Raw genomic sequence first — 243,793 nt, 5'->3', positions numbered from 1 at the left:
TTTACTATTATCAAAAAATTCTTGAACCAGGAGGCATGGAAAATCTAGGGCTATAACCTCTACTTCGAACAATGATTGTAACATATACAGGGTGTGTCGTTTATGGGCAAAAAATCTAAAATGTCCTAAAATTTTCCGTTTTTGTGGGTAAATTAAATGAAAAACGGTTAAAGATGGAATAATTTTATTTGAACAGTATCGTAAACCGCGTATTTGTGCAAACTTTGATATTTACCGATGTTCGCTGCAACTTTGAAGTTTAACGAGATCTGAAGGATATTTTATACAGGGTGCATGCACAATTAAATTACATCGATTTTACTAAAGTTCTATAGTGCCCCGCAAGAGCACAATAGACAAACAATCGCGAAGTTCTTGCCTTTTATAATAAAAAGCTGCTTCGCGCTACGCGCTACAAACTTGCCCCGCCCAGTGACAATTTTTCGAAAGCAGTCTTGTACTAAGCCATCCACAAATAGTATTGGTGTTTTTTCTAATATGTTTTTCTAAGCACAGCATGACCAATACTGAAGATGGTAGATCACCGTACCTTATGTTATTCTTAGTGTATGGTTTGTTGTTGAATGTAAGTTCTTCCAATGCACTGTATATTTATGATTTCATTTATTTTGTTTTGAGTTCGCTCAGCTCTCGTATATATGAAGGTCGCACTTAAAGCAACAATTTAAAATCGCGTGATCCATTTTATCACATTACTATTTTTATGATTACAGTGCTTTGTTGTCGTGACTAAATGTGCTTAATTTATGCCAAAAATGATTTTGAGTAATTAAAAAATATATATAATAAATCTGAATCTTGAACGAGAGAAAATTTTGGGCATATATCATATTTTTATTTTGGTAATTCATTCGATAATGGATTTCCAGAAACTGCTTTTCGAACACACCGACTAAAATTACACCCTAATGTGCATATTAAATCGCAATAGATCTGTTCTCGAAATAGTTATCCTTGCGAACTGATTGACCTCACTTCACTTTTCGCTCGGTTCGTAATTATTTTACGTTGATGAATTAATTAATTTTAATGGGTTTCGCGGCAAACTAATTTGAGTTTTCCTATTACGGTTTCTGTTACGCTTGTTTACATAGTGCGAATTATAACGTATTTCGCTTTTTACTAAAGTCGCATGAAAAACCCGTGCGAGCGTAGGAAATCTTTATAATTGCTTCTTTTAGATTGACTCTGCACTCCTAATGGCTACTAAGAGATGTTCGAGTCCCACACATTTAATGGATCTGTCTAAGATTGTCTCCAAGTGCAATTCAGATTCGGATCGGTCGCTGCTAGTCCACGGTTTCACCCCCACCGCAGTATATATTACATTTTTTCAGGAATGTGTGAGCTTTTGGTAGCTGGCACTGCTCCAAACAAAACTTGTTAAACTTTTGATGGTTTTTACTTCTAGATAATAGTATGTATGTTATATTTTCAATATGACAATAAAACAATTAAAAGTAATATTGCTCTAAGGGTTTATTTAATTACAAGGGGTCTACAGAGTGACCCAAACCTTACTGCTCGGCAATACCATTAAATTATGCAATTAATTTCGAAAAAAAGTCTCTTTACTTGCGTTTTTCTGAGAACAGATGCATACTATTATATGTTTTTGAAAAAATAAAAAAAAAACAAATTTTATAATCTACAATCTAGCAAATATGTAACAGATAATGGAGATGGTAGGGCGGCCCAAAATGCCCTGTATCTTAAAAACTGAAGATGGCTGACAACATGTCAAAATAGACACCCTGAATATTACATATGTGTTTAAGATTTCTGATACGCCCTTATTGCATGATGGATTTTCTCGTAACTGTTTGATTGTCTCTGAAATCCTTTGCCATTATTAGAAGGAGTTCTGTGCACGTGATTTTTTATGTTTCCCAAAAGAAAAAAATCCATTAAAGTTAATCTATATCTGCATTGTTCTGCACCTACTTTTTGAGTTTTGGTTAGTTTTGTGGATTGAAATATAAAGTGTGTTACATCATTATAATCGGAATAATATGTTCTTTTAAACACATATAATATCCAGGCTGTTCATTTGAAAAAATATGATACGTCAGTGTTTTCTTGTTTTTTATTATTGTTTTCTTTGTTTACCTTGATATCTCTAAAAACAAGAAAGCCAAGAATGTTCAAGATAAATTGAACGCACGGTACATCAGGCACATTACAACATTCCTCTTTTTTCTACTTCGTTAATAGAATTATTTTCTCAAGCTCCTAGTACCTTGAGTTTTCGATATATGGTACATGCGATATATGGTACGCCACTGCCAGCCTGTATATTAAACCATTGTCTCGTATTAAATCGGTATTTTTTCTATTTACGAAATCTTCTTGGTAAATCGGACTTCCCGACGTTTTACCAATCCTTCAGCCGTCTCCTTCAGAGTTTAAGTGAAACTGTTTAGTTTCTGAGGAAGCCAACAGGATGATTGGCGAAACAGACTGTGGAAATTTCTGCTATTGTATCTATTAATGAATAATAATAATAATAATAATAATAATAATCTATTAATTAATAATGTTGACAAATGTCATGGTAACCAAATTTTGCGACAGCTACTCAGAAACCGGTCGTGCTAGTTAGAGGGTTTCAAAAAACCAAGCGTTTGTGCGAAAATCCCCAAAGTCTAAAGCTGATGGTGGTCATTTTCAACATTTACTTTGGTGTTAATTGTAGCCAGAGTGTCGACAAAACCTCATAGAAAAACCTTTTTGCAATTCGCCTTATTTTGACTTTTTCACTAGCAATCGATGCAATATACAAACATTCAAGAGTCACAAGAGTTGTACTTTTTGTAGGTTATTTAAAGCAAATAACGGAACTTGCAGAAGAGTAAATGATGTAAGCCTCTGTGATAATAACATCTGATTGGCGGCACACTGTGGGCCTGTTGCCCAAACTAGGTTGCATTAATTCGATTATTTTTAGTTACTTAAAAACCATCAAAAAAATATTATTTATTATTGTTATACATTGCCGGTAAATAATGATACAATTTTTTTCAACTTTCCAGCGTTGCCACATTAGTATTTTTTGGAGTATATTTTAAAGATATACCAAAACTAGAACAAAAAAAATTGGAAACATTTTGCAATTACTGCCCAGTTTCATTCAAAAAGCTTCTGCAGTCACGTGAAATAATTTAACTGTATTTAAGGAAACAGAAAACATACTAGTTAACAAATTCCAAATATATGAACTAGATACCTAAATTAAATGAACTTATCGAAAATATAACTATTTTATTCAAACAACACAGCAAGCAAGGGATCAAACAAAACACAAAAAACTTAAAGGATAAGAAAAAGCCTTAGAACTGGCTTATAAATAAATTTTTGGCAGGGATGTTTTCTACTTAACATACTTTTTTTAACCCTGAAACCCACTAGGTCAATTATAATTTTAGTCATTCTCGCTGTCATGACATGTCAGACTCACTACCCTTACACTTCCAGTCATATTCGGAGGTCTCCGAAAAATTGTCATTTTTTGTAAGGCATGGAAGCTCTGGACTTTTAAGTAGAGCCAATATATCAGGTGATAGTTGTTTTTTTGATGTTAGAGTTTTTTGTTGGTAATTGGCTATAACGAGGTCAGAGGACACTGATAACATTCGCATCAAGTCTTTATTCGTGGCAATTCGCAATTTTTTTTGGGTGTGATGCTCGCGATATCGCCGACAATCATTGTGACGTGCCTCTTAGGCCTCCTCAGAGAGCTGCCCAACAGGCACAATACAATGTTTAATAATATCTGTGGAATGGTACAGCAGTTTGCGGACGGTTATGGCCATATAATACCACGAGTAAAGAGTTAAATATTTTAAATATTTCTTCTACAAGGTTTTTCTTAATGGAGACACTCCAGAATTGGAACAATGTTTTTTTCGATATTTCGTACATTTCTAAAAACAAAAAAACAAAAGTAGTCTTGCAATTTTGAGTTTAAACGGGTGTATAAAATGAAAACAATATGTATAAAAATAATGCATTATAATTGGCTCATTGCGCAAGCAATACATGCGATAAATAACTTTAAGAGCATATTAATTGTTAATATTTTTATCATTCAGAGGTTAACATGTTTAACTGGCATAAGTTTTACGATCATTTGCGACATTTTTGGCTAACAGTTTTTAGTAGTTTACACCCTTGCCTAATAAAAAATGTATATTTTTACTTGGCACTCGTTGGCCTTCATATTTTTTTAATCTATAGAATTTGAAAAATTAAATATTAATGATACTTGTCCCGTCACTTCTTGTCAAATCGCAGAAAAAACACAAACATTCTACATCGCATGTACGGGTCTAAACTAATTAACAGGACTGACATTAGTTGTCAAATACTTAAAGGGGCATTTGTTTTCAATGCCTACTGAGCCATTTAAAATGTACGAAAACTTCGTTATTTTATTGAAGAGATTGCAATAAAAAGAGACTTTCTTTTAAACATCTGACATTGTGCCTTCATAAAAAATTCTTGAAAGAAAGCAATATTGTTTTTACATACTTCAATATGTTCTTAATTTAAAAACATTGACAAATTTTGCATTTTTAATAATGATTTATTGCAACCTAGTTTATGCATGGGGCCCACAGTGCGGCATTGGAATTCACAACCTTATTATTACTATAAATTTCTATTGTGCTTTTTTTTATTGTTTCTAATATAATGATGATAATATTAATAATAATAATAATAATAAGAATAATAATAATATGTTAAGCAGAAAAAAATATTTTTAGAATAAATGTTTTTAAAAAAATATATTTAGACAATTACACTTTGAGAAAAATGGGCAGAGACAGAGAAATTCTATTACACATAAAAAAACGAAAAACGGCCTATTTCGGACACATAATGAGGAACCCAAAATATCGGCTTCTCCAGCTAATCGTCGAGGGTAAAGGGTAAAGCGTGGCGTTGGAAGGAAACAAATGTCATGGCTTAGAAACCTGAGGGAATGGACTGGCTTGAAAAATATCGAGGACCTTGTACATACAGCAATGGACAGGGTAGCATACGGAAATGTGATCGCCAACATCCAATAGTAGTGGATAGGCAGCTGAAGAAGAAGACAATTACACTTTACAGAAAACTACGCCACTGGATTCTAAGTACAAACATTTAAAACGTTCTGTTTTCGTCGTCTCGATACGATACAGGGAGTTTAAAATACAAGATAGATAAATTTTCTCTTTCACCCTACAGAGGATTGTTTTAAAGAAGCATCGCTTCGATGGTTTGTTTGCTTTTTACTCGTTTTTTTTTTTTGCACATAATTGACTAAGTGACATTTTTTATTGCTCCCACTGAACCCTGAGTACAGGGTTGGGATTCATTGTGTACGTCTTTTCGCAAACCCTGCAGAATAATATAAAAATATTCAATCGGTTTTGCTGGTAAGTTTTCAATGACATTCAGTTTGGTCTGAATCGTTATACACATTGATCCTACTGGACAGTTTGTTTGTTTCCGCATTTGCTCCCCGTATTTAGAATTGGAAACTTCAAAATATCCTACTCGAAATATAGCTTTCTCTCGTCCTTATCGAAAACGGTATTTAGAAGCAAAATGAGTAATCAGAGATAACAAAATCAGACGGCAATTCGTAGGTATTTAAGCAAGAGGTTTAGGCGCATCTGTTATTCCGCGTAAAAGAGCGCCTCAATTAATATTGCACAATGCGCATCGCCGAAATTTTGTTGTTAATCTCCGCACTCTATACCTCCGAGGCCGCAAATGAGTGCGACCTGAGGGCTGTCGAGAATGGTACTGTCTGCGTATGCAATTCTACTTATTGCGATACGGTTCCCGAGGTACTAAGCCTGTCCTCTGGCGAATACCAACTCTATACGACCAGCAAAGATAAACTTGGGTTCTACTCGAGCAATGGAAAGTTTGTGGAGGCGACCGCAGCTTCAAGTACCGTTACCATTTCGAACCTCAACACCACGTACCAGAAAATCACTGGTTTTGGAGGTGCCTTTACAGATGCCGCAGGGATAAATGTCGCCATGCTTCCGGCTGACGCTCAAGATAAACTATTAGAGAGCTATTTCGGCAAAGATGGCGTCCAGTATAGTATGGGTCGGGTTCCCATTGGCGGTACTGACTTCTCACCTAGAGGTTATTCATATTGCGACACTAAAGATGAAACTCTGGAGTCGTTTGCTTTGCCAGAGGAGGATACTAAATACAAGGTAAGTTCGTACCAAAAACGTCATTATATTTGGTTGATACAAATGATATCTTTGACCATATGTACCCTGTCGACTATAGAAAAACAGTTGCCAAAAGAAGAGGCCAATCGTTGGTTAGTTGTGACCTACGCTAATTCCAAATAAGGTCACTCTCTAGGATTCTAGAGAAAATAATAGACAAGCAAGTAAGAGAATTTCTCAATATTTCCAGTATTTTACCACCGAAACAACCAAACAATATGAAAGCACTCTTGCAGATTGATGATATTTTTAAGGCTTATAATGGTACCAAAATCACTGTTTTGGTTTTTGCTTGATTTTAGCATGATTTTGACACATAGGGAACTCTGTTTTGCCTTTTGCAGCACTTGCAAAAGATTAACATCTATTCTAAATTCAAAGCTAAAATTTAGAGAGCAAGTTACAAGCAAATTAAATTAGAATTAAATTATGGAAGTCGTTACACAGGATACTAAAAGGCTATCACAGTACTATCACGGTTTAATCATTGTCTTGTCCATAATAAAAAGTGGTTTAAGAAATGACAGCAACCAGCTAGTTTTTCTATGTGGTTAATGTTCGTTATGCCTTGCTTTACATTTGATTTTTTTTATTTGGAAATTATGAGTATTATGAAAAAATTGCAGTAATAGAACATAGAATAATGTCCGTTCACATTTTTTTTTAATTATTTAAGAATACTATGTGTAGACTAAATTAAAACCCATCGCTCGTTAAAAAAAAAAAATGTAAAAAGTGTGGTATAGATGTTATTAATACTTCCGTAATATGTTCTGTTTATTTTCATTTGTACGATTAAACATAAAGATATTAGTTTTTCGGCAACTTTGAAGTGTGATATCTCCATAACCCATTGATCCATTTATATAACAAACCACTCCTGATAGTTAGCTTTTAAAAAACAATTACAATCCTATCACTTTAATTTTAAAGATTCCGTACATCAAAAAGGCTATTGAGTTGAGGGGGGAAGATCCTTTCAGGCTGTTTGCGACTGCTTGGTCCTCACCCACATGGATGAAAACTACGGACAGGTATTTCATTTATTTCTTATATTAAATAAACAACGGTGCGAATATTATCGTATAATTTTCAAATGATTTTAGTCATTCTGAATTGGCAAAAAATTGACAACAATTTGCTTCAATAATTAGTTTGTCAGGTTAACTGCAAATTCACAAATATTTTTCTGCTATATAGCATCAACAATTTAAACTAAAATATTTTAATTAAAATTTTTTAGATCGCTGCTTTCTTATAACTTCTAAGAATTTCGGAAATTTTAATTATTTTTCTGTTCTTTTTCTCCACAGTAACTACTTCCTTGATTCTAGTTCCACATAATTTTATGAGGTAAACGAATTTATTAATGAAATAGGACTCATTCCAATTTTCTTCAAAGTTTTGTTACAAATCAGTAATGCAAACTGTTGAAATAAATCTGAAAACCAACGTTAAGTCAAAAATATATTTTTTTGTCTTTTATTATTATACGAGGGGGTACCCATAAAAAACCGGAATTGAATTGCCGCGCGCAGAGCTTGTATAGTACATCTTTCTGCCGCTAGGTTGTGGATAGTACAACTTATTGCAAGTTCAACGCCACCTTCGTTTTAAATTTAACTTGTTTTGTTTACTTGCAGTGCCATTTTTTGTTAATGCTGTTTTTTTGTTATTTCGTTTTATTCGATGGCAAGTTTAAAGGAACAACGTGCAGCTGTGAAATTTTGTTTTCTGCTCGGTAAAAGTGCTGCTGAAACTGTTTCAATGTTAAAAACAGCTTATAAAGACGATGCGATGGGAAAAACTCAAGTGTACCAGTGGTTTGTTCGCTTCAAAAATGGCGACGAGTCAATTGATGACCGACCTCGTTCTGGACGTCCATCAACTGCTCGAATCGACGAAAATATTGAAAAGATTCGAGAGTTTGTGCTCTTAGACCATCGACGGACAATTGAACAATTATCAAAGATTAGTGGGTTGTCTTGGAGCACGGTTCAGCGAACTTTAACCGAAGATTTGGGAATGAAAAGAGTTGCTGCCAAGTTTGTTCCTCGTGTTCTGACTGACATGCAAAAAGAACATCGACTTGAAACATGTCGTGCTTTGAATCAACAGCTTTAAACGGATAAAGATTTTCTTTCAAAGATCATTACTGGTGACGAGTCAGGGTGCTATGGTTAGGACCCTGAAGCGAGGCAACAGTCCAGCCAGTGGAAGACACCACTGTCTCTCCGTCCAAAAAAATGTAGTCAGGTCAAATCAAACATCAAAACGATGCTGATTTGCTTTTTCGACATCAACGGCGTAGTTCATGCAGAGATCATTCCACCCGGTGAGACCGTTAATCAAGCTTTTTATCTGGAAGTTTTAAGAAGATTGCGCAACAATATTCGACAAAAAAGACCCGTTTTGTGGCGGACAGGGGACTGGTTCTTTCACCACCTGCATCTGCACACACAGCCATTTCTGTTAAGCAGTTTTTGGCTAAAAATGGCATGGTTCCACTGCCCCATGCACCTTACTCGCCTGATCTCAGTCCGTGTGACTTCTTCTTATTTCCGCATATGAAAAGGGACATGAAAGGACAGCGATTTGACAACATTGAAGAGGTCAAGAAAAAAATGTTTCGAACAGTGGAAGCACCGCTGGGACAAATATATTAGTTGTAATGGAGAGTATTTTGAAGGGGATAAGGTCGTTCTGTGATTTTATAAAAAATGATTCCGGTTTTTTTGGGTAAATGTCTCTACAAAGTCGCCTATTTCTATTTTGTAGATCAGTTATTTGGTATACAGTGTGTCCTACTCATGAACTGTACACAATTATGTACCTTCGTTTTGGTTATATTTTGATTTATTTTTTTGTTGAATTGATCTCTCAAGAATGCACTAAAATTTTATTTTGCTTAGGTCTTCAACCTAAAGGCGGGGATAATTTAACAAAGGGGAGAGAAGCATAATTAGGGATTTTTGAAAGATTAAATATAATAAAACCTTATTTGTAAAATACTGTTCGGAGAACATTCGTCACCATCACTCAATTCTTAACATCTTTTTAGTTTCGTAGGCTTGGGACAGCTCAAGGATGAATATTACGGATTATGGGCGGAATATTACATCAAATTTTTCGAAAGTTACAAGCAGGAGAACATATCCTTTTGGGGAGTGACTACGCAAAACGAACCTGCCAATGGAATACTCGGCTTCCCCATAAACAACTTGGGATTTCTGCCTGATCAAATGGTAAGCGCCCAATAATATATCACTTTTTAACCTACATTAGGGCTAATAGAACAAGAAAATCTTATTGGATTCTATGCCGATGTAACAACCTTCTGTTGGGCCATTCTCAGGATACGAAAGCGTTAACTTTCTTGGGTTTATACATTCAAAAGGTCAAGAGAATGGACACTGATGAGATACGTAGACCAAATCATAGATCTCACACGTTGGTATCCCAGTTGATGGATACTATAGAAGATAAAGAAACATGTTTATTTAAAGTTAAAACTATTTGTTTGGACTTACATTGACTTTACTTTAGTTTCGGTTGGCATTTATTTCCAACCATTATCAAGAGAATAACGATCAAATTCTCATAGCACTTTTCTTAAGGGTGTTTTGTTATTCATGGCTTGGTTGGTTCGCCTCCGTCGGTGACCCTATCAGTCTTTAGAAATGCGGAATCTTTAAGATAACTCCCAGAGGTGTTCATCTATGGAAACTCGAATTAGGGAACATAGAAATAATGTAGAACATTGTCCAGGATGCATGGGAGAAGAAACACCAAATCCTCCGATCAGAAGTAAAAATGGTTCATATGGAGCAGCATTAGTACAAGAAGAAGTACAAGAAAGCAATTTTCATCCAGGGAAACATGACTAAGAGAGATATAACGTCGGTGTCGGACTGGGATGGGTATCAGTATTTTATGTGTTTAAAATATAGGTTGGGTGGGAAAATATCAGGCTAAGTTGCAAATTTTTATTGTTTTCAGAACAAGTGGATATCCGCCAATCTAGGTCCTAGGATCAGGAACTCGAGCTTCTCGCATCTGAAGATCATTGCGCATGATGAATCAAGAGGTTCGCTACTATTCTTTAATGAGGTAATAAACGATATGAAATCATTCACATCATTTTGCTCAATGCAAAGACTGCGGTACATCAAAGACATATTAGAATTTAGGAGTTATTATGTGAAATAGGGCTGTAGGAGAGGAATTCCTCAGAAATTCCTTTATACTGTAGACCATAAGAGAGACTCGGAAAACATCAAAATCATATATCAATATCTTTTTCAAACATCTTTGGAAAATGGGCCTAGAATATTGCAATAGAGACATTTTCATTTGGTTTTTCTGTACCTATGTCGCAGGCAGCCTAATTTGTACCCTTTGCTTGGCGATTTTAGAGCTGCAGAACTCTCGACCCACTGGTGTGATGTTTGCGATACTCGAATCTCACAATTCTCATCACCACCATTTATACAATGTCTGCTAGCAGTATTGGCTTCTTGGCTGATGTCCCCATAATTAGAAACAGTGGTACATATTTTTCTGTTGTGTTTTTTCTTATGTCTCCCATAAGCCTTGTTATTTTTTCAATTGTATTGTACATTATTCGATCGGGTAATCTGTTGACAAGGCATTCTTGAGAAGGTAGCGCTATGTCTAAAAAAACTTTGGCGTTTCAAATCATCAGCTGATCTGTTGCGAAATCCAATGTCAATAACGTTTAGACACATCTTTTGAAGATACTAATTCGCCCAATTGGTTGCATCCAATATCAGCTCATCAAACAAAACAATCTCTATGACTTTTGATTAATGGCAAAACTAGTCTAGAACGCTGTGACTGTAGTCTATGAGCTATAATTCTTCGACTCTAAAAGCAGTAAAGGGAGTATTGGAAGTCGTTTCTCGCCATCACATGGTTCTTCTTAAAGCCCCTATTTCACATCACTGTCGTAGAATGTTGATGTTTTGTACGGTGGATTTAATTTTTTTAATTTTTAAAATGTTTTTGTAATTGTCAGTTCACCTTATCCAACGACGACGTTGTCAACTATTTGGATGGGGTTGGAATTCACTGGTACTCGGATAATGCGATACCTCCTAGTGCGTTGGAACTGGCGTCTACTAGTAAAAAGGACCTGTTCAAACTTTCCACTGAAGCATGCACGGGTAAGTTTAATATTTAATAACATGAAGATGGATGATGAGTATCTACTTATCGCCTTTTTAATTGTCGGATTTATTCTCCAGGGTTTGCCCATTTCCTTGAAATGGAACCAGCAGTGCTATTAGGAAGTTGGGAGAGGGGTGTCTCTTATATCGAAGATATTTTGGAGGTAAGTATCCAGTCAAAATTAGGTAATAACCAGATTTTCCCCGTCACTCTATCAGACTACTCGAAAGCTTTTGATACTCTTAATTACCAAATTTCAAATTTTTAGCTTCATCTCTGGAGATTTGATCTCAAGCAGCAACATATAATTCTTCAACAAGCTATTAACGGCGGTTCGAAATATATACAGTAATTTCTGCTCTTTCAGTTAACGTCCTTAACTGCTCTCCTCAAATTTGGAACTTCAATGTATAAAAAGTCTTTTGTTTTTATACAACTGCTATTCTGAAATGGCGTATATCCGATATATTCATCAAATGTTATTATTTCTAACTGTGACTGTCGAATGTCAACATTCACCATATGTATGTCCAAAGGATGTTTTTACAAAAAGAAAACAAAAAAAAACTCTATTTATTATTATTTATTTTGATTAAAACACGGAAGAAGTTATTGCACTTAAAACAAACACAACAATCATGTCTAATATTAATATAAAAATAACATACGTTTTATTGCTTCAACTAAAATTTAAAAAAAAAACGAAATGGATATATGGCAACCTTATTTATTGCATCTTTTTGCAGTTATGGCGGGTATAGGCTTGCCATCCACTTTTTGACAGAATTTGCTTCTCTTACCGAAATTTTTTTTTCGTCGTTATTTATAAATATCCTCTATTACAACAACATTGGCTAACACATTTCTGGGATCTGCAGGACCACCGTCATGGACTTTAGTTCTTACGGTATCACCGATTTGGGCGCAGAAAACTTTTTTTTGAAGTTCGCAACATTTTTGTTGCTTAAGGTAGTACATTTTCTTTTGCAGCTACTCTTTTTGAATGCACTATTTCAACTTCTTTCCACATATTTCAGATATGACTCAGTTTTTAACGTTCGTAACTGGTCAAATGATCTTGGTAAACCATTATAAATTTGCAATGGCCGTAGTGTGAGATTGCGATACCATTGGTTTACAAAATTTTAAAAATATATAGTCCAAAGAAGTACCGCACTTAGTTTTTGCAAAAATAACATCAAAAACGATTTCAGAGCACTAATCTCGAAGTAAATAAAAGCAATTAACTTCTCCTTCACTTATTGCTAGAGACTTTTCAAGCAATTGATCACTATTTACTGCAGTAGAGGTCGAGTACAAATTATATTACACCTTGTGTATGACTTGTGTATCTCAGACATCGACCAGTGTGACCGATAATTGTTCTGTCTTTCATCAATTCATTTGCTGTCGATATTAACCGCTAAATGTCAGCAAGCAGTAACTTCGGTAACATATACTTGTTAAAATAAACACAGTTAAAATTAATGTAATTAAATAAGCCTACAGCGATTTTCATATTTGAAAGCTGTTTGCTTGTTTGTATATTTTTGAGGGCATGTATTAAGAGATAACTTAGTTGACCCCAAAAATGTTTTACCGCCTCCTCTTCATATCAAACTTGGCTTGATGAAACAGTTTGTTAAAGCTCTAGATAAAAATGAACAGTGTTTCAACTATTCATGCGAGATATTTCCAGCCATATCCGATGCCCAGATAAAAGAGGATATAAGATAAGAACATTATGCAAATGCAAGGATTTTCAAAACACAATCACCAAGAAGTAATTGAGTTTCTTGGTAGATGGGATGTGAGATGGAGCATAACAGTGATGACGGACTACAGCAGGACGTTAAAACACACACAGCCGGATATCAAAATTATATAAAATCAAAATAAAAACATCTGTCAAAAAGTTTAATCAACCATTTCTTAATAACACTTTTTGCAGAATCTAGAAAATGACGTCGTCGGGTGGATCGATTGGAACATGGTTTTAGACACCGAAGGTGGCCCGACCTGGGTTGGAAACACCGTGGACGCGCCCGTCATCGCGAACGCCACTGCCGGAGAGTTTTACAAGCAGCCGATGTTCTATGGGCTGGGTCATTTTTCGAAATTCGTCACCCCGGGTTCTGTCCGAATTGATGCCACGACCAATACCGATCTCAAAGTTCTGGCATTTTTGAGACCCGACGAAAAACTGGCACTCATTTTGTGGAATAGGTAAGTAGGGTGGATAGTTTTCGGTGGTGGGTGATTTGAACTATATCCTCAAAAAAAATATGCTAATGTAAAATAGATATTAAACTACAACAGGTTTTATGTGTCAATTGAAACAAACTTCCTATATTTTGATGTAGTCATTCACAGATGAAAAACATGAAAAATTGCTGAATTCTGATTCGAATTTTGCATAAATTTCACCAAAGTCTTGCAATTGGAACTGTAATAATAATAAAAATCAAAATTAAAAGAAAAAGCGCCTAATGGTAAACACCCTCTAACACTCGAAGACACCTTTCATAGACAAAACATCATCACTACAGTGGCTTCATAAGGGCTATCTTTATCGTGAAACTGAGGGCTATAATACTCCAGACACAGAAATCTGAGACCGATAATAATAATAATAATAATAATAATAACAAAAATGATAATAATAATTGTCTTTATTACAATTACATGGGCGAACTCTGACCTTAAAGCTACTCACACTCACACTTTGGTTAGTTTTGGTTAATTTTGGTTACACATCAAAAAAGAACCTTACTATAACATATAAATTGACACTTGGTTTTTACAATTTAGTTATTTCGCTTGGGAAGAAGTAAATGCCTTTTTAAATAAAAGCCAGGAGGAGTATGTAACGGTATAGCGAGCGCGGCTCGATGTCTCAGATTCAGGTCATGAATTGATTCCCTAAATAGTAATTTGTGGTATCGTATGCACATGATAAAAAATACATAAAATTACTTAAAATCGTATAAAAGGAAATTAAAGATTGTTCCAAATCACATGCACATATGTATTCTAGATACATAGTAAAGCGAGGTGTCAGTTGCCATTAGGAAGTCATCAAGTGCGATGGTATATTTCCACAAAGATGCTCTGATCAAAATTGTCTCCAAATGCGATTCGAAATTATCTTTTATAGACTGCTCTGAATTGTTATCGATATCCTACCAGCTCTCTCCCATCGCTTAGAAGTCCACACTTTAAAGCAATGGACATTTTCAATTGTATTTGTAGTGATGTAGATGTTAATGATATAACACAGGCTCAGTTTAGCACATTAAAAGATTAATTTTACGTGCCAAGTATTGGGTTTGAGTTTTTTTTATATAAGCTCTTTATATGGTTGCTTGTTGTTTATTGGTACATTCTTGGAATTCTGAATTTTTATTGGACCTGGCAACTGAACTTGGCGAATTAGTTGTCTTGTCATTGGATATTATATCTGTTAGACAATAACGCTTATTATTATTATTATCTCACTTTTAGTGGTTCTTTTAGTAGAAGTTTTAGTGGATAATAAAGTCGACTATTACTTGTTAACGCCACATGTAACCAATTTATTTCATTTCTTTGTTTATGTTGCAAACTTTGCTACTATCAGTCATTATCTGCACACCATTAGAGGTCTAATTTATTCTTTTTGGTTAAATTTCTTGTATTACATATGAGCATGACATTTGGAAGGCATTTTTGCTAAAAATAGAAAAGGCATTTTCGATAACATTATCAACCACTGTGCACTGCAACACTTTTAGACTTCAGCAAAGTAAACGGGCCTAAGAATGTTACAAGAAAAGATTAACAGGGGGAACAAGGTAAACAAAAAGGTTTACGATATGATTTAGAGATTAAATTTCTTGATAAAAAAATTAAATTAAAAAATGTGGCATCACATCAAGTTTAATAAAAATGGAATAACCTGATCAATTGTGAGAGCTCTTTGAAAATTTGGACTAGAGAACTATATACACGTTAAGTAATAAAAATAAAGTTCATTTAAAAATTCATGTGCAGTTTTGATTTTTGTGTCTTCCTGTCTGTCTGTTCTTGTCTCACAAGTTCGACAATAACAAACTTCAGGTTTATTACGTTTGTGTTGAATATTATATCATAACTTTCCTTTTCATAGTAATAAGCACAGAATCTTCGCAATTAAACTAAATGACCACAGTTAACAGCAAAAACTATTTTTATTAAGGATATTTCAAACTAGAAGGCTTATCAGAAACTTCCAGCGAGAGGCGTATTATTGACAAATTTTGAGGTTGTCAGATCCACTTTAAAGCCAATAACAATTCTGCAATTTCGCTGTAAATTATTCACAAAAATTTTTTGTTTAAATTTCAACTGCTTCTAAGTAATAAATTAGTTTCTAAAAAAATAATTGAGGATATAAATAAATAAGTTTGGTCTTAACAAAGGAAACTATGGACGCGGAATTTTGTTAGGTGTAACCGAGAATACCTATGTTAAGCAGTTTGATGAGAAAATATTTTTTTCATTTTTGTTGTAAGGTTTTTTATCGACATTGAAAGAATTAATTAAGCAGAAACCTAGAGGTTTTATAAAAAGTATTACAGTAGCCTGTGGAAGTTTTTTTTTAAATTATTTGAGGACCTACAAAAGTTGTATCATCTCCATTTAAAGTAATTTAATAGACAACGTTGGTAAGAGAATTTTTCGCTGATCAATAAGACTATCGCAAAGCATATTAAATGAACCCTTTTTGGTCAGTTCTTTTCCACCCAATGCTGCTGTCTGTCTCTACGCTCCCACTCGCACACAAAAACAGGGGTACATCTATCCTGACTGCTGACTTTTGCTCTTCTCTTAGCAAATAGAAAGAAAATATCATAAGAATAAAACTAGTCCCAGAAATTATAAAATAAGTCGAAAAATTGTCCAATTTCCCGAAGTAATAAGCCCACTTAATTTTCTGCAGGGACGACGCAGCTGTGAGCGCGGAAATTCAGATTCTTGGATCGGCAACATCGCTCGAAGTCCCAGCATCTTCGCTAAATACGCTTCTCTACTTTCCCTAATTGCGGGAAGGTAGTTTACAATATGGGCTTAGTAAATAAATAAGTTTATAAAGTAAATGTTTTTTTTTCTACTCCCGTCTGTAAAAATCCCCATTACATATCGATCTAATGTGCGAGAAGCGTCACTTTACCAGCTCAGTTTCGTTTCCCACGGATCCGAGTCACTTCGGACATTTCCGGGATTTTACCGCACGGGTTCGGGAGCAATCGGATGTTTTCGGAGATATTTTCCACGCTTTGAATTTTGACGTTTGTCAATTCTGACCATTATGTCAGTGAATGTATTCGTGTTGTTTTGCTAAATTGTATCCCTAATGGACTAGTCGGTAACTAAAGTGACATTTGTAATTTAAGTTTTCCACAGAAATTATATATACCGTTCGCATAAATTTTAGTGGTTTTTATAGTTTTTATATTAATACCTTGCCAAGACCAATTGTACCATTCTCAAATGTCCATGTCTCATCAGTACAAACAAAACAAAATTGAATGTTCGGACTTGCTTTTTCTTGCTTATACGGTCTTAAAAATTTAATCCTCTTAATAGTTCAATGCTTGAATGATTTTTCTTCTAATCACAGTCTTTTTCTTTAAATAAACTAATTAATGATCAATTGTAATAGTTATGCGAAAGAAAATCTTATTGGATTCTATGCCGATGTAACAACCTTCTGTTGGGCCATTCTCAGGATACGAAAGCGTTAACTTTCTTGGGTTTATACATTCAAAAGGTCAAGAGAATGGACACTGATGAGATACGTAGACCAAATCATAGATCTCACACGTTGGTATCCCAGTTGATGGATACTATAGAAGATAAAGAAACATGTTTATTTAAAGTTAAAACTATTTGTTTGGACTTACATTGACTTTACTTTAGTTTCGGTTGGCATTTATTTCCAACCATTATCAAGAGAATAACGATCAAATTCTCATAGCACTTTTCTTAAGGGTGTTTTGTTATTCATGGCTTGGTTGGTTCGCCTCCGTCGGTGACCCTATCAGTCTTTAGAAATGCGGAATCTTTAAGATAACTCCCAGAGGTGTTCATCTATGGAAACTCGAATTAGGGAACATAGAAATAATGTAGAACATTGTCCAGGATGCATGGGAGAAGAAACACCAAATCCTCCGATCAGAAGTAAAAATGGTTCATATGGAGCAGCATTAGTACAAGAAGAAGTACAAGAAAGCAATTTTCATCCAGGGAAACATGACTAAGAGAGATATAACGTCGGTGTCGGACTGGGATGGGTATCAGTATTTTATGTGTTTAAAATATAGGTTGGGTGGGAAAATATCAGGCTAAGTTGCAAATTTTTATTGTTTTCAGAACAAGTGGATATCCGCCAATCTAGGTCCTAGGATCAGGAACTCGAGCTTCTCGCATCTGAAGATCATTGCGCATGATGAATCAAGAGGTTCGCTACTATTCTTTAATGAGGTAATAAACGATATGAAATCATTCACATCATTTTGCTCAATGCAAAGACTGCGGTACATCAAAGACATATTAGAATTTAGGAGTTATTATGTGAAATAGGGCTGTAGGAGAGGAATTCCTCAGAAATTCCTTTATACTGTAGACCATAAGAGAGACTCGGAAAACATCAAAATCATATATCAATATCTTTTTCAAACATCTTTGGAAAATGGGCCTAGAATATTGCAATAGAGACATTTTCATTTGGTTTTTCTGTACCTATGTCGCAGGCAGCCTAATTTGTACCCTTTGCTTGGCGATTTTAGAGCTGCAGAACTCTCGACCCACTGGTGTGATGTTTGCGATACTCGAATCTCACAATTCTCATCACCACCATTTATACAATGTCTGCTAGCAGTATTGGCTTCTTGGCTGATGTCCCCATAATTAGAAACAGTGGTACATATTTTTCTGTTGTGTTTTTTCTTATGTCTCCCATAAGCCTTGTTATTTTTTCAATTGTATTGTACATTATTCGATCGGGTAATCTGTTGACAAGGCATTCTTGAGAAGGTAGCGCTATGTCTAAAAAAACTTTGGCGTTTCAAATCATCAGCTGATCTGTTGCGAAATCCAATGTCAATAACGTTTAGACACATCTTTTGAAGATACTAATTCGCCCAATTGGTTGCATCCAATATCAGCTCATCAAACAAAACAATCTCTATGACTTTTGATTAATGGCAAAACTAGTCTAGAACGCTGTGACTGTAGTCTATGAGCTATAATTCTTCGACTCTAAAAGCAGTAAAGGGAGTATTGGAAGTCGTTTCTCGCCATCACATGGTTCTTCTTAAAGCCCCTATTTCACATCACTGTCGTAGAATGTTGATGTTTTGTACGGTGGATTTAATTTTTTTAATTTTTAAAATGTTTTTGTAATTGTCAGTTCACCTTATCCAACGACGACGTTGTCAACTATTTGGATGGGGTTGGAATTCACTGGTACTCGGATAATGCGATACCTCCTAGTGCGTTGGAACTGGCGTCTACTAGTAAAAAGGACCTGTTCAAACTTTCCACTGAAGCATGCACGGGTAAGTTTAATATTTAATAACATGAAGATGGATGATGAGTATCTACTTATCGCCTTTTTAATTGTCGGATTTATTCTCCAGGGTTTGCCCATTTCCTTGAAATGGAACCAGCAGTGCTATTAGGAAGTTGGGAGAGGGGTGTCTCTTATATCGAAGATATTTTGGAGGTAAGTATCCAGTCAAAATTAGGTAATAACCAGATTTTCCCCGTCACTCTATCAGACTACTCGAAAGCTTTTGATACTCTTAATTACCAAATTTCAAATTTTTAGCTTCATCTCTGGAGATTTGATCTCAAGCAGCAACATATAATTCTTCAACAAGCTATTAACGGCGGTTCGAAATATATACAGTAATTTCTGCTCTTTCAGTTAACGTCCTTAACTGCTCTCCTCAAATTTGGAACTTCAATGTATAAAAAGTCTTTTGTTTTTATACAACTGCTATTCTGAAATGGCGTATATCCGATATATTCATCAAATGTTATTATTTCTAACTGTGACTGTCGAATGTCAACATTCACCATATGTATGTCCAAAGGATGTTTTTACAAAAAGAAAACAAAAAAAAACTCTATTTATTATTATTTATTTTGATTAAAACACGGAAGAAGTTATTGCACTTAAAACAAACACAACAATCATGTCTAATATTAATATAAAAATAACATACGTTTTATTGCTTCAACTAAAATTTAAAAAAAAAACGAAATGGATATATGGCAACCTTATTTATTGCATCTTTTTGCAGTTATGGCGGGTATAGGCTTGCCATCCACTTTTTGACAGAATTTGCTTCTCTTACCGAAATTTTTTTTTCGTCGTTATTTATAAATATCCTCTATTACAACAACATTGGCTAACACATTTCTGGGATCTGCAGGACCACCGTCATGGACTTTAGTTCTTACGGTATCACCGATTTGGGCGCAGAAAACTTTTTTTTGAAGTTCGCAACATTTTTGTTGCTTAAGGTAGTACATTTTCTTTTGCAGCTACTCTTTTTGAATGCACTATTTCAACTTCTTTCCACATATTTCAGATATGACTCAGTTTTTAACGTTCGTAACTGGTCAAATGATCTTGGTAAACCATTATAAATTTGCAATGGCCGTAGTGTGAGATTGCGATACCATTGGTTTACAAAATTTTAAAAATATATAGTCCAAAGAAGTACCGCACTTAGTTTTTGCAAAAATAACATCAAAAACGATTTCAGAGCACTAATCTCGAAGTAAATAAAAGCAATTAACTTCTCCTTCACTTATTGCTAGAGACTTTTCAAGCAATTGATCACTATTTACTGCAGTAGAGGTCGAGTACAAATTATATTACACCTTGTGTATGACTTGTGTATCTCAGACATCGACCAGTGTGACCGATAATTGTTCTGTCTTTCATCAATTCATTTGCTGTCGATATTAACCGCTAAATGTCAGCAAGCAGTAACTTCGGTAACATATACTTGTTAAAATAAACACAGTTAAAATTAATGTAATTAAATAAGCCTACAGCGATTTTCATATTTGAAAGCTGTTTGCTTGTTTGTATATTTTTGAGGGCATGTATTAAGAGATAACTTAGTTGACCCCAAAAATGTTTTACCGCCTCCTCTTCATATCAAACTTGGCTTGATGAAACAGTTTGTTAAAGCTCTAGATAAAAATGAACAGTGTTTCAACTATTCATGCGAGATATTTCCAGCCATATCCGATGCCCAGATAAAAGAGGATATAAGATAAGAACATTATGCAAATGCAAGGATTTTCAAAACACAATCACCAAGAAGTAATTGAGTTTCTTGGTAGATGGGATGTGAGATGGAGCATAACAGTGATGACGGACTACAGCAGGACGTTAAAACACACACAGCCGGATATCAAAATTATATAAAATCAAAATAAAAACATCTGTCAAAAAGTTTAATCAACCATTTCTTAATAACACTTTTTGCAGAATCTAGAAAATGACGTCGTCGGGTGGATCGATTGGAACATGGTTTTAGACACCGAAGGTGGCCCGACCTGGGTTGGAAACACCGTGGACGCGCCCGTCATCGCGAACGCCACTGCCGGAGAGTTTTACAAGCAGCCGATGTTCTATGGGCTGGGTCATTTTTCGAAATTCGTCACCCCGGGTTCTGTCCGAATTGATGCCACGACCAATACCGATCTCAAAGTTCTGGCATTTTTGAGACCCGACGAAAAACTGGCACTCATTTTGTGGAATAGGTAAGTAGGGTGGATAGTTTTCGGTGGTGGGTGATTTGAACTATATCCTCAAAAAAAATATGCTAATGTAAAATAGATATTAAACTACAACAGGTTTTATGTGTCAATTGAAACAAACTTCCTATATTTTGATGTAGTCATTCACAGATGAAAAACATGAAAAATTGCTGAATTCTGATTCGAATTTTGCATAAATTTCACCAAAGTCTTGCAATTGGAACTGTAATAATAATAAAAATCAAAATTAAAAGAAAAAGCGCCTAATGGTAAACACCCTCTAACACTCGAAGACACCTTTCATAGACAAAACATCATCACTACAGTGGCTTCATAAGGGCTATCTTTATCGTGAAACTGAGGGCTATAATACTCCAGACACAGAAATCTGAGACCGATAATAATAATAATAATAATAATAATAACAAAAATGATAATAATAATTGTCTTTATTACAATTACATGGGCGAACTCTGACCTTAAAGCTACTCACACTCACACTTTGGTTAGTTTTGGTTAATTTTGGTTACACATCAAAAAAGAACCTTACTATAACATATAAATTGACACTTGGTTTTTACAATTTAGTTATTTCGCTTGGGAAGAAGTAAATGCCTTTTTAAATAAAAGCCAGGAGGAGTATGTAACGGTATAGCGAGCGCGGCTCGATGTCTCAGATTCAGGTCATGAATTGATTCCCTAAATAGTAATTTGTGGTATCGTATGCACATGATAAAAAATACATAAAATTACTTAAAATCGTATAAAAGGAAATTAAAGATTGTTCCAAATCACATGCACATATGTATTCTAGATACATAGTAAAGCGAGGTGTCAGTTGCCATTAGGAAGTCATCAAGTGCGATGGTATATTTCCACAAAGATGCTCTGATCAAAATTGTCTCCAAATGCGATTCGAAATTATCTTTTATAGACTGCTCTGAATTGTTATCGATATCCTACCAGCTCTCTCCCATCGCTTAGAAGTCCACACTTTAAAGCAATGGACATTTTCAATTGTATTTGTAGTGATGTAGATGTTAATGATATAACACAGGCTCAGTTTAGCACATTAAAAGATTAATTTTACGTGCCAAGTATTGGGTTTGAGTTTTTTTTATATAAGCTCTTTATATGGTTGCTTGTTGTTTATTGGTACATTCTTGGAATTCTGAATTTTTATTGGACCTGGCAACTGAACTTGGCGAATTAGTTGTCTTGTCATTGGATATTATATCTGTTAGACAATAACGCTTATTATTATTATTATCTCACTTTTAGTGGTTCTTTTAGTAGAAGTTTTAGTGGATAATAAAGTCGACTATTACTTGTTAACGCCACATGTAACCAATTTATTTCATTTCTTTGTTTATGTTGCAAACTTTGCTACTATCAGTCATTATCTGCACACCATTAGAGGTCTAATTTATTCTTTTTGGTTAAATTTCTTGTATTACATATGAGCATGACATTTGGAAGGCATTTTTGCTAAAAATAGAAAAGGCATTTTCGATAACATTATCAACCACTGTGCACTGCAACACTTTTAGACTTCAGCAAAGTAAACGGGCCTAAGAATGTTACAAGAAAAGATTAACAGGGGGAACAAGGTAAACAAAAAGGTTTACGATATGATTTAGAGATTAAATTTCTTGATAAAAAAATTAAATTAAAAAATGTGGCATCACATCAAGTTTAATAAAAATGGAATAACCTGATCAATTGTGAGAGCTCTTTGAAAATTTGGACTAGAGAACTATATACACGTTAAGTAATAAAAATAAAGTTCATTTAAAAATTCATGTGCAGTTTTGATTTTTGTGTCTTCCTGTCTGTCTGTTCTTGTCTCACAAGTTCGACAATAACAAACTTCAGGTTTATTACGTTTGTGTTGAATATTATATCATAACTTTCCTTTTCATAGTAATAAGCACAGAATCTTCGCAATTAAACTAAATGACCACAGTTAACAGCAAAAACTATTTTTATTAAGGATATTTCAAACTAGAAGGCTTATCAGAAACTTCCAGCGAGAGGCGTATTATTGACAAATTTTGAGGTTGTCAGATCCACTTTAAAGCCAATAACAATTCTGCAATTTCGCTGTAAATTATTCACAAAAATTTTTTGTTTAAATTTCAACTGCTTCTAAGTAATAAATTAGTTTCTAAAAAAATAATTGAGGATATAAATAAATAAGTTTGGTCTTAACAAAGGAAACTATGGACGCGGAATTTTGTTAGGTGTAACCGAGAATACCTATGTTAAGCAGTTTGATGAGAAAATATTTTTTTCATTTTTGTTGTAAGGTTTTTTATCGACATTGAAAGAATTAATTAAGCAGAAACCTAGAGGTTTTATAAAAAGTATTACAGTAGCCTGTGGAAGTTTTTTTTTAAATTATTTGAGGACCTACAAAAGTTGTATCATCTCCATTTAAAGTAATTTAATAGACAACGTTGGTAAGAGAATTTTTCGCTGATCAATAAGACTATCGCAAAGCATATTAAATGAACCCTTTTTGGTCAGTTCTTTTCCACCCAATGCTGCTGTCTGTCTCTACGCTCCCACTCGCACACAAAAACAGGGGTACATCTATCCTGACTGCTGACTTTTGCTCTTCTCTTAGCAAATAGAAAGAAAATATCATAAGAATAAAACTAGTCCCAGAAATTATAAAATAAGTCGAAAAATTGTCCAATTTCCCGAAGTAATAAGCCCACTTAATTTTCTGCAGGGACGACGCAGCTGTGAGCGCGGAAATTCAGATTCTTGGATCGGCAACATCGCTCGAAGTCCCAGCATCTTCGCTAAATACGCTTCTCTACTTTCCCTAATTGCGGGAAGGTAGTTTACAATATGGGCTTAGTAAATAAATAAGTTTATAAAGTAAATGTTTTTTTTTCTACTCCCGTCTGTAAAAATCCCCATTACATATCGATCTAATGTGCGAGAAGCGTCACTTTACCAGCTCAGTTTCGTTTCCCACGGATCCGAGTCACTTCGGACATTTCCGGGATTTTACCGCACGGGTTCGGGAGCAATCGGATGTTTTCGGAGATATTTTCCACGCTTTGAATTTTGACGTTTGTCAATTCTGACCATTATGTCAGTGAATGTATTCGTGTTGTTTTGCTAAATTGTATCCCTAATGGACTAGTCGGTAACTAAAGTGACATTTGTAATTTAAGTTTTCCACAGAAATTATATATACCGTTCGCATAAATTTTAGTGGTTTTTATAGTTTTTATATTAATACCTTGCCAAGACCAATTGTACCATTCTCAAATGTCCATGTCTCATCAGTACAAACAAAACAAAATTGAATGTTCGGACTTGCTTTTTCTTGCTTATACGGTCTTAAAAATTTAATCCTCTTAATAGTTCAATGCTTGAATGATTTTTCTTCTAATCACAGTCTTTTTCTTTAAATAAACTAATTAATGATCAATTGTAATAGTTAAATAAACATCATACCGTCCAACAATCAAATGTCCAACAATATAGCACTCTCTGTCTAACGTACACAGTTAGAAAGAGACAACAATAGCAGAACTGATCGGAATGACAAACGAATTGGTTTAATGACCACTAGTAAACGTTTAGTTTGAATGTTACGAAATTTAGTAATACGATAATCTGTTATTATTTTTAACTGACTAAACTTTATCTCACTCGTTTATAAATTTTTCTACTCCAGCCTGTAAAATACCAAATTATACACCGATCTAGCGTGCGGGAACCGTCACTTTACCACGTCAGCTTCGTTTCCCAGGGATTCGAGCCACTTCGGACATTTCCGGAATTTTTCGGAGATATTTACCACGCGTTGAATTTTGACGTTTGTCAATTCTGATGGTCATGTCAGTGAAAACTAACGGTCGTAGAAAAATTATAGTATGCAACACTGCATAGTACGCATTCCTCACTCGATTATGCACCGATCAAGATGTCTAATATTCTAATATCTAATATTCGATCTCCCTTTAAGTCATATACTAACAAATCAACGTGTGATCAATAAATAAGGTGATTTTTGAAATTGGTGCGCTACGTACATTCGATCTTTTTTTGATAATTTTTTTGTTATGTTGGTACACGTCCCCCTAACATATGTTCACAGTTTCAGCTAGATTGGATGTTTACTTTGTTTTGTGAGACGGAAGCGAAAATTAAACAAAGAATTTGCATAAATTATGTGCAAAAAATGGTGAGCGGCATATGGTGAATCTACTTTGAGCAAAGAAAAAAATGTTTATAGGTGGTACAAGCCGTTCCAAGATTTGGAAGGTTTGGAACCACTGAAGAGATAAAGAAAAAATCGCTGGAAGAACTCAAGGTTATACCAGAAAGTGCTTATTGTTATACGATTCAGTTTCATAAATAGATACAGTACAGTACTAAATGAAAGTGCCAAACTGTTTAACCAACTGCTCAAGAAGTCGCTTATTTTTTAAGTGACATATTAAGCGCCACATTAAAACCAAAACATCTAATAAACATTCATTTATGTCAAACCACTTTTTTAAAGTAAATCGTATATTATTATAATTATAAGTGAATTAATTAAAAAAATACTATATCCAGTGAAGTGATTAGGGGAAGCGAAGCTGTGTCGTGTCCAACATCATCAAACATCCTAGCAAAGTAATGTTAACGCAAAAGATATGTGTTTTCATTCGACTTCAATATCCTCCGAGATTTCGAATACGCGCTTATTCACACGCGCAATGAATAACCGGAGATAATAGTATCACAGTGCGACTGGGAGGTACTTAATCGCACATTTTTTAAGCACCTTTGCCATCCTGTTTGCAGAAACGCTACGGTGTAGTTCGACAATGCGCATCCGCGAAATTTTGTTGCTAATCTCCGCACTCTATGCGGTCGAGGCCGCTAATGAGTGTGACCTTAGATCTGTGGAGGATGGTAGCGTGTGCGTATGTAACTCTACCTATTGCGATACGGTTCCCGAGGTGCTAAGCCTATCTTCGGGGGAATACCAGTTATATACGACCAGCAAAGATAAGCTTGGGTTCTATTCGAGCACCGGAAAGTTTGTGGAAGCGACGACAACCGCTAATACCGTAACTATTTCGGACCTCGACACCACGTACCAGGAAATCATCGGTTTTGGAGGTGCTTTCACAGATGCCGCAGGGATAAATATCGCCTTGCTTCCGGCTGACGCTCAGGATAAACTATTAGAGAGCTATTTCGGGAAAGATGGTGTCCAGTATAGTATGGGCCGAGTGCCTATCGGCGGTACTGACTTCTCAACTAGAGGATATACTTACTGCGATACTCAAGATGAAACCCTGGAATCGTTTGCTTTGCAAGAGGAGGACATCAAATATAAGGTACGTTCGTGTAAAGGACTACTATAAAACTGCGAGTTTCTTGTCGAAATCTAATTATACCATTCAGAAAAGGATGCGAACTACCAACACAATGTTAAGTCATTGAAGGTACTCTGTTGGTGGTAATGCGAATGCAAATCCACATTGCTACTAGCAGTTCTTTCAAAAACTGCAAGAACTATTACAAAGAAAGATCTCTCCTTTTTAAGGATTACTTACAAAAGTTATACGCATATACACCTATTATTTTTGAGGATGTATAGCCACATAAGTCGTTCCTATAGTAATTCGAATCTTTGACACAGATTAGCGCGGATTCTTAGTCTGTTATCATCTTATCCACGACTTCCGTTTTATAATAAGTTGTTATTTAAATTTGTAAAATTTGGTTCCATATTGCCGAACAAATCAAGTGATTTTCAAAGAAACTTCTATAGGCTACTGTAATAATATTTTCAAATCTTCTGGATAAGTCGTAATGACAGTTTACTACTCATCAAAATCTCACATGACTAAATATCTAACTGAGGTGGCTTTTACTTGATGAAAATCCATTTAACACAAATTAAATTAGAACAAAAAATGTTCAGATGTTCCAATAAATTTAGTTTTTTTCTACTAACTACTACTAACCAAATTTGTTGTAAGCTATGGAGATCAGCAAAATGAGATAATCGAATTTATTACTTAATGACCAATTGGATTTAAATGCGTCTCCGTTGTTAAATTTTAAAAAAAGCAACCGAAAATCTTAATCCCTACTCAGTGTTTCAGCTATCACCAATATGGGAATCAGTCAGTAAACAGTATTAACAATCTACTCAGGAGAAATACTGAAAATATGTAAATAGATAAAGTCATTTTAAATATAAAAGTGCCAAAAAAATGCTACGTTGCCACAATATTGCATCATAGTATATAAAGAATACTTATATTGCTTGATCTTCAATATAAATCCTCTCTAATAAACTCAATTTTACTTGAAGTGAGGTGGCTTTTACTTGATGAAAATCCATTTAACAAAATAAATAAGAACTAAAAGCTCAGATTTTCACGAAATTATATCAAATGATAAAGACACGGTATTGTCGAAACAATTGTCGTGTGAAAATATATAATTTCGTGAAAATCTGAACTTTTAGTTTTTATTTATTTTGTCAATTTTACTTCTTTGTTCAAAACTCGTGTTCAAATTTAATCTGATTTATATAGCCGGCGGCCGAGATTTTCGTAATCAGGTGAGAAAAAAAACCACAAACATCTCAATTGAAGTTTTCTTATCTTATCTCATCGGCTCAATACGTTTTAGAATCAAATCACTAATTAAAGGGACCTCGGTATCTAATTTGGTTTACATCAAATCGCCAGGGGATGTGCAAAAACTGGAACCTCCGGCGGAATACTTTTCAACTACTACTATATCTACATCACTAGTACAATGTTCTCACACTAGCACACTAACCAAAAATCCATATTCCATATGTAAATTTAACTCTACAGGGTGTTTTCTAATTGAATGTCAATAATTAGTGGGGAGGTTTTCACTAATGATCAGTGAAGTTGCGTAAGAACGATTGTATGATCATCAAAGCGTTTTAAGCTCAATCTCTATTGATTTAATACTGTAAAACCCTTGTGGTTAAATAATTCCTCTTTGTTTGTAAAAAATTATAACAAACTGTTATGTTTTTCTTTATTATGTATTTTTTTTATACGTTCATCATAGTCATAGTTCTGCAAACAAATGAAGTTTGCCTTTTTAAGATTCCGTACATCAAAAAGGCCATTGACCTAAAGGGAACTGATCCGTTCAAACTGTTCGCAACCGCTTGGTCGGCTCCTTTGTGGATGAAAACTACAGACAGGTATTTATTTATTTTATATTTATCCAATTTCATCAAACTCAGGCCAGAGAAAAAATATCGTATCGTAATTAAAACGCAGATCGATTAGATTTATACGCAAATGACAAAATTACAATAAAAGTGAGGGGCGTGCAATACTATTTGTTTGGATCCCTTATTTTTATCTAGTTAATTCAAAACCACCCCTTTACCATTATAAAAGTTTTTTTCAAGTACATCCGACAAAAATTATTGAATACCAACATTTCCGGACCTACTTTTATATCAATTTTTTTTAAACGCCCTACATTGCTTTCGGAATACTGGGAATATATTAACAAGTTTCATTTGATTCGTTGATGGGACGATATTCAAGGTTGGATGATTGTAATATTTATATGTGGAGAAGTTAATAACATCCAAACAACACAAAAGTCGTCAACATATATAACAATAATTATTTAAATATCGCCCAAAATAACATTAGACATTTCGAAAAATAAAATTTGAAAATTAAAGAGAAACAATATTTTGAACGAATCATTTTTATATTTACCATTTTTGAATTTAATTCCGCTAACTCATTTAAAAAGTATATAAGAAAACTCAAAAAATTTAGATCTAGATTACTGACTTGTTTGTCTACGAGTTTTGTTTTTTTTTTTCACTTCCAAATGATTGTTTTAATAGTTGTCTTTCTAATGTTTACTTTCCTTTATGTTATTATTATCTGTTACAGGAATGTATGTCTGTTGGTCGCGTATAAATTAATATACAAATTATAAATAACTATTCTTTATATTTTTTTACATTTCACAAATAGGCAAAAAATAAATTTAAAAAAAAATGGAAAATTCTACAATCTTTTTTCATTGTATGTTTCATTTTTAAATGTCCTTTTAGTTACACACGCTTCGGGCAGCTAAAGGATGAATATTACGGATTGTGGGCCGAATATTACATCAAATTTTTCGACAGTTACAAACAGGAGAACATATCCTTTTGGGGAGTGACTACGCAAAACGAACCTATCAATGGCATAATCGGAATCAACATCAATAACCTGGGATTTCTACCAAATCAAATGGTAAGTTAAAAATATTCAAAACGAAGTGAATCGGTGTGGAGGAAGACAAGATTGTTTCTTTTCTCTCTTCTTCAAATAGACCTTTTTCCATCATTGGGTATAGACATAAATTGTGAATTTACTTTTACTATTTTGGGAAATATTGCGTTCTTTATTTTCTAGATGTCAAATCCCCCTAACAAAGTGATGAGGCAAAAAACGGTTTCAAAATTGCATCTGTTACAAAGATTTTGACTCTTTTAAACAGATGCACGAGGTATTTGCCTTTCAAGTCCACTTTTAAGAGATTCAAATTATCGACTGTGTTACTTTTCATAGAAGATGGTTCACAATTCAATACAAAGAGATTTTTCAGGAGATCTATACTTGTTTCGTTTTCCATGTACAGAAAATCAAAACAAAAATAAATAAAATTTTTGTCAAACTTTAACACTTTTTTTCTGTATCTGATTTGGACAAAAATTGAAACTCAAATAATGAAATATCAAATGGAAATATACTTGCTAAAAAAATAAAAAAGAAGAACTAGAAAGTAACAACCAACCATATTTCAGCAATTTATCCTAGAAGATGCATACTACAATATTACCAAATATTTACTTATTAGAAATGACCTCTGACTCCTGGCTGAATTTCATCACTGACCTTTGGGATGGGCGGCATATTATTATTACAAGAAAATATTTCATTTCTCAAATCATTATGGGAATTATCGAATACACCTTTTTAGTTGATTCTGCGAGAACCCTTGATTAAAGAAAAACTTCTTTTCAGAACAAGTGGATATCCGCCAATCTAGGTCCAAGGGTCAGGAACTCGAGCTATTCGGATCTGAAAATCATTGCCCATGATGAGGCTAGGATTACACTACTATTCTTTAATCTGGTAATCAATGATTTACAAAAACTTACGTGTTAGACGCGGCAGTCAGAGATTTTAGCGAAGTTTTTGTTTTCAAATATTAGTAAAAAATAACTATAATATAATAATAATAATAATAATAATAATAAATAATAAAAAATTTTATAAACGTATTATTATTGTTATTGAGGCCTTTCTATTTATTTGTTCGATTTAATTTTTAGACAGTTTTAACACTGTGTACTTGTTTTTATGTGCCATGTTTTGATCTTTAATAAGCGTTTGGCCTGGGCAATAAGTCTTTTGGTAATTTTTAATTAAAATCAAATTTAAAGAACTTAAACAATAACTAAATTAGATTATTGTCTGTTTTATATTGTTTTATACATACCCAGTTTTTACGTGTTCTGTGTGTTTGCCTACCTTGTTGTCTTTTTGTTACAAAAGGTGATGTATTTTTTTTTATTGAAAATATATTGAGCTAGATTAATTTAAATACAATATAAAAATTGTGTAGAATTTCTTATGCGCTCATTTACGACTAAAATATTTCTTTGAAATTTGGAATTTTAAACATTCCATTTTTATCGCTTTCTGGTTATTCAATAATTAAATTCCTTATTTACGATAAGAACAGTTTTACATTTAAAAGTGTATTTCGATTTAAGTCAGGAATTCTGACATATTCCTTAGAAATGCTGACTCCAGTTAAAATTTCTGACTTGTTTCTTAGAAATTCTGATTTTTTTTTTTTTGAAAACGTATATTGTATTGTTTAGTCTTAAGTGCTTTCGTAACATTTGTAACTTCGCATAGCAACTTAAAATATTTGTCCAATTATCAGTTCACCTTATCTAACGATGACGTTGTCGGTTATTTGGATGGTGTCGGAATTCACTGGTATTCGGATACCGTTATACCACCTATTGCGTTGAGTTTGGCATCTACCTCTAAAAAAGACCTATTCAAACTCTCCACCGAAGCATGCAACGGTAAGTCCATTATTATCCATGGTCATGGTCAAAAATGCAGCAGAAGACTTCATGTATTATGTTATCTTCAGGATTTCTTCATGCCCAAGGATTGGAACCAGCGGTGCAAATAGGAAGTTGGGATCGAGGAGTCGCTTATATAAAAGATATTTTCGAAGTAAGTTTGTCAAAATCTGTAAAGAATATATGCAATCTCAGATGCAGTTTTGTCGTCGCGAAATAATTTTCTAAGACAAAATAGAATCGGGGCAGTTATATGGTGGATACATAAAAACAGCATCAAAATTTGAAACTACAAAATATCCAAATTACTTACTAACTGTACAGTATAAGAGTGTTGTGGACTCCAGTATCCCGAATAATTTTTGCTTCATATATATTCCTTTATTTTATGACTTTTATTTCCAAAATAATGTAATTTTCATTTTAGAAGTCTTTATTTCGTCCAATTCTTTATGCTCACTTCTTTAACAGTTTTCTATTTTCATATCTGAATTCCTGGGAGAGTACCATACATTCGAAATATCTTTAAATCTCTCTTGAAAACTACTGTTCTAATAATTTATTCCTTACTTTCGAAGTTTTTTTTTTATTTTTTGCTAGATGGTTCAGTATTGTAGTTATAATTATATATTTAGATTTCTTAATTAAATTTGGCACACATGTACTATATATCAAGAGGAATTATTTAGTGTACACACCAGTGGCAGGCGCACGGAATTTCACACGTCCGTTTTGACGGATGTTACACCACTGATTTTTCTTAAAATAAAAATTATTCTTACAGTCTCTAATCTCTGACACTTCAAAACATCAAAGTACGAATACGAAGTACCTAAACTCAGAGGTGTGTTTTGAAATCTTTATTATTATTATCATGTTTTGTTATTTCATTAAAATTGTAAAAGTGAAAAAACAGTCTTCTATTTTTTGCCGAAGAACGTTAATTGGTAACTAAAAAGTAGATATTATGTTTTAGATATTTTATTTTTCACAAAAAAAAATCTCGATTTAACCAGTATTGTGACGAGCTAATTAACCAAAATATTATTTCTTCATAGACGATCAGAGCGGTACGCCATAAATTTCCTTTAAGAAAGTAATGAAACTAGTACCGTGCGTTCCATTTATCATGATAACATTTTGATTGGCTGTAAGTTTTTTGTTTATAGAGATATCCAGGTAAACAAAAAAAACAAAATGTAGGGTTAGTAGCTAAATTTTTTTCCAAGTGACGTATAAAAGCCTACATCATATTTTTGTAAATAGAACACCCTGTTATTCCTATTAAAATGATGTGACACACTTTATATTTTATATTTTTGACAAATCGGCAAAAATAGGAAAATTTTATATAATATCAAATAGTGCCGTGACTGACCGCAAGAACAAAAATTATTTACAAATTAAAGCAGAACCAAAACACGAAAAATGACAAAACACGCTAAAGTAAAAAATTCATTAACTATTCTAAATACCCCTGGGATATTCAATACTAAGAAAATGTTTAACTTGCACAACATTGTCTGCCGCCAATAACCAATAATATATTTAGGGGTCGATCTTCTATATATTCATATTATCTAGGATTATTTAAAGACCAATGTCGCGTATTTTGCAACCATTTCTTGTGGTGAACGACCTTACATCAGTCCATAAAATGTTTTTCAAAAAATTATTATTCTGATTATGCATAGGGTAGTTCGAGGATAGATGGCGCAGAAGGTGAGATGGCGCAATGATTTTACAGCGCAATCGCTAGAGTCCAGACGCCATGATGTACGAACTGTGTGTGTCTACCGGTTATACCCGTATTTTGCTATTATTTTTTTGTGATTCGGTTGGGACGAAAATATTATTTGGAATTCCTGCTTAGTGCTGATTGACCTTGATTTTAACAATAATTTTAGGCAAGTTATCGTCTTAGGTAAGTAAAAACATCTACGTTTTGATATAACGCCATCTCCCCTCCCACGACGGGGATAGATGTTCACTTATTTTGAGTTGAGATGGCTCAGTAATATTTCTTCTCTTTTCGAGTATGCCGACCAATTACAAGCACACCGGAAGTTGCTCCAGGGCTAATTGGACTGAACAACAGTTAACTGAAGTCATTCAAGCCGTTAATGAAAAAAGAATGGGAGTTAATAAGGCTTCGAGAAATTTTGGAGTACCGGCCACTACTCTACGAAGAAGAAAAGCGAAAAATTATGTGAATAAAGGCCCTCTTGGACCCTCGTCAACATTAGGCGACGCTGCTGAAGAAAAGTTGGTTACACACATCCTAAAACTTCAAAAAAACGGATTTTCTCCTACACGATTCGACGTGCGAAGCATGGCTTTTAAATTGGCCGAACAGCTGGGAAGGAATCGAGACTAGCTGGTTTTCCGTGGCTTAAGTTATTTCTTCAGAAATATCCAGAGCTATCAGTGAGAAAAGCAGAAGGGGTCTCCATTAATTGATCCTTGGGTATGAACAAAAAAGACGTACAGGTTTATTTCCAGCTGTTAGAAAATACTCTCACCGAAAACAATCTTATGCAAAAACCTGGACTTATTTTTAATATGGATGAGACTGGTCTGCAGCTAAATAAGTCTGCGCCTGTAAATAATGGGACTTCAGCACTTAAGCCTACTGAAATTGTGCCTTTTCATCCTTCTGCAATCCCAGATGAAGCCTATTTGACTGAAAATAATAACGTAGTTGATCCTATCCCTCATCCAGTACAAAATGAACAGAATCTTAATGGTGGTTCTCAAAGTTATCCTGAAGGTTTAGCTGATGATAATTAACAGCCCTGCTGCAGTTGGCAGACTGCAGATGCACTTGTACCAGAAAATCAAAATAAACCTCCTGCAAGAACCAATAAAACTACCCCTGGTACGCTTTACTGGATATCATCTCGCCTGTTCCAGTTGTTTCTGCTGAAGTTAATTCTGTTCGACAAAGGGGCAAACAGCTGGCAGAAATTTTAACTACAGAGACAACAGGAAAAAGAAAAAAACTGATAACACAGAAAGGAAACAACATTAGTAAAATGGAACCAGTTATTAAGAAATTAAAAATTACTAAAATGAAAACTAAGAAAACTACGCAAAGCTCATCTTCAGACGACGATTTGATTTAGAAGCACCAATATTCGATGATTCTTCAGATGCGCTGGTCGTAGCGAGGAGTATTCCCAAACCACAAAATCTGACGACTGGGTTCAATGCTTACGTTGCTCCAAGTGGTTTCATGATTCCTGTTCCAAGTTTGTTAACTTTTGCGATGAATGCGGTTTTATGATGTGTAAAACAAAGTGAAATTTTGGCCAAAAAACTTTTTTTTTTGTTGCGCCATCTCACCTCAGCACTGTGGGAGAGATGGTTTTTGTAAACTGTTTTTATTTTTTTCAAGAATTGAAACATTTATTTTTATATTGATTTTATATATTTTATACGCATTTCTAACTCTGCAGTTATAATTTGATTCACAAATATATTAACGTGAAATTTCAAAACCTGGGCCATCTATCTTCGAATTACCCTATTTAAAAAATCCAAATAATATTGATATTGTCCTGCGCTTAGTTTTTGAGTTTTACGAAATTTAAATGCATTATATTTATATTTAAACTCTTCAAATACTCTAGTAATAGAGGAAAGTGGATGTGCTTCATAGAATCCTAATATATTTGCCTTATTTCCTTCGTTGAAAACATTATTATCTCGGCATACCTTTTTAGCATTTAGTACGTTACCGTTTTCTGCAAAATTCCTTGTAAGTCGTGGAAATATCTGTTTTGAAGGAGCTCAGCGCTCTAATAGAATGACTTGGACCATAATTCAACCTTCAACGTTGCTTACTAATATGTCAAACATAAACAATTTTTCAGGGCACTCTTTGAAATTATGTAAAAATGTCATATTTTTGCCGATTTGTCAAAAACGAATGGACTAAAATATAAATTGTGTTACATCATTATAATGGCAATAAGATATTCTCTCAAACACATATATAATATACAGGGCGTTCCATTTAAAAAATATCATGTAGGCTTATGTTTCTAAAAATTGATAGTGTTTTGTTTTATACGTCACTTGGAAAAAAAGTTGGCTATTAATCCTACATACTGTTTTTTGGTTTACCTTGATATCTCCAAAAACAAAAAAGTTAAAGCCAATTAAAACGTTATCAAGATAAATGCAAATGTGCCAAATTTTATTAAAATATCTAAAGTGGTATTACAGATATTAAACAAATATATTTTATTTTTGAAAATTTTAGCATCCTGTATCTCAAAAGTTAAGACTTTTAGGACGTATGTTTTTGAGTTGAATTTCGATCAATTTCGCTTCTGTTCATGGAAAACAAATCGCTAATAATGGCCGTTGCAGAATCTAGAAAACGACGTCGTCGGTTGGATCGATTGGAACTTGGTTTTAGACACCGAAGGTGGTCCGAACTGGGTGGACAATAACGTAGACGCCCCCATCATCGCGAACGCCACTGCCGGAGAGTTTTACAAGCAGCCGATGTTCTACGGGTTCGGTCACTTTTCAAAATTCGTCATTCCCGGTTCTGTTCGAGTAGATGTCACGACGAATACCGATCTCAAAGTTTTGGCGTTTTTGAGACCTGACGAAAAGCTGGCACTAATTTTGTGGAACAGGTATAGTGTGTCTCAAAGTATACGTGGTGTGTTCAAAAAATAAGGTGACGTTTGCGGGATACGTACATTGGATCTTTACACTTTTTTTTTTGTGACACAAAAACGTTAGACGTGTTCTGGGCGATTTTCTGCTGTCACAAAAAATGGAACAAAAAACATTTTGTGTAAATAATGGAATACAGTGCTTGAAACACTTGAAATGTTGACAACAGCATATGGTGAATCTACTTCGGGCAAAAAGTTGTTCCAAGATGGCCGAGAAGACGCCGATGACGAACAACTGATGAAAGCGTTGGAGAAATAAAACAAATGGTGTTGAAAAATCACGCAAATTAAATTAGAACAAAAAATATACAGATTTTCACACCGTGCATTTGTCAAATACAAAATATCACTATATTCCGACACATATATAAAAACTAGTAGTAATATATTTTTAATTACTGGTATAGGGTTATAAATTTAAATTTAGCAACGGAGACGCATTTAAATCCATGAAGTAATAAATTCGAATATCTCATTTTGTTAATCTCCATTGCTTCCAACAAATTTAGTTTTTTGCTTTTTGAATGATTATGTAAAACATCAAAATTATCGTCAGAGTTGTGTATTTTTAAATTTAAAATATGGCGTGCCATTCGAATTAATCAGATTTTTCCAACTCAAAAGTACCTATTCAATTGTTTTTTCGTCTAGAATGAAATAGATTTCTGGTAAGGGAGTAAAATTTGTAAAAATTTTATATAAAATATGATCTCTTATTAACTGCAGTAACCTCTAAATTGCTCTCGCACAGCAAAACTACCTAATTAAATGAAATATAATAAAATGCTGAGTTCTTAGGGTCCTCTTTATGACAAAAGTTACCTTTGAAAGAGAGTCACCATGGAAAAAACTTTATTTGGTTCAAAGTATATCCAAGTGCAATGGTTTTAGAAACATAAAAATTGTATTCCAAATATGTTAGTTACTTGATTATTAATTAATTCATTGCACAGATCTATTCAAATTTTTAAAATTAAGGTCTATCTAAATCAAAATTTTCTTCAGGGAAGATGCAGCTGTCACGGCGGAGATTCAGATACTTGGATTGGCAACGTTGCTTGAGGTACCCGCGTCTTCAATAAATACGCTTCTCTACCTTCCATAAAAGCAGTAAAAGGTTTTTTTTTTTTTTAATGTGTTTATAGTGAATAACAATATTTGTGAGATTTTTACCGTTTTATTGATATAAAACACGACATGACGACAAATCAGCGTCAAAATTTTAGTCAATAATTTTTATGTACTCCCCACTCCAAAGAGGCCCAATTGAAGAGTGGAAATGCCAAAGTGGGGCACGTGTTCGTACAAATAAGGCAAATGCAATTTACTCAAATATTACCGGAGGCACATATTCGTTTTCTAAATTATGGAGAATTTACTACTACAGAAGAAATGCGGAAGAAGCCAGTGAAACCAATTATAACGAAAAGTAAAAAAAATATTATATATATTATATAAATAAATATTTACAGCGTATTATTAACTTGACTTTATTTCTTCTTTATTTTCCGTCTGATCGGAAAGTATCAACGCTAAACCGATAATAATAAACAGCATCCCAGTCCACCAAAATAGGGATGTTACCTCGTTAAATATTAGAAACCCAACGAGTGCCTGAAACATAAATATGTATTCTTGTTGCATTCACATAAAACTTTCAATAGATTCTTTATGAAGAAAGAAAGAAATTCAAAAAACAATCTGTGAGGGTCATATTTGCAAACGGAGCCCAAAACAATTAAAATACAAATAAGAATAAACAAATTACGTAACTTATGTGGGACACACTTAGTGTTGATCTATGGCCATATTTGTTGCGTTCCTGCTGGAGTAACAATTATCCTGCAATGAATTACTTTGCCTATAAGCTACGCAGCCCACAGAATATTAGCTCAGCTGTCTAGCATAATTTTAATCTTCGTTATTCTTCGAACTACTTCGGACATGTCCGGTACATCAGTCACGGGTTCGGCAGCCATTTTTTGTTTTGAGATGGTATTTTGACGTTTAGCAGGTCAAGACATAAGTCACTTGTGCTGTTTTGCAACAGTACACCAAAAAACTAATGATCGTGGGAAAACTGCAGTACGCAACACGTTCATCAAGTTGTTGCAAAATATTATTTAAGTTGTCCATACAACGAAATAGCGAATTATAAACGAAATTTTCTTTAACCGTAGATCTTTGACGCTCTGGAGACTGTCGCTCAGTTGTACGCAGAGAAAATGAACTCGAGTTAAAATTGAACCCAAATTGAAATCAACATAAACGCAGACATGTCAGATTTCTGTTTCCTACAGGTGGCAATAGATGCACAGCGTCTAGCAGACTAGGTTTCTTAAGCCGTCTTTGACAAAGAAGAATATTGTATAGCGGGTGATTTTAAGATTCCTTAGATCTGAATGAGAGTGATATGTGTGTCTGTGTGTGTCTTTTTTTCTAGTGTAAAAAGAGTTTTGAAACATTTCATTGAGGTAAGTTGAAACTCTATATAGCGAAATTGAAGGGACTGCTTTTTTTTTGTTATAAACAGTTATAGGCACTTGAAAAGTAACAATACGCATATGTGTCCTGTAATATTTAAATATTTTATATACACATTTTAACCTCTACTTAGGAACATTTTATATAAATATTAAAGAACTACATTTAATATTTCAAATAATCGGTCATTTTCTTTTGATTTTTTTTAGTATGCCAATACGCATCTCGTACTTGGACTTGCATTTTCACCATTTATTCGATTAATTCTCTAGCAACTTAACTGAATATAGGGCTTGTTGAATGGTTGGTGGTGGTCTCAGATCAACTCCTTCATCTTCTTCTTCCTCTTGGTGCTCTTCCTCACCGTTTCTTGCTCGTTGTAATATGGCTTCCTCTGTCAAGTCTGCTGCTGTAGGCAAATCCTGATCTATCAACATAAAATCTTGCACCTCCTCACTTGTAAACGTAATTGTTGTTTGAAACTGTTTAGTGGCTGATCATTTTCCAAGTCCTCTTTCCAAGCTTTACTAATAAAGTTGACTGCATATAGGATATTAGTGGACTACCTTTCTTTTTTGTCTCCCATTCATTTTGGCAGCTACTAACACTTTTATACGTTCCCTAGAAAGTTTTCCACCCACACACTGTTCGCTTCGAAATTTAAGTCTTTTATCTGGCGTCATTTTGTAAAAAATGAGCAGGGTACCTTTCTCAAACTCTTGAATGGAACCTTGGGCACTTTACTAACCCACACTAAAGCGTTTTACCACAAACCGAAACTCCATTTTACGTACACGACGCGCGTTTCGCCAACCAAGTTGGCATCTTCAGGAGAAGATTAAAACTGAACTGAAAACTTTTCTGCTAGTTTTGTAAATCGACGGTTCCGTTTCTGTCGACATTACGGGTAATAATATAATAATACAAGCTGTTCAGCAAACTTTTCTTTTAGTTTTACGATAGGTTCAGAGAGTGGTAGATTTTTAAGACGTTGGAACCACTGCAACATTGCCCGATCCAAATCTTCAAATTTTTCTTTGCAATATATAGTCTTCGCTGTACATAGTGAAATGGAAACGTATGCTTCGAGCAACAGGGAAAAACCAGAATTTAGTTGAAAGTTAAAAAAACTCGGAGAGTAACATTTCCTTAAACTCGTCACCTGGGATATGCTCATCTGAAGGTTGATAGGAGAAAACAGGGAATGTCCAATTTTGATCCAAAATGAGTTACTGGCGCCATCAATTGGCAAAAACCAAACATCGAATAACATCACATTTTACAGTATTATTTTCTAATGCTGTATAAGGAGGAAACGCGGAATGTCTAAAGCAAAACGTAATAAATCGACCATGTCCAGTCAAAACGGTTATTTTTTCTCTCTTGAACCATTTTGCTGTGATAATTTTCATGTTTAGCATTTTAAAATGGCTGACAATCCTAAAAATAAAAAGATAGCTACAGTGTCGCTCAAAAATTATGAATAAAACTTAGCGAAGTATTAGTGACTAATATCGGGTGAGAGAACATCGTCAAAGGAGTTAATGAATGTGCAAAGTTTTTTAAGGCAGTGCACAGCATTCCCAAAAGTAAAGTTGAGCTCCTCCAAAAGATAAGCTCGGATGAAAAAAATACAAAAACATGGACAGCACTACCTAGGAATGTATTAAATCGCACATTGCTTTGTTTAAAACAAGACAAAGTCGTCACCGTTTAAAAGATAATACAAAATAGGTCATATTTGCCAGATAAACTCTTTATTAAAAAGATGTACAGGATGTTCGAAGTTCTACATCCAAATTAAAAAATATCCCATCAATCTCACAGTTTTAAGAGTTTTCGGGGAAAACTAAAGCTGTCGAGAAAGGCTCCATGTACGAAAATTTGGAAATTAAGAAGCTGCGCACTAAAAAAGAATTCTGCGAATGGCGCAGGTTTTTATGACCCAAAAACATCTACCAATTACAAGCGTCAGTTCTCCATGTTTAAACTTCTCCCTATAGATACCAAAACATACAAAAATCTTATATCTTTATTACTATAAGAATGTTATGTTATATAGAGGCGTTATCTCAAGAATTACTCTTTTTTTAGGTACAAATTTTATTTTTGCTACTACGAAGTACTGTATTTTTATTTGATTTGAAAGAAGAAGTTCAACAGGAGGTGCAGAGAGGTTAGGAAATAATTATCCTAAGTGCTACCGTATACTTACAGAAACTATGTAGTTAGAAGCGGAGCTGACGACAGTGGCAATCAGAGACGAATCGGATTGGTGCAAAGCCTTGACGAAAAGCGTCCAAACTCCGGCATTGCTAACGATCATGGCCGTAAAAAATATAATTCGCATGAAGAATAATTCCTAAAACGCTCAATAGATAGCAGTGAACTTCCAGTTTGGGTTATTTGTGCGGCAAATTTTATTTAGACCGAGACGAGTGATTTTCTTTACCATACATGGCAATTCCAACGGCAAAGAGACTTGCTTTATATTATTTTCACAAATATATGTTTTTCCAATGTTAGGAAAGACAAAAATTTCTCTCGTTTATATAAATGAGCAAGATAAAGAGACATGTCCGTCTTTATTCATTGGAAAATTGGAAAAAGAGTTAGAGTTGATATGGAGTGACGAAAATTATATCAAGCAACACGTTTATGGCGAATCCGCCAGTCTATAATAAGTGCATTTGGAAGAATATTTACCTCAAATGAAGACAACCCACTCAGTTTACCAAACACACTAGCTGCAGATGCACAAAATCCCGACAATATGGCAAACTGCAATCCCATTTTAAAAAGAAACAAGGAACTGTCCGATTTCTTTTAAAAGATATAGGATTCCTTCAGATTCATTACGTATGTTTTCGGTAGGTACCTAAAACAAAAATTTATATTTTAGTGTAATGATGCCGCAACGCTATAAATACCTACCTTAACGCCCTTATTGATAAGGAAAAATGATAATGTAATTGTTAGCATGCTAGGGAACAGCCACGAGCGTACACGGGTTAATGTATGGTCCTACCGTCTCAATAAAATTGTGTGTTAAAACACAATCTTATCGGAAAATTTAGGAAATAGATATTTCATGAGTAAAATAATTTTGGTTCCACTTTTCAAGTAGTGGTGCGTGGTTCCGTTTTTTGTTCATCATTTGTATTTTGGTCGAAAACGCAACGTGACAAACATCGTGGGGAAATAGAACTTTTAACCCAATTGAACTGATTTGGGGAATTACAAATAAATATTATAACTTAAATTTTTTAAGATAGTTTATTCAAAATGTGGCAAGATGTAGTGCAAACTGTCACTCCTGAAGTGTGTTCCATTAGACATACACAAGCATTACATATACATTATTTAGTGATTCTAGTGATTTCAGTGACAGTAAATAAAAATATTCTCCATATATGCAAGTAGTCATAATATCTAATTATTAACATTTAGAAGTATTAAGGAATACTCATATGTTTTTTGTTGATTCACAAATAAACAAATACAATCGAATTATATAAAATCTGTATTTTTTATAAATAAATAAATATAAAATCGAGCTCTGAAACATTGCTTATATTTTAATTAATTAAAATGATGCGTTGACCTTGATGGTGGTTAAAAATTTATTTGGCATCAACTATAGATGGCAACTAACCAAAAATAATTCAATGAAAAATGTGGATGAAATTTTTTATTTTCACAAAGAGGTAGACGACCACAATAAATTATTATATTATGAAAATTATTATAAATGTTTAAAAAAGAAGTTTTTCATATTCTCGTAACAACTCGGCAACAAGGCTAATTTTCTAGTTAAAGACGAAGCATACAAAAAGGACATTTTTTTTCTGAAATTGAAAAAATCGAGGCACGAAATTATGGTGCCAATTAACTTGTTAACTAATTTTGAAAAAAAATGTTATGCTCTAGAGAACGGAAATGCAAAACAGGTATATATTTTTTATTAAAAATAAACTTAAGATTCATTTTATTAGTGCTATTTCTCATGATTGATCAAAAAACATTTAAAAAATAAATTCTAATTTCTATAATTTGAATGTTTCTATTATTTTCAAATGATACATAAATTAAATGGTTCTAAAGGTGTCTAGGTACTACAGAAAAGTTTCATCAAACTATAATACGCATTCACAAAATCTAATAAAAGTTGGGCACCATTTTATTGCAGTGATACACTCACATACAACAAAATGAAAAGAGGGGAGAGCGAAATCGTTTCCAACCTAGCCGTACAGCAAAATGTGTGGCAAAATGCAATGAACCTTATTCGGGAAACTGTTTCTACGTGTCTGGGTGAAACATAACCTAAAAATGCGTTTAAATATGTTATATATATGTTGTAGTTCAATCAGGCCTTTCCAACTGAACTGTGATCATTTCAAATAACTAACCGCTATATGCATGGATGCAAACCGAGGGCTTATTTTTGTTTGTCGAAGTGAGAACATCGTTTGTGTTACTACGCGTGAAGGTATTATAATCTCTTTGTTTAATTTCGCAGTGTAAATACCTGTTCAGAGGGGTTCGGTTATCCGAAATAAATCGCAAATTGCTGCTATTACAGGAACATTAACTTGCATTACCTTTTATTGTATCCACTCTTGTATTAAATAGAATTTGTCATAGGCATTGAACCAACGAATGCCAATTAGTATTCGTTCCTAATGAGACAAGTTACCTGCGGTGGGAGAGAGCTCCATCCACTCTCATTCTCAACCACAAGTATATTGTTGTTCGTTACGTTATCACTTCTACCTGGCAGATAGATGGGGCTGGGGCTTGGGGCTGACACAAGAAGTTTTCACCTCACGCGCTTAGACGAGCATGTTTAATTTTGACATTTTTTTTCCAACTTTTTTAATGCCATGCGATCTGTTGATTTATCAACGCATGGTTATGAGTTATGCGCAATTATGGAAGTTACTAGCCGTAGGCCCCGTAGGTCCCTGAGGAATTAAAGGGCAGAACATTAGGTAAACACTCTCAAAGGTGTTGGTAATAATATTTTTTTTTTATTTAGGTGGGTATTAAATTTCACACACAAGAGAAAACAATGACATTAAATATAGACAATAAATTCATAGCTAGAAATTACATAATTATATTTTTATTCTAAATGTGTAAATATACTTCTGTGTCACTATCAGAGTCGTCGTTATTATAGGGTTTATGTTGTTTCGTATAGAAATGTAGAGTCTGCTGTACTGAATTTCGCTTTCAATTGGTATACTATTAATTACATTTTTTATCACTGAGACTTCAAGTAGGAGTAACATTTCCTGTTGAGAACTTTGATTTTATTTGTTTCCACAAATGCTCTGTTTTTTAATTGCAAATGAATTTAGGAGTTCCAAAAGTTGCGCTTTTTTGTAACTGAATTCAAAATAAATATCATTTTCTAAGAAATATGGAGAACTTTACACAATTTCGAGTTGTATCCGGGCCACAGCCTACCTACACAAGCTTTTAACCCTGCCGATTACCCTTCAAGGATTTCTCGGATAATATTATTTAGTGATGAAGCCTCCAATCACCCGAAACGGTATCTATAACATCAGCAATACTCAATACAAAGTCGGGAATCCCATTTACAAGATAGATTTTCAACAACAAATTTCAACTTTGTAGCTCCAATGGTTCGAAAGTTATTCAGGAAAAACCAAAAGACGAGAACGGAGAACGGACAAACAGACAAAAAAACATTATTTTTTCGGCGGTGATCATTTTTGTACCAATACCGTTACGGAGACATAAAATTTTATACGAGCGCAGATACTTTCATCGATTTTCGAAAGCGGTTAGATTTTGAGGCCTTTTGGCGAAAGGTACATCAGTGGACTTTTATATGTTAAAAAGGAAGCTTTATAAAAATTTGTTCCACCTTGCCCCTTTACTAGCAACTTAGTTCTATTGTACTAATATCATTGTAGCAAAATTTATTTGCTCTTGAACCTGCGATATTGTTTGTTGAAAAATATCCACGGTTCTATATGCCTCCCATAATTCATAAATTGCTCATCCATGGACCCAAAATAATTTCTTCGTTTTTACCTCCATTGGGGGAAGCCCGGGAGGCACCAGAAATCCAATGAGGATGTTTTTAATGTTATGTTATTAAGTTCTGATCCTTACATCCTTACAAAAATTTTTTTAAAGTATTCCCGCAAGAAGTTTTGTTGTTGTTTCTGACATATCAGTTACCGAAACTGATGACGAATACTCAGAAACTGACTCCAATTTTTAATTTGTTGACTTTGTGGTGAATTTATTACTACTTTCCTCTATTTTGAATTTTTTTAATGTTTATGTTCTATTAAAATAAAATACAGACATTAAAAAAAAATGGTTTTTAAAACTGGAGTTTAGAAATTATTTTTGAAAAGGACGTCTTCCAAATTAGTAGGCTGGCCCTTTAAAATGGCTCACCCTGTATAATATAAATGTATTATTTCTGACCATATTTACTTGTATACTAGATTTCCAAAAAAAAGACAAAAAGAATCACTTAAGTAAGCACTTAAACCCAACGGTTTCATTTAATGGGGGGCAATGGGGGTCTATTTTTTTCTAATAAGTTTTTTCTCGACGTAAGGCAAAACTAGATTTGCGAAAATTTCTTGACTTGTTGGGATATTTCAGTTTCAGTCGGTAATCTTTTTTACAGTTGCCTGCGCAAGTTTCTTTGACTTTTATTTATTCAAGAAAACTATTTTTCCATTTCTGTTTAACTATTGGGCGCCATATATTTTTACAACCCCGACAAAACTGAACGAGCAAATGCCGGTTAAAGCAATTGGACCCGTTCGAAATCTTTTTTAACAAAGGTATAAATCTGCTCGTAGTAACTGTTATTCATTCCCGTATATTTCGGATTGAAATTGTAAATCAAAGAGCGCACTTCTACGTCATCGTTGGGAAACCGGTTAGCGTTTTTCCTGCACTCTCCGACGAAGAAATTTGCGAAATGCTGCGCCACCCGGACGGACTGCTCGGAGTGCGGAAACCCCTTGTTTTTCTTAAACTCGAACTGATTTTTCTCAGGGTGAAACTGAACCCCGTAAAGGGGGTAAGTTCTATGCTCCATCGCCGATATGAACTCCAAACCGTTGCTATCGATATTGGTCGCTAATATCTGCCAGTCGTCCAGCAAATCGTTCTCCTTTAACGAGGCTTTGGTCAGACAGTACCTGTGCTGGTTGTAAGTGACGTTTTTGGACTTTAGGATGTTGATTGTTTCATCAGGCGTCCTCGAAAACATCCTGCTGTTTTCGTAATCTGAAATTTAATTGAATTTCAATAACACTTTTTATAAAACTACTGGATATTACGTGTACCCAAGAGTATAAGATAGAGGAGAAGGCTCCCATTAGCTGGGATAATACAGGCAATAGGAATCAGTTGGCAATGGTGATCAGCCCAAACTAAAGGCAACCAACCGACGAGAACTTCACTACGCGCTAGCATTACTCGATTCTCGAACGTTGCCGTTGACTGTGGCATGTGTTTGAAAGTTTTATGCCACTTTCATCTGATTTTTAGAATGGATAAATAAGAAGGTAAGTCCAAAAATAACAAATAGTTTTTCCTTCTTCACCAGAAATAATATTTCTGTACGGAAGCCAGAAGCTATCAGCATCAATAGGGTTACAGCCTTCGACAAGACTGAAGTACAACGATTTTACAAGCTGCTGGAAGAACTAATGGGAAAATACAATTTTTTACTGGAAAACATATATAATTGTGACGAAACCGGCATCTTCACCGTCCAAGATCCTGGAAAAATATTATCTGCAACGGGACATAAGAGAGTAGAGTGCATAAGTAGTTGCGCTATGAGTGCTGCAGGTGAATATGCCTCTGAATATGTTTATTTTTCCCAGAAAAAGAATGATCCCGATTCTCGGACAACGGAAGAACTTTTCCTTCAATGACTCAAGCACTTCACCGGCTATACCAAACCTTCTGCACAAGAACCAATCCTGTTAGTCTTGGATAGTCATGCAAGCCACATTTCTCTGGCAATCTTTGAGTATTGTAAGAAAAACAATGTCCATATGCTATCTCTTCCACCCCGTATATCCCATCGCATGCGGTCACTAGATGTGTCATTTTTTAGTCCATTCAAAGCTGCATAAAGGAAACAATGCGATTTATTCATGAAGAGACAATTTTCACAAAGAATAATTGCTTCGTTTTTTTCCGATGACGCAGCAGAAATCCTACAATCCGAGCCAATTGTTGTTCAAGATTATGCATTCCGTATCATCAACATCTAAGGATCTGCTAAGTGTTCAAAATTTCAATCATTTGCCTGTTGTCGAGACAAGACAAGGAAGAAAAAAATATGACGCAACGATTTTAACATGTACACCCTAGTTAAAAAGCTGTGAAAAAGCAAGGAAAAGGGAAAAGAACAGGAAAGAAAAGCAAGCCACCGCAGGTTAGTCGTGAGAAAGTTAAGAAAATTCTGCAGGACGATGACAGTTATGTCAGGATGACGAAAATGACGACGCAGAAGATGCAAACAACTTGTGTCTTGTGTGTGGTGAATTTGGACGAAACAATGAAACCGTTGCACTTCTTGTGGGCTCTGGGCTCATGCTGACTGTAGTGTGAGATATGTGCTGATCACCATTGCCCACATGCTGATCATCACTGCCAACCGGTGTTGACAATCGTGATCAAACGTATTTTTTTTTCATTTCTTTTATTGTACCCTAATTTATAAACCAAAGTGATTAAAATTGCTCTCAATGGATAGTTAGGCAAGTAAAATTTATAAATTGAGTAATATATTTTCCTTTTTTTTTCATTCTGGCTTAAGTGATTCCCATTACCTACATTTACCAAAATAAATAAGAACTAAAAGTTCAGATTTTCACGAAATTATATATTATGACATGACAATTGTTTCGACAACACCGTGTCTTTATCAAATGTAATATCTACAAACTACCTGCTACTATATATACCGAAAAATGACCAATGTTGTTGCGAGAATTTAAGTTCAGTAAAGGAGAGGTATTTAAATCTAATTGATCGTTAAGCATTACATTTGAATGTCTCATTTTGTTAATTCAATTCAGATTTATTTACATAAATGCTGTTTGAATCCCGTTTTCTATACTCGTGGCTTCGTTCTTCCTTCATCCATTTCAATTTTTCATTTGAATCATCCTAAGTTTACCCTACTAGTTAAATATTTCCTTCGAAATCAATTTTGCCTCGCACAACCTCTCATGGTTTGGTCTCAATGGCCAACAAATAACAGCAAAAAATTCAATTTTGCGCACCTTTGCTAAAGTTTAAAGGAATGGCCACGTTGGTTAGCGAACAGTCGAGTCTGACGTCCTTGGTGCCGTTCAAACTCGCATACATCAGAACTTGCATCCCCAGGCAAGTTCCCCAAATCGGGTAGTAGTTTCCACTCCGATTCGAGTCGATGGCGAAACGATAAAGATAAGTGGCGGCTTCGCCGTAACCTCCGGTTTCGTTGAAGTAAGTTCCGCCGCCCGGGAACAATAGACTGAAATAATAAGAAAGTAAAAATCGATCTTCTACGGGCTTAGTCGCCTCTATGAGGGAACCGCATAGATAATATAGTGCGCCGCAGGTGGCTGATATTTTCGTAGCGTCATGCGTCACCTCCTAAAACGACTGAGTTGCCACATTGCCACAAAAAATTGACCAATTTTAATAAGAACGTGAAATCAGTCTCTGGAATGCTAATAGTGGGTGTTTTTTTTTCAATGTATAGAACTTTAAGTTGCAATAAAACAACGATGGATTATTCGATTGACATGAATTTTATTTATCCGAAAGAAAATCTTGTGGCATTACGTTTTAAATATGATTTCTGGCATATGACCGCCACGGCGAATGTTGTCTTCCAAATGACTTTACGTAGCTCCACAGAAAGTAGTTTAGCGGTATTAAATCACAAGATCTTGGACGCCAATTCACAGGTCCAAAACGTGAAATTAGGCGGTCACCAAACGTGTCTTTCAATAAATCGATTGTGGTCTTGTTGAAACCACATCTCCTGGACATCGTGGTTATTCAATTCAGGAATGAAAGAGTTAGTAATCATAGCTCTATACCGATCACCATTGACTGTAACATTCTGGCCATCATCGTTTTTGAAGAAGTACCGACCAATGATACCATCAGCCCATAAAGCACACCAAACAGTCAGTTTTTCTGGATGTAAAGGTGTTTCGACATACACTTGAGGATTAGCTTCGCTCCATTCAACCAGAAGTGCGCTTCATCACTAAACAAAATTCGCTTATGAAAATCGGGAACAACGGCAATCTCGTTTTGCGCCCATTCGACGAATTACGCCTTACTTGATAATCGTTTGGCTTCAATTCTTGCACGAGTTGGATTTTGTAAGCACGTAAACCAAGATGCTTCCACAAAATCTTCCATAAAGTGGGTGGACACAGATCCGATTCTTGTGCTCGATGGCGAATAGACTCATTCGGGTCTTCCTCAATGCTACACTCTACAGCAGCAATAGCTTCTTCTGTACACACCGTACGGCGTCTCTGGGGATGCGAGTTATCAATAAGAGTAAACCTGGTGCGAAAACGTTCCATGGTTAATCGAATTAACTGCTCTGATGGACGATTTTGTCGACGATAAAATGGACGTAGTGCGCGATACGTATTCCGCACAGAACCATTATTTTCGAAATAAAATTGCACTATTTACAAGCGTTGTTCAGGCGTGAGTCTCTTCATGATGAATTGCCAAACCAAACTGAGAATAAATAACTTGACAGATGTTAAATAAAAAAAAAACACCCATTATAATACTTACATTACTAACAATCTGTGCCATTGTTGTTTTCATTTTAGGTGTTTGTGGTACATTTTCCGTATTTTTGTGGAAAACTTGTTGTGTTTATCATGAAAACTCTAAGCGAAAAAATGTGCCTATACGGTAAGTGTTGCCTTAGGTACAAGTTAATTTAAAAGATTTAAAGGTGGTTCATATAGGACCCCCGCTCACAAACTTGTATAATTTGTGGTTTCAATACTTTGCTTCTTCACGAAAGCGCGACAAATATGAAGACCTAATAGGATCTTTGTAGAGTATCCCAATTGTTTAAAAAAATGTTTAGTGGTAAGGCAAACAGATGGCGCTAGTGTGCAGCTCACCGCTTGAAGCCCGGACAATCCATTATAAAATGTATCAAAAACACATGTAAATTGTGTTGGTTAATTACCTTTGGTTAAATTCTCTGTTTTTTGTTATCGTTCTGTGATACGCTTCGAAGAATTGTGTATCATGTTTTTCTGTTTTATTAGTGTACAAGTATTACAGAAAATATAAGAAAACAATTGAGCTCGAAGTTTTATGAGCACCAGAAATACCCCGTGACAATTACAAATCCTTGTAAAACTCAATATGGGAAAGTTTTCGTTTGTCATCACGCTTGCCTTTCGGTTGATATAAAAAAATACACAAATAATTGCTTCAGAAAGTGGGGGATTGAAACGATATTTGTGCAGGATATTTTTGGTAAGTCTGAAGGCATTGCAGGAAATTTTTATGAATTACAAGGAATTCTAGGTCAAAATAAATAAAAAAATTAAACAGAAACATATTACATGCAAACTTCAAAAGAAGAAATCTTGATTAGTCCCCGACTATTTTCCCAACCCTTATTTGGCTCGAAAGTAAACTATGTCATTGACTCCTGATTGTCACCTAGTGCCCTTGTGTGAATAACTATTTAGTATAAGTTTGGGTTGTTTTTTTTTTGTAGACTGGCATATATATCTTTGTTATTTTTGATATAATAATCACTTATCCAGGTAGTATCATTCAATTTACGTTTTAATTTTTTATTTACCAAACGATCAAATTGTAAGGAAACACTGGATAACATTCCTTTTCAGAAATGAAGCTGCCAGGGAGATAGCAATTGCCTAGACAAAAGCCATTTAGCTGAGGCATATATAAAAACTACTACAAAACATCCATGGGGCGGACGCCCTGTATATTGAGAACGTGGATATTTATGATAGGCTAACAGTACTCACCCATTTGTGTAATCTACAACTCTGCGATAATAACTTTCGTCTTGGCCGATCCTGGAAAAAAGTGCACCAATTTGCTTAAACATGTTAGCTCACTACTACAAAAGTTGTTGGTCAGAATGTATTGAAAGTGATAAAAATATGGCCTCCATTGCATATATCTTTTATATCTTCTTCGAATAACGCTAATTCAAAAATAATGACGCTATCGTAATTTTTTTGCAAATGTCAAAACTAGTGCTGTTTTAGAAAAATTTAAGTATTGGAAAAACTATTCGGTTTAAATATATATTATTTTTAATAAAAAAAAAAGTTGTCTCCTGGCTTTATTTTTTAAGATAACTTAAATTGAAAACCACATTTTCATGGGCACTCCTTCTGGTTCTGACGACCATCATCAACTTCATTTTTTTAAATGAGGACCTGATTTTTTTTTCAATTTAATTAAATCTTTTCGTCACTCTTAAACCACTAAATATCGACGTTTCACACAGAAAGAACCATCCCCAGAAAAGTTTATATTTATTTAACTCATTGACATCTAACAGCGGAAGTTACTTTATTAACATGAAATTAAACATAGGTTACAAAACAAGTAGACATCAAATCAGTTTATATAAACAATTTGTGCCATACCATATGGACACTCATATTAACAATAAACATAAGTGTTCAAAGAGATAACTTTCTGACTCTAGTTAATAGCAAAATGGTATTTTCTTCTTTCAAAATGGGCGAATGATTTGTGTCTATATGATAGTTTTCATAAACCAAGCAGAAAGTGTGTACTGTAAGAATAGCAACAGATTATTAATGAAGAATTTTTTATTTTTTTTACAATATATTTCTATTTAAAAATAACAATAACCCCAAGAAATGAAGTAGAAAACTTGCTCATGAACTCAACATACCCATAAAACGTATCCAAAATACTTTACATTCATAAAAAGGCGCCTAGTTAGTAAAAAAATATATATTAAAATGTAGATTTACTTAATAATATAATATTCACGGGCGAATGCAGCTTCTCAACTAGGGGATTATTCAATGGAAACAATCAACATCAGGTACGGGTTAAAGGAAGAACTTCATCCAATGAGATTGGTATGTGGAGCAACAGAATTATTGGACCTTAACTTAACTAACGATATCTAAATTTGATTAGGAATAGGAGATCCCACAATGGAAGGGAAGTAACCCAATTCCTTTACCATGTATTTCCTAATAAATTAATAGAAAACAATAGTTTTATGAGATAGCCCGCCAGGAGCCCAGATCTCAGTCCTCTTGATTATTTCCTTTGGGTATATCTTAAAAATACACCCCACGTCCCTCAAATACTAGGACAAATATTGTTAAGCTAAGCAAGAAAATGCATCGAGGCAGAATATCATCTCTATGAATACGTGATTAAATTATTGCCTATGTAACTTGATATGTTGTCTACTTTCTTGATCTTATGTTTAATTTCATGAAAGTTGCTGATAATAATTTCACAAGTGTATTCTTTTTTTATCATCTGAACTAAAAATATAGTCCAGAGCAGTATTATGGTTAAATAAATATTCTGCTGATGGAATTTTGTGTACAAAACATCGGATATGAACATGAACGGCATTTTATTCAATCCGAAATCTCAATGATGAGCGTTGAATTTGAGCCACATAATACCTCCCTTCAGGTGAAGCGAAAACCGCCTATTTGCGAAAGCACTATACCTATAAAGTATGCGTATCTTGTCGCTTACCAAACGGGCACCGCTCTCGCGCCTGCGCTTTCGACAAATTTTACGTAGGAAGCCGCTATGTAACTGTCGTACGTGACGTTAGGAAACAATCCGGAAATGATGTAGGTTTCCTGGGACAAAACTCCGATTATGGGAGTGTCGGTTGCGACAATTTCGCTCGCTAAAACACAAAAGCAAACTAGCGTGAGCATCGTCGCTTGTCGAAATGAACGGATAAACAAATTTTGGTTGTTATCGCCGTGGAAGTATCATCGATACCGGGTGGTTCACGTTCAACATCCTATTAAAACAAAGACATTTTGCCGAAGTCGGTAGATTTTGACAACGTTGCCAGTGCCGAGAAACGCCGCAGTTTCTCAAGGATCAATTTTTGGTTTTTAAAAGTATCGTTAAATGCAATAGCATTATGAAAAGTTAGAGATCTAGTGCAAGCTTGTGTGTAATTCAAGAGACCTGACGCCGGGCGGTGGGAAATTGAAGATACTGTGGGCATCGTAACCAAAGTATAGCGGTTATGGTTTGTGATGGCTTAGTCAACAATAAAATGACAGACACACTTGTACTTGTACTGAGTAATTATTAATTTAGCTACCGCCTCCATACTCAGATATTTTCTGTGTAATAATAGATCAGGGTGTTCCTTCCTTCTTCTCCTAGTTTTTTTGGAAACGGAAACGTTCCTTCGTAATTGAGAGAAAGCTAGCGTAAGTCTTGATCGCTGCTCACGTAAGCTTAAACTGTGCAAGAAAATGTTGCAAGGACAAATAACAACTAACACGAAAATAATATCCCAACGGCACGCCTATGCTGAATAGAATTCACCAGACATTACATTTAAAACTTGAATAGACATTCCTCAATGAACGTAACAATCGCATTCATTGTATACGGGGCAGCCAAGCATCAAGTTCAACACGTATTAAATAAGTATCACTTATCGCTTGTTGTCAAACAGATAATTAGAAATTTATTGATGTCTGTTAAATTTGAAACTGTTATATAAATAAAGTATGGCCACATTTTGACATACAAAACAATTAAATAGCACTTCTCAGTTTACCGGAAGTAAAATCAGCTTTCTTATTTTAAAATAAACACACTGTATATCTCTTTATTTTGCAGGTAAATTTAAATTTTTTGTTATGTTGAAAGATTTCGATGTGTCATTTTTTCTCAGTCAATTTAAATAAAAAAAATATTGATAGAGCGAAGAGCGTTTTTTATAGAACATCTTCACCGGAAGTACACTAAAAATGTGCCTTTGTAATAGTTTTCCACAGAAACTTCCCTTAAAAATTCCATTTTTATTAACTTTTTTTTCAAAGAAACTTCAACAAGCTACTATACTATTACTACTATTACTATTTACAAATTACAAACCTAGATATTTTGCTAGATAATATGGTGCTAACAACAGATCGAAGGGACAATCTTAAGGAGTCCGTAAATATGAGTAATTGTAGAGTAATAACAGATTTAAGATTGCGTTCTATAGATTAAAAAGGATCTTTTTTAAGTGTAGATTAGATTAGATTAACAGTTGGGAGAGCTAGCAGCCAGCCTGTCCGTCACTGCGACCCAGATGATATATGGTGACTCTCTAAATAGCTCCAGGTTCGTCTCTCTAACCAGACTCCACAACTTCGATAATGACTCCCTCGTATAGCTCTCTGCCTCTGGTTTGGTATCGCCCAGCAGATGGAAACGCACTCTCGATAGGCCTTCGCAGTGGCACAGTACGTGTGCGACTGTTTCCTCCTCTTCCTGGCAGAATCTACATTCTGTGTTTTCTTCCACTTCCATCAGGCTTAGATGCCTCTTAAGCCTGCAGTGGCCCGTCAACATACCTACCATTGTTCTTACTGCTTTTCTATTATTGCTTAGTGGGCCCCTTAGGAATTAGGCGCATTGACGACCCTTCGCGGGCTGCGTCGTCTGCGCCTTCATTACTTTTATGCCCTCCGTCCCCTGGTACCCAAGATAGAGTAACTTTGTTCTGGCTTGCTATCTCGTTTAATGCCTTCTGGCAGTCCAGAATTAACTTGGATGTTGTTTTATTAGATTGCAGGGCCTTTATAGCCGCTTGACTATCGGTGTAAATTGCAATTGATTTGTTACGGATCTTCCTCGCTTTTATTTCTCTTGCACAGTGATCTCTGCTTGGAACACTATCGCTAGCTTACCCATTGGAATAGAGATTTTCCTTTTCGTTCTGGGTTCATATATTCCGGTTCCTACTTCTTCTTGAGTTTTTGAGCCATCAGCATACCAGGTTATTTCTGCCTTCATTGGTGGCCCGTTTTCCCAGTCTTCTCTGGCAGGGATTTGAGTCCTGTAGTGGTTAACGAATCAATACTAGCCCTAGGTAGCCCTAGAACATTATCCGCCCTTACCTCCAAGTAAAGCTGGTTATGTATCTATATACTGCGGATCTTGCTTCCCCTTGTATATAGATCTGTATTGGTGGGATGTTCAGTAGGACCTCCAGCGGATCTGTGTGTAAGGATAACTTGAAGCTTTCATTTGTGTTCATGAAAACCTTTGCTTTAGCTGTTCAGGCGTTGGAATATTAGATCTTTAAGGAGGTTCTGATTTTTGCGGTTTCAAATCGACTCGACATTTGAAATGATTTCCTCTTTTGGGACAATACGTGGTACAAGGACCTATTGCAACAACTGATTTTTCCGTGTCAGAAAGTTGGTACTATAATACATTTACCCAGTGTTTGGTAGATAAGGAAGGTTGATTTTGAAATGTTATTTTGAGAAGAAGAAACGAAGATTTTCCGTTTTGTTAGGAATCATGTTTGGAGGGGTATCGAACTAGCATGGGGGTAAGACGGAAGAAATTTGAAGATGTAGAGACAGAAGGATCTTATTGATTTGAGCTATGTCCTAACGAGTATTTGGATTCAACAACAACGGAAGCAGGAGGAATCCAGAAGTTTGCTAAATTTGCAAATTTGCAAGTTTCTTTGAAAAATTTCTATTGCATGTGGTTGTTACAGCAGTGACTCGCCGCGGGTGCCTTGTAACACCCAGTAATATATCAATGTGAAGCGACAGTTTTGAAATATTTAATAATTCATACCAGCGTTCACAGAATAGCTAACTAGTCAGGACCATTCCATATGTATGAAAATCGCCGACATCGTTGGAAAGTTAAGTTGTTGTCAGCGGAACAATACCAAATGAATGCATTATTCGAACTCTTTTACGCTATCGTGAATTATGCAAAACTTATCGTGGAGAAAATTATAAAAAGATGGAAGAAACAGTAAAGTAAGTATTGTTTTATTTTGTTTACAATGAGTTTAATGTTTTATAAAAAGAGAACTAAAAATAATATCGAATTTTCTCAAATCTTGTCAAATCGACAATACAATTGTACGGTGGAAGTAAAAAATGTGACAAAAAATTTTGAGATAATGTAATAAAAATGAAAATATTCGTTTTAATAGTTTACTAGCACCAAACACAAGGCAAACGGAAAACTAATACTAACGTAAACTCATGTTGCTAACAAAACAAAACTGAAAATAAAAATTAGAAAATGAAAAAATGGAACAAAATGGCGTTAAAAATCATTGCTTATGTATTTTAGAGCTTGTTAACCATAAAAATTAGGCTAACCACAAACAAAATTAACTAAAAATGATACAGTGGTCGAAAATTTCATGTTAAAACTAAATATATTCTCTTCTTCTAACCTATGCTTGTAGCAGATTGTTAGAAAAGATGCAGTGGATTATTCAGATAGGACAAAGAGCAAAGACTTTTCGTCCTCTTTTCAAATGCTTTCTGAATAAACTCCGAGTAATTAGGCCTTTAGCAAATTTTTCACAGTTTTACCCTTCTTCAGAACATTGGCTTCAGTCTATTTTTACTCTTCAGGAGAATTATGTGCTCCTATATAGGTTGACAAGATCGTCTGGTATATGTTACTGTTTAGGGTTTTTCTATCAACGCAAAATCCAGGGCATAAAGCTATGTCCGCTGATAAGAAACTTAATCTGTATTCAATTAGAAAGCGCCTGTACAACACGAGAATATCAGAACAGATAAAATGACCATCTTTTGTTGCTAAATCCACTATTTAAACAGCGAAGCAAACCTGCCACACTTTCAAGCCATAAAAACGTATAAGCTTTGTTCTGTTCATAGTCAATGTATAACTTCCTGGAAGTAAAGACTAACTAACTAGCTCTGTCAGCTTTTGATGAAGCTCCAGTTGTGATTTAGCTTCCCTACTTATGGCATGTTCTTTCATCAGGATTAAAATGTTTCGCCCGTTCTCTTTTTAGCGATAAGTATCACCAATCTCTTCCTTGTCACTGCAAAAAAAAATCCACTTTCTAATACAATGGCGTAGTTAACTAATAAATGAATTAAGTATTCATGTAATGGCGTTGTAAACTTTCAACAAAGCAGACACTGACACTTACCGGAGGCATCTATTTTTTTTTTGCAGTTAGCTTAATATTAACCGCGGCACTTACAGCTTGTGTTAGTACACAAAGCAGGTCGTTTAAAACATTGTTACTTCCACTCGTCAGTTGTGATTATATGACAAAAACCGTTTGATTTCGTATGATTTAAAAGTAAAAGCAAGGTAGTAAAAATTGTCTAATCCATTATAAAAATTCCCCCTTTCATTTTAGAAATATTTATACTACGCATGTCAGAAAATCATAATATGACAAAGTCATATTTTTTAAATTGCTTTTCACACTAAGGCAGAATTAAGCAAAAATAAAAGCGTCACTTAGTTGGCCGTGCATCATCATGGCGCCATGGCAACGCCACGTATTTTAATTATTATTATGTTTTTCTACCCATTTCTCTAAGATCTAGCATGCGGAAAGCATCACTTTAGCACGTGAGTTGGGTTTTGGAAACAATCGGATATTTTCGGATTGAATTTTGCTTTAGTTAAGAATAATAGGGGCAGTTTAATTCAATGCTCAACGCTCATCCAAAACAAAGAAACGAAATAAAAACGTGTTTTTGACATAAGAAATCCATTTTCGCGAATAATTTTGGGAATAATTTCTAGAGGGCGTTGCGCGCGGATATCACTTCTTACATTTACATTATTTGCTTGATCCATGGAAGTGGTCAATATTTATTGTTTTGTCCTATCTATGGCGAAACAGAGTGGTCGCACATGACCATTAATAATAAAAAAAAAACAATTTCTTAAAATTTGTTTATTGGCTTTGGGATTTTGTTCTGTATCATTTCATGGTCCGGTGCCGACCAAACCCCAATGGAAACCGTTGCTTTAAACAATTTCTAACAGGCACTACGGTATATGACACACTGTCGTGTTGAAAAACAATTCCTTCTTTAATATTGTCCAGCAGATTACCAATTAATGCAAAAACATACTTCTCCAATGAATGTAAAATCTCTCACCATTCAGAACTAAGTCATAAAATACTTGGCCCATTATTCGATCACGTATAATTTAACACTTCTCAGACCCCATTTCTTATTTCCTTCACTAGTAAAAAGTCATTTTTTCTTTTAAAAAAAATGGTGACAACTAAATGTCATATTTAAATATTAACTACTTCCATGGATTCATAATAAAAATTCCCAATTCTAATTTTCAAATAATAATATAAATACACATTTTTCCAATGACCTGTTTTTCCGCAAAAAAAACCTCTCATGACTCATCGCTTATCTCAAAAACTGCTGAAAATGTCGTATGCCGTGTATTGACAAAAAATACCTAAAATCAAGCGAAAATTTAGATTTTTCAAAATATTTATACTATTACATTTGAAAAAATAAATTTGATTACTGTCATGACATAAAAAACACTGTACTAGGGTCAAACACTTTTTGTATTTAACTTTTTTTCCTGTGTCGTATTTATTGAGATAAGGTATAGGAGCATCTTAAGTGGACCCTACTTGACACTCTTACAGAATACGGTCAATGAAGAAGAGCACACTTACCCATCTGCGTCCAGTGTCACTTTGCTTCCCATGAGATGTCATCGACGCGGCGGTACCTGAAACGCTTAAATTTGTAATTAAAATATTTTTACTTTGGTTATCTAGTGTTGTCAGACTAAGCCGATAATGGCCTTTTGTATCGTTATGTCTCCCCGTTACGTTGTACAATAAATACGGCTGAATTTATGCATACGGTTTTTAATATATCACTCACTGGGTCTAATAATGGCAAAAAAACCTATTTTCAGTTTATATAGTAATAAGTAGGAGGGTTGGTATGAGTTGTCTCAATATTTCAGTGGATGTGCCACTAATGCACCGATTATTTTGAATCATTCGGGGTGGTGTACGAGGAGCTGGCCTATCGCTCAAGCACACAGTGTTGCCGCTTCTATATAAACGTGCCATCATCTTGCTTAGTTTAACAGGCACCCCTGTTTACGATGTGTCACATTCTAGCTAAAGCCATATTCGATTTTTCGATTTTATTTGAAAGAGCGTAAGATTCCCAGTTCCGTGATGTCCCACAAGTGTACATGTCCCATTTTGCACACTTTTTCGGGGTATCTCAGTTATTTTTAAAAATAGAGAATCCCTGTTTACTAGACACCGTGTAAAATTATAGATGGCGTTAACAAAATTATCGCGGACCTCTTGGTTTTTGAGATGCACGGTGAAATCATAAACTATCGATTTTGGGACCCTAACCGTGGTCTTTTGAGATATTATATTTATATTTATATGGTATGGTATATTATGGTAGATTATTTTTTACTTGCCCTAACCTTTTATTAGTTATAAAGCAAACATATATTTTCTTACATGGAACACGCTATATATTACTTTGTTCCGTTAATTGGCAATCATTTAAGCTTTTGAAACGTCTATATTCGTATAAAGAGGTTTTAAACATGTAGTTCAAAATTGAATTTTTTTGATTTTTTACTTTATTAAACATACCAATAAATTATATTTTTCAGAATTTTCATACACTGCCATTATTAGAGAAAATTAAATAAAATTAAATAAACTTGCTTTTTTGTTTTTAATGGATGAGTCATAGCCAACTTAACAATATAATAACAATATTTATCATATTCGTAAGATATTACTATCTTAAAAAATATATATTTTTTTTCTGTTTTCTCGAAAATAAGTAAAGAGTATCTTGTATAATAATAACTGTTTACACGTATGATATTTTAAGTTGACTTAGGTGATTTACTATGGCCCACTGCTACAAATAAAAACAAAAAACGTGAAAAAAATTAAATTTTGATGTTAATTTTCAAAACAACTTAACACCAATACATATTTCTGAAAGGCTTAAATGATTTCCAATTAATATATTAAAATACATTAAAAAACCATAAGGTTGCTTCACAACTAATAAACGATTTTTAAATTCTTCAATAACTTTAAAGACAAAGGAGATACGAGGGTGACCCCAAAATCGATAGATTTGGATTTCATCCTTTATCTCAGAAACCAAAAGGGCTATGATAATTTTGTTGAAGGCATCTTTTAATTTCATACAAAAGTAGCAGCACCGAGATATCCCGTAAAAGTACCCAAATGGGTATACTTTACAAAAGATTTTATCACACTTCTTAAAGTTAGGTCTCAATTATTTTATAAGTGGGCCATGATTTGTTAATATAAGCATTACTAAGTAACACATAAGACAAAGAATTGATTGAACTGAGGCGGCTTTTACTAGATGAAAATCCATTTAACAAAATAAATAACAACTAAAAGTTCAGATTTTCACGAAATTGTATAGTTTCACATGACAATTGATATTTGATAAAGACACGGTGTTGTCGAAACAATTGTCATGTGAACATATATAATTTCGTGACAATCTGAATTTTTAGTTCTTATTTACGAAGAATTGAGTTATCAATAGAACATGAACGTAAAGAACGACTTCATAACCACTTAGATGTTTTGGGCAAATTACCAACTGTGCCTATGTGTCAGAAAAGTCGTCGTTAATTTTAAAACACTTGAACACTTAGGTGCGATAGAACTATTTACATTGGGAATCGGAACTTGCTGAAGTTTCGCCAATCATCCTGTTGGCATCTTCAGAGCTTGACTGAAACTTGCTCACATTTTACAATGTACCTGCTCATATATTGTTTGAGGAGGGCGGAGCTGAATGAGGGTCAAAACACCGTTTCGGATGACTGAAACAGTTTCAGTCAAGCTCTGAAGAAGCCAACAGGATGATTGACGAAACGTCAGCATGTAAGCGACCGACGCAAGAAGAATGTTTTGTAAATAGTATGTTTGGTTAGTTAGCTAATTCTCATTTTTAATTTTAAACGTCAGCAAGTTCGACTCAGCAAAAACCGATGCAGGAGGAATCGAGAAGTTTTGTAAAAACTATTGTCGAAGTTTCTTTGAAAAAAAAAACCATTATATGTGCACAAGCATCATATTTCGATGGATGGATAACAATAAGTTAGACCCAAACTGACTCGATAAAAAGAAAGAAGTTTTCAGTGAAATCAATAAGAAACAATGAAAGTGGCTTGAGTATTCGTCTAAAGCTTTCTGAAATAGACTATAACTGTTATTAAAAGTCATATATACAGGAGATCGGAACGAATGGCGTCAAAGTAAAATATTAGAACAATTTCTACAGCAAAAAGATATTTAACATATCGTCATGGCTTTCCACAAAACATTTTTATCAGACTAATGAACTTATTTCTGCTGACCCAAAAATAATGACATGAAATTCACACAAACCTGTCGGGTTTGCTTTTACCTCACAAGGTGGTTCGGAATTCGAGACTCATGGAAATGTTCCTCCGATGTTCCTCTCCGCTTCGCTGACCTCAAATGGGGCTAGATATCCCGATCAATACTTTTTATTATCTGAATTGCGATCTGGTTATTCCACCGATACTCAAATCCTAAATGTTTGTCAACATTATACGAGTGTATAACAGCACACCCTGGCAGCTCGCATATGTTTGGTTTTAATTTTAGGACTGAAATCTAGCGGAGCGACTGCGCGATTGACGATGAAATTCTTGAAATAGCAGTGGCGCCGCTGTAAAATGTCGCGTCTCATAAATAGCGCGGTTTTCCAAAAAAATCGCTACCAAGATTTGGCATGAAACGCTTCCCGTGCCGCTGGATTAGGCAATGAAAGCGATAAGCTATGCAATGAGGTTTACCGTGGTGCAGGGTTGCCAAATAGTGCAACACGTTAAAATCTGAGGAGAAAACTTTTATTCTGCGTATAGTCCAGCACACCACAATTTTTTTTTACCCTCAATAAACCAAACCAGAAACTTAGTATTATGTTTAGACCGAGGGTTTAAAAAAATTACAATGACGCATTAGAAGACAGTAACGAACCAAAAACAAAGTGACAATTGAATATGAGCTGCAAGACAATCATTTTACGGTGGTGAAAAGAGAAAAACAATGGAAATTGTAGGGTCTAGGAGGAACATGTACCCTTTTTAAATTTATCACCCCGCATATTTTTGACTCTAACGTTCACCAACAGAACAATAAAGCTCGTATGCAAAATTGAAAATAACCGAATTATCAGCACATTTCTCTTATAGACTAGATGGCTATGAGTGGTTGCGAAATAAAACTCCATTTTCCTTTTATTGTTTTATTTGAGCGTAGCAAATAATAACAATAACGGCAATTTCCACGCCTTCAATTACTATAAAGTTGTTTCGTCTCCTTCTTCTAGCGAAAACATTATTTCCAAAGATTCGATAAAGACCCAGAAAAATTTTTCGTAGAAGGCTGTGCAAAATAATGACAGTCCTGCCAAATGTCAAAGTAGTGTAAACGTGTTAACTATTAGTATTTTTATATCAATTCTAAAGAAATTGAAAACAGATATCAAGTTGCAATTATAGCAAATTACTGCTGGTCATTAAAAAAGGACAATCCAGCCATGGAATATAAAGGAATCTCCATTATACGAAGTTTTTCAACCAACTAACCAAAAATAAACTAACTTAACTATTATTTAAGACTATATAATCCTATATAATCTCGTTTTTTAATTCCAATTAAACTTTCAAAAGTTTAAAAAGTATTAGCGGATTGGAAAATGCAATGATATACACGGTGTCTCAGTTCAAATTTCAATGTTAATACTATATTTTTGATCGATGAAACATCGCCGCTTATGGAACTAACCAAATTTTCAGAACAATCCAATGCACCGTTCGCCGTAAACGTCTAAATTACCATTAACAGTGAAACACCCGGTATTTTGTGTTATTTGTTGTCGTCGGCATTTAAAAAGATTATCTCAAACTGGTTTTCTAGCTAATTCAAATCCATAAAAACTACTTAATAATATACGCTATTGCGGGATTCTTTAATACAGGGTGTTTCTAAATAATTGCCAAAAACCTAATAGGGCGAATAGGGCTTGTTTAAAATAAAGGGAGTTTTGCTATATCCTATTTAAGAAAACTATGGCATTCAAAAGCATACTTTTTGAGTATTTTTTCATATCCTTTTAAATATTAGAAACTTTTTGTCTCAATTTTCACAATTTCAACAAAACAAAAAAAAATCGGTTGTACTGTGTACCAACATTTATCAATTGTCCTCTAAACAATTACTATGAATATACAATTGCTTGAAAAACATTTTGCTTACACAACAAGTAAGCAAGACAAGTTAAAACAAAAATGCAATTTTTATAGTAAGCTTATGCATTATTAGGTCCGTAGTATTATTGATTATTTCTTATGACATTACCGTTATCCGATTTCTTACGTCTAATTCTAGTAATTCTTTTACATATCCCTAAATGAAATAATGGAAAGGATTTAAACCTGGAAATCAAGGCGGCTAAGCACACATACAAACAGTTGATGACACCTAGCACCTGTGATGAGAAGGGTACCCTTGTTAAAGACCACAAACAAAATTTCTTTTTTTATTGAAATGATTGGATAATAAATTTTTGATTGAATTAGTCGTATTTTCTATTCAAAAAAACCGAGCAATGTCTTAAAAAGTGACAACAGTCCACTAGATTCTTTTTCTCTAATAATTTTTTTATCTCATTATGTCTCGCCGTAAACAAAAGCTCCTAAATTAAACAGAAAATAAAAACATATGTTATCATTGCATAAGTTTTCCTTTAAATTCAGTTGAGCAGAAGATAGTTCATATTGTTTTTGTAACTCTATTTTTTTAAAATCAAAATAGAAATCTTATTTATTTATTAATCTTTATTTAACGTCCTGTATATCCGTAAGTGGTATTGGGTATGCTTCATACAATGATATAGTTTTATATTTGACAATTACCATCTTGGTTCAATTTTCCTGTGTGGATTTTATGTGCATTTTACCGTTTGCCATGTTCAGTGTTATTTTGTCCTATATGTCCTAAACGTCTTAACAGGGTGGTAAAGTTTTGAAAACCAAAAAATTTTTTTTTAATAATATGTGCAACACCACTTTTGATATTTTAATGAAATTTGCCACATATATATATCAAGATGCCTTATTTAGTGTATTAATTTTTTTTTTAATAGACCAGTGCCGAGCGTACGGAATTTCACCTGTCTATTTTGGCAGACATTGATGGTACGTGGCTGACTTCTCTTAAAATAAAAATTATTCTTACACTCTGCGATAACTTCTTCATTTTTTTCAGTCCCATGTACGGTTTTCGTTTAAAAAATAAAAACCCCTTCCACGACTGATCAAAACAATATGGCTAATATGACAGCATGCAGAGAATTAATGTCTTATGTAAGTCTATCTGTGTTTGAAATATTTATTATTATTTCCTAACATCGTAGTAGGCTGCGCCTGTAAGAATTAATAATTCGCTTGTCAAGGCGGCTGTTTGACAGTTCTTTGATGTCAGATTTTTAAAATCAGTTCTTGGCGTCTTATTAATTTGGTGTTCAAAATATCACAGCATTGTTATTTTTCAAAAGCATGACCGAGTTTACTAATAAGCAGTTCGTTTATTTGCATTTTTTGTATGGTTTGTATTGTATTGTATGTGTATCATGTAATAATATATACTTTACCTTTATCAATTTGTTTGCTTTTTCTAAAAAATAAGAGAAACAAAATGGACCGTTAAAAAACCAAATCGAATAATAACAATAAGTTTAAAGGTCTTGTATTACGTTTAAAAATTTTATTACTAAACAGCATAAATACGAAAATAATAATGAAAAATACTTTTTTTATACAATATCTGATTCATCAGAAGTATGACTGTGATACTGCAATTCATCTGATTTACTAGATTCTTCCTCATTTTCTTCCAGTTCGCAATGTCCTGTATTTTCAAAGGAGTTTATAACATATAACATATAGAACATATAGAATTTACATACAATGATCCAAAAAAAATTTGTTGTAGAGAAATTCAACATGGCGCTATAGAGAACGAGTCAGAACTTTTAATGTTCTTTAAAATTAAAAAAAAAAGCAGTCGACAAGTATCTCAAAAAATTAGTTTTTCAAATATTTTTTTTGATAGAAACAAATTTAACGGACGTCACATATTTATTTATTTATTACGTAATAAATCAATGAATCGTATATTATGTACCTATTAAATACTCTGTAAGAAAAATTTCAAATTCTGCATTGTATTTATTTGCAAAAACAGTTAATTGATGGCGTGGTAGCCAACAAAATCGAGTACTTCTTTGGTTAGTTCAACTTCATGGTAGTTACATTATTTTTTTTACGAAAAGCTAACTTTAACGAAATATTTTCAAAAGTTTCATCAGTAAACATCAATTAAAGAATCGTCCGAGCCACAAAAAAAAAAACGATTTTTAGCCATTTTTTATCGCAATTGCGATTTAGAATAACATAACTTACCATTTTTAATATATTCTCTAATAAACTAAATTTATTATAAAATATGTTTCATTCTATTTTCAGCTCGGTACAGGTCGATTTAGGTTGGTATCTTTGGATTTGCAGTGATAACTAACCTATTACTTTTGCTACGGGCGCAACGAGCTGTCCGGCCGCTAGCTAATACATAAACCCCAAAAAAAAATCGAAAATAGGTTAACATTTATTGAAAATTTTTAGTAATAAATATTGAGTTAGATATGGTTTACACACTTAATAATGTTAAGGTAGGTGCGACAAATAAGGCCCCCGAGTGACAATAAGTTATCAAATTCGCGATTTTTGGGAATTTCTCCCTTTTTCTAGACTCCTTATTGTCTTTGCTGTTTGTTTACTAAATTTGTTGTGTATAAAATACAATTTCTTGTATTTTCATCTTCATCAGGTAGGTGAATCATACATGTACTATTGGCTATAAGATTAGGAACAAATTTCATTTTTGCGATATTGCAAAATAACCAAACTTTGCATGCACCTTATTTGTTGCTCACGCTTATCGTTTTGAAATCGAACATGGGGTGAAGATGAACTCAAAAAATGATCTCTTGCTTTTCAAGAGTTGATGCCAACGCCCAGAAAATCTTATTCGATGATCGCGTATCCAAGAAAACTTCTGAAAAATATGCTGAATCTGCAGCAATAGGAAAAAATATTTGATCAAAAATTGTTGAAAGGCCTCATGATGAATGCTTGGGTTGTATTGCCTCAGACGATGAAGAATATATTTGTAGCATCTTTGAAAAATAATAGATAGGTATAGTTTGTATCCTTAAATCGCATTCTATGAGTTTTAAGAAATAAAAATTATGTTTCGGTACCAGGGCCTTACTTGGAGCACCTACCTCTTTAATTTTACTAGCAACTAACAGATTGGAATTAACTAAACGAAATAAATTTTAATGTCGACAGTATCGAGCCCCTCAATTGTTCGTTAACAATACATCGGCCAGTTCTTTCATGGTACTCGCGTTCTCGTGCATGTACGCTTTTGTTTCCCACAGCATGTTGCACAGCTTTTCGTCGGACTTTTCGTCCATCGGTATGTCTTCCGATATCTGGGGCGAAAACCGGAAAAAAGGCACTCCGATCATAGAGCACCACGCTCTCGCTCGGTCCACCACTCTTCCGTCACTCTGAGTGGCCTAAAACATCATGTCTTAGCAAATTTCATTTTAATTCAACCAAAGTAAAGAAGGTTTGGCCACAGAATGATGGCTTGAAATTTAAAAAGAAAACTGTGTTTAATTCTTGACGTGTTTTGCCACAGTTTTCCCTCCACCCAAAGCCCCTCCTACCAACAAAGTACGCCACTTCGCAGGACCAAAAGTGATTTTTTTGTTTAAATTCCCAATACTACTTTAACACTGACAAAAAAACTCGTGAGGTAATTTATGAAGATTTAATGAAGCCTAGTTTGCACTGACGTCAACTTATTTGACGTCTCAAAATGTCATTTCACAGTTCAGTCAACTCATACCACTTAAAGGTTATGTTTCACTGTTTCCGTTATTTTAAAACAGAGTTTATCCATAATGGTGCTTATTTAGTTGGAATGTTTGTACCTGTCTGCTCTAAAGAAAAAGAAACAAGATCGCTTTCGAAAAATCGGCGCTGGAGCCGCATGCAGTGCGCTGTTATAATGAATGACGTCATCGCGTCTTGACAGCCCCCGAAATAACGGCTTCAATATGGATTTTTTCAAATATCCCGAGCAGCGCTCGTGATAGACGAAAACCGCAAATACGAAAACTGTAGATCTTGATGCGGCCTATGACACTCTTTGAACCGATTGGCTATATTTTTTATGATTTTTTGATGAGCGGTAAATAGGTTACTCTTGGTCATTTAAATTTTTGTGTATAATTGGAAAACCCTGTATATAATCGAAAAAATGCCTGAAATAAATGTTATAGCACTGGATCTTCCGCGCCTCCGAGATTAAAAATTTTGACGATCCGATGAATGGTTATGGAGAAGAGCATATTTTTCTGGAAGCCAAAATAACCAAAAAAAAAATCTTTTTTTTAAATACTTGGTGAAATTTGATTGCCCAATTTCCACTGTAATTAATATTTACAGATCTACTGTAAGAAAAAGCAAGAATTGCCCTTGCTCCTAGCACCGCCGTTAACCATTTTTTGCTACCTAACATCGAAGCAAGATGGCGACCATGACCTCGCCTTATTTAAACCTCAGCGTTGTTATATTTAAAGCGAATTGGCAGAACCTGAAAGACCCACCCAGGTGTTGAGTAAAAAAACGGATTGAAAATTATAATAAATACATCAAACATGGCTGTAATAAAGAAAAACAATTAATTTATCGAAAACCGCTAAGGATAGGTATATATCTATACCTTAACGTAAAATTCAATATACAGAGTGTTCCACTCAAAATATCAAAGTTGATGCTACTTTTTCAAAAAAATGGCAACATCGCATCGCTGTGAATATATTAGATCGAAGAGTGCCTCGCTTATGTCAGCGATCATTTGTTCAGAAGTGACAATTGACAGTTTTTCGAAAAATTAATTGAAAATAACCGAAAAATTTTTGATCCTCCTCATGGTTGAAACAACTATTCCAAAAATTATAAAACATAGTGCCGCACCTTTCGTTGATTTGATACGAAATAAGCCGTTGTACCTGATCGACCAATAATGTGCCCAAATTAGAAAGACCGACGAACAACTTTGGTAACTTCGTGGCATCCCACAAACGTTCAGGTCTGTAGACATCCACCGACTCTAATTTCGTGACTGGAATGACGCCGGTGCCCAAACTTACAACTAAAGATACGGGACTCGCCTCGTCTGCACGGCCCAATGCCCTCAACGCCAGGCAGTGCTCCTGAATTTCGGTTATAGCGTCCAGAGTCGGGTTGTTCGCTATGAGACCTCCGTCCAGGTACCTCTGGAATACTCTGTAATTTACAGGATTATAATTTGAACGCTACAATTTTTTTTTAATTTATTTATTTATTTTATTCAAAAAACTTCCACAGGCTACTGTAATACTTTTTACAAAACTTCTGGATTCCTCCTGCGTCGGTTTTTGCTGAGTGGAACTGAAACTGGCTCGCACCTGCATCCGAGAATCTATAGAAATCTATAGAGAACCTAACAATCTTAACCGCTACTCAGCTCTCTACCTGTCACCAATATGGGAATCAGTCATCCGAGACGGTGTTTATGTCCCTCATTTAGCTCCGCCCCCTCACACAATATATAAGCAGGTACAGAGTAAAATGCGAGCCAGTTTCAGTCAAGCTCTCAAGAAGCCAATGATTATCGAAATGTCAACAAGTTCGGCAAAAACCGACGCAGGAGGAAACCAGAAGTTTTGTAAAAAGTATTACAAATTGATTTATTCTAATGTACAGTAACAAAGTCCATTTTTACATTAGGGCTTGGAGAAAAATGCTCGTCCGGATTACAGACTTGGTTGTTCAAGTAACAAAACTTTTAAGTTAGGTTGAGGTTTAGGTGGAAAAACTAAAGCAATCCACAGAATATCTCGGAAGAAAATTTAATGTTCCTACACGAAGCAAGATGTAAATGAAACTAATAAAAAATCATCGAAAAGCTAAATAAAAATAAATCACCTAGTATTGATGGAATAAGATCAAACACCCTACAATTTTGAAAATAACACTTCCAATCCTCAACCTACAATAAATTTGGGTTTTGAACAGGGAATTTTCTCTGATATTCTAGAACCCTTTTTGGTTACAACTAGTTGCAGTTTTGATAACCAAATCGAACGATAAAATTTATTTCGTAGAAGAAGTCAAAGAGGTCATTAAAACATCCGCGAATATACCCTTGAGTTACCATCTTATCGCAGCGATTTGAATTATATAGGAGTTATATGGACGGAATAGCATGAGGTATAATTATCCTGGGAGAATTCAACACCGGAAGATCTTGAAGCGGCCTACAACTTACTGAGCATTTCATCAACAGGCTGGTCACGAAATGTAATTTATAGTTTTTGCTTAGTTTTTATTGATTTAGTAAGTTAAAAAAAAAACAGATTTGAGTTTATGTTTTTTTGCAATTTCTACACCTCCCCTAAGGTTTTTTTTTAATCGTTACCTACTTAAGAAATTCAGAGAAAGTAAACTTAAAAAGGAACAAGAAAATGTTGCAAAACCATTAATTATATCCTTGAATGCTAGCGATAGCACAGATTAAAACTATTGTGACAACTAATTAATTTTACAGTACCCAACACAACAAAATATTTTATTTTATTTTATCGTATGTCGGACTATATACGGCCTTTTTTAACCTTTTCGACATTTGTCATACATTTAAATCGATTTGCTAAAATAATAATATAGCCGGTGCGACTTGCGGATTAATTGCCCAAAAAAAACGTTACAAAACAACTTGCCAAGTTTTAAGATTGCCTTCTTACCGGTGCAAAATATTTTTAACAAAAATATTGTAAGTGATGATACTGCAATAGTATCTATTTGAAAGATAGCTCTCCAGACACTTACGTATTGTCTTAATCTTCATTGCATGGACAGAGTTTTCGCACAACCGTTTATTTATCATTAAGCGAAACATAGACAAGGTTGAAACTTTTATTAAAGATGCAGATGCAATGAGGTGTATCCCCCAACTCCTGCCCCCCATTTTCAATTAATATTTTCATGTTTGAAATTGAAATTTTTAACGAAGATGGAAGTCAATGAGGTCTATCCGCGGATACCATAAAGGGTAATTTTTGGAAAATTTGCAGCCTCTCACAAAAACCGTGCCCGACGGCAAACGATATAACTTGTGTGAAACTTTTTGATGTCGTTGGATAGAGGAAGGACTGAAGTATTTAACGTATAAATTTCCCAAAATTATGTATAAGTGAGATAAAATTGTCCACCATTGATTTTTAAGCCTGTTTCTCCACTTAAAATGAGATTTTAAGGTCATTTCTCAACCTATGTTCCTCCCAGGAGGTTGAAAGTTTTATTGAAGATGGAGATCAATGAGGTCTGTCCGCAGATACTATAAAGTCCCCCCCAACCCCCTCAATTTTCGATTAATATTCTCGATTCACAATTTCCATGTACGTTATGATTTTCTACAAAAAGTTATATTTTTAATTTTTTTAAAGTACCTACGTTGCTCCGAGAGGGTTGAATTTTTTATTAAAGATGGAGGTTAATGAGGTCTATTCGCAGATACCATTAAGTCCGCCCCCAGCCCCCTCAATCATTCATAGTTTTCATGGATGTCATAATTTTTCTCAAAAATTCTCGTTTTTAATTTTTTTAAATACTTAAGTTGCTTCGAAAAGGTCAATGAGGTCTATCCGTAGATACCATAACGTCCCCCCAAGTCCCCATAATTTAATTATAATTAATAATTATTGTTAATTTTTTTTTAAAATGCGGCCTCACACAAAAACCGTTCCCGACAGCAAACGGTACAACTTGTGTGAGACTTTTTGGTATCACTGAATAGAGAAAAGACTGAAGTATGTAACCTATAAATTTCAATCTCTGAAAATTATGAATAACTGAGATATAAAACATTTTATCGAAAAAAAACGTTTTTTGCCTAAATTACGATCTATTATTACATAGAAAATACAGAATCCATCTCTAACTATGATCGTACTAAGGAAATCTTCTCTCTTTCTCCCAAGTAATATAATCGTGATCGCTAGTGACGGGGGTCTTGAATTGATCAGATAGACATTTATAGCGGACAACCATAAGTAAAATCAAGATGAACAATCGATTTTATTCTGTCTGCCAATTTATTGCCGACTATGCCATCACAAATCGTGGCGCCTATAAATACCATTCACACTCGCATACCTATAGTAAGTGGGGGCAGCACCGGTCGCTCTGGCAACTTGCCAAATGAACTGCTGCTCTGGTGGGGGCGGCAATTCGTACGGGGAATCGTGTTTCACCCGCAAAATATCGTTCGGACTCGTATAGTTTCGAAATAAATGTAGCTCGGCGGGTTTCCTATCGGCCAGCAGGCCCGTTATCATCACCTAAAAACTTTAATTAATCGAATAGAAACGAGAATTTATTTCGTGAATACCTTGGTGTGTTTGATGTCGGACATTACAGACTCGTGACCGAACGTTTCTTTCATGATATTTTCGAAATTTTCGGACGAGTACGGCCTGTTGCCGACGAAAGTATGATCTTTCATTTGAAAGTATATATTTTGACATTCTTTCATTGTTTTTCCAGTAGCGATACCTTAAAAACATATAAAAAGCTGCGTCATTATTGGTACGTAGGTGGTTTCAGTTGGTGTGCCTGCTAATCATGAATTCGTTGATTGTCGTCTGATCCCGGGATAACCTGTTTAACGAAACTTACCGTAGTCCAAAACGATATTAACCCAGACACATGGTGTGGATTTCATTTTTGAATTGTTTGTGTAAAAAAAAGTGTAAGCAATTATATCTTTATTAAGAATTTGCAAACGCTGAGGAGCAAAAAAGTTGGACGAAAAGTTCCTCTACAATTTACCCCAAAATTATTAACGAAAACGGATTTCTCATGTCAAAAAACACGATTTGCCAAATTTTGTACAAAAAGCTCATTAGCTCAATGCTCAAAGGGCATTTGGCAGTAGAAAATTGAGGTTAACCTACCAAGGAAACTGATAAAATAACGACGAAAACAACTGGTAACAGGAAGAAAACAGTTCGGACAATTGTTTAACGAAAAACACCATTAGGACTGCCAAAACGTTTGGATTGAATGTAACACCTTGCAGAATGGAAACAGTATGAGCTTTTTACATACAAACATATTCCGACCGACGAACCTCGTCGTAAATTTTAAAGACAATTTGAAGAAGGAACAGATTAAACAAACACTATCACATTTAAAAGACATTAATATATTTAACAATATATAGAAAATATTGTTATTAGATGATTAGATGAGGGACATATGAGTGGGTATGTAATGCTAGATTGACAGCTAAGGCTGTAGATTGGGGTGTTTTAACGGGTAAACCTGGATTCCGCATTGTGTGTTTTCCACGCAGGGCTTCGTAAAGGATTTTACTTCCAATTCCCTCTCAAACGCACAACAATGATTGCAGAATCCAGGGTGAAACAAATTTATTTCTGATGGAAAATAAAAATAAATATAAAACAACCAATATGATACGCGCTTCACAATGAAAACAGTGAAATTTGTAGGTGGCTGTTTCATGATATGGGGCTGTTTCTCTTGGAATGGTGTTGGTTCACTTTACAGAATAACTGGATAATGGATCAGTATGAATGCATTAAGTGTGTAACTACTTGGATAAGCTCAAGCACTGAATGGCTACAGGACGATCCCATAGATGTTTAACAGTGACTATCTTGTAGCCCAGAAATTAACCCAATAAATAAAATGTTAATGATCGCTAAATGAAAGACAGGTTCAAGAACTTTTCAAAATTTCGACAAACTATTGCAGGGTATGAGGAATTGAAGACAATGTATATCCAACGAAAAACTAGATATTAGATTGAGATGTGATGACTGAAAATTCGTCTCCGTTTAAATAAATTATCAAATTAAATTATTGCCTAAATTTGCCTAATGTGAAAATAATATTCGTAATATCTTCAATGAATGAACAACTATCCCGTCTAAATTTTTCTGCTTACTTTAACAGAGAAATTGTATAACCGAGTCACCCTGTACATTTCTTCTCACTAGCAACAATCGAGACGACAATACAACAGACTAAAGAGGTATGTTTTTGAAAAGCGACAATTCCACTCTCATCTGTGGATTTTCCGTACCTATTTGTAAAGCATCTAAAGCAACATAACATACCTAACGCTAAAATCCCTCCGGTGCTGGTTCCTGCCAACCAATCAAAACAAAAACTCACTGGTTTCTGAAAAAGTGTTTCGAGTTCCAGTAACATTTGCACCAAAATCAGACCTCTAATGCCGCCTCCGTCCAAACACAACAAACGACCCTTCTTCGGAAGAGTGCCGTTTTTGAGCTTTTTTGACGCTTCTTCTATACCGGCCGCTGTTAGTAGTTGGTTCAAGATGTCACGATTCGCTGGACCAATAACCTAGACGATAACAAAAGGTCCCAAACGCAATCTCAAATTTCATCGGTGGTGAAAAGTCTGCAGTAGTGTCGATTTGTTGGCGCCATCTACATATGAGTAGCTGTAACCCGATGCATGGAACAGCATAGACGTAGAGATATTTATGTACGTTATATGAGAGAATGCGAAGAAGATTAAGTGAAAATGAATCAGTTTTTTATCTGAGATTTTAACCGAAGGTATGTTTTTATTTCTTTCTTCAGCAAGGGCACTTAATATAGTAATAATCAACATCAGCTTGAAGAACGGACAATATTAATGTCTTTGCATGGGTAGAATACTATCTTCTGTTATCCTAGCATGGTGTCTTTACAACTGAGATCGAAAACTACCAGTTATGAGATAGCCATAGATATTTTTACTGGATGTTTTTGACAGAATCTGAAAGTTAAAGCAGAGTCTAGGTGCAGGGCCAGAAAATTGTAACATTTTTAATTTGTCACTGAATACTAGTCCATAGCCAACACCTTAGAAAAAATCTTTTGTCACGCTCTTTTTCCAAAACGGGGATAAATCCGGTATAAAAAACTATCGTGCAATATCAAAAATTCCCTCTATTCTCTAAGATTTTTGAAGGTATACTTGGGGATAATAATAATAATATATCTTCATTTGAAGTATATGTAGATACATTATATGGTGTCAAATTAACAATATTTACAATTTTCGTATCTTGGTGTAAAATTTTTCCACAGTGTACAGTTCCATTCTGACTAAAATCTTAAAACTTGATGCCTTTAAATTTTTAAGTTTTAATTTTCTGTATATCCCATTCTGATACGTTAGTGAATATTTTTGTGCACAAAACTAAAATTTCTTGTGATTTGTGATTCATTAGGAGTAAAAAAGTGCGTGACACTCTCATGTAAGAACACTGCATTTACCGCTACGACAATAAGTTCTTTAAAGTTTCCTTTGCAAGACCCTACATTTTCTGGAATAGATAACTATTTCCACTACGTATCTTATCAGTTGAACGCAGATAAAGGAACCCCTTTTCAAGGGTTTTACAAGATTGAAGATTTCATCTGGGTGGGTTATTGATAAATTATCCCGTTGACTTCTTCTGAGTTTAAGTGAAACTGATTTGCGTCTACTCTGTACCTGCTTATACATGATTTGAGAGGGGCGGAGCTAAAGGAGGAATATGCACATTGTCTCGGATGACTGATTTCCATATTGGCGAAAGGTAAAGACCTGAGTTGCGGTTAAGACTGGCTGTTTAGAGATTTCTATGTAATTCCAAAACTGCTTCATCTTCTTCTGAAATTATGTTGCGAGTTCCAAGAATCGGAACTTTGGTAAAGATGGACTCTATGTCGGAATAATTAAGCTCAAAACTATCAGCTGTGTAATATGGAAGCGAAATATTTTGCTAGGGAATAGGTTGGAGAACCAATTGTGCTAACAATATCTTCAATGTTAGACAAATACTTGCCACTGTGGTAAATCAAAGACAAAATTCCGTTTGGAACACAGGACGAAAAATATTAACTAGGTTAAAAGATCAGCTTTGAGTACAATCATGAACCAACATTCTTGCATGCATTCAAATCTCGAACAAACAATCTTAACCGCGCCTTAGGTTTTTACCTTTTACCAATCATTCATTTATTCATAGTCCTTGCTTAGTTTAAATTTTAAATCTCGTTCTATTCTACAGAAAAATACATTTTATTCAAGGAGTACCAGTGCTGCCAAATAATTTCAAAAAAAAGCGGGCGAGTCATACCTTGACTGGAGCTTAAAAAGGACCCTCACAGTTTAGATAAAAAAAAACTGAATCCGACAACAAACCAGAGGAAATGAGCCAAATTTTCGAGATATGATAACTCCAAGATTTATAGAAAATTATCATAGTCCAATGTTTCCTTATTCGTAGTGAAAAAGTACATCAAAAACACTTCACTTCTCAGTGAGATTATGATTGCATAATTGACATTTGACATTTATATCTTTTTGGTAAGTTATAAAACTATAAGTATTCCAAATTGACGTTAGGTTTAGGTTTAATATTAGTCAGTCCATATAACACCATATAAAACAATAGGTTTTTCAACCTAGCGAACGCGGTATGGAATTGACATAAATACCTACAAAAAAAAGGAAGAATATCGCGTTTCAAGCAATATCACCGAAGTTTGAAACCGAAAATACGCAATTAAATAATGTTTTGCAATTTTAATTTTCCGATTTTTTCCAAAATTACATTTGAAAATGTACCGGATGATAAAATATAGCATAATTTTCTATAAATTCTCATAATAGAGTAAAAAACCATTTCTGTCAACTTAAGAACCAAAGGAAAATACAATAACATGGGACGAAATATAAACAAATGATTAAAACAAAAACTACTAGTTGGGACAAATTTGACCTTAGCTATTTTTGTGTGTAACCAACACTTTTAGCGTTATGCGGTAAAGCTTCAATGTAATAATATAATGAAACAACAAATAAATACCTTTGGCGGAGGAATACCATCGTAAGTGCCACCAGCCACACAGCCGTCGGTACAGCCCGCGATTTTAGGAGGACATCTTTTAGCACCGACTACGTGAAGATAGTACAGTAGTTTTGGTTCTTGTTCTACAAAAAAAAAATGACACGGATTTATAAAATATTTCGAAAAATTTTTATTTTGTATTTGATTAATCGACGTTTCGCCAGAACTTAACTGAAACTAGCTCACATTCTACTGTGTACTTGCATATACACGGTCTTAGGGGGGCGGAGCTAAAGCAGGGGCATAAAAATTGTCTCGGATGACTGATTCCCATTCAGTTTTGGTTAGTTTATTGTTGTTTAGTGTTCTTTGAGCATAGTTGACATTTTTCGCCCAGTTTCTCCGGTGTATTTTTTACCGCATATGCATGGAATGCTGTTAAACTCTTGGTATTTTATGTATCTTTGTATCTTGGTTAAGAGATTTTTGGACAATTTAAATGGAAAAATGTTTGTCCGGGACATATTTTTTAGTCAAATTTATAAACAAATGTCGGGAACTGCTATATCACCAGTCATCGCATATATATTTATGGAAGCCTTTGAGAAGAAAGCCATCGACACCTTCCATCTAAACCCAAAATTACGGAAATGCTACAGTGATAGTTTTATTATTTGGCCTCATGATCAATCATACCTCCAAGATTTTCTTAGCCATTCAAAACTCCATTACACCACAACATACATTTTACTATTGAAAGAGAAACTAATAATAATCTCCCATTATTAGATAACCTTATCAATAGAAAATCCGACCTAACAGACCGATATCTTAAAACCAGATTTACAACTTGTCCAAAAGCCTCTCAACATCTTCGAAAATCAAATTTTATTCGATAAAACTAAAATTCTTGCATGTAATCAATTCTCATACTAATAAAAAATTAGAGAATCTATAGAAATCTATAAGCAATAAAACAATTTTAACCGCGACTTACCTTTCACCAATCAGTCAGCCGAGACAATCTTCATGCCCCTCCCATAGCTCCGCCCCCGTAAAACAATATAGAAGCCCAGAGTAGAATGGGAGCCAGTTTCAGTAAAGCTCTGATGAAAGCAACAGAATGATTGACAGCAAGTGTTACAGTAGCCTGTGGAAGTTTCTTTGAATATTTTTATTTTCGTTTATTTATTTAATACACTGTTCAATGAAGCGCACGAAATGCCGGGGACATTGTCTAACCCCATCCCGTTTACATAAAAAATCAAAACGTTACATTAAAAAGAAATACCAAACACCATAAAATTCTACAGGGTGTTATTGCAGTGACAGCATATAATCTGACGAATCTGGACCCCACCCTGATACCGAATTCAAATTTTGTTCGGTCCAAATCGGGCCATCTCACTGCCAGATGGTTGTCAAATAACCCATCGAACGGAACGCAAATATCTCATGTTCGTATTATAACTTTATAGCATTTGTTGTCCTTTGTTGCCAAATATTCAATTATCTTTTTTTTAATTAATTCTGCTCACACCTTGTGCACGTTTTTGCTCTATAATTTTCAAAAAAATTATAATGGCTCATGGAACGGCACCTATAATTAACACCGTCAATTGTCCATGCAGATATTGTTGTGAACATATCTATAGAATTGTTGTCACTAACTTAATGAATTTTCATAAGGCTGGGCTAAATTTTGACGGTAAAATTTAGTTCACACTCTAATCACATTGGCAGCACAGTACGCGCAATTTGTTTCCATTGTACCTATTTATATCTTTTAACTATGGTAATATTTTCACAATAATGACAAAATTGCAAGAATTTTATTTGTCTACTTTGAGTGATCGGGTGGATAATTAATTGCCACGGCTATTATGAAATTTATCGGTTCAATCGAAACTTGCGGTCATCAAGCAAAAGAGATGGTGATGGTGATAGCAGTGGCGAAAAAAATGTACTCTAGATCTGGGGGTGGAAATTGCAGATGGGTCCTACAAACAAGTGTGTTATTTTGTTAAATTGAGTATTTGACTGTGGTGAGAGTTGTTATGTACCCTAAAATATGTCTTACGGTGAGTTAATTTGATTAATTCTGACCAATTTAATGGCGTATCTAACGACAATGCAGGTTTCTTGTACTTGGTGTTTAGTGAGATAAAGAGTCACTCAACACGAATGTATTGATGCTTCAATTGAAACAAAGCCGCTAGAATCCTCTAATTTTGAAAATGAATTACGATGTGACAAATAGTGAGTTGCCCCGAGTGCAATAAAAATAACGTCACAAATACAGAAAATAATTTTAAAAACAACATATCGTTTTGGAGTTTTGGGAGCAATAAGAGGAAAACAGGAAGTATACTTTTCAAAGAAACTTCCACGGTCTACGTTTACGAAACTTTTGGATTTTTAGTAGCCTCTGGAAGTTTTTTTGAAAAATATTCTGCGTTCCTCTTATTGTTCACAAAACTTCAAAATTATATTACGTTGTTTTTAAGATTATTTTGGTTTTGATTAGTTTTGGTGTAGTTTTTACTTCTCCTTTACCAATAACCCACGCAGGAGGACTCCAAAAGTTTTGTAAATAGACACCACACTAAGTTTTGATAATCATATTGGAAACATTCCAAACAAGCGTATAAGAACTGATGTTTTATTATAAGGGTTGGCGAACAATTTCAAAATTCCAAATCGCTCATCATACTCTATAAAGCCTATGATATGGAGTCCCCATTATCGTAAACATGTTGAAAATATTGAAAAAAAAGTTTATTTTTCTTATGAGCTCTGGATGTAACTGCAATCTAGTATCACATATCTAAATTATCTGTTAGGAGAATAATATACAGTGGCATCTTTTGCATAATATTGTTAAAAACACAGTAGACAGTCCAAACCTGAGTCGTTTCAAAACCGATGCAGGAGGAATCCTGAAGTTTTGTAAAAAGTATTACAGTAGCCTGTGAACGTTTCTTTCAAAAAAAGTATCGATAGTTTTTCAAATTTTGAAACAAATTAGCGTTAATGTTATGTTACCTGCGGTAATAAGATGTCTTGGAGACTCCCCTGCGTTGTTTAAAATGTTCAGGTCAGCACCAAATACTATCAGCGCTTGCAAGATAGGCAGGTTACCATTTTTGACCGCAAGATGGATTGGTCGGTTGCCGTCCTTATTGGGAAGATCAGCGTTTGCGTTCCTACTTAACAAAGTAACCACACAGTCTAACCTAAAAATAAGACGGTCGAGAATTCCGGCAGAAAGATGACGCAATTCTCATACCTATTTCTTTCGACCATGACATGTAAAGCGGTACTCTGGTCGAAATTACCTACATTTATATTGCAATTGACTTCTAATAGAGCTTCTACAACTTGTCGAGATCGGGCCCAGTGCAACGGCGTACCGCCGTACTTCATGTCATCGTGGTAAAGAGTATTGGGATTATCCTGATGACATTTTATAGTTACGGTTAAAAAAATGTGCGTCATTTTTACGTACTGTCATTTTTTTACACATTACGTTTTCGAAACATACCCAAAAGTTCGCATTTTTTCTCTGTAAAATGGTGTATCCCACTTTTGAAGTAAACTAACGCAATATTATAATAAAAACATAACGTTGTCATGGAATTTAGGTGTTATTATATATAATATATTATTTTATATTCTAGGCGACCTAACAGACCAACTTACCGGTTCTTGTGTATCAATTCAGAGATCATAACAATTTTGAAGATAAATTGTTACTGTAAATGTGAACTTAAATCTTTATTCCAGTATAAAGGGACGTTACACTCAAAAATTACTTACTGCTGGCGTTCTCTTGCTAAAACTTGATTTGAAATATACCAATGCCTGTTACTGTTCCCATTAAAAATATCATTACAACTAATTTTTCAAAGAAACTTCTGCAGGCTACTGAGTCGGTGGCTTCTACAAAGCTGCTTATATACTGGGGGTGGGGAGGGGCGGTGAAGGAGGAGGGACATGAACATTGTCTCGGATAACTAATTCACATATTCGTGAAGGGTAAGCCGCGATTAAGATTGTTTGGTTGTTTAGAGATTTCTACATCTGCTCTTCTCTCGAATAATTTCCCCATTAGAGATATTAAGCGATGCATGGCAAAATACACTTCACCCTCCTCCTTACATTCAGAACATCACTGACTACATGTCAAAAGTTCTTAAGAAATATAACAACAAACCATTAACCGCTTGCCCTCTCGGCATCTTCGATCCGTCAAAGACAAAATTCCGTTTCAAATATCATTGGTTTAGAGCGTTTGATCTATAGCTCCTTCCCCTTAAACAGTATATAAGCAAGTAAGAGTAGTTTCAGTTAAGCTCTGAAGACGCCAACAGGATGATCGGCGAAACGACAGCATGTAAGCAAGCAGAAAGCAACAGCGACCGACGCAAGAAGAATGTTTTGTAAATAGTATGTTTGGTTAGTTAGCTAATTCTCATTTTTAATGAAAAAATAGGTGGAAATGCTTTCTTTTATTCATATTTTAGGTTAGGATGATGCGGATTTCACAGGCAGTTGAGATTTTTTTTTGCGATGCTGTCAGAAGACGTCATCTGGCTGTAAGTAATTGCAATCGCGCTGGTCATAATAACACGATGGGCAGAATAAAAAAATTGCTTTTTTAAAGACTATTATTAAGCCCCACCCCCTGTACTCCCTATCCTCCCAGAGATAGAGTAGGGAGTATTAAGCAAAAAACATTTCAAAATGGCTTATATTCCGGAAACTCGAAAATAACTTCCAGAATTTTCTATAACCGTCCGTTTCCCCTTTACTGGGCACTCGAATTTTTCTATAGGATACTTCAGTAACTAACAACTAATAAGTGTTCTGGTACGTCCTATTTACTTTCTTTCCTTAAATAAACAAAAACAAAACATTTAAACGACTAAAAGACGAATATTTGTCCAACGGGTTTAATGTACGTTACATGAATTTTGTTTAGAATTTTAAGAGGAACAATAAATTCTTATATAGGATGATATACTTCAAGAAACAAACTTTTTCTTTTTCCCTGTATGCTAATCATTCTTCAGTACCTATGTAGACATTATTGGTAAATAAATGCTTCACCAAATTTATGTTATTAATATTTTATGCGATGACGTCTGCTCTGGCTATCTTATCTGAGCATCTAATGACGTAACCAAGTCATATCGTAGCGGAAAATGATATTTATTGGGATTATATCGGAAACCGCCATCTGGTGGCAAGGTAAGTAGTTACAATCGCCGGAAATTTCAACCATTCGACACTCATCGCGATAAGACTATGAAACTGAAGCACCGTTCCCTGGCGGGCCAGTCGAAAAGTGAAACCGTAAGCCGCGTAAATCAGAATGAAGGTTATGTTAATGATTAGAACTGTAAATAGCTGTAGTTAGTAGTGATTTTGTTATTTTACGCAACATTCAGCATGGCGTTGGACCAAAAACGTAACGTGCCTTTTAAAGATCCGACTAGAGATTAAAAATTTTATTAGAATTAAACCAATTACACATTAACTAAACAATTGAGAGCTTGAAACCCAGAAAAACCTGCTTCTTCGGTTCAAATGGAATGATGGTTAATTTTCGTACTGTTATTCTTAGCGGGGTGGGTGGATGGCCATGACATTGAGTAATGGCAGGGTCGCAGCTGCTGCACGGGCAAACTGTTACTATTGCCAAATGATCTTGGTCTAAAAATTAATATAAATATAAATAGAGCCATAACATTCTTTGTTAAGATGAAAAATTACATCGTGTCGGCTACTACTTATATCGACATTTTTTACAGATTTTTTTTTTTTAATATATGGTGGTTGTTGCACTCTATTAATTGCCTTAGCCCCACCTTTCGGAAGAGAACATGTTGATTTGCATAACAATCAGAGCAAACAGTAACTTAGTAATTTTTAGTCTATTCCTTAGTGTCGAGGTTGTTTTGCAAGTTTAATTGGTAGATAACCAATGAGTGTTAAGCTGTCAGATATTTTCTTAGAGGTTTAGCCATAGCAAAACTTATCTAAATTCGCGGTACATTGAGAGAAAATTTATAAAAACATGGCATGTGAAAGAAATTATTTTATTGGATGTTAAAGATGTCCACCATTAACCTCTTAACAAGGGGCCTAGATATTTAAACTTTTTGCAGAATCATTTACCTCAACTTCTTCAAAAAGTGGATAACAATGAGATATAATCTCCATGCATTACCATCGAGAAGTTCAAGAATTTTTATACAAACATTACCTACAGAAATGGACAACAACAAGTTGAAAGGGATATTTATTATTTATTTATTGCGCAATAATAATAGTTAAAAATAAGATGTGCAATAGATATTTAATATTATTTACTTTTTCTGTGAACTTATAATATGGCTGTTATTTTTACCAAAATATATTTAAATCTTAACAGTTCACTTAACTAAAGAATCAGCAGTGATTTTAAATGTATTAATAGGAACAAATTAATTGAATGAGAAGAGAAAAATGACTTTTTTTTACAAATATCCTTTTATAATTGTTATTGAAATATTAATAAATTCGCATTAGTATGCATAATATACTATTTTCTACGATTGTGCAACATGTTAATACTTTGCCCACTGCTAAAAGTGCGCCAGTCCAAAATAGAATATTAAGCAACAAGTTTGATAAACGTCACTTCAGTCACAGTCAAATTAAATATTCAAAATTGCAGTTCGCACTGGTCACTCACAAAATGATATAAAATGATGAAACTTATAGTTATAGTTACCGAAGTCTGCTATAGAAACATCAAAATTTTCTTAACCGATTCATTATGACATTACCGATAACGATTTATTTCAATACCAAGATGTACAGGGTGGCCATTTTTTCAATTTGATTGTATGGGTAACTTTTAAAATATTAAAAACGCAGTTTCGATTAGACAACCAAAATTAAATTATTCATTCATCCTTACCTGGAACATAATACGATATCAAAATTAAGTTAATTAATGTGACTTAAAAAAGTGACAACTGACGTCAGATCGATAGGACGACACACTCACCGAATTTTCAAATATCACAAAGTTCAGCGCTCTGTTGCATTCCGACATTTTAGTTTGATTAAACTCCATCCCTTGCAAAAAATAAATCAAAAATATACATTTCAAGGGTGCAATTGACCAAAGAGCTGAGTTACATTCATCCTGAGTGGACCTATGTCAGGACGACCTTTGAGAACATTTATTTCGTTTACTAAATCTTACTTACATTAGCTGTGACGTCATAGGCTACGCTGTGGCTTACTTGAACCTAACCTCAAAAGAAATCGTCTATTGATTTTACTGCTTGCTTAACATACGTATTTTCGATTTTACAAAAAAAAAATAACATCAAACATGCCAATTTTAAACTTCTACTAACAATATTGCAATTTAAAACTGAGCTCATCTTATAATACAAAACCAGTTTAGTAAATGTCAAGTAACAACGGTTTGCACTTTTCTAACTTACCTTTTAAGGACTATTAAAAGACATTTTCTTCATAAACGGACATACAGCAGCGGTATATCACTTTGTGTGTTTGTATATTGCATAGTTTTGCTGTGTTTCGAGAGTTGTAAATCATTATCAACGTATTTTTTTTTATTTTTCTGTTCCGTAAAAGGATCTTTGATTCGCCCTGTATAATTTTGACATCCCGCCGCACTATCACAAACAAACAATTATTTTACGAGCATTCAGTATTGCAGACGAAAAGCGTAAATTGCTAAATTACCAGGTAATATTTAATTCCAACCGATCGGGTTGTAGCCTGTATATCGCGCACCCCGTATGAGTTTTCTGCGCATAACTCAAAGACCCTGTATATTTTTGACCAAACTGTATTTTTGGGTTATTACTCCGAAACTCGCGCATCCCCTGGTTCAAGAATTTTTTCTATCGAATATACCGTTTTTGAGAAAATAATTTTTTATCGGTACCGAAAAAAATTTTCAAATTTTTAGAAAAATATATTTTGTAGCTTCCGATACAGAACAATTTTTATGGGTTTTATCTGTGGATGGAACTCTAAAAGAAGACTCAATTTCAACGCGATATCTTCGCACACTTATTTTGTTTCATAGCGATTTTCCAGGCAAAAACCGTTAATAGTCGACAAAATGGCGGCCGACTCAATATTTTGAGGGTCACTGCGCGTCGCCCAGTTTTAGTACAGAGGAAAATTTGAAACCCATGGGTCCAATCCTCCAATGTAATCCGGTTTCAAAAACTTCCCGAAGGTCCGTGACGGAGAACAGACAACAGTGACCATAGATACTTTCATGAAAGTCGATTTCATTGGTTTTGTGAAAGTCACAAGGTTTTCTTGCTTAATAATTTATAGACATGAACTATTATGTAGCTTAGATTTATAATATTATTATTATTATTAACATACCAGTAGCTTAGTTTTTATGACAAAATTAAAAATATACAGTGTTCCGTTGTAAAGTTCAATACAATTAGTAGCCGTTAAAAATTATACCGCCGACCAGAACAAGTGAATTCCTGAGAAACTCATTATGAACCCTACAACTTTTGTTGGAATTGGAAGTAAATGTGCCAGTACCGAAATCCTATAACTTTTATGCTATTTAACAGATCCTTCATCTTTAAAAATTTAAAAGTCACCCATAACAATCCCATTGAAAAAGTGGACACTCAGTATATAATTATTCAACTTTATAGCTTTCAACAAGGTGATAAACTTCTACCCTCAATTTCTAAGAACGCAAAAGTAAACACGAATATCAATAGTTATTACCTGCAAAAAATTACCGACATATCCTGGTCCAATATCGCCTGCAGTTGTTGTATCGTCGGCACTCTTGTTTACGTCCGCTCCAGCGAGGAGCAATGCTTTGACACAATCCGGCTTGTCTGCTAAGCATGCTAAATGTAACGGGTTGTGTCCATTTTTGTTTCTCAGATTCAGACATTTGGGTGGACAGCTTTGAGCTAGAATCTAATATATTTATTTATTTAACAATACAATACAGAAACAATACAGGATAAAATCAAAAATATAAAAATTTCCTTCCCTCCCATCACTTGTACACTCCCTCAGCAATCATTTTATCATTCAATCTGGGAAAAACAGAAAAACTAACCAAAACTAGTATAAGGAGTGTTTTGATTGAGTTTTTAAGTTTGCTTTCATTTCATCATTTCAGAGTCTAGCAAGTAATTATAAATTTGAATAAACATTACATAGCTGCTTATCATGGTTCGAATCCATCTATGCTAGCAAGTTGTTACCTCTCTCTCTCTCTCTCTCGCTCCGTCTCTATCTCTATTGCCTATCACTCTCTCACTATTTGTCTATCTCTCTCTCCCTATTTATCCATCTCTACCTCCCTAATTATCCATCTCTATCTCTATTTATCAATCTCTATCTCCCTATTTATCCAACTCTATCTCCCCAACTATCCATCTCTATCTCCCTATTTCTCCATCTCTATCTCCCTATTTATCCATCTCTATCTCTTCATTCATCCATCTCTATCTTCCCATTTATCCATCTCTACCTCCCTATTATCTATCTCTATCTCAATATGTATCCATCTCTATCTCCCTATTTATCCATCTCTATCTAAGTGTTTATCCATCTCTATCTCCCTATTTATCATCTCTATCTCAGTGTTTATCCATCTCTATCTCCCTATTTATCCATCTCTATCCCCCTATTTATAAAACTCTATCTCCTTATTTATCCATCTATATCTCCCCATTTATCGATCTCTATTTCCCCATTTATCCATCTCTATCTCGCTATTTATCCAACTCTATCTCCCTATTTATCCATCTCTACCTCCCTATTATCTATCTCAATATTTATCCATCTCTACCTACCCATATATCCATCTCTACCTCCCCATTTATCCTTCTCTATCTCCCAATCTCTCCCTCTCCCTCCCTCCCTCCCTCTCCCTCTACGTACCGCAATAATGTCCTTAGTTGTAGTGGCGGCATAATGGAAAATCGAATTGTTATCATGGTCAACGTGGTCGAGCGCGCTGTTAGCAGCAACAAGCGTTCGTACGGTCTTCAAATTGTGCTCTTGGATCGCCACTTGCAACGGCGACACGCCCTTTTCGTCACTGCTGTTTATTAAGCTGTTAATTTTGGGATTACCGAATGACTCGTAAAGGTCGAAATAGGCTGCCAAGTGAGCTGTAGTCCAGAGCGGATGAACGGCGAGTACATCGCAAACTTTTTGGAGTCCCTGTGCATTAAACATCTAGAAAACAGTTTAACGATTTAAGACTAACATCAAATCTGCTGCACAACGTACGGAATTGCAAAAAGTGGCAAAAAGTATGGAAAATTATAATAACGTTTAAGGCTTACAGGAAGCTAAAGCTTTTTTTAATTTCATTAAATTAAGAGACGCCAATGATATACTTTTTTATTACGTTTAACAATTGCAAAGAATGTTTAATATAAGCGGAGATCTTCATTTGTTTACAGGTCTTTTTCGACGAAACATGCAGTCACGGTCATAGAAACAGAGCCAGTTTAAACTTTCGATAAAAGCTGGTTTTAGATTTTTCTGAAATCATTTTGGTGAGATTTATTATGAATGATGAGTGGGCCTCGGCAACAATAACATATGGAAATTTTTCTTGACTTTTGACACAGTGGTTGACCAAAATTTGCTTATAAAAATGAAAAAGCTAATATCCAAGGAACAGGGAGACATTGTTTGTTTTGCAGATGACATCGTCATAGTCGTGAATGAAGAAAAGTGGTGAGATGAAAGTAAAAGCTGAACATGCTCTATTAAATCATAGAAAAAAGTTGGCAGGAGAAAATTACTTAACAATGAACGTTTGTAAGTCAAATTGTCTTGGCTTCTCAACAATAAAACTGAATGACCCCACTATTGCCTACATATCTGTTCATAGCTTTGATTGTCTCTATCAAATGTCACATTGGATAAACACAGGTGTTGTCGAAACAATTGTCACGTCAAAATATATAATTTCGTGAAAATCTGAACTTTTAGTTCTTATTTATTTTTTTTTAAAGTTTAGCGAATGTGTTGCATGCTATACTTTTTCTACGACCGTCCGTTAGTATTTGGGTACATTTTCGCAAAACAACACAAATACATCCACTGACATGACTGTCAGAATTGACAAACGACAAACCCGTGTGGTAAAATCCCCGAAATGTCCAAACAGCCTAGGATCCGTGGGAAACGAAACTGATATGGAGTGATGCTTCCCGCATACTAGATCGGTGTGTAATTAGGTATTTTACAGACGGGAGTATAAAAAAATATTTATCATAGGTGTTTTAAACGTTTTACAAATATATATGATTATATAAAATCTTCATTAGAATTTCTTCTAAATTTTTTAATTTAGGACATCCCCATTGCTATCTGTGGGCAGTTAGGTAAGCATATGCTTAATAAACTTTATAAAATAACTTATTGCATTGATGTAGTATTTACCTCTTTTGCCACTTCGATAAATGGAGGTAGTTTGTCATGGAGAGAAATAAATTTTTTGCGACATTCCTCTATATCTTCTGAACGATATAAACTAAAAGTTTGCACCCTTATTAGTAGGAATCTATGACACAATAACAATAAAACAGACCTGTAACTATGCACAAGAGTTTCTCCTAAAGGCTTGTGCAGGACAAGCTCGTTGATAGGTTTGTTAGATATATTCTTCTCTGGTAAATATATAACAAGTCCATCTTCTCTCATGTCGACTTCCCTTAGTGTGAATGTATCAGATCTGCATTCGATTACTTTATCACAAGGACAGTTCCCACCAAGAAAGTTGAGAATTACTGGAAGGAAAATTTGGATAAATTATTTTGTTTAAAATTAAAGTGTGACTCATATACCATCTAATGCGAACATATTCGACTTTTAGAATTTTCCCCAACAAAAAAAATTACAATTTCCTCAAAAAAACTTATGACAGATTGTTTGCAGGTTGTTATGGGGTCTTATGTACGTACAGTCCAGCCAGTTCAATTCTAACTTACATTATAGTTCAATTATATTTCATAACTCATTATTTGTTTACTGTTGGTTATATATTTATCATTTTTAAAATCTTTTATATTCTATGATGACGCAATTTCTTCTTCTTTTTACGTTTATTGATCACAATATTCAATTTCTATGTTTCATCTTATTCTATTCTTATTGTCATTCTGTGATTCCAGTTATTCTACGCTTTGAGTATTTCGGATTTTAGTTCCGCGTGTTTTTGCAGATTATTTTAGAAATTTGTATTAAAATTACGAAATGGATGATGAATACGAACAGGTACTAAAAAGCAAAGCATTTTAAAAGATTAATTTTTTGTCAGTAGCTGAACAGAAAAAGTAATTAACCTCTATGTTAAAGCTGTCAAATTTATTTGAAGTAAAAAGACTAATAATTTAGAAGGACGCACTTGCTTCGCTGGTTTTAGGGCTCCGATTACAACAGTTATGACGATGGTGGTGATTTCAATTTGGACGATACCAATAGAAATGAAGAGGAAATTCCAGAGAGTGTAAAAAGCTTTTTGGTATATTTTCGGAACAATGTCAATGAGGGGTTAGTTTTCGAATTGCAAGGTCTATATGAACATTCTTGGCCAAAATTGACGGAAGATTACTTTGAAAAACGTCCTTGGCCCCATGAATTACAAGTGGCCAGTATTGTGGATGCAGATCCCGTAAGTTTTATGGATGGTTACTTAAATATAATTTTACTAGTGTTCGTTACCTTCATCTTTTATGTCATGTACATTCTGAGAGACGTTGTTTAAGGTATCTTTAATTTGATCTCCTTTTTCTTTAAATTCTTCCATTAGTTTCTCCTTCACTTGTTCTGACTTGTGTAAAAGTTGTTGTTTATAGTGTTCCATCCTTTATTTTATATTATTTTATTTGTTACCACTTTGTGAACTGCAGTAGGTATTCTCCGGGGAAATGAAATCAAATATGACAATTTCCAGACAGAGTTTTATTTGTTCTTATTTAATAATCAATATTTTATTGATTTTATGCATTTTTAATGTATTCCATACTTTTCTTGGGAACAAGTTCAATGTTAAATTATACTCTACAAACCTAGGAAAATCAATACCCATAAATTAATAAGACTATGATAACTTAAAAAGACTACTGATTATTAAACTAAATGCTTGTGTACTAACGACATTAATTACCTAATTTACTCTCATCCTTTGGTCTATCAGAAATTGCGGAAAACATGTAGCGAAAATGCAGTATATCCTGGTCAGGTGACCATATGAAATACAAGAAATTATGTTTTGAATGAGTATTAATCCCAAAAACATGTTGAAGACTTAATGGAATTGTTCATTTAACAGTAATTCTTTATTTCTTGGAGTGTTGTTTTATGCTTTTGAACTTAGTAGTTATTATTGCCTCTTAAAAACTAATGTGTAGCATAGATAAGCTTGTATAAGTTTAAACGGTGAAGGTTGTGAGACCTTGCTAACAGTTTCTCGCAACTTTGGTAATAAATTTAGATACAGTGATCAATTCTAAACAAAAATGGGCTCTTTATTTTGAAAGCAAAATCTAAAAGAGATTTTTTAAAATAGGAAACAACATTTTGTTTCCAATTTCACTTTTAAATTTTAATCAAATTTAACCTAAACTTAAAATCTGTACAGTCTTGGTTTTTTCAATCTTCTTCAAATAAAGAAAAAATTAAAGAATTTCTCTACGAAAATGGTTTATATTTTGAAGAGAGCTACACGAAAAAAGAACTTCTGGAATTATTAAAAATAAAACAAAAATCGATTTGATAGCTCAACAAAACGGACATGAAATCTTGGGATTGTGTATTCAACCCAATTAAGATGATTTAGTCTGAGTTGAAAGCATATAAGAAGAAATAACACTGCATCAAAATTTAGTTATAGTACCATAAACGTAATTCAGCAAGACGTAGGTAAAATATCAATACAAAGCTGGTCTAACTGTGAAAAACGAGTAATAAAAGAAGAAAATATTTATTGAGAACGATTAGTGGCGAAGCTGTAATGCAATCTAATGTAATGTAATGAAATAGAACGTAATAAATTGCTAGTGTAGTAGATAAATTCCTAGGACGGTCCTCGAAGGTGTTCTATAAGTGGCTGTAGTTTCGTAGTAATAATCACGGGATTGGTTGTAAAAGCATTATATTTCTGGTCCGAGTATACTTTAAGAGAATAACAACACGTTGTAACGTTGTGTTTAGGTTTTCATGATCTTATACAAAGAGCTCTACTTTCGCCACATTTATGCCCGAATGCAACGCGGGCCGACGCTAGAGCAAAGGTTTAACTCGTTCTACAACTATTGCGATCTCTTTAACTACATCCTGAGCGCCGAGGAGCCGGTTCCGCTCGAACTGCCCGACTTGTGGCTCTGGGAACTCATCGACGAATTCGTCTATCAGTTCCAGTCGTTCGCCCAGTACAGGGCGAGGCTGCAGAAAAAAACGGCCAAAGATTTGAAGCTGCTGAATTCAAACAATAAGGTGTGGAACGTGCTCTGCGTTTTGAACGTTTTGCACTCGCTCGTCGATAAAAGTAACATTAAGCAACAACTGGAGGTCTATGCGAGCGGAGGCGACCCGGATTCAGTCGCCGGAGAGTTCGGGAGGCATTCGCTGTATAAGATGTTGGGCTACTTCAGCCTGGTCGGACTTCTGAGGCTGCACTCATTGCTGGGCGACTACTATCAGGCCATTAAAGTGTTGCAAAACATCGAGGTACACAAAAAGTCGCAGTATGCCCACATCCCAGCTTGTCAAATCTCCACGTCTTACTACGTCGGTTTCGCTTACATGATGATGAGGCGTTACTCGGACGCGATTCGCACCTTCTCCGCCATTTTGCTCTACATACAAAGGACCAAACAGCTTTTCGCGTCCAAAACATACCAGCACGATCAAATTAATAAGCAGACCGATCAGATGTATCACTTGCTCGCGATCTGTTTAGTGTTGCATCCGCAGTGCATCGACGAGAGCATCCAGCACACGTTAAGGGAAAAATCGTATCACGAGAAAATGTACAAAATGCAATACGGCGACTTGCAAGAATTCGAAAATAGTTTCGTTTACGCGTGTCCAAAATTTTTATCTCCCTGTCCCCCGTCGACCGAGCTGGTTCCCGACGATTATTCGAAAGAGGCGATCCGGCATCAGACCCAGATGTTTATGGACGAAGTGCAGCAGCAGAAAATGCTGCCGACGATCAGGAGTTACCTGAAACTCTATACCACGCTGCCGTTGAGCAAGCTCGCCACGTTTATGGCCCAGAACAATAGGAATAACGACGGGAATTGGGACCTGGAAAAGGAGATCCAGACATTGCTCATCCATCTGCTTTGTTTTAAGCACAAGATGAAGAACGTGGTGTGGTTGAAGGGCGCGTCCGGTTTGGAAGGGAAATTCCAGAGCGGGTCAGAGGTAATGTCCACGGAGTTTTCCGAGAACGTCCCGCTTATAATTGATTTCTTGCAGCTGGATTTCTATATCGACAATGATATGATTCATATAGCTGACACCAAGGTGGCCCACAGATATGGAGACTTCTTCATTAGAAAGATTTTGAAATTTGAAGATTTAAACAGGAAATTGCACCACATCAAACTTTAATTGGTTTCATAATTAACAATAAACAAGTACACCCGAATATGATCATTTTAATTAAATAAACTTTTAAAGTCAATTTTTGGAAAAATCGTTTACGTAGAAAAGTTTCCGGAGATTAATTTAGGCACGGAAATTTAAGATTATTTGCTTGTTCTTTTTCGTTTCTCGCACGAGATAACCGCCAAATTTTTATTTAAGGTTACATGTAGTAGCAGATCTAGAAAAAAATGCATTTTTACGTAAATTTTGGAATATACTTCTCATGACAAATCTCAAAAGTGTCATTTTTCCTGGGCATTTCATACGTTAGAAACTGCGGTGTCACCTGTTTGCTGTTTTTTTTTTTGCGTTGTTGACCTGCAACAGCACATATTTTTGCATACAAGCAAATTTCCAAGAACAAATGGGCTATTAGTAATTTAGGCATTATGTTGTTTACCTAAGTGTTTTAGTGAGTTAGGAAGCGAATGAAATCCAACTTTTATGTTTTTTTTTCTTTTAATAGAATCCTAAAAGTAAAAAAAATACAACCAAATTTCTTCACTTCTTCGAAGTAATCTGACCTTTCCCATTGCGCCGTGGAAATCCATTGTGGACGACATCCAGGATGTCTAAGTCACCATTCTACATCTCATTCATTATGTCCATTTCAACAAATCGCAATTCTGCTTTTTCTGATTTTTTAAAATAACCCTTACCACGACATCTTAACCTCACTTTTCAAGCTAATAATCGTCTGATTATCTTAATAACTGTCCAACATTTGCCATTTAATTTAACTACTGCTTTATGAGTAAAATTGCGTTAGTGGGTATTTATATTGGTGGATACGGGCATTTATTTATTTATCAAAGGGGCCAATGTTATTAAGGTAAGATATAGCTATAGTGAAAATATCCCTGTCAATTAGCAACCCGTATTTTGTAATCATCAGCTAATATTCGTTTTTGGTAACCAATATCATGACGTCATTACAAATGGATATAATCCCGGCACAACGAAAAAATCAATTTCGATTGGTTAAAAACTACTGATGTGAAACTTTTATTGAAATCCATATATACGCACATGCAGCGTTGCCAATTCAATTGGAAACAGCAGACACCAATGGGATAGATACCATGTGTATTAGTACGGTTTCTGGTTTTGCGCAAAATTTTGAGTAACTTCGAAAATATATATATATATATATATATATATATTTTTAGAAATGAGCAACGACTTTGATACTAAAGCCTCCAGGGTGTCCCAAAAATGGACATTACTGAAATGCCGCCCTACATGTCAATTCAATTCAATAATTTAATCTTCTAACATCATCAGCAAATTAAACTATTTTCATATAAAATTTTCAAAAATACAATTTCACCAATTTTTGCCTTTTTTTGGTGAGAAAATGTAACGATTTTATAATATTTAAATCATCAAAGTCCAAAAAATGCATAAAAATGTATGTGAATAAGAAAAGTAAATAAGAACTAAAAGTTCAGATTTTCACGAAATTATATTTTATGACATGACAATTGTTTCGACAACACCGTGTCCTTATCAAATGTCATCAACATTTGATAAAGATATCGTGTTGTCGAAACAATTGTCATGTCATAATATATAATTTCGTGAAAATCTGAACTTTCAGTTCTTATTTATTTTGATAAATGGATTTTCATCAAGTAAAAGCCACCTCAATTCAAGTTCACGAATAAGAAAAGCATTAGTGCTTCGCTAAATGTTGGAACTCGAAAATATATATAGTTTAAAAAAATAATAAGCACCGCCTCATTTAACCTTATTTAAGTTTACGTGAAATATCATTGTCCACCATCACTGTTAGTCGCAAACATTAGGTTGTCGAATCATTAAGTTAATTCGATTAATTTTAAATAATGCCGAAAAGTCGATAACGTTCCACTTATTAATATTGTGGATAAGGAAATGCGTTGGCTGGCATGGCTGTCAAAAAATCATTTTTGATTGGTTTAAAACTACTGGCCTGAAATTTTATTTAAATTCATTTAACGTACCAAACACATCGAGTATCCTATTAGAAGTTAAGTAGAACTGAATAGTTCTTTTAGGTCTGGTGTATAGCCATAGTGCGGATAGATCTATTTGAAATATATATACGCACCTGCAGGGTTGCCAATTCATGTCGAAACAGACGATACCACCCAAAATTCTGAGTAACTTTTGTTACCAAAAAAAATTGTGAAGACAATAAAGAAAGGTCTTATACCCATCAGACATTCTATATGAACTATGGTGATGTGCCTGAGGGCTGGAAGTCCAGCGCCCATCGCGAATACGGCACTGCGTTGTATATAGGCCAAAGCGCCGCTTCTTGGCCAGTCAGTCGGAAAGGGAAACCGTGCAGCGCGTCATAACATAAACAACAACATAAACTTTATATAAATTATTGGTACGAAATAAAGGTTTACGCGGAGTGACTTGTGTAATTTTGAAAATCTAAACCAAAAGTAACGTGGTACTCTACTTCATACATGTGTACATGAAATTAATCGATAAACCAATACTTTCGAATGCAACGACATATTACCACCGTACATTCATGGTGAGAGATCTGGTCTGTCTGGTCGTTTGCGATTCTTGTGATCAAACTATGTTTTCTTTATTTTCCTTTTATTTTCTCTTCTTTTTGGTGCCACTGCTGAATAAGTTTATCATTATCATTGGAATGTTCATTTTTTGTATTCTTTTGAAAGTTTTTTTTGCTAAACCGCTTCCTGTAACAAAATGTCACAATCTCTTGGATTTTCGTATTAAACCATGAATCGCAGACTACAATTCCGGGTATAACAGTTATAAAAATTCATATCGAAAAGTATTATATTGGTCAGTACAAAAATAGAAAATCTAATATCACATAATAATAATAATAATAATAATAATAATAATAAAGAATTGTACCATCACAATCACTTAATAAATAATTTTATGTCACCTTTTTGAAAAGTTTCATAAAATCATATTTCTGTGCGTGAGCAATGCCGGGAATTCTGGCAAGTTCATAACTTCTACTAGTGCTCATTTGTCTTTTTAGACAAAATTTGACTTCAAACTCTTATAGTCTAAGGGCTTTGGCTGCGCATGACCACACCAAGCCTTTGACGATGACGGAAACGGTTCCAAGAACTCTGGAATGTTGGATCTCCATCGCGAGCTACGTTCTATAGAAGTGAAACGCGACGCCCTGGTCAGTCAGTCAAAAAGACAAGCCGTGCAGCGTCGAAACAAATCTTCAATGTTGTTTTATATGTTTTTTTACACTTGAAACCTAAAATTGGGAATTTTTATCACGGAATCATGGAAGTGGTTAATATTTAATGCTTTGACCTATCTACGGCGAAAATATATTATACAGGATGGTCACAAATGACCATCAAAAAAGTTTTCTCTAATTAAGAAAACTCGTTTTATTAAAATTAAAATTTTATTAATATTTAGCACTTACACTGTGTTTGTGATTTAATTTTGGATCAGCCGTACCCTCATCAGCGAAAATATAAATACTATGCGAAAAAATCATCTCTTAAAGTGACAAACATGATACATAGAATTCTCTATCAATATCAGACAATATTCATGTCCCTCATTTAGTTCTGCCCTTCTAAAACAATATATAAGTAGGTATACAGTAAAATGCAAACATGTTTTATTTAAGCTCTGAAGAAGTCAACAGGTCGATTGGCGAAACGTCACCAAGTTCCATTCATCCAATAACCAATACAAGAGAAAATCAGAAGATTTATAAATGGTATTAGTATAGTAACGAGTATAGTAAGGAGTCCGTCCCTGTCTGGGTTCTATCGGCAATGAATAATATTGAATTCGATAAATTAAAATTAAAATTAAAAATTTTATTTACGCATATAGCATTTACATAATAATAAAATAATAATAACCCTATGAATGACTTCTTTGTTGGGCCTTGAATAACCAATTAAATACATAAAAAAATTGTGTGGAGTACTAAACATAAAGCCACCAACAACATGGTTTCTTAAATTCCATGCAGTAGTATTAAAATTGGTGGCCACCAACATGTCTCATTATGTTAAGTTTTATTTAATTTTTATGTCGTATTTTCCAATTAACATTAATTTTATTATCCTAAAATAAATAAATACAAAAAAAAGGTAAACAAAATTCCCATTCCCATTCCTCATCTCATTGGGCAACTTTTAGAACAAACTTAATCCAGTTTATATTAAGTTGCAAGTATATAATTTCACCGTGAAATCGAAGAAATCATAACGGTTTGGCAACGCTGTGCAGCGGTATCTACTTTTCGCGGATGATTTGTCAATCACTCTCAACATTACTTTCCAATCTTGCTACAAACCTTCACGGCAATTTTAATTTTCGAAAGGCGGATTTTCCACGCCTCTATCTAACGTGGGTGGACTGCGATTGGTCTTTTGTTAAGTTTTTATTTTTTTCAACGAAAACCGTACATCAGATTAAAAAAAACAAGAAATTATTTTTTTTTACAAATGATTGGAGATTGTAAGATTAATTTTTATTTTAAGAGTAATCAATGGCGTACCATCAATGCCTTTCAAAATAGACAGTGACGCCCGCCACGTTTGGGACATATGTTCATGTGAAGTGTTCTTTTTAAAATAGATAAAAAATCGCTCTCTTCATTATTAACATTAAATTATAAAACAGCATGTATATTATAAATAAAAAAAGATAATCACCTTCGGCTGAGATGCCGCCAAGGCCTCTCAAATACGCTTTAACCGATGTTTCAAATTGATAATTTTGCCGTTCAGGGTTCCGATAGTTTTGTAAAGATCGTCGATTTTTGTCCGTTGTTCCAGTATCGCGCGTTTCACCAAGTCTAAATTCCTTTGTCGTTTGATTGGAGAATCAAAATCGTCCACACTTAAATTACCAACATACATTATGACTTTCCTAAAATGTGACGTGATGTGAAGTAAATTTTATTCTTTTTTAACACGCTTAATTTCAATATTGTACCTTTTCTTCTTCTTCTTTTCAAGAGCTAAATTACCTTGTTTATGCGGCAAATGGGAAGCCTGCCTGAAAAGCAATGCGATAAAAGTACAAATAGAAACAAATAGAAGTACAGATTATACCTTGCCTTTGCCTTTTTCACCGATCCCAAAGACTCTGAAATAGAACTTCGAGTTGATTCCACCTGTGTTGACGAGGCGGGATCGGTAATCGAAGAACTAGTAGAAGAGTAGTAGTGGTTAAAAATAAAAACATTTTATATTGTAATCATCAATCAAGAAAAACAACTGACATCTATACCAATAACCATCATTTGAATGTATAAAGGCCCTACCTAATAATATAATATAAGAATTTTTTAAGCCACGATGAATATACATGTTGAGGAGAGCCGTTCAATATGCGCATGCGCGATGACGCTTGTCATTTCAAAACAGACAGTACATAATTTCAATAGGAGCCAATTTGGATGTGTCCTTTTTTCAGCATTACATTCAAAATATGCCCAGATCTCGTTAAAAGTTCAATAATTATAGATATAAATTAAAATAACAATTCAAAAAACAATTTACCAGTAACTTTACCTTTCGTTGTCTTCCAGAAGTTGACCTTTGTGTTCTATTGTCCCCTCAGCTGACGCTGGTCTATGCAAAAACAATATTTTTAAAATTTTTACACTGACCTTTCCCTGTTATTTAGATTCGTTCGATTAACAATGAATATGTGAGTAATAGCCGATAAAATTCAAATAGCCCTTTTTTGCTCTCCTAAGGAGAGTGAGAGGTAGGTGCCACTTTGTTACTACATAGGAAATATGAAATGAGTATGTTGATTTATTTAAACAAAACATAAAATTTTATCAATTTATATTATCAAATACAATTTAGTCCTTCAGGCCGAAAAGTTTCTAAAATGTTGGTTTTGAGGTTATACTTAAAAGGAAAAATATATTTCATCCAGGAAACTGCCATTTTACTAGAGCCTAAGTTCCTCATTAATTCCTCCCTAAAATAAATTCCTCGCCTGTCAATCAATAGGGCTGTAATGTAGGCTCTTTTATTCAGGGTTTGCTCTAGAGGTGATCTCTTTCATCACCTAATCCTTTTAGTAAGGTTAATGGCAACCAGATTTAATCTCGATTTTTCGGGTAGGAACGGCGATGCGAAGTTTAATGCGAGAGTGAAATTTAGAAATAAACGTTGGCACTTTTCAAAAAACGTTAATTATTTTGGCCGTTTGTGTTCTCGATCCTCAAAACAAATTGAATTCTCGACATACCTTGAAATATTCGACCAGTCATCCTGGAACGTTTCGCATGCTTTTGGATACGCGCCCTTATTTAAAAACTTTTTGCCGTTGCGTTTATAATGAAAATCCGCTTTTTCAAAATGATTTGAACAGATCCGTGGCCGCTTCGGCATCCGTTGCATATTATTTGTCAGGAATCCCAATAGACTGAACCATATCCCTCGTTCACTCTCATTAGATGGAATGCTTAAAAAGTAGGTGGTGGCTTTAAAAATGGATATTTTAGGAATTATATGATATAAATATACCGTGACCGCAACTAAGTAATTTGTATAATTTTATTCGCTTAATTTAAAAAAACTACATTTTTATTATTCATTGGTCAATATTCCAAAACATTTGTAGCAAAAACACACAAGTAGCGATTTATACTACTCATCAGAGCAGGAAAATATTAGCGTGTATACAAGGTGACCGAAACAAGCGCGTCGAAATACTAAAATAATTAAAATTATTTAATATTATTTTAAAAACTTCTTCATTCGCTTTGGTCCTTATAAGGGAATAAAAAAATAATAAAATTACAATTTTACAATAATTTGACTGCCCAGTATGATATTAAGTGTTCACCCACATAAGTATACAGAATTAAAACACAACTTTTCTCGAAGGTATTGTACACATTTTCAGAAAACCATTTTGCTCAAACCAAAATACTTGACTGCTATGTCTTCACTCTTATTTGGGTAAATTTCAATTTTTTTTATTAATATTTTTGTATTTTTTTTTATGAGAATAGATAGATAAAAACAACAATAAAAATAAATCTTAAAAATAGAAAATGGAAATACAGAGCGTCTCCAAAGGGTCATCTATCTATCCAAATTAGACGTAGGGATACAGAATATATATATATGCAATGTGTATGTATATATTGGGTTGTTCGGAAAGTCATTTCGTTTTTTTAGGGGAACATGAAAGACAGTTTTCGTATAATGAATAAATATTTTATTAAATTATATATTGGCCATTCTGGTCCAACACCTTTTGCCATCTTTCTCGCAGTAACATAATTCCCCTCTCATAAAAGTTTTGGTCCTTGCTGGCAAAAAACTGGTTCAGGTGGTTTTTGACATCTTCATTTGAGGTAAAGGTTTTGCCGTCCAATAAATTTTGCAGGGACCGGAACAAATAGTAGTCGGAAGGCGCGAGATCTGGAGAATATGGTGGATGTTGCAGTACGTCCCATTCAAGCTGTAAAAGTTTTTGGCGAGTGACCAAACTTGTGTGAGGTCTCGCATTATCCTGGTGGAACACTACACCCTTCCTGTTGATTAATTCGGGCCTCTTCTCTTTAAGTGAATCATTCAATTTGTCCAGTTGATGACAATAGACTTCTGAATTAATCGTTGTATTGTCCGGCAAAAGCTCAAAAAAAAACGATTCCTTTGACATCCCACCAAACGGAGAGCATCACCTTTTTTTGGTGAATGTTGGCTTTTGACACGCTTTGAGCCGGTTCATCTTTTCCGCTCCATGACCTCTTGCGTTTAACATTGTTGTATACAACCCATTTTTCGTCCCCAGTAATAATCCGCTTCAAAAATGGATCATTTTCTTGACGTTTGAGGAGCGAATCACACACGTCAACGCGACGACATAAATTTCGCTCCGTAAGGACATGGGACACCCACACATCGAGCTTCGAGGTTAAGCGCATGCCTTTCAAATGGCCATAAACAGTCGAATTCGACAAATTTAATCTCTCACCGATCTCTCGTGTGGTTATTCGCCGATTTGCATCAACTAATGCCTTTATCGCATCTTTGTCAGCTTCGACCGGCCTTCCAGACCGTGGTGCATCTTCGACATCAAAATTGCCGGATCGAAATTTTGCAAACCAGTTCTGGCACTGGCGTACTGTTAACACGCCTTCTCCATACACATCCGTCAATTTTTTTCTCGCTTGGACAGCATTTTGACCTTTTCTGAAGTAAAAAAGTAAAATATGACGAAAATGCTGTTTATTGCTCTCCATATTTAAAAGGGTACCAACCAAAAACTACTGCGTAGAATTAATAGAACTTTTTCACACACAAGCCTTGCAATATCAGCTCTCAAGACATATAATGGTTATGCGGCTTAAGTGTGAAGTTGGTTTCGAAAAAACGTAATTAAGTTCTCTGACGGGAAAAAACGAAATGACTTTCCGAACACCCTTATATATATATATATATATATATATATATATATATATATATATATATATATATATATATATATATATATATATATATATATATATATATATATATATATATATAATATATTATCTTAACTTTGATTTATAGTTATAGCCAAAGAATTCATTCAATGAATGAAAGGAATTTTGCAAAACAAATTATTATTATTATTATGAATTATGCTTTTTTTTCAAACATTTTTTCAATAATTTAGGGAACTGCTATAATTATGGAATAGTTGACATTTTCTTGAATATAGGTGAAGTAAGATCTCTCAGCTAAAAGATTTAATTTGCCGACATGCCTAAAATTGTCAGAATGCGATTTTCCACAAAAACAGGTCAACTATTGCCATAGGCTATTCCAAAGGAAAATGTTATTATTAGTGCTAGAAACCTTAAGATCTTAGACATTGTGAAACCCTAATCTAAGACATATAAACAAGGACAAAGTTCCAAAGTTTTGCAATAACCACTTATACATTTTTTGATCCAGCAAAATCTGAAGTTCCGATAAAATGAAAAAAAAAAAAAAAAGTAGATATTATAACATGAAAGTTTTGAAAATGATTCAAATTCATATTATTTTAAGCATAATACCTAATACCTATTGTAAATATGAACTGCTAGTAAAATGTGCTTTCTATACAAGATTCCAAAAAATTTGTCACAAAGCCTGAAACATGTTAAACAAGTGCCGTTTAGAACAAAATCGTTGGGCTTCTTATAAAGCAACAGTGAAAACCATAAACATAATACACATTTACAAATATGAGAGAAGGCAATTGGACATGCTTGGTTAAGATAAACAGTATTCTGCAATCAGGCAAGTCTAAGATCGTGGATTCAGTCTTTCAAAACTAGATCAACACAAGTAAATTCCTGATTCAACGGAATAGCTTGATTTCTTACCTATGAAAAGTTAGGTTAGAATGATCATAGCGGTTTATTCCACACACAAAGCAACGTAGAACCATTTTCATATATAGGTTTAAACACATTCCATGAAATCGTAAAAATTACAAAATCGAAAAACGTTCCAAATGCGGCTTCAAAATAATATCAACAATCTCGACACATATACATATTTTAAAAATAAATATCACAGAATACGTTTTTAAAAAATATTCTTCTTCTTTCCGTTTGCTATAATATTTCTTTTTTTACTGCCATTGACCACGAAAATTATTTGGTCTTTGTATATACAGAGAATGCCTTTAGTCAATTGATCCTAGTAATTTTGGCCAAGACAAGTAAAGAACATCCATATGTAAAACATTCTATAAGGGGCAGTCTCGAACTATTACGTCACATTATTTGTTTTTAAAAATGTGGAAATCAAAGTTATTAAATATTTCTTGTACGTTTTCCAGGAAGAACCTTCCTTCTTGTTTAGGGTTAAGATACGTAGCTGATTGGGTACCGAAGGAAGTCGAAACCCACACTGGACAGGTTCTGAGATTTAATAGTCCACTGGAAGGTTGACTAAATTTTATTTTTAGAAATGGGACGAAAAGGATTATAGGCTTTCTCGGTTCGTGGACAGACCAAAACACGTAAATCCCAATTTTGGAATTAATCTTATAGCAGAAGTACCTCCCAAACCTTGTAAAGAACGTGTGGTATGGTGTGATGGCGGAAGTGGCCCAGAAGGACATCCTAGAGTTTACATCAATTTGGTGAATTAAGGTTATTTCAATTTTATTTTTTGTTCTAATTTTCTTTCTTATAGGATAAACCGGGGAATCATATTTGTGGATATTGCGGTTTAAGATTCTATAAAGAAGGAGACCATTAAGCAGTGATTGATTCCATAAGCCTTGTTTGTAAATTTTATTTAATATAGATATGTATATAGCTCTCTGGTTTGTTATTGATTGCATTATTAGCATTGCTAGTTACCTACAATTATTAAAGCTTTGTTGTCCAGAGGTGACTTATGGGTGAACGAAAAGTTAAAACCTTAGGGCACTTATTGGTACGACCGGTACCACAGAAGTTCATAAAACAAACCCCATCATGGCACAATTTCTTTTATTGGAATGTAAGTGTTGTTTCCTTGTGGCATATCAATTAAATTTTGACAAAACTCTCTTTATATGTTTGAAAGTTTTCTTCCACCCTTTGTTATATTTCTGAACAGAGCACTCCATTTTTAAAGAAAAAAAAACAGTGCTGGTATATAGACTCCATATATAATCATGATTTTAAGTTGTTGAACACACCTCTGACTCTTCCCAAAGAACTTTGCTTTTGTAGCAGGATCTAAATTTTAGGTTTTTTATTTAACAGATATCATATAGCATAGGCTGCATAATGGATATGAACTTACTCATTTTCTGTATGGATCTCTTATTTCTCTGCCTACATGATTTTGGAAATTTAACTGGTTTCTAGATAGACGCAAAAGTTTTTCGAAATTGTCGACTTCATTAGCAGTTGGAAGGCTAAGAAGGAAATAGTTGCCAAGTATCGAACTAGTCGAATAGTATTTTTTTTTTGTAATTGTTATTAGTCCATCCCATAACCATACAGTAAAACAAACCAATGCTTGATGCAAAAAAATCCAAATTTATGGTATCATAAGCAAGCGTGTAAATTTAGTTTATCTTGTTTAAGAGGAGTATGTATCTAAATTAACATCTGTTGCCTAAGGGCAAATCTTCATTTACCCTAGAATAGAGCTGACGGTTAGCCTGAAACCCCAAAGAAGAAGAGTTAGGTTAGTTATAGCTATTGTTTTGAAAATGTTTCTTAGATCTATTGGTAAAAAATCTGCGTTTGGAACTATTTTAATAAAATATTTAAGTAATGCGTCTTTGAATGAAAATAGCTGGTTAACGTATTCCTTACTCAGAATAAGCAAAGGCGGAATAGCATGTAATAGCAGGAGTATTAGCGGCGACAAAATTTCATCAAATGATGGAGATTTCATGGTGCGGCTTAAAAATGATCCGGACATTTTCGGAGACAGTCATTCACTAGACACTTTAGATGAAGGAGATTTAAGAGAAGAAAAACATTTTACGGAACAAGTACCCGCCACACAAAAATTAAGAACTAAACAGTATGCCGATATAATAAAAAAATATATAAAAGAGAGGAAAATTAAGGAAGCCATAGACGTTTTAGAAATAAAGATGTTAAAAGAGGATAGAGTAAAACCTGAAAATTACATCTTTAATTTAATTTTGGGTGCTTGTGGTAGAGTTGGGTATTCAAAAAAAGCCTTCATGCTCTATAATGACATGAAAAAGAGAGGCTTGCAGGTTACGGGGGGCACGTACACTGCATTGTTTAATGCTTGCGCTAACAGTCCATGGCCTCAGGATGGATTAACTAGAGCGAGACGTTTAAGAGACATTATGATTGAAAAACAATACACACCAAATGACACAACATACCACGCTATGATCAAAGCTTTTGGTCGTTGCGGTGATCTAACAACGGCTTTTAGTTTAGCCGATGAAATGGCCAATAATGGAATTAAATTAAAATCAGAGACTATGAACTTTTTGTTACAAGCCTGTATATCAGACAAAGAGGCTGGTTTTAGACATTCCCTGCTGGTTTGGAGGAAACTTTTGGAAAAGAAAATTCATCCTGGTATATTCACATTTAATTTGTTGTTGAGATGTGTCCGGGACTGTGAATTAGGTGATGTTAGTGTTGCTAAAGATGTAATTGAGAAAATACTTAAAGACAGTCAAAGCTTAGAAAACAAAAGTAATCTGTTATATGGTGCCTGTCGGAATGTGCAACTGTTAGAACCGAAACAGGCAGAACCTGGTCAATATAGTGGTAATTTAGTGAATCTAACGGATCTTAAACAAAGCTCATTTGAAACAAACTACGAGGATTCTTCAAATGATAATATTCGACCAAATCTATTGGCGCCAGTGCCAAATCTAAACAATCTCATCTCTTTAACTGAGGTGAGAAAACCCGAAGATAGATTACTTCTCCTAGGCGGATTTTCGGGTTTTCTAAGGACAATGAAAATATACCGGTGCGCCCCGAATATCAAGACGTTTACCGAGTTATTGGATTCCATACCGGGCACAAATGCGGCGGAAACTGAGCTGCTCAAGTCGATGAGACTACATGGAGTTCAACCTGATATTGACTTTTACAATATGTTAATTAAAAAGAGAAGTATGAGGTTTGATTATGTAGGAGCCAGGGAAGTGCTGGAATTGTTGAAAAAAAAATTTAAGCCTAACGTCATGACCTATGGTACATTAGCCCTGAGTTGCAAAACCAAAGAAGAAGCTCTCGAATTAATAGATGAAATGAAATCCTCAAAATATAGGTCAGTACAACTTTTATTTCTTAGGTTCCTTTGCATCAACTGTATAGTGATAGATAATAGTAAAATTTGGAATATTCCATAATTAAGTAAAAAAGTGTAGAATAGTTGCCATATTTTTCAGATTAAATTCCGCTATAGTTGGAGCTATGCTTTCGCAGGCTTGTCATCATTGGAATTTCCCTTATATTTTTCATATGATGGAATTATGCCTGGGCGAAGGGATCGCGGTCAGTAAAAAGCTGTTACAGCACTTGGAAGGGTTTAAAAGTGTTGGCAAAACCTTATCGGACAAAAAAGTAGGTAACTATTTTAAGCTATTTGGGTGATTTTCAGTGATTTCAATTTCCTATTTTGATGATGTTTGACATCCGCCAGATATTTGATGACCTTGGTTATTTCCTAATTTACCTATTTTGGTTGACATACAAATGACAGAATCTTAAGGGATGTTTGACATCAAATTAGATACTTGATGACGTTGGTGCGTTTATCATAGGAATACATTGGTTTTATTTTTGCATTGGCCTATTTTGTGTGATCAATTAATAACTTAAAAAACCGTGAATCAGGACATACTATATAGTCTCGTCCACATAATGGAAATTTTCATTAAGCTTGAATTTATAAGCTGAAGATATATCAAGCAGAGATTGTAAGTGCTAGTTAATAGCAATAGCCATAAATTCATAATGGAGGTTTTACTATAATAAAATATTGATGAATCTGTTTATTTTTCATATATTTCATATACGGTCAAATTGTTTTAACTATGATTTTTTATGTGTGGTTGTTAATTAATAACCTAATAATGGAATTTTTGTATTAATTAGATGATCATGAACATATATCATCATAATTTTTATTTAAAATAATTTGTCATTCAGTGGGAACCTAGAATAAATCAGCTAAATGTCAGTACCGTGTCACGTCCATCTCTAAAATTTATATATACGTTTTTACTTTTTTTTTGTCGCAATAAATGATTTAAACTAATTACCTCATAAATTGATGATGATTTATTTCTATTTTAAATTAACATTGAATTCCGGTTGAATAAATTTTATCTTTTAAATTTAACGAATTTTTGGATTTGAATTTATACGACTCGAGCGCCATCTACCTTGAGATTTATGAAACGTCTAGTGAGTCATGTTTAAAATACGTTATTCGAGTACAATACCGTCAAACGGAAAATAAATAAATAATTTCCACTAACCAAAACTAAATACAAAATAATTTATTTTCATTAATTGCGGGTCAAAACAAGATTTACCGAGACCTGTAACGTCTAACAGACATATTTTCCCCAACAGTTAGGAACATCGCATGAAAACATTTAAAATATATATATTTTTCAATTGTCACGCTTTTGCGCAACACCCCGTATAAAATATTTCAAAACCAATAACTTTTCGAAATTTTGCAAAATATGGGAGATACTGTACTTTGTAGGCCGTGATCATTGATTCTCTCATTTTTTTTACGCTGTTACATTTTTAGATTAGAAAAAATCGGAAACTTTCTATGTAACATATGTGATAGCTCTCTAGGGCTGTTTTTATAGAAAATTTTGCAAAAAACATTTAATGTAAAATTTTGAATTTTTGTTTACAGTTGCTCTATGATATTAGGAAACTTTGCACATTTTGCAAATTTAAATGGTAATATTTTATTATAGCAATAATAACAAAGAAACTAAATTTTTAGCAAATGATAATAATTATCAAAAATTGAGAATAAAAGACATGATTTAGATATTTAAAAAAAGGAAATTAACGCTGTAAATGATCGAAAAAGATGTTAATAATTTAAGTTAATTATAACTCACTCAAGTACAGGGTGTTTCGGCAGCAATATTTAAGGTGCCGACTCCTCAAATGATTTTATGAAAAAAAAAATTATAAATATTTTTTAAATTAAATCAAATATCTTCTCACGGATTTGTTTGAAAGTTGGCATTTTTATTTCTAGTGATAGGGGACTGATTTGGCCCTAACTAAATAAAAATTAAACATTGGCGTTAGGGGGCGGGGGCTACTTTATAAAATGTATTGATAGAAGTGTACGCACCACTTTAATTTAATTTCGACACTTCCCTGAGTTTGAGCTACTAAAACTACTACTTTTTCGTATCTTAAAATGAAAAAAACTTAAATTGCATTTCTATTTACCATAAAAATATTTCAGAACATTCAATAAATAAATCAATATTTGCCATACAAAAAATTACAAAAGCTGTTGAAAGTGACCAGCACCCAGAAGTGACGTAAACCAATGGTATTGGGTGGCTAAGCAGGAAAAAATCCAGAAGTTTTAAATCCGGAGATCGCGCAAGCCATAAGTGGGGTTCACGTCTTAGTATATAAAAACTAACAACAACGAAGTCAAATTTCAAAACAAACCCTTGAGGAGATTTTTGGAAACTTCGTTCATAAAACATCGTCGTATATATTTACACCCTGTATATATTTACATAGGTATCTTTATTGCGTTCACGAACAATGTAGTGAATTTTAATTACCAATAAATATAATAACTTGTCTAGTTACACAGGAACAGAAGCCAATCTATTTTTAGGAATGTGAGTGAGATTTTTATCTTAATATTTAGATTTTCTTTTAATTTATTGCGGTTTTGTTAATTTGGGACAACCGTTTTAGGAATTATCTAACTCCCAACAAAAATGGTTTGAAATATTTAAAACCCGGCACAAAACTTGGTTACAACAAGTGCAAACCGACGAATCAGAAGACGCGCACCCTTGGCAGCAGTTTAGACAAACTTACCCCGATAACGTCAAATACAAATGGAAAGACGGGGTCAAGTTTAAAGCGAAACATACGTCTCTGTTTAAGGTTAAGACGTCACTAAAGCAGCGGTATTAGGAATAAACCGACAAATCAACCCAGAACGAAGATGTGCTGTGCATATTGTTAATTATTTAATAAACAACTTAGCGACTGAGATACGGAATTATTTTTATATTCATTTGCGCAGTAAACAGACCGCTTAATTGCGGATTCGCCAATAAACATATTCTCTCTTTTGCGAGTTTCATTACTTATAAACTTACTGCGTAAGGATCATACCCGAGTAAAACCAATGACGTATTTGTCTTCTTCTTGATTTCCTGTTAATTCGTTCGTTAAGAGAGGTAAAGGGGAAAGGTTAACCTGTGATTTTCATTTTGTTCATCAAGTGCATTGGGAAACTGTTGGAAAGAGAGTTGATATTGAAGACCAAGTATATAAATTTCATTTGATGATCATCAATGACGACCAAAATTGTACAACATTCAGTAGAGATTCGATAATCCGAATCTGATAAATGATATTGTTCTAACATGTCTTAAACGCGACGCTATTTCATCTTATTTGACAACTGGACGTGTAGTGCGAATATAGTGCAAAAATGGCCATATTACTGTATCTTTAAAACAAAAAGGTGAAATATTAGACAAATTGAAAAATCGTGTTTGTGGTAAGTCACGTTATCACAGCGACCGTTTCCGACATTCGAAAAAGGGAAGATAAAATAAAAAGGTAAGCTTATTTCCTTCTGCAACACGCTGTTTGATAATAATACCTTACTCTTCAATATTTTGGATTTATTGGAATTAACCATTCAGGACTAAAACTTTACAGCAAGCAGAACATCCAGAAAAGGAAATAAAATTGTATTCTGTATTGTATTATATTGTAGCTCGAGAACTATCCCAGAACATTTATAAAAAGGTGCATTTGTGGCAAGTAGAGGCTGGTTTCTTCATTAAAAAAAAAAGACGTGGGTTTATCAAGGGCATCCAAGAACCAAATTTTACTAGTAGTAACGCATGGATGTTTTCTACCATTTTTAAGGATTGCTTTGACATATCGTTTTGCAAACAACTTAAAAGACCAACAACTTTCGGGAAATGCTTGATTGATAATGAAGACGGAAAATTTTTCACCATACTTAACTTACTTAAAACCGCATGGCGATATCTTCCACTACCAACCGAGATATAGGGCGTTTTCAATTTTGAAAATTGATCATAACTTTGTAATTTATTTTTGGATTTGGATAAAAACATTGTTAGGGCAATCCTTTCTACAGTTCTCCGTTTTCTCATAATTATATACTTTTTTATTTTGTATGGCAATTGTAGTTGTCTATGGTCTTTAAAAAATGCCAGTGTTGACTCCTTTTCGGCCACATAGATTTGTTTATGTATTATTTACGTATTAGTAGGCCGTGCATGTAGCTGTCAATATCAGTTAAGCACATAACTTTTATTCTTTACTGAATTTTGTGTTCTGTCACAAATAATGCAATGAGAAAATTAATTTTCCATTGTCTATTGTTTCGAGTCATGAAGCGTTCCGGAATATTTAACAGAAACAGTTCCTTTCGCTATGCGTAGCAATTTCCTGAGGTAGATTTGTCAGACCTTATTTTTTTAATGAAAATCTGACAGCCAGTTTTAGAAGACGTGCCATTAATTCTTGGACTGAGTTTTTGTTATCAGCAAGACGATTGTAAGTGAACTATTGTGTGGCCTGCGAGATCGTGTGATCTAACTCGTCTAGATTTTTTTATGGGTAAGAATAAAAGATTTTATCTTTAAAGACAGAATTTTCCAAACCAAAGCGTCTCCTTCCATCAATCCTATACAAAGTTAGTAAATAGTTGCCAGTCAGTACGAAAAAGGTGCGCCCAGTGTATTGAAGAGGGCGGCGCCCAATTTGAACATTTGCTTTAAAATATTTCAATATAATTAATGCTAAAGGATAAATTTTAAGATTTTGTATTCTAATATTTACTGTTGTGTTTATTAGATTAAAATAAATATAATTTTGTTTTCTAAATAATCTGAAATATTAAAATATTAAAAATATCTAAAATTAAAATATTGAATGATTCGTAAGTTTCGTGTTTTTAAAGGTTGCTATAGCTGAAAAGGCTCGCCACGAACACTAATTTAAGCCTACAGTCAACTATGATTATCATATAAAATAAGAAAATTGTATTTATTTATGAGAAAACGGAGAAATGTAGACATAATCTGAGTACGCCACTGCATTTGCCTTAAAGAATGCCTTAATAATGTTTTTATCCCATTTCAAAATTTTCATAAATAAAAAAGTTATGGGCAATTTTCTGAAGGGCCGAAAATTGGCAACCGCCCTATATCTCGGCCATGTTAAGTAAGTCGATTTTGCTCTATGTAGTTTAGAAATCCTGTACAGTTTTCATCCAACCTATGGATCAAAATGCTATCAGATTATTCTAGCTGTATTATCAGAAAGGTCTGCATTAAGAGGATAAATCTTATTGATGCAGTTTACTCTATATGCCATAGCAGAAAGTGACCACAAACCGGCAATTTACCTGATTATGACTAAAATTAATTCCTCTAAACTGCTGACACAAATTGACTGTGGTTGGAAAATGCAGAGAATGTCTTAGAGAATGGCGATCTTGAACATGAAGCTTCAGACATTTACATTAGAATTGCTGGAGAAAATTTTCTCTAAATTAAAATATTATAACAAAAAGGTATAGTTAAGCATTCTTCAATTATTTCACTTAAAAGGCAAAGTAAAATATTTAAATATTTTAAATAATGTAACATTTGATATAGTTATTCTTACCTACATTATATTTGTTTTGATGAGACTTTGAGAATGAAGTTTACCCGTTTACTGTTTTTCATCATGTATGTATATTATAGTTTGAGTTAGCCCTTACTTTAATTAGTCCGGATTATCAAGTCTCTACTGTACTGCCTAATGTAACCGACCATACACGTCTATTAAAGAAAGAAGATTCATTATGTATGACGACGCCACAACCCAAAACCTCAAATAATTTTTTATATTGTAAAAATTATTCCATTGGATAAAATACCAATTTTCATAACCAAGTTGTCAAAATCTACTGTTAAATTTGTTGTGGTACCAGAGCATTCCTAGATAATTATTAATTCTTCCGGTCGCCCATGTCGTCACCATTCTCTCATTTCAAACTCATTTGGATATTTAGGGGCTTGACCATATAGCTATTAGATAATATAGGTGCCCCACTACTGTAAGCCCGACTGGAAAACGGCAAATGTTAAGTAAAATTTTCAATTCTCAAAGATATAAGGATTTAATTAACTTAACTTGACAATTGTTCAGGCAGTCCAAGTTTCAAATCGCTATTGCTCGTTGGTTGCTCTGAAACAGAAATACCCTAAATAAATATACATGGCGTTATTTAATAGAAGCTTGATATTTCACAGGGAGAAATGTGAAGTATTTTTCTAGTAAAAATTGACTGCTTAAATTTATTTTACAGAACATATGTACAATATAAATGTATCACATATACTTAATAAATAAATTCAATATTGACGGAGAACAAATTCAAGTTTCTCATGTTACAAAAGTCACAGATACCAATTTAATGAAATGAAACTTTGACACACAAAATATTTACGTACAACCCTGTAAAATATCGAACCCTTATTAAACAACTGTACGTATATTAATTAAAGTACCTTCAATACTGCGAATCATCCCATCTCCCTCTGGCAATTTGCGGACTGGAACAAATAGCGTTGCTTCTTCCTAATGTAGACAACTTGTTAATCGGGATAAAATAACCCCTTCCCATTATACAGGGTGTGAACGTAAAACCGTGAAAATGTTCAATTCTTTGCAAAGAATTTGGAAACGAAACGAACGAAATCACCTCGATACATTGTTGCCAATTTTTTTATTTTTTTGTATTTCCTCTTTTGTTTTAACATTAGAACTGAACACTAACAGGTTACTGTTTAGGTTGGTTTTATTAATTTTTAAACTAAATATATTTTTTAGCAGCACATTATTTATTTATTTATATTATGTTTGAGTCAAACTTAATTGAGTGAAAACTTCACGAGAGTATTTATCGGAATTTCTTCCAATGTCGGCTTTGCGCCTAGGCGCATGATAAAAGACTGGTTCTGGAAGGTTTCGCAAGGTCTGCTGAATCTGTGACCTATGATCTCCTTTTAGCTTCAATTCTAGATATGCAGCTTTTTTGTTCAGGAGAAAAAAAAAGACGACTTTCATTTTTAACATGCATCAGCTGACTTTGCGTAAAGGCCATGTTACATCCAGGCACCTGCAAATCGGTCTCTCCAGAGACCGTAATGTTTAGATGAATTTGGAATAAGGCCCATAATGCCTGTTACTGCCCGTTGTTAACCAGGTTATGGTTAAGGTTCACAAGAAAACATGTTAATTAACGACTGGACTTAGGATTTCATAGAAATTTTGGAGGTGATTCAACAATAATTCGAGGAGGAATCTGTTTTCAAGGTCACGCAAAGTTAGTAGTGTTACGTATGGGATTTTTTTAACAGCTGATCGGTATATAAGAGAGGTTCTTAAGAAAAATGTAGTGCCCTTGCCATCCAAATTTTAGATTGGCCAGAAGTTGGTCCAGACCTAAACCCAATCGATCATGTCTGGGACTATCTAGAAACGCGCATAAAAGCTCCAGATAAACACTAACTTCTAACTGACTTCGGCAACGCCTTTGATTTGCTGGACCAAGGAGTGTTACTGAACAAACTTCAAAAGTTTGGTATTAGAGGTGAGTTTCTATCGGTGCTATCGAGCTATCAGCAGGGCCGTACTCAGCAGGTCAGCTGTTTCTTCTCCCCCAACAAAGATGTGCAATACAGAGTTCGGCTTCCGAAATGGGATGGGTACACGTGAGGCCTTGTTCAGCATGCAGGTGTTGGTGCAGAGATGCCGGGATGTGTCCGTAGATGCGTTTGCGTGTTTCATAGATTATGAGAAGGCTTTCGAAACCGTCCAGCACAGTAAACTCATTGAAATACTAAGGAAACAAAACCTAGATGAACGAGATATGCGAATAATAGCAAATCTATATTGGCACCAGAAAGCAAAAATAGTAGTGAACGGAGAGATGTCGGATGAGGTTCGAATCATGCGTGGTGTGAGACAGGGCTGCGTGCTGTCGCCTCTGTTATTTAACCTGTACTCCGAAAGCATTTTTGAAGAAGCATTATACGAGAAACACCAAGGTATTATTCTCAACGGTACAGTTATAAATAACTTCAGATACGCGGACGATACTGTGCTTCTCGCGAGTACGCTGGAGGACCTGCAGGAACTTTTGAACTGCGTGGCAGACAGAAGTAGGGAGATGGGACTCAAGCTGAACATCAAAAAGACTAAATGGCTAGTAGTAAGCAAACATAGAGATGTGTGGGGTGATTTGGAGTACGACGGAAAACCCATAGAATGCGTCCAACATTACAAATATTTAGGCTGCATACTTAACTCAGAGTGGGACAACACACAAGAGATAAGATCCCGAATAGAGCAAGCCCGGGGCGCCTTCGTTAAAATGAAGGCCGTGTTATGCAGCCGCGATATCGATTTAGCTTTGAGGATTCGCATTCCCAAATGCTATGTCTTTAGTGTGCTCATGTATGGGGCCGAATCGTGGACGCTGACCGAAACCATGTGCAGAAGACTGGAGGCTTTCGAAATGTGGACATACAGACGCATGCTGCGAGTCTCGTGGGTTGACAGAGTCCGAAATATAGACATATTAAATCAACTAAACAAACAAACAGAAGTCATACACACTATCAAAAAGAGAAAACTAGAATATTTCGGACATATTCTACGCAACACAAAGTACCAAATACTCCAACTCATTATGCAGGGCAAGATAGATGGTAGGAGAGGCCCAGGCCGTCGCAGAACTTCCTGGTTGAAGAATCTGCGGCAGTGGTATGGTGTTAGCGCCAGGACACTTTTTAGAAGAGCGGTGGACAAAGTCCAGATTGCGCTGATGATCGCCAACGTTCGATAGGACAAGGCACGCTAAGAAGAAGACAACACAGATGTCTAATCTGGGCCCAAAAATGATTATTTATTTAAAAATTTACCACTGCGTACAATCAGTTGATGATTGTGCAGTGCTACAGAGAGACATTAATTCTCTATGGGAGTGGTATAGGATGAACAATTTACAAAGCACTGTAAAATGTACCTGTACGGTTTTGTCTCGACTTAAAAATTCTACTGATTGCTCACATAGAATGGAAGAGTGTATGTTGAAGAGAGCACCAGCAATAAATGATTTCGGTATCATTCATTACGTTTTGACCGGCACTTTGAGGACACCCTTAGCCGTGGTAACCGTATGTTGGGTCATGTCTGGAGAATGCCTGAAGATTTTGAGAATTTGGGATGTTCAGTTCATATGTCCGTACTATCTTGGGTCAATAATCTGGTCTCCATTTTATGAAATTCATAAACACCGAATTGAAGCTGTGCAGAGAAAGATATATGATGGGCCAGATTGGTTTACAAGTGGATATCATTGAAGTGGGAGGCTTTCATGGACTGGCTACTCTCGAGGACTCTAGAAAATTTCTGGATTTATGTTTTGTCATTCTATCACTGTGGCGATTAATTCTCCTTGTGTTTTGTAAAGTTTTAATTGTCACGTCCGTTCTAGAGAATTGAGAGGAAGTCACCTTTTGTCTCCTGTAGTGATTAATAGAATATGCCTTTCAATAGGCTGGTGTGCTTTACAAATCAACACAATACCAACAAATTAAAGTGATTAAATTTTGTTAAATTGATATGTAGCACGAGATTGTGTTTTATCAACACGTTAACTAATGAAGTTTCAAATAGTGCGCCATTTGAATGATGTGCAGTTCTTTTACTGTCCATAGTTTATTATATTCTTTTTGTTATTATGCATAAACACCGATTCCCATATTGGTGACAGCTAGAGACCTTAGTCGCGGTTAAGATTATTAGGTTGCTTATAGATTTCTATAGACTCTCGGATTTTTCGTTGGTAGAAGAATCAATTCTACATTACATGCAAGAATTTAGATAAAATTAAAATCTTAACCGCGACTCAGGTTTCTTCACCAATATTTGAATCAGTCATCGGAGACGGTGTTTATGTCCCTCATTTAGCTCCGTCCCTCTCAAACAATATAAAAGCAAGTACAGAGTAAAATGCGAGCAGTCAAGCTCTGAAGCAGCCAACAGGATGATTGGTGAAACGTAAGCTGGTTCGAATTAGCAAAAACCGACGCAGGAGGAATCCAGAAGTTTTCTTACGTTTATGTAGATTTTTCAAACCAACTTCCACAAGCTAACTCTTCTGGATCATTTTGTTGGCTCGTTCAGAACTCATTTCACTTTGTATAGAGGAAAATAAAGAAAATGGCAAATACAAAAGAAAGACGAATAAAACATACGTTTATAAAAATGTTTCGAATTCCTATTAAAATTCTTCAACTTTTTTATTAATAATAATACGTACACCATGTGAGATATGAAAAAAAGTTTCGTAGAAAAGTTTCTTGGACTCTCCTGAAGATTTAAAATATTATAATTTTGTTGATACAGGGTGTCTCAAAAGTGTCCCTCCCCCACCCCTCGACATAATCTTTGTTATTTTAAATAAAATACCCCCTATATTTCGACATTTTTTGAATCCTTCACCTGCCCGGTCAAAATAAAGGTCACTTTCTAAAAAAATTCCTATTCGAATTTTCAATAACTTAGGCAGAAATTGAGGTTATGTTTTTTTTATATTTAAATGTTAGTTACTTTTTGAGATAACACGCGTACAAATTCTTGTTGAATTTAAAGCTGCCCACATTAAGTCACTTGTTGGCAAATAAAACCTATTGCTATAATTCTATAAAAAAAAGTTAACTAAAAAGGCTGCCTTGATGAAAAAGTCAAAGTTTGTTTATACCTTAATGCGTTAAAAAAGATTGTGATGTCACAGCCAACTACATTTTTAAATATTTTGATATTTCTTTTTTGTTTTGATGCCAGATGAAACGAGCATTTTGAGGGGTACAATTTTAGCTAAACTTCGAATTAACGAAACCTTTTTATTTAATTTTTTTCAACCTGTTTTGAAAATGCTGAGTTTGGCGAGTGCTCCATAATCCACGAACGCCGTAGAAGATCTATAAAACGACGTGCAATTTAGAACGAGAAGACCAATAGTTAGATGTTTTAGGGTTTTAAAAAGTAGATTCCGTGTATCAGCAGGAAAAAGTTGAAGCAAATATTGCATGTTAAAGGATGATGTCCCTCGGGGTTGAGTTTTAGGAAAATGGTTTATTTACCAAATGATCATATTTTTGTCATTCAAATTAAATATCCGCATACCATTAAGGAACACGGTGATCTATTATTGCACAGAAAATACATTCCAATATCGCGCTTAGTAAAGGCCAAGGCTCAAGAAATAGCAGAAAAACTTAATGTTTCAAATTAATGGAGAATCAGCAGATGTGAGTCAAGAAGACGTAAATCAGTCTAAAGATAAGTTGCCCACACTACTCCTCGGATAGCGGCGACACGATGTTATAATACCGAAGAGATTGGCCTTTTCTTCCGAGTCTTATCTAACAAAACACTTGCTTTGAAATTTGAAAAACTTAGTGGTGGAAAGCCTTCCAAGGAGAGGCTTACAATTTTATTTTGTGCTAATATGGCATGACAAAAAGAAGATTTGCTCGTGATTGGAAAGGCTGCGCGACCATTCAAAAATGTGGCAATTAAAAATTTACCGGCAATATGGAAATTTTACAAGAAAGCATGGATGACACGAGACATTATGAATGACTGGTTGTTACAATTTGACAGACCTAAAAAGGCGAAAAAATTTATTATTCTTGGATAACGCAGCATCGCACCCCCCCCCCGTGAGGTTAAATTACAAAACATAAAAATTATCTTCTTGCCTAATACATCAGTATGTTAACCTCTACATCAGGGTATTTTATCAAAGACGGATCAAGTAACGTCCGCGTCAGATTTAGCAAGAAACTCTTGGAAACTATGTTGCAATCGACAATACTAGAGCGACTGAGGAGACTAGTTTGAACATTGAATATGCAATCGAAAACATGAAAGGACAGATTTTGGGTATACCTCTTCTCTTCTTCGCTCTGCAAAGCGCTAAGCTCCATTACTGTCCCATTTGGCAACGGTTTTGCTTTGGGATCTTCACGTAATATGGGCAAACTACGAAACAGGTATTCAAATGCTCTAGGTATTACACCAGGCGCATTTTCGGTCCCAACCATTGTAAATGTTTTACCTGGAATAAAAGACCCTCAGTTCGAAAAGAGTTTCTCCGATCAAACCTAACCAGATCCCGAGGCACCGTATGCAAATACAGTTGCATCCCTCCCATTAATAAAATGTAATAATTTGGATTTCATAACATCTTTGAATAATTCTTCTTAGGTTAGATAGGGGCCGAATATTTTTGTGAAAGTATATTTTTTATTAACACTTTCGCCTTTGGCCGCCACTTTTCATGTTAACGTGTTGTCTGTTAAACTATAGAGGTGTGCAAAAGATATACCTTTTTTGTTTCGAAGATACACCTCCACACAATCATCCTAAAAAATATTCCATAATCAATACTATAGTTTTGCCAGTACAGAAAAAAATACATGAATAATGTTAGATATCGCCGCCATTAAATAAAACAACGTGCACAACGATAGCAAAATGTGAACTGCGAATAAAGAAAAAATTTCGAAAAAAAAGCAAAACCAAAAAACTGAACTCACTTTTTTACTGGGCTGAACAAGGTCACTGCATTGGTTAAAGCGGTCCTCTAAGTTAGATCGTACATTTTGTATCCCGTACCTGTTCCAAGATAAAAAAACGCTCGGGTCTCTAGCTTTTAAGACACGTCTTTCGAAAACATGAAGGAATTATCAACAAAATCCAATTCAACTGCCACTAGCACAGCGAGAAAACTACCACCAATTCCCTCAGCCGTTACACAGTGAAACTTTAAGTTTAAAAACCATGCATAGATAGAAAGTTCTTCGTCGTTTACAATTCTTCGAACGGTGGGAAATTCACTAGGACCATACGCCCATTATTAATCCCCTCAAGCAAGATTAGAACAGAGACGTTTTTGTATATGTACTTTGTGTACGACTACTACGAGTTATTAGTGAGGGCAAGATAACAGTAAAGCTGTCTAATCGATATCAATTTGATTTATTAGCAGCTGAAAAAATTAAAAAACGTTGATTGGATATCGTTGACACTTGCTGTACATGTCCAAGTTACGGTTGGAAAGTTCAGACCATAGAGAAAACTAATTATTTTCCTCTATGGTTCAGATTCAATTCAAAGAGGATAGTTAAATTAATGTTATGACGTCTCTCTTGTTTACCTGTAAAATTATTTGAAACTTGAATAAAAGTAAATTCGTAATTAAATAAATAAATAAAGTAATTCGGTTTTCATTTTTGTGATTATTAGGGTTTAAGTAAACTAGCAAAAACCTCGTAAATTATTTAATGTAAATATATAGGACTGTTTTATTACAACTTAGATTTCTTATTGAGAAATGACATAGCAGCAGTAATGAATTCATCAGACTCAATGCATTCTTTCAAAGCTTTGGTTTCTCTCTGATTGCATTCAATCAATACTTTTTTAAAATTAGCCATAATTAAAGCTTTATTTCTTTTAACATTTTGAAGAGGCAGTTTTCCATATTCATGCAGATTTTCCATAAACGCCTGAAGTTCACTTAGCGGTACAACTTTTGAAATTAACCCAAATTGATAAGCTTCACTTGCTGACAACTTCCTGTTTAAGATTATAACTTCAGATGCAATGCTGCGGCCAAATGTGAAGGGAAAAGTATATGAAGATCCTCCTTCGGCACATAATCCCATTTTCAAGAAAGGTGTATCGAAAACTGCATTCTCTGAAGCATAGATGATATCACACAAGGCAACAGTTGTGGCAGCTATTCCTATAGCGGGGCCATTTACTACAGCAATTAACAACTTCGGAAAGTTAATGAAAGCTTGAATCATTTCTTCCACAAGCCGAAACTGATTTTCCGGGTCGGACACTGTTTCCATAGAACTTTTGATATCATTCCCACTACTGTAATAATTTCCAGTACCTGTTAGTATAGTTATTACAACTTCATCATTCACAGCATCATTATTCATGGTTTTTTTAATTTTTTCATACATATCCTGATTTATAGCGTTCTTCACATTTGGTCGGTTTAATGTAATCGTCCGTACACCATTTTTTAAAGTTAGAAGGACGAAGTTTTCACTCATAATGGCACTACTTTACGTTTCATATATTTACTACAGCAAAATAGTTTTTATGAATTCCATTGCAATCGTTATCAGACCTTGGAACTGATTTTTTGTAGCGGTCAGCCATAGGTTAGGGTTAGTAGATTTGAATGAATATTTATTTCAATATGTATTCATATCATTTCCTGGACCAGATATAGCAATTGTAGAGTTAGCCAGATGTAAATAATAAAAATGAGTATTCAATTTCCTCTTTTTCTTTGCTTTCAAAATAAGCACTATGGACACTCGCCCATTGTGAACAGTCTTGAGTATTTCAGTTGTTTGAATCACAGACACTTTCAATGACTTTTCCTATTGGTCACCGGCGAACCGTACTATCCTTTGATTAGGCATTTCCTTATCTAAAATCAAGAAAAAAATTGAACCGACCCAAAAAAAAACATTTAACCGCTCTCGCTTAGGCCTGCTTTCGACAAGCGTGAACAACAGAAACAGCGGGTCAAATATTTTAATTGAGGGAAATAGAATGTTACACTTCCAATTTACAGTCAGCCACAAGCGCTCTTGTGAAGCAAATTTCTCTTTGGTTTACCATCATTGTTTGAGTGATTGGTACAACTCAACTTATTTTTTAATGGTATTTTTTTTTAATGTCACCTTTCATACTGTTTTCGTGAATCGCGTCACGGCATTATTACTTTTTATTTTTATTTAGAAGATTTCGAAAATAATTTAGATTTCTTTTAGCTTAGTTTATGTAATCAATACGTAATTAAGGTTTTCTCTTACAAATTATGGGAAACTAACTAAGCGCACAATGATCACTTTAGCAATTTCTAATTATCTATGTTCTGTGGTTTCTGTCTAATGTAAATAAAAACAATAATTTTTCAGGTAAATACAAAAGGATTTTAACGGTAACAACACTGAAATATAACATTTTTTTAAATATTTATGTCCTCTCTTTAAATCTAGCGTTTCAGTCTCGATTCTCTTAGGTTAAGTGAATTGTTTCTTTGAATTAGATTCTATTGCAAAAAATGTCAACCCTTAAGTTTGTGTGGAAGTGTATGTTCTCCCCAAGATTAATAAAAGTTTATGGCAACGGTCCTGTCGAGGTATACTTGGTAATATAGGGAAAGAGACATTTTTCCATTTTTATTTTTTGTTGTAGCAGTTTTATGAGCCCCAATTATTGGAAAAGTGGGGAGACCAAATAATACATTCTGTAAGTTTGCCGGCATAAGATACCAGTATTGTTTAAATAATTTTTATTTCAGCTTTATATAATATGGAAATTAGGAATATATACATCTCCATTCTTAGTTGGTATCTTATACCAGCGGGGCTACTTTGAACTACAGGGCCTGACGAGTCTCTCGAAAGTAGTCACTGGTGTGAGTGTCATTTTAGTAATCTCTTATTGTATCAGGGGCATAAGCAGATCCCGAAATCCCTTGTATCAGCAATTTATGGGAGTCTTGGAACAGGCTCAGCGGGACATCCGCAGCGTTAAACCTGAACTGATGAAGTATGAGTTTGAATTTTCAGCTTGGCCTGTAGAATATCACATTAGCAGCAAAATGTAATGTTCTACATAGTTCTGGGTCTAGCTGCATCCTATTTATAATTTTTTTTAGAGATACCATGAGATATATAGGAATTCACAAACCCACAATGCACCAAGATATCTTTCAATATATCACCTCGTTGCCTTTTCGCGTAATCGCCTATCTCGCTGTTCATTCCTTTGGCATAAGGTTAATATACCCGGGAAGTATTGGCATGTTGCAAATGATACTGGGTAATTTTGTGACAATTTCATATTTCTGTGTGAAATTTTATTTTCTATTGTAGAACAAAGCTTACTTCAAGGCAGATTTAAATTGATAGAATCACACCGGGCAGAAAGGTTCAAGTTAAAAGCAGTAGACGGCAACTTCATCGATAGTATCTTGATTGACAAGAGGAACATATCTTCCAATGGCAATATATTGGTTATCTGTAGTGAGGGTAATGCCGGGTTCTATGAAATTGGTACCATAATCACCCCAATTGAAGCGGGATACTCAGTGTTGGGTTGGAACCATCCAGGCTTCGGTGGCAGTACCGTAAGTTCAGGCCACTTTAAGTCGATTAAAATGGAAATGTCCAATTTTTATCTAGGGCATGCCTTATCCGTCTCAAGAACAAAACGCCATAGATGTGCTGGTGCAATTCGCTATAAATAAACTGAGTTTTGAGGTTGAAAATATATTGTTTTTTGGATGGAGTATTGGGGGGTACGCAACTTCGTGGGCCGCCATGAACTATCCCGATGCCAAGGGAGTCGTACGTATTTATATTGCTTCTTCTTTCTCTTCCCAAGACGCAAAATACTTTATTCTGTAATTTACTGAGTAGAGTTTTTTTCTTTTTTGTTTTATTTCGCAAAAAACTGAAAAATGAAAATTGACCACAGCTAAAAGACTGTTTTTAAGTTGTCATTCTCTTTTAAACGGCGATATAGCCTGTAGAGACAGCTACAACCGCTAATATATAGAGTGTTCACGATATTCCGTGCTGTATTAAATTTGCTGCTATCGACTTCGGATTCGGTGAGGTAGACGTCCAAACCCACGTTTAAGCTGTTGAAATGGGGCGCAATAGAATATTGCTGAGTATTTTTTAAAAAATGTTGAATTTTTTATTGGGTTATTTGGGCTTTCAGAAAGAAAATATTTTCTGGAAAAATGTTCACCGTTGAACCAGGAAGTGTTATATACAGGGTATTTCAGTTATGTAAAAAAATCTAAATTTGGTATGAATATGGCATTGGTATTGGTATTGGTATTAAAGGGGGGCGCCCTCGCGTGCGTCCAAGCACATAGGCCACCAGATGGGCCCGTTGTGCCCCCAGGCCGCTCTAGAGGGCGTCCAGAATGCCGCCCCTCCTATAGAAGGTCAGCAACTTCTTTAGCCCAATACCGTGCACTGAGTCCGGATCGATCAGGGCCGTTCCAAAGACTCCCAATCTTTCCCATGTCAAGGGAGGCCACTCGGTGAGCAGATGATACGGGGTCTCCTCCCCTTCCATGCACCACCTACACACCGGGTCATCTCCAATGCCTAGCAAGCAAAGATGCCTCCTAAGCCTGCAATGTCCTGTGTAGGCCCCTGTTAGTGCTCTACACTCCCTTCTGGTCAGTCTAAGCAGCTCCCTGGCCCGAGGAAGGGCGGGCCCATCCATCATAAGCCTCGCCTGCCTCATTCCCGGAGCAACTCTCCAGCCCCCCGCGGCCCGGTCTCTCGCCCAGGCTTCGAGAGCTCCCCGCCTCACACACGGGGCGATCCCCAAGCGGGGCTCTGGCCCTTTATGCCTATGCGAGGAGCCCTCTCTGGCTAAGGCGTCCGCTGCCTCATTGCCTCGGATACCGGTGTGACCCGGGACCCAGACCAACGTGACCTTCCTCTCCTCAGCCACCCTTCTCGGTACCCCTTTGCACTCCTTTATCAACAAGGAGCGCGTACGCACTGGCTTCAGCGCCATAAGTGCATATCCGAGCAGACGACGACTCTCCTGCTTCCGTGGTTGAGCCGAAGCATCTCTCTGACCGCCATCAATAAAGCGAAAATTTCCGCCTGAAACACAGTGCAGTACTGACCTAGAGGGACCGGCAAGCTCGATCCCGTTGTCTCGCAGTACGCTCCAGCTTCGGCCAGATCTCCCATTCTGGACCCGTCCGTGTACCAGATAAGTCCATCCCAGGAGCCGATTCTGCCCTCTCTCCACTCTTCCCTTGATGGAAAGAAAAAGGTCAATTTGTCAAAGAACGTCATCTCGGGGATCATGACGTCACTCGGCATGCCCATGATCGCGCGATCCCCGCGACAGCCCTCTAAAATGTCGTACGGACCCCGATTGAAGGTTCCCTCCCTCCAGAGCCCGCAGCTCGCCAGCCTCACAACTGTCCTGGCCGCCTCCAGAGCCTCTAGGGCCCTCGTGGGCGCCGTTCTCATGGCGCCCGTTATGCAGAGGCAAGCCAATCTCTGCAGTTTGTCAAGAACTAGCCTTGCTTCCGCTCTTTTGGTCCTGTCCCACCACCACTGCCCCATGCGTGAGTATAGGCACCACCATGGTACCGTAAATCCACTGCATGATCTTCGGCCTCAGGCCCCAAGTGCCCCCTACCGCTCTCCGGCACGTCCACAGAGCTCCAAAGGCCGACCTGGTCCTTGATCTTATATGTTCCTGGAAGGTCAACTTAGAGTCCAACCATACGCCCAAGTACTTGACACTTCCGCTTGCAGAAAGAGGCACCCCATCCATCGAAATGTTGAGGTTGCACTCCACCTTCCTTTTTCTAGTGAAGATGACCATCTCCACCTTGCCAGGATTGACAGCCAACTTGCTGTCCAGGCACCATTGTGAGAATCTTGCCAATGCCTCGTTCAGGAGCCCCTGCATCCTCCTCACGTCCGTCCCCTGTGTCATTATCATAAGGTCGTGTGCATATGCCTGAGCATATACCCCGTGTTCTTCCCTCAGAATATGCAATATCTCGTTCACCACTAGGCATATCTAGGGCATATCCAGAGCTACAATTTGTGCATTCACGGTTTTCGTCTGTCGCACATGCTGCTCGAGATATTTGAAAAAAATGCATGTCGAGATCGCTATATCTCGCGATGACGTCATTTATTGTTACGATGTATAGGGCTATTTGGCTTTACTGTTAAAAGAAATTTCTGACATGTCGTATCTATGATGAACTGCCAATGTTCACCTGAGAGAGTTGGCATTTAAGTAAAATGTGAAATATCCTCAGACCTATCTGCAGTTACATTAAAATATTCCATATCCAGCCCGATTGAGTTTTAATTAAATACTTTATAAAATATTTCTCCCTTTCGAATAAAAGATTACTTAAGGCGAACGGTATGACCGATAATCGGCTTTTTGGTATGGCCGGATAGAGGAAGGAATAAGTTATTTGCATCTCCAATTTCGGCCCTCCATGTAAATAACTAAAGCAAACATAAAATGGACGCACATGTTCTAACCAGTCTTCTATTTTTCGCCATAATTACTATTCGTCCTTAACTAGAATACGCTGGAGTCTATAATAAAATGGGTGCAGAGAAGGGCCACTATTAAAAGACTCGCTCTATGAAATCAGGCTTCAAAAAATAAACTCGGCCAAATTCCATTACGTGGAGATTTAACAGAGTCCTACAAAATTTTGTCCTAATTGAATACTTTATATAAGAATATTTACATAACTTAGTTATATTTTGAATGAATTAAGAAAATACAAATTTGAATAATTGACATTAATATGTTGACTTTGAAGTTTATGTTTATAATTAGTTGCCAAGAATTTATTTAGTTGTTGGTTTATTTTCAACATTATTATTATTATTGACGAATAATTGACTTAAATTACTAATACCTTTTCGATCATTTGCAGCATTTATTTGTTTTTTTAATATAAATAATTTTCTTGACTCTTATTTTTTGTTATTGTATTATAATTTCTGTTTGTTCAATATTCATATTTATTTAAAACAGTTGCTGTTATTAATTAATTTTTTTTTAACTTTTTTTTAATTATTTTCAGTTAAAATTTTCAATTAAAATTTGTTAAACCAGTAATAACAACATTCTTGTCTTCTGAATACGATCTTGTTATTATGTTATTATTGTTAAAATTTCTAATCAAAGTTAGGTCAAGGATTTTTTTTTATCTTTTCCAATTTCAATGGAAATGGAGATTCAATGGAATAATTAATTAAACAGTTATTAATAAAATGGTTGAAAAAAAAATTGTAATACATTTTCCATAACAGTTGTATATTTGTATGTAATGTATCTAATCGCTTTTTTTCGTAATTGTCTGTGACTTTGTCTAGTTTACTTGAACCTAACTTTAACTTTTGTACGGTTTTTTTTTGTATTTTGTATTTTGTAAGGTTTCTAAACCAGTAACAGCTTTAAAAATAATAATAGTAATACTCCAAAAATTAATAACTAAAACAAACGTAAAGACTAAATGAAGTCTCCTTGAAAGTATAGAAAACCAAAGGCGGGAAGATGTTAAAGGGAGCAAAAAGGTCAATTTGGTGTTGGTTTCGCTGATCTGGGAATGAGAGAATTTAACTTAATGTTAGTATGATGCCGTTTGCTCAGGTTTGAACATGAACATATTTACAGATTTGCGTAACCTCGAAAATCGATGCCGGTTCTGTTTTAAACTTGCCTGTTTTTGTTTTTAAGGTGATAGATGCAACTTTTGACGACATTTTGCCCCTGGCGATTAATCACATGCCTAAATGGTGGGAACCCATAGTTAAGTTGGCAATCAGGGAACATGTGAATCTCAACATATTCGAACAACTTTCAAAATATCCGGGACCTATACTCTTGATCCGTAGAACCGACGATGAAGTGATATGCTTAAAGTAAGACCCTCATTTGTTTTTTTTTCAAGTACAGAGATTTTACTCACATAAAAAAATATTTTCTGATGTACCAAACAATTTTAATTTTTTTTTAGGTTTTCTTTAATTTTTAATAGGTGATTTTAACGGAAACTTCTAATATCCCTTCTAGCTTTCATTCTTTTTTTCTAGCTTAAGTTCGTGTTTAGACAATGTTTTTTGGTAAATTTCTGTACAGATCCCTTTAGAACTGAAACAACTGATAATTAGATCATTTAGGTTCAGAAATGCACTTTCTATTAACAGGACAGGCATATACACAGTGGATTTAAAGTATATAGACCATTAACAGAAAGAATATGTTAGCTAGAACTTTATAAAGGATGGTAATCTGAATGTGGCTTCAAAATTCCTTGAATTTATTAATGTTCTAGAAGAAAATTATAAAAAATGCTGGTTTGACGCTAGACTAAAATCAAGACGTCGCTATCTCCAGTTTCTCAGAGAACTGGAGATGGGGAGCACTATAAAAAAATTAAAATTAAAAATAAAAGTTGGATTTGTATAGAACTCACAGTGACGTTCATGAATACAATACCAGGCAGAGAAACCATCCACTTCCAGTCTGTCAGCGACTAACTCAATGTCACAGTAGTCCAGGCTATCTGGCTATTAAATTTTTCAACATATTGAACGCAGAAATGCAAAATAAAATATATAAAAACTTTTCTTCCTATTGTGAATATTTATGTTTTGTGAATTAAATTTTATGTATACGATCTTTTATGACATTAAAATGTTTCATGTGTGGTTAATATATTTTAGTACTTTTCATTTGACCTGTGTAAATTCCTTATGTATATTGACACCAATAAACAAATCTGAATCTGAATCTGACATCGGATAATCTATTGATCATCCAGTGGCATGACAGGCAGATTACACCAAATATTTAGGGCTACGTTCCTGCAACGCCAGGTTGCAACCGCGATAACCAGTATAATCTTCCAGTAAAATCCAATAAAATCTTCCAAAATAAAAACTTTTTTTTTTTTTAGAGAAAACGATTTATCTTCAAACCGAGGCAATCATCTGTTGATAAAAATATTAAAACATCGTTATCCAGCAATATACGAGGAACATCAACTCGAACTTTTAAATGATTATTTGGCTGTTACCGGAGCTGCGCAGGGTAAGTGTTTTTCGAACATCTGGATATGCCATTAGACATAAACTTCTCGTCCATTTTCAGTGTGCTGAAAAAGTTATTCGAGGTGAAAAGTTAAAATTTTCCAAAAAGAACTACAATCTTCATTATACCTACTCATATCTCACGTATACAAACAATCAGACACTTAATATAAGTAAAAATTGCTGTATTTCTGAAATGGTCTAGAGCATAATTGAATTGAATTTAAAAACCCAGTTTTTTACAAAGAATTATAATGCGAATCCTATTTTAAAAGCGAAACAACAAATTTATTTTTCTCTTTCTGCAAAGAAAATCCATCAACCATAATTATAATTTACAAAAATATTAACAAAAATTATAACCCTAGAAAAACTTTTTTAAAGATTCCAATTATACTATTTACAAGTCTCCTGCGAGTGTTGTTGATAAATCTAACTGACGTTTCGCCAGCTGTTTTGGCTTCTTCAGAGGTTAACTGAAACAGGCGCGCATTCTATTGTGTACCCGTTTATATATAGATTTCTAAGAAAGAATCCATAGAAATATTTAAGCAACCAAACAATCTTACCCACGACTCAGGTTCACCTGTATTGGAATCAGTCATCCGAGACAACGTCCACGCCCCTCCTTTACCCCACCCCCTCCAACAGTCTATAAAGAGGTACAAGAGTAAAATGCGAGCCAGTTTCAGTCAAGCTCTGTTTGAGTCAACAAAAACCGACGCAGTAGGAATCCAGAAGTTTTATAAAAAGTATTACAGTAGCCTGTGCAGGTTTCTTTGAAAAAATAACTTTAATTATTTTAAAATGAATCGCGTTATGTTGAGAGTTCTGATTCCGATAAATAAAAGTATGAGAACCATTTTTGCAGATATTTTTACGATCTTCGATTTAAGTATACGAAATAAATAAGAACTAAAAGTTCAGATTTTCACGAAATTATATATTATGACATGACAATTGTTTCGACAACACCGTGTCTTTATCAAATGTAATATTTACAAACTACCTGCTACTATATGTAGCGAAAAACGACATTAATTAAGGTTTTATGGTAATTTTTCGGTATATATAGTAGCAGGTAGTTTGTAAATATTACATTTGATAAAGATAAGGTGTTGTCGAAACAATTGTCATGTCATAATATATAATTTCGTAAAAATCTGAACTTTTAGTTCTTATTTATTTTGATAAATGGATTTTCATCAAGTAAAAGCCACCTCAGTTCAATTTAAGTATACGATATTTTTTTACCTTATTTATTTCTTTGTGTAATTTGACTGGATTAATAACTCCGTTTATATCAAACTTATTAATTTTTGTCTACTTTGATTGTCCATTTTTGCTCACCCATCGGCTTAAGGCTCTATAAATACAGAATAATTGAGGCGGTTAAAAGTAAAGGGATATAGGCGTCAAACTAACGTTTTCCAAAAAATCAACGTCAAATACCTTTTAAAGTATCTAACAGGTATTAAGTGCTTTTACAGACATGTCTTCATCTATATTTAAAGACATAGGTTTTTTTCTCAAATGTATTTTAGAGGTCGATTATACGTTGTATTCCCAATCTTAACTAAGTAAGAAGAAAAGGCTAAATATGTGGTTGTTGTGTAAGATTTAATAAAATAAATAACTATTTCGGTAGTCTGTGCAATGGGAACAAAGTTTTCATTGTTCATCCGAGCAAGAATTTTTGTCCGTCGAGGATATATACATAATGCCGGTTTTTCTTCGATTTCTCAATTAACTCGAAATCCTATTTGCACTCTATATATCATCTATATATAAACCAAAATTTGATTATTATCACTAAGCAGCGCTTCGTTCAACATCGTCATAAGTTATCAGACAGTATTTTAGTTTTGGAATTTAGTGTTTCTAATTTTAATTAGTGGAATTGCCTATAAAAACTTGTGAAATATTTTTTAGGATTTTGAAGCCTATCCTATTTTTAATTACTGTTTAATTTTCACCCACTTTTTTTTTAAATGTCATTTACAGTTTGCTTGTAAATGACATCAACACTACCTTCGCGTAAATAAAGATCTTTTTGCACCTTAGCATTGCTTGACGTCTTTATTGAAGGTGTACCTATAAATGCTTTCTTTAAGTAGATTTAATACATTCCTTTCTTTGCACTTTTCAAGATATATGTTAAGAAAAGAACCTTGCTCAAGGATTTTCAGATTTTGAATATTGACTGAGGCTTGATTTTGTTCAGACTAATACTTAACGTTATAAGAAGGAAAAGTTTTCAGATTCGTTTCTTTGGCACTTGTCCAGGTCCATGGTGGAATTTAAAAAAGGACCTAGTTCCTAAAAATCAGTTAAGATAGCCTGGCGGTCTGCATCAGAAAAGCTTCTGAGCCTTTTTCAAGTCCTTTTAACTCACATTTTACTAAAAAGTTGACTTCTTCATTTAGCCCAGCAATTCTACTATCTACTAAGTACTTTAATTCAAATTGTAATATTGAAATTGAAATCTTTGTGCCCCTTTTGACGGAAATCCAATCGAGATGGTTACTTGTTGTAGAGCAAATATTACGGAAATACAATGTGGATGAAAACATGTGCGTTTCTCTGCTGCAATCGTACATTTCGGAATATTCAACGTCATTTCCGATGAAGATTGGCGAAGACTTTGCCGAGAGAGACAGGTCACAAATGGCTTTGTTTTTGGTAAGTTATCAGCTATAAAAAAGCTAATAAAATCTTGAAACTTGAATTTTGCCATTTGGTTACATTTGAAGTATTTTTAACCACTTAAATGAACCCTTCCAACCTAAATATTTTAAATGATAATGAATAGGAAAAAAATAACAATGAAAATTTTTAATATAGAATGATACCTTATCTCATAACCCGTAAAAAATTTGAAAAAAATTTAGATATAAAAGTTGTTATAGACAGAGATTAAAAAATATTCTAAAACTTATAATTTAGGCAGGTATAATACAATGTGTAGATAATTAGTTATAAAAATGGAATTGTCTAACTGGTCCCCAATTTTTTTCACTACATTTGATGATGCGTAATCTTTCTATAGCGGCAATGATAGATTGTGGGAATATTCTTTATTCACAATTTGAACTTCTCTTCTAATTAGGTTTTCTAGATGCTTTCTGTTATCGATCGTATTTGCGTTTACACGGTCTTTTAGAGTTCCCCATAAAAATGCATCCATCGACGTCAGGTCAGGACTGTTGGCTGGCCATTTTTTCATTTTTCGCGGGCGCCATCTTGTTGAATGAAGTTGTTCCAATGCAAGCTCATCCATATAGTTTTCTCATTTGGATAACCATTACCGTTTAAAGTGACGTCGAAGAAATGAGGAGCTATTGCCCTGTTGCTTAAAATTACACACATTTACAATTTGACGTCCTTGAAAATAAGCATCATTTCCGTTAATTTTTTCCGACGTTGTATGGCAAAACTCAACCCCTTTTTCTCGATGCCTGGGCGTTAATGTTGTTAATTTTAAATATGACATGTATTTTTTTAATCAATGGACTCTCCTTTCAGGCTTTCGATATTTTCTTATGGAAATATTGGGATTTTCTTCCTTAAATCACTTTCTTAGTTACACCAATTTAGCCCACTTATTTGCTGTAACAGACGTTTTCAACAGTAATTATTAAATTAATGGGGTGACATGTCTTTAATGAATATTTTACCAACATAAGAGAAAAAATGGCTTTTTTAACTCCAGTCATATCATATAATAAAAATGATATTTGAACCCTATCAGTTCAAAAACGCCTGTCGCCTAAATATAAAGCGGGATGTAGCAAAAATTATTTTTCACTCAAGGGTTGAGTACTAATGATGCAACGGTGGAGCTCACTAACAAAATTGCTAACCTCCTAACCGGATTATTGAAGAATCCGGTTTAACGGAGACCCGGATTTTTGAGGTGGCACTGTAATTAAAATTACATCATTAATAATTTAATCTTCCAGGCAAGCAAACACCTTAAAGATTTTAAGGCAACCCACTGCATAAGCTTGCCGGGGGAGATGTTCCATCCGCCATGGGAGCTTAACATAGAAGGAGACTTCGTTTTCACGTAATGCAGAAAATCGTAGCAAATATGTTAATAAAATTGAAAATATGCTTAGGTTTTAGTATTGCTGTTTAAAATTCCTATTCGAATTTAAACGATTAAAAAAAAGTATTTTATACTTTGAACTAAGGGTAACAGTGTAGGTTGTTGCGTTAATTTAGTTATCGATAGTTTGTAAAAATAATGCCCGAAGATTTGGAAACAAAAGAAGAAATCATAAGTTAATTAATAAATTCGATTTTTCCGAAACTAATAGGAATGTCTTTATTAATATAGTTATTAAAATAATCATTAAAATGGTCTATTTACCGAGTTATAAATGACGTCAATTGAACTTACTATTACTAAAATTATGTGATATAGCTCATTTGATTGGGAATTATGTCTAGATCATTGTACGAAAAAACTTTTAAAATTTTAAAAATTGTAAACAATTAAAGATGGTAAAAAGTAGTGTTTAGTTTTTTGCTTATATTTTGTAAACTAATATTTTTTTGGATTTTGAAAAATAATTAGTAAAAAAATTAAGTAGATCAAAAAATCTAAATATATTATGGTATAACATAAACCTATCAAAAAACTGATTCCCGTTGGAATGTTTCATTAAAGTTAATTTTTGGTTAGAGAAAAAATTTGTAATTATTTAAAAAGAAAAGTTTCAGCGATAAAGGAAGTACCGGAAAAAATTGTTAAGTGACAATGGTCCACTTTATTGGAAAGTTACAAAAAAAATTCAACGGGGAATCAGTTTTTTGTGTCTAGGTTATACCATAATTTTGTAGAGTTAATCTACTTTATACACTCTAAAATCGGAACTTTAAGCAAAAAACTTAACACTACTTTTTACCATATTTAACTGTTTATAACTTTTGAAATTTTTAATGATCTATGTTTAATTAACGTCATTTAAAACTCATTAACTAGACTAAAAAGGAGATATATATATATACAAAGAGGCGGTTTTCGCAATTTTTCTGTGAACCACAGGATGGCTGGATCCGGAACTTCCATTTCAGAAAATAAATGTTCTTTGAATAAGTTTTTGCTAAGAAGAATATACGAGGTCAAATCAGAAAGTTGTTGAACTGTATTTTTTAAAATCATATAATCATGATACAAAATTAACCACTACCTTCGTATGGGTGTGTCGTCGTTATCACTCGGATTTGGCAATTTAATTTAATATTAAAACCGATTAAAAATGCAAAATATATTTCTTCTAAAAAATCGTAAATAATGTACAATTCATGCATTTAAATTTCTGCATTCTTTGACGAGCCGTCTTTATCCGGCGGTTCATTTCGAACACTTTTCTTTTCCTTAAGCTTTTTTTGAGCATAACTTAAACCCTTCTTGTCAAAATCCAAAGCCATCACTCCCAAGTCGCCGCTATATCGATTCTTGGCGATCTGCAACACACGTATTTAGTAATTTGGTAAACATTTGGACTGATAGATGGCCCGTTACTTGTAGATATTTTTTGCCCTTGATCGACGACAACCTTTTGTCTTGTATAATTAACACATTATCAGCTTCCTGAGACGCTTTGGCTCCCCCAAAAATCGAGCCCGTGGTCAACTCCTCGCTGTCCTTTTCCTTCCTGGGATGTATGACTAAAGTAACATGGCAATTTTTTCTAGTAGCGAACGTTCGGAACGCAGCTATGATCGCATCCTGTTTCCAAAACCTGTCAAGATGTCTGGTTTCATCAGCCACTCCGATCATAAATTGCAGGTTATCTATCACCACGTGACCTATGTCGTATATGTAAGCGGCATGTTCGACGGCCTAAAATGACCGCGCGGTTTCTTCGTGGTCACTTCCAACCGGAGAAATTTACCTCCATAACCACTTTGATTGATTGTTGCCCGTGAAACGTCATGAAATATATGGGCAACTTTTGAAACTTATCCGCCAATTCATCGAACAAGTGCATGTTCTCTATCAACGGCAATTCGGCCATCTGCTGCAACATGGTCCGCGCCAACCTCTCGTTTGTAATTTCGAAACTACCCCACAAAGTGTTCACCTAAAAATCTAACTTGAGTTGATCTAGAAAATATCTGGTGTTACTTTAACGCAAAAAAAAAATTACAAAAAATTGTACGACGTACAATCTATAGTATTATTACAGGGCGTCTCATAGGAGATCTCCTTATCACCAAGGGTCTATTATTTTAAATAGGACATCCTGTATCTTGTTCCGCTAAAGAGCTGATTCTAGTCAATTGCTAAAAACGTTTTTTATAAGTTTCGGCTGGAAAGTATCACTAGCCGTTATCAAGTGAGACCTGAGCGCTATGAGTGAAGCTACCCGCATGTTAAGGTTCCTGACGCGTGACAGTACAGGTTGCTACGGCGCGGGGATCATATTCGTTACACAACTCGACTATAAAATTCACACATCTTCCATGTAAAACCAAAATTATGGAAACGGACGGTACGTTGATAATACTATACACCCTAATGTACGTTTTACTGTTGAATTAAAAACTAATTATAATCTCCCATTCTTAGATATTATCAATAGAAAATTAGACCTAACATTGGATAATTCCCAAATATCGTCGGTTATCAACCTTCTTGTTTACAGATCTGTCAAATTGTCTTAATGCAGTATTAAAACACCTTACAACTGCTATTCTACGTAATAATTGCCACATTGCACACATTAAATGTTCACCACAACCGTCCAAAGACAATGAGTCCGAAAGCAAGCCTACTCTTGCCACTGTTGTCCTTCCATACATTCAAAACGTCACTGACCACATATCAAAGAGTGACAAACGTGAACACAAAACACGAAACCGGACATAAATTTTATACCGAAAATTTTGCAACCCAACAATTTTAACCGCTACGTTTCACCAATATCGGAATCAGTCGTTGGAGACAATGTTCACGCCCCTCTTTTAACTCCGCCCCCCTCAAACAATATATAAGCAGGTGCTAAGTAAAATGCGCGGCAGTTTCGGCTAAGTTCCGAAGAAGCCATCAGGATCGTTGGTGAAACGTCAAGCGAAGCAGGAGGAATCCATAAGTTTTGTAAATAGTATTTCATAATTGCCTTTTAAGTCGATCCTATGATGTATGTATCCTTTGGTCCATATTATTTCGGACAATCGGGACTGTATGTATTGGTATTAGTACTAATGCCGTTTTATAAAAACCTAAATAGACGTAACTTAATATTTAGTCTGCATGCCACCGGCAGGTTGTTTCGAAAATTGCCCCCAAAAGTCAAAACAATAAATTAAACTTTTGCTTGTTGAGTATCACGATTTTGACACTCACCACATATATGAAATTAACGATCAAACTTACACCTTGCATGGCGAGATCCAAAGAATATTCGCTAATAAAAGTTGTTTTTCCGCTGCCGGTTGGTCCAGTGAACACGGTCAATTCTCCTCTTCTGTGCCCTAGCAGCACCTTGTTTAATGTCGGAAATCGTTTCCACTTGGTACCTTGAACCTCAAAAAGTACATTCCTCAAAATATTTGTGTCACGTATTTTTTTTTTAATTTCTAAAAAATTTCAAATTTGTACAGCTCCTAACCTCTTATAACCCTTAAAAAGATGTAGCTAGCAAAAATTTAACATTTATCCTTTATTATTGCATTTTTTATTTCGGCATAAATTTTAGACATTTAATATTATACTTTTAATTTTAAACTAAAGGTAACTTGGTGTAAGGATTTACTGGTGTCCCCATGATGGCAACGAGGTCAGAGCAATTGTGGGGTTACGTCATAGTGCATTACTGGATGTCGTAAATTGACCCAGGAATTTTGTTTGTCAGTTTTGAAACTCGCGTCAAAAGCAGCGTCAAGGTCAACATTTTTAAATTTGGCGGACAATTAAATTGTTTCAAAATGGCCCCAACGATTTAGTGATAAAGGGCAAGCCTTATTTTAAAATTTGAGGATTATTTCACCCGAGAAAAAAATGCGGGGAAATCGCTTTTACCCTTAAACGCCCTACACAATGTAAGTACTTAGTGTTTCCATATTTGAAACCACCTTATTTTTATTTTCGAGCAATTTAAGTTTCTTCTAAAAATTATTAATTAGGTTATTGTAGCGTGTTGCCAATGCATTAGATATTTCTCCATTCTTAGACATCCTTAGCTATTTTTAAATATTTAGAATTATCACTTATATTTCCATTACATTGTAACACGTTATTGAAATGAGTACTTTTCTTCCAAAAATATAAATTATTTCTGTCAAAAAATTATTATTATAAATGAAAATCGAAAATAATTTCCAGCATTTTGTTTTGGCCAATTCACTTAATTTATATTTAAAATTTCTAGGACACCCTTACTGCGGCAACCGGTATATTACGAAATATTGCTATTTCGTAATTGTAATTTTTTGTTGTTGATTGAATTGAATATATTTATTTTTTAAATATTGGGCGGTTAGAGCTGCGCACAATATTACAACTAATCAGTTTAAATTTTACAAAAATCTTTCTTTAATAAAAAAAAATTAGACAATTACCTTATCAATGTTTTGCAGATCTGAAAGCACTCCACTCCTCAAAGACGCAAAAGTTGTTATAGACTTGTGCCAAACCGCGTATGCACCGTTTATCACAGATTTAAAGTCTCGGTTTTCGTTTAAATGTGGAAGCAGTTCGTTAGGCTTAACCAAAAAACACCTCTTCTCGCCGAGTTTTTTGGAAAAATGTCTCGCGGAATCCCAGGACTTGGTATCACTACCAAACCACAACACCAGTTTCTTAAACCGTTCGAAACTTGGCAAGAAATACTGGGACAAAAAATTAACACCATGCGGGGAACACACTATGTTTACGTTAATTTTTGATTTTAAGAGAGTTAAAAAATCAGAAATGGTTGGAACTAGCACCGCTGTATCTTTGCTTCGACCAACTTTGGCAGTTAAAATGCCACCGCAATAAATGTCCGGCAAAATTTCTTCATCTTTGGTCGAACAATGGAGGGTTCTATATCCGATGGTCTGAGACTTCACATTTTCCAGCGGAAAATACATAATTGTGCCATCTTTGTTTATCCTAACATCCAGGCATTCCAAGACCAATTGAGAAAGAACCTAAAAAATAAAATATAGGTAATATAAGACATCTAAGTCACATTAAACCTACTGGAAGACTAAACTGACTTAAAAGATTTGAAAATTCCTCCTCTCTTAAGTTCTTTATTTCCATGGTATTTTGCTTCACTTGGTCCAACAATTTAGTAATTTTAATTAGGTCATTCTCATCTTTAATGGTAACTTTATGTTTTGATTTTTTAAGTGAAAGTCGAGCTTCCAACTGGTTCCACTGCCCACACTTAGTGCAAGAGCTGCACATATACATCCCTAAAGTAATTTTGCTACATAACAGTATAAAATTAGACACTAGACACTAGAGTACTAGTACCTGTGGTCTTATTTATATACAACCTAGCGTCTTTTGAAACCTCTTCTGTACAACCAATACATTTAGTTATAAAGCATGTAAATCCCTCTTCGAATGGCATTTTATTAACATTAAGAGTTTTTTTTATAATGGCAGTTGAAACCTCCGGAATATGTTCAAACCTTACATCGTTGTATTTTCTTTTATGGACATTTAAAATTTGTTTCGCGCTTCTTGATAACTTCGTTTTAAGGCAATTCACTAAGTACATAATATAATTCATAAAAAGGGAAAAACATACTAAAAATTTTAAAGTAAAGACGATGTAAAAGCGAGGTTAATTTGTTTTAACCTAAAACGTGCAACAGTCTCGTTTGATATTTAAAACAGCATAGATAGGTGAACAGGTCTAAAAAAACATGGATGTCAATTCAAAGTTAAAGCTACCGCGTCGCGATAAGGGTTCGTGTTTCATTATATACATTACATTACATTAGAGTGTCTCGTTGTGTTTTTAGCTTCTCAAGTGCTTTTTTTATTCTCTTTTTTCAGCATTTGCACAATAGATTTATAGTTGACAGTGAGAAATTGATCTTGAATAATTTGCCCACTGCAATTACTGTATGTATGCAGAAGAAGTACACAATAACCTAGGAAAAAAAATTCGAATTTCATAAATATAATAAACATGTAAGAGATGTTAAATTGAGAAAATGAGACTAATTCATATCATCATAGCGTTGAGCGTTTTTATAACCTCAATAGCAGCCAGTTTAAAAAATGCGACTGTCTTGATAGCCGTCTTGGTTAGAAACAAGGAACATACGTTGCCTTATTTCCTTTCGAGTCTGGAAAGACTTAATTATGACAAAAATAGAATATCACTGTGGCAAGTATATTAATTACTAAAGACATTTTGAAGATTGAAGATTTAAAATATTGAATTTCAACAAAATTTTTAATAAATATAAACCGTCCATTTTTAGGATCAGAAGTGATCATAATTTTGATAAAAGTATCGTTATATTAAGAACATGGATTAAGTCAGTAAAAGAATCCTATCATTCTATTTACACTGAATTTGAAGAAGGTACAAGCAAGTTTTCAGATGAAAATAATGTCGCCCACTGGTCTAATGAAAGGTTTTCGCACATAATAAGCACCAGGGAATCAGCTTTGAACCATGCAAGGCATATTTGGGCTGATTTTTTACTGGTAAGATAGCTGTTACTTGCTAGTTTTGGACGGTACATCTATTAATTTAAAAAAATACCAGAATAACTGAAGTACCAGAATAAAATTAACTTTACTATAAAAAAATGGTTAGTCTCTTCCTTCAATAAAGTCAATCAAGTCAAGTCAAGTCAAAGGCGCGGTAAATACAGCAAAACTGACACATCTGTTGTTGATAAATTTCCCACACTAACCAGGACTTTGTACAATTTTCTTTCTACTCATGTTTTCTAAAATGATTTTATGAGATCTAAGCATATTTTAACAAAAAAAAGGCACATTTCGATTGTTGAAAGCTTCAAGGCTGTGTCATGCTCATATTGCTCACAGGGTGATAAAGATGGATACTCTCTAAAGTGGAGATACTAAGACACCAACACATTAGGCTAAACTAGAGTGCGCTAGTTTTACTATATTATTTAAATAAATCAAATCATTTCTTTTTTTTTTCTTTGAAATATGATGAAAATCTGAAAGTGTTTAAAGAAAAGATGCTCTTGTTTATGCCGTCCAATTCTATCGGTTTTTGACTTATGTGCCTTTAAAATGTTCGTGCGATTTTTCTGTTTTCTGTTTATGAATACTTAAAATATAAAAAGGTGCTAATATTTAACAATAGAAGTAATAGTAATAGAAAAACTGCAAATCAAATGTATATTTTAAGCTCTCTTAAGTGTCTTTAAAGGTTAAACAAAACTTCTTTGTTATTCCTAATGGTATTCCTGACTCCTTGTTCAAGTATGACCATATTCATAAGTTTTAACCTTGAAGGTCTTGGTGACCAAACAAATTCACCTCAACGACCAATACGCCAATGAGAAAACAGCTCATATTGGGTCACAGCCAGAAACTACAACTAAAACCTGCTCCACAGTAATTAAACCAAAAAAAAATTAATTCTGTAATCTCGATTTAAATCCTTGAGTACATGTTAATATTGAAGATAGTCCTAAAATCTGTCTGAAAACAGCCCTTAATAACCACTACTCCTTTGCTTTTAAGTGCGCAAGTCAGGGCAATTGCGTTCACGTATAAACATACTAATGATTACCAACAACTGATTTTTGGCTGTAAAAAAACGACTTGACTGATGTCAAAAAACAGGCCTCCCCTGCTGCCGCCCCGTACCATCCTGACACATGCTGGCGTTAACCGGCTGTGTGGCAATAAGAGTACAGGTGTTGGAAATGGGCGAATGTCCTGGGTAAAAGTGTCCACTAAACAGCAAAGAAGTACTGTGGTGCTCTGAACAATTATATTCCTGTTTCCAGTTTATGAGTTGCGGCCCAATTTTGCGTTGTCAATAAATAGTTTGTTGTGAACTTTAAAGCCACGTTATTTAGCATTCCATTGGTTGATTTGTGTTGAACAGTGGTATTTAACGATCGGGAGACTTATTGCTGCGCTGGTCACGAATAAAAACGTAATAATTTCCTGAGTGGACAACGCGCCACCTGCTGTTGGGAAGCCACGGCTATCGTTCTCGTGGAAGAAATGGTCAGTATTGACATGTGCAGTTTCCTTATTCCTGAATTAGCGGTGGAATTGAATTTGGCCACCAAAGAGTCCAAACTTAAACTCTCTGGATTTCTCGGTGTGATCATACTTGAGAAAACTGATAGAGGCAACATTCTCCTTGGTTTATATCTGATATTATTGACAATATAAATCAAAAACATATTGCTCATCAGAATTGTGGTACCCGGGTCTATGAATTTAATACCCCTGAAGCAATAGTCCTTTCTGAGTGCATGTTTTAATCGCGTTTTTCAGATTCAGTCTTTGACCAATGTTATGGTTATGGTTATATTCAAAAGTAAAGTTTATCTAGATGTATATAAAACTACAAACCTGTTCCACTACTAACCTTGTCTATATCACTCAGTATATCTCAGAAGTGTTGTACAATCGCTTTGCCCATGGAAAATCAGTGGCGCTCTGGGAGCTCTCTGAAATTTAAGGTTGCCAAACGGAAAGTCCTTCCTTTTTATCGAAATAATAGTCCAGTGTTGTTCTACTATTATAAGGACTACTAATTATAAGGACATGGATTAAGACGGTTTGAACATCTCGCTTGTTCTTGTCAAAATTCTAATTGGCTCACTCCTGAAACTCGATTTCAGTCGCCTTTATGTACGTCCATTTTTAAACTTACCCGTTCGCAACCCGGTATTTATTTGACAAGCTAGTCAGAGGCTCTGGTGTTCGTCATTTTGCCAGCAGTTATAGAGATTTTCTGACTGTGCCAGGGCACAGAACTGCCATGTTTTAGAGATCGTTTAGTGAAAATATAGTAAAATATTTCAATTCAACAAAACTAAACTAACCAAAACTGTATACCGGAATTTTTTCTGTGTATGTTTGAATCAAAAACTGAAACGACTCTCAAAGTTTTGTGCAGTGTGTTATAGGCCACCATGTTGTTGTCATGCTAATTTCAAATAAAAAAAAAATTGTGAGCGTTATCACAAATACGTTAGAAAACAAAAAGGATATCTAAAAGGGCTCTACACACGAGTGGTATGTTAAAAGCGAGAATTGTGTCCAAGTTAGAAGGTGGTTGATCCTTATTAGCGGTAGCTCAACATTTTATGTAAGCACAACAAACAGTGTAGGCTGATTAACACTAGAGTTTCTGGTACTAAAAATAGATTTAATAGTACCTTTTGTTGTAGTAATGAAGCTCTGTTGAAAATATAAAGTGGAATTTTCAAGCTGTCTCAGTTTTTTTATGAAACGAGCCATACCTCTCTTAGCTGTGTGATGTCACAGTTACCTTCGCTTTGATTAGTGATTCCCCATCTCATGTAAGGAGAGCAAAATATCGCTTTTGGTGAAATACGTACACTGTGTGACAGATAAACGAAAAAATCAAATTTCATTGGGTTTTGTTCAATATTACCTTCACAAATATCCAATACACAAATTATATGGGGACCTAACCTAGCCTCCTCTGTTGTAAAGGCCAACGGGATATAAGAGTGGCGATGTATCGTAATGGGGGAGGGGAAGAGTTGTTCCTGATGTCACGTTTTGGTGTCTAGTATCTCCAGGTCAACTATTGCACATTATTTATGAATCGATTTGCATTTTTGCCTTTGCACAAGATACAAAAACAAATATTTATAAAAAAATAATTTCAGTTTATCGATGCAGACGTATTCCTAACAAACCGAGATACGCTTAATTATCTGATTAAAAAGAACGCCATAGTAGTCGCGCCGATGCTATTATCGGATGGTCTATATTCGAATTTCTGGCACGGGATGGACGAAAACTACTACTACCTCAGAACCGACGGCTACAGGCCCATACTAAACAGGGACAACGTCAGCTGCTACGAAGTGCCCATGGTGCATTCGTGCGTCTTGATAAATCTGAGAACGGCCGAATCGGATCACTTAACCTATAGACCCGACAAAATACCAAACTACGACGGTCCCAACGACGACATAATTGCGTTCGCTCTGTCCGCGAGACACAACAACATATCTCTGAACGTCTGTAACGAAGAGGTGTTCGGCTACATCACCGCGCCCATGGACCAAACCGATGACGTTTCCTACGATTACGAACAATTGAGGAACATTTTGCTCAAGGTGGTGGATTCGGGTGAGCCACTTCACTTGAACGACATACTCGCAAAGTTCGTTCGGTTGCCGACCAAGGACACGTTGCAATTCGACCAAATCTTCATGATAAACTTGCGCCGTAGGACGGACAGAAGAAAGAGAATGCAGTATTGTTTCGACGTTTTGGGGCTGGACGTTTCTACAGTGGACGCTGTCGATGGCAGGTGAGTGTTTAAAAAAAAATGTAGTTAGTGTTTGTTTGAACTTTATGGATAGTGATAAATACCTATGCAATGAGATATTTTCTGATTCTCAACACAAACCCCGGGTACACAAATTGGAAATGATACTCGACATTCCTTAAGGAAAGTCCACTGGGGTCAGTAATATGGGACACAAAGAAAACTCAGTGGAACTGTTGAGCACGACGATATCAGTAGAACTGTCCAGAAAAAACCTGGAGTCATAAAGGATTGGTGGGACGGAAAACTTGACAAACTAAGAGATATAGGGAGAAGGCTGTTCAGCAAAGCCAAAGCAAACCAAAACTGGAACCTCTATAGCAAAACAAAGAGATACGAAAAGCTAAACGGGACTCTTGGAAGAGGTTTTGCGAAAAGGTAGTCGATACTCCCGCATTCACAAGAATCCACAGAGTCCTATCAAAAGAAAGACAAAAAACACTGTCGACATCCTCAAAAAGGACGACGACAGCCCAGGAAAGGAGCTTATGGAAGTCGACTGCCTGATTCTAAACTGTCACAAAGACCGGGCAGGTGGGAGTAGCAATTGGTTAAAGAAGTAGAGAGTCAGATGGGACATTAACCAATTTTAATCATTTAATTCAGAATACATGATATTTTCGCAAAAAGGACCGGAAATGGAGAATATATAGGGAATATCTAGCGTGTGGCGCTGTACCCAATTTATGCGAAAGACCCTAGAAAGACCTATATAGGTACCTCAGCAACCGCACATTAGAGACTTTCCCGCTAAACTAACCACCGCGAAAATCAAGATATATAGTTCTGTATGACTTCAACAGACTGGTCTTCAAGACAGTAGTAGTAATTGTGGCCACCTTTCTAGTCATCGAGCGCTAGAAAGGGGGAGAGCTCGCTATGTAGAAGGATACAAAACAGCTTAAGAAACAGGACACGCCACACCACGCCACTAACGAAAGGCCGTTAGAATAATGGTAGGTATATTGGCGAAGAAACAGCCATATTATGTCAGTGTGACTGCGTTTCCATCTGCTACAACCAAGAAGCTACTATCGCACTTGTGAAGTCTGACCGGAGAGATTAACCTTGATATCGGTCTATAGCTGTGAGGAGAGTCACAATAGATCCTCTGGGTCGCAGTGACGCACAGGCAGATTGTTGGCTTTCACAATCTGAATCCGAATCTGAATCTGACGACATCTATCCAGCCATGTGGGGAATGGATGTGCTCATGCCGTACCTGGTGGTGGCCCCAAGGTCATCCTTAGTTTTAAAGTATATCCCAAAGATATGGAGAGATATAAATGTACATTAGAGATGCTGACTAAAAAACCGCTTCACTACAAAGCCGCGTCACTGAAACCAACATTCGTATACACTAGAGAAATCAACCGATCCTGCTCTCTATATGGTGGGCGACTCGTGTGGAGCAATCACTGGACACCCGGAAATCGACTCTCAGAGTGTTCATGGATGTAGGGGGCGCGTTCGATAAAACCATCTGTTTGTGTGAATCGTTTTATTTGATTACTGGCAAATGGAAGGGTCAATCCTGGATTACGAGCATCATTACTAATATATTCAACTATTACGCAAGAAAATGGAAACTAAGCGAAATCACCAGGTGCCAAGTTATTGGTCAAACTGTATGTATCTATACATATAGCAGACAAGCAGTTTTAGTTCTTTATGGAACATGCTTTATGTGGACTGAAATGCGGTCATCCTTAGTTTGGTTAAAAGACATGCGCATTCCAGAGGAAATCATGTCGCTGGCTGCCTGGTCAAGAGGGCTGCCGCATTTCACTTTAGACTATCCGAGCCCAAGTTTTCGGACCTTCCCGCATGAAGAATTGATTTTTTTCTTGAGCGTGAGTTATTCTCGCCGCTTTTCGGCACACCCCGTTATGGTTTTTTTCTTTATAATTATAATAATGAGAAAGAAGATAACTAACCTGGGCTCAACACAAAACCTAAAATCATTGAAGGAGGAAAAGCGTTAAAGAAGCAACAAAATAGGCAAATGTTTTAGTAACTTTTATTTAAATAATGAGAATGTTTGGAAACCCACATGGTGTGAACTCAGCTGTAAACAATACCTACGCATCTCTGTCACGTATCATTAACTTATTAGGCATAGTATATATGGTGTGTAACCATAAGAGTTTTTTAGTATTCACTCGAAGACGACTGGATATGCTTGATCAGTCGAAATGTTGCGCAAGTAAATAATAAAATCAAAATAACTCGTGTCATTAGAACAGAGCTTGATATCATGAAATTTGCGTGGGCTATAAACCGAGTGATTGAGGAAAATGGCAAAATTCAACATAAATTTATTGCCCATATTACAGTATATACATAAATGTGAACATCTACATCAGACAAAAATCACATCGATACATGTATATGCATTTCAGGCGAGGGATTTGCTTTTAGTGCTTACAAATGGCGTAAAAACCGTTTTTCCTCAAATGATAATACTTCTGAATAACAATATTTCTTTGAGCAATTTCATTTTTGTTTAAACTTTGGTATGACGTTTTACTAAATAAAAAGTTAGCGACGTGCTTTAGTTTTGCTGGTAAATTATACAGGGTGTTATTTAATAAATGTCCGATATTTGACGGGACTATTTCTCAAAAATTTTGTGCCGTTCGAAGCATTTTAACCACATATACGGGGAGTTAAAGTGTCATTATAGTTTGGTTTGCAGGATTTCCTAAATAATGCCGATGTTTAAGGGTTTTTTTTGACGTGATATGTTTGAATTTGATGTTAATTTAGGGGGATTACCTACGTGTCTTTTCGCATTCTCAAAGTCTCTTGACCTTTCGTACGACCCTGTATTACAAGTTTTTTTTATAATGCAGTTTGTTTGTGCTTTTATGTAAAAACATACATGCAAAATATAATACGTTCAGAAATCGGCATTTTTTGGGGAATTATGCAGAAAAACAATCTCTTTCAAATTATTCAAAAACATATTATTTCAATTTCAAGTCGAATATTTCAGGCGAGCAGAAATTAAACTGTTAAAAAAAAATTGCCAGAATTTTGGTTAAAATTGAATAAAGGAGGAGGTACTACATAAAACAACTCGCTAAACATAGGAGACACCCTGTATACATATACGCACTCCCATCTCTCGATGCGTAGCGAAACTGATTCCTTATTTCCGAATTCTTTGGTTAGGGCATAAAGGAACCTGAACTGATGAACTTGACATATCCAATGCCACACGGGATGATGCAGAAGTTAGGTATTACTACTTCTCAAACAGTCACAGTCCATGTTTCGTGTGCTATTTCGAATAATTCGCTTCGGGTTCAGCTTTGATAGTTTTCTTCCAGACTTTAAGTGATCGGACAAGTAATCAGGCTTCTCTAAATTTTAATTCTCGCAGAAACGCATTCGTACGAATGGTTAAATTTGGCGAAACGACTTAGTAATCGTATACCTATGTATGTATAACAACATATACTTCAATCTTTAATAAAAGTAGGTAGGTGTTTGTGTTATCACCCATGGCAATTATAATCATATAGCTATTAGATACGAAACGAAAGGGAAACCAGGACGATTAAGCCTTATACGAATGTTTCCTCACAAAACTTGAAAAATATTCTTTAATTAATTAATTAGATGTAGCGATATGAAAATTGGTGGATTTTTGGCTGAATTACATGAAAATATTGCAAATTTTGCAATGAAATCAATGTTAAACAAAGAAAGTGTTTGTTGGGTCACTCTGTAGTACACATAATGAGTTTTTTTTATTATACGTCTGGAAATGGGTGCTTGTAATGCAACTTCTAGGAAAAAAAGCACAACAGCCATTTTTGTAGATAATTTTATGATCTACAATTTAAGTCCGAGATATTTTTGCGATTAAATTCATTCGATTTCGTAGTCCTCTCCCCGCTGATATGAGCTATACTGGTTGACGACCTACTGCAAAAGCTGTCTGCTTAAGACTTTTACTTCCTGTTATATGCAGACGATCGAGTCATTGTGGTACGAGGCAAATTTACCAGCACTCTGTCGGAAACTAGCAACTAACAGTGAACCCGATAGTTGTTCCACACAGGTCCCCACAGGATTGAAACCGCCAGCAGTACATGGAATAAGATCACACTTTTGCAGGGATGCAAACTAATTAGGAGTCGCATTTAACCAAAGGGCTTACTTTAGAACAGTAATTGTACTAGAAAAGTACAGAAGAAGAAAACTGGTCACGAAATTACAACTCGGTAGTACTTAACAGTAGTAGGACCAATGATGAGCGTACGCAGTAGCTGTTCGGTGCGTTACTGGAGCCATGAACACAACGCCCATCGCAGCGCTAGTGGTTCTACTGGATATTCCACTGATACAGATCTATATACAAGGAGAAGCGAGATTTGTTGCATATAGATGCAAGGGCAGTCACCGATAATTGCAATAAAGGCAGACGAAGTCCCAGCGCTGCACGTAGACAGCACAAACCTATTGTTAAACATAACAAGACTCAAATATCGGCCAAGCAAAATTGGCAAATTGGAACAAAAATAAGGACAGATGTAATCTTGTACAATCTGGATTCAAAAACTAAAACTGGAATATATGAACCCAGGACGAGAACAAACATTTCTATTCCCAATTTACAAAAGAGCTGCTAAGGCATAAAGGAAAGGCCGTTAGGTATACTGCGAGGAAACAGTCATACACACATTACGTCAGTGTAACTGCATTTTTATCTACTACACCAAGAAGTCCCTTGTGGATTATGGCCTATGTCGCTCTATAGGTATAGATCCTCTGCGTCGCAGTAACGCACAGGCAGATTTTTGGCTTTCACAATCTGAATCTGAATCTGACGGCATCTATCCAGCCTTGTGGGGAATGGATGTGCGTTTCTACCATTATCAGGGAAGCAATACTACCCTTTTCCCAAAACTTACCGCCCCGTAAGCACCATGTGTGAGCGGTACATTAGAGATGCTCACTATAAAGCCGCGTCATTGAAACCAACATTCGTATACCCTAGGGAAATCAACCGATACTGCTCTCTATATGGTGGCGGCTCGTGGAGCAATCACTGGACAACCGGGGGTCGACTCCCAGAGTGTTCATTGATGTAGAGGGAGCGTTCGATAAAATCATCTTCCCTAAAATTTTAGAATCACTCAGTGAAAATGACACACCAGGTGACTAAGGGCTGTCCACAAGGGGGGGGGGTTTCCCCTATGCAATATGATTTGCCTCGATATGGAAAATCGAACGTATGCGCACTACATTGAAAACAATCGATGAATGGTAACCATTAATGTTATCCTTGCGTGAATCTAATTCCCAGTAGTGAATAACTCCAAATGCTCGTTCTAAATATCACATAAAATGTTCTATTTAGACGAGTTATTCGTATTGGTGCCAGTTTTTGGCAGAATGTCAACAGCAACATTATGTCAAGTCGACACCCAACTTAAACGCTATATATACCGAAGTAAACGGTGCTGACATTGACGAAGTTCTGTGGAATGCAATCTGGGCCAGGACCCTTATTTGATGATTTAATATTTTCTGGAGGACTCGACTCTTAATTCTGGACAGAGTTTCGGTATGCCGAGCAAGACAGATCTTTGCAAGCCTTCCCGAGCCTATTGAATTCTCGATGATCATCAAAAGAATTAGAATGTTTGATTTTTTTGTGTGCAATGCAAACCACTTAGGAAACTAGCTTTTTGAAAGCCACAAATCTTTCGATTATCGTATAAAGAACATTGTAAAATAAAGTAAGCGTATCGTCAAGAGATCGATCCCCAGTAACCCCTCCCGATCAATGGAACCTAGGGCATTGTTTATTAGAAAGTAATCTGCATTCTTAAAATCGGGAAAGTATGATTCGGGAGCCAGGTCTGAGACACGGTTACAAGAATTTTTAGTTATCTTGAAAAGAAGAGCAGGATGGAAACAATTCGTAAAAGGCCCTCTCGGCCACCAGGAACTGATCGTGTGCAAAACTCAGATCCGAGTAGCGCTCTCCATATTTTTAATTACTTTTTTCATTTTTGTTAGAGGCGTCTTTATCTATCTGATAGCTATACGATTATAACGTCCCGATGAAATTAACGCCGTAACATTCTCACGGCGAACATCGATTACCCGTCTACAATCGTTTGTCTTCACAAAAATGCGTTCTCGCAGTCTTTTCCTAACGCTATGTGGCTGCCGTTTCGGTTAGCCGATTTAAAGGAAGTGAGTCTCAGCTGTATGGTGCCTCCGGTGCTGTTTTGGTTCCTAGATCGGTAGTAGTATCCCGAGGATATCATGTCGTCTCTCCTAGACGGACAGAACACGCCCAGCAAGGCCATCGACATGCGATGGGTGCCGTCCTGCAAAATATTTAATTTTTTCACTAACTAACCAAAACTAGTTGTCTAATTCTTTTGCGGCACTAAAACGGAGCGACGATAATGGCTGTTCGCGGTTATTCACTGTTATTGCGGAACACAAATAACAAATTCTGAGGCCGTAAATGTCACTACTATTAACCAATGGCTTTGTGGCATGGTATTGTTGAATTATTAATTGCATTTTAATTTTTTTTATAATAGCAAATGATGTTTTGTTACTGCCTTAGACTTTATATTTTGCTATTAGCTATGTAAGTATCAATATGTGTACGAGGGCCAAAATTTCCCGACCTGAATTTGAAACAAACAACATTTTTCAATATAATTCCCCTTAACTTCAATACACTTTTTAGATCTCTTTGTTAACAACTCAATCCCTTTAAAAAAACAATCTTTTGGTTTGTCTGTAAAATGAACTAAAACACTCTCTTTTAACTCAACTTCGTCGTTAAATCTCCTTCCACGTAAGTCCTTTTTCAAATATCCAAACAAATAATAGTGGCTGGGGGCCATATCTGGACTATAGGGAGGATGATCTATCTGTTGGAACCCACAGATGCATTATCGTGCAAAAGACGCACGCCTCTGGTCAGTTTTACACGTATGCAGTCTCGCAATTTATATAATAATGTTGCGTAATATTTACCATTGACAGTGGTGTTAGTTTATTTAAAATCTATCAAAAGAATTCCTTCACGATCCCAAAAGATCGTGGCTATCACCTTTTTTGTTGACTGGCGGAATTTTCTTGGAGGTGCTTCACCCTTACGACGCCACTCCATCCGGTTCCGACCCACAGAGTTCCAAAAAAGACCGCGCACACTCGACACGGGCTTGCTTTTGAATAGCCGAAAGGTTTTTAGGAACCCATCTTGCACTAACCTTATGCATACCTAAATGATCATGCAGGATTCGACGAACACTTTTATCAGAAAGCTTAGTAATTTCTGAGATTTCCTTGACCTTTAAACGTCGATCACTCAATACCACCTCTTCCACAATCGCAACAATATCTTTCGTTATGACCTCTACTGGTCGACCAGTTCTTGAATCATCTTCAAGGGACTCCTGCCCCATCCGAAAACGTTTTGCCCATTCTTTGACTACAGAATACGAACGAGAACTTTGGCCGTACACACCATCCAGCCTTTCTTTAATAATTTTAGGTGCAAACCGTTTCTTTATGACTACTCTTTACTCAATTTGCGTTATGTGCGACATTTTCTCGTACAAATTTTGTTTAAAAAGCTGTCAATAAAAAACTATTTGATGCAAAACTTCAATTTTTTTTTCGCAGCCTACCAAGATACATATTTAAAAGAAGACAAAAGTTTTATCGTGATACTGGAGTTGCATCTATGTCAGGTCGGGAAATTTTGGCCCTAACCTCGTATATAGACATTAAAAACTTTTCTTACTCGGTACTACATAGAAATACCTTTATCTCTCTCATCCTGATGCTGTAGATAATTGGGTTGGCCAGCATCTTCAGGATAACCAGCATGTTGTCTGTAAGCCTCAATATGAGAACAGTCGTGCGGTGATTGCAGTTCAGATCGACCAACGCTTCGCCCTGAAGGTAGCAGCCTTTGCTGCACGCCAGGGTGTAAAATAGCAATGCCGGAGTCCATCCTATGAAGCACGATCCCAAGATGAGGAGCGTGGTGTAAAGCGCTCTGACATTGCTCTCCAGTTGCTTCTTCTCGCGGCAGATTTTGTGACTACCTCGCCCTAAAATAGTAAATTGTTGGGGTTAACACTGACCCCAATATACCAGTTACGTTAGCATTTTTAATCAAATATGGCGCGCAAATTTTTAACTGACAAAGAGCTTGAAGCCATTTTTATGATCGATAGTGATCTAGAAGAAGGGCCAAGAGTATCTGGAGATTTCGAAGACTCAGATAACGATCTGTCTGATGCTGAAAGCGAGCACATAGACCACGACACTGAATCGGAATTAGAACTGTCAGATGAAGATAATATTCAAGATGACTGGAATAATTCCATATCTGGCGACGAATCCAGGCATTAACACTAATTTCCATTATCCCAAAACCAAACAGGGATGTAATATAATAGTGCTATCTTTAATGCACCATAGTGATGAGGTCAATAGGGGATCCAATAAACCAGAAATAAATGAATTTTGTAACTCTATAGAATCAGTTTTTTTTGCTATGCTAAATATCTCGACAGTAAACTCCCGTACACTATATATAGCAAAATTATAAAATAAAGTCACCAGAAAAACTTTTAATGTAGTACTTGGAAAAGCCCCGATGCAAGAACATTTAAAGAACGGATCTCACTGAACATCCCTAGGGAAATAACAAACATAATAAGAAAAATACTCGGAATAGCAGAACAAAGTCAACCCGACGTCACTGATTTGCAACCTCCTTCTCAAAAAAGAATGACAAAAGATAAGAAGTCTCCAATGACTTTTTCAAAATGTGGATATTACGTCGATTTGGAGGAATGAATATGTTAGTTTCGGTTTTAGTGGCAACTTTGCGGAAGCCTGTAAATATTTTGTTTGTTTTCTTGTATTTCAATAATGTTTTTTATTTTTTTGCTAAATAAATCCTTTATAATTTTGTGCGGTATTAAAACAGTTTTTTCAATATTATTTCCTCGTACATCAATTTTAAATTGGGGTCACCAGCGACCCCTTAATACCAATTATAAATACCAATTGTCAAAATGTCAAAATTAGAAAATTTTGACATTTTGACAATGACAACAAGCAGTGTCTGAAATGTTTTCAGCCAATCTTCATTTGTGGAATTAAATATGATGGCAAAATTTGAAGGACTTTTAGAGTTTAGGTTAGGTCATAGTTTTTATAGTTTAATTCACTTTAATTAAAGCTAAATATTCTTTATTCAATTGAAGAGAGAGTTACCATAATTAAATGGTACTTACTGGTACAGTGATGGAAATATTTTCAATTTATTTTCCTGCCAAAACTGTACACAATTAAACGTATTATTTATTACCCAGTTCGAGTCCAAAGGCACCATCATAAATAACTGCAAATATTCAGTTGAAAATGTCTCTAATAGATCAGAAGGAAGGGACAATAGAGATGTGAACATTTTACTACGTATGGAGGGAAACAAAATGATTATTACTAGAATTCCTGGACAAGCTGTAAATAAACATCAAACCACAGTGTTACGCTCATTAAGGAAACGCAAATATTTTTCCTATAAATTTCTAAAAGCGCCAAGATCTCCGGGGAAGGCAATGAAGAAAGAGAAGTAGCGTATAATGATAGGGTTTTTAAAAAAATATATTTGTTTCATTGATGAATACACTCAATAACGAACCAAATGTTTAAAACTGTCGGTATTGGATCCAAGACAATGAATATCTTCAAAAAATAAATGTTATGGCGGTTCGTTATTTTAAATAATATTTTTTTAGTAATGTTTTGTAGCCGCATTTTTGTTATAATTTTTAATTATTTTCAATAAAACACTTGAGGGTCAAATCCTTGAAGCTTCCTTGATGCTTAAATGGTCCTTTAAATGAAATGAACATCAAGGTCTTAATAACCGAATATGAGTTTGGTCCTAAGAAAAACATAATGTGATATCGCTACATATTCAGTTTATTTTGAATGTGTGAAACCACATATGCATGTCTTTATTGTAAACCAACCATATTGCTGTATTGACTGAAGATTGGCATATTAAAATTTATTCATATGAGTTAATTAGACCAGCCGCTTTAAAAAGTAATATTACAACTTTGCTAGGGGAGGGCAATTTCGACTAAGCAAAAACCTACGCAGCAGGAATCCAGAAGTTTTGTAAAAAGCATTACAGTAGCCTGTGTAAGTTTCTTTGAAAAATTAATATTTGGGCACCTAAAAATGCATCGCCCGGTATAAAGTAATCATCAATACATTACAAACCTTACTGAGGACTAATTTGACTGGAACGGATGTGAAAAATTACCTTTGGTCCTTATGCTGCCCATCCGCGAGATATCGTTCCATCGGTTCTGTTGTTTTTTGACTACAAAAAGGATGTGGGTGTAGCACACGACCATTACGAAGATCGGTACAAAGAATAACGACGTGATAGCCATCCTAAATGCGAACGTGTCCATAAATCTATAACAAGAAAACCTCTAATTAATCTGGGTAATATAACTTATTAACAAAACCGGAATAGGTATTAATAAAAAAAGTGTCTGATGTAGAGGCTTTATGTTCGATTTTGGATGTATAAAGTATAATTTTCTCTAATAATTGAAACTTGCCTTTCAATTACTATTGCTATAACGAGAAGCGTTTGTAATAAAATTAAGTATATAAAACTTAGAACACATTTAGAAATTATAATTATCCTTACTCAACCAGAAACAGAATGAACCGAGCCACTGTCGAACCTAAGGTATCTGAAACAATAGAACAGATGTGTTTCCTTTATATCTCTGCAATAGTTTGACAAAAAATAATAGAATGGCTAGATCGACCAAGTATAAGGTTGTTCGGAAAGTCATTTCGTTTTTTCCCGTCAGAGGACTTAATTACGTTTTTTCGAAACCAACTTCACACTTAAGCCGCATTACCATATGTCTTGAGAGCTGATATTGCAAGGCTTGTGTGTGAAAAAGTTCTATTAATTATACGCAGTAGTTTTTGGTTGGTGCCCTTTTAAATATGGAGAGCAATAAGCAGCATTTTCGTCATATTTTACTTTTTTACTTCAGAAAAGGTAAAAATGCTGTCCAAGCGAGAAAAAAATTGACGGATGTGTATGGAGAAGGCGTGTTAACAGTACGCCAGTGCCAGAACTGGTTTGCAAAATTTCGATCCGGCAATTTTGATGTCGAAGATGCACCACGGTCTGGAAGGCCGGTCGAAGCTGACAAAGATGCGATAAAGGCATTAGTTGATGCAAATCGGCGAATAACCACACGAGAGATCGGCGAGAGATTAAATTTGTCGAATTCGACTGTTTATGGCCATTTGAAAGGCATGGGGTTAACCTCGAAGCTCGATGTGTGGGTGCCCCATGTCCTTACGGAGCGAAATTTGTGTCGTCGCGTTGACGTGTGTGATTCGCTCCTCAAACGTCAAGAAAATGATCCATTTTTGAAGCGGATTATTACTGGGGACGAAAAATGGATTGTATACAACAATGTTAAACGCAAGAGGTCATGGAGCAGAAAAGATGAACCGGCTCAAAGCGTGTCAAAAGTCAACATTCACCAAAAAAAGGTGATGCTCTCCGTTTGGTAGGATGTCGAAGGAATCGTTTTTTTTGAGCTTTTGCCGGACAATACAACGATTAATTCAGAAGTCTATTGTCATCAACTGGACAAATTGAATGATTCACTTAAAGAGAAGAGGCCCGAATTAATCAACAGGAAGGGTGTAGTGTTCCACCAGGATAATGCGAGACCTCACACAAGTTTGGTCACTCGCCAAAAACTTTTACAGCTTGAATGGGACGTACTGCAACATCCACCATATTCTCCAGATCTGGCGCCTTCCGACTACTATTTGTTCCGGTCCCTGCAAAATTTTTTGGATGGCAAAACCTTTACCTCAAATGAAGATTTCAAAAACCACCTGAACCAGTTTTTTGCCAGCAAGGACCCAAACTTTTATGAGAGGGGAATTATGTTACTGCCAGGAAGATGGCAAAAGGTGTTGGACCAGAATGGCAAATATATAATTTAATAAAATATTTATTCATTATACGAAAACTGTCTTTCATGTTCCCCAAAAAAAAACGAAATGACTTTCCGAGAAACCAAATAGTTTATAGTTTAGCTAATAGTATCCTTAGGATCTTGTGGAATGAAACTTGTATTGATTTATTTGTCCACCTTTTATAACAATAAATGCTATACAATAATAATAAAAATAATATTTTCGAATTTTTTCAAAAAAAAAATGCATTCTCAATTGCCCTTTTGTTTTCGGTCTAATTATTTGATAAATCCCAATCAGCACTATTGCGTATAATGACTGGCATAGTTGGGGATTCGGAAAGATTGAAATATAATAAATGCTGTGTGACCTCTCCAAAGCCTTGGACCGTGTTATTTATTTTTACTTAAAAAACTAGATTTTCATTATGGGTCCATTATTGCTTTTAGTTTATATTGCTCATTTGATCAAACCTGAATATTCCTAACTCGAAAAATCTTTTATCATTCCACTCAGATAATCATGGATATCCCGCTTCCTCCACAAATTTACTTCAAACTAGGGAGTTTAAATATGCAAAAAAAATATTTGATTTATAATGGGCTATTGTTAAAATTATTAAAATGCCTCCCTTATCTATATCTATATCTCGAAAACTGTTACGAACCACAGACTAAAAAATTGGCCAAAGACTATGATAAAAGTGAGGAGGCCTTTATAGCACAATTATCACAAATATATTTCAAAATTAAAGTTGAAGGAAAAAATATCTTTCCTAGTAGAGATTTTTTTTAGTTAGTGTTTTAGTTCTTCAAAGAGTTAAAAATGGACTTATCTTTCGGGGCACATTTTTTACGAATGAGCACGCCATCAAAAACGTTTTAAAAAGTGAGCGCCGAGATGTGAATTATTGCATAAAAAAGTTTAATTTTAGATGAGATCTACGTTTTATGTTGGGGTTAATGATGGGGTTATAAAAGCGGCTTACGACCGACTTGAAAAATCCACTCAAACAACGCAAAAGCGTACTTTCATGAGGCCAATAACAAATTTAAAGTGATTTTGATGTATCGCGGGACGGTTTATTGCCAGACCGAACCCGTAAAAATCGATTCCGAAAAAAAAAAAAGGAATTTATTGTGACTACTCAAAGAAACTTTCTGTCTCTCTACGAATTTGCCTACAGAATTCTTTCATGTTGGATTTAGTTTATCCTTCTTGGATTTTTCGTTACTAGAAGAATTGATGTCCCATTTCGTGATTGTTTTCGACACCTGCGAATTTCGCTAAAACCTAAGAAAAGCGCGTCAACTCCTAGTCGTAAAAGCCTAAAAACTAGTTATTTTGTGATGTTATCTTAAAATTTCAATGCCTAAAAATGCTTTACTCTATAAATAAATGAATTAAAATGAATTTAGATTGGCAGATTATTTTATAGGACCTGCACAAACATGTTTTTGTGGAACATTTTCGAAATGGAGTTGCATTTTTCCTTCTTACATTTCTTGCGGTTTCCTGAGATGCACCGTCACCGGGACTCAAAAAATTTTGTTTGCAAATTGCAAATGGCGAATTGATTCCTGGCAAAAATCCTTTCTATCCGCTCTTTCTAATCGAACGGCCAACAAAATCCGAATATCTGTTTTGGATCGATTCACGCCTGGTATCTCTTGATGTTAGTTAGTTCTAATTTTAATTTCATTTCCAAATTCGTCAGGGGCGCCGCCATTTTCTTCAATGACAGCTAGCTTGTCACTCTGGTTCCGCGGCAGGTTTATCTCAGAGACGTTTACCGAAGATGGCGAGTCAGCAGAATCTTCTTCACCCACTTCTGGATCTTCAGACAGTACTTTCGAGATGAAGATCTTCACTGTTCAAGTTTGGTAGTATACGAGACGGAATATTTGAATTGCAAGGATCCATTTTTATGTTACAACCAAACATCGCCTCGTATGGGCATAATGCCTTCGTGGTATGATCTTAAGAACTGGCTTTAATTTTTATTTTTATTTGATTCTTGAGACGGGCTATGTTCAGATATTGTAATACTGCAAATATATATGAAATAAATTTATATAAATAATATATTTTTACGTTGCTCATTCCCGTCTTTCTTGCTAAGCTCTTCTACGCGGAAACAATTTATTTGTCAAAGCACTATACCTTTTGTTATTTGATTGGTTAGATATCAACCCTTCCAAGGTTCAAATCGCTATCTCAAACCGTTTAAAAGTTATAGTGTTCCCGCTTTCTTGTGTCACCCGGTATAACGGAAATACATTCCGTTATCAATTATGTGAATCCCATTGTTCCAGCATCTATTGTAGTTTAAGAAATTGGAAGTCTCTACACTCAAACTTTTACCTTTTCCGCAAATCCAAATTCCGTTTTTTACAGATTTAACTACAGCCTTAAAACTCGACGACACCCTTTTATGAGCAGAATACTATTGTAAATATTTAGAAGGCTCGAAACAATTCCAGTGATTCTAGAGCCAACCGTTACGGTCAATATGGACGGTTTTTATCTTACGATCACGACCCTCGAAATTTTTTCTCGACCTGAAGGGTTAAAAGGATTTCGCCATTACCGTGCCGTGTCACCTATTTTATTTTGAGCTTGACCAAATCAGAACCCCCGGCGAAGATTGAGTCCCTTAATGATAATTATTATCGGTCCTTTCGGCCCCGCCGTTTTACGTTCATTTCTAAAAGTGAACCATTTAACATAAGAGCCGAGACCGATTTGAGAAGTTATTTTTATAAATAAGCTAGATAGAGATAGAGACAGAGAGATAGAACTATAAATTGGTATATAAGGTTATGTTAAAAAGTTACTTATTCTATGGACCACCATGTATGAATTAAAGAAAATATCTTTTTCCACCTTTTCAAAAATATTATACGCTTTTTCTCAGAAACAATCAAATACATGATAATTTAATAGTTGGCTGTGGCTATTGTTTGTGACAACAAAACAAAGAAATGTCAAATATTCTCTGCGATTTTTGGATTGACTAAAAGCAGTTCGTTGCCGTCCATTTGTTATTTTCGTTTGCTTGATACTTAACGTTTTTAAGCATTGAAATTATGAAAAATGCTGGTATGTTTTATAGAGAGCAATGAAGGTTCTGAATGAACCTAGGAATTATATTGCCCAAAGGGTGCTTGTTAGATATTCAGAACCAAACAAAGTTAGGAAGTTATTCCAGAATTGTTGGACAATATTCCATTGGCCTAATATAAGATGGTGCCTCAAGTTGTTGGACCTGCTATATACAAAATGAAGTATATAAAACACGATATGCGTATTAATAAATGTAATAATAGTAGTTCATAACGTATAAAACATATTTAAATAATTGACTGTTCAAGTATTGAGCTTAATCATTAATCATGACTGACTGAAAAGCTTAAATGATTTCCAATTAGTGTAAAAAATAATATAAATAATATACATATGTTTGCTTCATAACTAAGAAACGGTTAGAATGTTTTTTAAACTGTTTAATAACTTCAAAGACAACGGAGATACGAGGGTGATCCCAAAATCGATAGTTTTGTATTTCACCCTGTATTTCAAAAACCAAGAGGGATTTGATATCCGCAACTTTCTATCATAAAAAGTAACCGAGATACCACATAAAAGTGACCAAAATGGGATGCCCGGTAAATTAATTACCTTAAAAAATGTGTTTGCTTCTTTTTTTAGTAATGTAGTTTTTTTTTTGTGTTTTCTAATATTTCTGCTTTATGCTGCAAAATTGTCGTTGCAAACTTATCGTGATTATAAAAAAAACAAGGTTTTGGTACAAAATATCTATCTAAATCGAACCAGAAACAAAAATTTTACGAATGTGTGCAGTTTTTGAGTATTTGTCCGGAGATGGCGGGAAAAAATGTTTGGGCTGATTCTATTAAACTTTTTTCGAAATCCTAAATCTAACGGAACTGTATATTCGACATTTGATTTTTAGACAAAAATAAAAGAGCAACGTTGAAAATAGAAAAGAATTTTTTTTAAATAAAGTAAAACCCGGTCACTAACAACGTTAGGTTCAAGTTTAAGTGTAAACATGGCGATCGGTTTGATTTCGCGGCCCTAAGAAACCTGTCTCTGACAAATAAAAATGCAAAAGTGTTCTCACAAAAACTGTCATTGTTTTTATTTTCTGTTTACATAATGTTTCATGTACATGTATCACTATTCATTATCAACTGCAGAAGACACATTCAAAAGACACTTGAAATGCAAATTTTTGACACGTTTATCATTTAACGATGGTTCACTAATTAACGAAGCATTTTTTTTTAAATAAATAAACTTTTTTTTTCTATGGCCCGTCTTCTTTCTTTTCTTTTTCTTTGTATGGTGTTCTCTAGATAAGGTGAATTTCAATTATTGTGAAAGTGATATGTTATAATATGTTTTATATGTTTCTTATAAGTTTAGTCGGCTTCAACTGCACCTTCTTTTGGGAAAGAAGCTGCGTCAAGGTCCATTATTCCTTGTGTAGTTTTATATAACTTGGCATGTACCGTGCGTTCAATTTAACTTGATAACATTTTAACTGGCTGTAACATTTTTTTGTTTTTAGCGATATCAAGGTAAAAGAAAAAAAAAAACAAATCGTAGCCGGTTTTTCCGAGTGACGTTTAAAACAAAACACTATTAATTTTCTGACATATAAGCCTACATCATATATTTATTAATGGAACACCCCGTATATTATATATGAGTTTAATAGAGTATCTCATTCCGATTACGATATGATGTAAAACACTTTACAACTCGTTTTTGACAAATCGGCAAAAATAGGAAATTTTTATGTAATGACAAATAAAAATATGTTTATGTGTTACATATTACCAAACAACAAAACAAGTTTTGAAACAACATAAATATTATAATGCATTTAAATTTGCAAAACAATGTCAAAGAAGGATGCAGTTGTGTTTGGATTTTTTAAATAGACATAATGAGAATAACAATTTTTTGGAAAACATTTTATGAACTGATGAAAGTTCTTTCACTACAAGAAAGGGTTGTAATAGACAAAATACGCGATATTGGTCTTTAAATAATCCTAGACAAATACACGAAATTAAAGTCCAGGGGTACCAATCAATCAATTAATGTATGATATGGGTCAAAAGATAACTGGAGATCATTATTTGCAACTCTTAGAGTACCAAATTATAACAACATATGGAAGATTTATCTCTAAATATATCAGTGCTGATTATATGGTAGCAAAACGGTGCCCCTCCTCACAATGTTGTGCAAGTTAAAAATTTTCTTACCATGGAATGGTTGGATAGGGAACGCCGCAACTATGGATTGACCAGCCAACAGCGCTGACTAAACTCTAATGGATTTTTTCTTTTGAGGACACATAAAAAATCACGACGAAAAACTTCGACGAAGGATTTCAGAGTCAATCAATCAGTTAAGAGACAATCCGGAAATGTTACTAAATGGAAGACATCACACAATTAGAGTGTATGGGAAATGTGTTCAGGAAACTGCTGGTCACATACTTTAGCGTGTCTTGCCATTTTTAGTGTACGAGGGCAGCTCCAAAATTTCCCGGCCTGAATATGAAAGAAACAAAGTAGAGTAACATTTTTTTATGATTTTTCAAAATCAAGTCACGGTAAATTATATGAAAATAATAATAATTATAATAATAATAAGATTCTGTTCTATGTAGGCTTATATACGTCACTTGGAAAAAAACTTCGGTAGTAACCTCTCATTGTGTAACAGAAAAATTACTGCCAATTAAAATGTTTTCAAGATAAATTGAAGGCAAGGTGCATCGGTAATATCAAGGTTCTTACCTAGCAGGAGTGTTCTCGTTATATGTCAAATTGTGGAGCAAGGTGCCCTCACCGTCGAAAGCGAAACACATCGATATCACTATGACTGTGGGTAGTAGCCACAATAACGTGATGACGGTCACTACTTTCTTGCTCGTCACTATCGAATTGTAGTGCAGCGGCTTCAATATACCGATGTAGTGGTTGACGCCCAAGGCAAGCAGGTGAACTACCGTTATTACTGGAAACAATAGCTACCAGTTAGTGTCCATTTTGGCAGCGTGTTACATTACGGTTTTGGTTTTAAATAAACGCAAGTTAATAGTTATACCTCTAGACACTTCCACCACTTTTACAAATTTGCCGTCCTATTAAGGGCTTCTTTTTTAAACGTCCGAAAGTTGTGGAATTTTTAAAATCAGACAAGGTTTTTTCAAAATCTACCAGTCCTCCGGTAGTACATAATATATTGTTAAACAAGATTGATTCGGTAGCTGGTCCGTATTCTGGACGAAAATTTTTCTAGGAGTACCCACATATAAAATAACAAAAAATAAAATATGGAAAATGCTTGTCTATATAATAATAAGAGTTACTGAATCCAGAATTAAAGCACCTTACGTCTATTCTTCTCTCTAATAATTTCCACATTACCACAACCTTCCAAAGACATGAAAAACATGAACGAACCTTAAAGCTACAACAAATAAACTCATCAGCATGGAACTAAAATTCTAAGATCTAGCTTATAAAAAACAAAAAAAAAGTCTTCTTCTCCTTCAAGTCATAATAGATCTAAACAAAGTAGTCGTGCTAGTAATAGAAATAATAGAGCAACCTGTAGTGAAAATTACGATAAACATGTCAGTCGAAAAGATTATAGAAATCCTTTTCATTCTAGAGAGAAACGCAATGGAGAAAATATTGTAGTAATCAAAATTTTGCAAATGAACGGAATAAGTTTAATAGTAGCACTACGCACAAAGATTATTATACCAGACGGGATAAAACTAGTGATAGTTATCGAACAGTTGAATCGATACCATTTGCAAATCTTCTTAATTCTTGCTGCATCGGTTTTTATAAATCAAACTGTTGGTTTCTTTAGAGCTTAATTGTACCTGCTTATATATTGTTTAAGGGGGGCGGAACTAAAGTGGAAGCATGAATATTGTCTTGGATGACTGTTTCCTATATTGGTGAAACATAAAAACTCACAGTTAAGATTGTTCGGTTGCTTATAGATTCCTATAGATTCTGTGGAAGAGTTTTAGTTTTGTCGAATAAAATTTGATGGCAGGTTTCGTGATTGTGTTTGGCAATTGCTGATGATTTTATTTATCCTAGTCTTAAGGCGCTTTCATGTTCTTTGAACCTAAATGATAATGTATTCTTATAATATTGTTTTTGACGAATCGAACATGTGAAGATGTGTGAAGATTTTTTTTTTGACAAGGGCTACATTTACTTCTCTGCTAAATTTGAGGTTGATATCTGGAAATTTAAGACACTTAACACATTTCTCATTTAGTACGGAATATCGGCAACATCCTGTACAATAGGTGAAAACCTTATATACAAAAGCTTTTGCTGCCTATGCGGGCTATATCACAATATAAAAGAAAGTGAAATCTAAATCATACTCTTTCAGTTATAATCAATTTTCAATACTAGGGGTACCCATTTTTCAGTTTTTTTGAATTTGCGGCGCACCCTGGATATTTTTGAAAAATTGTCAAGAATAAAATTTTATATTTTTTATATCTTCTGCGTCTTGCGGTTCAAGAATTTTTTTAGTCTCGTAAACGGTTTTTGAAAAATTATGTTTTTTGTAGACTCTTGCACACGTGATTTTTTTAGAATACTTCCCCCACCCCCCTCCCCAGCCACCCCATTTGCAATACGTTCCGTCACGGGTCAAAGCTGCATATATGTGCCAAATATGAAGTCGATTGCTTCAAATTTCGGACGCTTATCGTGTTTCATAGCAATGTCCAAAACACAGTCGAAAATCGGGAAAAAAATGGATACCGGCGTCGGATCAGAGCCATTTCTTATTAGCTTATGTGCCTCGGGGAATGTTAAAAATTGGACAAATTTTAATTTTGTAGCTCCAACGGTTCGAAAGTTATTCAGAAAAAACCAAAAGTCGAGAACGGAGAACGGACAAACAGACAAAAAAATTTTTTTTTTGACGGTGATCATTTCTGTACCAACGGCGATCCGATAGGACCTACCGTTAGCGAGATATAAAATTTTTACACGAGCGTTTTTCATAGCACAGTCTAAAAGGAACCCCAGATTTTTTGCGGTTTTTCCTAGTCTCCGAGTAATATTCGCTTATAATAAGTGATAAAAATTCCCTCGAAACGCTTACCTATTCCGCTAAGCCTGAATAATTCGAGGACAACCGGCAAAGCTCCGAGACTAAAAGGGACATAAACGTCGATGAAGAGAAACACTCCGTACATGCTGGAGCTGCAGGCGTCCGCTGCCGCTAAACTTAAGCTTATCTTGAGATTGGGCGTCATCGGACTCCTGATCCAATGAACGCTTGCTATAACAACGACGTTGACGCACATGGCGATGACGCACGTGATCAGTAGTGTCGGAACTATGATGCACTCGATGCAGTACTCCTCTTCGTGCTTTGTTGCGTTACCGACGCACAGATTGGGCGTTTCCAGTGCCGGAGCAGACGAGTTAAGGGTTCCTGTAAAAGAGTTTGTTTTTTAGACAATTACAATTGAGTGTGGCGGCAGTAATTAAAGTTTAGACTAATGGAACTTTTAATAATAATAATAATAACATATGAAATATCATTAAGGAAAAACACGAGACCTAACTGCCATTTTCAATCTTTAATATTTTTTATTATTTAGAAAACAAAATTATAGTTATTTTGAACCTAATAAACAAACCGCAATAAATATGATAATTTGTCTTGTTCAAATTGGGTGCCGCCCTCTTCAATTCAGTGAACGCATCTTTTTCGTACTGAATGGCAACTATTCACTAATCTATAGGAGTGATGGAAGCAAACGCGTCTCGAATGGCTTCCTCTATCTGTGCTTTGGTTTGGAAAATTATATTTTTATCTCTTCCATAAAAACATCTAGAGGAGTTAGATCACACCATCTAGCACAATTCGTGCGTTGTGAACTGGGCAACCATCTTGCTGATTATAAATACTGCTGCAAGAATTAAGAAGGGAATGTTTAGATAATCATCCACTTTCCCACACAGCCATAAGCGATCTGTTAAATATTTCGCAAGAGACAATTAACGCTTGATCACTCCAAACAATAGATAATGGAAAATTAATGTTCTCATTGCATTTTCCGATAAACCAGTTGCAAAATGGCATCCCCTTCATGTAATTGGTGGATTTTTCTGGTACGATATGGCTTGAATTTATGTTTTTTTTTTTAAGTAGTTGAAACTTTAGGTTTTCTAGCATTAGTTGCGTCACCTAGTGCGCCGCAGGATATGCCTGTAAGGGGTGTTTTTTTTTCGATGTATAGAACTTTACGTTGCAATAAAACAACGATGGATTAGTCGATTGACATGAATTTTATTTATCCGAAAGAAAATCTTGTGGCATTACGTTTTAAATATGATTTCTGGCATATGACCGCCACGGCTGGCGCGCATGTAGCCCAATCTGGACGTCCAATTTTCGATGATTTTTTCCAACATTTGTGGCCGTATATCGGCAATAACACGGCGAATGTTGTCTTCCAAATGGTCAACCCTTTGTGGCTTATCCGCATAGACCAATGACTTTACATAGCCCCACAGAAAGTAGTCTAGCGGGGTTAAATCACAAGATCTTGGAGGCCAATTCACTGGTCCAAAACGTGAAATTAGGCGGTCACCAAACGTGTCTTGTGGCACGAGCTGTGCGACATGTTGCGCCGTCTTGTTGAAACCACATCTCCTGGACATCATGGTTATCCAATTCAAGAATGAAAGTGGTAGTAATCATAGCTCTATAACGATCACCATTGACTGTAACGTTCTGGCCATCATCGTTTTTGAAGAAGTACCTACCAATGATTCCACCAGCCCATAAAGCGCACCAAACACTCAGTTTTTCTGGATGTAACGGTGTTTTGACATACACTTGAGGATTAGCTTCGCTCCAAATGCGGCAGTTTTGTTTGTTGACGTAGCCATTTAACCAGAAGTGCGCTTCATCGCTAAACAAAAATTCGCTTATGAAAATCGGGAACAACGGCAATCTCGTTTTGGGTCTTCTTCTTCTATCACTCCCGCATACTGAGAATGTTAACGAATAACTTCCTACTAAATTTATTTCTTTTATCTAAAAGTATAATTTAAATGTTTTTTTGTAAATATTTTCTTAAGCTATATGTAACAGACTTAAGCTATTTTACTTTTTGTAAGTGCTTTTAAGGTAAGCAAGGTCATATTACACCCTTAATAATAGCGACTTTTTTTTTTTTAATGCGATTTAACATTGCAAGTAAATCATATATCTTGGGTATATTTTTAGTTATGTAAAAACGCAAAACGTAAGTTTTTCAATGGACTTAAGTCACTTTCAAAATGAACGTGAATGAAAATTTATTTCTTAATACGCTCAGAGGTGTGCTTTTTAAAGGGTAGGTCAACATCTAACCAAAGTCCTAGATTTTTTGCTGCATCACAAAAGGCTAATTTGGTATTGTTTCCGTAAAGACGAAGCGATACTAATTTTTTTTTTTGCTGGCAAACAGTAAGCCCTGAATTTTATTGAGATCTAAAAGCAGAAAGTGAGCAGAAAGAAACTTCAAAAATATGGTTTAGATATCTATTCATAAGGTCGATTTTTTCTATCAAAAATAACTCTAGAAGTGAAGTGTAAATTCAATACAATATGTGTGACCATCGATAATTAATTTTTGTTGACGATTGATTGAACTTGACTGAAACTGGTTTCAGTTTCAGTGAAGCTCTGAAGAGGCCAACAGGATGATTGGCGAAACGTTAGCTGTTCTAGTCTACAAAAACCGACGCAGAAGGAATCCAGAAGTTTTATAAAAAGTGTAATAGTAGCCTGTGAAAGTTTCTTTGAAAATTTGAGAGGAACTGTATTTTGCCGCATTGTCAATGTCGACATTTCCATATACAGAGAAAGTACACATCAAAATATCATGCATATAAATACATAATACAATAACGCCCTGTTCAAAGTTTTAATTTTATTCTGGTCCACCGTATTATTTCATTTCAATTTATTTACTTTTAAAAAGTTCAAGATATTTTTTGTTTATTTTGTTAGAAATACTTAAAGGATGGAAAGCTTCTTTTTTCTTAATTCCGTAAATTCTGTCAAGTAAATAAGAACTTATATAGAAGTAGCATAATATTTATATATAATAATATCTATATAAAATCTTCTATATACAAAACAACTTCATCAGTCATAATGTTTTGAATAGTCAGGTAAACTAATATAAACATACTCCATTTTTCACAATTCATTGCATCTATTCCCAGAGGGTCTCAACGTTCCTTGTGTTAAAAAAAATAATAATTGAGAAATATAACGTCAAAACCAGATTTACCACTTGTCCAAACATCTCTCAATATCTTTGACAAAAAATATCAACTATCAAACATATTGCTGTAAACAGATATAGTATTCTATATTAAAGGTTTTTCACCTCTTTCTAACCCTTGGAATGCCATCCAGACCACTCGACATTGATAATATTATTTTCTGTGAACATTACAAGAGTATACTTCATTTCATTTCCATCCGGACTTGTTGCAACCTCAGTCGAACGAGATTCGTAAACATATTGACAAAATGTCTCTATGGGTATCATTCTTATTTATAAACCGATATATTTATGTCAGCGCAGTGGAGAACTTATTCTTTATTACATTCATTTTTTTTTATTACTGCTGTTTTCGACCTGCAGGATCAATCGTACGGTGTTCGAGGCTTCAAGCACTCTGGCTGCGCCGGATATATTACACAAATGACTTGACACTCGATCCGGTGTCAGATCGACTACAGTCGACCCCCCCTAAAATGTGCTTTCAAGTTGTCATCGCGTTGATGGCATGAGTACGTGAAACGGCTTAGTCTGTGATGTTTTCAAAACGCGGTTATTGCAGATAGGAAAGTCGGCGTTAATATTTATTTATTTAAAAAAAAATAGCAATTTAGCAGTTCGATATGCACACGCTTGTAAAATATTTGTTTATGTATCAATTTTGATAATTCTTTTTTTTTTCGGATGGATCGTGCTAGAAGGCACAAGTTTTTGAAGCGGAACATCGAGAAATACTTTCGGTGACTATTTCAAATCGACAATGACAACAGATTTGTATTCAGGACTATCTAAAAGTGACCAGACCATTGACCAAAGTTTTTAATACTATTTACACAAACTGTGATGGCAAAGTGTTTGTAAAAATTAATACCGGGTTCATAAAGGAATATAAAAATATAGGAAAGGTCACGAGGGACTCTTTCTTTACTCGCGAAGTTTATCGAGTGTCGCCCGGAAACGGTTTCTCGTAAATTTACCGGAACAAATGGACCGGAAAATTAGAATGCATTGCCCGAGCTTTCCCACCAACGATTCAAAAATGGCGACAAATATGTATTAGTAGTATAGATGCCCAAACGCTATTGACACTTTCGGCGTTACTGCTCCCGCACCGCCATTTTTTCTCAAATTTTAACTTTTCCAAGACAAATAATATTTTAAACTTTTAAACTTTAATAAGGGGTGTTTTTTTTTCGATGTATAGAACTTTAAGTTGCAATAAAACAACGATGAATTATTCGATTGACATGAATTTTATTTATCCGAAAGATAATCTTGTGGCATTACATTTTAAATATGATTTCTGGCATATGACTGGCGCGGATGTAGTCCAATTTTCGATGACTTTTTCCAACATTTGTGGCCGTATATCGGCAATAACACGGCGAATGTTGTCTTCCAAATGGTCCAGCGTTTGTGGCTTATCCGCATAGACAAATGACTTTACATAGCCCCACAGAAAGTAGTCTAGCGGGGTTAAATCACAAGATCTTGGAGGCCAATTCGCAGGTCCAAAACGTGAAATTAGGCGGTCACCAAACGTGTCTTCGAATAAATCGATTGTGGCACGAGCTATGTGACATGTTGCGCCGTCTTGTTGAAACCACATCTCTTGGACATCATGGTTATTCAATTCAGGAATGAAAGAGTTAATAATCATAACTCTATACCGATCACCATTGACTAACGTTCTGGCCATCATCGTTTTTGAAGAAGTACGGACCAATGATTCCACCAGCCCATAAACCGCACCAAACAGTCAGTTTTTCTAGATGTAACGGTGTTTCGACATACACTTGAGGATTAGCTTCGTTCCAAATGCGGCAGTTTTGTTTGTTGATGTAGCTATTCAACCAGAAGTGCGATTCATCGCTAAACAAAATTCGCTTATGAAAATCGGGAATAACGGCAATCTCGTTTTGGGCCCATTCGACGAATCTACGCCTTACTTGATGATGGTTTGGCTTCAATTCTTGCACGAGTTGGATTTTGTAAGCACGTAAACCAAGATCCTTCCGCAAAATCTTCCATAAAGTGGATGGACCCAGATCCAATTCCTGTGCTCGATGGCGGATGGACTCATTCGGGTCTTCCTCAATGCTACGCTCTACAGCAGCAATAGCTTCTTCTGTACGCGCCGCACGGCATCTCTGGGGATGCGAGTTATCAATAAGAGTAAACGTGGTGCGAAAACGTTCCATGGCTAATCGAATTAACTGCTCTGATAGACGATTTTGTCGACGATAAAATGGACGTAGTAGACCATTATTGTCGAAATAAAATTCATGATGAATTGCCAAACCAAACTGAGAATAAATCACTTGACAGCTGTTAAATCGGTCGCCATCTTGAACAGTAATGCCAACTTAAAGTTCAATACATCGAAAAAAAACACCTGTTGTAAATAAAAAAAAACTATTTATTTTTAAAAAGTAAAATTTTATTAACAGTAAGAAACATACCTTAAAAAAAAACAAATTATTTTAATAAAAAACATAAAAGTGAAAACTAAACTAATCATCATTATCAATCATTATAAATTGTTCCATTATGGCTATGCGTATGGCTCTTGTAAAATATGTAAATATGTAAAATATGAGTTTTGTATAATATGGCTGTTAATTTCAGAAGTAAAATTCACTATAAAAAGATCTTTTATATCATTAAAAAGATGGGTACGGGCCATTTTGTATAATGTATATTGATGTCTGGCCGACTTAGCTTCAATAAAAAGCCAGAGTATTTCGTCTACATTGATTTGCGAACTGGAGGTTTTGGACTGATCTTCTTTTAAATATTTAATTGCAGAACTATCTACTTTAGAGAACTCCGACAATCTTCGAGGTTTAGACCGTTCACTACATTCTTCAAACTCTTTCAAAAATCTTTTTGGCTTGCTTGTTAAATTACTATTATTAATAAAAAATATCTTTGAATTGACATCTGATAAATTGTCATTTGTACTATGAGAATTATTGTTTTAATTGTTATAATACTTTTTTTACTTTATTTTTTATTTAGCATAAAGCTATAACTATTTACCCTATAAATATACGAGGCAGTAGCAAAATTTAAATAAGTATAAAAGTGCAAAAGCACACAGAACAAAAGGGTATCAGTTTTTGTGGGACCTTCTAATATTGTGTTTTAATTGACTTTTACTGGTTATCGAAGCCGGAAGGTTTTGGATTTTCTTGTCTCTTCAGACCATAGTGTCCAGGCTACAACTTGAACATGACTTTTATTGCCACGTGTACTGCTGATGCTGAGTGATTGGGAGAATTGCCATCCCAGAGCTCTGTATCATTTGCTTATTGAATAAAACCTTCATTCATTCATTCATTTTGAGCATATAAGCAGTATCGAAGAGAGTAAAAGAAAATCGTTGGTCTTGAAAAAGGAAAAGGGAGGAAATTAATAGTCGTTCATATTGAAAGCGAAGGAAAAAATGTCTTGCCAAAAAACAATTGGCTAGAAGGATATTACCATTTTTTAAAATTTAATTTCTGTATAATGTATTTTTCTTATAATATGGGACGCCTTTGGTACCCTCTTTTTAGTGTTCAGGAATGGGGAAGAAAAGGCAAAACCCGTAAATTTATTGATTGATTTAAATTATCCGCAAACAATAAAAGTGATTTAAGTATTCCTTGGGCCATTCTGTAGTTCCTTTCCGAAAGAATTCATAGCCAAAAATTTCAGTTTGGGCCTAACTAACTTCGTTTTATTTATTACCATAACACGAAATTCTTATAGTATCAAAATACATCTTAAAGAAACTGCAAGCAAGAAAACTTAGAAGTGGCAAAATATAAAAAAATACTGTAACAAAAAGAAAAAGAAGAGTGGGTAGTTGCTAGTTGATAGTTGCTCTATGTTGACAACAAAAATTGGGTTGCATAAAAGTGATGGACTCTTTGAATGCCACACTCACTGCGTTGATGGAGGTACTCCTGGAATGGACCTCAGAGTGGGTCTTGGGGCTCTTAAAAGGACAGGATTGAGGCTAACTTATGATTCCATACACCATACAGAGCGAGAATTCCTACAGAGGACGACTGGCTCTGTGGGGGAGAAAATATTATTGTGCCTCATGGTCTACCAACCATCAACCATGGTATACCAACGATCTAAACTAGACACTGAACAGGAACTGGTATATCTGACAGTTCTTCTGTGTCTCTCGGTATCTATTCCAATATATTTCAGGCAGATGTGTATGTGATATTGGTGATTGCTCATTGGATGCCAAACAGGCCTGATAACACTGGCAAAACAGGGCTCGCAGTGTAGAAATGGAAATAGGACAGAATAGAAGTCGTTTAAGAATGAGAAGCCAGACAAAGAACTTTTGCACTGTCTGTCTAACACCGAGCAGAGTTCAGCCGTTGTGAGATGTGAAGATATCAGTCTGATTATTGGAAAATTTATAGTCAAGAAAGTACTACTCGAGACACTGTACTTACCTATAGGTTGTTGGTTGTTTGTTGCATTATAAGTATACTTCGTCTCGTTGTGGGTCGAATTCGATGCCCACATAATAACATCGCTTAAATTGGACTTCTCCATGATGTTTTCTGAAAGAAACAAACTTAGCATTATTATTATTTTTTAAATTTGGCAAGAAAGGTTTAATTTCACTAAAAAAAAAAGATAATATTCAATATTTGAAAAGAGTAATGAATATCAAAATAATAAAAACTAAGATAAACAGCGAACTTTTATTTGCTGAGATGCGGTTTTCACCGAATTGTGGGCCTTTACTTAATATCGTTGCATTTAAAAGACCTTTTTAATGACTGCAAGTTTATTGAAACTCAACTACGCCCTCTGGTTGCCGTTTCAGAACTTCAAAAATAATGTCCAACATTTTCGATTTATTTAGCTTTTTTCCCAAATTTTTCGCATTTTAAAATTAGAATTTTTTCTCCAGTCCTTTTCGGTTAATGTTCTATCTTTCCACAATTGAATCTTTCTCATTTCATGGTGCCTTGGATGAGGTAAGTCTAAATTTATCATCAGCTCTGGCAATGTAGTCTTTTGCAAATCGTTTGTTGTATTTTTTAGTGTTGAATATTTTCTGTCGTGGTGAATGTACATCATTTTCTGAATACTTCCCCATGCTTGTGTATGCTTTCTTCTGGGAGTCCAGTGCCAAAATTTTAAAAAATTAAAAAAAAAAGTTTAAATTCATTAGATAAGGATGTCTCGGAAGATTCAAGGATATCCGTTTGGAGTTTTTGTTCGAGAAATTCACAAGTGATTACCTCCTATATTTTTTTGAAACTTCTTCAACAGTTTTGTTTTTGTATTTCTAATTGCCGTTGCTAAAGAGGTTGTTAGTATATCGATTTTTTTTTGCAGGGCCCTGAACGAGAGCTTCTTGGAGAGTATCGCTTTCATGCCAGAATTTTTCGATCCATATCACAAACGGTAAGGATAATGTAATATAACATTCAATGCTGTGGTTTTGATAATAATAATTTTGGATAATAATAATTTTGGATAATAATAATTTTGGATAATAATAATTTTGGATAATAATAACTTTGGATAATAATAATTTTGGATAATAATAATTTTGGATAATAATAATTTTGGATAATAATAATTTTGGATAATAATAATTTTGGGTAATAATAATTTTGGATAATAATAATTTTGGATAATAATATATATATATATCGTTTATTGACCATTTACAAATACAAAACGTATTTTTAAAGTCAGCAAAAGAATAACAATTTATAAAATAACTTAAAATAATCTAGATCTACTGAGCCCGATAAGTAACAAATTCGTTTATGGAATAGAAACAATGCTCTTCAAAAAACTTTTTTGATAATTGTTTGAATTTTTTGATGGAAAGTCGTTTAATATCAATATTTTTGGACCGAAAAATAGTGTTTGCAAAAATATTATACAATTCTAGATTAAGTTTATTTTTTTGTGTAGTACACAACCTCGATCTTAATGTTTTGATATTGTCAGCTGTTCGCGTCATGTAACTGTGATATCCGCCATGAGTCGGAAAAACAGACAAATTTGAGTGGATTTCAACTAAAGTTTGGAGAATAAACATACAAGGTAACGTAAGTATTTTCAATTCTTTGAATATTGGGCGGCAGTGGCTGGACGGCGGAACACCCCCAAGAACCCGAACCGCAGACTTCTGCAATCTAAAGGCTCTCTCGGCCTCCGTCGCGTTCCCCCACAATAGTAGACCATAAGATAAGATACTATGAAACAGTGCAAAATAAACTATACGGAGAGTGCTTTGCGAGATCGAACCTCGCAGTTGTCTCAGAACAAAAACCTGAGATGACAATTTACCGCACAGGTAGTCTATATGAGGCGACCACGTTAAAAACGCATCTAGGTAAACACCAAGGAGTTTGACCGGTTCAGATTTTTTACTTCTTCGATTGGTATTGAAAATTAGAGTCTTTGTTTTATCGGAATTTAATTTAAGTTTATTTGCAGAGAACCAGTGCTCAATCATAGAGAGTGTAGTGACAGCCTTTTTATTTAAATTAGTTAGATCTTTCTCCGATTCAATCAATGATGTGTCATCCGCATAGAGTATACTGCGAGCAGCATTTGTTGCAAATACTACATCATTGACATATATTATAAACAAAAGTGGACCAAGGATGGAACCCTGAGGCACTCCATTAGTAATGTCCAACAGAGTGGATTCCCGATTATTCCAGACAACATATTGCTTTCTTCCGGTCAAATAAGATTTTAAAAGGGCTAAGGTATTTTCACGAATTCCGTAGTACTCAAGTTTAGACAGAAGTATATTAGTATCCACGCAGTCGAATGCCTTGGTGAGGTCGCACATCGTTACCGAAGTCGACAGGCCCTCCTCAAACCCATCAATCACATGCTCAATCACTGTGTATAAGGCACGGATGGTGGACCTACCTGACCGAAAACCAAATTGGGAATCTGTTAACAATTTCCTTCCCTCAAAGTAAGCAATAAGTTTATCTTTTATTATCGACTCAAAAATTTTTCCAATGATAGGAACGATTGCTATTGGTCTAAAATTATCTAAGATATTAGTATCCCCTTTTTTATGGAGTGGAAGAATTTTTGTCACTTTTAATTCATCCGGAAAACATCCCTCTTCAATGCTATTGTTTATTAGTAACATAATAGGTTTCAGAAGTGAAGATATTGATTGCTTAATAATATTGGCATTTAGACCATAATAGTCAAGACAACGAGAGTTTTTTAGTTTTAAAATCGCTTCCCTAACATCACTCTCCACAACTGCCGACATAAAAAACGAGAAATTGGGTCTAGATGATCTGGAGATGTAGGTCATAGCATCTACTACTGAAGGTGTGATGGTTTTCGTTATCTCCGCTGACACAGAAGCAAAATATCTGTTGAACTCCAACGGAGTAATAGATGATTGAATAGAGTTACTGTGCTTAGACCGTCTCTCCGAATTAACAATATTCCATGTCGTTTTAGATTTATCATTTGAACTCAGAATTATGTCATCATAAGTCTTCTTTTTCTCCACCTTTATAGTGTGACGATATTCTTTGTGGAACCGCTTGTAAGCATGAAAGTCTTGGTTACTTTTTGAACTATGGTATTTTTTTTTAAGGCATAAAAGATGCTGGCGCATTTGTTTAAGGTTTTCATTGAACCATTTAATTGGCGAGCAATGGATGGTAGAGTTAACAATGGGAAAGAAACTGTCGACAGCTCCCCTAAGTTGTTCAATAAACATAGAACAAAACTCAACGCCACTTTGTTCATTACTGACAAGTTTGGACCACTCAATGTGCTCCAGACTGTTGCCGAACGCAGTTATACGTTTATTATTTATATTATTTAATTTTGGATAATAATAGTTTTGGATAATAACAATTTTGGATAATAATAATTTTGGATAATAATAATTTTGCGTAATAATAATTTTGGATAATAATAATTTTGGATTTTTTGTTTTAGGCTTCCGCGGGTCTTATATATGTGTTGTAAATTGTTCCGTGTTTTACTCCGCATCTGGTCTGGCTGGCTCTAAGTGGAGGTAGAGGACTACCTCCCGGAAGAATTTACAACATATATATATATATATATATATATATATATATATATATATATATATATATATATATATATATATATATATATATATATATATATATATATATATATATATATATATATATATATATATATATATATATATATATATATATATATATATATATATATATTCTCACGTATTGATTCACGGATGGAAAAATGTGATGACACTATATTCCGGGATATCATCCGTTCGCTCGTTGAACTCCGACTGGAATCCTGCATCCGACTGGAATCCTGCAAATCTTGCATCCGACTGGAATCCTGCAGACGTTTCGCCAAAATCTCACTTGGCATCTTCAATGCTCGCGCTCCGAAAACACTTCGAACACTTGGCATTGAAGATGCCAAGTGAGATTTTGGCGAAACGTCTGCAGGATTCCAGTCGGATGCAAGATTTGCAGGATTCCAGTCGGATGCAGGATTCCAGTCGGAGTTCAACGAGCGAACGGATGATATCCCGGAATATAGTGTCATCATATATATATATATATATATATATATATATATATATATATATATATATATATATATATATATATATATATATATATATATATATATATATATATATATATATATATATATATATATATATATATATATATACAGTTTAGTTCGAATAAAGTTAAAAAAATACAAAATTATTTTGTGTTAAAATGCGTTATTAACAAGTAACCAACATCTCAATGACAGAAATATTCAGAACTTACAATTAAAATAATAAAGAAATTCCATTAGAACTGAAATTCAGAGGTGTCAGGTGGTGTCATGAGGTCAGAAATGAGAATTTGTATAATATAGTATATAATAAGTCTGACTTAACCTTTCAAGCGCGGGTTTGGTAGATCCCAAACAAGATGGTTGTTAGTTGTTAGTGAAAATTAAAGTACTAAGTTTTGTACGTCGAAATTCATCAATGTTCCCCAACTTTCCCCACCTAACGCACCGAATCAAGTTGTTTCCTCTAATGTTCTTGATTTTTAACTTTTTGATAGTTATTTTCCGATTAAAAATCTAGTAGAACAAAATCTCTCTACACAAGTTCAGATCAGCTCTGGCATCTACGATAGTAGCATGAATACCATGGATCGAGAAAAGGTTGCATGATGTTTATTATTATTATTATTGTTACTATTATTATTATATTACAAAGACATTGAATATTTTTATTTTCAGCCTCTTCATTAACTGGTGGAACTGGAGGTGGAGTGTCTTTATCACGAGGAATTGGTCTCTTTGCAGATAGGACGTTCGGATAAACAATCTTATCTCTATTTTTTTTCCTCTTGTAGAGGTCATGCAGAAATAACAATCAATCTCATGATTTTGAGGCTCACTCCAAATCATTGGCAAGCCAACCTCTCAACTTTCTTGAGCAGCTATTGCAGCATACTTTTGGCAACCAACTTTTATCTCGCTCATCGATAGAAAATCCAAAATATAGCTTATAAACTGTTTTAACCAGATCGGTCATGACATGTCGCTGTGTTTTTAGTATGTATTCCCCACAAATGTAGCAAAAACAATCTGAGGAATTTTTACAAGTCCGTGGCATTTTGTAACCTAAAATCACATAAAATTAATTTTAAAACAACTTTCAAACTTCTATTTTATATTTATTGACTCTACTTAAAAAAAATACTCAAACTACACATCAAATACTTAAATCCATATCATGAACTTTATGCAAAACTTACCAAAATATTTGATATAAAAGGTAAACAATTAAACGACAAGTTTTCACTGAACTGTTGTAATGTCACAATGAATACTGCGCATGAGCGTATTTACTACCATAAAAATCACCTTCGGCACTTCCCTCCTTTCTCGTACAACTCTCTGAAACTCATTTTGTATGTATATTTACTTTTTGTAACGTTGACGAATGAAAAAATTGAAAAAAAAAAAAAAAAACAAAATTTTGAAATATAAAAAAAATCGAAAAATCTAGACGTTATAGAAAAAATCGGCCAACGGGGGTAGATTCAAAACGTTTGAATCATTTAATTTATCATAAAAAAAGGGTTTCATTGCCAACCATTGTAATTCGAGGGGTTTTTGTTTGAATACCTTAGGTAGATTAGTGAAGGATGTAGGTTCTGGATGTGCGAATCCTGCTCGCAGAAATATAACGTTGCAGCGAACGGACATTTTAGATATTTAGAAAAAATTGTGCGCGCGTTATTTTCAAGATATTTCAGTTTTTTAAATAGGATTTTATTCATGTTCGAATGTATTTATAAACTGTTTATAATAAAAGTCATTTTTGTTTAACAGTGTCGACGAGTTTGGGATCTAATTTCGTTACGCTAGTGTTAACACAGACAAATTCCGGTTGCGTGTGCCCTTGGTAAACATCGGCCGTTTGGGGGACAAAAGGTTCAGGGTTTGGATGGGAGGGAACGGAAGGATAATCCGTTTAAATTTTGCATCGTATCGTGTGCAGTCGATCATAACGTTAGCTCCGTAACAATCGACCGTGGGAAGAATCAAAGTTCCGTCAAGCGAAGACGCCGGTTAGAAACAATCGGGATTCGTCTATACGAGGTTGTCCGGAAAGTCGTCTTTGCAACGGAATTTGCTCTTTTTTATATATTTTATCTTCCGTTATGACCTCCATTGGTAGACCAGTTCTTGGATCATCTTCAAGGGACTGTTGCCCCATCCGAAAACGTTTTGCCCATTCTTTCACTACAGAATGCGAAGGAGAACTTTGGCCGTACACACCATCCAGCCTTTCTTTAATAGTTTTAAGTGTTAACCCTTCTTTTGTCTAAAAAGTTTGTGACTACTCTATACTCAATTTACGTTATTTGAGACATTTTTTCGTTTTTTGTTTAGAATGCTGTCAATAAAAAATTATTTGACGCAAGACTTCAATTTTTTTTCGCAGTCTACTAAGAAATATATTTAAAAAAAGACAAAGTTTTATCGTGATATTGGAGCTGCATCTATGTCAGGCCGGGAAATTTTAGCGCTGACCTCGTATGTACGTAATGAACAGATTAGGTGAAAAGATATGGACAGAAGCCCTCACATGGCATTAAGGAGGATGAGCACTATTGAAATGTTGCAAGCCCCTACATACACGAACTGAAGTAACAAATTTTAGCAAGGAAAGATCATAGTAAATGTAACTCCATCAGCATGTAATGGGTGTTTTTTTTTTCGATGTATAGAACTTTTAAGTGTTGGCATTACTCTTCAAGATGGCGATCGATTTAACAGCTGTCAAGTGATTTATTCTCAGTTTGGTTTGGCAATTCATCATGAATAGACTCACGCCTGCACAACGCTTGCAAATAGTGCAATTTTATTTCGAAAATAAGGGTTCTGTGCGGAATACGTATCGCGCACTACGTCCATTTTATCGTCGACAAAATCGTCCATCAGAGCAGAACGTTTTCGCAGCACGTTTACTCTTATTGATAACTCGCATCCCCAGAGACGCCGTACGGTGCGTACAGAAGGAGCTATTGCTGATGTAGGGCGTAGCATTGAGGAAGACCCGAATGAGACCATTCGCCATCGAGCACAGGAATTGGATCTGTGCTTTATGGAAGATTTTGCGGAAGGATTGTGATTTATGTGCTTACAAAATCCAACACGTGCAGGAACTGAAGCCAAACGATCATCAAAAAGGCGTAGATTCGTCGAATGGGCCCAAAACGAGATTGCCGATGTTCCCGATTTTCATAAGCGAATTTTGTATAGCGATGAAGCGCACTTCTGGTTGAATGGCTACGTCAACAAACAAAACTGCCTCATTTGGAGCGAAGCTAATCCTCAAGTGTATGTCGAAACACCGTTACATCCAGAAAAACTGACTGTTTGGTGCGCTTTATGGGCTGATGGAATCATTGGTCCGTACTTCTTCAAAAACGATGATGGCCCGAACGTTACAGGCAATGGTGATCGGTATAAAGCTATGATTACTAACTCTTTCATTCCTGAATTGAATAACCATGATGTCCAGGAGATGTGGTTTCAACAAGACGGCGCAACATGTCACACAGCTCGTGCCACAATCGATTTATTGAAAGACACGTATGGTGACCGCCTAACACCGCTAGACTACTTTCTGTGTTGACCATTTGGAAGACAACATTCGCCGTGTTATTGCCGATATACGGCCATAAATGTTGGAAATAGTCATCGAAAATTGGACGTCCAGAGTGGACTACATCCGCGCCCGCCGTGGCGGTCATATGCCAGAAATCATATTTAAAATGTAATGCCACAAGATTATCTTTCGGATAAATAAAATTCATGTCAATCGAATAATCCATCGTTGTTTTATTGCAACTTAAAGTTCTATACATCGAAAAAAAACACCCTTTACAAAATAATAACCCTTTTTTTGTGATGATTGTGTGGTGAATAGTTAAAAAGAGTTCGTTCTATCAAAGATCTGGGTGTAACACTTGTCATCTAACATTATTTGTAATTAGCTTGTAACATTCACAATAATTAATTAAATGTTTTCTTGAATTAATCCTCACACAGACAAGGTAAACAGTGTATATCACGCAAAAGATATAGAAAGAAGGAAATATTGAGTAACAAATCAGCAATAAAATTTTAAAAACAGTATCCATTTTATCCGTAGAGGCTTTATGAAAATTTTACAATCGATTTACAAATTGTTTTAAACGATTTGTAATAAGAATATAGACCGTATGATTATCTAAAAAAATATCCATATAAATAAAATGAAATCGAAGTCACAGTTGCTGTGGCCTAATAGGTTCTGCGTTGCCAAAAAAAAGTTCCTATCCGATTGGGCTTGTTGTTGCCGTTTCTCTCATAAAATATTTTTTTCCAGACCGATGAAGCTCGGCGAAATCGGCTGTTTTCTCAGCCATTACCACATTTGGCAAGACGTGGTCGACAAGAAATACGAGTCCGTTTTGGTTCTCGAAGACGATATACGGTTCGAGCCATTTTTCCGCTTCAATGTCCAAAATGTTATGGACGAAGTCAATCGGATAGCGGATTGGGATTTGGTGTAAGTACCTTTTCAATGGTCAATTTTTAATTTGGTCACTTTTAAAAGGAATCTCCCGTTTCGAAAGACGATAGACAAAAGCTAATTAACCGTCACCTTACTGAAACAATCATAAAACTTTGGTTACTAAAATATGGTTTATTATTGAAAAGTAATTTTTGTATACCGGATGGACTCACAGGAAGGAAAAACAGATAACAAAATACATTTTTATAAAAACAATACATTACTTACGTTGCTTTGCTTCTATTCACGATTAATTGTCAAGTCTGTAAGATTAAAAATGCCAAGCCGTTTAAAAGTTGTAGTGTTTCCACTTTCTTGTGTCCCACGGTATAAATATTCCATTTTTGGAAGATGAAAAGGGCTCGACTCTTGTGTCACCCGGTAGTACGAAAAATATAAACAAATGTATTCCTTCAAATGAAAAGACACATTCTTCCTTAGGTAAAACCTAGAAACGAAATATGCCTAAAATTATATGTATTAATGATTTAAGGCAATTATACCACAATTTTATAACCAAGTCTACAAATAGTCAAGTTATTAATGTAATTTTTTTAATATTTGTACTCCCTTGATCAATTCAAAATATCACTGAGTTATGGAAATGTTTTTATTCAAAATATTTAATTTATTTATTATTTTATATATTTTCGATTCTTAACTCATAATTGGCCTCTAAAAATTCTTAATCGAGCCGTCGCCGAACCGGGCCCTGTTTGCATTTCGAACGTTTTTCGAAATTTATATAATGTTTTATGTTTAAATTAATACCATTGATTCTTGAAGGGTCGAACAAGAGTAAAGCTATAAACAAAATAATAATATACGTTTATTCATATAAAACTATTGTTAAGAACCTATTAGTTTTCGTTGCTATATGTGAAACCCCGCTATGCGTGAACACGCCAGAGTCACGTGACTGTCATGCATCAATCACGGTCCCAGTGCGTGCCAGACCGTTTGTGCAGCCGAAAGGATGCCGCCCAGCGCGCCAGTACCGAACTGACCACCACACAGGAAACTGATATATATATATATATATATATATATATATATATATATATATATATATATATATATATATATATATATATATATATATATATATATATATATATATATTTTAATGTGGTCCTTAAAACATTTTCCGACACATAGAGGTATGCTGTGAATTTTGCAAACTTTGCACCGTTTCTGTGGATTTTTTTTTTCCGAACTTTTAAGTTTACAAACCTACGTTGTTTTATATCTCCTACTTGGTGGATCGAGAAGCTCTTTTTGATGGACCTTCAGAAACTTCTGCTTCCAAACCCATATTTTCTTGATTTTCGATACAACTTCTAGCAACTCCTTTAGTAAACAAGAGGTAATAGTATATTATGCAACAAGTGCGGTAAATGGCATTTGACTCACGAGTTTTTAATAGACGAGTGAGTTAAAAAGTTTACCGAACGTGGCTGTCAGAATTCACAAACGTCAAATTCAAGGCGTGGGAAATATCTCGGAAATCATCCGATCCGATCAGTGGAACATAAAACTGACGTGGTACAGTGACGCTTCCCGCACCCTAGATAGGTGTGTAATTAGATATTTTACAGACGGGAGTAGAAAAATTTTATTTTCTTTGCCGGGTTCAATTTCTTGTATATCACAAATGAATTAAGTAATACGCAGTTCAAATAAACATAAAAGCCTTTTTTGCCCATTTGAGACTTTTTCTTATAATAGGATTATAAGAAAGGTGTAAACTTATTGTAATGTATAATACTGTTTGTTTTTTCACGACTTATTTTACCGAGCCTGATGTATCGTTGAGTTAGACATGCATGAATTAAAATTTGTTTTTTTCTATGTAAAAAATGATTGTCTGTTTTTAACTTTTTTTTTTATATCTTGAGGCAGCCCACGATTTTCTCTAATTGTACCACATATTCTTATCTTCCTGGAAAGCAAATGCTCTTCTAATTCAGCATTATTATAATAGTTTTCCATATAAACATGGTACCAAATATTTTCATATTTATCTACAAGATTTTTTACGGGATTTTGTAACTTTTGTCCTCTTCCGTTCTAGAATTTAAAGTTGCGATTCGCATAACATTCTGCCTGGGTTGTAGACTCGGAAACTTAAACGGCCTCTGTGGGGTATCATTGCCTCATCCAATGAAAGATTCCGTTTGGGTTTATAAACTGCGCCAAATTTATATCAAAAATATTCTGTTATTGGTTCAATTTTGAAGAGCCGATCTGCGTTTTCTAAACATATTTCGAGGCATAACTTTGCCAAAAATTGGTGTTCCAATATGTAGATCAGTAGACCAATAATCGTTTATACTACTTTTTCTTACCTGTCCCCAGATATTCAAACCAAGAAACTTCTTTATTGTTGTATTGTCCATTGTTTAATCTTTTTCAGGGATTTATATTTGTGAATATTTTGCATATGAAACCTGCTCGTTTCCTTTACTAATAATTTATAAACGTCATCGCCAATAAACAAGTCCACTGTATCTTGTATATTTTTAGGATTTTTTTAAACACTTTAACACCATCATTTCTCAAAAATGCATGTATATTTATATCACTATCATTTTCGGACCAGTCTGTAGTTGTATTGTTTTCGTTTTTAAATCGGAATCGCTACTCTCAGAATCACTGACAATAGGTAAAACCTTTCTTTTAGTATTGATTACAATGTCTGAATCATCGCTTTCATCTGTATCATTTTCATCCCCAGATGATATATCAGCAAATGCTCATTAGTCTCATTGCAAATATTATTCCATTCAAAATCGCCTTCTTCCATTATAAAGCAGGTTAAATAATAAATTAATCTATATTTATTTAAATACTGATAAAACACCACTTAAACTGAATCGACTGTTTGATGGCACAAAGTTATTCTGTCAAAAAAAGTACTACTACGTCAGCGGCTACTGGATTTTAAATAAAAAATGACGTATTATTACGTCAGCGGCCAGTATTGAGTTAATAAAGATCGACATCTTGATCCAAACTGTGAATAAAATATTTATGGATATCTTACTAATCATAATATGGGAATACAGGAATAACTGTATTGTATATCTTTTGGGAAACTTTTCCCACTTCATTACTATGGAGTCGAGCAGATGTCATCCGCTGTTAATGCATATATATTCTCTATCGCATATCTAATTTAAGTTTCCGAATTCAATCAGGCGCCGATTCGAAAGGCATTTGTGAAATACCGACACATGGGAAAACAGTTTCTATATAATAATTATAATACCATTTATTATTTATCGTACAACGTAGAGCACAAAATAAAAAACGTAATTACGTGTGGTTCAGGCTGCAATTCTAAGCATAAAGGTTTCATCAATAATTTTACGTTAATTTAAATAGCTACTCGATGAGTAAAAGAAAATTTATGTAGTAGAGAGTTGTAAATCCAACAATATGAATTGCTACAGGAAGGGGGAGATGAGAATATTTCAAAATATTTTTAAAATATTTCTTTTAGTCTCATGTCTAATTTTTGTATTTAACGTTTTCCTCTAAAACAAATAATTAACGAGATTATTACTTTACTACACTATTTGGACACCCCGTATTCATCCAGAAATTGTGTAGGGTCCAGTGGGGTGATTGTAAACGATTTTAAACAATTCTTTTTTTTTTGCTTTTTAAATATATCCGAATTATATAAAAACAATTGTTTTTAAAAGTAAGACCAAAACAAATTGGTAACTGAACCAGCTATTTTTAGACACTTTTTCCGAAAAAATAAATTTATAAGAATAAAGACATTTTTTTAATGAAAAAAATATTAAAAAAAAATGTCATTTACCCCAACAATTTCTAGGTAATTGTAAACATATTAAAAACTAGATGAATTAGGAGATAAAAAAATCGCTATAGCTATATAAGCTGACGGAAACGATTCGTAGCATATATATATATATATATATATATATATATATATATATATATATATATATATATATATATATATATATATATATATAAGGTTGTTCGGAAAGTCATTTCGTTTTTTCCCGTCAGATGACTTAATTACGTTTTTTCGAAACCAACTTCACACTTAAGCCGCATAACCATTATACGTCTTGAGAGCTGATATTGCAAGGCTTGTGTGTGAAAAAGTTCTATTAATTCTACGCAGTAGTTTTTGGTTGGTGCCCTTTTAAATATGGAGAGCAATAAGCAGCATTTTCGTCATATTTTACTTTTTTACTTCAGAAAAGGTAAAAATGCTGTCCAAGCGAGAAAAAAATTGACGGATGTGTATGGAGAAGGCGTGTTAACAGTACGTCAGTGCCAGAACTGGTTTGCAAAATTTCGATCCGGCAATTTTGATGTCGAAGATGCACCACGGTCTGGAAGGCCGGTCGAAGCTGACAAAGATCCGATAAAGGCATTAGTTGATGCAAATCGGCGAATAACCACACGAGAGATCGGTGAGAGATTAAATTTGTCGAATTCGACTGTTTATGGCCATTTGAAAGGCATGGGCTTAACCTCCAAGCTCGATGTGTGGGTGCCCCATGTCCTTACGGAGCGAAATTTGTGTCGTTGCGTTGACGTGTGTGATTCGCTCCTCAAACGTCAAGAAAATGATCCATTTTTGAAGCGGATTATTACTGGGGACGAAAAATGGGTTATATACAACAATGTTAAACGCAAGAGGTCATGGAGCAGAAAAGATGAACCGGCTCAAAGCGTGTCAAAAGCCAACATTCAGCAAAAAAAGGTGATGCTCTCCGTTTGGTGGGATGTCAAAGGAATCGTTTTTTTTTTGAGCTTTTGCCGGACAATACAACGATTAATTCAGAAGTCTATTGTCATCAACTGGACAAATTGAATGATTCACTTAAAGAGAAGAGGCCCGAATTAATCAACAGGAAGGGTGTAGTGTTCCACCAGGATAATGCGAGACCTCACACAAGTTTGGTCACTCGCCAAAAACTTTTACAGCTTGAATGGGACGTACTGCAACATCCACCATATTCTCCAGATCTGGCGCCTTCCGACTACTATTTGTTCCGGTCCCTGCAAAATTTTTTGGATGGCAAAACCTTTACCTCAAATGAAGATGTCAAAAACCACCTGAACCAGTTTTTTGCCAGCAAGGACCGAAACTTTTATGAGAGGGGAATTATATTACTGCCAGAAAGATGGCAAAAGGTTTTGGACCAGAATGGCCAATATATAATTTAATAAAATATTTATTCATTATACGAAAACTGTCTTTCATGTTCCCCAAAAAAAACGAAATGATTTTCCGAACAACCCATTATATATATATACTGGAATCCTGCATCGGACTGGAATCCTGCAGACGTTTCGCCAAAATCTCACTTGGCATCTTCAATGCTCGCGCTCCGAAAACAATTCGAAGTGTTCGAAGTTTGGTGTTGCTACCATAGCAAATACTCTCATTATTAAATTGGAAATATAGGAAATTCCATGAATTTCTAGTGGTCGACTTCCTAAGTAGGAGTTTGCCATAAACTTGGACCATTTTTTCTTGTTGTTGATGAATTTCGAAAAAAGTTATCTCTGCAAGCTGGAATAAACAAATACAACGTCGGCCAGAATTTCGGCTCTGACTCGGCGATGACCTTTTCGCACTTCGAAAAACATTGGAGCTTATTATACGGGTCCGGAACCTTTTCGTGATTAATTGACCTGAATGGGGTGAGACGAAGTTTCTATATCTAATTAAATAAAAATAAATTAGTGTTTCAGTAAGCATATGCGACGCTAAGATTTTCAGTTAGTTAATCGCCGACAGCGTGATGGATGGCTCTCTCGCTTTCAGGCCTTTTATGAATAAATTATTTTTCATACGAATTAAAAGGAACGAAAATTAGAAGAAATTATCCCATAATTTTCGTCGACCTTACTTACTTAAAGTGCTGGACTTAATTTATCGCATTTGTTTATTTACTTTTTTTCTTTTCCATTTTTTCTATCTTTGTTAACTAAGCTGTACTTTTATCCAAATTCTGTCGTGGGTTGGACCTGTTTGTGTCTCAAGGAGCAAGTAAATTAATAAACAAATAAAATAAATACATAATTATTATAAATTTACCCTAATATCTCAATGGTTTTTTTTAATAAGCAATTAATATACTATATACCAAAAATGACGTCAAATTATCCATTATTTTCTAGATAACGGTAATTTTTTGAAATAAAAATTTTGGCATTTAAAAAATATTCAGAACGACGAACACTGCAGATTTTATCATTATATCGTTATCCCTTAACTGGCATAGTCTATAATACATTTTTATATTCACTGCTTTGTTTTGATAATTTTTGCTGAATACCTTTCTGTTACTTGGTTAAGGTATTCTACAGGGTGTGCCAAAAATATTGCGATTTAACGAAACTTAACTTAGTCCCAAAGTTGATATTAACCGATATATAGGCTGTTTAAAAAAATTAAAAAAATATATTTTTTGTGGCCTACCTAGGAGTCCAGATTTCAATCCCATCGATCTTATTGTTTGGGGGTATATGAAGGCGCTACTGTACGAAGGTGCGCAATTTACAAGAGATAAAGTTTTTCATGTAGTAAAGGTGTATGAGGTGATATTTTCTGTATACACTCAGGCGAATAAAAGTTAGAAACCATCAAATGTACGAAAAGTAGCACCCTCCACAATTTGCCCAAAATTATTTACGAAAATGAATTTCTCATGTCAAAAAACCCCGATGTGACAAATTTTGTGCAAACAGCTCGCTTATGGGACATCCTGTATTCATTTTTCAATTTTTTGGTCACATAATTAAAATTCATTGCTAAGTATTTAAGTTTTATGCGCTAATTTTACTACACTGATATCGACATCTTATTCCTAACCTCGAATATCAAAGGAAGGAAATTTAGTTACTATAAAAAAATTGATCGCTGCGTTCCGATTTGTTTGTATTTTTTCAAGATCCGGTGATCAAAAGACTAAGACATAAGACTCCATCTATTTTTTACCGCCTTTAAATTAAAAACTCATGGTCATATAATTTGAGTTTCTTTCCAACTATTTCGGCCTGATAAAGTATAACCTTTTAAATTGTTACCGCGTTGACAAAGAAGGCTTTGGAGCTTGGCAGGAACGAACTTTCTTCGTAATTGTCTTTCGAAAAGAGGCAATAAACTTGGAAAAAAAACAAAAACTCAATAAAATTGAGGTTTTACAGAAATTATTCATAATTGTGTTCGAAATGACGACGCTCGATGTTGATGTTGCGTAGGAGACACAACGATTATTGCATTTTGCACCTCACATCCACAGCATTCGCCAATAATCTCCTCACTTAAGTTGTTTATGCGTGTTTTGGCATTAAATTTGTTATTGTTCCTCACAAATATCACAGTCGTTGTTCGAACATGTATTCCACAAAATTTGTTTGGGTTTTTGTTACGGTTCAATTTTTCATTTACGGAGGTGCGCAAGACAAATGCCCTTATTTCATAGCAGAAAAGCATCAATACCAAATGAAACGGCAAACGCCACCATTTTTCGAAATTTTATTCCAAAATTCTTTCCGAACTCCCAAGATTTCGGTGTGATTAGTTGTCTAAAGTACGCACTAAGCTGTTCTCGTCCGTGATATATCTCGAGGTATGTGTAGCGATATTCTGCTTTCTGAAAGATGACGTCACCTCCTTGACCTGCCGTAACAATATTCCTCTGAGTTATAGCAATGCGGAACCTTGTGACCTTGCGAACCCTTCTGACCTTCTAAAGCCCAACACACACGATACAATATTGCATTGAGAATTAAAAATAAATTCCCGGATATAGAGAATCGTTCCAGATTCACTCCCCTTATTTACCGATCCACATGGAGTACCGACGTTGTTACCGGGTGCTGCCTGATGTTTTCGTGCTTTTGGTTTTCCGGGGAACAAATCTACTCTTGCCGAGGATCTGTTTTTTTAGATTGTGGTGCCTGTATTTGGTTTCCTAGTCCACTATTGTAGGGGAGAACCCTCCGGATTGGAGGTAATGCATTCCGGGTAATTATTGGCTCTTATTTAAGTTGTTATTTAATGTTATCAATGTGTGTGTTGTGACCACGCGCCGGCATCACCAGACTTTGTACTGGCAGAGACCTGCATCTCGCCTACCTGTGAAGTCTATAACCCAAGATGTAGAAAATTATACAAAAAGAGGAAGATATTTAACACTCATACACTGCTAAGTTACACTATAAGTCCTGATAATGGAGTATTTGATATATCGTTTAAACTGCATCTGAGATATTGAAGAGATGTCGAGGTTAAAATTCGAGTTAAGTGTATTATACGAACTTTGCATTCTTAGCAAAGGGGAATGCTGCTCTGTATTGGTTCTACTATATGGGATTTCAAAGAGCGTAGCGTATCTTAAATATCGAGCGGGAATTCTAAAGTTAAGTGTCGATAAAAGATATGGAGAATCAATTTGTGAGTTTGTTATTTTGTAAAGCATGCACAAGTCTGCCACAGTCCGTTTATCTTCCAAACTAAGTATTTTGAACCGATTTTTCATTGGGCGATAATCTCTTTCTTCTATACGAGTGTAAGTCTTAAGAGCGAGAAATTTTGAAGAATGAAGATAATAGCTTATCAACGGGCCGCGAAAGCCTTAATCAATTTATCAGACGCCTCTACGGGGAGGAAACATGTAAGCAGTATCAACGACTGGACAAAATAAGGAAGCAAAAAGCGCACTTACTCGCCACTTTAGCGTTTCTGTGCCGCTGCCGGGACACCAACATCATACCAGCATTCCTTAGACAAAAACGAATTCTCCAATCAGTGAAGGCAAACAGGATCTACGTCAGGACTGAGAAAGCCTTTCTCCGGGAAAGAATTCACCACACTCGTCATAGCCTTGCGAAGACGGACGAGAAACTTCTTGGCCTGCACTTGACACTGGGCAACAAGATCGAACAACAGAATTGGGACAGAATGGATGCAATCTCACATTCCAACATGAGGAACGAACTGGACCGCACAAAGGAGCAACAGATAAGGAAGTACGAGAAGTTTGCGAAAAAACAAGCGCCCAAAACAGCAAGCCTAGACAGTGAGCGACTCGTGGTCAATATGACGGACAGAGTACCCACGGAGGTCGAGAGAGCAGTGCTAACCAAAGGAGGGAACTTCGCAATCACTCCCCGTCACATTCCGATTGAAGAGATCATCTCCAGCACGGAAGCAGCCATCAAGAACCTACCGGACCAAGATGCCGAAGAAATACGAATCGAGACAGAAAACATCCTCAGTAAGGCAAAACCACCCAAGACTAACCTGACGAGAAGTGAAGGACTGGCACTGCGTAGCCTGAACACGGACCCGGGACCCTGTTAAAGGATCCGACGCAAGTTAGACTACGTCTTACCAACCGACTCATCAAGTCATCATCACTGTCAGAAGAAATCAAAAAGCGCATTGTGAAGACGGAGACTGTTCCACCAAGGCTCTGTGGACTACCTAAGATACACAAAGTAGATGTCCCGTTAAGACCAATAGTTAGCTCACCCGGATCACCAACGTATTACTTGGCTAAACACTTGGCATCGCTGCTTCAACCACACGTAGGACACGGCACCAGTTACATCAAGGACTCCACCGACTTCGTGTGCAAGATTCAAGATATCAATATTGAACAAAACGACATCCTTGTGAGCTTCGACGTTGTCTCACTGTTTACCAAAGTACCTCTGAAGAGTTGCTTGGACCTGGTGAACAGGATATTTCCTGTCGATATTTGCAAACTTTTTGAAGTCTGTCTGACCGGTAGCTATTTCGTGTGGAAGGGAAACTTCTACGAACAGGTGGACGGAGTGGCAATGGGAAGCCCACTAAGCCCGGTTATAGCCAACTTATTTATGGAACACTTTGAGGAAAAAGCGATCGAGACATCAGAGTACAAGCCAGCAACGTGGTTCCGGTACGTGGATGACACCTTCGTGATTTGGAAACATGGTATGGACAAGCTCAACAACTTTCTGCAGCATCTCAACAGTCAGCATCCCAGCATCCAGTTTACTATGGAGACTGAAAATGACCAACAACTTGCATTCTTGGACGTACTAGTGAGGAAACGAGGTAACAAGCTGGGCCACACAGTTTACAGAAAACGGACAGATACCTGCATGCTCTATCCAACCATCACCCAAGTCAAAAGTATGGGGTTATCAGAACCCTGACAGAACGAGCCCGAAGGATTTGCGAACCGGAGAACCTCCAGATGGAACTTGAACACCTAAAAACTGCGTTCGAGGCAAATGACTACAGTAAGAGGGAGATCGAGAGATCAATGAACTCAAGATCATCAAGATCACGGGATACCAAACAATGACCCTCCACCTCCCACGCATATCTGCCGTATATTCCGAGTGTCACCGACAGGATTGGCAGAGTATTGAAAAGACACGACATCAAAACAATCTTTAAGCCTACAAAGAAGATCCAGCAGACCATCAGGTCAGCGAAGGACAAGAGGGGCTCACTTTCAGCTGCGGGAGTCTACCGCATTCCGTGTTCATGCGGAAAGGTCTACATCGGAACTACCAAGAGATCAATGGGAACGAGACTTAAGGAGCATAAAGCAAGCTGCAGGCTAGGACATACAGAGAAGTCTGCAGTGGCTGAACACGCACTGGGCAGCGGGGAACACAGGATACACTTTGAGAGCTGTAAGTTACTAGCATCGGTCAACGGCTATCACAACAGACTAGTCAGGGAAGCCATTGAGATTCAAAAACACCCACACAATTTCAACCGAAAGGAGGAGACCCTTACACTCAACCAAATCTGGAACCCGATCCTTAGGAACGTCCGAGCAGTACCGATCGATATCCCTAGACCAACCGAAGCGGAACAAGCCCCGCCCTCCACCAATCGGCATAAATACAACCTGCGCAGGAGAAATCGTCAGTCTACGTCCAACATCGGAGATGGCAGGACCTCTGAAGAAGCTCGCCACTCGTGCTAGCGAAACGTTAGGAAGTAATTCCAATCGACGACGGCCTTTAAACTCGAATGAAGATAATAGCTTTGAGAAATTTTAAGAATTTATTTTGAATGTTCTCGATTCTGTTTATATGAACTGCGTAGCGTGGGTTCCAGATAACAGATGCGAAGGAAATCCTACTTTGAATAAAAGCATAATATAAGGAAATAAGCGTTCTTGGATTATTGAAGTCCCGGGAATCTCTATTAATAAAATAAATAAAATAAATAATACTATATAAATAAATAAAAAATAAAATAAATATATAAATAAATATAAATGTGTTGTTTTCTTTTCTCTCTAACGTGATATAATCAACCGTACCGTAAGTGCCGATCTTTCGGGGATGGCCTTTGGGTCAGTGAATACGGGACTGTACTGTGGAAAAGGGAGCACTTAATCTATAAGTACTGTTCTTTTTTTCAACGCGCGCAGGTTTAATTGCGGCTAATATTTGTGAACTCCTCGTGCATACGATGGAACGTTAGTATACTAAATGCTGCCATTATTTCTTTTGCTTCCCTCGCCTACCCAAAAATCACTTTTATTCAAATTTGTTGTTTATGATATATTTTTTTTAAATGTTATTATCTCCAGTGACGTCTACTCAGCTGTGATAAATCTAGTCGTTTTTCCGACTTTAATAAACCAAAGGTCCCCTGACGTTTCCTTTTTTTTTTCTTCTTGCCACCCTCACTCTGAGCGTAGTACGTAGACCAAAGCTGCGTGGATAGCTCCTAAATTTGTATGCTTTTTTTATATTCTTTCTATATTAATCGTTAGGAATTCCCTTTGGGTGCACGGGTTCCTAGCCGGGCAAGGCAGTGAAGCAGTGAAGCATTTAGTTTTTTTTTAATGTCGACCCTGAGATATGCGAGGTTGCATCTTCTTCTTTACTTAATGCGCTTGCTGCCATATTCCTCCTATTTATCATTTATAAAAAGGAATTAGAACTTTTAGGTTTACTAGTTATAAGCGGTAACATTACGTTTGTGAGATGGTAATAAAATTAATAAAACTTTGTCTAGAAAACTGGAATTCGCTGCTGCCGCGATTATTGTATCCCGCCCGACTGATGCATAATGAATATCGATTTTTTTTTGCTGTTTAAGCATTCAAGTGTTGATCAAACCGTGCCGTAACAATCAAGATAAACAGTCTGCACCTAATACGACGCCCACCCCGATTCATTATTAATTAGGGCTCATGTACAACAATCCCAACTAATTGAGGATTTATTGTGGCGGAGGAGGGTTATAATTGTGGCCCGGAAATTCAAATATGCAAAGATAACAAGCTCCGACGAAATTGCTGGCTTCGTTCGGACAAAAATATGTCTATATTTTTTATTATTTATGATATTTTTGTAGTCGCAAAACATTGGAAGAATAAATGCCACATAGCAGTAAACCAATAACACCTTAATCAAAAAATGGGTTGTCTGGAACATATTTTTAAACAAACATCGGGAACAGCTATGGATTCTCCATTATCACCAGTCATCTCGGATATATTAATGGAAGCCTTCCAGAAGAGGACCCTTGATATCGTCCATCTAAAACGTGCTAGGTTGTTGATACTTTTATTATTTGCCCTCATGGTCAAGAATCCCTCCGAGATTTTCTTAGCCATTTAAACTCAAGCCATTGAATAAGAAACTAATCCTACTCACCCTGACTGACACCTTAATGCATTGGCACATCGCCATCCTTTGAAGAAATCAACAATATTTTTCATCCAAAGGCTGCTGTAATACTATTTTTTGAAAACTTCTAGGTTCCTGTTGCGTCAGTTCATGTTGAGTCGAACTTGCGTCTTCAGAGCTTAACTGACTCAACGTCAACCGACGCATTAGGAATCCAAAAGTTTTGTAAATGGTAAACCAACAGGACGATTGACGAAGTTGGATTCATCAACACCAACTTAGAAGGAATGCAGAAGTTTTGTAAATAGTACTGCTGCAGCCTGTGGAAGTTTCTTTGAAAAATGGTGAAAACTGTGCAGGAAAAGAGAAAGATATAAGCGTCCTGCTAGATGCATTTTGTACAGGGTGTGCTATTAAAAAAAAGGAGATCTTGATATTCACAAATCTTGAAGCTCATACAATAAAAGAAGACACCCGATAAGGATGTCAGTCATGGAGATATTGGAAATCATAAAAGATGCCAAGATGGTTAAATTAGAAAAAAGTTACACAAAAAAAATTATAAGTGTCGTATATTTTATTTTCCTATTATTTCGTTAGTAATTTTCACATTCTCAAAATTTATAAATTATTCTAATTTGTTTCAATTTAAAAACCACGCGAGTATGTTCCCCTTTAAATCAACGCGGCAACAAAAATTCGCGATGAACAGAAGATGTGAAGTCGTACGAGATACGTGTTAGTGTCATTATCCAGTGCCATCAATTTAAAAGAGAGAAACAGCTAATTGAACAAGGGGGGAATGCTCCCCTCGATTTTGAAGGAAGTGTTTTCATTCTTATATTTTTGTATTTATGCGGGTTCATTTTTACGTTTTAAGTTTAAGTTACAACATCTCTTACAACAAATCTTCCAAATTTGTTAGTATTTGGTTCTCTCTGGACAGTTATTTAAATATATTCACCCAACTTCAACTGCGTTACCACATTATAACCCATAATATTTTAACATAATGAAGTTTTTTTCAGATGAAATAAAAGTATGTTCCAGTTTGTATACCAAAAAAGAACCAACACAAACCAAGTTGCAATTTTATTATGCCATCAATTTTATAAACCAAAATGAAACTATGAACTACACAACTTTTGAAAAACAATTTTAACAGTATTTTACGCTATGGATAATATTAAAAATGCAATATTAATATTGCTAATAGTTCCAGAAAAAAACACTTGAATACTAAGAACAATGTTGCAAAACAAAAAAAATTGTTTAATTAAGTTTCTCTTTATTTATTGCTCGAAATGTCGTCTCCCAACGATTTTTATACACGTTCTAACACTGTCTTTAAACGAGTAGTCAGTATTCATTAGCGTTTCTCACCTGGTCTTTAACATAACCCCACAGAAAACAGTCCAACTTTGTTAGATCAGGAGATCTAGGTGGCCATCTAATCGGACCAAGTCTTCCATTGAGGATATAAATTATTTAAGTATTTCGTAACTTGATGGGGATGATGTCCAGGAGCTCCATCATGAAGGAACCACATTCAATGCCTCACTTCATAGTTCCAAGCACATTTTGTAACCTCTGTAACTGCAGTTTGCCTGTTCACTGTATTTTCAAAAAAAAAAAAATGAGGCCCAGAACGTTGTTTCCTAATATACTACCCAAAACATTTCAAGACTATTTTTCCTGACTACGTGTCATCATAAAATTGGTTCTATTGTTAGCATTGTGTTGAAAATTAGGCTTATTAACACAACCGTTTTTATGTAATGCCGATTCATCCGTAACTAACACATATTTAAAAAAATCATCTTGCTCAAAAATTATTTATAGTACCCCTTCACAAAATGTTGATCTAATTTAATAATCATTTTCATTGAGTTCTTGATGAAGTTCTTCATGTTAATGATAAAAAAATTAAATCTTATTCTGTGCAAACATTTTTTTTCTCTCAGAATTAAAAATGTAACCTATTTATTTTCATTTTTCTTGGCTCTATGGAATATTTTCTCATAATTTGACAAATTTTCAGGGGTTTTTATACCTAAAGAAATAATAAGTTTAATTAATTTAAAATTAATGGAAGTATAATATACAGGAAGGTCCATTTGATTGTTTCGCAAAAATTGATGCTTTTTATCACGATCCACTCTGTATAAAATATTCGACCTAACTTCAAGACAAGTATAGTATAGACAAATGACTTCGTACTTGGTAAAATTTTTGGCATGATGAAATTACAGCTGTCGGAAATGGCATCAAAAATATGACAAAAAAATTGCCGTAAATCTGAAAACACTCAGTATACGAGGAGGTACCCATAAAAAACCGGAATTGAATTGCCGCGCGCAGAGCTTGTATAGTACACCTTTCTGCCGCTAGGTTGTGGATAGTACAACTTATTGCGGGTTCAACGCCACCTTCGTTTTAAATTTAACTTGTTTTGTTCACTTGCAGTGCCATTTTTTGTTAACGCTGTTTATTTGTTATTTCGTTTTTTTTTTCGATGGCAAGTTTAAAAGAACAACTTGCAGCTGTGAAATTTTGTTTTCTGCTCGGTAAAAGTGCTGCTGAAACTGTTTCAATGTTAAAAACAGCTTATAAAGACGATGCGATGGGAAAAACTCAAGTGTACCAGTGGTTTGTTCGCTTCAAAAATGACGACAATTGATGACCGACCTCGTTCTGGACGTCCATCAACTGCTCGAATCGACGAAAATATTGAAAAGATTCGAGCGTTTGCGGTCACAGACCGTCGACAGACAATTGAACAATTATCAAAGATTAGTGGGTTGTCTTGGAGCGCGGTTCAGCGAATTTTAACCGAAGATTTGGGAATGAAAAGAGTTGCTGCCAAGTTTGTTCCTCGTGTTCTGGCTGACATGCGAAAAGAACATCGAGTTGAAACATGTCGTACTTGGAATCAACAGCTTGAAACGGATCCAGATTTTCTTTCAAAGATCATTACGAGTCATGGTGCTATGGTTACGATCCAGAAACGAAGCAACAGTCCAGCCAATGGAAGACGTCACTGTCTCCCCGTCCAAAAAAATGTCGTCAGGTCAAACCAAACATCAAAACGATGCTGATTTGCTTTTTCGACATCAACGGCGTAGTTCATGCAGAGTTCGTTCCACCAGGTGAGATCGTTAATCAAGCTTTTTATCTGGAAGTTTTAAGAAGATTGCGCAACAGTATTCGACAAAAAAGACCCGATTTGTGGCGGGCTCTGCACACACAGCAGTTTTTGGCTAAAAATGGCATGGTTCCTCTGCCCCATGCACCTTACTCGCCTGATCTCGCTCCGTGTGACTTCTTCTTTTTCCACGTATGAAAAGGGACATGAAAGGACAGCGATTTGACAGCATTGAAGAGGCCAAGAAAAAAACGAGGGATAAGCTGTCGGCTATAGTCAAAGATGAATATAAAAAATGTTTCGAACAGTGGAAGCACCGCTGGGACAAATGTGTTAGTTGTATTGTTTTGAAGGGGATAAGGTCGTTCTGTGATTTTCAAAACAATATATAGTTCATAAACAATGATTCCGGTTTTTTTTGGGTAGCCCCTCGTACACCGTAACAACTCTACAATGAGTGATTGAGTATAAATGGGAGTATCTATGTGTTCCATTATGTGTATGAATCACCCCGTAAATTGGAAACTATTTTTATATTGTTGCTTTTAGTCTTGCCTATAACTTTTGTATTTAACATTTTTTATCTAAAACAGATAGTAAATGAGAGTTAAAGTTAAGGTTTTAAAGGTTTTAAATAAATGAAATTATAAAAAATTATTAAAAATGCAAGCCTATCTTAGCGCTTTCGACGTGAACTGCATTTGATTTAATTAAACCAACCGAAAGTAATAGTCCTTTTTAGGAAAGGTCGCCGCAGGTATGGGTTTCGTTAAAATTCCTATAGCGTGTCAAAATTACCAAGTAAATATTTGAACTTGAAAGTTGGAAATGTTACCTTCCCGAAGTTTCGTAATTAGCGCCTTTTTGACGACGGACGCGCCAAAATGGACACGCTTTTTCGACGGAATATATTAAAGTTAATAACGTTTCGTTATATAAATTTCTCGCGGCCCCGCTATGGTCGCATTTTAATTAAACCTCGTGGAAGAATTCCAGTTGTAGCGAGCGTTTTTAAATAAAACAGCATAAATCGTATGATAATTATGAAATTATTGTATAAATTCAATATCATTGTTTTTCATTTTATAATTTTTTTTTCAAAGAAACTTTCACAGGCTAATGTAATACTTTTTAAAAAACTTCTGGATTCCCCCTGCGTAGGTTTTTGCTGAGTCGAACTTGCTGACGTTTCGCCAATCATCCTGTTGGTTTCTTCAGAGCTTTACTGAAACTGGCTCGCATTTTACTCTGCGCCTGCGTATATATTGTTTGAGGAGGGTTGAGCTAAATGAGGGGCATAAACACCGTCTTGGATGAAATTAGAAAAACTAAATTGCACCTCCCACAATTTATATGCTATACAGCATGTCCAAGATTATAGGATTAACTATAAGAGGTCGGTTCAATTAGAGAAAAGCACTTTTCCAACTTTCTTTATATGATTTATTATTTAGAAGCTACTTTTTTTCAAATAAACTATGAAATATAAAGTAAAAAGATAATTATTTAAATTCCTATTACGAAAATTAGATTCTAGCTCAGAAATGAAACGTCTGATTGCAAAAAAAAATAAATTAATTAAGAGTATATTTTATTTAATCGAATTACAATGAAAGTGTAAACATAATACTAAAGTAATGCACCGTGATATTTTTATTTTAATTAATTTTTGATTAAAATAATTCAAACTTTATGAATGAAACGTATAAAATGTATTATAATTTATATGATTTATTATTTAGAAGCCACTTTTTTTTTCAAATAAACTATGAAATATAAAGTAAAAAATAATTATTTAAATTAATATTACGAAAATAAGATTCTAGCTCAGAAATGAAACTTCTGATTGCAAAAAAATAAATAAATAAATTAACAGTATATTTTATTTAATCGAACTACAATGAAAGTGAAAACATAATTTATAATAATTATTTTAATTAATTTTTGATTAAAATAATTCAAAGTTTATGAATGAAACTTATAAAAATGTATATACTTTTTAAATAAATTTAGCGAAACATTTCATCTCCTTAGAATTACGGCCTCCTTATGAAAAGCAGTTTGTCAGCGGAGTGCAGTTGCATATAGTGTACTTTTTCTATTACCATTACTTTTTGGCTACATTCAAAATATTAAAAATAACGTTACTTGGTAGCCTCCAAGTATATACAGGGTGTTTTCTAACTGACAAACTTCGCTATTAGTGATTTTCTGTAAGTTTGAGTTACATTTTTGAAAGCTGTATGCCACCTAATGTAGTCATTTTTTGTTGTTATTGTTATATTAATACAAAACGGCTAGGCTTTGAAAGGAAATAATTGGCAAATTAGTGGTACTAAATAAAGCGAGTTAAAAACGTAGGTTATTATTTGCAGCATTTAGATCAAAACGTATAAAAATGAAATGGTTTTACTGACTATTGCCAAGTCCCAAAGTCTCTAATTTCTTAAAATTTTTCTATTACTCGTTTAACAAGATTGCTACGAAGTCTACAAAGTAATTTTATTGCGCATGCACCCTGTATAAAGCGGCTTTTTCAAATATCTCGCGCACCCTGTCCGTATGACGAAAACTGAAACTCTCTGTTCAAACCAAATTATCCCATCTTAAGAAAGTAAATTTCGATTTCGTCGCTCAAACTCAAAATTCATTTACTCGATGTTTCGAAAGCGACAAGGCTTTTGGCCTATCTAAAAATCCTAATTTAGTAATTTTTTATTGCGATTGCCATTTTAATTGACTAAAACAATTTCATGTCTATACAACATGTCTAATAATTATTATTATTTTCAGCACTCAGGAAAAAAATTTAACTGTCCAAAAATCTTTAAATTTCTCTTTTATTCGTTTCTCTTTCTTCGCGGTTTTTTTTTTAATTTCCGCGAACGTCAAAATTAAAAGTTAAAAAACGTAATTTATTTAAATAACTTTCGTTTCAATTATTACCGGGAATAATTTATAAGATGTCCACGAAAATTATAAATGGGAAACAACTTTTGTCTTTAAATTTTGGTAATATTTTTACCGAGATCAGGTGTGATCCCATAATAAAGAGCCGCCCATGCGTCTCGCAGGATCTAAACCAGATTGTACGAGAACTCCGAAATACGAAGCATAATTTTATGATAATTGATTCTACAAGTCAGGTATGCGGGCAAACTTTTGTTTAGTGGCAAAGTTTTGAGGTATTTTCGTAGTATTTCTGCTTCGTATCCGTGCATTTCGTTTGTTTGTTTACAAAAACCAAACTGGGCAATAATGAATAAAGTTTTTTTGTTGTTTTTTTCAACTATTGATTTTAGAAACATTGATAAAGGCATGCTAGAATGGTAAGGATGGAAGGAATATTAGAAGGTTCCTTACTGGTTCCAATGAGTTCCATACAGTGTTCTAATTGGTTTTGAAGACAATTTAGAGTACCGTTTAAGGTAACGTCGAAGAAATGAGGACCCAACCACACATTTACAGTTTTTTGAGGTTTTGGAAATTGAAATTCCTTGTGGCAGTGGGAATCTACGGAGCTTTTAAAATTAAAGATTATTCATAATAGAATATTCGCGAAATTAGGCTCTGGACAGGGACTGTTCGGCATAAAGGCGTTAGCGCAAGATGTCAACACCAAGAAATATCACAGAACATGAACATTAATAAGTCAAACGTCAGCTTACAGATGAAGTGGAGATTCTGCGAAGCGTGCGACAGGGCTGCATTCTTTCCCCGCTACTCTCTCACGTAGGCAATTTTCACGACAGGAGGGTGTTACCATAAACGGACAGATTTTGCAACCTTGCTGCAGAGGCAGATATAGAATTCTTACTATAGACAGCACAACGATAGAATGAGTAAGAAAATACAAATACTTAGGGAACATGACTACGCCAATTAGTCTCACGAAATCCATAGTCGCATAGAGGTAGCCAAAAGTGCATTGGTAAAGATCACCATTGATTTCTTTGCAGCAGCAATGCCCCGATGCTACGTTTTTTCAACATTACATTACGAGTTAGAATCATGGATACTGAAAAAGGCAGATATGGACAAGATCGGGATTTTTGAAAGATGGTGTTATCTCATGAATCGACAGGGTTCCCATTCTGGAACTGATACAGAGAACCCAGGAGGGAATAATTATCTCTCTAAAAAGAAGAAAATTGGAAAATTTTCCGTTGCAGAAGGAGTTAAGGGAGAGGAAGAACCTCTTATCTCAAATACTTAAGAGCAGAGCAGCTGTTAACAAGATTCGGATAGCCACGATAATAACTAACCATGAAAATCGCGTGTCCAAGGGTCTACATTTTTCACAAACTGTTTAGGAAACCAAAAAAATTCGAACGAGAAGACGCCGAAGATAGGGCTCCATAAACTTTTATTCTTGACCATTTTTCAAAAATATACAGGGTGTGCCGGAAATTCAAAAAAACTGAAAAATGGGTGCCGCTATTACTGAAACTTGGTTATAACTGAAAGACTGTGAATCAGATATCACTTTCTTTTATATTGCGATATAGCCCGTATAGACAGCAAAAACTTTTGTATTTAAGGTTTTCACCTATTATACAGGGTGTTCCCGATATTCGGTGCTAAATGGGAAATATGTTAAGTGCCCTAAATTTGCAGATATCAACTTCAAATTTTACCAGAAAAGTAAAAGTCCATGTCCACATTTGAACGGTAGAAATTGGGTGCAGTCAAATTTTAGCAAGTAATTTTTAAAAAAATTTGAAATTTTATTTTTTGGTAATTTTAGGTTCTAGAAAAATATCGGTAAAATTATTTAACCAGCAGACGCGGAAGGTCCAGTGCAATAACATTTATTTCCGGCATTTTTTCGATTATATACAGGGTTTTCAAATTATATGCAAAAATCTAAAAGACGAAATTGTTCTTTTATAGAGTAAATTATTAGCCGCAAATCAAAAATCGTCATTTACTATCACCACGTTTCAGAAAAAAAGTAGTTTTTTGAAAGCTTTTCGGATACCAGGAAACTGACATTGTTGGAATTATATACAGGGTGTGCCGTTTGTGGGCGAAAAATTCTAATAGTTCCTAGACATTTCCGCTTTTGTGGGTGAATTATTGGCGAGAAATGAACAACTTTTAAAGATGTGATGATTTGATAGGAACAGTATTGTAAACTGTGTCGAGGGAGAGTTTAAGGTTTTGCTTTTGTTCGCAGGTATTTCGGCAGAAAGCGGTTACAAGACCAACACGAGCCTTGGCACCCCGGATCAAATTATCTCGTTGAAGTTGGTTACTCTTATTGGACCCTCGGCTACGCGTTGAGTTTGCGAGGGGCCAAAAAACTTTTGGATGCCGATCCTCTTTCGAAACTGGTACGTAGAAGACACAGTGGCGTGGTTTTTAGTATTTAGTATGTTGAGCTGAGGTGGCAGATGAATGGAAGGCTATTGATCTCCCAGAGTATATTTCAAAAACCAACCATTTTCTTAAACCGGAAATTTTCCTATATATCAAAGTTATATCAAAGACAAGTCAAGGAAGTAATTACTAACTCCACAGTATTTAGTGACAAGGACAAGTATTTATTAACAATTATGAATCCACAACCGTCGAAATTATATTCTTTAGTTAAATTACATAAACAAGATATGCCCATTAGACCACTCTCTAGTAAATATTTTAAAGTTCCACACAGATTTTAAGCCAAAATCTGCAATAAAAAATTCTTTTGAATTAATTCAAAACATCCGATTGCTCCCAAACCCGTGCGGTAAAATCCCGGAAAAAGATTTATTAGATTGCTTAATAGTATCTTTAGACCAAAATTATTTTGAATTTAATGGACAGATTTACATCTTTAAGGAAGGTTTCATTATGGGAAACCCACTTAGTCCTTTGTAAATCGAGATTTTCATTGATAATTTGAAAAATATCATACAAGAACTCGGATTCATGGGGAACGAAACTGACGTGGTAAAGTGACGCTTCCCGCACGCTAGATCGGTGGGTAATTAGGTATTTTACAGGCCGGAGTAGAAAAAAGTTTTTGTTAAACGGTATTCTTGAGATACTGAACAAATTAAAAATGGTACATATTAATTACATTTCCTATTTTTCATTTTTTTAATCAACAAGTCTATCCGGATAATTGCTGGAAGGTAGTTCTACAACAAGTAACTTTGTTCTCTAATTAATTATAGCCATTAAAAAAAAATTAATTTTGAATAATATATAATCTGAAAGAGTGGAAATAAATTTCCATTGGGTTAGCTTTTTCGCAAGTCTAGTTTGTCTTATATCTTGTATAACTATGCTTTATATCATGAAACTTAAATACTTCGAAAATAAAATATTTTAGAATTTATAATTTACGTCTTAGGTTTCTGTGAAGTACGTTGACATCAAAAAACAAATGCTTTTTTATAACGGCCAGTAACACTTACAGATTTAGTAACTGTTATCATATATAAAATGCTTTATTCGCAAAGACAAAAACAATGAATTAGCTCAAAGGGAATTACCCCTCAAACCTTTCATCAAATCTCTTTCAGAATAAGGCATTTTATAATAAAAGGAACGGAAGTTTTGCTAAATCTGTTACTGGTAACTGTCACTGTCAGTTATAAACATTTTGTTTTTTAGTGACGACCTACTTCACAGCCACCTCAGATATAAATTATAAATTGTAGAATACTATTTTCTTTTTGAATGTTGCTTTTATGCTAAAAGCGCGTATATCTCAAAAACTAGTTTATTTGGGTGTAGGATGTATTATACATGAAATATGCAGAATTTGTAGGGAATTTTACTACACGTATAATACACTCATTTAAATAATATAAGGTTGTTCGGAAAGTCATTTCGTTTTTTCCCGTCAGAGGACTTAATTACGTTTTTTAGAAACCAACTTCACACTTAAGCCGCATAACCATTATATGTCTTGAGAGCTGATATTGCAAGGCTTGTGTTTGAAAAAGTTCTATTAATTCTACCCAGTAGTTTTTGGTTGGTGCCCTTTTAAATATGGAGGGCAATAAGCAGCATTTTCGTCATATTTTACTTTTTTACTTCAGAAAAGGTAAAAATGCTGTCCAAGCGAGAAAAAAATTGACGGATGTGTATGGAGAAGGCGTGTTAACAGTACGCCAGTGCCAGAACTGGTTCGCAAAATTTCGATCCGGCAATTTTGATGTCGAAGATGCACCACGGTCTGGAAGGCCGGTCGAAGCTGACAAAGATGCGATAAAGGCATTAGTTGACGCAAATCGGCGAATAATCACACAAGAGATCGGTGAGAGATTAAATTTGTCGAATTCGACTGTTTATGGCCATTTGAAAGGCATGGTCTTAACCTCGAAGCTCGATGTGTGGGTGCCCCATGTCCTTACGGAGCGAAATTTGTGTCGTCGCGTTGACGTGTGTGATTCGCTCCTCAAACGTCAAGAAAATGATCCATTTTTGAAGCGGATTATTACTGGGGACGAAAAATGGGTTGTATACAACAATGTTAAACGCCAGAGGTCATGGAGCAGAAAAGATGAACCGGCTCAAAGCGTGTCAAAAGCCAACATTCACCAAAAAAAGGTGATGCTCTCCTTTTGGTGGGATGTCAAAGGAATCGTTTTTTTTGAGCTTTTGCCGGACAATACAACGATTAATTCAGAAGTCTATTGTCATCAACTGGACAAATTGAATGATTCACTTAAAGAGAAGAGGCCCGAATTAATCAACAGGAAGGGTGTAGTGTTCCACCAGGATAATGCGAGACCTCACACAAGTTTGGTCACTCGCCAAAAACTTTTACAGCTTGAATGGGACGTACTGCAACATCCACCATATTCTCCAGATCTGGCGCCTTCCGACTACTATTTGTTCCGGTCCCTGCAAAATTTTTTGGATGGCAAAACCTTTACCTCAAATGAAGATGTCAAAAACCACCTGAACCAGTTTTTTGCCAGCAAGGACCGAAACTTTTATGAGAGGGGAATTATGTTACTGCCAGAAAGATGACAAAAGGTGTTGGACCAGAATGGCCAATATATAATTTAATAAAATATTTACTCATTATACGAAAACTGTCTTTCATGTTCCCCAAAAAAAACGAAATGACTTTCCGAACAACCCAATAAATATCTATGAGTGCAACACCCTGAATATAAATAATTATATCGTGCAAATAGCTTGTTACTTTTCTGAAAACTTTTGTATTTGACACAAGTTGCACTTTCGCATAAACATAGATTAAAAACTATCGCTTGCCTATAATTTTTGCAATTTTTTCCAAATAATTTCCGAGGTAGATTCTCCTAAATACGGTAATAGCAAAGTTGGAAAAGCCGTTTTCCCTAAGCCTGTCTTAGTGTCCGCTACTTTATCATTTTCCGTATAACGCAAGTCACAAACTTTATAGGACTTATGTGCTTCGAAAATCGGATCTCGAACTTGCTGTTATTGAATAGACAAAATATAGTTCATTGGAAAACTGTTTTCATACGCAACTCCCGCAATAATCCACAAAGCAAGAGAGAGAGAAGCGTGCATTTCTCAGAATTCATGTTTTGCAGTTCTTGTTGTCATCTTAATCGTAGCTTTCTTACAACACCCGAAGAAAAGAATGTGGCTTTAGAAGCAGTCAATAATTTATATTGAAACACTGGACTTTTGCTATTAGTAATAAAGTCGAATGCCCGCAATTGCGTATTTGAAAAAAATATGTTTTCGGGTGAAATAATAAAAAATACAGTGGTGGACATCGCAAAAGGATGAGCCAGCTACCAATAATAAAACAGTTCCTTTTTACAAAACTTCTGGATTCCTCCTGCGTCGGCTTTTGTCGGCTTCTTCAGAACTTGACTGAAACTGGCTCGGGTCACGGTTAAGATTGTTAGGTTGTTTATAGATTTCTATAGACTCTCGGATTTTTCACTCTTAGAAATTCTTCTCAATAGAAAATCAGACCTCACATTCGCAGAATTAAAACATCTTACCTCTGCTATTCTCTCTAATAATTTCCACATCAAAGATATTAAGCGTTCGATCAAAAAGTAAACTTCACCACAACCTTCCAATAGCAATGAGGCGGAAAGCAATCCCACACTTGCCACTGTGGTCATTCAAAACATCACTGACCACATATCAAAAGCTCTAAAGAAGTATGTATAACCATATTTGCTACTTGTCCCAAAGTCTCTCAACATCTTCGGTCCGTCAAAGATAAAATTCCATTTTACAGTTTACAGCCTTCCAAAAATATCAACTAGGTTCGGAGAACACGACAGAGCCTTACGACGAAGATGAATAAACTGATCAGCAAAATTTTATTCATCACTCTTGGTTTTAAAGAGTTGTGATTTAGTTTTTATTTCTGATAATATAATAACATATCTTGATTTCAATAAAAAAAAGATTTAAAAAAATGGAAGTTTCATTTATATCGTGAGTTTAACCGTGATCAAATCACTGGTTGACTTCTTCGATCGGACAGGGACATGAATGTAATTATAGTTTTCCCATGATGTATTCAAATATATAGTTTGCCCAATTCTTTAGGAAACCAGTCCACGTGAGTCAATTAAACATTCAAAGTGTCGTCGTCACTCGTCGCGCTCTTTTCGGATCAATAATCCATCGGAAAATGGGGAAATGAACTAACGATGCGTAAACAGTGAACGGCTTTATCAAAGGCCTTCATTAGGACGCAATTATCAGAGGTGCATAGCGAACCGGGCCCATTATGCAAAAATCGCTTTGGAAGTATCAAGTCGTTCAAAGCCACCATTTTCACCCAATTAATTTATTATGATTTACCGGCCGATCTGGTTTATGGCATTAAACACTGAAACGGTCAGTTTTTGATTGATTTTTGATTCCGAATACTTCCTTAAAAATTCGAAAAAAACTTTTTGGTTTCAATTGTTCTCTTCTGCTCTGTAACTTAGTATTATTAAATATTGAATCTCACGTTTTGGCTTCTGGCGAACGTCATCAACTTATTTTATTTAAATACGGACCTGACATTTTTTCAATTTAAATAAATTGTTTCGTCAATGTTTTGTATTGATTTAATCATAACACGGCTCTGAACTAGATTTTTAGGAGAGAAGGTAAAAAAAATATATTTTGATTGCAGCTCATTGATATTTAACGTGAGCGTCGAATTTGGAACCACCCTCTACCGTGCGTTCAATTTATCTTGATGACATTTTAATTGGCTGTAACTTTTTTCTCTTTAGAGATATCAAGGTAAACAAAAAAAAACAAAATGTGGGGTTAGTAGCCAAGGTTTTTGCCAAGTGACGTATAAAATAAAACGCTACCAATTTTCGATTAACTGATTGATTGCTTCTGAAATCCTTTGCCGAAGTTCCACGACATTGTTGCAAGTGGTTTTGTGCACTTGATTTTTTATATGTCGCCAAAAGAAAAAATCGATTAACGTTAAGTCGGGGCTGTTGGCTGGCCAACCCGTAGTTCCGCCGTTCCCCGGCATATTCCATGTTAAGAAAATTGAACGCGCGGTACATGGTGTAAGTAACTGGACTGTTTAAACAGGAAAAACCCATTTCTGAACTAGATAGAGCAAAATCGACTTTCATGTCGAGAGTTCGATTTTTGAAAGACATTTAATGTAATATAATTACGATGTAATTGCGGTATGTGACTGCCGACCATTATATAGGATGTTTTTCAATTTTTTTTCATAATTTTTTTATTTCTAAAAATTTTGGATTCGGATAAAAATATTTGTTTTTTATATCAACTACTGAAAACCGTTTTTTTAATATTTTGCTTGTATCGTTCTCCTTCCGGAAGCGTCGATACTTTTATTGATTGATTGAGTTTGGATGAGATCGATCGCAAGTTCTACTGTTGCTTTTATTTGCGGTGATTTTTAATGCGCACTTCGAAAACGCAAATTCAGGCGAGACTCTTTATATTGCACGGGTTCACCGAATAAACTCGAATCCATAATGGGACTCTGTCTATAATCGACAATATTTTTACCAATATTGATTTGACTTTCTTTCAGTCAGATATTATTCCCTGTGATTTTTCTGATAATTTTATACAAATGCTATCTATACTTTCTATACTATCTAAACGTTGTTTTAAATTTAAAAGTAACATAAATGAATTTCAGGTTGAAGTATCTAGGCAGTTTTTGTTTGACGGTGTGGGTACAGCTGAAGAGAAATTTGACTTATTCTATAAAAAATTTCAGGAATTGTTTGGCTCGTCTTTTCCATATCACACAGGGCCAACAGAGCCAAAAAAGGGTGGCTTTCCGTTGAAATTAGGGAACGGGGTCAGTTGGGGAGACTTGCACCAATATTTTAAATATACCAACAGTGATGAAATTTTAATTAAATATAGAATTATAAAAAAGTACCATGAAAAACGACTTAAGAATGCTAACAAAAGTTTTTACAATAAACTTCTGTTAACAAATCTCAAACGGCGTGGACGATTATAAAAAAAGAAAGTAACCTATCTAAACATAAAAGTTTCCAGATGACGTGTAAATCCACATACTCGCTACCTGAAAAATTTAACGACTTTTTTGTGGATTCCGTTGGAGATCTAATAAACAATACAAAAACAACACAAACAACTAATAAAAAATCTTCAATTCAAAGTCTATTCTTAGCACCTTTCACGGGTGTTGACCTTTGATGCATTATTTCGCCAGTTACAAAAAAAGATGCAGCTGGGTACGATGAAGTACCCTGTTCATTAAGAAAACGTGTTACAGATTTTATAGTTACAGTTTAATTTCTATCTGTTTTTTCCAGAATATTCGAAACGTTTTTTTACGTGCGGCTCGATGCATTTCTAAACAAGGAGCAATTTCTCTCGAATTCTCAGTTTGGTTTTCGCAATGGATTGTCTACTCAACACTGTTTAGTTTATATAATCGAATAGTCCCGAACCTGGATCAGAATACGAGCTTTTGATGTACTTGATATTAATTTGTTGTTGAATAAGTTAAATAATTGCGGTATATGGGGGAATAGTTACGCCTGAATTCAGTCGTTTTTGAAGGGTCGTTACCAAAGAGTTGTGCCTAGAAGTGATACTTCCGTGATTAGATCCTCATCTAAAGAACTCACCAGCGGTGTCCCACAGGGAAGCGTACTGGGACCTTCATTATTTATAATATTTATTAATTATATATCTGATTCTTTCTCAGACAATTATGTTTCCTTATATGCAGATGATACTGCTGTGGCAATGTCATCTAGGAGTCTGGAAAATGTCACGCCCTTGGCCACTAGGGTGAGCATAACGGTATTTGTTTGAACGGGACAAAGACCGATTAATCAGACTAACGTTGTCAAGTATTTGGGTTTGTTCATAGACAGTAATAACAAAATGGCTATGCATACTTTTGTTATTTGGCGACTGCGGTCGAGTGGATCTTCACTATTATATGCTGGGGAAACTCCTTCAGAGCTAGTGAATTTTTTCTTCAACAAAAATGTATTCTTCGAACAATTTTGGGGAAGTCTCGTGGTCACTCTTGTAGAACCCTGTTCCCAAAATTAAATATTTTAACGTTTTCCTCTCTCTTCATATTAAATAGCATAATATACATAAACAGTAATATATCTAATTATTGCATGACCAGAATTGATGGAGATTACAGAATGTTTTTTATTTGTTGTTTTATTGTAGCAATGCCGATCTCTCTGGGTGATATACTTTGTGTGTTTGTGCGTATCTGTTTTTAAAGTTTTTTTTTTGTATTTTAGTGTTCTATTTTGTTTGCTTATTGACATTATCCGATATATTTGGTAAAAGTCAATGGAAATAAACATTACCATCATCATCATTATCATTAACTACAGTGGCTTACTCAGAATTTTTCTACAGTTCTACAGGTGCTCCAGCTAGTTCCCGTAAGAATATGCTTTTCCAATACTTCCCAGATTTCCTGTACTTCATTAAGGTGATTTTGATTTTGCCTTGATCTTTTGAAACTTGCATAATTGTTCAAATTATTTTTTAACAGCAGAAACATTTTCCTGTCTGATACCTCCTTGGATATGTATTGAAACGAAGTTCTGATTTTTTTGTTGATCACGTCACAGATTTCATAATTTCATAATAAGCTTACGTTTGATCACTAAAATAATATGTCACAGACACAAAGTTCTGTCCTTAACTGACATTTTTCCGCCTTTTTTCATCACATATACCGACAAATGTATAGGGCACGGGATTTCTTTAAGACCATAGCCAAATATGGTTGACGTATAAAAGAATAAAATTGTATTCAGAACTGGAGGAAAATAATCCTTTAAAAAAAATCTTTAAGAAATGTCCCCATAATGTTTTTTTTATCCGAATCCAAAATTTTCATAAATGAAAAAGTTGTGGGCAATCTTCAAATGATGATATTTTAACCATTCAATTAGTAAGATATAACATGAACAAGGAGAGCTCGATGTTACAAATTTTTGTTATAAAACATCAATTTGCACAGAATCGAAGGCCCAGGTCACGCATAGTTACATTGGTTTTAACTCCGTACCAAAACGAACTCTTCCTTTTTTTTACTTTCCAAGTAGATTAACTTGTTCGGTCGTAAAACCGACACTTTCTTAGATGGTTTGGGACGAAACTTATGGCGAATAACGCTAATTACGTCTGACGCTGAACGAATTTTACGAAGGTTAATTTGATTACAGGTTCCCGTCGACGAATACCTGCCGATTATGTTCGACAAGCATCCCCAAGAGAGCTGGAAGCGTCACTTTCCCGATCGAAATCTCGTGGCTTTCTCCACGGCTCCGTTATTGCTTTACCCGACTCATTACACCGGCGAAAAGGGATACGTGAGCGATACCGAAGATTCGGTGGTAATACCCGAGGTTTTTGTTGAGAGATTCAAGGATGATTTATGACGTGATTTTTGTAACCAAAGAGGAGCAACATTTTTTATGTGCCATGACGTATTTTAAGACCGCAAGACCGACTAACCGCGTAACAATCGCCAGTGTAATTTAATAATAAATATACTTATCTATGTTTTATTTGGTTTTTGATTAACTTTTGCGGGGAAACTCTTGCCGAGAGGGTGTATTTAGGAGATCGATTGAACGATATTTTTCAAAATTTATAGTTCTACATTTTTAATAAAAAATAAAACCATCCATATAAATACGTTTCTTACTTTTATTTCGAAAAAAGTGGAAAATAAGTTCATAAATACTTTCTCTCGATAAACCCCAAATATAAGCTCCCATCATGTTCGCGGTATTGTTAGTTGCTCTTCTGAATACGCTCCCATGATGTTTTTAAATTTATCTAGATGAAGGACGCCATTGCTCCTTTAATGTCTATAGTGAGGCCATATTCCTGGAAGCGTTGGATGATCGCTCAGAGGGGATAAAGATGAACGGCGAAGTTCTCAACAACTTTCGATTCGCCGATGACACAGTGATCACAACAGATAACATCAAAATGCAACAAATACGGGTTAAAGATCAACCTTAACAAAACAAAAATTATGGTCGCCACTAAATCACCACTCATAAACTGCCACTTAGTTATAAACAACACCATCATCGAAAGAGTGGACTCACACAAATAATTGGGAACGTGGATGACCTCGGGCATTGACCACACCAAGGAAATAAAAGCCCGAATTGAAGCAGCACGAACGGCGTTTGTCAGGCTTAAAAAGTTCTTCACCAACAGAGACCTAAGTTTGACTCTGCGGCTAAGAATGCTCAGGTGTTATGTGTTTTCCGTCCTTTTGTATGGTATGGAAGCGTGGACGCTGAAGCAGGTGCATATAAATTTGAGGTCTGTTGTTACAGAAGGATCCTGAGGATATCGTGGGGTCTCAAATGCTGAGGTGCACAGAAGGATGCGAAGCGAACCGGAAATTCTGGTGACAATCAAAAAACGGAAACTTGATTACATAATTATTCAGGGAAAATCCGAGGGAAAAGAAGTGTTGGAAGGTGAAAAATATCCTGGCTGAGAAATCTGAGGGATTGGTTCGGATGTAGCCGCACCGAGCTGTTTAGAGCGGCTGTCAACAGGGTCCGCATTGCCATGATGGTTTCCAACCTTCGATAGAAGATGGAATTTTAAGAAGAAGAAGATGAAGAGTTAAAAGATTATAATTTTGTTATTTGAAATGGAACACCCTGTATGTTTCGTCATTTTTCGAATCCTTGGTTAGACTAAAGGTCATTTTCGAGGCAATGTGTTTTCTTTTCATGTTTTGATTGCCCCATATAAAATTGTGTTGCGACGCTACTGATTCAGGTATCGCAGCGAAAATTTAACCACAGACTAAGGAGATGTACTCAATCAGTTTGACAGATGCGCCTCAGCTGATACAGGTTGTCCGAAATAGGTGTTGCCGTTTTGGCCAATTCAATTAACAAAATCTCAAGATTTCATTATATATTTTTATTCTGATATCAATTTTAGAAAAAAAAAGGTAAGGTTGTAATTTATTTTATATTTAAATTTTACGTACTTTTTGAGATATTTGAGTTTTAAGATAACACCCCTATAAATTCTTGTTGAATTGAAAGCTGCCCACTTGTTCGCAATATTAGCTATTTTTTAAATAGCGAAGACATGGTACTACTTCTTTTAAAGAATAATACTCAAGGTATACGAATAAAATCTATTGCTAATAATATAGGGTGTCCGTTAATACGTGGAAATTTTGAAAAGAATCGGCTCTATACTTTAACAGGTTGAATAAAAATTCAGAATTCACATTTAACGACACATTTACGAGTTAATTATCTAGCTTGATTGAAAATACCTAATAACAAAAATAAATTAAGTTTGTAGACTTACTCAACAAGGTAATTTGAATAAATAAAGGAAGAGGATCTGTTTTAACCAAACATTATGGACCGAATTTTTAGTTAACTTTTTGTTTTATTGATTTGTTCATTCAAATTTGTTACCCTGTTTGGTAAGTCTATAAACCTTAATTATCTATTTTTTTTATTAGGTATTTTCAACCAAGCTAGATAATTAACTATAAAATTTTTCTTTGAATATGAATTCTGAAGTTTTATTGAATCTAGCAGATTTAAAAGTGTGTAGTATATAGCCGATTTTTTTCAAAATGTCCACGTATTAATGGACACTCTGTATTGTTAGCAATAGGTTCAATTCGTATATCTGGAATATTACATCTTATGTACCTAATATTGCCAACACGTGGGCAGCAGAATTTTTACGTCTGTTACCTCAAACCTCGCATAGAATTAAGTAAAAATTAAATATGAGGTAAATTACAAACTTATCTGAATTGAAATATATTGTGTTACAATAATTTCATAATTATAATACGATTTATGCTGTTTTATTTAAAAATGTAAGAGTCCTTAATTTTTATAAAGTGCCGTGCTGATATTACGTCTAATATTACTACATTATTCGCAGGATTCAACTAAACATCTCCATTACGATTTTTAATCCTTCCAATTTTAAAATTAAAACCCGTCATCATAGTTGGTATTAATCAGTTTTATATTGTTTATACCCCAGCGTGAACCGTAAGAAAATAATCTCTCGAGATTTCAACATACTAGTTTACTGTCCGGGAAGAAAATTTCCTGCGAATAATACACCCGCCTACGGCAGGAAGAGAAACCATTTTGTTGCTTCGTCACGTTTGCAGCTCCCCGCTTTATGAAAAGGTCGTGATCAAATTATGCATTATACAACAAGTCGTTTGATACACCTGTTGCCATCGGAACTTTATAGAGTTTGACTTAAGTGTCGAGTTTAGGAAGGTATTGTAAATCACAACTTTTCCGTAATAAACATACCCATACCATCTGTTTAATTCGTTCATATTTGGTCTATCTGGTCTTAATGGGCGGGTATTTGGAGTTTTTTAATTCGCCCCATATCACGGTGGTGGTGACTTCAGTGCTACATTACCTGGCTCTTTGCTCTGGCCATATTGCTGTGATCATAAACTATCATAAATTTCCACCCCACTTTTAAATGAATATTCAGTTGAAGTTCGATAAAGAATTCAGTCCCACCTTTCTTTATATTGTGATGGTTGTCGAACCAAGTAAATAATCTAAACTTTGTTTTTATATGCAAAATTGATGAATTTGACTTACATATTTTTGTCTCCATTCCATCAATTGTTTGGTGGGCAAATCGACAACTTTCTTTTGATTTCTCTTGAAATGATTCACGTGATCGTTATAGCAAACGTTGACTGATGTCTTTTCAGACAGTTTTAATTAAATTTAATTACATAGGCACTGTACGTGCAATTGTCGGATAATAAAGATTAATAATAATAATAATAATAATAATAATAATAATAATAATAATAATAATAATAATAATAATAATAATAATAATAACACATCTCAAACAGCGAAGTCTAGCTTAAGATTTTGATCTCAGCTACTCAACATTAACCGAATATTACAATAATAATGAAACATCAAGCTATAATAATAATATGAGGCTAAATATTAATTATTGGTAAAATACTAATTTGTTTAGGACGGACACTTTTGCAACACCAACAACTGGACCTTAAATTTCTTCCTAAATACTAGAACGGAGCTGGATTCAAATATACAACTTTAGAAAGGATACATGCCTCAGAGAGTTTATTATAATTTGTGTTTTTTTAGTATTTAGCTTAAAAATGTTTTCTTTACTATGCTGAAAAAGACTGTGTTAAATGTGTATAACAGCTGGGCGTCATCAGCAAATGAATGAATTTGAGAAAATTTGACTTCCTTAAGCATATCAAGAGATACAACAGAGGTCCAAGAATTGAACCCTGTGGCACTCCCGAAGAAACGTAACCCAAATCTGATATAGCGATATTAGTCCTAACGAACTGCTGCCTATTATTTAAATACGACTGGAAAAATGATACAAAAATAGATGCGTGCTATGCTTTGAACGAAAACCTGACTGGTTTGATGGAATCATATTATAACTAGTTGTATACGAAAGTACTTGCCGATAAACAACCTTCTCCAACACCTTACTAAGCACAGGCTGATTGGTCTAAGATCGTTTACGCTCGATGGAGATAAAAATCATTTCATAAATTTTACCTTCATATACTTGCAAAACACATATTGAAATGACACTTTCTTTCTGGTTAGTTACTCTCCTCCAATGCGTCTTTGCGAAATTTTCCATGACAAATAATGACTGTAACTAATTGAAAACCAAATTTCTAGGGTGTCGACATTACTAAAATAAGGGTACCTTCCTTTACTGATAACGGCTTTTTGGTGTTTCATTGGTTTATTGCTGAGTTTATTGAAAATGAAGAGCCTTCCTTTTCCAACAGGCCAGGCAAGTCATTACCATTTAGCGAGTGCCGGACTATACAATCCTTCGCCTATAGAATAGGGTTTTACGCTTCCATGACTCTCTCCTATTAAGAAGCAGAAAAATCAATTATTAACAGTGGTTGTACAATTTTTAAAAAACCAAAAAACTTGAAAAATGTTCCCTTAACGAAACGGGCAATTAATTTTGCACCGAGAATTCATCAACGTAAAAGCGACTTCGAAAGTGAAACTCATAATCTTTTCGTTGTTATTAACTGTCGCCAAAAATAGAGCGACGGGGTAATATTTGTGACGTAAACCGGAGGACATTAATACTGCTTAACCAAATGTCAACGGCAGCTGTCAGGTCGCGCGAAACTGATATTTCTTCGGTCCGGATTAATCCGTAAAATTCTGACAAATAAACTTCGCATTCAAGTAGATATTTCATTCGACCTATCCAATGCATACTTTGCTGCATATGCATGAAATGCTGTAAACTCCTGGTATCTTAAAATTTGAACGTATTGAAGAATTACTTGTCTTAGTCATAAGGCTCTTTCGTGTTCTTTGAGCCTAGTTGCTATTATTCGTCCGGTCCCTCCAATGTTTTGCCTCATATGCAAACTGCTGTAAGTTCAAGTCCTCGCCTTGAAGTTAGAGATTCATATGTGTTGATGGTTCAGATAATAAAAACTGTTCTTTGACAGAGTATCGTAAAAATATGGCTAATCGGTTCAAACAGTGTCCTAGGCCGCATCAAGAGTTACAATTTTTTGTCGAGGTTTTCGTCTATCACATACGCTGCTTGGGATATTTGAAAAAAATCCATATTAAAATCGCTATTTCAGGGGCTCAGTGGGGGGGCGTCATTGATTATTACGGCGCGCTGCATGGTTTCAGAAAAAAATTATTTTTTCGAAAACCATTTACTATTTTGGAAAAAATCTTATACCAGGAAACGTGGGCTATAACCTCCATTTGCGAAATGTTTTCAATTATGTACAGGGTGTTTGTGAAAATCTAAAAGACCCTGAAAATTTTCGTTTTTGTGGATAAATTATTAGACGTAAATGAAAAACTACAAAACTTAATAATTGGGTTTAAACAGTCTTGAATATTGTGTGTATCATACAGGGTGAGAGAGAAATCGTTATTACTTGAACGATTTTTTATTTTTATCAAAGTCCCGCCCAGCGACGATTTTTCGAAAGCAATCTTGTTTAAAGATGGCGTGCAAAACCACTAACGAAGATGTAAGAAAAATTACTAGTTTCAATATAGGACTTAAATACAGCAAGCACCGACAGGAATAAGACAAACTCGTATATCTCTTTCGACGCCTAATCATACTGAGCAAGTTAGGACAAGTATCGATGAACCAGCCAATATCGTTATCGTTACAAATTGATTGCCTACGGCGTGAGGGTAATGCTATCCTAAGTATTTTACGTTTTTATGTCATCATACAAGGTAGGAATATTAACCAATTTTTCGTTATTGTGTAGTAGGTAGGTTTTAATTTTAGTGAAATATTAAGTAAAGTTCCCCTAATCCGTGTCAATTAAATTCCCCATCAAGCGCCCACTTTGAGAAACACTGGGTTTACAGATAGAGATGTTTACATCTCTCCGCACTAAATTTCCATTATATTTTTATTGATATGCTAAAAAGCGCGTTTCACTGCTTTCGAAAGTGCTCTCAGCCACTCTGCTATTTTCGATCGATACACGTTGATGTGTTTTAGACCATCGCCGTTTAAAAATGCCAAATTACAGAAATAAACGAGGACTGTGCATTAGAAAATTGACGATTACATTTAAAAGCCGTTTTAATTGCATTTAAGCGCAGCCGAGTTAAGCGCACCGATATATAAAGGCTGCTTAAATATATGGGATTTAATTGCAAAGGAATGAGCCTTCAAAGCAGTCGGGGTAATCCCTTTTGAATAATAGCCCTTGCATTGCATTACACAAGTCGTCTCAGACTGCTGTTGAGCGAAATCGAAGCAGTCCCGATGCGGTTCCGAATAATTTCGAGTATGCAAAATGGCGACCGCGCTATAATTAGCGTTTAAAAGGTAGAGGCAGTGAAGGTAATTCGGAATACTTAATCGTCTCGTTAAATATGGCATAAACTCTTCATTTACCCTTTTTAGTGGACCAATTAGCTGTTAGAAATAACAACATTCCAAACCCATTTAATTGGAATGCAGCTCGATCTTGGTTTCACAAAAGAACCTATGAATGAGTTCTACGATCTTCTGGAACAAATCTATGAATCAAACACGTTTAAATCTGACCGCATTTTCAATGTATGTCCATAGTTCAGAGAAAAAAAAAGCAAATTTTCGCATTTGCGATGATTATTTTTCCAAGCAAAACCATGACAGGCACTACAAGTTTACTAGGCAAAGCATGTCCGTCTGGATGGATTTAAACTACTTCATTTACAGGGTGGTTTAAGCACTTCATGAAATATACAAAAATATCTGAAAAGTCACCAGTCTTGCTAGTTTTTGAGTTTACTAATGCAATAACACCGGTTGGCAATGAAATCCTCCTATAAAAAATTTTATGATAAATATAATGATTCAAACGTTTTGAATCTATCCCTATCCGCTACAATGGAAAATGGTCAGCAGCAATGCTTGCTGATTTCTGCTCGTCAATTCACCGAGAAACTCCAATGGAATCTATGAAGAGGAAGAAAACTACTAAATAATTTGAATTCTATCACTCCATATTGAAATAACTGACGATATTTATTAGTTTTGTTAATATAATTTAGGATTTTTTACTATAAAACTCAAGCCGCCACCTTTTTTATTTCCTTATAATAATTTATACTTTAATAATATTGTTTTTTGATGAAATAAATATTAAATTAAAAACCTACGTGTGGTACTTATTTGTATATCAGATTCCGTGTTTAGAGCATAAAAGAAGATGAATTCATGCATGAAAACATAAAGGAGAGAATTTTTTTTTTGCAGACCAGTGTAATATACAGGGATTTTCATCTAAAAAATATATTGGTTTTCCACATATTCATTTATGGCCCTGTATATTTCAAAATAATTTTACATTGTCGAAGGAAATGGCCACATGAAATAAGTAACAATTGAGTCCTCGTTAATGGTACCTGGAAAAGCATCGAAGAATCATATTTGCGAAGTTTCATTCACAGCTATTAAATAAGGAAAAGATTCAACTAAAACTTTTTTTTTAGACCTGATTGGTTTGCATTTGACTTCATATTTGGCTTTTTACATGGCGTGTATACACCTAATCAAATAATAGATAGTACGTTTCCTTATTTAAGTTGCAAAAATGGTTTTTTAAAATACGAGTTATTTTTAACAAGCCTTTTGACCTCTACCGTATATACCCCATACCAATTAATAATAAAATATCCGTTATAAATAATCCCTACCTTCTGAAATCGATGTCCCAGCAATCTGCTTAAGAAAAACGAACGCTGTATTCCACAAAAAATTAATTTATCTAGTCATTGTCCCATGATTAAAATTGAATACGAAGAAACCTCGGCTACCCAATTAAATGATAACTCTATTATGGTTATCCCGAAAAAAAATATATTTTCATTGCCCAAATCAAAAAAGTGTCGAAATAATAAATAAAGCATGTTTGATTCTGCCCGCAGAGTGTAATGTTAAAATTAAAAATAATAATTATGATTCTCAAAAAGGAGATACAATTAATGAAGAATTGGTTCAAAATATCGAACCACTACAGTTGAGGGAAATTAATGTTGTGAATATAGATGAAGTCATGGAAAGTGCTAGAATCCTAGTAAATAACCCTCTAAAACACTATTGCAACAAAAAGGTGGGCATAGAACTAAAAACTCTCGAAAATCAACCCCGATTTTCTCAAACTCAAACTAACAGGTATCAAATGTTTACAGATGCATTGCAAGTAACGATGATATGGCGACACCTAACCTAAAGTCTAGCCTAACATAAACATTAACCGTAATAAAAAAACAAGAGAATGGGAATGGGGGGATATACTCCAAAAACTTCCAGGCTATTAATATGACAATTGTTCCAAGGAGGCCAAACTACTGATGCTTACGAGTTATATCATTTTTTTATCACTTCTGTATTTCTAAAGTCTCTGGTGCAACGTATGAGGCTTCTGCCAGTACCTTATTAACATGATATACAAATTATAATTTCGTGTCGAGTATTACTTCCAAGTCACAAGTGTTATTACGGTAGAGAGTTTTATCAAGAAGATGTCATATTTCATAGCTGCACTCATGGTGATGAAAGAGGCACTTCGCTGTATTAAGTTGCAAGTTATTATTTAGGGAGCGATTGTTGATTTGCTCCAAACCACGCCGAAGAGTGAGACAATCTGACACAGTCTTTATAAAAATAATATCATTTTTTGTGCCCATTTAGAATCTATGAACAGGACACTGCACAGAAATTTATGTTATATGAGGAAGAATTGAAATGAAGATTTCATGACTTATCATGTTAAATTCGAACTAAACCCTTGTGAGTATGGTTTATTAGATATATAGCTATATATAGCTAGTGCTATCGATGACCATGCATAGCTGGATGTCATGTAGATTTAACAAAAGCCTTTGACAGACTAGATCAGCATTCTGTTAAACAAATGATCTAGAATTGGATTTTCCTCCTCTTTACTCACGTTGACTGAATCATACTTAACTAACCGCAGGCAGTACGTTTTCGTGAATGGTTTCAGTTCGAGCGAATATAAGGTAACTTCGGGTGTGCCACAGGGCTCGGTCCTAGGGCCCTTATTGTTCATTCTATTTATGAATGACATAGGGCTGGACCTTTCCTTCAAATACCTTCTTTATGCGGATGACTTAAAACTGTATGCTGTCATAAATCATTTTCTTGATTGCATTCGACTGCAACATGATCTGAAGATTCTAAATCTGTGGTGTAACAACAACATGATGCCTCTTAACATTAACAAGTGTAGTGTCATAACTTACTCTTTGAAATCGTCCCCAATTCTCTCTGACTACAGTATTGGCTCAGCATCTCTGGCTAGACCGGACTTAGTGCGCGACCTAGGCGTAATATTGGATAAAAAGTTGTCGTTTGACGATCACATCGAATCAATAGTGGCAAGCTGATCTTAAACTTTAGGTTAGGTTGGTCAGATGCGGTAGGGATTTTGCTTCACATAACTCGATAAAGCTTTTGTTTACTGCTTTTATTCGGTCGAAGTTAGAATATGCCTCTGCCGTCTGGTCGCCTGGTTATAGCGTTCGTTCGCAGAACTTGTATATATGTATGTATATGTATTATAAAACTCATGGATCTTATCCTGAACAGGGTGTTCCTCAGACTGAGTTGCTGAATTTGTTATCGATGGACTCTCTGCAGACTAGGCGCGAGTATTTGTCACAAGATTTGTTATACAAGCTGATTCATAATTCGATAAATTGTCCTGACTTACTTGAGCAACTGAATTTCATGGTGACTCTGCTACCTTTTACCTTCCCACCGCGAGCACTAATGTCTTGAAGCTCTCTCCCTTATATAATATGTGCAACGTATGCAACCGTACCAGCGATTTACACATTTTTAATTGCAGCTTGAGTAGCATTAGGCTAAAATTTTATTGTGACTTGTCTTTTTGCAATTTCGTTGCAGTTGCTGCTGAGTAATTTCCTTCATCAGCATTTTTCTTATGTTCATTTTGTTGCGGATCATCTTTTTTGCAATATTAGTGTATTTGTGTGATGGTGTTTATACTTTGTAAATAATTCTGTAATTCTGTAACTGTTGAGCACTGTATGTAAATAAATAAATAAATTAGAGCGATTGTACTGTGCCCGAAACACTCATTGGCGTTCTGTTTTTTCTGAAGTGTTACAAAAGTAGACTGTAGCCACTGTTTGGGTATAATTCCTGTCTTGTTGATATTATATACAATACTTGGAACTTCTTCTTTTAATGGCTAAATTTAGTACCGACTCGGGTTTGTTATCTTTTACACAGCAAAATTTCAAAGATCTTTTTCATAAAAAGCTCCAAAATTGATCAACAAATTACCATTTATTTATCCTTCTTTAATCTAAAATGACAACGATTTTTTATTATAGTGATTTGACTTGTATAAAGACTGGGAATATTTCTGTCTTTCTTTGGCAGTTTTCAGGCATCAGGTTATATGCTAAAGATGAAGCTTACCTTGACACTAATAATCTCTTCTCAACTCCTTTCATTGCCGAAAAATTTACTGAGCGTTATTTTTATCAATTAAGTTTTTTCGTTTACCTGTTTTATGCCACCCACAACTCCAACATGAAGATCAATCAAGTTCAGCGGGACAATCAAATTATACGAAGAAGGGCAATTTGCCGTAGGAAACGGGTCATTAAGGACGTAATTGATGGTGGTGAAGGTAATAAATACGCGAAAACGTAAAAGTTGGCAGAATATGATAACTCACATATTTTATATGGTAACAATTAAGCGTTTGCAAACGTAACCACATATGAACAACGCGCAAAGTATTACCAACTTAAAAAGATATGAAAACTGTCCATTTGGAGTAAGCCTTTTGCATTAAGTCCATTCAACAATTTTATATAGCTTCTCTTTTAACAGGATTTCAAAAACTTTAGAGAAAGCAACAATGATAAAGATAGGACGATAATTATCGAAGATCTGAGGGTCTCCGTTTTTAAATATTGGCGTTACTTTAGAAAATTTAAAAATACTTAGGAATATTCCTTCAGTAAAACAACAATTTATCAAACTAGTCAAAGGTTCCGCCAAAATGTCCGCGGTCTCCTTGAGTATTCTGGCACCCTAGTGGGAACAATTTTTTTTTTAAAACCGGTACTTTGTTTGCAACATTTTGATACCAAAATTTTCAAAATTCGTTAAAAAATAAGCTCACAGGAAGGAAAAAAAAAAACAGATAAGTAAATACATTGTTATAAAACCAAAAGATTACTTGGGTGGCTTCGCTTTTATTATTATTAATTGTCAAGTCGGTAAGATTAAAAATGCAGAAGAAAATCTCGACAAGCTCATGCAGCATGGAAAAAACAGATTCAACGTTTACAATTTTTTGTTGAAAGTGTTTTATATAAAACTAACGTATTGTATGTATATGGCATTCATCAGGGAACAAAATTAAGTTAACTCAATTGTTATTCTCCTCATATTTATCTAACAGTCTATTACAATATCGAAGTAAAGATGTTGATGATGGTTATACTTCAAAAAATGATAGCCTTGTTTTTTTTTAAATTCTCCTCACAGATTCTCGTGAGATGTCTAATTCTAATGCCACTTCTTTTAGCGACGCAGCTGGATTTACGTTGACGTATCCCACAACATTGATTTCCAATTCTTCACTTGTAATAAAATTATCATGTTGATTATTTTGTGGATTTCTCATTTTCAATTCCAGCTTTTTAAAGAAGGCGACGTCTCAGATAGCGGGCCGCGTACAATGCAGTTTGTTCTGCATTCCCCGTATATCAGAAATATATCAACTTTTTTTCTATTTGCAAAACAAAAAATAGAAGCGAAGCAACCCAGGTAATATTTTGTTTTAGAAATTTTTGGTGTCAAAATGTTGCAAAAAAAGGACCGGTTCATTACATTAAATGCTATTTGCCATTAGACAAGCAGAAAAAAGTTTCATTTACAAATTTTCCCACGATCAGATGATCCGGTAAATAGTCTTTATAATGGTCACAGTCTCTCAGACTAAGTGCTAAATCATGAACTTGTTAATATTTTTAACGAAAAATGCCCACAAATCTTCTAATTGATGCATCATTGAGGTGGGATCAAGACATAAACAGTGTGTTTGTAGTAAATTAAATACATTCTTTGCCATATTAACAATTAGAGACTCATTTCTTGAGAGATCACTATTAGTTTTTTGTTATGCTTCGGCATACTCCTCAATTTCTTACGACATTGTGAACTGGGGACGCGCTAGTGATGCTAAAAGAGTGTTTGTACAGCAGAAAAGAATACTTAAGCTAATTTTTAAACTTTTTCCGAAACAGTCTTGCAAATAAATATTTCAGCAACACAAAATTATAACGGTTCCTTCTATATACCTATTTAAAATACTGCTAGTTATACACAAAAAAATAAACATTTACATAAGAAACACACTGATAACCATTGTCACTACACTCGTAACAGAGAAAATCGCTTATAGCCTAAACTGAATAACATATTTGGTAGAAGATCTTTAGGCTATGCAGGGCCACCCTATTAGCAATTTGAGGAACATGCCAAGGTGCATCTGGCAACCAATGCTTTTTATAGCCTAAGTGAATTCGAAACGCATGGTCTAAAAAAATGTTTGTAGTGTTATATTGATGTACTTGTATTGTTTGTTATATATCTTATATGATTGTGCTATATCCTGTCCTTTATCTATTTTAAAACATTTTAATGCTGTTTTTTGTGACGAAACATCCATTGTAATTGGTTTTGCGAATAAATGATCTATTTACCTATCTATTTATAGATATCTATATATTGTTTTGAAAATCACAGAACGACCTTATCCCCTTCAAAATACTCTCCATTACAACTAATACATTTGTCTTGGAGGTGCTTCTACTGTTCGAAACACACGGAGCGAGATCAGGCGAGTAAGGTGCATGGGCAGAGGAACGATGCCATTTTTAGCCAAAAACTGCTTAACAAAAATGGCTGTGCGTGCAGGTGCATTATCGAGGTGAAAGAACCAGTCACCTGTCCGCCCAAATCGGGTCTTTTTTGTCGAATACTGTTGCACAAACTTTCCGATATAAAGCTTGATTAACGGTCTCACCTGGTGGAACGAACTCTGACGACATTTTTTTGGACGGGGAGACAGTGACGTCTTCCATTGACTGGACTGTTGCTTCGTTTCTGGATCGTAACCATAGCACCATGACTCGTCACCAGTAATGATCTTTGAAAGAAAATCTGGATCCGTTTCAAACTGTTGATTCAAAGCACGACATGTTTCAACTCGATGTTCTTTTCGCATGTCAGTCAGAACACGAGGAACAAACTTGGCAGCAACTCTTTTCATTCCTAAATCTTCGGTTAAAATTCGCTGAACCGAGCTCCAAGGCAACCCACTAATCTTTGATAATTGTTCAATTGTCTTTCGATGGTCTGTGAGCACAAACTTTCGAATCTTTTGAATATTTTCGTCGATTCGAGCAGTTGACGGACGTTCAGAACGAGGTCGGTCATTTTTGAAGCAAACAAACCCCTGGTACACTTGAGTTTTTTCCATCGCATCGTCTTTATAAGCTGTTTTTAACATTGAAACAGTTTCAGCAACACTTTAACCGAGCAGAAAACAAAATTTCACAGCTGCAAGTTGTTCTTTGGTAAAGAGGAATTCTACATCGAAACTAACTATAAGAAGCCATCAGGATGATTGGCATCAGCAAGTTCAACTCAGCAAAAACCGACGCAGGATGAATGCAGAAGTTTTGTGAAAAGTACTATTTATATATAATTACATTTTTATTCTAAATATCTGAATCTACTTCGTCACTGTAATATAAGAGCCCTCAATTTTTATAATGTGCTGTATTGCATTTTTCCAGCTTTCAATTGGCATCTTATTAATTACACTTTTTATTAACTTTTATTAACATTTTGACTTAAAATAGGAGTAACATTTTATGATCTGACATTTTATTTTACTTGGTTCAACAAGTGCTCTACGGTGTTAAAAATGCAATGAGATTGAAGAAGACGGGAAACAGTATGACCAGCCTGTTATAGCATATAAAATGTTTTTTAATTGCATAAGAATTTAGGACTTTTGTAACTGAATTCAAAATATATATCATTTTCTAACAAATATTTCTGGATTTCAGTTTTTGAACTTGACGAGGCTGCTGTGGTAGCTTGCGTTATCCATGATAATAACACTGTTATTGGGAATATTTTTGGAAAGGTTTTTTTTGATATCAATTTTCAAAAAGTTCAGCGTCTATTAGTGAGACGCGTTTTCCTGTATTTGAGGGTACTTTTGTCTGACTGTTTTGAGTGCAATGAATACAGTGTCGTGTGTATCCAACCATGTTTCATCAAGGTAAATTATGAATCTTTTGTCTAATCTATACCTGTTAATTTCTTGAAGGTCATTAAATCTGGGTGGTTCCACTACTTGCATTTTACAAATAACTCTATGGCTTATTATTATTTTTATTGGTTTCATCTTCTTCTGGCTTCCTTTTCAGTTTGTCCAAGGTAGAAACAACTTCGCTTTGATAATGCAATATATTTTCCTTCTTATTAAGCCCTGATTAGTGTTGTCTTTACGATGAGTTTGAAAATCACTGCATTTGTTCCTTTTCTTAGTTCAGGCTTCTTTTAAAGGTTCTTGTTTAATAAGTCCTACACTTATTAAAGCGACAAATTCTTGTAACGCACAGTACAAACAAAAGTACAAATTGCTCTGGTCCAGCACAAAACAATCCAATACAATCAATAGCACGTCAACACAGTTCGTCCCCTAAAAAGGAACCGGCCACTCCGCGCTGCTTCGCCGACTTCGACTCACACAATTGGCAATAGAGGGCGCTCCGCACATCACCACCACACAGTACACTCCGACCAATTTTTAAACCATCGCAACAGACATATAATACCTTTACCACAACCTATAACTTTTGTATTTAACATTATTCTCTAAAACACACTTTGTTTTGGACACCCTGTATATTGTGTATCAATTTTCTTACCGCTAGCCAGGATAAGGTCAGGGGTTTGTAAAAGTACCCTAAAACTAATTTGGTTTATCGAATTTGTTGTACAACACATAATTAAAGGTTTCAAAAAATCGCAGCCAAATTGCGATTAATGTTTCGAGGTTTTTTTTTCCAAGTTAAAATAACGGAATTTGCGGACGCTCAAAATTGGCGCGATTCAATTATTTCTAGTTCGTGCCCCGCTTCATTTTCGACGGCAAAATCCGATACAAATCTAATCACGGTGTCGACCAAAATTGGAATAAATCGGTTTCTGAATAAAATAATTTTAATTTGGCGCGCCTGTATCTGAGGCGTAGACACAAGTCGAAGAGAATTAATCCGCAAATAAACGTCAATAAATTAAAACGAAACAGGCGAGCGAAAAGACAAGTGCAAAAATATTTTTCTACTTCCGTCTATAAAATGCCTAATTACACACCCATCTAGCGTGCAAAAAGCGCCACTTTAACGCGTCAATTTCGTTTCCCACGAATCCGAGCCACTTCGTACATTCGATTGAAATTAAACGCCCCCGAACCCGTGCGGTCAGAAATGTACGAAGTGGCTCGGATCCGTGCGAAACTAAACTGACTTGGTAAAGTGACGCTTCCCGCACGCTAGATCGGTGGGTAATTAGATATTTTACAGACGGGAGTAGAAAAAAGATGTTTTTCCTGCAAATTTACTCTTTCTGGAGATATTTGCACTGCATCTGTCAAAGAAAATCGATTCACTGATTGTATATAAGGGGTGGTCGTAAATACCTATTTCTGTATTGCCACGGGTTCCATTTTTGAGAAATATTTAATAGCAAAAAATCAAACTGCCTATATCTTCACAATCGAGTGAGGTATGAGTGTGGTTCACGAAGTAACCATGGTCTTTAAAACTAATGCGACTGGGTATGGCATTAGTACTAAAATGATATCGCTTGCAATCCCCACTCTTCTTGGTCATATAATGGTTGGAATTAAGGCTCAACAACGGGTTTTTGTTTAAGCTTTTTTTTAGAAGAACTGTTTCATATTTTGTTACATTTTATTTTTCTATGTATTCTTACAAGACAACTGTTTCAAATAAAAATACCAATTTGATGCTTTAATTTAAATACATATTTTTTGCGCCTTAATACCCCCAGGGGCTTTATTTATTATTTATATAATTACAATTATACTTTACACAATGTATTCGTATATTGTGTGTTTCAATTTTCTTGCTACTACCCTGGACCGGTTTGATTTATTGCCTGCGAGCAGGTAAAAACATTTATTTTATTTTTATTTATTGCGTGCCGGACTATACATATCGAATTCCCCTGCTGTCCGCGTAAAAGGTGAAAAACCAAATTGCAAGCGACTTTTTGTTTAATATAAAATACGATGTAATTTTATTTTTCCGTTTGCTTGTCCCGTGGGTATTTGCGAAATGAACGTGGTATACTAACCCATGCAACGCAATTTGTTATTTCTGTTAATGCTTCCTTTATCGAAACGGCACAGCACAACGCGGGAGTGTTTTCGCTATATAACTCGTCGCGTCGGATTAAATCGGTTTTGAGGTCGCTACAGCTTGATAAACTAGGAGATAAATACAAGATGTTTTTTCTCTGTCCTCGAGGGGCTGCAGGGCTGGATTTTTTTGTTGTTATTATAAAGGATGTCCCGGTTAGGGTATTGGCAAAACAAAGAGGCGCTGCTGCGTTCTTTTGCCGATTAGTTGGCGAGAGGAGATCTAATTAGGGTCTTATTATGAGATGTTTTTTTGGGTTTACGATAAGTTTAGTCAAGACGTAGTTTTCGAACCGAGAGGATCAAATTCCATTCCGCTTCATTACGTTGTTTTATTTGTCTAAATTAAGGGCACTTCATATAAACATACCTGATGTTCATTTGATTGACGCAGTAATCGGTGGTATTATAGACGATGCACGCACTTTACGCGTATCTATATACCGTGGGTAACATGCCTACCGAAATTCATAGTTTTCGTGAGAATAAGACTAAATTCAACCGTCCGTCTTGGACAGGCTTCAATCGAGGAAATTCTATTAATAAAGAATTTTCTAGAAAATATGAGTCCCGCCCAATTGTGGTGTTCCGGGTCACATTTCACTTCAACTGCAAAAAAAACACGTCTGGAATGTAATAATTGCAAAAGGCTAGGCCACACTACTATATAAGGGGCCTCGGTACAAGGAAGTGCCATAATTCTTCCGGACAAATACCTTAAATATTATTTATTAGTTGGTCGGGATTTCATTAACCAAGAACATGTTATCATGGTTAAACGTGACGATCGATTAGTTTTATACAGCTTATCCCCCGATAGAAGTGTTTCCGTGAATTTGGTTGAAGTTTATGACATGGATTTGAATAGTGTAAATTAGGGTCCTATTGCATTTCATCTTCCATGATTCCTCTGACAAAATGAAATCGCAAAAATGCGATTTGGATGTGGAACGCACCACAAATAGAAGCATTTCACCAAATTCAATTGCAATTCTTTCAGTATGTAATCCGAAATTAAAAACCGAACTTCACACAGATGCATGTTCCATCGGTGTAGGGGCAATATTAAAGCAAATTCTTGACGCATTTACTAAATTCACTGTAATCGAACTGGTACATAATCATTATTAGGGTTTAACCGACCTAATATAGGGTGTTTTTTTTCGATGTATAGAACTTTAAGTTGCAATAAAACAACGATGGATTATTCGATTGACATGAATTTTATTTATTCGAAAGATAATCTTGTGGCATTACATTTGAAATATGATTTCTGGCATATGATCGCCACGGCTGGCGCGGATGTAGTCCAATCTGGACGTCCAATGTTCGATTACTTTTTCCAACATTTGTGGCTGTATATCGGCAATAACACGGCGAATGTTGTCTTCCAAATGGTCAAGCGTTTGTGGCTGTTCCGCATAGACCAGTGACTTTACATAGCCCCACAGAAAGTAGTCTAGCGGTGTTAAATCACAAGATCTTGGAGGCCAATTCACAGGTCTAAAACGGGAAATTAGGCGGTCACCAAACGTGTCTTTCAATAAATCGATTGTGGCACGAGCTGTGTGACATGTTGCGCCGTCTTGTTGAAACCACATCTCCTGGACATCATGGTTATTCAATTCAGGAATGAAAGACTTCGTAATCATAGCTCCATACCGATCACCATTCACTGTAACGTTCTAGCCATCATCGTTTTTGAAGAAGTAAGGACCAATGATTCCATCAGCCCATAAAGCGCACCAAACAGTCAGTTTTTCTGGATGTAACGGTGTTTCGACATACACTTGAGGATTAGCTCCGCTCCAAATGCGGCAGTTTTGTTTGTTGACGTAGCCATTCAACCAGAAGTGCGCTTCATCGCTAAACAAAATTCCCTTATGAAAATCGGGAACAACGGCAATCTCGTTTTGGGCCCATTCGACGAGCGTTGTTCAGGCGTGAGTCTATTCGTGATGAATTGCCAAACCAAACTGAGAATAAATCACTTGACAGCTGTTAAATCGGTCGCCATCTTGAACAGTAATGCCAACTTAAAGTTCTATGCATCGAAAAAAAAAAACACCCATTATATATATTTGGAGTACCTAGCAGAATTATAAGCGATAGAGGCACAGCTTTTACATCTCGAAGTTTTAGAACATTTTGTAGTACGTATTTGATCAAGCACATCTTAAATGCCGTTGCTTCGCCCAGAAGTAATGGCCAATGTGAACGATACAACAAAAATCATTGTGGACGCACTATCAAGAACAGCTGCAGGCAAAGACGAAAGAGATTTTGACAAATACCTAAAACAAGTGCAAAGTGCACTTAATACAAGCTTTAATTAGGGTATTAATTTTACCCCCATGAAGGCGTTTATTGGCTATAATTCAAAACATGCGGCAGAGGCAACAACTCTGAATGAAATCAAGACGAAATAGATAGACTAGACCTGGAAGAGCTTAGGTGCAAAATTTCGGATCATATATCGAGGGACTAGAAAAAAAAAAGAACGCTATTATAAAACACAACGAGATATCACCAGGTACGACGACGGTGACCTAGTTAGAGTATTAATATTACGTCATAAGCTTCATCCGAAATATAAAGGCCCTATTCGAATCACAAAAGTACTATTTAATGACAGATACGAAGTTGAAGATTTACGAGAGGAATTGAAATGTAGAAGAACTGTTGTAGCCGCAGACCATGTTTAAAAATAGAAGAGGATTAGTGGCAAACGTTGCCTATCCGCGAACGTCGCTTGTGTTTTGTGTTTTGGCAACTTTTTGACACGGAAAAATTTGTTCTTGCCTTGCGTTGCCCCACGCATTATCCCAAAAGAGGAACTTATTTCAAATATTGAGTCTTCCCTAAAAAAACTGCCATCTCAAACAGCTAGTGAAATTCTTAATGCAGTGCTCTAAAATCTCAAAGCAGACAAAGAAATGCTACTGTGGTCATGAACACAAACGAATATCAGGAAAATAATCAAGATATTCTTATTAATCGTCCACTTGAAAAAGATTCTGCGGAACGCGACCTTAAATCAGAATCCGTGAACAAGTCTGTGACCTCTCATGACTCTAAAATTCCTCGTTTCTATGGAATCTCTAAGATCCACAAACCAGGATTACCCCTTCGACCTATTGCCACCACCATTGGTTCTCTACCAGAATATCTAGCTCCTATATTAACCACATAGGACACAATATCCTCAGTATATCCGGTCAATGTTCCATTTAAGTCGCATGTCCCGAAAAATGTGGACGAGAAATGAAAGATTAATGAATGCAGATTTACTGTACGCGATATACGAGGGCAACGCCGAAATTTCCCGGCCTGAATATGAAAAAAACAAAGTAGGGTAACGATTTTTTGTTATTTTTCAATATAATCCCCCTTAACTTCAATACACTTATTACATCTCTTTATTAACAACTGAATCCCTTTAAAAAAATATTCTTTTGGTTTGTCTGCAAAATGAGCTGAAACAGCATCTTTTAACTCAACTTCGTCGTTAAACCGCCGTCCACGTAAGTCCTTTTTTAAATATCCAAACAAATAATAGTCGCTGGGGGCCATATCTGGACTATAGGGAGGATGATCTATCTGTTGGAACTCACACTCTAAAATGGCAGCTTGTGCAACACCAGCAGTATGGACAGGTGCATTACAGTGCAAAAGACGCACGCCTCTGGTCAGTTTTTCTCGTATGCAGCCTCGCAATTTATGTAATAATGTTGCGTCATAATTACCACTGACAGTGGTATTAGTTTTTGTAGGATCTATCAAAAGAATTCCTTCACAATCCCAAGAGATGGTGGCCATCACCTTTCTTGAATCAACAATTAATCATATATAACCTGTTTAACCTGTTTAACCAATGAATCGTATAACGACTTACGTAATTAATATGATTCAGTTTCTCTATATTCATCTGTGTCTCGATGCTTGGGATCGGCCGATATTATATATAATATCTAGTAAGTTTGATCCAACCTCACGCCGTGATCGGGAAAGATATAAAAAGAAAATAGCTAACGTTTCGCCAATCATTCTGTTGACTTCTTCAGAGTTTGACTGAAACTGACTCGCATAAAAGGGTAGAGAACCTTCTTTAGGAAACCCTGTACAAGGAATTCTAATCCTAATTGCCATTAAGGTGCTTATATTTTATTTAATTTTCGGGCTTTTTGCATATGACGACATATTTCTGAGACAACCCGTACAACGCCGGTGTAATATTTCTCGTCGATTGATGTGAATAACGCCGCCCGTAATTCTAGGCGAATATGTTGCAATCCCCGTGTGTTTGGCTTCACAGCTGTAAATATTATGATTGAATATATATACGGACACGTTAACAGTGGTTGTTTCCACCGTCTCTCTTTTTTTTTAAATTGTATTGACTAGTTATGATCGAATTTCATTATTTGTGTTTCTGTCATACTCATTCATTTCAGTTTTTATTACAATTACGTAATAAGTGTGGGCCGTTAAGTACACTATAAGACTCAAAATAGTATCTACGTTAACAGATGAATGCACTTTCTGAAAATTTGGTTGTTTCCGTAATATATGCTGCTTCCTCTAGAAAGTAGCCTCCAATTGGATATTTCGAGTGGAACATATTTTGTGTTAAGGTTTTTAAAAAATATTGCTTTATAAATTGTTGTTGATAAATCGAACTGGAAGATAAGCCTACTATCAATACAAGAAAGTGGGTTTTTAAGACTCAAATCTACATTAAAACTGCAGATAACTACTTGAAAACCCAGTTTCTTGGATTAATAGTAGGTTTTTCTTCCCTTTTTCAAGCAGATTCCAGTCAAAATCGGCTCCTCCGACACATATCGAACCTAAAACCGCATCAAAGCTGCAGATATCAGCTTTACTAAAGGGTTTAATATAGAAGCTAGATTCATGACCACCTTTTTTTCCTTTGTCTGCTTTTAGAATTGCTATGTTTGTAATAGATTTTACAGAATCTAGAGCAATGCGTCGAGTTAGTTATTAGTTGTTGTTATTCTACTGGCCAGCAAAATTAAGGCACTACTACTTCATGTCCTCATTAAGTACAGTCTTATTCTCACGTAATGATCGTGTTAACGAAAGATGACATTCCAAAATAAGATAAGGAAAAAATTAATAAATCAAGAAAACTCAAAAAATAAAAAATGAATAACTTCAAATTAATGATAAATTATTCCATATTTGCAAAATATATCCAGTCCAATGTGATCATGTCCCAAACATTTTCAAATGGGTTAAGATGAGGACTGGTTGCTGGCCAATCCATAGTCTGAGCACCTTGCGGTCGAGTATTAAAATGCTGAAACCCAAAAGTCTGAAATGGTATCACATGTTCTTGTAACATTTCCTTTTTGTACCCCATCTGCTGTTAAACTGCCATTATTAATGACCACCAGGTCAGTTAAAGAGATTCTTCCTGTTTGTAATAGATTTTACAGAATCTAGAGCAATGTGTTGAGTTAGTTATTAGTTATTGAAATTAGTTGTTGTTATTCTACTGGCCAGCAAAATTAAGGCACTACTACTTCATGTCCTCATTAAGTACAGTCTTATTCTCACTTAATGAAAAAATTCATAAATCAAGAAAACTCAAAAAATAAAAAATGAATAACTTCAAATTAATGATAAATTATTCCATATTTGCAAAATATATCCAGTCAGTCCAATGTGATCATGTCCCAAACATTTTCAAATGGGTTAAGATGAGGACTGGTTGCTGGCCAATCCATAGTCTGAGCACCTTGCGGTCGAGTATTATCATGCTGAAACCCAAAAGTCTGAAATGGTATCACATGTTCTTGTAACATTTCCTTTTTGTACCCCATCTGCTGTTAAACTGCCATTATTAATGACCACCAGGTCAGTTAAAGAGATTCTTCCTGTTTGTAATAGATTTTACAGAATCTAGAGCAATGTGTTGAGTTAGTTATTAGTTATTGAAATTAGTTGTTGTTATTCTACTGGCCAGCAAAATTAAGGCACTACTACTTCATGTCCTCATTAAGTACAGTCTTATTCTCACTTAATGAAAAAATTCATAAATCAAGAAAACTCAAAAAATAAAAAATGAATAACTTCAAATTAATGATAAATTATTCCATATTTGCAAAATATATCCAGTCAGTCCAATGTGATCATGTCCCAAACATTTTCAAATGGGTTAAGATGAGGACTGGTTGCTGGCCAATCCATAGTCTGAGCACCTTGCGGTCGAGTATTATCATGCTGAAACCCAAAAGTCTGAAATGGTATCACATGTTCTTGTAACATTTCCTTTTTGTACCCCATCTGCTGTTAAACTGCCATTATTAATGACCACCAGGTCAGTTAAAGAGATTCTTCCTCCTTCAAAATATAACTGGACCTTCTACCAAATAATCTGGTGTTTTGGAAATTGCGATGTTTCATTTGCTCTTCTGTAAAGTTTTATACCTTCCTTCAAAGTGACTGCCTTGGCGCACTCTTCATTTCCAAAAATAATTTGATATATTCTTGTATTGATTTGATGTAGTTTTCGGTATAAATAATGTCGAAAAAACTGACCACAGTCGGCAAGTAAAGGCACTATTTGACCCAGAACGTGAGGTTTCAAAAAGTGGCGGTGAAGCCGATTTTGACTTGAATCTGCTTAAAATCCAGAAGAATAGGCTTCTGCTTCACCCAGAAACAGATGTTTTCAATGTCGTTTCAGTTGAAATTCTCGAAAAATCATATTTTAACAGGAATGTGATTAAAATGGAGTAGAAAAAGCACTCAATTTGACCCAAAAAATGAGGCTTTAAGTTGATATCTGCAGGTTTGATGTAGTTTTCGGTACAATAAGTGTTGAAAAAGTTTGTTTTGACTGGAAATCTGATCAGAGTCCATAGTAAGTCTCGAAAAAGACGTTATCAGTTGATTTATGCGGGTTTCATGTAATTTGCGGTAATGAAATCACCACTATTTGACCTAAAAATAGAGGTTTATTCGATAGCTAGAGATTTGGTGCAGTTTTCTTTACAATCCGATTTTGTCTTGACTGGTTGACATCAAGACGAAAAAGCTACTATCTGACTTTAAGTTGGTTTGGTTGGTAAGTTTATGGAAATCAAGAAGAAAAAAAACAGAAATTGAGGTTATTAGTTGGTTTCAGTTGGTTTGATTTATTTCTCGGTACAAAAAAAAACTCGATTTGAAATGGATCACGATGGAAGCCAACACGAAAAAGCTTCTATTTTACACAGAAATGGAGGTTTAAAGTTGTTATCTACAAGTATGATATGGATTTCGGTGGAATAAATAATAAAAATAGATATTAACTAGAAATCTGGTCGAAAGCGATAAGACAGGACACTATTTGAAGCAGTAGTTAAGGTTTTAAGCTGATATACATGGTTTGATGTCGTTTTAGTTGCAACAAGTCTCGAATTTGATTAAAACGAAGAAGACCCAGAAAGAGAAGTTTAAAGTTAAACGCACTATTTGACCAGAATGAGAGGTTATTAGTTGTTATCTGCAGACTTGGTGCAGTTTTGGTTATAATAATTTCGTCTTGAATCTGATTGATATACGGAAGAAAACACCAAAAGGAGAGGTTCGCAGGTTTGATGTAGATTTCAGTGTAATATGTTACGGGAAAGCCGATTTTAACTGCAATTTTATGGAACTCAAAAAGAAAGAGAAGTTTTTGGTTGATTTTAGTTGGTTTGGTTTAGTTTTCTCTTAAAAATGTCGATTTTGACGGAAAAACTAATCGAAGGTGCCGTTTTAAGTGATATTTGCAGGATTGGTGACGTTTTAGTTAGAGTAATTGATAAATATAAATATGAACTGGATGAAGAAGCATGAAGCAGAAGTTAACGGGCCTGCTGAGGCCTAAATGTGTAGGCCGCCATCCTCCTAGATACAGATCGTTCCAGATTGTCACTGTTTATAAAACAGGTGTCAGAAAAAATTGTTTGTTCCATTAAAACGGACGTGCGATGTGTAAAACCGCGAGGTAGAATCAATCTTTCTCGAAATAAAATAAACGTACCACGCGTCTATGGCCTCATACAGGTTAATAATAATAAAACCCGTTTATTTTCGTAGCATTTTTCATCGACGCGATCGGTATTTTTTCAATCGGAAATCTTCTCGACAGAATCCGCGCGCGTACCTGCGAAAAATCATCAAAATATTTCCGCGGCGGTTCACGCCTCAAAATAAGTTTTGCTCGCACGAATCAAACATTTGCCAGCAAAGTATATACGGCCGAAACGTTCGCCGGCACTTTATCTACGTATAAACGTCATGTTAAAAGCGAAATAAAATTGGAACGTGCAAGCAAAAGCAAATAAGTGGTATATCTTCGCATCGGCACATTTAATAACAAATTATTAATAGACTTTTTAATTCATCCCGAAATCCTGGTCCCGGACCGGAATCGTCGGCTTATGTAGCGACATTTTGATGTTCTGTCACTGCCTCTAAGGCAGTGATTCCCAAAGTGGTGTATACCTACCCTCAGGGGTATAGCCCGCATGGACCGCTAAAAATTAGAACAAAAATCGCATTTTACCAACTAAACCAAAAACAAATAAACCTATTCCTTAGAACTCTACATAAAAAAATCTCTGTATACTTATACCACAAGTTTTATTCATATTTTTTAATTTTTTGATTATTTTGACTTGAAATTTTTACAAAAATGGTGGAAAAAATTGACTGAAAACGCCCCCATTCCACGCAACAACCAAAAGGAGCGACTATAATGAGTACTCGGTCGGAATACGCGTAGGACTCCTTAAATATTCGTCTTTACCGTCCTTCAGACCGCGCACAAGATGTTTACGTTCAACATACGCAATGTCGGCAAAAAGTTATTGGTGTATTATTCCCCGAAAGATAGGTTTTTTTGCCAAAGCAAACATCCTCTCATCTCGAGGTCGAGGACAAGTGGCGCGAGTGTCTCCCAGAAAATGTTTTCTTTATATAGGCACTCGCGGCAAACGAAAAAATGTAACACGTACTTCTCTTAAATTTATGTTTATTATATATAATTTTGTATTATATTAACCGTATCAGTATGGGCACTATTAAATATATCATTAGTGAAAGCAGCCCACCAGAATTTTATTATTCAATTATCAGTATTATTTTTTAAATAAATTCGATCTGACCAAAGATTGATCAATAAGAAATTTTTGTTTCAACTTAACTTACTCCTAGGAATACTTAAAACTAAAGTCTTACTTAACGGCAATCAGACTACAGTCACTTATACACTTAAGTACGTGTACAAGGTGGGCCGTTTATCTTAGGTAACTACCTCATCTCCGAAACTATAGGGGACGGTGCACAGTGAATAATCAGTTTTGCTGTCATTTGGCAATTTAACCAAATAGTCGCCAATCTATTCATTTTTAAATCTTTTAATTTCTTTTTTCAGTTTTTGAGTGGAGTTGTTCTGTCTCGTTTTATCTTTTGGATATCTTTATTGATGCCAGTCTTTTTTTATCAGAGTTTCCTTATTTCTCTTGGGATGATGTTGCGAGCAGCCTGTTGAATGTCCCTAACAACATTTCTGTTTCTTTATCTGGCTGTTCTTTGGTTATCAACGGGACTGACAAATTTATATTTTCTTCAAGCTGTAGTTTGAAGCGGCGCCAGTCGATCCATTCTGCTAACTAATCTAGGAACTAATGAGTGGGACAAGGATGGGGAGTGTGTTTCGAGTTATAAAGAAATCAATGGCTGCTAAGAAAATCAATGTATTGATTTTTTATTTGAGAGCAGGTTTTATCAGAAATTTTTCTTCTATATTATCTTATGGTTAAAACGATACTATTGTTGTTTAGCAATTGTATAGATTTTGCCTTTATTTTTTCAATACACTCTTCGTTTTTGATGGCCACCATGGCCATAACGGCCAAATCTTAACAGCCGTATAAAATTATGAAAATAGGGGTTTCCATTTGAAACAACTAATTTAATTTTCGTACTTCATTTTTTGCTTACCCTGTATTAATTTATATGGTAACATTACCATTTATATCGATTAGTATAATTAGTTAATGGAATTATTGGTAGTTTTTTGAATTGTTGATTGTTTCATGTAGATATTTATGTATGTTCAGAGCCTTTCTTTAATTATCTGGAATTATCAAACTCTTTACTGCAACCTTCGGCACTGTACTAGCACACAATAACGCGTTTTACCACAAACTCGACTCGCGTTTCGCCAACCAAGTTGGCATCTTCAGGAGAAGATTAAAACGATGGCTTCACGGTCAACGGAACTTAACTTATACCATAAGGTTAGCACTAAGATTAGGTTAATAGGAGCAGATATTTGGTGTCTAAAATCCTGTAAAAAACATTCAGTTTTCCCAAATTTTGTAAACATTTCCGTAACAAATTCATCTCTTGTTGCCAAAAGAGTTGAAAAACTTGCAAAAGAAAAATGGTTGGATTTGAAAATCAAATACCTGTACAGTAAACGAAGTATGCTCGAATTGGAAGCATATGGACTCTAACACATGTGTTAAGTAATTTAGAATTCGAACAATGGAGTGACTTCCAGAGAAAAATGTTTGTAGTCATTCAAAAAAAAATATGTTAAGAAGTTTTCGTCATTGAACAAAAAACTCAAAAACCTTGGTGTTAAAAAATCGAAAAAGAAATCTCCGGAAACCATTACCATTGTTGAAAACTGTTCTTGAATTGAATTTACTCAACAAAGGTTTGAATTTTGTCCCGCCGACATCGAGGTGTAGTCTGGAAGAGGTGGTGGTAAGTGTTGAGTCTAGCATTCAATGTTTACCCGTTTCCTCAAAAGCATTTGTCCGAGAGGCGGTTAGGAATCAAATTTCAAAAAATATTAGCAGTCGAAATAAAGGTAATAATAAAACCAAACAAATTCATTGTTCCAAAAACATTAGTTTTAATCTTCTCCTGAAGATGCCAACTAGGTTGGCGAATCGCGCGTCGAGTACGTCAAATTGAGTTTCGGTTTGTGGTAAAACGTGTTATTGTGTGTTATCTGGAATTATATTTACCAATATTTGTAAGCTGATCTCTTGCATTCATTTAGAAAGAGAAAAACCAAAGATGTTTCCGAAGGATGAATTAAATTATAGAATGAAAATTGATGATTCTATTAATAATAAATAAGACATGACCAGATTTTTATTTTGTTTGTTTCTGAATGTAGATTTAGAACTAAAAAGAAATAAACATTCGTTATTTATTTTGTACGAACCAAAAATAAACGTAACAACTTTTGTATGAGTCCTTAGCGCTGCCATATTGTAACTACTCTCCATCTATCTGTTTCTAAAAACACACTGACCAAAAATTTAAATGAGCAAGTTTTAGAAGCAAAAACTTTATGTATATTGATACAAATTTGAAATAGAAAACTCACATTAACTTCACAACGAAAGCAGCTAAGGTATTTAATTTTGTATTTGTATAATTCTATAAATTAAGGCAATATCGGTTCACTTGTTTGTATCAGAAAATTATTAAAATTTAAGAAGTAAAATTAGGAAATACTGTTCACATACTAGTCTTTACATAATCAATTATTATTTGCTCCTTCTCAGTGTCAATCAACGCGCTTTTAAAGATGTTTATTTTATACAAATATATAAATTTCACAAAATCTTATTAAACTTTAATAATAATGTAATTCTGAACTATTATTATTATTATCATAATTATTGTTATTATTATTATTATTATTATTATTATTATTATTTAATCTGCCTTACATTCGAATACCAGATGAGGCCAGATAATTAAGAATAATTCGCATCAAAGTATAGCGCAACGATCCAAGATTTTGGTGTAATTTTCTAATGATTTAAAAGCGAATAGGAATGAATAAATATTATCATTTGTAACACGCGTTCCTTATAAACTGTTTACTCAAACAATTAATCAACGTTTCTGACACAGGTATTTAATTTAATGTAATTTCCAAATTACATCCGCTTGCATAAACTCCAAAAAATTATCAGTTCAACAATCATTGTCTTTATTTTGTTGGAGAAAATCGTCTGACAAGAACAGATCGGGTACCAGATATAACGCGTGAGATTCTGACGTGTTGACTTGTCCTTGCCAAGTATATGAGATTTTTATCAGTTTATTTCGCCGCATCATGAGATCTTGTGAGAAAAAAATAGAAAAAGTCATAGATGCACTATTTTTAAATCTTCTGGATGGTCGGATTGTGTTTTGGTAGAAGAATTGATAATTGTATTCGACAACTGCTAATGAGTTTAATTTTCGTAATTCTAAGGCTCTTTTATGTTCCTTTCTTCCGGTTTCTCCAATGTATTCATTGCATCTATGCGTAGAATACTGTAAACTCCTGGTGTCTCAAACGGTATTTTGTCTTTGTTAGATCGAAGGTGTGGAGATATTCTTGGACATGTGGTTAATCTGGTTTTAACATTATATTCCCTAGGAACTTGTAACATGTCGTCAGTGATGTTTTGAATAAAAGGAAGGTTCGGAGTAGCGAGTGCGTTACTTTCACTTCTGTGAACTTTTAAAGCCATTCACAACCAAATCAGGATTAAGACTTCGGCTTGCTCTTCACAGCCTATAATGATCAAATAATAAAAAACTGTAGAGCAACCGTAAGAAAATATAAAAGATTGATTGCCAGAATAGTTTAACGATCTGGAATAATGCTAGTAGATTTTGGAATGAAACTAAATAAAACTAGGACAAAAGTAATGGCGACAGGAAATGTGCACAATATAAAACTGGATGATGTATTCATACAGCAGGACACAAATTGCAAGTAGTATAAATAGAGAACAACGAAAACTGTACTTTGGAAGATCAATTTTAACATCTCATTGTGAATCGGTGGACACTGACTAATCATCGAGAAAGCAGAATTCAAGCCTTGGAGATGAGTGAGTTAACGAAGTCACTAAAATGACGAAATAAGAAATACGGATATAAGAAAGGACCTTGAAGTACAATCGAATACAAATTGAGCTGGTAGCGACATCTACAGAGGTTGAAAAACACAACACAAGTAAGGAAGGTATGGCAAGCAAAAAGACAACAAAAAAGAAGACACTAAGCAAGACAAACATGGGACGGTAGTATTGCGGAAGCTCTGCAAAAAAAAAGTCAAACTTGAGGTGAGGCAAAGAAGATGGAAATTTTTTTTTAAAAATGGATGAAATTTATACATGAACATTAAATCAGTCATACTTAAAATAACATTAAAAGTAGAAATGTAGGGCATAGCACCATTTGTTGTGTTACTAAAAAATGACACCAAGAATGTATTTTCTACGTGCTTCCCTGCACGGAAATGTTATCAGGATGGATAGATGAGCAGCGAAAACAATTTGTCACACCGAAAGTTTTTAACTATTTTAAGTCTTAAAATTAGTATAGAGCATGTTTCGCTTAACCTAACCTTAACCAAAACTGAGACTCAAGTTAGACTGCAAAATCTGAGAAAGAAGATGCTCTGTGCGTTCAAATATTTACTTAACCGTGTAACCGAGTAAAAAGTCTTTTCATGTTCGATAAGAAGTGATGCTATTAAAAGTGTTTGTGTTTAGGATATTAAATTATATTTATGTGTATTCCACTTAAGATTGGTTTGATAAGCAAAATGTATCAAATGAGGAATATACTCACGAGATAATTAAGTTTGATATAAATTGTAACAAGGTTAAATCATCCAATGAGGCCCTAGTAAAAAGTAAATAATAAAAAGGAAATTTTAGGTTAGGTATCTAACACATTGTGTAATGGTAACAAGAGTTTCTGTTATTTCTATAATAGCACCTTGTATAGTGGCAAAATTGATTAAATTGAAGAAAGATTTTTGCAGTGCAACCGTCAACTTAGGCAGGCCTTAGGGAGGAATCTTAGGTGCACTGCTTTTTCTTCTGTATGTGAATGACCTTCCTGAGTTCATCAATAGCAACTGCCGCGTTTTTATGTACGCGGATGTACAGAAGCTCAGGAGCTGATCAATAGGTTCTCTAGTGTTGTGGCATAGTTTGTTGATTTTTACAAACAGAATCATTTGATCATAAATTTGGAAAAAACAGTTGTGATCGAATTCACTGGTCAGAGATTCTTTCTTTGAAAGATCCTTGTTGACTTTCTATTACGCCTCAGCATACTCGTCTATTTCATATAATATCGTAAACTGGGGACAAGCGAGTAATGCGGAGAGGGTGTTCATTCAGCAAAAAAGGATACTTAGGTTGATTTTCAGACTACCCCCGAGGCTATCACGCAAAGATATATTTAAAAAGTATAAAATACTAACAGTGCCTTGCATATATTTATTTAAATTATTCATCATCGTTCATAAAAATAAAGGCTCTCTCAAGAGACACACGGATGTCCACGGTTGTAACACCCGAAACAGAGAACACCTTCTAAAGTCAAGACTGAACCACATGTTCCACAAAAAGTCGCTAAATTACGCAGGACCTTATTACTATAATTTGCTTCCTACAAGCATAAGAGTATTATCTACAAGACAATTTAAAAAGTGCATCAGAAAGCTTCTGTCAACCAATGCTTTCGACGACCTGAAATAATTTGAAACATATATTACAGGAGTGCCCTGATGAGTTTAGTGAAATTTTCTCTACATTTTGCCAATATGTTTGTACTGTTTGTATATCCGTTTGTAACTGTTCTATACTGTACTGTTAAATGTGTGTTATCGTATTGTTTATATACATAATTCCATGTATCTTTATACTACTCTATAATGTATACATACTGGGCTTTGTGAATAAAACTATCTAGTATTCTCGGATTTCTCGTTAGAAAAATTGATTACATGCATTTTAGTTTTGTCGAATAAAATGTTATGTCCGGTTTCGTCATCGTGTTCGGCAACAGCTGATGAGTTTATTTGTCGTAGTCTTAAGGCTCTTTTATTTGCTTTGAGCCTAGTTCTCCAATGTAGTCTTTGCCGCATATGCATGAAATGCTGTAAACTCCTGGCATCTCAAGTCTTTGACGGACCGAAGATGTTGAGAGATTTTTGGAGAAGTGGTCAATCTGGTTTTGACGTTATACTTCTTTAGAACTTTTGATATGTGGTCAATGATATTTTGAATGTAAGGAAGGGCCACAGTGGCAAATGTAGGATTGCTTTCGGCCTCATCCCTATTGGAAGATTGTGGTGAAGTGTAATTTTTAATATAACGCTTAATATATTTAATGTGGAAATTATGAGAAAGAATAGCAGAGATAAGGTGTTTTAATTCTGGGTTCAGTGACTCGGACGGCTCTGTAAACAAGAGAGTTGATAACCGACGATTTTTGGGCCGGATGATGATGTGACTATCCATGAAGGGATCAGTCTTTGTGCGTGGGTTTTGTATAAACACAATGTCCTAATGTTATCTAATCTAATATTATTATTATTAGTTAAGTTTTTCGCGCTTGTTTTGATGATAGTGGTTAGATCACCTTTCAATTTAATTACCTTTCGACATACCTTGCCAATCGGAGAAGATTTTAATACATCGTAAGTGGAGATGACACCGATACCAACTATGCAATAATTTAAATGAGGTTGTCGGGACTTTTATAGCCGCGCTTCAGGGTAAACCGAAAAAGAAATTCATTTGGTTCAATACCACCGATTGCCGATTACGACTAAGCAGTTGGCAACTAATTCATATTTTTTACAACCAAATATTTTAAAAAGTTTAAAAATAGGACCGGTAATTGAAATTTCAAGCGAGCCTTATTTTTAGGTGGGCCAATATCCGTGTGGTCAAAAAAAGTATACATATAACGGACGCTTCAAATTCCACCCTGACGTTTTAAACGACAAGAGACACAGTGTAGCTCAAATTAGAACATTGTTCAATGTTGAGTAAAAATGAGAAAAAGTCTTTTTTCTATTCCCGTCTGTAAAATACCTAATTACACACCTATCTAGCGTGCGACAAGCGCCACTTTACCAGGTCAGTTTCGATTCTCACGAATCCGAGCCACTTCGGACGTTTCCGGGATTTCGCCGCGCGGGTTTGGGAGCAATCGGATGCGTTCGGAGATATTTCCCACCTCAGCAAGATACGAGTGAGGTCGTCAAGGTTGCAGCATTCCTGTATTCTAACTGATCCTTGATCTATTTGGAATATCTCAACGGTTAGTAAAAGTGGCAGCATGGTATAATCGACACCAGTTAATAATTTAACCTTCCAACACATTTAACAGAATCGTGAAACGCCAATACGACATGATTGCATTAATAATTTCATTTAAACTTAAAAAGATTTTAATAAAAACGTTTTCCCAATACAAATACGGATCTTAGAGAGGATAAAAATTCCAGTTTATAAAATTTTTAAGCTTTGCCTCTCCAATATAAGAAATTAAATTAGATCCTTCGAAACGGTTTTCCCGGTTCTTCGGGCTTCTAAGTTCTGGAGCTGACAGATGTCAAAACCATTTCAAAATACATACAGGGTGTGATATATTGCCATTTTGGGCGGATGATTACGTAATCTGGGGAAGATATGTAGGTAAAGAGTGTCTACAGCTAATTGTCAACTACCTTTTATGCGGAACACTAAAGTTGTTAAGGAAATATGACTACAAGAGGAGGAATTTGTGGATTTTGCCAAGACATAGCTATTAGAGCTGGACTTTGAATAAGTTTGGGAAAAAATACCAGCTTCCTTTTCGACAAATCCAGAATTTGAAATGACGTTTGTGTTTGCCACCAATTATTTAGTTTTGCAGGGCCTATTGTCATATATGAAATGGATATTTTATAACTTAGAACACACACATTTAATAAATAGAATTTGGCCATCGGACTATAATTGACATAAAATAAATAAAAGAATTGGTTGATTTTTGACTGTTTATTAACAACCAACGCAGAAAGACAGCAGGAAATTTGTAAATAACAAGTTAGGTCCTCTGGGATGTTTATGAGATAATGTCAACTATTTTGGTTCAAACAACTTTTGTATTTGATTTTTTTTGATAAAATTGATTGTTATGTGGGGCACTGTTTTATGAACATCAACGGAGAGTAATTTTAGGAAATGGTTTACTAAGTTCTTTACATTTTTCAGTTTTGCTTTCCTCAGGCGGACAGTTTTAGGCGAAAGCATGGTGTTCATATTCTTTCTTTTGCACCCCACTGTACCCAGCGTTTGCAGCCACTGGACGTGGGTTTTATGAAACCACCGTCTACATATTTTGTTAATGCAATAAAGCGACAGCTCTAAACTAACCCAGTGCCAGTGGTCATTCAATTTCAAATAGTGGAACTGGTGAGAAAGGCTTTTGAAAAAGCAGCTACAATAGCTACGGCGCGTAACTCGTTTCCCAATATATTTACTGAAGCAGATTTTTGGCAGCAGACACCACCAATATTGATGGCGAAAAATCAACCAATAAAAACAAAGATGCCTGGAAAATCGTTAACTATGAAAGAAATTGTCTTGGGAGATGTGATAAAGAATCTGATTTATCAGCAAACGATCTTAACAGTTTTTTTACTTCTGTCTCGAGTAATATTATAAAGATCTTAACGGTGAATCACAATATACAGAGTGCATGTGTTGAAGGGATTCCACTGCATCCCATAACTTGTGAGGATACGTACCGAGCCATACTAAGATTAAAAAAATCCTATTCTAGCGATGCTTATGATATCAATAGTGTCTTGGTGAAGGGACTGGTTGAGTACATTACACTGCCATTAACCACTTTATTTAATAAATGTATTGACACAGGTGTATTTCCGTCGCTGTTTAAGATTTCGATAGTAGTTCCAATCCATAAGGCAGGTGATATAAATGATGCTAACAACTACAGGCCGATTTCAATCGTGCCTTTGTTCGGAAAAATTTTTGAGATCTTACTAAAAGATCAGCTAACTTCTTATATTAATAAGATCGAATGTCTTTGTGCTGGTCAGTTTGGATTTAGGGGAGGGTGTTCGACGATCCAAGCAGTGTCTAAAGTTGTGAGTGAGATAGTTGAGGGCCTCGAGGGGGGTGAATTAGTTGGTTTGACCTTGAGTGATCTCTCCAGGGCCTTCGACTGTGTTTCTCACCAGCTTCTTATTAAAAAGCTATACAGATAGATATACAGATATACGAGGTCTGCCCTTAGATCTTATAGCGTCCTACTTGCAGGGCCGACAGTAGTTTGTAGAATACCAGGATGACCGTTCATCACTTGAATCAGTAGTAAGCGGGGTGCCCCAGGGTTCCGTCCTGGGCCCGCTACTATTTACAATCTACATAAGTAACCTTTATTATTTCTTGGCCCCCAATCAGTGCGTGATGTTTGCCGACGATACATTCTTCACTACATCTGCTAAGAGTATCGAGGAGTTGTCCGTTAGGGTTGGCATGTTGGAGGACGGGGCTAATGTCTGGTTCGAAAATAATTATCTTAAATTAAATTTAGACAAGACCCAGAGTATTGTGTTTTCCTCCAATTGCTTGGTAAATGGTGGACAGTCCGTCAAGTTGCTTGGCATTAGGATCGATGATAGTCTAAATTGGAAACAACATATCTCAGACCTGAAAAATAGATTGTCCAGCAACATATTCGTTCTTCGACGACTGAGAGGCCTGATAGGAACAAGGACTCTGCTTATGGTTTATTTTTCTTTGTTGCATTCACACTTATGCTATGGGACGGTACTGTAGGGGTGATTCCTCAGCTGCTGTGGAGATTTTTAGAATGCAGAAAAGGGCCATTCGAGTCGCTGCTAATATAGGATATAGGGACCAATGTCAACCTTATTTTAAAAAATTCAAAGTGATGCCCCTTCCTTGCATCTATATCTACTACCAGTTATTAGAGATACAGAGAACGAAAGGAAACTTTAGGGCTAATTCCGATTCGGGGATTCGGGGGATTCGGGGGATCTCCTTAGACGGCCTAGGTTTAGACTGGGGAAGTCTGAGAACAACTCATTGAACCTGAAATTGTATAATGTTTTGCCAGGTACCGTGAAAAAGATGAGCAATAGAAAATTTAATCATACTATTAAAGAATTCCTGCAACGTCATTGTTTTTACTCCCTGCGAGCATACATTGACACTGTCACTGGTATCGATGCGCTATAAAACTGTATAGTACTGTCTAATTTTGTTTGTATTAGATGTGTGTTTTTATGTTATTTATTAATTTGATTTTATTGCACTTGAATATCACTTCTGACTTGCTACGATTGTACGTCCCTTTTGGACGAAACGTAGTCAATAAATGAATCTATCTATCTATCTATCTATTCCCGACATTAAGTCATTTGCAAACCTAAGAAACTAACCTTGTATGTTCAGTTAGTCAGAAGTGTTGTTTATCTATTTTTTTTATGCTGGACAGAACTTTAAAGGTGCCGTTTTGCCTGCTGTTCCCCGTTTGCTGTGTAAAAGAAAGAAGTAACATATTTATTTACAATCTACACACACTAAGGTGCAAAAAGTTAGGAAGTATCGAAAATGTCAAAATGTGTCAAAAAACGTCGATTTGCCAAATTGCTTAAAAACGCACCCTGTGTTTCGGCTAATATTAATTTTTGTACTTTGGTAAGTTTCGTTAAATCGTAACATGTATCCTGCATGTATTGCACAACAATATAAAACTTTTAATCAGATTATTATTTTAATTCACTTTCTTCGATATTACTAGAAACCACAATATTGTAGTTCTATATTGAACTCCTCTGAAAGGACACCGTCAATACGAGTTTTCTATCACTGACAAATGATGACGTACATACGGAAGCCACCTTTTCGATAGGCCATCCGGTATAATGCTAAATAACACTAGCAGTTAGATCGCGCCGCACTGCTGCAATGCAGTTATTTAAATATGATTCAGATAACGTCACGGGAAATTTATTAATTCACCTAAAATATAATTTACACAAAATTAAGGTTCCGAAGCCTTAAACATAATAGGAAAAAAAACTAAGAGCTTATTTATACTTGAGAGATTGATCTCAAAGTGTACATAGTATTTTTTTCAAACACTGAATAATTCAGGAATGACAAGATTAGACTAGACTAGATTACCCGTTAAATTGAGGTCTATTGTAACTTCAAAACCAAATTTGACGTGAAACCCATTAGCTCTTTTAGCTCTCTTTTGTTTAACATTAAATTTGGAATGGTAGTTTTTATGAGGTTTAGGGTTTAGTTTAAAATTTAAAATTTCATATGTATAGCTTTCATTACAAAAATTCGTAGTGTCGTAATTATGGCCAACTTTTTGCAACAACTCG

At 35.0% G+C, this 243,793-nt stretch overlaps 14 protein-coding genes and 1 long non-coding RNA gene across 35 annotated transcripts; 9 read left to right on the top strand and 6 right to left on the bottom strand.

The window, feature by feature from the left end:
- Positions 1–5,704: 5,704 nt before the first annotated feature.
- Positions 5,705–16,545, top strand: LOC132707201 (lysosomal acid glucosylceramidase-like). The gene is made up of 8 exons (XM_060678947.1): positions 5,705–6,245; positions 7,200–7,300; positions 9,328–9,511; positions 10,266–10,376; positions 11,305–11,452; positions 11,534–11,619; positions 13,408–13,682; positions 16,417–16,545. The coding sequence occupies exons 1-8, from the start codon at positions 5,727–5,729 to the stop codon at positions 16,514–16,516; spliced, it is 1,524 nt and encodes a 507-aa protein (XP_060534930.1). The 5' UTR covers positions 5,705–5,726; the 3' UTR covers positions 16,517–16,545.
- An 822-nt stretch (positions 16,546–17,367) lies between these two features.
- On the top strand, positions 17,368–24,129 carry LOC132707420 (lysosomal acid glucosylceramidase-like). The gene is made up of 5 exons (XM_060679269.1): positions 17,368–17,960; positions 18,889–19,036; positions 19,118–19,203; positions 20,992–21,266; positions 24,001–24,129. Exons 3-5 carry the CDS (start codon positions 19,138–19,140, stop codon positions 24,098–24,100), a joined length of 441 nt encoding a protein of 146 aa, XP_060535252.1. The 5' UTR covers positions 17,368–17,960; positions 18,889–19,036; positions 19,118–19,137; the 3' UTR covers positions 24,101–24,129.
- A 1,925-nt stretch (positions 24,130–26,054) lies between these two features.
- On the top strand, positions 26,055–37,576 carry LOC132707914 (lysosomal acid glucosylceramidase-like). Its single transcript, XM_060679936.1, has 8 exons — positions 26,055–26,623; positions 28,388–28,488; positions 29,371–29,554; positions 30,329–30,439; positions 31,260–31,407; positions 31,479–31,564; positions 35,788–36,062; positions 37,113–37,576. The coding sequence occupies exons 1-8, from the start codon at positions 26,105–26,107 to the stop codon at positions 37,210–37,212; spliced, it is 1,524 nt and encodes a 507-aa protein (XP_060535919.1). The 5' UTR covers positions 26,055–26,104; the 3' UTR covers positions 37,213–37,576.
- A 3,968-nt stretch (positions 37,577–41,544) lies between these two features.
- On the bottom strand, positions 41,545–61,371 carry LOC132707916 (gamma-glutamyl hydrolase-like). 8 transcript variants are annotated; one of them, XM_060679942.1, is made up of 9 exons: positions 61,138–61,371; positions 58,378–58,433; positions 56,610–56,742; positions 54,803–54,902; positions 54,593–54,741; positions 52,410–52,569; positions 50,666–50,716; positions 47,906–48,138; positions 41,546–45,887 (listed from the first exon to the last, which is right to left on the bottom strand). In XM_060679942.1, the coding sequence occupies exons 5-9, from the start codon at positions 54,696–54,698 to the stop codon at positions 45,397–45,399; spliced, it is 1,041 nt and encodes a 346-aa protein (XP_060535925.1). In that variant the 5' UTR covers positions 54,699–54,741; positions 54,803–54,902; positions 56,610–56,742; positions 58,378–58,433; positions 61,138–61,371; the 3' UTR covers positions 41,546–45,396. The 8 variants fall into 8 exon arrangements, with proteins under 8 accessions (XP_060535928.1, XP_060535920.1, XP_060535925.1 ...); XM_060679938.1 differs by having other exon boundaries at positions 61,157–61,371; XM_060679939.1 differs by lacking the exon at positions 61,138–61,371 and having other exon boundaries at positions 58,378–58,443.
- Positions 45,907–47,313, top strand: LOC132707917 (uncharacterized). Its single transcript, XR_009619789.1, has 3 exons — positions 45,907–46,168; positions 46,232–46,433; positions 46,493–47,313. It is a non-coding gene; the product is annotated as an uncharacterized LOC132707917 (long non-coding RNA).
- A 4,050-nt stretch (positions 61,372–65,421) lies between the features above and the next one.
- Positions 65,422–90,026, bottom strand: LOC132707818 (85/88 kDa calcium-independent phospholipase A2). 4 transcript variants are annotated; one of them, XM_060679775.1, is made up of 13 exons: positions 88,618–89,442; positions 87,485–87,683; positions 87,337–87,427; positions 85,816–86,115; positions 84,640–84,840; positions 79,127–79,293; positions 78,883–79,073; positions 75,856–75,980; positions 73,103–73,352; positions 71,350–71,513; positions 71,115–71,299; positions 67,928–68,204; positions 65,422–66,424 (listed from the first exon to the last, which is right to left on the bottom strand). In XM_060679775.1, the coding sequence occupies exons 1-13, from the start codon at positions 88,757–88,759 to the stop codon at positions 66,203–66,205; spliced, it is 2,514 nt and encodes an 837-aa protein (XP_060535758.1). In that variant the 5' UTR covers positions 88,760–89,442; the 3' UTR covers positions 65,422–66,202. The 4 variants fall into 4 exon arrangements, with proteins under 4 accessions (XP_060535758.1, XP_060535759.1, XP_060535761.1 ...); XM_060679776.1 differs by lacking the exon at positions 88,618–89,442 and adding an exon at positions 87,741–87,933; XM_060679777.1 differs by having other exon boundaries at positions 66,219–66,424; positions 67,893–68,204; positions 88,618–90,026.
- On the top strand, positions 88,025–91,664 carry LOC132707819 (eukaryotic translation initiation factor 3 subunit L). The gene is made up of 4 exons (XM_060679779.1): positions 88,025–88,170; positions 88,319–88,567; positions 90,109–91,326; positions 91,381–91,664. The coding sequence occupies exons 1-4, from the start codon at positions 88,150–88,152 to the stop codon at positions 91,513–91,515; spliced, it is 1,623 nt and encodes a 540-aa protein (XP_060535762.1). The 5' UTR covers positions 88,025–88,149; the 3' UTR covers positions 91,516–91,664.
- A 1,538-nt stretch (positions 91,665–93,202) lies between these two features.
- LOC132707664 (uncharacterized) lies at positions 93,203–101,108 on the bottom strand. 4 transcript variants are annotated; one of them, XR_009619766.1, is made up of 7 exons: positions 100,919–101,108; positions 97,795–98,010; positions 97,101–97,160; positions 96,639–96,734; positions 96,520–96,582; positions 94,985–96,453; positions 93,203–94,807 (listed from the first exon to the last, which is right to left on the bottom strand). XR_009619766.1 is itself a non-coding variant. In XM_060679588.1 (7 exons), the coding sequence occupies exons 1-6, from the start codon at positions 101,005–101,007 to the stop codon at positions 96,264–96,266; spliced, it is 714 nt and encodes a 237-aa protein (XP_060535571.1). In that variant the 5' UTR covers positions 101,008–101,108; the 3' UTR covers positions 93,203–95,140; positions 96,237–96,263. The 4 variants fall into 4 exon arrangements, 3 of the variants coding, with proteins under 3 accessions (XP_060535571.1, XP_060535570.1, XP_060535569.1); XM_060679588.1 differs by having other exon boundaries at positions 93,203–95,140; positions 96,237–96,453; XM_060679587.1 differs by having other exon boundaries at positions 96,237–96,453.
- A 158-nt stretch (positions 101,109–101,266) lies between these two features.
- Positions 101,267–101,865, top strand: LOC132707457 (NADH dehydrogenase [ubiquinone] iron-sulfur protein 6, mitochondrial). Its single transcript, XM_060679320.1, has 3 exons — positions 101,267–101,458; positions 101,509–101,685; positions 101,739–101,865. Exons 1-3 carry the CDS (start codon positions 101,336–101,338, stop codon positions 101,802–101,804), a joined length of 366 nt encoding a protein of 121 aa, XP_060535303.1. The 5' UTR covers positions 101,267–101,335; the 3' UTR covers positions 101,805–101,865.
- An 860-nt stretch (positions 101,866–102,725) lies between these two features.
- LOC132707172 (pentatricopeptide repeat-containing protein 1, mitochondrial) lies at positions 102,726–107,353 on the top strand. The gene is made up of 3 exons (XM_060678898.1): positions 102,726–104,318; positions 104,440–104,614; positions 106,979–107,353. Exons 1-3 carry the CDS (start codon positions 102,754–102,756, stop codon positions 107,201–107,203), a joined length of 1,965 nt encoding a protein of 654 aa, XP_060534881.1. The 5' UTR covers positions 102,726–102,753; the 3' UTR covers positions 107,204–107,353.
- Positions 107,354–107,483: 130 nt separating this feature from the next.
- On the top strand, positions 107,484–130,176 carry LOC132706919 (phosphatidylserine lipase ABHD16A). Of its 4 annotated transcripts, none has more exons than XM_060678515.1 (11): positions 107,484–107,860; positions 119,490–119,582; positions 119,639–119,692; positions 119,745–120,049; positions 120,105–120,268; positions 120,322–120,575; positions 120,631–120,795; positions 124,721–124,905; positions 125,943–126,076; positions 128,612–128,757; positions 130,038–130,176. In XM_060678515.1, exons 2-11 carry the CDS (start codon positions 119,505–119,507, stop codon positions 130,146–130,148), a joined length of 1,596 nt encoding a protein of 531 aa, XP_060534498.1. In that variant the 5' UTR covers positions 107,484–107,860; positions 119,490–119,504; the 3' UTR covers positions 130,149–130,176. The 4 variants fall into 4 exon arrangements, with proteins under 4 accessions (XP_060534498.1, XP_060534495.1, XP_060534497.1 ...); XM_060678512.1 differs by lacking the exon at positions 107,484–107,860 and adding an exon at positions 119,243–119,381 and having other exon boundaries at positions 119,440–119,582; XM_060678514.1 differs by lacking the exon at positions 107,484–107,860 and adding an exon at positions 119,266–119,358.
- On the bottom strand, positions 107,872–118,973 carry LOC132706920 (enoyl-CoA delta isomerase 2). Of its 2 annotated transcripts, XR_009619670.1 has the most exons (5): positions 116,827–116,887; positions 116,517–116,772; positions 116,297–116,465; positions 110,842–110,911; positions 107,872–110,518 (listed from the first exon to the last, which is right to left on the bottom strand). XR_009619670.1 is itself a non-coding variant. In XM_060678516.1 (3 exons), the coding sequence occupies exon 1, from the start codon at positions 118,477–118,479 to the stop codon at positions 117,718–117,720; it is 762 nt and encodes a 253-aa protein (XP_060534499.1). In that variant the 5' UTR covers positions 118,480–118,973; the 3' UTR covers positions 116,296–116,465; positions 116,517–116,772; positions 116,947–117,717. The 2 variants fall into 2 exon arrangements, 1 of the variants encoding a protein (XP_060534499.1); XM_060678516.1 differs by lacking the exons at positions 107,872–110,518; positions 110,842–110,911; positions 116,827–116,887 and adding an exon at positions 116,947–118,973 and having other exon boundaries at positions 116,296–116,465.
- On the bottom strand, positions 130,037–135,899 carry LOC132706918 (mitochondrial DNA helicase). Of its 4 annotated transcripts, none has more exons than XM_060678508.1 (7): positions 135,554–135,899; positions 135,275–135,492; positions 134,650–135,222; positions 133,466–133,615; positions 131,982–132,170; positions 131,609–131,929; positions 130,037–131,550 (listed from the first exon to the last, which is right to left on the bottom strand). In XM_060678508.1, exons 1-7 carry the CDS (start codon positions 135,813–135,815, stop codon positions 131,395–131,397), a joined length of 1,869 nt encoding a protein of 622 aa, XP_060534491.1. In that variant the 5' UTR covers positions 135,816–135,899; the 3' UTR covers positions 130,037–131,394. The 4 variants fall into 4 exon arrangements, with proteins under 4 accessions (XP_060534491.1, XP_060534492.1, XP_060534494.1 ...); XM_060678509.1 differs by having other exon boundaries at positions 135,275–135,506; positions 135,554–135,689; XM_060678511.1 differs by lacking the exon at positions 135,275–135,492 and having other exon boundaries at positions 135,834–135,896.
- Positions 135,900–136,111: 212 nt separating this feature from the next.
- Positions 136,112–206,923, top strand: LOC132707393 (glycosyltransferase 25 family member). Its single transcript, XM_060679237.1, has 7 exons — positions 136,112–136,421; positions 136,519–136,747; positions 139,909–140,561; positions 169,390–169,458; positions 176,969–177,151; positions 198,145–198,301; positions 206,621–206,923. Exons 1-7 carry the CDS (start codon positions 136,246–136,248, stop codon positions 206,834–206,836), a joined length of 1,683 nt encoding a protein of 560 aa, XP_060535220.1. The 5' UTR covers positions 136,112–136,245; the 3' UTR covers positions 206,837–206,923.
- LOC132707394 (uncharacterized) lies at positions 142,761–158,550 on the bottom strand. The gene is made up of 4 exons (XM_060679239.1): positions 158,477–158,550; positions 150,925–151,082; positions 148,395–148,687; positions 142,761–146,935 (listed from the first exon to the last, which is right to left on the bottom strand). Exons 1-4 carry the CDS (start codon positions 158,545–158,547, stop codon positions 146,726–146,728), a joined length of 732 nt encoding a protein of 243 aa, XP_060535222.1. The 5' UTR covers positions 158,548–158,550; the 3' UTR covers positions 142,761–146,725.
- Positions 206,924–243,793: the final 36,870 nt, after the last annotated feature.

The sequence above is a fragment of the Cylas formicarius genome, unplaced genomic scaffold (assembly GCF_029955315.1).
Source record: "Cylas formicarius isolate icCylForm1 unplaced genomic scaffold, icCylForm1.1 PGA_scaffold_9__14_contigs__length_23061073, whole genome shotgun sequence".
NCBI classification, from domain to species: domain Eukaryota; kingdom Metazoa; phylum Arthropoda; class Insecta; order Coleoptera; family Brentidae; genus Cylas; species Cylas formicarius.
The sequence above is the reverse complement of the archived record's forward strand: the minus strand, read 5'-3'. Positions and strand labels throughout refer to the sequence as shown.

Excerpts from the sequence above, each read along its gene's own strand:
- LOC132707201 (XM_060678947.1), top strand. The coding sequence starts at position 5,727 with ATGCGCATCGCCGAAATTTTGTTGTTAATCTCCGCACTCTATACCTCC. Across the intron at positions 6,246-7,199 it reads AGGAGGATACTAAATACAAG|ATTCCGTACATCAAAAAGGC; the intron begins GTAAGTTCGTAC and ends TTAATTTTAAAG. Across the intron at positions 13,683-16,416 it reads GCACTCATTTTGTGGAATAG|GGACGACGCAGCTGTGAGCG; the intron begins GTAAGTAGGGTG and ends AATTTTCTGCAG.
- LOC132706919 (XM_060678515.1), top strand. The coding sequence starts at position 119,505 with ATGTCAACCCTTAAGTTTGTGTGGAAGTGTATGTTCTCCCCAAGATTA. Across the intron at positions 120,050-120,104 it reads TATCACATTAGCAGCAAAAT|AGATACCATGAGATATATAG; the intron begins GTAATGTTCTAC and ends AATTTTTTTTAG. Across the intron at positions 124,906-125,942 it reads GATGAAGTGATATGCTTAAA|AGAAAACGATTTATCTTCAA; the intron begins GTAAGACCCTCA and ends TTTTTTTTTTAG.
- LOC132707819 (XM_060679779.1), top strand. The coding sequence starts at position 88,150 with ATGGATGATGAATACGAACAG. Across the intron at positions 88,171-88,318 it reads TGGATGATGAATACGAACAG|GGCTCCGATTACAACAGTTA; the intron begins GTACTAAAAAGC and ends CGCTGGTTTTAG. Across the intron at positions 88,568-90,108 it reads GTATTGTGGATGCAGATCCC|GTTTTCATGATCTTATACAA; the intron begins GTAAGTTTTATG and ends CGTTGTGTTTAG.
- LOC132706918 (XM_060678508.1), bottom strand. The coding sequence starts at position 135,815 with ATGAATTATATTATGTACTTAGTGAATTGCCTTAAAACGAAGTTATCA. Across the intron at positions 132,171-133,465 it reads TGGATCTCGCCATGCAAGGT|GTGAACACTTTGTGGGGTAG; the intron begins GTAAGTTTGATC and ends TTAGATTTTTAG. Across the intron at positions 131,930-131,981 it reads CAATCAAAGTGGTTATGGAG|GCCGTCGAACATGCCGCTTA; the intron begins GTAAATTTCTCC and ends CGGTCATTTTAG.
- LOC132707457 (XM_060679320.1), top strand. The coding sequence starts at position 101,336 with ATGTGGAAATCAAAGTTATTAAATATTTCTTGTACGTTTTCCAGGAAG. Across the intron at positions 101,459-101,508 it reads TCGAAACCCACACTGGACAG|AAATGGGACGAAAAGGATTA; the intron begins GTTCTGAGATTT and ends TTTTATTTTTAG. Across the intron at positions 101,686-101,738 it reads CTAGAGTTTACATCAATTTG|GATAAACCGGGGAATCATAT; the intron begins GTGAATTAAGGT and ends TCTTTCTTATAG.
- LOC132707664 (XM_060679586.1), bottom strand. The coding sequence starts at position 101,007 with ATGTGTTTAAACCTATATATGAAAATGGTTCTACGTTGCTTTGTGTGT. Across the intron at positions 98,011-100,918 it reads TCTAACCTAACTTTTCATAG|CATTCCATCTAATGAGAGTG; the intron begins GTAAGAAATCAA and ends CTACTTTTTAAG. Across the intron at positions 96,583-96,638 it reads GTGAAAAAGGCAAAGGCAAG|GCAGGCTTCCCATTTGCCGC; the intron begins GTATAATCTGTA and ends ATTGCTTTTCAG.
- LOC132707914 (XM_060679936.1), top strand. The coding sequence starts at position 26,105 with ATGCGCATCCGCGAAATTTTGTTGCTAATCTCCGCACTCTATGCGGTC. Across the intron at positions 29,555-30,328 it reads GATTTCTACCAAATCAAATG|AACAAGTGGATATCCGCCAA; the intron begins GTAAGTTAAAAA and ends ACTTCTTTTCAG. Across the intron at positions 31,408-31,478 it reads CTCCACCGAAGCATGCAACG|GATTTCTTCATGCCCAAGGA; the intron begins GTAAGTCCATTA and ends TGTTATCTTCAG.
- LOC132707394 (XM_060679239.1), bottom strand. The coding sequence starts at position 158,547 with ATGTGTTTCGCTTTCGACGGTGAGGGCACCTTGCTCCACAATTTGACA. Across the intron at positions 148,688-150,924 it reads GGGCAGCATAAGGACCAAAG|GGCGAGGTAGTCACAAAATC; the intron begins GTAATTTTTCAC and ends TTACTATTTTAG. Across the intron at positions 146,936-148,394 it reads TCAGGATGAGAGAGATAAAG|GACGGCACCCATCGCATGTC; the intron begins GTATTTCTATGT and ends AATATTTTGCAG.
- LOC132707916 (XM_060679937.1), bottom strand. The coding sequence starts at position 54,942 with ATGAACACAAATGAAAGCTTCAAGTTATCCTTACACACAGATCCGCTG. Across the intron at positions 54,742-54,802 it reads ATAACCAGCTTTACTTGGAG|GACTCAAATCCCTGCCAGAG; the intron begins GTAAGGGCGGAT and ends TAACCACTACAG. Across the intron at positions 52,570-54,592 it reads GAAAATCTCTATTCCAATGG|CGAGCGAAATTGTCGCAACC; the intron begins GTAAGCTAGCGA and ends TTTGTGTTTTAG.
- LOC132706920 (XM_060678516.1), bottom strand. The coding sequence starts at position 118,479 with ATGAGTGAAAACTTCGTCCTTCTAACTTTAAAAAATGGTGTACGGACG.
- LOC132707420 (XM_060679269.1), top strand. The coding sequence starts at position 19,138 with ATGGAACCAGCAGTGCTATTAGGAAGTTGGGAGAGGGGTGTCTCTTAT. Across the intron at positions 19,204-20,991 it reads ATATCGAAGATATTTTGGAG|AATCTAGAAAATGACGTCGT; the intron begins GTAAGTATCCAG and ends CACTTTTTGCAG. Across the intron at positions 21,267-24,000 it reads GCACTCATTTTGTGGAATAG|GGACGACGCAGCTGTGAGCG; the intron begins GTAAGTAGGGTG and ends AATTTTCTGCAG.
- LOC132707172 (XM_060678898.1), top strand. The coding sequence starts at position 102,754 with ATGTTTCTTAGATCTATTGGTAAAAAATCTGCGTTTGGAACTATTTTA. Across the intron at positions 104,319-104,439 it reads ATGAAATCCTCAAAATATAG|ATTAAATTCCGCTATAGTTG; the intron begins GTCAGTACAACT and ends CATATTTTTCAG. Across the intron at positions 104,615-106,978 it reads AAACCTTATCGGACAAAAAA|GAATTATCTAACTCCCAACA; the intron begins GTAGGTAACTAT and ends CAACCGTTTTAG.
- LOC132707818 (XM_060679775.1), bottom strand. The coding sequence starts at position 88,759 with ATGGAACACTATAAACAACAACTTTTACACAAGTCAGAACAAGTGAAG. Across the intron at positions 86,116-87,336 it reads TTATCGAAGTGGCAAAAGAG|ATGTTTAATGCACAGGGACT; the intron begins GTAAATACTACA and ends ACTGTTTTCTAG. Across the intron at positions 75,981-78,882 it reads AAGACATCTTATTACCGCAG|AACAAGAACCAAAACTACTG; the intron begins GTAACATAACAT and ends TTTTTTTTGTAG.
- LOC132707393 (XM_060679237.1), top strand. The coding sequence starts at position 136,246 with ATGAGACTAATTCATATCATCATAGCGTTGAGCGTTTTTATAACCTCA. Across the intron at positions 136,748-139,908 it reads TTTGGGCTGATTTTTTACTG|TTTATCGATGCAGACGTATT; the intron begins GTAAGATAGCTG and ends AAATAATTTCAG. Across the intron at positions 140,562-169,389 it reads GTGGACGCTGTCGATGGCAG|GGCCCTGAACGAGAGCTTCT; the intron begins GTGAGTGTTTAA and ends TTTTTTTTGCAG.